Source organism: Nyctereutes procyonoides, unplaced genomic scaffold (genome assembly GCF_905146905.1).
Source record: "Nyctereutes procyonoides isolate TBG_1078 unplaced genomic scaffold, NYPRO_anot_genome, whole genome shotgun sequence".
NCBI lineage: Eukaryota > Metazoa > Chordata > Mammalia > Carnivora > Canidae > Nyctereutes > Nyctereutes procyonoides.
This window is the reverse complement of record NW_026575123.1, coordinates 3084330-3326414: the sequence shown is the minus strand read 5'-3', so window position 1 is coordinate 3326414 and position 242085 is coordinate 3084330. Positions and strand designations below refer to the sequence as shown.

The 242085-nt window shown below is 37.9% G+C and overlaps 3 protein-coding genes and 1 long non-coding RNA gene across 4 annotated transcripts; 1 reads left to right on the top strand and 3 right to left on the bottom strand.

Moving 5' to 3' along the window:
• Nucleotides 1–27404: 27404 nt before the first annotated feature.
• LOC129517135 (uncharacterized) lies at nucleotides 27405–37992 on the bottom strand. The gene is made up of 3 exons (XR_008665957.1): nucleotides 37696–37992; nucleotides 35974–37608; nucleotides 27405–29100 (listed from the first exon to the last, which is right to left on the bottom strand). It is a non-coding gene; the product is annotated as an uncharacterized LOC129517135 (long non-coding RNA).
• Nucleotides 37993–38491: 499 nt separating this feature from the next.
• On the top strand, nucleotides 38492–204602 carry LRP6 (LDL receptor related protein 6). Its single transcript, XM_055336765.1, has 23 exons — nucleotides 38492–38850; nucleotides 64262–64655; nucleotides 105487–105684; nucleotides 129097–129293; nucleotides 131031–131162; nucleotides 134007–134403; nucleotides 135542–135713; nucleotides 151211–151427; nucleotides 152002–152291; nucleotides 153573–153799; nucleotides 155996–156180; nucleotides 156814–157140; nucleotides 164236–164438; nucleotides 166690–166901; nucleotides 167976–168166; nucleotides 177108–177317; nucleotides 179484–179609; nucleotides 188540–188776; nucleotides 189655–189765; nucleotides 193885–194115; nucleotides 195361–195497; nucleotides 196131–196228; nucleotides 198921–204602. Exons 1-23 carry the CDS (start codon nucleotides 38796–38798, stop codon nucleotides 199213–199215), a joined length of 4842 nt encoding a protein of 1613 aa, XP_055192740.1. The 5' UTR covers nucleotides 38492–38795; the 3' UTR covers nucleotides 199216–204602.
• Nucleotides 95201–95474, bottom strand: LOC129517177 (bublin coiled-coil protein-like). The gene is given in 3 exon segments (XM_055336835.1): nucleotides 95201–95268; nucleotides 95271–95380; nucleotides 95413–95474. Coding segments are annotated over 3 exon segments (240 nt in total).
• A 12526-nt stretch (nucleotides 204603–217128) lies between the features above and the next one.
• BCL2L14 (BCL2 like 14) lies at nucleotides 217129–237863 on the bottom strand. The gene is made up of 6 exons (XM_055336786.1): nucleotides 237674–237863; nucleotides 231546–231976; nucleotides 226774–226953; nucleotides 224729–224799; nucleotides 222131–222397; nucleotides 217129–217950 (listed from the first exon to the last, which is right to left on the bottom strand). Exons 2-6 carry the CDS (start codon nucleotides 231967–231969, stop codon nucleotides 217912–217914), a joined length of 981 nt encoding a protein of 326 aa, XP_055192761.1. The 5' UTR covers nucleotides 231970–231976; nucleotides 237674–237863; the 3' UTR covers nucleotides 217129–217911.
• Nucleotides 237864–242085: the final 4222 nt, after the last annotated feature.

The following is a 242085-nucleotide window of genomic DNA, read 5'->3' as shown; positions in this document are numbered from 1 at the left end:
TTTGATTTATTTATTTAGAGAGAGGGGACACACAAGTGGGGGAAGGGACAGAGGAAGAGAATCCTCAAGCGGACTCCCCACTGAGTGAGGAGCTGACTAGGAGCTTGATCCCATCACCCATGAAATCATGACCTGAGCTGAAACCAAGAATTGGACACTTAACAGACTGAGCCACCCAGTGTGCCCCTTAAAGAGCTTTTATTTTACTTTTTTATTTTTTATGACAGACATAGAGGGGGGGTGGGAGGCAGAGACACAGGCAGAAGGAGAAGCAGGCTCCACACAGGGAGCCAGATGTGGACTCGATCCTGGGTCTCCAGGATCACACCCCGGGCCGAAGGCAGGCGCTAAACCACTAAGCCACCTGGGCTGCCCCTTAAAGAGCTTTTAAATGGTGCTTTACCTTGAGCCCAAAGCATGGCAGTTAAGATTAGTGGTCTCATTCTGGGGTAGGCTTTGTCCATTTTTTCAGCTGCTGACATCCTGTCTTCTTGTTTGGTCACTGACCCCCTATGCCCATGTCAATGTCCACTCGTTCCTCAGGAGTGCACTGGACTAGAGAACTCAGCCTGTTCTGTATTCTTCCATCTCAACTGACAGGACCACCAGCCACCCAGTCTCCCTTGCATTGAGCAACTCCAAAATCACACTCTATTTCTGCCTCTCCCTCAGGCTCCACATCCAGTGCGTTTTTTTTAAAAAGATTTTATTTATTTATTCATGAGAGATATATAGAGAGAGGCAGAGACATAGGCAGAGGGAGAAGCAGGCTCCCCACAAGGAGCCGGATGTGGGGCTCGATCCTGCATCCTGGGATCATGCCCTGAGCCACCCAGGGGCCCCTCCACATCTGGTGTTTACCACATATTCTCTCTTCTCTTTCAGAAATGCTTCTCAAAGTCAGCCTTTCCCACAGCCACCTCCTATTTGGTCTCCTAATCTGTTTTTCCTTACTTCCAAGTTACTCCCTCCACACCACCTCCTGTTACCTTAAAACCACAATACACATGGACACACGTGCACATACACACACACATGGAGCACCTGGCTGGCTCAGTCGGTGGAGCATGTGACTCTTGATCCCAAGCCCCACGTTGGGTGTAGAGATTACTTAAAAATAAAATCTTGGGATGCCTGGGTGGCTCAGCTGGTTAAGTATCCGACTCTTGATTTTGGCCTGGGTCATGTTCTCAGGGACATGGGATTGAGCCCTGCGTTGGGCTCCATACTGGGCATGGAACCTGCTTAAGATTCTCTCTCTTCTCCCTCTGCCCCTCCCCACCACCTGCTCATGCTTGTGTACCCTCTCTAAATCAATCACTCACTCACTCAATCAATTGATCAAATCTTTTTTAAAAAAGATAAAAGCACAACACACAATTCATCACGCACTACACCTCTGTGCGCTCCCCTCCATTGGCTACAGGGGTGATTACCCATTACGTGTAGTATAACAAGGCTCCTTGTGTTCTGGCCCTAAACCATCTCCATCCATCTACCTTTCCTCCCACAAAATCTGGGCTGCAGCTACACATCTCTCTTTACTATTTCTCGAATGTGCCAGGCACTCTCATCAAGCATGCTATTCCCTCTGCTCATAAATACCCTTCTCTTTCTTCACCTGGCAAGTTTCCACTTATCTCTCAAGACTCAGCTCAAACATCACCTCCACTACAGTCTTCCCAGAGTTTCCCAGGAGAGGATTATTCCTCCCAGATTTTTGGCATGGCTGTTGATTTATACCATTAGCAAGACACTTGCATATAACGTATCAGTTTATATATTCCACCACTGGACTGATGTGCTAGAGAGAAATGTTATTCTGATTCCCCCATACTTAATACCGGGCCCGACACATAGTAGATACACGATAAATGATCATGTGTGAACTTTAAAGCCTGCTTGTTACAGTTCATTCCTCTCAGCAAAGGACAATAATGTGATCGGCTGTACATGCAACAGCTTCTATATCATGAAGAGAAAACCCAGTCAATACCCCACTTACATGCCTTTTTTAGGAGAATGGGATCCAATCCAGGTATACAACATTGAAGTATACATGCTTTTGTTTTAACTAAGACCATGTGTTTGGATAAGCATTCTGATTTTGTTTATTTCTCTCCTTAAAATTGAGGTAGTGCACTCAGCCTGGAGAGAGGGTGAGATAATAGAATTTGTCTTTGTGTTCTTATAATTTTGGTTAATTTTAAAGCTAACTTTTAGAGTACTTCTACAATCCACAATCAGCCTCAGAATCTAAGTTATCTGTCCCCAAAGTATGATGTTGATTAGCAAAAGAGTAAAAACTGAAATCAAGAGCTCCAGCCTTCAGATTCAATATTTTCTCCACCACACTGAACTACTGCCAGCAGGATATATCCCTATAGAAATTATGCATCCAATATCACACTCACCTAGATGTTAAGGAGGGGGAGGTCCAATTAAAAAAAAAAGATTTTATTTTTAAGTAAACCCTACCCCCAACATATGACTCAAACTCACAACCCCAAGATCAAGAGTTATACACTCTACCGACTAAGCCAGCGAGGCACCCCAAGGGAGTGGTGTCCCATTTTGAGTTTGAATCTCATTGTATATAATGCAATTTATAATTTCTTTTTAAAAATATTTTATTTATTTATTCATAAGAGACACAGAAAGAGGTAGAGACACAGGCAGAGGGAGAAGCAGGCTTTCCACGGGGAGCCTGATGTGGGACTCGATCCTAGGACCCCGGGATCACAACCTGAGCCAAAGGCAGACACTCAACTTATAATTTCTTTAGTAATATTTGTTTTTCATTTTTTCTCAATGGAAAATATCCTTTTATATTTAAATAATAGAAAATAAGGACACATAAGACTTGCTAAAGACTAAACTCTGTCTCAGTTATTATATTAAAATACTGTCTTTGGGATCCCTGGGTGGCGCAGCGGTTTGGCGCCTGCCTTTGGCCCAGGGCGCGATCCTGGAGACCCGGGATCGAATCCCACATCGGGCTCCCGGTGCATGGAGCCTGCTTCTCCCTCTGCCTATGTCTCTGCCTCTCTCTCTCTCTCTGTGACTATCATAAATAAATAAAAATTAAAAAAAATAAAATAAATAAAATAAAATACTGTCTTTATTAAGGGCCAACAAAATTACCTATGCAACCTTTTGTTTTTGTTTTCATCTTTTTGTATGGATAATTTGTCTTCCCAGCAATACTGAAAAGTGCCTAGAAGATTAGCACTTCATCTTGCATTTCTTTTTATCTCTTAGTGTCATTTATTTTTTGCCACCTGTGGCTAGAGCTCATGCCTATTTTTTTTTTCTCACCAAGTCCTAATTACAGTGCATTAAAGGATAAGAAAAATACAGTTCAGAGAATTGAAGGACTTGCCCAACCTTGTCCTGCACCTCTCCATCCTTGTTTTTTTTTACTGTGACAACTCCTGCTGGGCTGTTCATTGAAGAGGTGATCAGTAAGCATCTGTTACTTGTAATGTCTTGTAGACTTCTAAATCCTAAGGTTTTCAGCCTTTCTTTTCTGAGATGAAAGGAAGCCCAGAGGCAGTAAGACAAAAATGATAAAAATTAGGAATGGTGGTGGGCTCTTCCATAGTTCTGGCCTGTGCTACCACCATCCGTCTTGCACTTCTCTCCTCTCCTCCCAGCACCACCTCAACTCCTCAGGCCCTGAGACGCACATTCCGCCCCAACATCCCCTCTGCCGTCTGTGGCGTGGCTTGGCTCCCGTAGGAAATGGGAGGCTGGTGGAATTGGCAGAGACTTGACCTGTTCTCGCAGGCACTGAAAGCCACTTACTTGCACCACGGGAGGAAAACCTTTCCAGCTACCACCACCATACACACTGATGGGACTTTTAAGGCAGGGGTATGCATGATAAGCTTTTAAAAAACAGAAGTGAAGACAACTGAAAGGAAAATGTGGAAGGAAGAGAATTTGGAGCTAGTGTATATGTTTATTAAGTGAGGGAGAGAGGGAAGAAGGAGAGGATTCCAAGGGACAGGGCAGATGTTCCATTAGCCAGCAAATCGATGTCATAGGTTAACATTTAATGAAAGTGTACATGGTGCGAAATTGATCAGCCTTGGCCGGTGACCCCTAAGAAATCACAAAGGTGTCCACGCTGGGCTGGCCACGTCCAGTGGCACACGGGCCCAGAGCTGCCGCCACACCTTGCCTTTTTGAGTGCCCCAGGGTAGAGGGGAACGAGGGGCACTGTATTTTTTTGCAGAGAGCAAGGACCTTCCAAAGATATCCTTTCCCACCTGCCCCTGCCTTCCAGGCAGGCCTTCTCATACTCCAGTCAGGTTCTACATCCTAATCTTCTTCACATCACCTTCAATCAACATCAGCAACAATCTTTCTTTCTTTCTTTCTTTCTTTCTTTCTTTCTTTCTTTCTCTTTCTTTCTTTCAAGATTTTATTTACTTATTTGACAGAGGGAGAGAGCATGAGTAGGGGGAGGGGCGGAGGGAAAGGGAGAAGCAGACTCCTCACTGAGCAGGGAGCCAGATAAGATGTGTGCTTGATCCCAGGACCCCAGGATCATGACCTTGATCCCAGGACCTTGGCATCATGACCCAAGTCAAAGCCAGACGCTTAACTGACTGAGTCACTCAGGCGCCCCAATATCATCAGCAATTTTAAGACTCGGTAGTGGTGGTTGGGGGTGGCGGGAGGGGTGGGCAGCAACAAAAAATTTCTTATCTTAAAAAAAAAAAAAAAAAAAAAGGAAAGCCCTGTGTTAGGAGGACTTTGTCCAGCACAGGCCCAGCTACCCTCATCCTGCCCCACCCCTCAGGCAGTGGTAATAACAGAACGTACCCCTGGCTGGATTTATGACCTCTACTCCACCCCACTGCGGGCGAGAGGAAAGGGCACGACTTTGAGAAAAACAAAGTATCAAGGGTTGATGGTGTGTTGCTGAACTTTAAAATGTTAAATTACGGTGAAAAATATTTTGGAAGAGAAACTATCTTCAAAATTGTGCTACATAGTAAAGTTAATGGAGCCCATATGTCGTCTACTAAAACTTAGAAAAACAAACTAAAAACAATACTTTAGCGTCTGCCAGGCTGAAATGTGATCTACTTCTTAATATTCACTCAGCCCAGAGTAAAATGCTTTAAAATGGTAATGATTCCAAAGTGCAGCCTGAGCTCAGTGGATGAACAACAGACCTCAAACATAGGGGGGTTTCTGTTTCTGAGCCCAGCTCTCGGGCAAATCACTTAATCTCCCGGTTCTTTCTCAATTTTCTCAGCTCTAGAATGGGGTTTCACAAGGTGTTTACAAGGCATACTAAAATGACTGAAAAGCACTTTACAAATGTTCAATAACCAATGTTTTTTTTCATAACTTGGCTTTGTAACATCCCTCACTCTTCAGGCAGTGATGTGGAAATAAATAAAAACATGCCAAATGAGCACAAAGGCTATGTATTCAGAGCTTGCCATAGGAAGGGAGTCAGCCACCATCACTTGCATTTGGCAGAGACTTGAGCCAGGCAGGGGACCAGCTGAGCCCTACAGTGGGAAGAGGGGAAGCCTTTCACTGATTGGAGCTTGTTGGCATGGGTGGAAGGTGGAGGTGGGCTATCTAGAAGCAGGGCATCTTATGCGATTGGCTTGGGAACATATTTGGCTTTCTCAGGTTGGTCCTGGTTAGAAAGGGGGTGGGGATCTTGAGTTGGAAGCCAAGTTGCTTGGCTTCTACAGCTGATTACAGCAGAGGTTGTGGGTAACAGTTCTACTGTCATATAGGTCATATATTTGGCCATCACCTCTTTGTATATTCAGTCTCTCAGTGGAAAATGAAAGGGATGAGGGGTCCAAATACTATACACAGATACAACTAGGCACCTGCCTAGTAATCTAAGAGGTAGGTTGTATTTTTTATACCTTCCAATCACTTTTAGATGCAGTGAATTTCGAAGATACACTCCTGAGCTAATAGTATCCACTCTCCAGAATCAATGGGCATACCACTAGACTAGTAATTAGGACAACTGGGTTCTAGATGTCATGATACTTTTGTGTCCATCCCTCTACCTCAGTCTGAGACCAGTCACATAACCTACAAGTTTCCTCACAAATAGACTGAGAATTCCTATCTGTGTATCTCATCATTTGATCATTTGGTTTTTAAAAATAAGTGGCTCAGGGCACCGGGCTGGCCCAGTCGGCAGAGCATGTGACTCTTGATCTCGGGATTGTGGGTGCAAGCCCCATGTTGGGGATCGAGATCACTTAAAAATAAAGTCTTAAAAAAATACATGGCTTACTGTTTGTACAAGAATCCTATGAAGCAGGTATTTTGAATTCTACAAAGCAGGTATTTTAGGAAGCATTCTAGAAGTGTGAGAAGGAAAATTATGCCTTTGAAGTTTCACCTAGTAGACTAGAACCTTAAACATTTTCTATGTGTCCTGCAAGGAAACTGGCTGATACTCCCTCAGACTCGCCATCTTTCCCCCTCTTCCTCTACCCCTACCTCCATTAAGGCCTCCCACACTTCTGCTTCTCTATTTCCCATCACGGTGACAGGACCAGTAGAAACATGGGAATTTCTTTAAGCCCCTAGAGGAAAGCTGCATTCTTGATTTCTACCTCTCACTAATTCATCCTTATATCCAAAAACAATGTATTTCTTATTGCTATTTTAAGTGAAATTTTAAGTATTTTAATTAAATATTGTTGAAATTCCTCATCTTTGACTACTAACATAGTAAATATTGATAGCTATACCCAATATAAATAAAATCTCTTTAGATCTTCAATAATAGTTAAGAGTGTAAACGGGTCCTGAGACTAAAAAATTTGTTAGTCACTGCTTTAGATATTACCTTGTGTCCCAGTAATCTAGAGCATAGAATTACACGTAAAAATTCATGCATATGTGTACTGCAGCACATTTATCAATACAATCAACACAAAGATTAGTTACATAATTCATACTATACTTATAAGGTAGAATATTATACAGTTACTGAACATATTTTCAAAGAATTATAATGAATACAATTTTATTTATTTTTATTTTTTATTTTTAAAGATTTTGTTTATTTGAGAGAGTGAGCAAGTAAGAGAGAGAACATGAGTGGGGGGAGGGGCAGAGGGAGAGAGAGAAGTAGACTCCCTGCTGAGCAGGGAGACCAAGGCTGAGCTCAATCCCTGGACCCTGGGGTCATGACCTCAGCCAAAGGCAGATGCTTAACTGATTGAGCCACCCAGGTGCTCTCAGACAACCAATTTTAAACAAAGAATACCCTGATGGGGAAAACATAGTCTTCAATGTTGGGAAGATGCTGGACCTATATGCTAAAAATGAAATTGGATGATTATCTGACACCATACACAAAAAATCAACTCAAAATAGATTAAAGACATAAATCTAAGACCCCCAAACCATAAAATTTCTAGAAGAAAACAGGGGAAAATTCCTTGACATTGATCTTGGCGATGAGTTTTTGGACACGACACCCAAAGCACAGGCAACAAAAGCAAAAATAAACAAATAGGACTGCATCAAACTAAAAAGGTTCTGCACAGCAAAGGAAACCATCAACAAAATGGAAAGGTAGCCTATGGAATGGAAAAGGTTTGTAAATCACATATATGATAAGGGGTTAATATAAAAAATATATGAGAACTCTTACAACTCAATAAAAAATAAAAACAAAACAAGACCAAACCCAAATCACCAGATTAAGTAATGGGCCAAGGATCTGAATAGACATTTTTCCAAAGAAGGCATACAAATGGCTAAAGGATACATGAAAAGTTGCTCATCATCACTAATCATTAGAGAAATGCATATCAAAACCACAACGAAATATCACCTTATCTAGTCAGGATGACTAGTATCAAAAAGACAAGAAGTAACAAATGAAGGCAAAGACGAGAAAAGGCAACGTCTATACACTGCTGGTGGGAATGCAAACTGGTACAGCCACTTTGGAAACCAGTTTGGAGTTTCCCCCCAAAATTAAAAAATAGAACTACCATTTGATCCAGCAATCCCATTTCTGGGTATATTCCTTTTTTTTTCTTTAATTTTATTTATTTATTCATGAGAGAGAGAGAGAGAGAGAGAGGCAGAGACACAGGCAGAGGGAGAAGCAGGCTCCACGCAGGGAGCTCGACGTGGGACTCGATCCCGGACTCCAGGATCACACCCCGGGCTGAAGGCAGGCGCTAAACTGCTGAGCCACCCAGAGATCCCATCTGGGTATATTTCCAAGGAAAATGAAATCACTATCTTGGAGAGATACATGCACCTCATTTTCATTGCAGCATTATTCACAGTAGCTAAGATATGGAAATAACCTAAGTGTCCATTGACAGACCAATGGAAAAGAAAAGGTGGTATATATCTACATATACAATGAATATTATTCAGCCTCTATAAAGAAGGAAATTCCGCGATTTGCAAAAACATGGATGAACATAGAGGGCATTATGCTAAGTGGAATAAACCCAAAAGAGAAAGACAAATACTCCATAACATCACATATATGTACAATCTAAATGAATGGCAGGAAGAAGAGAGAGGAAAAGAAAAAGAAGGGAAAGAGAAGGAAAAGAAAGAAAAGAACAAGTCAAACTCGTAGAAACAGAGTAGAACAGTGGTTGCCAGGAGCAGGGTGAGGAGAAAGTGGGGAGATGTTGGTCAAAGTGTACAAACTTTCAAGTGCAAAATGAATAAGTTCTGAAAATCAATGCATAGAACAGTGACAATAGTTAATAATATTGTATACTTGAAATTTGCTGAGACAGTAGATCTTAAGCATTCTTAACATACAAAAAAAGATAACTATGAGGTGATAGATGTGTTATTTTTATTTGATTTCAAATTGTATGTATAACAAATTATCATGTATATTTTTAAATATATTATAACTTTGACAATTATACTCCAATAAAGCTGGGAAAGAAAGAATTTTAATGATACGGGGAAATGCTAGCAGGATAATATTAAATGAAATATGAGACCACATTAGCTATAATCTCCATTTTGTATATATGTGTGTTTTTGCATGTGTAAAGGCATAAAGAAAATTTGCCAAATACACCAAAACACTGACAGTGATTATCCATTTTTGGGTTATTAGACCTTTGGTGATTTTGGTTTTTTGTATTTATCTGTATTTCACATGTTAACTACAAAAAAAGAAAATATCATTTTTATAATTAGAAAAACACAAAAGTTATCTTTATTTTTTTTAATTTTTTAAGTTATCTTTAAAAACACTTATAATACCATACACAGATATACATACATATATATATATTTTTTTTTTTTCTTTTTAAGTAGGCTCCACACCCAGCGTGGAGCCCAATGTGCGGTTTGAATTCACAACCATGAGATCAAGACCTGAGCCGAGATGTAAAGTCAGATGCTTAAACTGACTGAGCTACCCAGGCACCCTCCCACACTTATATTTTTAATGCAGAAGCTTCCAGCCCCCCCCCAAAAGACAAGGATCCACAATTTACATTTTTTTGGAGAAGGAGCATGGCACAGCACTTATATATATGAACATTTATATAGCCACTGCTTAAATATCCAATCATGTGCCTGGAGTCTGAAAAGCCACCTCTTTCATAAAACATGTCTTTTATAAACTGTGTCCAGGACAGACCAGAAATCAGGCATACCAGTGGGAATGGGCAGAGGCCACTGGTCTGGACACGAGTGCATAGCAAAGCACATAAGCCTTGAAGAAAATACCAAGACCAAAAGATACGACTAATGGGAAAAGACAGATGGACTTTGACTTCTATAAACCATAGTAGAATAGTAGAATCTGAAGGTCAGCCCAAACTGGGGTGGGGCAGGCAGCAGCAGGTGATTGGAAGAAGGCCAATGAGGCCACTGGCAATAGGGAGATTCAGCAATGGGGTGATGCAGCAGCAGCTCCAGGTACTGGAACTTGTGAGTGATCTGAGGCAAATAAGGAACCAGAGCACATAGTTCCTCAATTCAAGAGGCCATGGATGATAAATGGGAAAACCGTGGTTTCAGAGACATAACCTGAAAGACCTAGTTCAGACATATTCAGTTCAGCCAAGGGACCTTGTGCTGATTTCTACCTCACAGGGTTATGGTGGAGATAAAATAAAACATGGCAGATGAAACACTGAACACAGAGCCTACATAGTAGAAATAAATTGAAATCACTACTATTATTATTGTTAGTGCTTTTTTAGTGCTCATCAAATGGGGACCTGGGTGTAGGTAGTTAAGAGTCAATGTTCCTTGGGGGGCCTGGGTGGCTCAGTTGGTTAAGCATTGGACTCTTGATTTTGGCTCAGGTCAAGATCTCAGTGTTGTGAGATCCAGCTTTGCATTCAGTGGGAGTCTACTTGTCCTTCTTCCTCTGCTCCTCCCCTCCCCCACCACTCCTGCACACCTGCGCTTTCTCTCTCTCTCTCTTTCTCAAAATCTTAAAAAAAAAGAAAAAAGAAAAAAAAAGAATCAGTGTTCCTCAGAATCATTTTGTCTAATGGACTAAGTCTAGAAATTCTTCAGTAAAGTCCACCTGGGACACATGTCCCTCTAGATCTGTAGGAGCCTAGGTCAAGGGTAACTCATAGTGACATGCAAATTACTTTATCTTTGGGCAAGGCTCACCTGGAGCAGCAGCATTTCCTCTGCACCACACCTGTAGGTGCAGCCTGTAAAAATGAGGCTTTACTGCTTTATTGGTCTCTGTTGGAATAAGCAGGATTCAAAGCAGAGTTCACTTTCTTAAGCCTTAAATCATAAGGTTCACAAATATTATACATTTTATGATTAAGAAACAGAATCAGGGCAGCCCCGATGGCGCAGCGGTTTAGCGCCGCCTTCAGCCCAGGGCGTGATCCTGGAGACAGGGGATCGAGTCCCACGTCAGGCTCCCTGCATGGAGCCTGCTTCTCCCTCTGCCTGTGTCTCTGCCTCTCTCTCTCTCTCATGAATAAATAAATAAAATCTTAAAAAAAAAACAGAATCACACATATAGATATGAATTGTATCTTAATCCAATTGGCTATGTATAACATAGTTATACGTATATGTATATATAACACAGTTGAATCTATTTTTGGGGGAGAGATTCTAAGTGTTTACCCTCAAATTTCCAACATTATATCAACCATAATAGGAAAGAGAAAGGGAATTTCCCTCCTGATTTTTATGCCTTTCACTCAAAGCTAAGAAAATATGCCCATATCTTTTGCTGCTACCTGTGCTGGATCCTGTGTTCTTAGCCTTGCTTACCTATAGGTTCCAGCTCAACTCTGCCCAGATCTTGAACTAAAATAAGACATAGGCACAGCTAGTAATTGCTAATCAGTCCCAGTGTATGAACTTTAAGTGCTAGGCATAATTAGACCAACTATAGTAATTATTTTTCATTTTTTCCCCTGCCCAGCATCCCTCTTGCTTCTTTTTTTAAAAGATCTTATTTATTTATTCAGGAGAGACACACACACAGAGAGGCAGAGACACAGGCAGAGGGAGAAGCAGGCTCCACGCAGGGAGCCCAATGTGGGACTCATTCCTGGGGCTCCAGGATCACACCCTGGGCCGAAGACAGGTACCTAACCGCTGAGCCATCCAGGGATCCCCTTCCCTCCTGCTTCTTTTGGTAACACTATCTTATCTTTTTGGTGGGTGCCAGAGATAGGAAGGGGCAAAGTGGGGGAACCATTCCTCTCTGGCTCCATAAAGTCATGGTGGAACTTTCACAGCACTTTGCTTCCCTCACATGGAAGACTCCAGATATGTGATTGGATGTTTAAGCACTGGTTATACCAACCATCCCCTGCAATTCTGATCCAACTGAGGCCAGGCCTCAGTAGTTTAGTAGTCCTAGTGTGCAGACAGTGTTGAGATCCACAGGATTCAGTTAAGCAAGCCATGACAGTAGACCCAGAGAACTCCTGTCTCTCACTAACTCAAGGGACTCTCTTTCCCCGTGTCCTTTCTTCATCTTTCTCCCTCTTGAATTTCCATCTGGCTTATCATATTATAAAGTGGATATTTGTGCTGTGAAGTTTATATAGAATTAAGGTTTTTAGAGTTTAAAAAACTCAGGGGGTGCCTGGGTGGCTCCGTCGGTTGCGTGTTTGACTCTTGGTTTCAGCTTGGGTTGTGATCTCATGGGTCATGGGATGGAGTGCTGCATCAAGCTCCACGCTCAGCAAGGAGTCAGCTTGGGGATTCTCTCCCTCTGCCCCTCTCTCCATTTTCGAGAGCTTGTGTGCACTCTTGTTCTCTCTTAAATAAGTAATGAGGTGCCTGGATGGCACGGTTAGGTGGCCAGCTCTTGGGTTTTGGCTCGGGTCATGATCTCATGGTCCTAGAATCGAGCCCTGTATCAGGCTCCATGCTCAGTGGGAAGTCTGCTTCAGGATTCTCTCTCTCCCTCACCTTCTGCCCATCCCCTGCTTGCTCTCTCTCTCTCTCTCACACATAAATATATAAATATTTAGAAATAAATAAATAAACGTTTTAAAAAATAATGAAAATAAAAATCCCACCAGAGGATGGTAGATCATTTGTGATATACTTATTACTCTCAGATCCAACTACAGGTTTGTGTTCTCTTTAACAGACTCTACAGTTCCCAACATGGCATATAGAAAGATTATTCAGCTAGTCTTGTGAGAAGGAGAGAAGTAATGAGAAGCAGAAAGGAAGTTTGGAGGCTGTTTCTAGAGTATAGTGGACATATTCTGATATCCTAAAGTGAAGGGAGACATGTGGCCCAACAAGATTAAATGGAGCCTTGTAATTCTGTAAAAAGACATCATACTTGGGACACCTGGGTGGTTTGGCGGTTGAGCGTCTGCCTTTGGCTCAGAGCATGATCCCAGAATTCTGGGTTCAAGTCCCACACTGGGCTCCCTGCATGGATCCTGCTTCTCCCTCTGTCTATGTCTCAGCCTCTCTCTCGCTCTGTGTTTCTCATGAATAAATAAATAAAATCTTTGAAAAAAAAAAGACATCATACTCTTCTCATTTTTATGCTATCTGGACACCAGAATTTTGATGTAGATACTTACATAGGCTTCATGTGGTTCTGGAGCTAGATATATTTATATATACAAAACATATATTTTTATTTCCTTAAATCAAGACTTTATAAAGTTAACATGCAAATGGGTTTGTTTGAAAAGACTGAGCCCATGCTTCCTATGTACATCATGCACAGTTTACCCTCACAGAGGTTCCTGTGTAACAAACTAGAACACCATACTTTGTGTGGAACATCATTCAATATCCCCCTGGAAGCAGCAGCTGGAAATTACTGCTTAAACACTTCATGCTCACTGATCCATGGGCTACCAAGGCACAGTGCCAAAAGTATTTAATTCCCTGTCTGAGGTTAGTTAGCTGTCCACCTGCTTTCTGGTTCGGTGAGGTCTCTCCTGTTGTAAATGCAGTCTGAGTTAATAAAAGCCAATGATCTCTGGCCAGTCTACAATTTTTATTAGTGAGATTTGAAGGCAGTACTGTGACAATTTTCCTCATCCAAATAACCTGCAATGACTGAGTAACTTCTCTGTGTCGGGCATTGTGTTAGGAACTGGTGATTCAAAGACTATCCACAATTATAAGAAGTTGTGCCATGAACAACCCTAGAAGTATGAACAGAGCAGCATAGAAAAACAAAATTTTCTTAAGATATTTAGACTTTTTTTTTTTTAAGATAAGGGACGTCATGTTCAAGTTTGGTCTTGAAGAGTAGACACATGGGAGTTTCCCTAACAGTAGGTAGACAGTGATATTCCAGGCAGAAAGAATAGTATGTACAAATGCATGTGAGGAAAAAAAGCATGGCAACTTTGAGAGTAGTGAGAAATTCAGAGTCACTAGTGCAATTGGTATCGGGAATAGGGTTATGCATGAGACTAGCAAGGTAGTTTTTTGGAAAGGTTTTTGTAAGCCTGCTTGAGAGTTTAGGTTTTACCCTATGAGCACACAGAGTAAAGTTATTATTTCCAAAAATGGTTTGTTACAGAAAAAAATCTACCAGCTGTATGAGGAAAAGACTAGAGGTAAGAGGCAGAAAAGGCAGCCTCAAGGCTCTTTCTAGAATAACAGTTCTCAACCAGGGGAGATTTTTGCTTCCAGGGGATGTTTGACAATGTCTAGAGACATTTTTAATTTCATGAGGTGGGTAGAGGGCATGGGGTGGTGGTGGTGGTATACAGTGAGTAGAGAAGCCAGAGATGCTACTAACATAATGTACAGGACAGCACACCCCCCACCCCCCAAAAGAATTAACCAATCCAAAATGACAACAGTTCAAAAGTGGAGAAACTCTGTTCTAGGCTGTAAGTGGACACCTTCTGCTTTGGGTTGCTGGATGTCTATCCCCTCTTCTTTGGAAAAGCACCTTGATTTTTTTCTTTTTTTTTTTCTTTTTTGAGCGAGACCCTGAGCACACACACACACAAGTGGGAAGGGGGAGGGACAAGGGGAGAGAGAGAGACAGAGACAGAGAGACAGAGAGAGAGAATATCCCGGGTAGGCTCCATGCCCAGCACAGAATCTCACGCTGGGCTTGATCCCACCACCCAGAGATCAGGACCCAAGCCAAAATCGAGAGTCACACTTAACTAACTGAGCCACCCAGGCAGCCCAGCACCTTGATCTTTTCCATTCAGATGTTCACCCACCCTTTACTATAAAACCATGTGCTTCAGGGGATGCTGATCCCCCAATGCCCATGCTGGATGAGGTGGGGCTGAATTGATGAAGCCAATCAGCTCATCCCCCTCCCCTAATGTATTCATTTGGGTAGAGACCAAGCTATGGTAACAAAGATACCCCAAGAGATCCCTGGGTGGCGCAGCGGTTTGGTGCCTGTCTTTGGCCCAGGGCGCGATCCTGAAGAACCGGGATCGAATCCGACGTCGGGCTCCCAGTGCATGGAGCCTGCTTCTCCCTCTGCCTGTGTCTCTGCCTCTGTGTGTGTGTGTGTGTGTGTGTGTGTGTGTGTGACTATCATAAATAAATAAAAATTAAAAAAAAAGATACCCCAAAATAGTGCTTTAAATAAGATGGAAATTCACTTCAACTCTTAGGAAGTCAGTGGTCAGAGATCTGGGGCTAACTGGGTAATTCTGTGCCCACAGTAAGACAAAAGTAACACAGATTCCTTTCGTCTTACTATGCCTGCTCTCCTAAGGTGCCATTATCCTTGGTGATTGAGACTGATCAGCTCCACACCATCGTTCCAGTCTGTAGAAAGAGCCAAGAGAGAGTCCACTGCAAGCAGTTTTTGGTCTTTAAGGGGATAATCTAGAAGTTGCACACATCAATATTCCTTACATCCCATTGACTTGAACTTAGACACATGATAATGTACCCCAAAAGAGAAACTGGGTACTGGCCACATTCTCCGCTAAGAGTGGAGAAAGTGTTGATTCTTCTGCTAAAAGGAGAAAGGGCAGTGTGGAAACTGAGTGGTAAGTCATCTCTCTCTTACACCTAGATTGAGTAGGGTTCGGGCTGGAATCATGACTTAATATAAGCCCATGAGATATGAAAACATGTGAAAAACACATTTTCTGACAGCTTCTGGGAAAGAAGCTAGTGAAATTCAAATTGACCTAAAATAACTTAAAATGCCCTGATATTTTTTTTCTTAACTTTTTTAGATCTCTTCCTCCAAGCTGCATTTTTATTCTTCTAGTTTCCACACTGTCCTACCTCCACCAGTGGAAATCACCATCACATTCTCCCTATCATAATGAAGTGATACTTGACATTCTCTTTGTAGCCTCTATAACTAGTACCTCATAAAGTCAAAGCTCTATTTTCTAATGACCTTTTTAAAACATTTTTTAAAAAGATTTTATCTATTTTTATTTGACAGAGAGAGAGGGAGCACATGCAGGGAGTGTGGTAGACCGAGGGGGGGAGAGAAGTAGGCTCTCTTCTGAGAGAGGAGACTGACATGGGGCTCAATCCCAGAACCCTGAGATCATGACCTGAGGCGAAGGCAGCACTCAACTGACTGAGCTACCTAGGCACCCCTTTAATAACTTTTTATATCATTCACATACCACACAGTTCTCTCATTTACAATTACAATTATACCCAATTACAGTGTACAATTCTATGGTTTTTAGTATATTCACAGATATGTACAACCATCACTATAGTCAGATTTATTTATTTATTTATTTATTTATTTATTTATTTATTTATTTATTTATTATAGTCAGTTTTAAAACATCAAAAGTGAAAGCCCACACCGCTTGGCCTTCACCTCTATATATACCCATCACCCTCGACCTTAAGCAACCATTAATTTATGTTCTAACTCTATAGATCTCCCTGTTCTGGACATTTCATAAGAATGAATCATATAATATGTGACATTTTGATTGATTTCTCTCACTTAGCATATTGTTTTCAAGGTTCATTTATGTCATAGCACGTATCAATACTTCATTCTTTTTTTATGGCCAAGTAATATTTCAATTATGGACACACTACATTTTGTTTATCCATTTGCCAGTTGAATAACACTTGGTTTGTTTCTTCTTCCTTTTGTCTATTGTGAGTAATGCTACCCTAACCATTTGTATACATGTTTTTAAGTGGACATATATTTTCATTTCTCTTGGGTATATACCTAAGAGCAGAATTGCTGGGTCATATGGTAACTCTACACATAAATATTTCAGGACTGCCAGACTGCTTTCCAAAGTAGGTGCAACATTTTATATTCTGACTAGCAGTGTTAAGTAAGGGTTCTGATGTCTTCATATCCTTGCCAATACTAATTATGTAGCTTTTTGAGTCTAGCCATCCTCTCTCCTTTTCCAAGAGGCATCATCTAGTCCAAGCCTTCAACTGGTCCATTGGTCCCTGATTTCAAAACTTTTCTAGCACTACCTCTGTATACATGCCTGACCCCAATCCCCCAGTTACTCATAATGAGTAACTGCCTTTCTTGGGTCTACCTGGCCTTGCATTCTTGCACCAATGAGAGAGATCCATCAAGCAATGATCAAGCAATGTACAGGTGATTATCTGCTCCAGAACTGCCCAGTCCTCCCTACACACTGAATTGGAAAACATTAAAATACCATGACTACAACATTGTTGGTAAAAAATGTAATATGGTATAGGAATTATGGAAAACAGAATAGCGGTCCCTCAAAAATTTTAAAATAGAGTTACCATATGATTTAATAATTCCACTTCTGAGTATCTACTTGTGATGGTTCACCTTTGGGTATACACCTGCGATGTGTCAACTTGACTGGGTCACAGGCTGCCCAGATGTCCAGTTCAATATTATTTCTGGGTGCCTGTAGGGTGTTTCTAGAAGAGATTAGCATTTGAAGAGGTGGGCTGAATAATGCAGATGACCCTTCCCAATGTGAATGGTGTCTAACAATTTGTTGAGGACCTGAAATAGAACAAAATGTGGAGGAAGAAAAATTCTGTCTCTCTGCCTGATGGTTGAGTGGAGATGAGTGGAGATATCGGACTTTTGCTCTACGAATGGGACCTACATCATCACTGCTCTTGATTCTCAGTCTGTCAGACTTGGATTAGAAGTACACTATTAGTTTCCCTGGTCCCTAGCTTGCAGATGGCACATCATGGGACTTCTCAGTTTCCACAATCACATGAGCAAATTCCTCATAATATATATGAGGAATATATAATATATATAATTCCCATTATATATATAATTTCCATTATATACACATATATGTAATTCCCATATATATGTAATTACATATATATGTCTATCTATCATCTATCTATCTATCTATCTATCTATCTATCTATCTATCTATCTCTCTGTTGTTTCTCTGGAGGACTGTAATACAATCCACAAATGAATTGAAAGCAGGAGCTTAAACAGATATTCATACACCTATGTTCATAGCAACATTATTCACAATAACCAAAAAGGGAAAAAAACCCAAGCACCCACCAACAGCTGAATGGGTAAACAAAATGTGGCGTATACATTTAGAATGGAATATTATTCAGCCTTAAAAAGGGAGGAAATTCTGGGCCACCTGGGTGGCTCAGTCAGTTAAGCATCTGACTCTTGATCTGAGCTCAGGTCTTGATGTCAGGGTTGTGAGTTCAAGCCCTGCCTTGGGGTCCATGCTGGGCGTGAAGCCTACTTAAAAGAAATTTTTAAAAAATTTTTGACAAAGGGAGGAAAAAGGGAGGAAATTCTGACACATGTTGCCACATGAATGAGCCTTGGGGACATTACAGTAAGTGAAAGAAAGCCAGTTACAAAAAAGACAGTTACTGTGTGATCCCACTATATGAGGAACTTAGAGCAGTTAAATTCACAGAAATAAGAAGTAGAATGGGAGTTACTGGGAACGGGGATGGGGGAGGGAGGAAATGAGAATTATCTTTCAGTCTGAGAAGAAGAAAACGTTTTGGGATGCACGGTGATGTCAGGTGCATAACAATGTAAATGTACTTAATGCCATTGAATTGTTCACTTAAGAATAGCTAAGATGGCAAATTTTATGTCCTGCATATTTTACTACCACTAAAAGTTATAAAAATCATGACAGCAAAATATGTATAAATCAGATATGATTGAGCGTGAAGAGAAATGAAGTGCTGATGTATGCTACAACATTGGTGAACCTGGAAACCTCATTCTACATGAAAAAAGCCAAATGGAAAAGCTTATATTGTATAATTCTATTTCTATGAAAAGACTAGAATAGGTAAATCTACAGAGACAATGTGTGGATTGGTGGTTGCTAGGGCCTGGGGGAGGAAGCCATGGGGAGAAACTTCTTAATGGGTACAGCATGATAGAAATATTTTGCAACTAGATAGAGATTGTGGTTGCACAACCCTGTGAATGTACTAAATGCCACCGAATTATTCCCTTAAAATGGCTACACATGCATTATGAATGCATTGTGAATGAATGCGTTGTGAATTTCACCTCACTACATTAAAATTTAATATATATTTATATATAATTTTAATATATTTATGTCATATTAATATATTTATATATTATGATATAATAATACTTATATAATTGTAATATATATGTGTGTGTGAAGTGCTTCAACATGAGGCACTTTGGCTGCTCTATGAGGGGGCAGCTCCAATTACATTCCCCTGAGGGGATGTTGGCTGACCCTTGGCTTCTCCCCTTTCTTAGATACTCCCCCCCCCCTTTTTTTTTTTGCTTTCTCTTCATTCCTCATCTCTTCTTACCATCTTCATTATGAGGCCTATTGGACTTGTCTCCAGCCTGATGCTCTCTCCCCTTTGCTTACAGTCCTCCACAGATACTAGCCTCATGTTGGAACAGGTCAGACATGCTGTCCCCTCAGACTTGAACCTGCTGCTCCACAGCCTGCAGGAGCGGTGCCCCGGCACTCGCTTGCTTTTCTCTCCTTGCATTTGGGTACCCACTCTAACGTCACCTACCCACAAGGGCCTTCTGTAACCATTCTATCTACATTGCAAATATTATCCACCATGCTATCTCCTTCTTCTGCCTTTTCTTTTCCTTCTGAACAGTTATCACTAGACTGGTCCTATTAGCTTCAAATCTTTCTAACAAGCAGAATATAGGCGAAGTTCTTTTATCCATCTTCCCCAGTGTCACTCGTTTTTCCTCCTTTACCAGAAAAAACTGCTACTATAATTCTGTCTCTCCGACTTCACATATTCTTCTACTCATGTCGTTATACTTCCACTCCATATGTGTGGGTATAAGCAGCAGACAATTGCCTTTTGTTTTAAATATTTGTTGTTTGTTTTTAAATATTTTTATACAGATAACTGTGTGATCTGTCGAGCTGCCTGTATCTCTACAACGTACAGGCACACACACACTTATATCTATCCAGTTCACTCATTTTAATGGCTGCACTATATTCTAACAAACAAATATACTTGAAATATTATCTAGCTCTTTACCGATGAACATTTCCCCGCAATTTGTGGCTACAATGATCAATGCTACAAGACAATATTTTTGCATGTTCTTTCACACATGTGGAGTTTCTATAGAGTGTGAACCTGGAAATAGAATTGTGGTACAGGGGATGTTTTCCATTTGCCCCTCAGATCCATGCTCTCCTCCAGTCTGCTCTGCGCCATAGGAAGCTGACCTTTATGGACTACATCAATTAATACCCTTTCCCTCTACCTTCTTGTTGGATTTGGCAGTGGGAGGTGCCAGTAGGAAAGCAGGGGAGTGGGTGAGCCAGAGGGAGGGAGGTTGAGATCAGGGCATTTATTCGCCTGATCCCCCTCCTACTAGGTCTCTGTTGGTTGGGTGCATTCCTCTTCCTAAGGCTCCCTAAGGTTCCCTGAGACTGTTGACCCTTGTGTTCTGGGAATCTGGTGACAATTTTCTCTCTTTGCTCCTTCAGACCTTGGGATAGCAAGAAAGTTTCCCAAGCTTCCTTGATATTGCTACCTTATTTTTCTTTTTTAAGTTTCCATTAACCTTCCTGTGTTTTTGTAAATAGTCCTTTTATTGGGCACCTGGGTGGCTCAGTTGGTCAAGTGTCTGCCTTCGGCTCAGGTCATAATCTCAGGGTCCTGGAATCAAGCCCCACATTGGACTCCCCATTCAGTGGGAAATCTGCTTCTTCCTCTCCTTCTGTCCCTGGTCATGCTCTCTAGCACATGTGCTCTCTCTCAAGTAAATAAATAAAATCTTTTATAAAATAGTCCTTTTATTAAATTTCCTCAATAACCCAGGGCCAGAGAACATTCTGTCTTACAAGACGCTGAGGAGTACATATGATGACATGTACATTTTCAACTTTAGTAGATGCCGATCAATTAAACTGAATTAAACCAGTTCCAGTCTCTATTTCTTCCAGGGAACTCATTGATGATATCTTAGATATTTTCTAATGCTATGAAAATATGACTTCCTTGGCTTCCACTACCTGAAATCTCTGCTCCAGTCAGATTGGCCTAGTTACTGGCCTCTGAACATATGTGTGCTCTTAGGCTTTCCTTGAATAGAATATTCCTCTCCATTCTATTTTCCCCTTTTCTCATATTGTGATTATCTGAGCCCATCCACTTCTCCTCCCCCTATCCAAGCCTCTTGTGAGGGAATCTCACTTTGCTTCATGAAACCAAGCTACTGAGGGAGTTAATGACTATAAGCTCCTATACTTATTGTCCTCACCATGCAGTAGGTTCTCTGCCTCTCAAAAATCTCTTGTGTGCTTATTTTCTGCTATTAATTAGTTTCTACTATGTATATGTCTAATGTCTTCAACTGTAATTACACTTCCCTTGAATGTAACCGACTTTGAGCTCTGGTTTTTTTTTTTTAATTCATTTAGGTGCCATGTATGAGAGGTACTCAGTTAATATTTTTAATGAATCAATAAATGAATCTACTGCCCTAATATCACTAATCAACATGCAATCTGATGACCTGGAATCCTCTCTGCACTTATAAATAGATGCAATTTTCCTTTTTCATGCCAGTTTAATTTGTTCTTAGATCAAATGTGTCCTATTAAATAGCCTGTGTGTCTGAGTTCTGAGAAATATATGTTTTGGTGTTAAATGAACTAATGCCTGTGAATTTATTATAGATCTAAAACTACCATTAAAATTAAAATACTTGTGGGACACCCAGGTGGCTCAGGGGTTGAGGGTCTGCCTTTGGCTCAGGTTGTGATCCTGGGGTCCTGGGATCAAGTCCTGCACTGGGCTCTCTGCAGGGAGACTGCTTCTCCCTCTGCTTATGTCTCTGCCTCTCTGTGTCTCTAATGAATAAATAAATAAAAATCTTCAAAAAAATTAAAATATTTGTGTTCTCGGGGGTCCTGGCTGGCTCAGCTGAAAGAACATGCAACTCTTGATCTTGGGGTCATGAATTGGAGCCCCACATTGGGAGTAGGGATTACTAAAACAATAAATAAATAAATCTTAAAAAGAATTTGTATTCTTATTATGACAAAATTTCTTAGCAGTGAAAACAAGGATGAAGATACCCAACCAAGTTAGTTAACAGTGATCAAGGGCCTTCTATTCTCCACCCCCTCCAATGCGAAAATCTGAGGTTTCTTTATTGACTTTGAAGTATCTGTTAACATCTGCAGACATCCTAAGGGAAATTGGCACACAATAAATAGATCTATGCTATTTTTAACTCCACCAGGGGAAAAAAAACAAAGAGAAATTAGGTTTCTCTAGGTGAAAACAGGAAGAGAAATGTTTTTTGGGAGTCTATCTAAATAAAAAGAAAAAAAATCAGTCCCAACCTCTTTCACAGTCACCCCAAATACAGCTACCTATCTCTCTCTAACATATACTCAGCGGTCATAAAGTTACAAATAATCTTTAAGAACAGTCAAGTGGGCGGAGTGGAAGAAAGATTACAGGGCATTAACAGAAGGCATGAATGGTGAAGAAATGAAATTGGTCAATATAAACAATTGTAAGAGTTTGCAAGAAAAGGAGAGATATAAAGTGATATTAAGGAACAGCCCTATCAAGGGAGGGTGTTTATGTCATCATAAATCTCGGACCTTGGGTGACCGTGCTTGCCTCATTGACATCACAGTCAGGATTATTATTATTATTATTTTTAAATTCTCCTATGATGAAGCTTTACTATGAAATGGTTTCTTTTTTTTTTAATTTTTTTTATTTATTTATTTGTGATAGTCACACACACACAGAGAGAGAGAGAGGCAGAGACATAGGCAGAGGGAGAAGCAGGCTCCATGCACCGGGAGCCTGACGTGGGATTCGATCCCAGGTCTCCAGGATCGCGCCCTGGGCCAAAGGCAGGCGCTAAACCACTGCGCCACCCAGGGATCCCAGGATTATTTGTTGAGGAGACATGTGGGGTGAGTGCTAGGGTGGTAGTCCCCAAAATCTTGTCCCCAGACCATCAACACCATCTGGGAACTTGTCAGAGATGCAAATCTTCAGGCCACACCTCAGACCAACTGAGTCAGAATCTCTGGGGGATGGGGCTCAGTAGCCTGCATGTTAACAAGCCTGGCAGTTGATTCTGATGTATGCTCAAGTTGGAAAACTAGAACTACCGTGCCAGGGAATTGTTTATACAATACCTATCTGTATATGTGCCTCTGCAGTTAAACTCTTTGAGGTTTTTTCTGTCAGGAAATGTTTCCCACTTTGCTCTTCATCGCTCATTGTAGCCAAGTGCACCTGTGGGCTCAGGTAGACTCACATGCTGAGGCACTTCTGGTCCTGAGGAAGGGGTATAGAGCTACAGGCAGACTAGAAAGTCCTTGGTGTAGCACCTTTGTTTCTATTCTGGCGAGGCTGGCTACCTGTATTTCTTTCTTTCCTGCCCAGGCTCTTCTTGAGCTCACAGACAAAGATCTGTTAATGAAAGTTCAAAATATGTAAGTCTATACTCCTTAGCATGGAAGGCCAAGCCTTCTCTACCCTCATGTCTGCGTACCTCTTGAGCCTTCTCCCCACCTTGATATCCTAAGGGGGAGACCTCTTTTATTTAGCAAGAAGCCTGTGGAAGGAAACTAAGAAAAATTCTTACAGAGTTCTAGCACCATTGGATTAGCTCACAGACCTTTATTATCTGCCTACTATATGCCAAGAAGGGTCCTAAGGACTGGGATGAAAAAGATACTTTACAAGGGAGTATAACATTTTCTGCAAGAGACATTTAAAAACAAGAACAAACCAAATATTGATTGATTTTTAAAGATTTTATTTATTTATTTATTTATTCATGAAAGACACACACACACAGAGGCAGAGACACAGGCAGAGGGAGAAGCAGGCTCCCTGCAGGGACCCTGATGCAGGACTTGATCCCAGGACCCCAGGATCACGCCCAGAGCTGAAGACAGATGCTCAACTACTGAGCCACCCAGACGCCCCCAAACCAAAGATTTAAATAGAGTGAAGTTCAATGCTATGACAAAGGTCTGTATGCGGTGATGTGGAAGCACGAGGAAAGGATATTTAGATCAGGGGAAGTCTCCTGGAGAAATTAATATCTGTTCTTCAGAACACAGTCTTGAAGAAAAAATATGAAGTAGCTGAGAGAAAAAGAGGGAGCTATATGTTTCTGGCGAAAGGAATAGCATAAGCAAAGACGGGGGTTTCTAACAGGACAGCGAATACTGGGACTAGAGATTCTCAGAAGACAGCATTGGAGAGACGCACATTAGGAGCTGGAGAGGGAATTATAGGGTGACCATCTGTCTGGATTTACCCAGAGTGATCCCAGTTTTAGTGCTGAAAGTCCCCTGTCCCTCAATTCTAGACAAACCAGGATGCTTGGTCACACTCAGATGCAAGCCAGGGTGCAGAAGGTCAAATGTACCTTGAAAAGAAGTACATACTTGATCCATCAGGATGTCACTGAGGTGCCAGGATATATTTGGGAAAATCTTCCATGGCTCCATTAACAAGAATAGAAGCCCAGTGGGCTGATTCTGCACAAGAGAAGGGAAGGCAAAGTCGAGCCTCCTGGCTTTTGCTGTCCTATAAAAAAAGTGTTGTTAAAGAGGGAGGAAGGAAAGGCAAGGAGGGAGGGTAAGACTTGAAGTCTGGAGTTCTGTGTTCATTGTTTCCACTTACTCACACATTCTGTAAGCTTCAGCTTCCACATCTGTGAAATGGGATAATACCTACCTCCTGGCTTTGTTTTGATGATCAAACAACAGAGTGCATATGAAAAAGCTTTGTAAACTATAAAGCACTGTATGGGTATTACTAATAGGAGTCCTATCAAACTCAGAATATATCCAACCACATCAATCTAGAGGGTGTAATTTGGGTTGTAATTGCATCACATTGCTGTTTGCTTTTTACCAGCACTGTCATCATTAAAACTGCTGTATGTCAGCTGGCTTCAGTGGGGTTGAGGGTGGCTGCGGAGAAGTGCCAAGGGAAAGACAGTCCACATTCTTCTCTTCCCTTATACCAGAAACATCCAAACTGAGCAAAATGGGATTAAGGGTGCAGGAATAGAAAGGAATGGAAGCGATTTGTTCTAGATCAGAAAACGCCATTCTAAGGGTTGATATCAAATCAGATCATGCTTTGTCAATGGCCTTTTAATAATTCTCTTTTGCCTACGGGACTCACCCTTGTTGATCAGGCCCCTGCTTACCTCTCCAGGCTATCTTTAGTCCTTCCTCCATATGCTACTTTGCAACCACAACAAATTGCTAGCCATGGTGAAATTTGTCTTGGTCTCATCTTACCTATACCCTCCTTTTGCTGAGTTCCCTCCTTAGGCTTCCAGGAGGGGCTCAGATACTACTTCCAATGTGAAGTTAGCATCTACTTGGGCTTCCCCAGGCAAAAACCAGGCATCAGTGAGCCCGAAGCACCTTGGGCGCTTTTCTAGAATGGAGGGTGTGTAATGCTGTGTCTCAGATAAGAACATTGGGTTTTCAGTCACACTCTGGCTTTTATGCCCAGATGGGCCATTTAGTTCTTGGGCAAGGCATAAGAGAAGCACTGGAGTGGATTGTGAAGAGCATAGATTCTGGAACCAGACAACCTGGCTGTGGAAACTTGGAGGAAGCTCTTGGTCCCTAAGTATCACATATGTCAAAAGGGGGTAAGGAGATTAGTACCCATAAGATAAAATGAGTTATTATATTAGAAACACTGAGAAGAGTGCCTGGCATATACTCATTAGGTCTTGTTATTAATCTCACAGTTTCTTCTTTTGTGAAATGGGAAGAGCACTCACCAGAGAAGGCTCATATAAGAATTACTCAGGATAAACAGAAGTGTTTGGCATAGAGAAGGTTCATGATAAATCTTTTACTTGCTCTTTTAGCTCTTGCCCTTTGTATTACACATTTTTCACTTCAGGATGTTTTCACCACTAAAAACTCTTAGGTTCTCCAGAAAAGAGAGACAGTCATCCATCTTAGTGTCCTTAGTGTCTGGCAGATACTAGGTGCTCAAGAAATACTTGGCAAATGAATTGATAAAAATACAGTCCTGGGAAAACTCAAAATGGCCTTAACTTGCCTCTTAGCAATATCCCAAAAGGCCACAAAATAGGAATTTAATCCCTAAGAGTCTGTAGTTTTGTAAATCTGTGTGTAAGTCACAGCTTGATAATTAGTTTTTGTTTTTGTGTTTTGTGTTTGTGTTTCTTGGTTATTGTTGTTTTCTTCCCTTAGCCTTCTCTCTTCCCTGTTTTCATCTTGGGTAGGGTTTCTCATTCCTGGCACTAACAATTCTTTGTTTTGAGACTATCCTGTGATTGTAGGCTGTTTAACAACATCCCTGGCCTATATACTCTACCCGCAAGATGCCAGTAGCATCTCCCACTCCTAGTTTTGACAACCTAGTATGTCTCTAGACATTGCCAAGAATCTGGGAGAGGGGGCAAAATCCACCCTCATTCCCCACCATTGAAAACCACTAGCCTAGGGAATCTGCTTAAACATTTTCAGATAAACTAAATTTTGGTAAGGACTGATTTTTTTCCCCCTCTTTCTCCAAGGCAAAAATTTGGTTCATATGCCTCCAAACTGAATAGATTCTGACAATGGTGAAGGAAAAGGAATTCCTCCTTTCCTGACTGTAGTGTTCCTCTACATCCTCATTCTCAGAAATAGCAAGGTTGGGGGTGGGGGTGGGGGGTTAGAACCACGTTTTATTTATCTAGACCCAAAATAGCAATTGCATATTTCTTTTATTTCATTTTGTGGGAAAACTAAAAGAATGCAGTGTTTTACAATTCAAATTAAAGCTAAAAACTCATCAAGCTGTCTGATTTTCTGGGAGTGAGAAGTGGAGGGGGGGAGGCTTTTAATATGGCATATCTGCATGAAAACTTTTCAACACCAGAAAAACTTTTTACAGCATGAAAAATGTGTATGTTGAGAAAGAACATGAATGCTAAAAACACACTGTTACTATAAATTTCGAATCTCAGACACAATTCACAATGCTGCTTTACTAATAGTGTAGTTTTAAACCTATTTAAGCTGGGAAATTTGTTATCAGGTGACTCATACATGTGGGGAAATCCAGCTCATCTGTGCCAAAGATGAAAGAAAGCGATTAGGTGTTTAAATGTTAAGATTCCATTCAGTCTTGTGAATGAACTGCAGTAATCTTGGATGAGAAGAAGAGAAAGGGCAGTTATTCATCAAGTTGAAAAATGTTAAAGGGCCCTGTGGATTTAAATAATAAAACTTTATATTTATAACACATTTATCTTCCAAATACCATAAGTATGTTTATTTCTTTTTTATTTCGGAACATTCACAAAGTTAAAAAAAAAAAAAGTTAAGTACAGTACAAAGAACTTTTTGTCCTTAACCATTTGGGAGTGAGTACAGACCTGAGGCCCCATTATCCACAAATACTTTTTCCTACAAACAAGGATTCTGTCAGACAATTAACACTGATGTACGACTACCATCCAGTCCTCAGACTCTACTCCAATTCTGCTGGCTGTCTCAGTGACATGTTTTCCAGCGACGGGATCTAGTTCAGAATCATACACTGCATTGACTAGTCTCCCCCAGCCTGGAGAAGTTCCTCGGTCTTTCTTTGTCTTTCATGACCTTGACAGTTTTGAAGAAGATGGGTTAGTTATCTTGTAACTCGTCCCTTAATTTGGGGTTTGCTGGTGTTTACTTATGATTATATTCAGGTTATACAACCTTGGCAGGAATATCATAGAAGTGATATTGCTTTTATCTCGTTATATCCTGTCATGTGGCACATGATTTCAATCTATCCCATTACTAATGATGTTCACTTTGATTCCTTGCTTAAGGTAGTATCTGCCAGGCATATCCTCTATGAACATATTCTTTTTACTACTGAAACCATGTAAACATCCCACTCCTCATCGAACTTTTGATGTACTCCTTTATTTATGTCTTCCTACTTGTAATTTTCTGTTTTGTTTAATGGGTGATAATCTTTTACTGTCATTTAAAATTTTGATGCTCACATTATCCCTGACTTGGCCAGTAGAAGGCCCTTCAAGTTGGCTCCTATGTCCTTTTGACACCTTCATATCATTCCTTGAGCCTTGCCTTGCTCTGACACAGCAAGGGGTTCCAGACTCATACTTTCCCTGCCCCAGATGTGGGATCAGTCATTTCTCTAAGGAGCCCTGGTTCCTCTCAAAGAAAATGTTATTTAGAAGCTAAGGTCTTGACACTAGCTGTGCTCATTGATGTTTTGGTGTCACTGCCCCTAAGCAAGCTGTGGTGCTTATAAATATGTGTCACTCAGAGCTCCTGCTATGGGGAACATAAATGACTGACAGCCCTAACTCTTGCTCCCTGGATCTACCACCCTGTTTGCACTGGGGCCATACTTCCCAAGAGTTATTCCCAGTCAATGCTTAAGTACAGCAGGCTCAGTGGGCCCATTCTGGCAAGACATAGGAATTCGTCAATGGGCAACTTTGACTTGGGAATTCTCCATCTACTTAGTAAATCCATTCTTGGAACTGTGCTGTGTTAAGACTTTTCCTACTCCAATCCTTTCTACCTTGTCTCCTTCCACAAATGTCAGAATACATCTCAGTCTGAAGGATCTCTCTCCTTTCTTGTTTCTTACTTTTATTAGTTACCCATCACTGTGTAGCAATCACCCCCAAAGTATATTAGCTTAAAACAAAATAAATATTTATTATTTCACAGTTTTTTGTAGGTCAGGAGTTTAAGAGCAGATCAGGTGGTATGGAATTTCTCATGATGTTGTTGTCAAGATGTCATCCACAGCATAGTCATTTGATGGCTTGACTGACCCTGGAGGATCTATTTCCAAGATGGCTCACTTGACTGTTGGCAGGAGGTCTCAGGTCATCACCACTGGGACCACTCCATAGGGCAACTTGAGTGTCCTTGTGACATGACAACTGATTTTTTTTTAAATTTTTATTTATTTATGATAGTCACAGAGAGAGAGAGAGAGGCAGAGACACAGGCAGAGGGAGAAGCAGGCTCCATGCACCGGAAGCCCGATGTGGGATTCGATCCCGGGTCTCCAGGATCGCGCCCTGGGCCAAAGGCAGGCGCCAAACCGCTGCGCCACCCAGGGATCCCGACAACTGATTTTTTCATTATAGCAAGTCCTCTGAGAGAAGAAAGCAGAAGCCATTGTTAAAAAAAAAAGACAATAGGTCCAAAATGGAATCACTTAAACTGAGCCCCCTGTCAACAACTGAGACTTAATTACAGTTTTGGCCTGCCCCAGAAATGGAATCTTAAACCAATCTATCAGGAATCACCTGGTCAGCACTAGTGAGGTAATCTGCCTGGTAGACCCTTGCCATTCCCTGAAGGAAAGTAACTGCGACAATGAATCCACTTTTTGCAGTATTAACTTTCTTGTCCCATGCGCTTCTGCCTATAAAAGTCTTCCATTTTGTACAGTTCCTTGGAGCTCCTTCTATCTGCTAGATGGGTTGCTACCCAATTCATGAATTATTGACTAAAGCCGATAAATCTTTAAAATTTACCCAGTTGAATTTTGTTTTTAAATACCACCAAATCTTTCATTGTCTCATCTTAAATTCACACTGTGTCATTGCAGCAATAGGTCAACTTTATTCAGTGTAGGAGGGGATTTCACAAGGATGTGACTGCCAAAAAGTGAGAATCTTTGGGGGCCACCTGGAGGCTGTTACACTCCAATATATCGCTTGCACATCTACTCTGTCTTGGTGACTCCTTCTCAATAAACGGATGGACACATCTGCTTGGTGGAGAGAGGTAGGGAAAGTCACCCACGTGTGCAAGCACACAGTCCCATACACATTTACAGTTATGTTTGTTTCTATATCTATCCACATATATTGAAAACCATGAATGCATTTCAATATATCCGGTACCAATATAGAATCACAGGGTCTGTTCTAGTTTTATCTGTTTCTGTATTTGCAATTCCTTTGTATGCATTGAGATTCCCCAGACAAGTAGATTCATCTGTTTTATCAAATATGGGAAGTTTGGGGGCAGCCCGGGTGGCTCAGCTGTTTAGCGCTGCCTTCAGCCCAGGGCATGATCCTGGAGACCGAGGATTGAGTCCCACGTCGGGCTTCCTGCATGGAGCCTGCCTCTCTCTCTCTCCAATCTGTATTCTCATGAATAAATAAATAAAATCTTTAAAAAAAAATGGGAAGTTTGGGGCTCTTATTTTTTCAAATATTCTTTCTGCCCTTTGTCTTTCTCACTGGGAACCCAGGCTGTCGCCTTCTACACTGATGCTGCACCATGGAAGGAGGGGCAGGTGAGTGTAAGTTAAAACACGACAAACCTCTTCCACCACATTTCAGTGCTGCTTCTCTGGATTAAGCATTCCTTTGGTTGCTGTAAATCTTTGTCTTCTGGAGCTCTGATAAAGGTGATTCTGATAGTTTTTGCCAGTTTTCTTTCCATTGTTTATGGGAAGAGACAGGCCTTCAATTTTCCTACTCCACCATTTTTTTTTCTTAAAGATTTTAATTATTTATTCATGAGAGACACATAGAGAGAGAGAGAGGCAGAGACACAGGCAGAGGGAGAAGCAGGATCCCTGCAGGGAACCTGCTGCAGGACTCGATTCCGAGACCCCAGGATCACGCCCTGAGCCAATGGCAGACACTCAACCACTGGGCCACAACCACTTGAGGTTGTGATCTCAAGGTTGTGAGTTCAAGTCCCATCCCACCATTTTCTTTGACATTGGCGCCAGCATATTGCCCATATATTTGTAACTCCTTATCCAACAGAAACCCAGCTTCCAGTGTCCTTAATTCCTTATTTGATTAATCTCTCTGGATATAACCGGTATTCTGATCCCACTATCATTCCTTTCCCTGCATGGACCCCCTCCTCTCTGCTCTGGATCTGATTCCCTGAGACAGAGTACCCTCTACTGCAGATGTCCTTTCATCCCTCTGGAGCTAACCTGAATACTTTAGTGCACAGTGTTTTCATTTATTGTTCATTAAAACATTTTTATTAGATTTCACTGGGGGCTTATACAGCCAATGATGAAATAAGAAACAAATATTATTAGAAGCAAAGTATACTTCTTTTCAAATTGTAACTATAATTAGGTATCCCATGCAATACCCTCATGCTGTAGACAGTAGGGTGTGTGTGTGTGTGACTATTATTCTCATTCAAAGATGGAAAAATAGAGGCAAGGTGGCAAGGTCACACTTATGGTATCCACCAAATTTGCAGTAGGCAGTTACAGCCTCTCCAATGTTAGGGAACTCTATAATATGTCCTTTGTCACCTCCCTCGTCAAGCATCAGCAGCTCTTCTAAGTCTTCATCACTTTCCTGAAGCCCCTCACTGTATTCTTTTTTTTTTTTAAAGATGTTCTTTATTTTTTCATGCGAGACACAGAGAGAGACAGAGGCAGAGACAGAGGCAGAGACACAGGCAGAGGGAGAATCAGGCTCCATGCAAGGAGCCCGACGTGGGACTCCATCCTGGGAGTCCAGGATCACTCCCTGGGCCGAAGGCAGGCGCTAAACCGCTGGGCCACTCAGGGATCTCCCCTCACTGTATTCTTTCTTACTTCACTCTGAACAGATTAACTTTGCTTTTTGATTACAGTGGTCCCCTTAATCATGGGGGATACATTCCAAACCCCCCAGTGGATGCCTGAAACCATGGATACTACTGAATCTTATACATATTATGTTTTTTCCTAAACATACACAAGATAAGGTTTAACATAGATAAAGCTAAGAGATCAACAACAACCATAATGAAGTGGAACAGAGGCTCCTGGCTAGCTCAGTAGGTGGGGCATGCGACTCTTGATCTCAAGGTTGTGAATTCAAGCCTCACATCAGGCATAGAGCTTATTTTTTTTTTTTTTAAGATTTTTATTTTTTTATTTACTCATGAGAGACAGAGAGAGAGAGAGGCAGAGACACAGGCAGAGGGAGAAGCAGGCTCCATGCACCGGGAGCCTGACGTGGGATTCGATCCCGGGTCTCCAGGATCGCGCCCTGGGCCAAAGGCAGGCGCCAAACCGCTGCGCCACCCAGGGATCCCCATAGAGCTTATTTAAAAAAATAAATTCAGGGTGCTGGGTGGTTCAGTTAGTTAAGTGCGGACTCTTGATTTCGGTTCAGGTCTTGCTCTCAGGGTTGTGAGATCGGAGCCCTGTGTTGGGCTCTGCACTCGGTGGGAAGTCTGTTTGAAATTCTTTCTCTCCTTTCCCTCTGCCCCTCCCCCCACCCATGCTCTCTAAATAAACAAGTAAAAGCTTTAAAAATATAAAAATAAAATGGAACAATTGTAACAATATACTGCAAAGAAGTTATGTGAATGTCTTCTTTCTATCCTTAAACACCTTATTGCACTGTTCCTCTTGTGATGATGTGAGATAAAATGTCTACGTGATGAGAAGAAGTGAGGTTAATGACGTAAGCATTATGACATAACACTAGGCTATTCCTGACCTTCTGACGATAGGAGCTGGGTTGGCTGTAGGTAACTGAAACCGCAGAAAGTAAAACTGCAGATAAGGGAGATGACTGTATTAAGAAAATAAAGGCAATCAAATGTAATTTTTTTAAGTTTTTGTCTCCATTATCCCATTCCCCCCCAAATCTATCACTATAAGGGGCAGATTCGGGTTCTGTGGTGCTTGAGCACATACAATTGGAAAAGGAGGAATTTAAAAAAAAAAACACAAAAATTTACCTTTGCAAATTTTATAAAAACATATGACCATGTTGTATCATTGCCATGGTCCCTCCTAGGACTTCTGGAAGAAACCTGTGGAAGTAGCGGTAGAGAAATGGAGCTGGAATTTCAGCAGCTTTTCATAGGTACTGTCATTCTCCCTCATCCAGAAGTGGTGGTCCTTCTCCTGCCATCCAAGGCCAATCTATCCAGCACTCTCCCTCTCTCCTCTTCTCTCCCTTCCCCCCTCCTTCATTCCTTCTTTTGCTAAACAGAAATCCTACCACACACAACATACTATTCTCTTTCTCTTCAATTGACAGTATATCATGGCAACACTTGTAAATTAATACATATAAGTCTATATGATTCTTTTTAAGAGCTGTATGTTTCCACAATGAGGCTATATATATAGTATATATAGTATATAGTGTATATATGTATATATACACTATTTTTTACTCACCTATTCCCTATTGAAATGTGTTCAGGTTTTTAAAAATTAGATTGAATCATATAAAATTACCATATTAGTAGGCTTGTTTTTTTTTTTACTTTGTTCATTTTCTTTCTTTTTTTTTTTTTAGATTTATTTATTGATGTTTCAGCAAGAGTGAGGAAGAGACAAAGGAGAGGGAGAGGGAGAATCTCAAGCAGACTCCCTGCTGAGCACAGAACCTGACATGGGGCTGGATCCCATGACTATCATGACCTGAGCCGAAATCAAGCATTGGATGCTTAACTGACTAAGCTACCAGGCTCCCCTGTTTTGCTCATTTTCTATTACAATGTTATAGTAAATATGTATGTACATATATCTCCATAAACTTTTGTTTCTGTGGATAAATTCCAAGAGATCGGATGCTAGCTTAAAAGGTGTGTGTATTTTACTCCTAGACTGCATCTCTAAAATATTGGCATAATTTATGCTTCCATCAATGACCTTTTTGGAAGTTATAGGTCACAGTGTCCTCATTTCAGTGCTTCTAATAGCAGATTTCTCCACTATATGCTGTATTTGCCATTATTTTTTTAAAAATATTTTATTTATTTGAGAGAGAGAGAACAGACAGAGGAGCAGAGGGAGAGGGAGATAATCTCCAACAGGCCCTCCACTGAGTAAGTATGGAGCCCAACTTGGGGCTCGATCCCATGACCCTAGCTGAAACCAAGAGTCAGATGCTCAATTGCCTGAGCCACCCAAGTGCCCCTGTATTTGCCACTATTGACAATACTTTCTCTTGCCACAGCACTTGGAACTAGTTTTCCACTTGTCCCCTTTCAGTTTTTGTTTCTAGCTTCTTTCTCCATTTGTTCCTAGATACTTGTATTCCATATGAATCTGCTCTCTCTCACTTTTCTAGTCATACTAAGTGCTCCATTCTCCCCTTAGGTAAGGTTATGGCTTCAGCTATAATCTCTACCCTCAGCGCACTGGGAGGTGACCCAAAGTTGCCTTCACCTGAATTAGAAAATACCTTCCTTTTTTGATGTCTTACTGTCATCATCCAGAAAACTGTGGTAATAATTATTCGATCACTCTTCAATATTCTACAGTACATTTCTGGATTGTGTGGTATGCAGGCTCTACAATAATCACAAAACAGCTTTCCATTTCTCTCCTGAGTCCAAATTTCTACATTAAAACTGTGTACTGGATATCTCCAGCTGGATGTTTGTTACAGGTAGGACCAATATAATAGACCCATTGTTTAACTTGTCATCACCTCTTTTGAAATCCTCCTTATTTATGCATTTATTTTCTTAGTAAATGAGACTCTCATTTACTTGGGTGCATAACTTAGAAACCTGGAACTTCATCCTAGACTACTTATTACACTCTTCCTCTCTATCATCTCACATCTGATAGGTTACCAAGTCCTGTGGTTTCCACCCCATATTCCTCAAATCCATGACTGATCTCTTTTCAATTCCCAGTGTTGCTGTCCTGACCATCTCTTTCACAGAACTAAAATAACTTCCTCTTTGGTCTTCCTACTTTTCGTCTTGCCTGTCTTCTATTATCCACACTGCAGTCAGAGAAATTATTTAACATGCAAATCAATTCTCTACCATGACAAAAATGCTTCAATGTCCATGCTGGCAATAGGCTGAAATCTAAACTTCTAAGCATGACTTAAAAAGCTATTTATTGTCCAATATCTACTTAATAGTCTGCCTCATTTTCTGACATTCTCTAAAAGCACCCTATGTCTCAGCTATATGGATCTACTTCCAAATCTCCAACATGCCAAGCTCTCTAATAATTCAGTGTCTTTGCACCTGCTACCCTTCTGCTTGGAATTCCTTGTAGTCTTTTGGCCTGACAAACTCCTACTTAAATTTCAAGCCTCAGCTCTAGGGTTATTTTCCTTTTTTAAATCTCTGCAGGCAGTCAAACATTTCAGGCAGATGAACACTTGAGTTCTTTATTGATATGCTATCCACCTGCACCATAACAATCTTAACATTTTAATTGTTTTTTCAGTTAAGTGTTTCTGAATTAAGTTGTAAGCGTCTTGAGGGTAGGGACCATGATTATGCTCATCTTTGCATCCCCAGCACTTAACACAGGGACTAGCATTGAATATTTGATAGGCACTTGAACAAATGCAAAACTAAATTCATTGACTAGTGAGAATAATGTGCAGGCTAGGGTTTAACCTTAAGCTACAGCTTTTCACTTAAGTACCTTTAAAAAATTGGAAAAAATAGGGCAGCCTGGGTGGCTCAGCGGTTTAGTGCTGCCTTCAGCCCAGGGCCTGATCCTGGAGATCTGGGATAGAGTCCTATGTTGGGCTCCCTGCATAGAGCCTGCTTCTCCCTCTACCTGTGTCTCTGTCTCTGTCTCTCTCTCTGTGCCTCTCCTGAATAAATAAATAAATCTTTAAAAAAAAAATTGGAAAAAATATAGAATATATTAATGGAAATTTAAGAACAAAAGTAATCTCATATTATTTTGCCATCCTAATGCCTGTTTCAATGCACTTACTATTTACTTCTGGTCTTTGCTCAAATATGTGGTAAATAAAAAATATATGTATTTAACTAAATTGTACATGCACTTTCTTACGTCTTTAACTGTAAACATTTTCTAACGCTATTTGCAAAGTCATCTAAACTATCATTTTTAACAATGCGTAATACTTCATTCCCTTAGTTATGTTAACAGCCTGAAGAGATTAGTTTTTTTAAAAAAGAGATTAGGTTTACTGGGTTTCCTATTATAAATAGGAATAGATCCAGGTTTTGTGGGTCTTGAAATTTATACATTTTTGAAAGATGTTTTCAGAAGAATACAAAATTATCTTACTTTTGCAAGCAATGTGAACACATTGTTAGGGCTCCTGTTGGAAGGGGCCTGTGAAAGTGAGGTGTCCTGAAGGTTAATATTCATTAGCTTCGTGGTGCTCCATCTTCAGTTATCCTGCAATAAGCATTTTGAGAATGTGATTTCCACCCCCCCCCCATTATTTTCCAAGGACTCCAAGTTCTTATGACACTGTTCACCTTAAAGAAGTTGAGAAAGGAAATGATCATTCATTGAGCACCTATTGTAAATTGAGCAGTTTATATAATATTTAATTTCATCCTTACTACAAGCCTGAAGAAGAAATGAGCCCCATTTTACAGATGAGAAAACTAAGGTGCAGTGCATTTAAATATCACACTCAAAGCCACATGTCTTGTAACTGATGGGGTTTGGATATTCACTGTCTCAGTCCAAAGCTCATGTCTTCTTTTCTCCACTACATCATGGTGTCTCCATAGCCTCACTAGCTACATGGTAATATTTTCTAGGTTTTTGCTGAAAAACCTGGTTCTCAGTTATTTGTTTTGAGGAGGTCAGAAGACAAAACTTACAGTCTTGACAGGGTTCTTGGAGGAAGGTGTTTAAATCAGTGGTGGCTAGACTTTCTCAAGTGAATTTAGGAGAAAGTGACTTGGCTATTTCTGCTGTCTGCTTATAGACATGTATCACCTTGGTTCAGCATGCCTTTCTTGGAAGAAGCGTCATCTGAATTGGAAAGACCTGGGCTGGGTTCGAGTCCTGTTATTCAGTACCTGAGCGGCCTTGGTAAATCCCAGAACCCCTCAGTTCCTTCCTCTGTGTAAAGGAACAAAACCTGCCTCACTCCAGGCTAGTTTTGAGCGTCCAATGAGCTTCCAATGCGATGCTGTGTGTACAAGCACATAGTGAACTCCAACGTCACTGAGGTACAATACAGCCCCCATATCTGACCTTTTGCTTTCTGCAGTTTCATTTACCCGAGGTCAACCACAGTTGGGAAGTAGCTGATTCTCCTGACTGTTGTCAAAAAAGATCAATAGTAGCCTAAGGCTACATCACAATGCTGCATCGTTTAACCTCACTTCATCTCTCACAGAGACATTTTTATCATTTCACATAATCTCAAGAAGTGTGAGTACAGTACAATAAGACAGTTTGAGAGACCACATTCACATAACTTCTGTTGTAGCATATTGCTGTAATTGTTTTTTATTGTTAGTCATTGTTGGTAATCTCTTACTCTGCCTAATTTATAAGTCAAACTCTATTCTTAGGTATGTATGTTTAGGTAAAAAAAAAAAAAACAGTATATACGGGGTTGGGTACTATCCATGGTTTCAGGCATCCACTGGGGGTTTGGGAGGCATCCCCTTGCAGATAAGAGAAGCCTGCTATATTAGTAACCTTGTGAGAGTTGCTCCACTGTCCCCGCCCATCTGCCTCCAGGTAAGGGCCTGTGACAGCTGGACAGAATGCACCTGATGGCTCCATTATAGTTAACTCCGGCTTGAGTTCCCTCCTAGGCTGAAGCTGCCACTTCTTTTCAAGGGAGTCTATGGGCTGTTGCATCTGGTAGCCCAGTGCATCCAAAGCAGCAGAGGCCGTGCAAAACCAGTCTGAGATTCAGGTGAATCTTTTTCCTCCTCAAGCTGCGAGCTGATAAAAAAAAAAAAAAAAAAAAAAAAAAAGCCAAACACTCCTCTATAAATCGCAACTTGTTAAAACCCCCAACGCAGTCCTTACCAAGTGTCCCTTTGCTCTGTCTTAGGTGCTGACGCATTTATCTTGGGATTTTTATCTGCCAGTTTAGAAAATCGTTGGTCCTCGCCGGCCCTAATTCTGGGGACGGTCTGTAATTCTGCAAAGGCAGGAGGAAATGAAAAATCTCCGCTCGGAGTTGGCGGTTGACCATCCGTCACCATGTCACGTTTAAAGCTGGTGGAAGCAGCATTAGCCTTTATTTTTCGTAAAAGAAAAACGCTCAAGCCCGTTTCCAAGCTCGAGAAAGGAGCTGGCTCAGCGCCCCGGGTCGGGACTCGCGCGGCGCGCAGACCCGGGCCTGCAGCTCCCACGCCCCCCCCCCTCCCCCCCCCGCGACCCAGGTGTCAGCCGGCGGCGGCCCGGACCTCCACCTGGCTCGGCCGGCGGCGCCCGCACAAAGAGCGGAGCAGGCGGCGGCCCGGCCGAGCCGCAGAAAGTAGTCCCGACCACGCCGGGCCGAGGTTGTTCGACGTCGCTTCACGCCCTCCGCGGGGAGGGCCGCGGCGGCCGGCCCAGGAAAGAATCCCATAGGAATGCGCCGGCGGGAGGCCTTTCCCCTCAGGCTCGCCTCCGCTGGCCGAGCGGGCCTCCCGGGGTCTCCCAGCCGAGGCCGTGCGCGCCGTCCCCCGCTTTCTTTCGTGGCGGCCCGGGAGGCGGTGCCGAGGGAGGGGCTCGCCCGCGCGCAGGGAGACCTTCGCGGCGACCCGTGGCGGCGGCGGCGGCGGCGGCGGCGGCGGCGGGCCCGCGGTATCCCTGCGCCGCTGCGTGAGAGGAAGAGGCTGAATGAGGAGCTGCGCGGGGGAAGCGGGGCGCCGGGGGAGGAGGCGGCGGGATGGAAGCAGACGCTGGCGTCGCGCGAGCCCCCGGCAGAGCGGCGCGGTAGAGAGGGCGGCGGCGGCGGCGGCGGCGGCGGCGGCGGCGGCGCGCGCGGAGCCCTGACGTGCCCCTTTCTTTCTTCTCTCTCTGGAAAGCTGGGAAGCATGAGCGTGCAGACCTGCCGCTGCGGCGGCCGCCCCGGCTCCTCGCCTCCCCCCGCCCTGGCCGCCCCTCGCCGGTGAGAGAAGAGAACGCGAGAAGGGAAGATGGGGGCCGTCCTGAGGAGCCTCCTGGCCTGCAGTTTCTGTGCGCTCCTGAGAGGTGGGAAGGGGGGGTCGCCGAAGTTGGTGGGGTCTGGGGGGGAGGTGGCCTTGTTTTGTGCGTGACTGGGGGGAGGCGGAGGGCGGGAGGAGAAGGGGAAGAGGAGCCAGGGGAGGCCTGGTCGTGGGGAAGGAGAGAGAAAGGGGCCCGGGAGCGGGGCTGTGCGCTCCGCCGGGCCACAATGCACACCCCTGCCCGGGGTTCCGGACCTTCGGCGGACGAGCCGCAGCCCCAGCCCGGACCCGGGCTGCTTGTCCGGGGGAACCCCTGCAGCCGCGTCCTGTCGCGGGGGCTGAGGGTCTCTTTCTGCCCGGAGGCACCCGGGAGGAGGGTCTTTGTACGTATTTTGGCTTTTAAAAATGTTTGAGATGCTTTAAATGTCGGCCTCCTCTCTTGAAGCCCCCACCTTTTCCGTGTCTCTTAGGTGAACTTTTAGAGCCTCCTTACTAAATATATATATATATATATATATATCTTTTCTTTTCTTTTCTTTTCTTTTCTTTTCTTTTCTTTTCTCGGGCCTTGTTACTACTAATAATTGGCTTCCGTTGGGGGATATAATGATCCTGGGTGAGAGCGCAGTTGGAAAGTGACTCCGAGGTGCTTAGGTCGAGCTGAAACGCATTGGGATTCTTCTCAGCTTCGGCCCATTATAAAATAGAAACGTTGCCCTTATAACCCCTGGTCGTCAGGACTTGCCCCTATTTTCGGAGCATGCAAGTGTACAGTTGGCACTAAGTAGGAGAGTCCTACTGGTGTGAAGAGGAGCCTGTCCTGGAACCGAAGTTATCATTTGCTGCGCTCCCCTGGGGACTGCTTGCACTTTGGTAAATAACAGGGGCTATTTTATTCTAGATCATTTACTCGGAGGATCGCATCAATTAATTAGATGGCCCTGTGGTGGTTTGTGTCTTTTTTTTTTTTTTTAATTGGCCTGTGAAGCTGTCACGTACACTGTGACTTTTATTTTGTGACAGTTCACTAAGGTTTTTGATTGGCCCTCAAGATTTCAGCAGCTCTTCTCAAACTTATCAGTGTTTGAAGTGGTGATGAGTCTGGTGCTATTGAGCATTTACTAGCAGAGGAATTTAAGCACGGATCGATGCAGTGGCTGTGGCTTTGATTTCGTTAAAATTCTCACTTATGTTAGTGGTAAATTCTTTCCGGGCAGAAGAGCTCTTGAATCTGTGGAGATTTTTAGGTTTTAATTTAACAAGCTAAACTTTTGCTAAGCTTCCAAAACTTGTTAAAGTTTACGGGGCACAATAGTAACTCATGACCTTGCACAAATGAGCCCAGTGTGCCATTTTTCTGTGTGTATTTTTATTTTGGATGAATGTGATTGACTTTTTTTGTTGTTGAGGAGGAGGAGGAGCAGTTTTTTTTTCTTTAGTTACTCTTCTGCAGGATTATTACGTTTGCATGTTATATCTACTTAATCGTGACTCACTGTAAGCATATCCCAAACTATTTTCGCATGTGACCCCCAGAAAGACAGTGCTCACTTAATTTTCTTGGCAGAGAATTTAATGCACTGTTATCTCTTTGCGAGGTTTAATAAGTGTGTGTTTATTTCATTATAGTATACTGTTTGTTGAAAGGGGATTTTGCTATAGCTGTGAGAAACATATTTAACATAAGAATATGTACCTTTTTTTTTAAGGCAGTAAGTTAGTAGAATTAAATGAGAGTCCACTGATTGGTTAAAGTCTTGGGGAAATCTAAACCCATAACTTGGGATACTTCTGGTTGCCTGGTTTTATTTCTTGGAAGATGAGAGTGTGATGTAAATTCCATTTGTTTATTTTAACAACAAGTTTGAGCCTAGAGTTGGGTTTGTTCCTTCATGGTTTAGAGAAGTTGCACTTGAAGCATTAATTTTTAGTATGATGTTATGTAACAGACCTAAAAGAGTTAATAGTTTAAACTGCCTCATTTCTAATAGCAAAGTTTCCTCTCATTTTAAATGTAGCGTACTCATGGTATCAGGTGGTCTTTGAATTTAACAGTACTTGACTATGGGTTCATATTATTTGAACTAAAATGGTCTTTTGATGTGAAAGATTATTATTCATATTTTAGATTCTTTTCATTCCTAGATAATGTCATTCTCTGTTATAAAAGTGGCATTAGTTAACCTTGGACTCTAAGGAGAACAATGTGATTAATTTGTTGCCTCAAGATAATTTTTTTTTTTTTTTTTTTTTTTTTTTTTTTTTTTGGACAGAGGCGTTAACATTGAAAAGTTAACATTGGGATGATGGGATGATGAGAATTTGGGAGACCTTTTGTTAAATCATAATCTGAAGGCCAGGGAATAATGCTATTATCATCTGCATCCCTATCCTTACCATGGTAGGGCAAAGTGTAATGGAAAGATTTGGGGATTTTGACACTTAAATCTTGGGTTCAAAGTCTATGCTTCTCTACTTAATAACTTTTGTGATTCTGGGTCTAGTCAATTTCTCTGGGCCTCATTTTCTTTACTTGTAAAATGTAGGTAGTAATACTGATCTGATTTGCATGTTTAACAGGCATTTTAAATGAAATGATGAGTATCAGTGATTTGCTAATGTTATTTTCGTTATTTTTTATTGTGGACGTATCCTCAAATGCTAGGAATTTGAGATTTAACTTGTATAAGATGTATGGATTCTTACAGAAGAGATCGTGATCATTCTGGTCTAACTGCTTCTTTTGCAAGTGGGATACTCAGGTTCAGAGAGATTATAATTTGATCAAGCTCCTACAGCTAATTAATGGTAGAGGGATAGTAGGGATTTATTGATACTGATTTCTTGTTCATTCTTTTAGCAAATATGTTTGGAATACCTAGTGTGTATCGGGCTCTGGTGTAGTGGTGAGTGAAATAGACATGTCCCTGTTCTAATGACCTTACAATCTGGGTTTCCCTCCTTTACTATTTTCTTAGTTCCATACAGGTACTGATTACAAAAGATTATATTTCTGATTTTCTAGAGGAAATATTATCAGAATATAAATTTTGGAATACCATGTGTGTATAATCTGCGAATGCTTCATCTCAGGTTGAGGTTTTGTTGTTTCATAAACATTTTTTGCTACTTAGTTTTTAAAAAAGTATTATTAGTTTTGATGGGATGGGGAAAATACTGTACAAGCAAGCCAGTAGTGTTTTCCGTGTTGTCTTTTGTAGAAGTGGTCCTTGGAAAAGCTTTTTCTTTAATATCAAATATAACAAGTTTTCGAGGAGGTAGAAAGAATTTTGGAGTGGGAATCAGGAGAATTAGGTTCTGATTCTAACTTTGTCATTAGCTAGCTGTGTTGTGACCTGGATAAGTCACTTAAAAACTCTGTACATCTTATTTTCATGAAGATAATGAATCCTTCTTTAGGTGATGCATAATTCATATTAATATGTTAAGGGCTCTGAGAGAATGTAGAAAAGACCAATTTTAATTTTGTTTAACCCACTATTTCCCAAACTTTAATATTTTTTCCATAAATCCTTTTAACATTCTACTGAACCTTTGATCCAAGCAACACACTTGGAGAGAGCTGGACTGGATGACCCTTTGAGCATTAGGTTGATTAGTGTGATTGAGATTTGGTAATTTTGTATAGTTGAATTTGATACTTTCCTTCCTACTTATTTGGCTTTAGGTTTCCTTATCTGGCTGGGGAATAATTTCATTGGTTATGAGTAAACTTTCTGTGAGTAAAATTTCAGCTCCTTGTTATCATGAAGCCTAACAGTGATTTCCCATAGTTTGGTTTTTCAGAGACTTTTTTGTTTTGCTTTAATTGGACGTTTTTCCATTTGCTGAACTGAAGTATTCTTTCCATACAATTATACATGCTTTGGCTATCAGAACTATCTTTTTTTGAATATCAAAGAAGATTGTGTGGAAGATTTTCCATATAAATAGAAAATATTTTATGTAAGTTTATAATTTGAACATACCGGAAAAACAACACAGTAACCTGTTTAGGTCATTGGTAAATATTCTTGAAAAAATTCAGTTTCATAATGGAAATTTCATTGCAAGTTTATATTCAGAGAAGGTTATAAAGTGGGGGCACTACAGCAGGAAGGTACGACTTTGTTGATAAACCAAGTTCAGATCTTCTACTATTTTATGTACCCTTGGACAAGTTACATAGCTTTAGTGTCCTCTTTTGTTATATAGGGATAATACCTTACAAGATTTCTGTGAGAACTGATGGGATAATTGCAGTGGGAGAGTATAGTGCAGAGACAGTAGTAGACTTTAAATAAATGGTTTCTAATATTAAGATGGCTAAATTAAAAGAAGTATTAATGTTCAGGAAAGACTCGTAAAACATTTAAGTGTCAGGCTCTGTTTTAGGGAGTCCATAGTTTGAGGCCAGTGGTTTTTGAACTTTGACTCTTCTGCAACCAAAGCTCCATGAAATACTTTTACTTCTGATGTTTTCTTTTTTTTTTTAAGTTTTAATTTTTTTTAAGTGATCTTTAGCCCTAGTGTGAGGCTCAAACTCATGAACCCAAGATTAAGAGTTGCATGCTCTATCCTCTGAGCCACTAGGCCACCCCACTTCTGATATTTTTTATTTTATATAACTAAAATGGCCATTGTATTAAATTTATTTTACATTCTAAAGGATTGCAGCTTTGTCACTGTTTTAAGCGAGTATACTAATTAAACTAGAGGATAAATAGTGCAGTTGATTGTGATATTTAAGAGTTAAGTGTGGGCAAAATAATTTTATCAAAACATTGTTTAATTGAGAAAATTTTTTATTATTTCATTACAGCAGTTAAAACTATTCATTTGAGGGGCATCTGGGTGGCTTAGTTGGTTAAGCATCTGCCTTCGCTTGTACTTGTGGGATTGAGCCCTGTGTCCTGGTGTCAGGCTTTCTGCTCATCAGGGAGTCCGCTTCTCTCCCTTTCCCTCTCTGCTCAAGCCTGAGCATGTGCTAGCTTGCATATTCTCTCTCTCTCTCTCTCTCTCTCTCTCTCTCACATGTGCCCACCCTCTCTAAAATAAAATCTTTTTAAAAAAGGAAATTATAAAATTATTCAATGGATAGACTTCTCCCTGTAGCATGAGTGAATGCTACTGAGTTCCTGCATTGCATGTTTAACTTTGTATGAGTTTTTATGTATGTTCTGTAAAATGAGCCTCACCTTAACGAACACTGCTCCATGTGAATGACTTTGAATTTAGACCAGAAAACCTAAGAATGGGATATGTGCCCTTGAAATTACTAATTTAAAATGTAATTCATCATAAATACAAGGAAAATAGTGTTTCTTGATATTATTAGCACATGCTTTGTTTCTCAAACTTGTGTTATTTGTGGTAGTGACATTCAGAAGTGAAATAATATTAAAATGTGCCTGGCTTGGCTCTATTTGGTGAAAATTACTGGTACTTCAATGCTGTGATCCGCTAAGCTAATTTTTGTTTCTGTGATACCTTGCTTGGAAGGGCTAGGAGATTGAGGATGCAAAGTGAAATCATATTTTTAGGCAAAAAAATTTATTAAGATATAAATTAACATTATGCCTAAAGTTATTACCTTCTCAGTAAAAATAAAAATGATTTTCAGTAATCATATTTTTCAAGAAAATAGTCATTCAGATATTAGAAAACTGTACCTTTATCAAATTATGTATGTTTGGCCAGGCCTTGATCAGTCATCACTTTATCATTCCTACACCAAAATCACATCAAGTACAGGATATAGGTATAGGAGTCTTTCTCATTATTGGCCAGCTTTATTGGGAGGTGTAATTTAAGTATATCCATGTATCCTATTTAAAGATTGTGAATTTTGCAAGTCTGAGAAAGCTACGTCTGAATTTCATTAACATGAACTCTTAGCTACACGTTATATGGTCTTTATTTGTTAAGTTTCTTGATTTATGCCAGTGAAGACAACAGCTCTTTGTTAGAAATAAAAGTGTTTAAAGAATAGATTTTTTCCCCTTCATATACCACCATGTACCAGAGCTTTTCATGTATTAAGTATTCTAAATTTTACATTTAAAGCAATATAAAAAGATGAATTTTTAAGACATTTATACAATCTGTGTGGGCTTCATTTTGTGTTTTGACTCAAATTTTTTATTAGACGTGGTATAAATTTGTAATTTCTGTAGTTTTTTTTAAGAACAGATTAGATAGAGAAAACTAATGAGAAATAAATCTGTGTTTATATCTGAGACTGAATTTGAAATGTGGATGTTGTAATATGTTTTCTGGTTTTAGTATGTAACTCTTGCATTGGTAATCGTGCTCAAGTACTTTTTTTTAACCCATTTTTTTTTTTTTTTAAAGATATAATTTGGGGCACCTGGGTGCCTCAGTCTGTTAAGCATCTATCTGCCTTCAGCTCAGGTCATGATCCAAGGGCCCTTGGATCCAGTCCCATATCAGGTTCCCTGCTCAGCGGGGATCCTGTTTCTCTCTCTCTCTCTCTCTCTCTCTCTCTCTCTCTCTGCCTGCCACTGCTCCTGCTTATGTGTGCTCTGTCAAATAAAGAAATAAAATCTTTAAAAAAAGATGTAATTCACATACCATAAGGTTTTCCATTTTAAAGTGTTCAGTTCAGTGGTTTTTAGTATATTCACAGGGTTGTGCAGCTATCACCATTGTCTAATTCCAGAACATTTTCATCACCCCAAAGAGAAACCCCATACCCCTTAGCAGTCACTTTTCATTTCCTTTCCCTCAGCCTTTGGTAATGACTAATCTACTTTTCTGTCTGTATGGATTTGCCTACTCTAAACATGTCATATAAATGGAATCATACAGTATGTGATCTTTTGTGTATGGCTTTCACTTAGCATATATGTTTTCAGTGTTCATAGCACATATCAATACTTCCTTTTTATGGTTGAATAATATTCCATTGATGAAGTTCTTTCTTATGAGCATGGGTTTGATCATTGGGATCTTTATCTTGAAAAATTGTTTCTGAAATCTCTTTTTGAAGTTATAGTTCTTGTTTTTCTGCTGGAGAAGCACTCTTCACCAGCACCTCGTTTCTGTGCATTGACTTACATAGAGCCCACAGTGAAACTTTTTTTTTTTTTTTTACCAAATTCATATTACATTAATAAAATAGAAGGGATTAAAAGTTACCTGGCCAAATTCTTCATTTTATAAAGTGGAAAAGTGAATGACTAACTTAAGGCTAGGTTGCTGGCACTCTGGACAGTAATTTCACATGCAGTGCTTTCTGTGTGTAACTAAGTTTACATGGGACTACAGTTTTGGAAAAGATACGAGTCGTTTTTAATAGAGGAAAATAAATATCAGTGTAATTTGGAGTTTGCAAATAGGTGATTTGTCATAATACTGAAATAAAAACAAGTCTAGATTTAGGTAAAGAGAAACTATTTGAAATGATTATTAAAATAGGGAGAATGCTCTGATTGAAAGATCTGCAAGTGTCTCAAAATCAGACTCAAAAAAACTTTTACAGAGAAGACCAACTAAGCCAGCAGGAACTTTGTATGGGTTGAGTCAAGAGGGTGGGGATAAGCAGATTACATGATCAGGATAGCTTAACTGGATTTGTTTTCCCACTGTGGTCAGCTGATGCTTGGAATGAGCTGTTAAGGGAGGAAGTTCTCCATCTACTTGCTTAAATTTAGGGCAAGCCAAAGTTTAGGGGCTTGTGGGAAAGGAGAAAAGCCTGACGAAAGTTTGGTCAAACCAGATCAGTGGATAACTAATAAACAGTCATGAGCACTTGGTCTGTCTCCCTGTTTAAGACAAGGTTTTTCACTATTAGGGGTAGGTTTTAGTCAGTTGAGGCTTATTGCTTTTTGCTATAACAAAAATAATATATAGACTGGGTGGCGTATAAACAAATTTATTTCTCACAGTTTTGGAGGCTGGAAGTCCAAGATCAAGGTGCCAGCATGGTGAGGATCATCTCAGGATTGCAGACTTCTGATCTCTCTATCCTCACAGAGTAGATGGCAAGAGAGGAAAGAAGCTCTCAGTTTTTAAAAGCGTATTAATCCCACTCATGAGGACACCACCCTCATGCCTCCCCACCTTTTTTCCTACCCTTATAACTTCACTTAAGGAGGGCTGATTACTCCTCAAAGGCCTCACCTCCTAATACCTTCACGTAGTGGGAGTAGAGTTTCAATGTAAGAATTTTGGAGGACACAAACATTCAGTCCAGAACAGTAGAGTAAGAGTCATTGTGAAGTTAATCTCATTAGATTTGACCTGATTATTTATATAGGTATAGGCCTTGTGGGTTTGCCTTGCTGAATGTTTTTATAAGGAATCTTGGATTAGGGGCAGCCCAGGTGGCTCAGCGGTTTGGCGCTGCCTTTGGCCCAGGGTGTGATCCTGGAGACCCGGGATCAAGTCCCATGTCGGGCTTCCTGCATGGAGCCTACTTCTCCCTCTGCCTGTGTCTCTGCCTTTCTCTCTCTGTGTGTCTCTCATGAACAAATAAATAAAATCTTAAAAAAAAAAATCTTGGATTGGACTTGAAGAAAAAATTATTATTGAAGTGTAATTGACATGCAATGTTATTAGTTTCAGGTGCACGCTATAATGATTTGACAATTCTGTACTTACTCAGTGCTTATCACGGTAAATATAGTTAGGCTCTGTCATTGTACAGTGCTGCTACAATATTATTGGCTATATTCCTTGTGCTGTACTTATCACCTCTGTGACTTATTTTATGAGTGGGAGTTTGCACTTCTTAATCCTCTTCATTTTTTGCCCCCCCCCCCCCCTTTGGCAACCACCATCTTGTTCTTTGTATTTAATAGTCTGGTTTTACTTGTTTTGTTTTTTGATTCCACATATAAGTGAAATCATATGGTATGTGCTGCTTTCTGACTTATTTCATTTAGCATGATACCCTCTAGGTCCATCTATGTTGTCACAGATAGCAAGATTTGATTCTTTTTTGTGGTAGAGTAATAGTCCATTGTGTGTGTATGTGTGTTGTGTGCATGCGTGTGCACCACATGTTCATCCATTCATCTATTGATGGATACTTGGGTTGCTTCCATATTTTGGCTATTGTAAATTATGCTGCAACAAACAAAAGGGAGCATATATCTTTTTGAATCAGTGTTTTAGTTTTCTTTGGGTAAATACTCAGGAGTGGAATTCACTGGATCATATGGTATTTCTAGTTTTAATTTTTTGAGGAACCTCCATGCTGTTTTCCACAGTGGTTGTACCAATTTACATTCCCACAAATAGTACATGATGTTCCCTCTTTTCCACATCCTCACCAACACTTGTTGTTCTGTGTCTTTTTAAGAAACTCTTTTTTTTTTTAAATTTTTATTTATTTATGATAGTCACAGAGAGAGAGAGAGGGAGACACAGGCAGAGGGAGAAGCAGGCTCCATGCACCGGGAGCCCGACGTGGGATTCGATCCTGGGTCTCCAGGACCGCGCCCTGGGCCAAAGGCAGGCGCCAAACCGCTGCGCCACCCAGGGATCCCTGTTCTGTGTCTTTTTAATACTAGTCATTTTGCCTGGTGCGAGGTGATATTGTGGTTTTGATTTGCATTTCTTTGATGATTAATGATGTTGAGCATTGTTTTGTGTGTCTCTTGGTCATCCCTGTGTCTTCTTTGGAAAAATGTCTCTTCAGGTCCCCTACTTATTTTTTAATCCGATTTTTTTTTTTTTTTGGTATTGAATTGTGTAAGTTTGTTACGTATTTTGGATATTAATCCCTTATCAGATAATATGATTTGCAGATACCTTCTCCCATTCAGTAGGTTGCCTTTTTGTTTTGGTTTCCTTTGTTGTGCAAAAGCTTTTTATTTTTGTGTAGTTCTAGGAGTTTAGTTTGGAATTTACCTTTTTTTTTTTTTTAAAGATTTATTTATTTATTTGAGAGAGAGCATGCCCCTCCCTCCTTGAGAGAAACCCAGACTGTGCGCTGAGCAAGGAGCCTACGAGGGGCTCAGTCTCATAACCCTGAGATCATGACCTGAGCTAAAACCAAGAAAAAGTTGGATGCTTAACAGACTGCGCCTCCCATGTGCCCCTGGAGGGGCACTTTTAAAACCTCTTGAAGCCAAGCAAGCCAAGTCAAGAATTCAGAATCAGGTTTACTTGTACCTATAGATTCTGGTGAATTCTTGAGGTTCCCAAACATATCCTAGGGTTCCTGGGCCTTCCTGGAAGTGATCTTGCTTACTTCACCTTAAGACTGGGACCTCCAGGCCAGGTACCAGTCTAGTTTTCCTAAGAGAACTGTGAGCACTGTAGGAAGCCATCTATTGTTCCTTAAAACTTTCTGGTCATCTTTGATTAAATGAGCACTGCTTTCAAATATGGCATTCCAATCAAAACCTTGGTTGCATAACCAGTGTTTCCAGCTAGAGGGACACACTCTTATTGAAGCTGTGCAGATAACTATATTGTTGTGAAAATAAGAATACACAGTAAAAGTTTTTGAATTATGCAGGAGTAAGAAAAAAGTTTTATTTCTTTATTTCTAAACAATAAAAATGTTTATTTATTTATTTTACAAAAGCATAGTCTGCTTAAATCATTAATGAGTTATAGATAAGGGAGTTCTTTGTGTCTAGAAAATGGGACATTATAAAGTATAGGCAATACCTTAAAACTTGTAATCATCCTTCATTAGTTTATTCTGTCCTGCTATTTCTTGTTCTGGTAGATCTTGGGTTAGTGGCATTATGAATCTATCTGTTTTTCCACTAGCTTTTTGAAAATCCTGACTTAGTCCGCTGTCTAGTCTCAAAGTTATTTAAGTGATGCTATTGGAGGTATCAGACTGTATCTGATACAGTCCTTTCTCATTACTCCTTTTTTTTTGTTGAAGATGAGCACTTTAACTATAGCTGATTTGCAAGCACTTTCAGGGAAACAAAGGACTTAAAATGGTGGTGATTAACTTACTCCTGACAATTTTAATTAACTAATTAATTTTTAAATTAAGTAATCTCTCTGCCCACTGTAAGGCTCAAACTCATGACCCAGAGATCAAGAGTCACATGCTCTATCGACTGAGCCAGGCAGGTGTCCAACTACTGATAATTTTAAAAGTGAAAGATTTGATGAGAATTTGTTATAAAACATGCAAGTGATGAGGAAATTTGGTGGTTTTGTGGCATGCAAACCAAAGTCAGGTCAATCTAAAAAATTTTAGACAAAATATCTGTAAGTATAATAATTAACCTTATTTTAAAGAAGAGTCGATATTACATTTAATTTATGTGTATAAGTGGATATGATCTTTGCAGAGAACAAAAACAAAATATATAATAATCTTGAGTCATATCATGTATATAGTTAGAGCACATCAAGAATATATGAAGATTAGGAAGGGGTGGTGGTAGGGTGGCATGGGAAGGGAGCCAAAAACAACGACAAAAAGAATACATCAAGATTATTAAGTAAAAATTTTTAGTAAGTTTGGAATAAGTCCTAAACATTTGTATAATAAAATTCCTTAAGTGATGTGAATTCTGTTTGAGAAACATTGGCCTAATAGAATATAGTGTATTCAGATTTATTGTATATGACCCAAGTTAACATAAAAAATATATAATTGAAATTATTGATGATACAATATTGTTTAATATTAGGCAAAGCAGCACCAGGACTCCTGATAAATAAAAACGTATTATGGACAATGAGAGTATTGATAAATTTCTAGACTTTATATAACTTCGGAAATGATGATAACATTTTACTCATGTGGATTTAACCTGGAGGGAAGGATCACTTCTGAATTTGAACGGTGCTTCCCATGCAAATCATAACATTGATCATATGAACCTAATTATTATGTTTTTTAAAAAAGATTTTGATAACTTATTAGAGATAGAGAGCACAAGTGGGGGGAGACAGAGAGGGAGAAGCAGACTCCCTACTGAGCAGAGAGCCTGACACATGGCTCAATCCCAGGACCCTGGGATCATGACCAGAGCCGAAGGCAACCATTTAACTGACTAAGCCTCCCAGGCACCCCCCTAAATATTTTTAATACCTCTTTTTACAAGGTGAAAGAAGAAATTCTTTATTAATTAATTCCCAGGGACCCTTTGGAAAATTTCAAAGATAGTCATGAGGCAAAATAATATCATTTAGGATTTGATTTGGAAAAAGCAGTATGTCAGAAGTTGTCAGGAGATTTGGAGATGGAACATTGGATTAAATAGGACCATGGGTCAGTGAGAAGAAATACTTGGCTACCTATTTTACCAAAGTGTCAAAAATTTTATTTAAAGTGAACATAGAAAGGAACATGATGAACCATAGCTCTTTCAAAAGTGAGAACTTTGTTTTAATAATCAAGATAGGATTAAGTCAGCATCAAGCTCAGGAAATTCATAGGATACAGAATTTTTGCCTTCTAGGGAGATTACTCAGAAGGCAAAGAAAAACCATTTATTACCTTTATTTATTTATTTGAGATTTATTTATTTATTTATTTATTTATTTTTTTAATTTTTTATTTATTTATGACAGTTACAGAGAGAGAGAGGCAGAGACACAGGCAGAGGGAGAAGCAGTCTCCATGCACCGGGAGCCCGACATGGGATTCGATCCCGGGTCTCCAGGATCGCGCCCTGGGCCAAAGGCAGGCGCCAAACCGCTGCGCCACCCAGGGATCCCATTATTTATTTTTTTAGAGAGAGGGAGAGAATCTCCAGCAGACTCCATGCAGAGCCCAATGCTGGGCTCTGTCTCACAACTCTGAGATTATGACCTGAGTGGAAACCAAGAGGTGGACACTTAGTCAATTCTGTGTCGCACAGATGCCCCTTATAACCTCTTTATGAAGAGCAGACCAAAGACTCAAGAAAATTTTGTCATTTTAATGTAAGATCAAATTTTAGTTTTGTGTAACTGTATTTGATACTAAAGCACTTTTTGAGACTCTTACAAATAAATATATCAGATCTTACCCAGCTTTGACCACACAAAAACATTTCTTTTCCATAAACTTTTTACAACATTTAATATCCATTCAGGTTTTGTCCTTCATTTTGCTCTTTCTATTCTGGAACAAGTAGTCATTTTACTTTGAGACTATTTTCCTTTTCCTTAATAAAAACACATCCTGCATACCCCTATACAAAGTTGTTCTTTTCTGTCACTATTTCTCCTAGTAGGGTCTCATTTAAATATAAGATTTTGATTTATAAATTACTGCTATTTTACAGAGAAAACAGAGTCACATAACTGAACTGTCACGCACGATCATTTTGCTGTAGACTGGCAGAGCTATGAATACACATCCTACAACTTTTTATAGCCATACACTTATCAATATGGCAAAAATGAATATGCCTATAAATAAACTCAAGTATCTATAGCTGCTTGATACTATAAAAGTAAGAGGAAAAAACTGTTTAAACTTGAACTGCTTATTTATTTTCTGTCTTAATTAGAAATGACTTCAGCGGGGGATCCCTGGGTGGCTTAGTGGTTTGGCGCCTGCCTTTGGCCCAGGGCATGATCCTGGAGTCCCGGGATCAAGTCCTGCGTTGGGCTCCCGGCATGGAGCCTGCTTCTTCCTCTGCCTGTGTCTCTGCCTCTCTCTCTCTCTCTCTCATAAATAAATCTTTAAAAAAAAAAAAAAAGAAATGACTTCGGTATTTAATAAATATCCGTGAATTAAGTCATCATAGTTCTTAGGTTTTTTTTTTTTTTTTTAGATTTTATTTATTTATTTGAGAGAGCGCATGTAAGAGTGGAGGGGAGGGACAGAGGGAGAAGGAGAGGAAGAGCAGGCTCCCCTCTGAGCAAAGGAGCCTGACATGGGCCTCAATTTCAGGACACTAGGATCATGACCTGAGTTGAAGGCAGACTTAACTGATTGAGCCACCTAGGCACCCTAGTTCTTTCTTTATTTTTAAGATTTTATTTTATTCATTCAGGAGAGAGAGAGAGAGAGAGAGAGAGCCAGAGACACAGACACAGGTAGAGGGAGAAGCAGGCTCCATGCCGGGAGCCTGATGCAGGACTTGACCCCAGAACCCTGGGATCAAGACCTGAGCCAAAGGTGGATGCTCAATCACAGAACCACCCAGGCATTCCAGGCACCTCAGTTCTTAGGTTTTTTTTTTTTTTTAATTTTTTTATTTATTTATGATAGTCACAGAGAGAGAGAGAGAGAGAGAGAGGCAGAGACACAGGCAGAGACACAGGCAGAGGGAGAAGCAGGCTCCATGCACCGGGAGCCCGACGTGGGATTCGATCCCGGGTCTCCAGGATCGCGCCCTGGGCCAAAGGCAGGCGCCAAACCGCTGCGCCACCCAGGGATCCCAGTTCTTAGGTTTTAAGTAACTAAAAGATTTTGGAAACTATCTTCAAGTTGACTTATTACAAAACATAGTTACTACTGAAATAATATTTGTCAGAACAGTGATTCAACTTGGCTAAATGCAAATGTAGATATGATGCTAGTTTATTCTGTCAGTAAACCTGTGAAAGTTTAGGAAGAACATAGCCAGGCTAATAAAAATGTATGCTTATCTTAATTTCATGTTGATAACTCAGAAAACATAGCTGTTTTTATTAAACCAATAATATTGAACTAGTTGCATTTGCAGAAGATTTACCTAAATGTTTGTTACCTTGGATTCTTAAAGTACTTGGTTTAGTTTCTATAAAAATACTTTTGAAAGTAGTTTAATTTCCTTAATTTCTGAAAGTCTTAGGAATATTTAATTTATATGAACAATTATTTACTTTCAAGCCAGTTAGAATAGAACTCCTTTAAGGGATTTTATAATCTAAAATTATAATTGGTAATACCATCTGGAGGAAGGAAAATATTTTATATACATAAAACACATTACATTAAAAACATACAGTATTGTAATAGCATTCTTAGTGACAGATGTAACTACATGTATGCTGAGCATAGCATAATGAATAAACTTTGGAATTGTGTTGTACATCTGAAACTAATGTGGCATTGTGTGTCAGCTATACTTCAATTTGCTTACTCTGCATAAATAAAAGTTTTTTAAAAAAATAATTATGAAGGATTCACTGAAAACTATTGTCCACTAAACTTATTTTAGGTTTGATATGATACAGATTACACAAGAAGTGGCTGAGAGCCTTACATACCCAGACATGGGAAATATGGGTTGATGGTTGGAGTTCATCTTTGGAGTCAGACCTGGAATTTTTTTTTTCCCCACTGCATCATAAACTTAATAATTGGATGGTCTTGAGTTAGGTAATTAACATCTCCGAGTCTTGATTTCTTCATCTGTAAAATTGGTATAATGATACCTCCCAGGGTTGTTGTAAAAATTAAATGAGAAACTATATGTAAAGCAGTAAGCATGCTGCAATCATTGTCATTATGTTTAACTGTCTTGTATTCCATTGGCCTTTTTGGCATCATTGTAGCAGAGTAGAATTGTGGTTATGGGAAAGCATATGAGTAAGTGTCAGAATGAGCAGGTTTTTGTAAGAAAATATGTAACCCGTAAGAAATGTAGGTTCCTCACTGACTGGCTTTGTGACCATGGATAGGTCACTGCTTTGTGTCTTTGTTTTCTTAATTACCAGCAAAGTAGGGACCTGACCCAAAACCCTCACAGGGAAATCATGGACACCAAATGGAATCATGCATGTTATTAAAAATACACAGTATTATATGCAAATATGTTTGCTTTTTTGTTTTTGTTATGAAGATTAAGCATTAGAGAAGTTTTGGTTAGTGTGTCTCCCTATTGGGGGTCCATCAATTGGCTACTTGAACGCTATTGCTCACATTTTCATTAATATTGGTTATTAGCTTGGCCATATCATGATAAGAACATTTATTTTAAGTGCCCTGTGTGAAGGACCTGGTGACCTACTTTACCCCTCTATAGACCTCCAGTACTGGGGAACAGGGATTTAGCCCCAGCACTGTCCCATCTAAATGTAGGACTTTGGGAAGGTCAGTTGACCTCTCTAGGTATCTGTGCTCATTTCTACAGTGAGGAACTGAGAATATACTCTCTCTAAGCAATTCATTGACCATCCTGTCACCCGTGTGTACCCTGCTTTTTTTTTTTTTAAATTTTTTTTTTTTATTATTTATTTATGATAGTCACAGAGAGAGAGAGAGAGGCAGAGACACAGGCAGAGGGAGAAGCAGGCTCCATGCACCGGGAGCCTGACGTGGGATTCGATCCCGGGTCTCCAGGATCGCGCCCTGGGCCAAAGGCAAGCGCCAAACCGCTGCGCCACCCAGGGATCCCTGTACCCTGCTTTAAGCGATCATTCTTTTGCTTGGAGTGCTGCAAGTCCTAATTGATTTGTCTAATTTTACTGCCTTGCCAGCTTCTTTCTCCACATCTATTTCATATCACCGGTCAATCTTTTTCAAGTAGTTATCTTCAGTACCTTTCTCTGTAGCTCTTGAGCTAAAGACAAGCCCCTTCCTTAGGCCTCCAGGCCTGTCCTGGTCTGTCCTGCTTGCCTCTTCACCTAAAATCAACAATAGATATAAAAACATGCAAACAGACACAAAAAAGTAGAGAGCCTATAGCTTCAGTTTGAAAGTTTCAACCTGCTGGCGGTTTATGTAAAAATTCATTCCTCCTTTATATTTTTACCATGATTGTGTTTCTGGTAGATGAAGCAAATTGAAGTTACCTGCTCAGTCAGTCTGAGGACTGAAGTGTCTCCACCAGTATTTGTGGATATCTTTAAGATTTTCTTTGTCCTGATGTGTAATTTTATGGGGGCTGTGTGCTAAATTTTGGGTGAGGGACTCAAGACCAAGGGCGTCTGGGTGTCTCCAGAGCTCATCTGAATGGATAAAAGATGCAGCCTACTTCCAGGTTTTTTTGTTTGTTTTAAGAGAGCATGTGCATGCATGTGAGTGTCAGTGAGGAGGAGCAGAAGGCGAGGGAGAGAGGATCGTTTTTTGTTTTGTTTTTTAAGTTTATTATTTATTATTTATTTATTTTATTGGGGTTCAGTTTGCCAACTTATAGCATATCACCCAGTGCTCAAGTGCCCGCCTCAGTGCCCGTCACCCAGTCACCCCAACCCCCCGCCCACCTCCCTTTCCACTACCCCTTGTTCGTTTCCCAGAGTTAGGAGTAGGGAGAGAGAATCTTAAGCTCCATGCTGGGCATGGAGCCCACTACAGGGGTCAGTCTCATGACCCTGGAATCACGACCTGAGCTGAAATCAAGAGTTGGACACTTAACTGACTGAGCCATCCAGGTACCTCTCCAATTCGTTTTTTTTTTTTTTTTTAAAGATTTTATTTATTCACGAGAGACAGAGAGAGAGGGAGGCAGAGGGAGAAGCAGACTTCATGCAGGGAGCCTGATGCGGAACTCGATCCCCGAACTCCAAGATCACACCTCAGCCGAAGGCAGATGCTCAACTGCTGAGCCACCCAGGCGTCCCCAATTCGTATTTTTAATAAGGTCCCTGAGAGCTCCTTGTGTCTCTAGTAGGGAAAAAGAAGCTTTAAATCTCAGGTGACTACAGGGAGTTAAGGGCTTGGAGTGGGAAGGGAAAGGGCTGGTGGGTAGATAGAGGGTTGGAGGAGATTTGGGTATTAAAGGAGGATGGATAAAGGATTCAAGGTAGCTGACAGGAAGGTTGAGGGAAGTAAAAAAGGACAAAGGAAGAGTAGAGGGTGATAGGAAAGCAGAGGTTTTAGCTGAGCCAGTTTGGGGAGACTCCAAATTTTGTAAGGAGGACATTGAAGTTCTTAATTATCTCTAAGTTTTGCCATTTTTGAAGATACTGAGCTGAATCTGTGCTGTAAGGGTGAAGCATGAAGTCAATGGGAGAAGAGGGAGAATTTTCAACAGGATGAGAGTTATGTGATTAAATCATTAAATCAGAAATAAGAATTCAAAGGACCTGAGAAAGAGTATAAGTGTACCTTGCAGATACTGCAGCTTTGCTTCCAGGACATGGTAATTAAGTGAATATTGCAACACAGTGGGTCAAATGAATTTTTTAGTTTCCCAATTTCTTTTAAAATTGAAAGCATTTCTCTCAAACCCTGCTGCTACTATATCAACTAGGTTGATGTAATATTCTAAAACTTTTGTTGTCATTTCAAGAGTTTTTACAGCATCTTTAGAGTGGATTCCATCTCAATAAACCACTTTCTTTGCTCATCTGTGAGAAGCAGTTCCTCAGCTGTTGAGGTTTTATCATGAGATTGCAGCAATTCAGTCACTTCTTTAGGTTCCTCTTCTAATTCTCTTGTTTTTTTCTATTACATTTGCAGTTATTTTCTCTGAAGTCTTGAACCCCTAAAAGTCATCCATAAGGTTTGAAATCGAAACTTGTAAATATTGATATTTTGATCTCTTTCCATGATTCATGAATATTCTTAATGGCATCTAGAATGGTGAATCTTTTCTAGAAGGTTTTCAATTTACTTTGCTTCGATTCATCAGAAGAATCACTGTCTATGACAGCTTTAGCCTTCCAAAATATATAACTTAAACAGTAAGACTTGTAAGTTAAAACTACTCCTTGCTCCATGGGCTGCAGAATGGATGCTGTGTTAGCAGGCATGAAAACACCATTAATCTTGTTGGACATTTCCATCAGACCTCTCGGGTGACCAGGTGCATTGTCCGTGAGCAGTAATATTTTGAAAGGCGTTTTTTCTGAGAATGGGTCTCAACAGTGGGCTTAAAATATTCAGTAAACCATGTTGTAAACAGATGTGTTGTCACCCAGGCTTTGCTGTCCATTTACAGAGCAGGCAGGGTATATTTAGCATAATTCCTAAGCACCCTAGGATTTTCAGAATGGCGAATGACCATTGGTTTCATCTTAGAGTCACCAGCTGCATTAATTAGCCCCTAACAAGTCAGTCTGTCCCTTGATGATGTGAAGCCCAAATTGACTTCTCTCCAGCTATTCTAGATGGCAACTTTTCCCAATAGAAGATTTTTGTTTACACTGAAAATGTGTTGTTTAGTGTAGCCACTTTCCTTAATTAGCTTAGCTAGATCTTCTGATCTTGCTTCTGCTTTTATATCAGTACTTGCTGCTTTACCTTGCACTTCTTTGTGTATACCTCATGAACCAACCTTTTAGCTTCAAACTTTTCTGCAGCTTCCTTGTCTCTCTCAGCCTTCATAGAATTAAAGAGAGTTTAGGTCTTGCTCTGAATTAGGCTTTGGCTTAAGGGAATGTTAATGGCTGGTTTGATCTATCTAGACCACTAAAACTTTTTCCATATCATCAGTAAGACTTGTGCTTTCTTAGTGTTTGTGTCTTCACAGGAGTAGCACTTTTAATTTCCTTCAAGATCTTTCTCTTTGCATTCATAACTTGGCTAACTGGTGCAGGAGGCCTAGCTTTCAGCCTATCTCCGCTTTTGACATGCCGTCCTCACTAAGCTTAATCACTTCAAGCTCTTGATTTAAAGTGAGAGATATGTGACTTTTTTACTTGAACATTTAGAGACCATTGTAGGGTTATTCATTGGCCTAACTTCAGTATTGTGCCTCAGGGAAAATAGGGGCCTGAGTAAGGGAGAGACACAGGGGAATGTCTAGTTGGTGGAGCAGTCAGAACATAGAAAACATGTATTGATTTTGTTGTCTTATATGGGTGCAGTTTGTGGTGTCCTAAGACAATTATAATAGCACTGAAGATCACTGATCAAAGATTACTATTACGAATATAACAAGCATGAAAATGTTAGAAATATTGGGGGAATTACCATAATGTGAAATATATTTGTGAAATGGACAAATACTGTTGGAAAAAATGGCACCAAATGGCGTGCTTGATGCAGGGTTACCACAGACCTTTAATTTGTAAAAAATGCAGTATTTGTGAGGTACAGTAAAGTGAAATGCCTGTATTCCCTTGTAATGAGCCAAGGAAATTCCCTCTGTAATCTCCAGTGGAGGAGTCAAGGGAAGATAGAAGAAGCCTCACAGAATAGCTGGGAATGTTCCTATTCAAGAGTTAGGATGTGATTCTCAAAGAGCCAAAGAAAAAATTTCTTTGTTGGAAAATATCATAGTACCATGTTGTAACAGACTAGATGACTGGAGCACTGGTTCAAGAGTTGAACTTAAGGAAAGAGATAACATGAATCTCCGGACAGGAGAGGAATTTAAATATTATTATCAAGGTAGGGATGGTGTGAGTCCATAGGTGAAGTCCATTCCTCATCCAGGTCATGTCACCACCATGCAAATGTCAAAAATCCCTACGAACGGGGCAACCCCCGTGCGGCCAGGGGGTGTGATCCTGGAGACCCGGGATGGAGTCCCACATCGGGCTCCCTGCATGGAGCCTGCTTCTCCCTCTGCCTGTGTCTCTGTCTCTCTCTCTCTCTGTGTCTCTCATGAATAAATAAATAAAATCTAAAAAAAAAAAATCCCTACTAAGGAGGGAGGTACTTTATTCAAAAAGTTTATTGTAATAAGTAGAATGCACTGATCACAAGATATGTAGGTTCTCAAAATCAAACACAAAAAGGCTTTTCTCTTAAAGCAAATAGTGCCAACAGGATCTTTGTGGGAGAGTGGAGTAGTATAAGCTGGTGGGGGTTAGGAGATGACATGACCATGGGAGGTGTTTTTTTCCTGTGGTCACCTTACGTTCAGAATGAAGATGTTCTGCGTTGTTTGCTTAAGGTGAGAGCTAGCTGAAGCTTAGGGATCTTGTCTAAACTTTGAGTAAGTCAATAGGTAAGTACCAGGCATTTGTGAGCACTTGGCCAGTAATTAATGTAAAGTCCTTTTGGGTTTATGACAAATGTATTGTTAGATCAGGTTCTAGAAAATTACTTTTAGGGCAGCCTGGGTGGCTCAGCGGTTTAGCACTGCCTTCAGCACAAGGCCTGATCCTGGAGACTCGGGATCGAGTCCCACATCAGGCTCCCTACAGGGAGCCTGCTTCTCCCTCTGCCTGTGTCTCTACATCTCTCTCTCCTCTCTCTGTCTCTCTGTCTCTCATGAACAAATAAATGAAATCTCAAAAAAAAAAAAAAAGAAAATTCCTTTTAGATGTTAGTAGATATTTTTATATTACTGTCAGATAGTGAACTCTTGCTAGGTATTGGGGATAAACTTAGTTATAAGATACTGCTCCTGTTCCCAAGGGGCAGAGATTCTAGTTGAAGTAGAAAATATATTTTTAAAAATGCTAATATCAAATAAATGGTAAAGACTGTAAGAGTTCAGAGAAGGAAAGCTGAGGCCATTGGGAAGATTCATGGAATAGATAAGATTTGAATCTGCCTTGAAGAACTTGCTTGTTGGGATAATGAGAGGGAAGTATGGAGTAGGTAGGAAAATGAATACACTGTGGTGATGTAGTGCTCACAATCAGCCTGTTAAAAAGCAGTGTGTATGATGATGCAGAGGCTATAAAAGTTAGGTAAAAAAGTTAGGCCACCCGGTGGTGGCCTGAAGTAGTCAGACTTTTTATTTTAGGCAAAGGAAATCAGAAAGCTTTTTGAGTTAGATAAAGTAGAAGTATTAGAAATGGAAAAGAGACAGAAGAGTGTTGAGATCACTTACGATTAAAGAAGTTTAGGGAGAAGATTATGAAGATCTAGAGTAGGATAGTGGTTCCGAGAATGGAAAAGAGGCAGATTTAAGGACATGCTAAAGAAGAATCATCAAGACAGTATTTGGCTGACTGGGGGAAAAGGGAGCTGTGAAACAGGGTTCCACCATGTACCAGTAAGATTAGGAAAATGGTATCATGGACTCTTGAAGATATATATATATAGATGGATAGATATAGATATATAGATATAGATATCTACATATTTCTTTTTGCGAGGTTGTGGGGGAGGTGATGAATATAATTTAATGGTTTGAAGAGATGGCCAAAAAAATTTATAGGTGCAGTACTGAAAGTTAGGCTGGAGATGATTATGATTTGAAAATTACCTGAATAGAGTCGCTTTATTGACCAGGTGAACTTGCACATTTTCTCTTCGACACTCTTGTATTTCTGGAACAAGAAAGAATCTTGAGGATACCCATATTTGAGAAATGGGAGGAAGATTTGAAACTAAAAGGCAGATGAGGCATGACCAGAAAAACGGGAATAACTGTTGTATAAAAAGAGGATTCTACATAGGTAGGGATATGGTTAACGTTGTTGAATGCCAAATACAAGTCAAGAATAAGGACTGAGAAAAGGCCATTAGATTTGGTTCTGAAGACTTGGAGAGAACAGGTTTAGTTGAGTGAGGGGTGGAAAGTTAGAGTCTAAGTTAGTCTAAGGTGGTGGTATGAAGTGTATTCAATTGTAAGATTTGTATTGTAAGTGCATTCAGTTGTAAGATTTTGCATTAGGAGAAATACTCTTGGGGGTAGTAAGGTTAGGGTTATTAGAACAAAGTTTTTTGATAGAAGGATCTGGCAGGAGCCATTGCAGATACAAGAAATAGGGAAGAATCCATAGAGCAAAGTTGCAGAGAATTACGGAGACTGAATCAAAAGTATAGCTTTAACTATAAAAAGGAGAAAGTAATTTATCATTTGAGACTGAAGACAAGGTATAGGAGGATGGGTGGGATACATAGAGATTTTTGAGAATTTTAAATTAAGATGTTAAGCAATTATCTTGCTTCCTGTCTCACTGAGATTACTTTAGGATATGATCTGAGATGGAAGGATTCAAAGCATGGAATTTGTCTTCAGGGAAGCAGAAAAAGTTTAGAAAAGAAAGTTTGGTAGGAAGTTAAAGGAAAATGAAGATTCCTGAGCACCTGTGCAGGTTCCACTGAAGGGGTATGTTGGCAGTTATTATGTTATTTGGCTATTAGGAAGTTAGAAGGTGTAATCTCTTTGGAATCGAAGGTAATGTAGTGCATGGCATATATATGACAACTAGGGGCAAGTATGTGTGGATCCAGTGTATTTCTTTCATGGACAAAAATAATATTACTAATCAAATTATATCTTTCAGCTATTCCACTTAATATATTGCTGAATAGATATTGGTTGTAATATTGTAGAAAGCATTCAAGTATCAGAAGGGTGATTAAGACGGGGAACTCTGGGATTTCCTTTTAATGGTTGGTTGGTTTACTTGGTGTTTGTTCTTTCTGTCGGTCTTTCTCTCTCTCCTTCCCCCTCTCCCCCCCTACATCCAACATTGGGCTCTAAACTCACAACACCGAGATCAAGAGTAACATGCTCTACTAACTGAACCAGCCAGGCACCCCTACAAATAGAATAGTCCCTTAAAAGTCTTAATTATAAATAGTACTGCTAAATTAAAAGAAGTTAACTTGTCTCTCCATCTCAACCCTCTTTCTTCACTCTTGTACCTAGAAGGCTTTTGAGGTCTTAAGCGATCAGAAAGGTTGTTTGGATTTTGTAGGCCAAACGTTCAATAGAAATATTAATGTTTGATTTGAAAGTCATAAACATACTTAACAGATTTAGCTAATACCTGACACCATATACAGATTTGGTACACAAACAATTTTCCAAGAATCATGCCATGCTCAGTAAATAATAGATTGTTATCACTCTTGGATTTTAAATTATAAGTGCTCTCAGGTTATTGCTTAGCCCTGTGTAGTACTTAGCATTGTGCCCTTAACTAATAGAGGCCTTTTTCCTGATTTTTATAATTGGCTCAATATAAGATAGTGCAGTAGACACTGTGGGTACTAATAACTCATTGTGATGAAGGAAAGATTGAATTAATTAAAAGTGAATCTGTGAGGGAAATTTATTAATTGGCCAGTAGCAGTGTTAGATATACAGAATGAGCGGAAAGGGCTCTTAGTCACTTTTAAAAAAAGCTATCCACCCATTGTTTTTAACTAAGAAAGATGGATTTAAGCTTAGTTAGAAGGGAAGTTTGTGTTACTTCTAGATGAAAATCGTGGACTTTTATAACTCTTCTTGGCAGCCATAATCCATAAACTGGCTTAAACATGACTTTTTTTTCTTTATACTTTTTTTAAGCACCTTAATTTTTGAAATTAATTTCTTAAAAAAGAGGTAGTGATTACTTTGAAGTGGTATTTGGTATTGCCTTTGGATGACAGTTGTAGACCTTTAGTGAGTAACTGTGAGAGAAGATTAGGTAGATTACTGCATAACTCTTATTATTTTTCCTTCCCTCATTTGTGTTCTTCATCTCAGCCTTTAGATCTGTGCTATCCAATATGACCGCTTGTCTATTTAAGTTAAATGAAGTAAGGTTAAATAAAATTAAAGATTTAATTTCTTAGTCACACTAGCAAGATTTTAAGTACTCTTTATTTAGCATGTGGCCAGAGGATACTCTATTGCCCAGTGATGATATTTCTATTATCACGGAAAGTTCTTTTGGATAATTGTGCTCTAGATCTTTCATTGCTAATGATGCTAGGAAAATAAATGTCAGGAACTTGGAATAGATATTTAAAAATCCCCAAACCATAGAATTTATACATCTTAAGTCCTAACAGCTTCAGCTTTCTCAAAGTTAAACATTATTTCTTTAGGATTAGCTTTATATTTAGTTTCGAATTAGGTCTTATCAGAGGTCATTCTGATAATTAAAACTATTCTTTTTATAAAAAAAGTTTCGAGATATATACCTCTCTGGAACTGTCCTCATAGATGTAATATATCTATTACCCATAAGTTTCCTCATGCCTCTTTAATAATCTCTCCCTGTGTAATCCTTGTTCTTTTTTACCCTCTTTGTCTACCTCCAGACAATCACTCATCTGCTTTCTGTCACAGTAATTTGAATGTTCTAAAATTCTATATAAATGGAGTCATGCAATTTACTTTTTTTTTTTTTGGTTTGACTTCTTTTACTCTGCATGATTATTTTGAGATTCGCATGTTATGTAAGGTTCCATGTTACATGTACAAATAATTCATTACTTTGTTTTGGATATATCGCAGTTTGTCATTCATTAGTTTATTGATGACATTTGTGTTAATTCCAGCTTGGCCTTATTGCATATAAGCTACTATGAACATTTATGTACAGGTCTTTGTATTAACATATGTTTTTATTACTCTTGATTAAATAGCTAGGTATGGAATGGCTAGGTCATACGATAGGATGTATGTTTAACCTTTTAAGAAACTGTCAAACTGTTTTCCAAAGTGGCTGTACCATTTACATTCCCCCCAGTAGAGTGTAAGTGTTCCACTGGCTCCATATTCTTAGAAATTCTTGGTATGGCCCAATTTCTTAATTTTATGTGACAGACTCTTTTAATAAGAAAAGACTGCCCTAGTAGAATTAATTCCTTGCTCTTGCAACTTTTTGTATTTAACTGCTGCAAAAAATAGTATTTTGTTTGTGAAAAGACTTTAAGACAGTCTTCTATAGATTTATTTAGTCTTATTTTTTGATAGTATTTATTCACTAATGCTGATTTGAAACTCACTTTATAGGAACCATTACATTTCCTTTCTTTTTACTTACATATTTTTCTTTTTTTGTTCTAGCGGCCCCTTTGTTGCTTTATGCAAACAGACGGGACTTGCGATTGGTTGATGCTACAAATGGCAAAGAGAATGCTACAATTGTAGTTGGAGGCTTGGAGGATGCAGCTGCGGTGGACTTTGTGTTTGGTCATGGCTTGATATACTGGAGTGATGTCAGCGAAGAAGCCATTAAACGAACAGAGTTTAACAAAACTGAGAGTGTACAGAATGTTGTTGTATCTGGATTATTGTCCCCTGATGGGCTGGCATGTGATTGGCTTGGAGAAAAATTATACTGGACAGATTCTGAAACAAATCGGATTGAAGTTTCTAATTTAGATGGATCTTTACGAAAAGTTTTATTTTGGCAAGAGTTGGATCAACCCAGAGCTATTGCCTTAGATCCTTCAAGTGGGTAAGTTTTGTGCAATGTACAAAGCCTATTGCATTTCCGTTTCCTAGTTTTTGTCCTCTAGCATAGATACCCCCACCATCCCCAAAAGAAAAGAAAGATCAAAAACCAGATTTTAGATTCTTTGATCTTCTTTGTCAGGTAGACTTGAACGTGAGAAATTACATGTGGTCTCAAAGTAAGATGTTTTTGTGAATATTATGATAATTGTGTTTCTAGTATCACTGATGGGATAGCCATACATAAGAGTTCTTAGTTTGTTTTCTGCATTTAATAATTATGAGAGGATAATTAGAAGGCAGAGAAGAAGGGATGAAGATCTAATGAGTAGTATTTGATACTCAAAATAACATCAAAAAAATCTTATGGATATTACAACTTTGTTTTTTTTTAAATTTTTTTTGATATTACAACTTTGAAGTACATGCAATCATTTTGTTATACTAGTATCTTTTTATTAAACTCTGAGATATTAGTTAATATGTCAGTGTTGAATGAAAAATAAAAATTAAGTTGTTAATTCCTTTCTAGTTAGTTAAACACATATTTGATGTAAAGGTTTATCTTCTAATGTGAAGGGAAACTTAAAGCTATGGGTAAATCCCACTAGAAACTGTGAACTGTGTCATCACATGTTTCTGTTACTGTGCTTCTCTTCTGCCATATACCATTCCTTGATCCTCGTTTATTGAATATGTCATTATGCCAGAGTCTGTCATGGTAGATAACTAAACATTACCCTGAAATAAGGTACTCATAATTGTTTAAAATCTAAAGATAAGTAATCTGCAAATAACCATTGTAACACTTTGTTTTCTTTGACTTTCAAATATGTTGGAATGCTTTAAAACTCCTAGAAGGGAGTGGATTAATATTATGCAATAGAACGTGGGGAAACATGAAAGAAAAGTTTATTGTGTGTTCCTTTGTCTTGATATCAGGCCTTACTTGGTGACAACATTTAAAGGAGATGTCATGTTTTAAGAAAATGAAAAGATTTGTCTGACCATGAAAGATAAAACATGGGCAACAGTGTAGTAAAACTTTAGAGTGAGAAGTTCTGGAACATACATATATATAATTTATATAATACATAAAAAAATCTGTATTTTTTTAGAGGGGCACATTAAGAGGTATCTGCTAAAGTCAGATGGTCTCTTAATAAAGCATCAGAAAATATAGTGGCTCTGGTTGTAGGAAAAGGGGTTGACTGTCCCAAGGAGGAGATCAGAGACATTAGATATGCAGTAAACTGTACTGATGAAAAATTTGGTTGTTGAGAACTTCCAGGATATTTTTGAGAAATGGAATCTGTTTTGCTAACAAAGTTTGTAGGTTGTGGAGAGTGTTGAAATGTTTGTGAGGTTACTGCTTTATAAAATACACAGAGTTTTGGTGCTTTCAGTGGTCATTAGGGAATAGTACCTTGTGAAAAGAGAAAGATTTCTTAAAAAAATTATTTTTGACAAATTTACTCTTAAGAGGGATGATGGCATTTTAGCCAAATTATCTTTTAATAGTATGTTCAGAGCTCTGCTCTTTGTACTTATGTTGGGAAGAGAGGGGGGAGTATCTTTAAGGATTTACTATCTATTTAAGGACAGAAAACTTGGACGAGAGCACTTTTCCTTCAAAAGCATGTTTGTTTGCATTATATAGTATGTAGTGGAGAGAGGAAGAGTCCTATAGGGAATTGGAAGGGCCACAAGAACTCAAGGAGGATGGGTGGATAAAATAGCTTGATTACCACAATTCCAGGGCAGCAGCTAGATCATTTCTACAAGGGATAATAATTTAACTATAGTATATATTCAAGGGAACTAAATTTATAGGTAACTCTTGACTATTCAGGATCTAATCATTTAATGATTAAATGAATCATTCTCATTTCGTGCCCTAAACTAACTAGCTTTACTTCTAAGTGTCAGATCTGATAAGTGTCTTAGGAAGTAAATTTACCATATTTATTAAAAAAATACATTAGAGTTTCTGTGGCTTTAATTTACTCATGAAACTTCCCAGTATTGAAGGTGAGAAACCATCAGAGACTCAGCTGATGAAGAATATTACTGGAAGAACAATAAAAAGTGTGCTTTGAAGGTAGAAAGTAGTGTTATTTAAGCTTCTAAGGGATGATCAGTGAACACTATTTTTCCTGAAGCCTAAGTTTTGGTGAAACAGTGAAATAGTTTTTTATTATATTTGATGGTTGTGATAAAGTGTTGCTTATACGTATGTATGGATGTAAATTTGCCCCTTTTTTGATTTTTAGAAAGTTATGTGTGTCATGTCTATTTTTATTTTTATTTTTATTTTTTTTTGTCATGTCTATTTTTAAAATTACACAACTGGAAATAAATAGGATGCAGCCAAATGGTATACATTTGGTAATTAGCATGATGAAGTGTAAAATTATATTTTAAACTCATTTAAAAATATATTCTATCAGTCTTCAGTGTTCATCTTAGATTTATGTTAGGGATTATGGTTTTACTGGAGAAATAATTTTAGATTTGAGTACAGCACTTATCAAACAAAGGAGATGATTTCCATGTTTATTTTTGTGGAGAAATGAAGTTTGCTTTCCAGAGAAAGTACATGAAAACAGTACTGAAGAAAAATGTAGGCTTTATCAGAGTTCCAGTATCCTGGGTTATAAGGTTCAGAAGAGCTGACTGAACTCTCTCACATCAGCTTATGTAAAAGGAAAGCTACTGAATGACTGGTATTGTTTGAGCCCTGGGAACTAGTGCAGACATCTGTGTGCTTTCGGATGTATGGAGTTCTTTGTGTAATCAGCCCATTTAGCCTAGACTGAAGGAAGATTTTTATTTCTCTCCCTAACTTTAGCCTCTGTTAGTCTGAGATTTTTTTTTTCCCTTTTGAGTGATGGCAGTGTAGCACTCAGAATAAGGAACAGGAAAACGTGTGTATAGAAATTGTTACAGAAATGAACAACTAATAGGAAGCAATATCCTTTTATAGTAAGAGGTAGTTCCTGACTATTTGGCTGCGCAGCTACTTGAAGTTCCTTAGTCTGTTCCACAACAACTGTACAAATCTTAGTGATATTAAGGGCCAGCTATTTCAGGTACAAAGAAAGTAGTTTTAGGGGTTTTTTGTTCGTTAAGGATCTGTTCATATTCTGTATTCTTTGGATTTTTTTAAAAAGTTAAACTTTAGGGGTAGCCCTGGTGGCGTGGCGCAGCGGTTTAGCGCCGCCTGCAGCCCAGGGCGTGATCCTGGAGACCCTAGATTGAGTCCCACCCACGTCAGGCTCTCTGCATGGGGCCTGTTTCTCCCTCTGCCAGTGTCTCTGCCTCTCTCTGTCTCTATGAGTAAATAAATAAAATCTTTAAAAAAAAAAAAGTTTATTGATTTAGTCTGAAGTGAATTGTACTGAACAGCTTTGAAAGATACTTATTTTAAAAATACATTTTTATCATCATTAAGAATAATATTTATAACACTAAAAGTTCTGCTTTAAAAATGCTTTTAGAACTAACTCAAAGGAAAAAGAATAATGTATAATTTCCCTAACAGTTATATACATATAATTGTTATATCTTGAGTACATTTAGAAGTACTTTCTACACTGGAATGTTCCAGATGACCAAAATTATTCCTACCACATAGAAGGTGTTCAATAAATATTTTTTTGAGTGACTTGACTTTATATTTTCTTTTATAATCCTGTTAGTTTTCCTTGTTAGAGGAGAAAGTGTTTTCTCAGCAAATATAAATTTTAGCATCATCACATGAATTCTACCTCAGTATGGTTTTGATTACAATTGTTTATTTCAAACATATTTAAGATTTTTAGTTTTTTCAACTCAAGTTATCAAGATTATATTTTATAGAAATAGACTCACTGGAGCTTGTTTTATGTCATATCTAGCTCTCTTATTTAGCAGCAAGTCACTTCATTCTTTTGGACTTCAGTTTTCTCATCTCTAAAATGATGGGTTCCTTTTAGTTTTGACATAAAGTTTAAAAAGTGAGATATTTAAATAAGTACTATATATAGATTAAAAATTTTTTATTGTACAATTACACATTCAAGTCCATAATTTAGGTATGTTACACTTAGAATTGTGTTTCTGCAGAATAGATTCTTAAAATTTTGTTTCTATTGCCCTTTTGTATAGATCATCCACTTAACCTCCTTTTTTTATGGCTCTTTGACCCCTAAAACCAGTTTGCTAAAACCACTTGATGTAAACTAGAAAATAGTTTAAAATGTCAAAAGATTCTTTTTGTTTAAAGAAGGGAAACTATAACCAATTACTTTCAGGCAGATTATAAAGATTCAATATAGTTTGGAGGTAGGGTTTTTGAGATTATTATCCAAAATTTAAGAGAAATGTGTCAGAGAAGCCACTAATGCAGGAAATCTGGATTATTGGCTTGGTTTTACCAGCCTCTGTGATATGATTCAAGGACCTTGAAAATGAAAAAACAAGACAAAAATCGAACAACCTTTAAGAATAAATAAATGTATGTATATAAGTATGTTCTCAAATGTTAGTATAGGGCTTTCCTCTTTACTAAAAACATCTTAACCTTCATCCAATTTTTAGTTCTTTTTATCTATTACCCTCTCTTAGACGGAGTCGTAATTATGTAGTTAAGTTTTTTTATGTCCCATATCTCCAGGCCCACTTTTATAGAAGGAACCTTGAAAGGGAATATTTGCAGTGTAACTAAGTGACTTTACCTACCTAGCCCAGTGTCTTACTTAATAGCTTTGCTTTTTAAAGAAAAGCTTTCCTTCCTTGCAGAAGGAAGAATGAAATTTTGTGAGAGTAAAGAACAGGATACCTTTAACTGAGTGTTGCTCTCTGTATTTTGGTGCTCTTATGTACTCTTGCTGTATTCCACAGTGACTGGTTTTTTAGAAATTGTAGTAAATTAGTTTTGACTGGCACCAAGTATTTGTGCCATTGAGCCTTTAAGATTTTGGAAGGAGTTTTGCCAGATAACTAATCTGTGAAGTAGGTATAAAATGATTGTCTTAGTATTTTCTTTGCAGCATTTTATTTTGATACTGTATTCCTTTTAGAAATTTTTCTCTTAAGACTTGCTGATTTTTATACTCTTTGATTTTCCTACTACTTGGACCACCCTTTTCCTTCTGTCTTCATTAGCTCTTGAAATTTATAGAACAGTTTAAAGTACATGATTTTCTTTATTCTTTCCCTGAGATTATAACTGTTTCCAAGCTTTTGCAAAGAAGCAAATAGCCAGTTATCCTAAAATATAAAGCTTCATACTGGACTTTGTGTAAAAGCACTAGCTCTGTATATGAGGGATCTTGCTCCAAACTTTCAACAACTTAGAGCTTTGAAAGATGTCCTAGTAAACTGAGGAAGCCTATTTTCTACCCATTAAATCCTAGAACTGATAGGGAATCTTGTGATTCTTATAGCTAAATGCCTTCACTTTTTGGCTGAAGAAGCCAAGGCTTTGGCTAAAATAAGAGCCAAATTCTTGGTTGAGATTTTCCAATTCCACATTTGGTGCTTTATTCTTTCTTCATGAAAAGTATCTCGCTGAAGCTATATGTTTTGTTTTGCAAATTGAGTTACTTTAAAAATGCTACATGGTAGCTTTATATAAAGGAGGATTTTTATAAATTCTTTTTTTTTTTTTTTTTAGATTTACTCACTGTACCAGTTTCTTATTTTACCATTGCTTTTTGCATCCAGTTGGGTTCAGTTTCCTTCTTAGGGTATGGCCTTGAATATTTCTTTCAGCAAAAGTAAGTTAATGGTAAACTCTTTATCTTCATCTGAAGGTGTATTTAATTTGCCCTCATTTTTGAGTGATATTTAATTGATTATAGAATCTGGGTGATAGTCATTTTCATTCAGTTGTTGGAGAATGTTATGGTTTTACTTGTTGCTGTGAGAAGTCTAGTATTTTCTAATTGTTGCTTTGTAAGTACTTTATCTTTTTTTTTTTTTTTCCTTCCTGGTTCTTGAAAAGCAGCCCCTAAAGCATCTCTTAAGTTTGGATATTTTGCAACTTTTCCTGCTCTGTGTCTAGATGTGGCTGGCTCTATTTTTATTTATTCTGCTTAGAATTCATGTTTGTAAAATCTTATCAGTGTTATTTGGTAGTTCTAGAAACTTATGCATTGTTTCTTATTTTCCCTTCATCATCCTTAGATTCCTTTGAATCTCCTGTTTGATGTATGATGGTCTAATTTTGTGCTCCATACCTCTTAATCTTGCTTTCATATTGTTTATCTCTGGGTTACTATGTGGTTTATTTTTTCACTAGCCTTCCAGATAACTCATTTCCTTGGGTGTGCCTAATTTTGCATTTTAATGACTCAATTGAGTTTTTAGTAGCAGTGACTATATTTTGCTCTTCTAGAAGTTTTTTGTGTCCCTCCTTTATTTTTTGTGTCCCTCATTTAAAAGATTACTATAAGAAGATGTCAGCTTACATGAAAGTGGAGAGGATAGTATATAAATAATTTTAGACTTACAGAAAAGTTAAAAAAGTAGTACAGAATTCTTGTATAATTTTTACGCATCACCTAATTAACATTTTATTTAACGATAGAACACTTATCTAGACCAAGAAGTTAACGTTGATATAATGCTATTAACTTGTCTGTACACCATATTTAAATTTCTCCAATTTTCCTACTAGTGCCCTTTTTCTTTTCTAGGATCCCGTATTTTATTTAATCGTTATCTACATAGTATTTTCTAATCTGGGACATTTTAGCAGTTTTTGCCTAAGATCAAAGACAAATCTTGATCTTGGAAGATTACTGGCCATTTTGTAGAATGTCTCTCTCTCTCTCTCTCTGGGTTTGTCTGATTTTTTTTTTTTTTAATAATTTGATTAAGGTTATACTTTTTTGGCAAGAATACCACAGAAGTGTGATGTGTGTTTTTCAACAGGGTACATGATGTGTATACTGGTGATAGTACATTTGATAACTTATGGTTTTGTCTGCCAGTCTTTTTTTTTTTAAACTGTGTCTACTATTTTTTTTCTTGTAATAAATATTGGGAATTATGTAATTACCTTGTTTCTCAATATACTTTTTTCCACTAATTTAAGCATTCTTTGGTGTTTGTTTGCCTCCAACAATTATTGCTGTGGTGTTTGCCACATGGTGATTTTTCTAGTTCCATTGCTCCTCCCACATGTATTATTAGTTAAATTTTACTTTAAAGAAGTAGAATTGTCTTTCTTGTCCTTTGCACTTATTTATTATTTATATTAGTATGGACTCATGGGCATTTCTTTCATTCTATAGATTATAGACCATTACTGTGATCATTTCTTGCTCAAACTGTCCCACATTTCACCATTGGGAACTCCTTCAAGTTTGTGCTGTGTCCTTTTGATAGGCCCTTCATCACTTTTAAGTACTTTTTTGTGGTCTGACAGCAGAAGATGTTTCAAACTCGTCCTTTTTCTGCTTCATGCTTGGAATCAACCATTTCTCCCAGAAGCTCTGTCTCCTTTTATTGGCAAATAGTATTTAGAAATCAAGATCTGGAAGCTAGGTATGCTCATTGCTACTAGGTTTTCATTGCTTTTAGCCTTCTCAGTAAAGAGTTAGGAAATAACATGGATGTGTACATATAAACATAGTTCTGTGTGTTTTCATCTTTGTCTATAATATTAAAAAAATCCATGAGTCCGTGTTGCTATTTCCATGATAATCGAGTTCCAATCCACCACCCCAATATTACATTATAGTCTCGTCCCTTTCCTTTTTTGGTTGATTCTGTGATAGTGAGAAACCTGGTTTTGTCAATACAAATATCAAATATTTGTTAAATATGCAGTATATTTTCATATATTGTGTGTAGACCTAATTTGCCAAGGTTTCAGAATTGCTAACCTATACTCTTGTGAGCAACAAATTTACTATCTAGAATACAATACTCTGAAACTACTGTCTGCATAGTCAAAATACTGTTTTCCAAATTTATTTAGGTAATTTCTTATCTGTTGCAGTGTGACTCTATTATTCATTTGTAATACATTTATCACTGTATTCCATTCTGAATATCCCCCTCCCCCCCCATAGCCTAGCTGATTAAGTATTGATTTATATTGGAGTTCTGTGAAACAATTGCCACATTTTTAAGAGTTAGAAATAACATGAGTGGTGTCCTTCATTCCTTATTCCTTCTACCCTGGTCCTATTCTCTCTTTCTAGTCTGTTCCCTATTTATAGATATCTTACTCTCAATTTTTGGTTTTATCTTGATCCTTCTTGAAATCCTTTTTGCACAAGTGAATTAATACATGAGTATTTTTCTTTTTTTTCTTACATGAACAGGTAACATACTTAAGTGCTCTTTTTGCACTGTCCCTTTTTTTTTTTTACTTAACAGTATATCCTGAATATCATTCCATAGTGCTGTTCCTCATTCTTTTTTTGCAATGATAGTAGTATTCATTTTTTCTTTTTAAAGATTTTATTTATTTATTCATGAGAGACAGAGAGAGAATGACAGAGACGCAGAGAGAGAAGCAGGCTTCATGCAGGAAACCCGATGTGGGACTCAGTCCTGAGACTCCAGGATCACGCCTTGGGCCGAAGGCAGGCCCCCAACTGCTCAGCTACCCAGGGATCCCCAATGATAGTAGCATTCTATTGCATGAATGTACTGTAGTTTACTCAACCACTGTCTATGTTTAAACGTTTAGGCTGTTTTTGTTAGCTCAAGTATTTTAAAGGAAACCCACATAGTGACCTCTCACTTGTGAATGCTTCATTTTGCATCCCTAAAAAAGAAAAACATTTTCTTCCATAACCACAATGCTATTATCTTCCACACACTCCAAAATGAACAATTCTTTAATATTATAAATTACTCAGTCTATATTCAGATATGTAAAATAGTCTCAGAAATGTCTTTTATGGTTGGTATGTTTGAATCAGGATCCAAAATAAGGTTCACAGGTTATATCTGGTTATGCCTCTTAAGTTTCTCTTAGATTAGCATTCCCCCTTTTCCCCTCCCCCTACATTTTTTCTCTCATCTTGTTTACTTATTGGAAAGATTCTATAGTTGTCCATTAGAATGTTTTAGATTTTGTGTTTTCTAAAAGATTCTTGTGATGTTTGATGATTTTTATCCTTTTATATTTTTTATAAACTGAAATTTAGAATAGAACACTTAGTGGCAAATTCAGTATTTTGCATGAATACTTTTTAGGCAGTACTAAGTACTTTGTGTTCATCACATCAGAAAGTATGTAATTATCTTACTTGTAGTGATACTAAGATTGTGCAGTAGGTTCAGATGGTGAAAGTTAATATGCTTATTATAAAGTTGAATTTTCCCTCTTGTATCCTTTAAATAATTTGTGGGATGATCCTTCTGTACCATATCAATATCTGGTTCCCAATCAGTTGATTGTTTTAACACCCACTGAGGTTCATTTTTTTGTATTATTTCGTTAAGGATATCTGTTTTATGATATTTTATCTCATGTATTCTCTTTTATGCATTTTAATCATTTTAAGTATTAATAATTTCTGTCAGATTGTTCAGTTGTCTGAAGTTCTTAGAAATTCACTTCTGTTCTCTGTTATATTTGCTGATTCTTGCTTTCAGGTGAACTGTTTCTTTAGGTGTTGTGTAGTTTTGGATTGTGAGCTGATCTTCAGAGGGGTTGTCTGAGAATCCTGAGTGGTCTTGTGGTGCATATTCCTCCAGAGAGGTTTTGTTTCTGCCAAGCACCTTGAGGTGTTTCCAGGGACAACTTTTTAATTTTAAACTTAAAATATAATTTCTATATAGTAAAATGGACAGACCTTAATAGTACAGTTTTGACAAATGTGTACATCTATATTATCACCTCATTTAAGCAGAGATCATTTTTTATATTTAGTTTTTGGAGTTAGAAGTTCCTGTACCATGTACAGAAAATTAATTCAAACCTGTGTGAGGGCACTGCTGTAGTTACAGAGTCTTTGGTAATTTTTTCCACCTTTTCAGACCAAGATTGAAAAGCTTCTTTGCCTTCCTCTGCCAATGCCAGATTTTTTACTTCATTGTTCCCTGAGGGTCTGTGCTTTGTGCAAGAATCTTACTTCTAACACAGAGCTTCTTGTGTGTCAAGGCTTTATCTTCTTCCCTGTTTCGCTGTCAAAACAGAAGGCCCTCAGTTTCTGAGATGAGAAAATCCTACAGGGTTGCTGTAGCATCAGACATGTACTGCTTTTTACCTCCTAGTGCATTTTTGGCTCTCTGGAGATTTCTGCTTTCATGATACCTATACATTTAAAAGAGTGTTGATATATTTTTGTTTTGCATATATGTATGTCTTAGTCTCTTTGGGCTGCTATAACAAAATACTACTGAGTAGCTTATAACTGAATGGCTTATAATGATAGAAATTTATTGCTCACAGTTCTAGAGTCTGGGAAGTCCAAGGTTAGGGCACCAGCATGGTCCCCTTCTGGTAAGGGCCTCCTTCCTGGTGCCGCCTTGCTGTGTCCTCACATGATGGAATAGCCAAGGTTCGCTTTGTATCTCTGTTCTCATGAGTAGGCACCCCCCAAAGGCCCCACATGCTAATACTGTCACCTTTGAGCTTTAGAATTTCAACATAAATTTTGAGGGGATGCAAACATTCAGACGATAGCCTTGTATAAATCAAATAAAAAGACTAAACAGGGGTTTAAGAGATTTTGTGAAAGGAGGAGTTTATGGTTATTTTGTTACTAAATTATCAGAAATAGAAATTCTAACTTTCATGTTTTTAAATGTTGCTTTTTATTTTTTACTGTGGATATATGGACATGATAGTTGAGCATTATTCACACTAATAAGTGTATTAATGACATCTTTTAATTATAGGTAGAATTATATAAGTAACTTTAAGGATCATGAAGTGATTTATGATCTAGTATAGATCTGGTTCACTGAGTTTATGACTCAATTCTAAATGTTTTCTTAATTAGCCAGTATTGGGTGTAATTACATCTTGTAAAGGGTTCAAATTTATCCATTCAGTTTAGGTTTATTGAAACTGAACATTTCTGAATATTTTTGTTAAGGGAAACTGAATTCAGATTGAGTAACACACTAGATTAGGGGTTTGTGAATATTTTGGAAAATTTATTATTTTATCTTTACCTAATGGTAGACATTATATGCTTTGGAATGTAATAAATTTGTATAAAATAAATTTGCATAAAATGGCTGGAATGTAGTCTGCTTGTTGGTTGAGGTATTTTTACTTCCTGGCATAAGAAATTTTGATGTTTTGAAAACTTAATATTTTCCTTACTTACTGTAATTACTTCCTAATTAAAATAAAGCCTGTTTTCTACCCTTCACTTCATTTAAAATTCATTTCCCAGAAAGTATTGCAGTGGATATCAGGCCAGATACAATAATAAAATTACATTTGTATGGAAACTAGTGAACAGCATATAACAACCTGGTGCTGGTTCATGATTTTTGATGAATAGCAGATGTGAATACTATTGCAAACTGGTGCTGTAACCATATATATTTAATTCTTCAATATCAAGTAAGAATGTTTATTTTCTCTCAAGTCAAAGCCAAAATAGAACCCATTGTAGCCAAAATAAATTAGGGGCCAAATAGACCACATAATTGGAGAGTCAGTAATAATTGTTGTTAAAGAGAGAGTTTTATATGAGCCTGTAGCTTGGCTTTTGAGAAGCCACAGGAGATATTTATCAAACACTCTTGCATTTCCTAAAGGATACTAAAATTGGCTTTTAAAAATAATGCTGATAAAAAGCCTTTGCAAAATATATTACATAGCTAGTTGAATTTAGCAAATTTATTGTTAAGTACTTTCAGGTAATCATAGGTTTCTAAGCTAGGTTAACTGCCCAAACAAAAAACAAGTAAGCCATACCAGATCTACTCCTTAATATGTGTACTGCAATTATTTTTTATTTTTAGAAAGATAAAGTGATGGAGTAAAGGAACTTACCTCGTAGTCTTTTTTTTTTATTATTAAGATTTACTTATTTGAGAGAGAGAGAGAGAGAGAATGTACATGCAAGTGGGGGAGGACAGAGGGAGAAAATCTCCCAAGTAGACGCCCCACCTGGCGTGGAGCTCTATACTGGGCTCGATCCCATAACCTATTAGACCATGACCTGAGCCAAAAGCAAGAGTTGGATGCTCAGCTGAGCCACTCCGATGCCACACCTTGTAGTCTAATTTTTAAGTAACCAATTTAAGGAGAAGGTGTCAACCTCAGTGTCAAATATTCCTCCTTCTAATAACAGAAAATACTTATGTCATATCTTTTTTTTTTAAAGATTTTATTTATCCATGAGACACACACACACAGAGGCAGAGACACAGGCAGATGGAGAAGCAGACTCCATGCAGGGAGCCCGACGTGGGACTCGATCCCGGGTCTCCAGGATCATATACCCTGTGCCGAAGGTGGTGCTAAACCGCTGAGCCACCCGGGCTGCCTGCTTATGTCATATCTTAACAGAGAATATGGAGAATGGTTTTCTTCCTCAGGAACCTTCTTTTCTTCATTTGCATCCTGAAATCTCTCTTCTGCCGCAGTCTGATGTTATTCTACTAGTAGATCTTCAAATAAAAAGTTTACACCTTTCTCTTATTGGCTGGTGCCTAGTCCCCTTTAAAGATTAACTCTGTCTTAAAGGTACCAACACCTAAATATTGCTTTTATTAAGTCTGATATTTTAGTATGTCATTCAGGCTTTTTAGCAGGTGCCCTTTCCCATTCCCACCTTGATTTCTCACAGTCTCTTATGCAGCTTAACATAATAGCCAGACTTTGTCATATTATATATATTTTAGTGGTGGAAATGTCCTTCCCTTCCCTTTCCAATGCAGATGTAACTCTTGCTGACTTGACATTCATTGCTCCCATGATGCTTTGTAGTGGCAACTCTGCTCTAGCTGTTTCTGGAAATTTTGAAGTCAATTATTTTGAAGAAGACAAACAAAAATCCCTAGAGGGTCTAATTTTGTTTTTAAAAATTTATTGGGTATTTTAAAAAGATTTTCATTTATTTTAGAGTGCATATGAGTGGGGGAGGGCAAAGAGCAGAGAAAATCTAAAGTAGACTTCCCACTGAGCACAGAGCCCACTACCTGGAATCATGTCTTGAGTCGAAATCAAAAGTTGGATGCCCAACTGACTGAACCACCCAGACACCCGTTTACTGGGAATTTTTAAAACTTCTGTAAACTTTATTGTAATTTTTTTTAGTTCACATGATTTTTTATTTTTTTATTTATTTTTATTTTTTATTTTTTAAACATTTTTTTTAAGGATTTTATTTATTCATGAGAGACACACACACAGAGAGAGAGAGAGAGAGAGAGGCAGAGACACAGGCCGAGGGAGGAGCAGGCTCCATGCAGGGAGCCCAGCATGGGACTCGATCCCAGGTCTCCAGGATCATGCCCGGGCTGAAGGCTGTGCTAAACCGCTGAGCTACCGGGGCTGCCCTCACATGATTTTTTTAAAAGATTTCGTTTATTTATTAATGAGAAACAGGCAGAGACATAGGCAGAGGGAGAAGCAATCTCCCTGCAGGGAGACCAATGTGGAACTTGATCCCAGGACCCTGAGATCATGCCCTGAGCCAAAGGCAGATGCTCAGCCACTGAGCCACCCAGGTGCCCCTCAGGTAATCCTTTTTGATTCATAGAATGGGCCTTTAACTTCTTTTAGTACCTAGATGTCTGTTAACGCTTTTAGAGATATTTTATCTGTGTGCCATGTCTGTATTACACATATTTGAGGGTGGAACATGCTAATCTTCTCTTGCACTACATTTATACTAAGGGATATAAACTGGTATTTATTTGATAAAGTTAAGATACTGTAACTCAAGTCTTTCTTCTCACCTGGCCCAAATAAAGTCCTCAGATAATCATAACCCAAGTTACAGAGTGAATCTTCTTTATCAACTTGGGCTACAGAAGATACGTCTAATTTTGGAGGATGTTAGATGTTTTCTTTTTTCCTTCTAGGGTTGTTCTCTTCCCTTCATGCTGAATGATGAGTTTGGGTTTGCAAAATGGTATCATCTCTACCATTAGCTGCTATAGTTCTCCAGTATCACATCCCTGTAATATCCCCCTGAGCAGGGCTCAGTAACTTCTCCTTTTGGATCAACTTCACTGATGCATTCCTGAGTGCCATGAATGATTCTCTCCTGACTCTCTAGGATCCAGTGCCATTTTACTGTGCTTCCTGCAGAAGGACAAAATATTTTAAGGCAGATTCTGAACCTGAAGCCTAGGGAAAAATATGAGGTGATTGCTGTGGAGGAAACTCAAGCACAGAGCTTCATTCTACTCTCAGGTCCTTGCATTACTAGAGATACCCACTTGTTACATTTTAGGAATAACATTTATCTCTTTCAGGCTTGTTTCTTATTCTTTCCTGTCGATAAATAATTTAGCTGCCTTTGGGAAAATGAATCCAATTGAGGGTTTGGTACCAATATTACCAGAACAAATGAGCACCAAGCTTTATAACTAGAGCAGATAGGGCTTTGTCTTTATTATTTTTTAATAGACTATTTAAACATTTTTTTAATAGATTGATCATTCATTCATTAATTCATTCATTCGTGAGACACACACAGAGGCAGAGACATACGCAGAGGGAGAAACAGACTCCCTGCAGCCAGAAGACACTCAACCACCTAGCTACTGAGGCATTCCTAATAGATTCTTCTTAAGAGCAGTTTTTGGTTCATAGCAAAATTGAGTGGAACAAAATATTTCTAATCTCTCCCTTCTGTAATAAAAGTTTTTATTTTATATTCACTTTATTTCTTTAATGCTTTTCCCTTTTTTTTTTTTTAAAGATTTTATTTATTTATTCATAGAGACAGAGAGAGGCAGAGACACAGGCAGAGGGAGAAGCAGGCTCCATGCAGACAGCCTGACGTGGTTCTCGATCCAGGGTCTCCAGGATCACGCCCTGGGCTGCAGGCGGCGCTAAACCGCTGCGCCACCGGGGCTGCCCTGCTTTTCCTTTCTTTAATGTAGATCTGTTTCTTATATCATTTTCCTTCTCTGCAGAACTTCTTGCAAGGCAGGTCTGTAGATAATAAATTCCCTTAATTTTTGTTTGAGAAAGTCTTTTTTCAAGTTTGAAGGATACTTTTGCAGAGTACAGAATTCTAGCTTGGAAGGTTTTCCCCCTTTTACCTCTCTAAATATTTCATTCCAGTCTCTTCTTGGTTGCATGGTTTCTGAGGAAAAGTCAGATGTCATTCTTATCCTTACTTCTGTGTCCATAAAGTGTGTTTTTTTTCCTCCCAGATTTTTTTCTGTATCTTTATTTTTCTAGAGTTTGAATATGATATGCTTAGGTGCTGGGTTTTTTTTGTTTGTTTGTTTGTTTGTTTGTTTTTGTGTGTGTGTGTTGTGCTTTGCTGTTCTGTGAGCTTCTTGTGTCTGCGAATTGGTATCTGACGTCTGGAGAAATTCTAAGTTATCACTGTTTTGTTTATTCCTGTTTTTCTTTTCCTTCTAGTATTCTCATCATGCATGTCTTATCTTCTGTAGTTAGTTGTCCCATAGTTCTTGGGTATTCTGTTCTGTTTCCCACCATACTCCCCTCCCTAACCCCTAGTCTCCCCCCCCCCCCTTTGGCTATTTCTGTGGACATATCTCTTAAGTGCAGAGATTCTTTCCTCAGCTGTATCCCATGTACTAATGAGTCCATGAAAGGCATTCATTTCTGTTACAGTGTTTTTGATTCCCAGCATTGTTTTGGTTCTTAGAATATCCAGCTCTCTGGTCATATTATCCATCTGTTCTTATATGTTGCCTGTCTTTTCTATTAGTGTCCGTAGCATATCAATCACAGTTGTTTAAAATTCGTACTCTGATAAATGCAACATCCCTACCATATCTGAGTCTGTTTCTTTCTCTTTTTTTTTTTTTTGAGTCTGTTTCTGATGCTTGCCTTGTCTCTTCAAGATTTTTTTTTTCCCTTTAGTATGCCTTATAATTTTTTGTTGAAAGCTGGCCATGATCTACTGAGTAAAAGGAATTGATTTTAGATCTAGAAATTAATAGGCCTTCAGTAAGTCATGTGTTGAGATGTTGGAAGAGGAGAAGCATTGTATAATTCTATGATTTGGTCTCAGTCTTTTAGTGAGCCTGTGGTCCTGAGCTGTGAGCTTCACAAATGCTTCTCGTGTTTTTTTTTTTTTTTTTTTTTTTAACCCCCATAGGTAGGGCAGGATGGCTACAGGATGCTGGAGTTGGGTAATTCCCTTCCCTTTAGGTCAGTTAGGCTCTGATAAAATCCCAAAAGGTTAAGCTCTGGCAAAATTATTTCTCTTGAGGACAGCGCTTGTTATGAAGAATAAAGTGCACTGATGTATTTAAAAATGGTTAGTTTAGTTTTCCCCTTGCTGGAAGCATGAGGTGATTTTTTTCTTTGATCTTTACTGTGAGGACCTGGTAGAGTTCCTGGAGATAAAATTCACAAAAGCATGAGGGCCCTCTCATGACTGGTTCCCTCTGGAATTTTTAACTTTCAAATTTGTCCACGCTAAGCTTCTTGCAAATCAAATATAGTTTAGTTTTCCAACCCTGGTACTGGTTCCCATGGAGGTTTCTGTTTACAGGTTTCTGCTCTTGTAAGTTGTAACACTCTGGATTTGCTTGCCTGTCTCTAGCTTTGAAAGCAGCAGTTTGCTTTGTAACCCTGCTTCTCTGGCAGATCTAAGAATTGTTGATTTTTTTAGTTCAGGTTTTTGCTTGTCATTAGAATGGAGTGATGACTTCTCAGCTGCCTTATATTCTAGACTGGAAGTTGGAAGTCAGGGCTTTGCTTTTTTTTGCATTGAAAATCTGAATACATGAAGCATAGGAAAAGAATAATATATCTATTAACTAGGAGGATCTTACATAGTATAGTCTGGAATTTTAATTTTGATAGATGAGTTCTAGGAATATTCAGAGGTTTTCATCAGGATTGGGGCAAGCTTTCAGGAATAGAACTTATATGCTCTTATATCTTATTTATAGCCTCAAATTTCCTGAACCATTGGTATTGGATCTAATAATACTATTATTTATTAAAGTAGTTTATTAGGAAGAGAAATCTCACAGAGGAAGACATAGACATGGCCAACATGCACATGAGAAAATGCTCTGCATCACTTGCCATCAGGGAAATACAAATCAAAACCACAATGAGATACCACCTCACACCAGTGAGAATGGGGAAAATTAACAAGGCAGGAAACAACAAATGTTGGAGAGGATGCGGAGAAAAGGGAACACTCTTACACTGTTGGTGGGAATGTGAACTGGTGCAGCCACTCTGGAAAACTGTGTGGAGGTTCCTCAAAGAGTTAAAAATAGACCTGCCCTACGACCCAGCAATTGCACTGTTAGGGATTTACCCCAAAGATTCAGATGCAATGAAACGCCGGGACACCTGCACCCCGATGTTTCTAGCAGCCATGTCCACAATAGCCAAACTGTGGAAGGAGCCTCGGTGTCCATCGAAAGACGAATGGATAAAGAAGATGTGGTTTATGTATACAATGGAATATTACTCAGCCATTAGAAACGACAAATACCCACCATTTGCTTCAACGTGGATGGAACTGGAGGGTATTATGCTGAGTGAAGTAAGTCAATCGGAGAAAGACAGTGTATGTTCTCATTCATTTGGGGAATATGAATAATAGTGAAAGGGAATATAAGGGAAGGGAGAAGAAATGCGTGGGAGATATCAGAAAGGGACACAGAACATAAAGACTCCTAACTCTGGGAAACGAACTAGGGGTGGTGGAAGGGGAGGAGGGCGGGGGGTGGGGGTGAATGGGTGACGGGCACTGAGGGGGACACTTGACGGGATGAGCACTGGGTGTTATTCTGTATGTTGGTAAATTGAACACCAATAAAAATTAATTCATTAAAAAAATAAAAAATAAAGTAGTTTATCTACAGTAAGCAGATAGTGTTTAGACTGACTTTGTTTAAAAATCTCAACAGTGAGACTGAGCTGAGTAACTGAATCTGTATCATCTCAGTGTATATATAAGAAGACCAAAGTGAAGTAAATTAGTAGAATGAATTCCTAACGCTCTTTATAAGCTTTCATTAGTTTATTAATGATATCAGTGAAACTCTCAAAAATTGGTTGTAAAATAAGATGAAATCTATTTTCTTATATAACTGCAACATTTTTTTCTTTGAAGCCTAATCAGGAGTAGACAACTGTTAGTAATTTGGAAGCAAAGTTTTCTGAAATGAATCTCCTCAGAGATTGGGAAAAAAGTGATATGTGCATGTAGATAAGACTACAAGTGTGTAAACTCTGTATCCTGTTTAGTATAATTGAAGATGGCTTTGGAAATGTGTTTGCCTAAAGCATGAGTGGTAAAATGGTTTGTAAAATGCTTTTTATTTATAGAAGATGAGAAGCATTATAAGAAAGCACACTGTACACTTTTCAAAACCCATAGATCTTTACTTCAGAAGGTGAACCTTAATGTATGCAAAGTTTAAAAATTCATTTAGGAGGTTGGATGATCCCAGGATATGTTGCGGATTGAGACAGAAGAGTCTAATTCTCTTAGAAATTATGAAAGAATCTCACTGGATAGAGTTTGGGAGGAAGGGTGCTGACCTAAATAACTTTGGAAATGCATGCAACCTGTAAGACTAAAGACAAAAGGAACTGCACTAAGCAGTGTACTCTAGTTGTCAATGTTGTTTCCCATAGAGGTACATTTAATCAATCTGATTGCATACTAGAATTAAACAACTAAGTAAAGTAGGTGGTGTGTGGTGGGAACCAGGTTTCTTTTTTTATTTTTATTTATTTTATTTTTTAAATTTCTTTCTATTGGAGTTCAATTTGCCAACATATAGCATAACACCCAGTGCTCATCCATCAAGTGCCCCCCTCAGTGCCCATCACCCAGTCACCCCAACCCCCCGCCCACCTCCCTTTCCACCACCCCTTGTTCGTTTCCCAGAGTTAGGAGTCTCTCATGTTCTGTTACCCTCTCTGATATTTCCCACTCATTTTCTCCCCTTTCCCCTTTATTCCCTTTCACTATTATTTATATTCCCCAAATGAATGAGAACATACACTGTTTGTCCTTCTCCGATTGACTTACTTCACTCAGCATAATACCCTCCAGTTCTATCCACATTGAAGCAAATGGTGGGTATTTGTCGTTTCTAATGGCTGAGTAATATTCCATTGTATACATAAACCACATCTTCTTTATCCATTCATCTTTCGATGGACACCGAGGCTCCTTCCACAGTTTGGCTATTGTGGACATTGCTGCTATAAACATTGGGGTGCAGGTGTCCCGGCGTTTCACTGCATCTGTATCTTTGGGGTAAATCCCCAGCAGTGCAATTGCTGGGTTGTAGGGCAGGTCTATTTTTAACTTTTTGAGGAACCTCCACACAGTTTTCCAGAGTGGCTGTACCAGTTCACATTCCCACCAACACTGGGGAACCAGGTTTCTTAATGTTAGAGTGGGGAGTTACAGATAAACAATGGGAAGAAGCTAGAATGATACTTGTGGTGGTGGGTTAGATTTGAAGACCTGAGTATAGGTTCATACTCAGCTTAATATACAGTATACATTTTATTTTATTTTATTATTTTTTAAAGGTTTTATTTATTCATGAGAGACACACAGAGAGAGAGGCAGAGACACAGGCCGAGGGGGAAGCAGGCTCCATGCAGGGAGCCCGACATGGGACTCAGTCCTGGGTCTCCAGGATCAGGCCCTGGGCTGAAGGCAGCTCTAATCCACTGAGCCACCTGGGCTGCCCTGGGAAAATCTTAAGTCCAAACCTGTGTATTACCAATCGTATTGTTGAATGACTTCTGATATGAGGGAGATTTGCATTAATATAAATACATAACTCTTGATCATAGATTAATGATTATATTTTGCAGTATTTGTGATTTTCTTTAAATTACTGTTAAATTTATGTGGTATGCTGCTTTCTTCTCTTTTATTCCCAAAACAGTAACAGAATTTCAATGTACGTAATACTTGTACCTAATTTTCAATTAAACAGCTGTGACAAGACTTGTAGAATGGCATTTTTTTTAGATTTATTTATTTATTTATTAGAGCGAGAGAGAGAGAGGCAGAGGGAGAAGCAGGCTCTAAGCAGGGAGCCTGACATGGGACTCTATCCCCGGTCTCCAGGATCAGGCCCTGGGCTGAAGGCAGTGCTAAGCCACCCGGGCTGCCCAGAATGGCATTTTCAAGTCATTGTGGGAGGCTGAAATAAATGACTATAGCATGCCATGTAAGGGCTTGGGAAAATTCAAGTGTTACTTTTTCTTTTGATGAAATGAAGAGCATGAATGAAATAATTAGGGAAATATTTCTTAAAAACCTTGGAGCATCTTTGTAATTTTTATTATGCATAGCTAATGGCATGAATGCTTACCACATTTTCTGGGAGAATGATTTAAAATACTTTTTCTTGGTGTTGGACTGTGCCAGCTACAATTTTGGGTTCAGAAAATATAGTCACAGTATCATTAGGATTTAATTGATACTTTTCCCGAATTAATGTAGATTAATTAATCCTAGAAATACTGCTTAGTGTTTTCTAGAGTTGTGTATACTACTTCTATTATTATGTGTTTACTGTGTTTTCTGATGTTACAGAGACATATTTATATGGAAATAATATTTTTACTCTCTTGTTACAATGTAGATTCTCAGTAGTTCTGGGTAGAGCTTGAGATTTGCTGAGGCAGTTGTATATGGTCCACATTTTGGGTAGCAAGGGGTGGGCAAAAATTTTCTAGAAAGGTCCAGATTGTAAATATTTTAGTCTTTGTGGACCGTATATGATCTCTGTTGGATGTTCTTTTTTCCTTTTTTTTTTTTTTTACAGCCCTTTAAAAATGTAAAAACCATTATTAGCACTTTGGGTCATACAAAAAACAAGGCACTTGAGTTGGATTTGAACCCCTAACCATAGTTTGCCTTTTTTGCTTTAGAGAAAGGATGTATACATTTAGTTGTTGATACAAGCAAAAATTCTAGAATTGGTGTTTGTTGTGATTTTTCTGCATTTCAGATGACCATATGATTTTTCTTTGACATATTAATGAGGTGAATCCTCACTGATGGTTCAGGAGCTTATCACTGTTTTTTTTTTTTTTCCTTAGTTTAATTGAGGTATACTTTTCATACAATGAAATTTACCCTTTTAAGTGTATGATACTATGAATTCTGAGAAATGCATACAATTATGTATTGTCAAAGATTAAAAAAAAACTGGACCCTAGTTAAAACGGTAAGGACAGATTTTAATCAGCAATAAATTATTGCAACATGGAAAAGAGGGCCGCATAAATGGAACTCTACTTTGATTTGTATACAAGTAGCTTGGTATTTTAAAGGGAGAATGAGGGAGGAGGGAGAAGGGGGTGCAGGGGTCCAGTAGAGTCAGGGGAGTGATAAATTACAAAAAGCTGGAAGGGGAAATTGGTCTGTGTGAAACCATCCGGGTTGGCTAACTGGCACTTTTCCAAGGCTCCTATCCTCCCACAGAGACTGGCAGACAGGGGCCCTATGTTCAGGTGTTGGCTGGAACAAACAGTAATAAATTCTTTTGGCAGCAGTTAATTTCTCAGGCAGGCATTTTGTGAGGGACTAGGGTCATCTTAGTGATGCAGCCTTGAGCTGTTAGAAACTATGTTGGTATTTTGTTCAAGTCTTTGAGGGCCAAAGTTGAGGTCTAGCTGAGAAAGAACTCAATGGAGCCTGGCTAGAGTTTAGTCAGAGACTCTGTTGATATCAGCACCGTGATTGAGATACAGAACTGTTCCATCACCCCCCAAAATTTCCTTATCCTTTATTATACTTACCTTCTTGCCCCTGATCTCAGCTCCTTGCAGTTACTGAGTTGTTTTCTATTACTATAGTTTTCCAGAATGTCATATGAATGGAGTCATACAATATGTATAGCCTTTTGAGAATGGGTTCTTTGACTCAGCATAATGCATTTAAGTTTTATCTGTGTTGTTGTATGTATCAGTAGTTTTGTTGTGGCTGAGTAATGTTCCGTTGTATGAATGTATTACAGCTTGTTGATCCATTAATTAGTTCAAGAACATTTGGGTTATTTCCAGTTTTGGCAATTACAAATAGAGCTGCTATAACTATTTGTATGCAGGTTTTTGTGTGAACGTAAGTTTTTATTTCTCTTTCATTACTCTTGGGTAAATACCTTAGAGTCAGATTACTGGGTTCTATGGTAATTATAATTAACTTTATGAGAACCTGAAATTTTGCCAAAGTGGCTATACCATTTTTTATTCCCACTGGCAGTGTCTGAGAGTTTAGTTGCTTTGCATCCTCACCAGTATTTGACAGTTTCCTTTAAGTCATTCTTAGATGTATGCAGTGGTATCTTGTGTGTGTGTTTTAAACACTGTCAAATCAGCTTTATTATTTAGAGCCACCTTGCAGAATTCAGAGTATATAGTATATTCATTAGTCCTATAGGTTGTTTCCAAGCATCATTCTAGAGATCCCAGAGCAAGATTCAAGTATAAATCCAGTGGAATCTGAGCCTTGCCATATGCTGCTTCTATGCATGGAGGGTGGTGTTTCCCAGCTTGGGGGGGGGCAGATGGCCCCCATTCTCAGGGCTGGTTAATCCCTCAGTAAAGTCACCAATTTAGGCGCTATCTGGGTTGGCATATAAGCCACAGTATGGCTAGTAAAACATAAACTAGTCTAGGGTTTTTAGACATGAACATTTAAAAAATTATATTCTATAATTATATTATTTAAAAATACAGTTCTTGGGGCACCTGGGTGGCTCAGTCGGTTGTGCCTGACTCGATTTCCACTCAGGTCATAATCTCAGGGTTGTGAGATTGAGCCCCCCATCCAGCTCTGCACTGGGCATGAAGCCAGCTTAAGATTCTCTCTCCCTCTCCTGTTGGTCCCTCCACCCATTCGTGCTCACTTGGTCTCTCAAAAAAAGTTTAGTTCTTTCTAAAGCTTTTAAATTTAGCCTACAGATCTTATTTTTTAAATTGAAGTATAGTGAATATAAAATATACTAATTTCAAGTTACAGCATAGTGATTCAACAATTATACTCATTATGAAATGCTCACAGTGATGAGTGTAGTTATTACCATCTGTCGACATACAAAGTTATTACAGTATTATTGATTATATTCTTTGTACTGTACTTTTCATCTCTGTGACTTATTTATAGGTGTCAGTTTATAATACTTAATCCCTTTCACCTATTTTGCTCATATTCCCCTCCATAAAACCACTTTTACTTTTGACACCAGTTGCAGATTGGGAGACCACGGGACTAACTTTAGGTTCAGTAAGTCACTAGGACTCTCAGAATTCACTGAAAGTTGTTTAGTTGTGGTTTATTCCATTACAAATAAAAATCAGCTGGGGGAAGAGTGCCCAGGACAGGGTCCAGGAAAGTTCCAAGTGCAGAGCTTCTAGCTGTCTTCTCGCAGTGGAGTATTTGTGTGGACAGCCCTTACTTTTCCTGTAATGTGTGACAGCATGCAGAGTAATGCCAACCAGGGAAGTCACCTGAGACTTGTGTGTTTTATTAGAGTTTGGCTATGTAGGCATATTGACTTTCTGCTTGGCTGACTTTAGTCTCTAGCCCCTCTAGAGGTTGGGCTTCTATGGAGTGTCCCAAAGCCTCTACTATAAATCACATCGTTAGCCTAGACTATCTGAGGTAGTTTATGACCTCAGATAAACCAAATGACACTCTTATCAGTGAAGACAGTCCTAGATTAGAGATTATCTCTTACTGGCTTCGGGGCAAAGACCAGACCTCTTTTAGGGCAATATTAATCATTTATTGCACACATGTGTTTAGAAGTATGTTGGTTAATTTCCAAATGTTTAGGATTTTGTAGATATCTTTCTCATATATAGACTAGTCTAATTCTCTTGTTTTTTTTTATTTTTTTATTTTATTTTTTTAATTATTTTTTAATTTTTATTTATTTATGATAGTCACAGAGAGAGAGAGAGAGAGGCAGAGACACAGAGGGAGAAGCAGGCTCCATGCACCGGAAGCCCGATGTGGGATTCGATCCCGGGTCTCCAGGATCGCACCCTGGGCCAAAGGCAGGCGCCAAACCGCTGCGCCACCCAGGGATCCCTCTTGTTTTTTTTTTTTAAAGATTTTTTAATTTATTCATGAGAGAAAGAGACAGAGAGAGGCAGAGAGAGGCAGAGAGAGAGAGAGAGAGGGGCAGAGACACAGGCAGAGAGAGAAGCAGGCTCCATGCAGGGAGCCAGATGCCAGCCTCAATCCCACGTATCCAGGATCACGCCGTGGGCTGAAGGGGAAGGCGGTGCTAAACTGCTGAGCCACCGGGTTGCCCAGGTCTAATTCTCTTGTGCCAGAGAACATACTGTGTATATGATTTCATTTCTTTGTTGCATGGCCCACATTCTTGTGAATATTCTATATGTACTTGAGAAGGCTGTTTATTCTCTTTTGGAGTGTTTTCTTGTACATTGCAATAATTATGTTTTAAGATTAGAATTATTTGGTCTGTGAGAATTTTAGAGAATTTACCAGTAGATATCTGGGCTATATCATCCTCCCTTTTTCTCCTACCATGGTAAGATGAATTTACTTTTTATTAATAGTTACAGCTTGTTCAGGTTTCTAAAAACTTGTCTTGATACAGTTTTGTAAGCTCATGTTTTTCCTATGTTTTTTGCTGTAATACTTTTTTTTTTTTTTTTAATACTGTGGGGATTTCTTTTCCCTTTATTTTTCTTATACTTTCTTCGGATTAGCTCTTTATTTTTCATCCTTTTAGCTTTTAGTAGTTTAAACATATTCATTATTATTTTTACCTGTGCCTCAGAGTTTCATTATTTGCATCTTAATAGGTTTAGTAATAAAATAATAATTGATTTCTCTGAACTGTTTTATTTTTTAGAAATGTGAATCTTAATTTCCAGACAGCCAGATACAGATTTTTTTCCTACTTATTGTTTCTAAGTTAATTAATTACAGTTACTCTGCCATATGTATATTAGTCCTATACTTAAGGTTTACATTATGGTCCAGTGTGTGGTTGGTTATATTTAAAAAATATTTCATGTGGGTAGCTGGCTGGCTCAGTCAATGGACTGTGTGTGGCTCTTGCTCTCAGGGTTGTGAATTTAAACCCCTCTTTGGGTATAGAATTCCTAAGAAAAAAATTAAAAATCTTCAAGAAAAATAAATAAAAATGTGTGTTTGAAAAGATTGTATATTCTGTGGTTTTTGAGTACAGTGTTGTAGATGTGTCCATGAAATCAAACTTGTTTATACTGTTGAAATCTTCTGATTCCTAAAATAATTTTTAATTTATTGCTGAGAGAAGTGTGTTAACAAATCTTTCATGTGGTAATGAATTTGACAGTTTCTTTTTATAGATATGCCTATCTTGCTTTATGTGCGTTGAAGCTGTGTTTTGAAATACAGGTAGATAAAGAACTTTCTTCCTGATGTACCTCATACTATTATTTAGTGACTTTATTGCTACTAATGTATTTTGCCCTAAAGTTCATTTTGTTAAATATCACTTGCTATATCTGCTTTCTTCTGGTAAGTTTTTGCTTCTTAGTGTTCTTTTTACTTTCTGTGTTTTATATTTTCTAGGCGTTTCTTTTTTAAGTAGCATATAGTTGGAGTTTTTGGTTTGAGTTTTAAATCTATCATTAAAATGTGTGTTCTAGGAGCACTTAGGTGACTCATTTCGGTTAAGCATCTGCCTTTGGCTCAAGTCATGATCCCAGCATCCTGGGATTGAGCCCCACGTTGGGCTCCCTGCTCAGCTGGGAGTCGGCTTCTCCCTTTCCTTCTGCCCTGCCCCCAAGTTTGTGTGTGCTCCGTGCATGCTCTCTCTCTTTCTCTCAAATAAACAAATCCTTAAAAAACAAAATACGTCTTCTGCAGAAGCTTCTCAGTCCTTTTACACTTTATGTTTATTGTAATTACTAATATATTTGTATTCACATCTGACATCTTATTTTGAGTTTTCTATTCTGCCCATTTCGTTTCTCTTCTTTCTTATTGATTATATTTTGTCAGCTTTTTCTCTCTACAAATTTGCAGTCTTTTTGAGAATTTAAAAAATTTCATATATTTGGAAAAAATTTTAAAATCTGAGAATTTTTAACATGTATACTTATGAAATTATTAGTATGCTTTACTTCTGTTTATTACCTTCCTGGCTTATATATATATTATCGTTATTATCAGTTTAAGTTCTGCTTCCTTGTTTCTTACTCATAAGACATTATTTTTATTTCTTTAAAATTTCCTTTCCTTTCCTTTCCTTTCCTTTCCTTTCCTTTCCTTTCCTTTCCTTTCCTTTCCTTTCCTTTCCTTTCCTTTCCTTTCCTTTCCTTTCCTTTCCTTCTTTTTCTTTTTCTTTTTCTTTTTCTTTTTCTTTTTCTTTTTCTTTTTCTTTTTCTTTTTCTTTTTCTTTTTCTTTTTCTTTTTCTTTTTCTTTTTCTTTTTCTTTTTCTTTTTCTTTTTCTTTTTCTTTTTCTTTTTCTTTCGATAGTCACAGAGAGAGAGAGAGAGAGGCAGAGCCATAGGCAGAGGGAGAAGAAGCAGGCTCCATGCACCGGGAGCCCGATGTGGGATTCGATCCCGGGTCTCCAGGATTGCGCCCTGGGCCAAAGGCAGGCATCAAACCACTGCGCCACCCAGGGATCCCAAGACATTATTTTTAAAGTTTAGATTTATCAATTCCATCTTGCATTTTAGGAACTTCTGTTTGGGTTAATTTTTCTAAATCTTAATTTCCTTTAGTGAAGTCCTGTTGGTGGCAGACTCTCTCAGGCTTTGTTTGTCTGAATCTACCTTTATTTTGCCTTTGTTTTTAATTTTTTTGTGTAGGATACAATTGGAGATCAACAGATATTTTCTCTTACCATGTTTTAATGGTATTATTCTAGTATCTGTTGCTTATTGTTGTTGAAGTGATCCATTATTACCATTACTCTGATTACAGTTTCAGTAAATTCATCTAGCTTTTTAAAAACAATTCATCTAGATTTAAAAATTATGCTAATTTGGATTTGTTGGGTTTCTTGATTCTGTGGACTGATGTCTTTCATCAGTTCTTGAAAAGTCTCCTAAAATACTGCTTTTATATCATTTTGTTTTTAGAACTCTAGACATTTGTCTGTTTTATGAACTCTTTTAACCTCTTTCATGAATCTATTTCTTTCTCTTTATGTTTAGCACCAAAGAGATTATCCAGAATTATCTTCATGTTCATTAATTATCTCTTCATATAGTCAAATATTTCTGCCATTTCCGTGTGTGTTTGTTTTCCTTTTAGCTTACCCACTGAGAGTGTTTAAGTTGGGGTTTCTGGCATTGGGTGTATTCTCTCATCTAAGGGTGCTACCTTGTATAGGTTATAGAGACCATCTCTTCTTCAACTCTAGATTACTTTTCTCAGTTTTTCCTTTCTGTGCTCAGAATATTTCCTTTAATTTTTATGGGTGCAGACATACATTTAAAATACTTTTGTAGTTTTATCTGTCATTTTTTTAGGTGCTCTTTAATTGGAAGGTTTCTCTGGAACAAAAACAGATTTTATAAGTCTTTTTGTCCTTCTCCCCCAATATTTAACCTATTTCTTTTCTTTATGATTTCATATTTTGCACTGTTTCTGAGAAGGATTAGGTATATTCAGCTTGCTTTCTGTCCTTTATTTTTATGGTTTAGGTATATTTTTTAAAGATTTTATTTATTTATTTGAGAGAGAGAGCACAAGTGGTGAGGAGGAGTAGAGGTAGAGGGACAAGCCAACTCCTTCCTGAGTTAGGGAGCCTGATGTGGAGCTCAGTCCCAGGACTGTGGGATCATGACCTGAGCCGAAGGCAGACCCTTAACTGATTGAGCCACCCAGGCGTTGTATATGGCTTAGTTTTTTGTATATTTTAAAACCAGTCATAAACTTATATTTAATACATACAAAAAAAGATAAAAGGAACAATATGATGAATGTTCTAGTTGCCTCCTTGCTTGCACCATACATCATATTTAATTCTTTAATTGTTTTGGGGGATATGAAGTAAGGTGAGACTAAAGAGAACCCCTCCCCCATGAGTTTACAAATATATACTAGATTTTCAATTTGATAAATTTTGAGAGCTGGATTAGGAATTAATTCCTAGCCTGATTCTATTTTCTTTTTGTTATTTCATCTGAAGGAAAAGGTTTATTCTATAACTTTCAGATGTTTTTGTCCTTCTTTTCTACCTGCTTTCCTCATCTGATAGATTAACGAATGCCTACTGAAACATCCTCTTCAGCTTTTTTTTTTTTAAAGATTTTATTTATCCATGAGACACACACAGAGGGGGGGAGAGAGAGAGAGAGAGAGAGAGAGAGAGAGAGAGACACAGGCAGAGGGAGAAGCAGGCTCTATGCAGGGAGCCTGACATGGGACTCTCCAGGATCACGCCCTGGGCTGAAGGTGGCGCTAAACCACTGAGCCACCCAGGCTGCCCTTCTTCAGCTTTTTAAGTAGTATTTATATAGAACTTATTAACAAATTACTATCTCACCTATTGCTTTATGTTCTTTTGTAAACTAAATCTTTGTGAAATGAACATATTTAAAATATTTTCTGATGGTTTAAAAAGTATTAATAACCATTTCTGTTTTGCTTTTTTCTGTGGTTACCGTGAGGTTTTTTCTTTGACTTGACTCTGGGTTGAAATTGGAAGTAACTTATTCTTGCCTTTTGGCCCTAGATAGTATCCAGGTAGCTCTAAAATTAGCACCATTGTCAGAAGACTGAAGATCTTCTAGATTGTATTTAATTCTTAAGATGCTTGGAGTCTCAGAAAGAAATGGGGTCAGTAATTTTGTCAAAGAGTCTTAACGTCTCCCCCCATCTTCACAAAGAGTGGGTTGGCTTTGGGATGTGTCTGTCTGTCTACTGTGGGTGTCTGATTAAGATTGCAGACCTTTCTCTGCTTGATTTATGTGGATTTGAAAAAAGAGAGTAATAAATGATGGATTTTATCTTCAGGAGTGCTTAAACACTTGGAAGTATACCAGTTTTCTGTGGTGTAATCTCAGAATTATTAATTGCTTTTTGAGTAATGTGGTTTTGTTAAAGACATGATGACTTCTTAAGTATTAATCTCCTACTTGACTGGATTTACTTGAAGGACAAAACAAAAAAAATATAATTTTTTTTAAAAGATTCTATTTATTCATGAGAGATACAGAGAGAGGCAGAGACAGGCAGAGAGAGAAGCAGGCTCATCGCAGCAAGCCCGATGTGGGACTCAATCCCAGGACCCCAGGATCACACCCTGAGCCAAAGGGAGATGCTCAACTGCTGAGCCACCCAGGTGTCCCTATAATTATTTTTTAAAATGTCAGTTTTGTGATCTTTTTCAAGCTCTAATTAGCATAGCTAAGAGTAGATGCAAGTCACCCTGTGTCAAAGTAATACAATGTCAAAGTGACTACTAATTATATTGTATATATTTTTATGAAAATCACAGGTAATTTTCCATGCCTTTTTTTTTTTTTTTTTTTTACCATTTTGGTAACATGTTCTAAACTGAGAATATAAGCTTTTAAAGGATATTTACTATATTCATTTGTTCATATCCTATAAGTAATATGAGACTCTGGTGTCTGTAACATATTCAGTGAATAAGTAAACTTAAACCTTCATTGAGGGTTGCCACTGAATATTTCTGTAGGTAAAAAATTGGATACTAAAAGCTTGAAAATTTGTAATAGAGATTTGAAAATCTATTTTCATCCTTACATATCTTTGGATATTTATACTTAGTACAACTTAAGCAGTAACTGTGAAGTCTAAAAGTCCCATTTCTCAAATTATAAAACTTTTGAGGGAAATATGGAAAACTGTTGTGTGGAAAGTAATTTATTTGGTTCTTTGTTCCTTCTTTGATCTTCCATAGATTTAAGAGCTAATTATTAACTAATATTTAGGGCTAACTGGTTAGTGAGTTAAATATATTAACACCACTGTAAAAGAACAGAGTAGTATGGATAAACAGATGCTTCAGAAACTCAGATTCCTCTTCACTGGTTCTAAACTCTAAATGAATTAGAATTCTTTGAGGAGCTTTTATTTCTTTATTTCTATTTCTATTATTTATTTCTATATATTTATATAATAAAAAATATTTATTTTTTAAAAATTTATTAAAAATATTTATTTTGTTGTCCACCTGTTTAATGTGGACACTCAAGGCCTGAGCAGAGTGGACGCCCTGGGATTGGGCAGGCAGGCAAGGTGGGTGGTTCACAGGCTCACACCTGACCCTAAGAGAAGATGCCAGGTGGTGAGGGCTGGTCCAAGGGAGTACCAGAAAAGTGGCCCAGGCAGGCAGACCCACCAGAGGACCTGGAAGCCAGCCCTTAAGAAGGTATCTAAGCCAGGTGGTGAGTGTCCAGGCCAGAGTCTAGCCCAGGGAGGCAGGATTGGGGTGGTTGGTGGCTCTCAGAGCCAAGGGACTGGTATTGCTGGGACCTTGCTAAGCTACTGCTGAAACTTAAGGCATGTCTGCCAAGTAGCTCCTGGAGGCAGGCATGGAGGTGGTCATTCTCCAGTTGGTCCAGACAGGAGTTGATCTGGTCTAACATGGAGTTGATGGCAGCATATTCTGCATATTCTGAAACAGTTCTCATTGTTTCATTGTTTATGGTGACAAGTCATCCTTGCCTTTTGCACCTGCCTCCACTAGTATGCCCGGGTCCCTGTTGGGGCCCGACATTGTAGGTTTGGATGTCACGGGGACCTCAATATGATGGAACGTGCCAACAGCTAGTGCTTAGTTGGAAGGTCGAGGAACTTTTAGATAATGTAGATGCATGGGTCCCAACTCAGATTATTTTAATCAGAATCTCTGATGGAAGAGCCCAAGTTCCTGATATTTTCAAGAGTTTCTGAAGTCATTGCTAAATGCTGCCAGAATTAAAAATTGGCGGCGACATCAAGATCATCACCACTAGTAGTATTATTACAGGTGTGTTTGTGTATGGACTGGGGAGCACAGCCCAAGAAACATGGTGCTAAGAAAAACTTGTATTAGTCCATTCAGGCTTCTATAATGAAATACTATTACTGGTGGTTTATAAACAACAAAGATTTCTTTCTCACAGTTCTGGAGGTTGGAAAACCCAAGATCAAGGTGTTGGCAGATTTGGTGTCTGTTGAGGGCCTGCTTCCTACCTTGTTGTTTTTCACTGAAACTTCACAAGGTAGAAAGGGACAGCGAACTTTCCTGGGCCTTTTTAGTAAGGGCAGTCATCCTATTCCAGATGGTTCTATTCTTATGACTTAATCACTCCAGAATCCCTAATCCCCGGAATTCCTAATACCATCACATTGGGAGTTGAGATTTCAGCATATGCATTTTGGGGGGAACAGACTTTTAGACCATTGCTTGTTAATTATATTTACAATTCTAGTTTCTGAATATTCAAGGACTAGTTATGTCGTGGTCATTATATATTGATGATTATTGGGTTTTGAAGTTAGAAAACTGAATAAATCAGACAGATTAGTTGAGTTTTCTTTCTTTTACACCTCATTGTTTCATTGTTTATGGTGACAAGTACCAAATTTTCATGTTAAGTTGGCTTTTCTGTCTGTCATAGATTGTTCTCTTTATATCAGTTTTCATCAAGATAATGTTTTAAAGAAGTATATAGATGGAAGGATCAGGATGTAATTTGCCTGATAGTTCTCTGCCAGTCATTCTCATGAATGTTGACATTGGCCCTTATGAGAGGAGTCCCAGTAGATTGAGGAAAGAGCTGTGAAACTTTTGAAACATACCATTTGTAAGATGTTTGGATGAGAGGAGTTCTAACATATGAGGCTTTGTTGGGAGAAGAGTTGAAGTGACTGTCTAAACTTTAAAGCGATGCTTTTGGGTGGTGTTGGATCTAAAAGTGCATGTTAGTGTTCATAGTTTTAAGTAATAAGAAATCTCTGTTATTTAAACAGAAAGAGTATTTTTTTAATACAGTGTTTTATTTTTTAAAGATTTGTTTATTTATTCATGAGAGACACAGAGAGAGAGGCAGAGACATAAGCAGAGGGAGAAGCAGCTTCCCTGCAGGGAGCCCAATGTGGGACTCTATCCTAGGGCCCCAGGGTCACGACCTGAGCCAAAGGCAGACACTCAACCAGTGAGCCACCCAGGTGCCCCAAAAAAGTATTTTTGAAGAGGTTATTGGGTTACTCATAAAATTTCTTAAATTGTAGAAGAACCAGGCTTGGAATCTGTAGCCATGAACAGTGTTAAAAATCATACCACAGGCCTGGTCCAGTGATGGCACCACTGTTAGGTGGCATATTTACTACTGTTTGTGCTCTCTCACTGACATGAGACAACAGATATTCCTTTTTTTTTTTTTTCTTAAAGATTTTTATTCACGAGAGGCAGAGAGAGAGAGAGGCAGATAGATACAGGCAGAGGGAGAAGCAGGCTCCATGCAGGGAGCCCGATGTGGGACTGGATCCCGGGACTCCAGGATCATGCCCTGGGCCAAAGTCAGGCGCTAAACCGCTGAGCCACCCAGGGATTCCGAGACAACAGACACTCCTTTTTTTTTTTTTTTTTTTGACAACAAACACTCCTAAAGTTGCTTCTAGTGCTTCCTTGCAAAACTGGATTAAAGAAGGATGAATTAATTCAAACTGAATTTAATTAGCCTTTGCTATTGCCCTCAACCTTACCAGCATGGATTGCTTGTAGTCCTTGCTGCTGCTGCTGTTGCTTCTTTCTCTTCTGCCTCCACTTTCTCTTTTTCTTGGTTTGTCTGAGAGGCAAAACCCAAGTCTTATGCCCCTGTCCCAATTTCAGGGGAGATTTAGAAAGTAAATATTTGGTGCTTTCTGTTTCTTTAGTTTCAGGAAGTGCCTCTGCCTCATGAAGTAGAGGCTTCTTTAAACATAGGAAGGTAGATTAGGTACTAGGTGGCCTCCTAAAATGCCAGGTACCCATGGCAGACATTTTGTGAGTGCATAATCATATGATCTGTGGATGTCTTTGCCATGATTTGCATATTGTTTCTTTTTTTTTTAAGATTTATTTTATTTATGATAGACATAGAGAGAGAGAGAGAGAGAGAGAGGCAGAGACACAGGAGGAGGGAGAAGGAGGCCCCATGCTGGGAGCCCAACGTGGAACTCAATCCCGGGACTCCAGGACTGCGCCCTGGGCCAAAGGCTAAACCGCTGAGCCACCCAGGGATCCCCTGTATATTGTTTCTATTTTCCCCCCTTTTTAGTGTTGAAAAGAGTGAATGAGGTATGATGGTAGATATAAAAGAAATAGCAGAACTATAAACTTTGTAACTGGAATGGGCCCGAGGAAAAATCTAAGCCAATCTAAAAAAGAAAATACTAATTGTAAGAATTAATGTTCTTTAGGTAGATGTCATTCTCTGAGAAACCATCTTTACTCCTGATAATGAAACTGATTTCTACTCCCGTTAGTCCTCATAAGAAAAAGCTGCTATATAATGTAATGAGCAACACCCTTGTAATGCCCTCAGTAATGATTTCTTTGGCATTTGTCCCTGCTGTATCAGGACAAAGTGCAATTTAGTAAATGCAGGTAAGATGAGCTTGAAAGGTGAATTGAGGGAATATTCAAGGGTGAGGGAAGGATTTTCCTCAAAAACTGATTTATAGACTCCTGTAATATATCAGGCAGTAATTAAAGGCATGGCTGAAATAATTTTATCTTGAAAAAATAAATTCTCTCCACCAGACCATTAAAAAAAGGCAGTGAACCTGTCTATGTATAGCTTTTAGCTTTGGGTGGTGGGATATCCTAGTATATCCTCAGAGGTGACCTAATAGCAAAACGTGTATAGAATAGACTAATTATGTAGATTTATTAGGTATAAACCAGGTTTAAATTTAGGGAAATATTGTTGCAGTAAAGCTTTCTAAGTATTGCTATAGAAATCTGTACAGTGGGGAGCAAAGGAGAGAGTAGTCCATTCCATTTGGGGAGTTATTTCAGGTTGATGTTTTCTAGCTAAGCAGTTGTTTTCCAGGGGAGGGAGACAAGGTATGGAAATGGGTAATAGCTTTTAGTAAGTAGGAACACTATGTGCCAGACTCTCGTGCCATTATACATTCAAGGAATAGAAAACAGCTTGTAACTGGAGTATAGTAGAAGAATAATGATATTCATTAAAATAAAATTCTGCCTTTATTTTTTAAGGATATACTCTGTAATAATAACAGAATGGCCCAAGAGCAGGTAAGTGCAGACCATTATTAAGCTTTTGAATGCTGACTGTAAATAAACTTGGCATTATATTAGATTGTTTTAGGATAGAGGATACAATAATATATAAAACAGGAACCTGGAATACAGAGGGATGGGAAATGTATAAACAGACTTAGTAATCTATGTGTTTGAAATGTACAGAGAAGAGTGTGCTTGAGAGAGTCATGAAATGCTTCAAGTTACGGTGACATCTGAACTCTTCTGAAGAATCAGGATATTTATCAGAGTATAGGAGGAGGAGAGAGACATTCTAGACAGTTAATAAATCATCTTTATTATACTTTGAGGAGTTCAAAATGCATCACCTATGATTTGTTCAGAAAGAGAATTGTAGATAACAGCAATTTGGGAAAGTGCATAACTTGGAGATATTGGGGGTTCCAGACCACAGCAATAAAGTGAGTATCATAATGAAGTGAGTCAAGTGAACTTTTTGTTTTCCCAGTGCATATAAGGTTAATATTTACATTATCCTGTAGTCTATTAAGTGTGCAGTAGTGTTATGTTTAAACCAACCGTGTATATACCTTAATTTAAAAAATACTTTATTGCTAAAAAATGCTAACCATCATTTGAACTTTGAGTCAGTCATAATCACTGATCATAGATCACCATAACAAATATAATAATGATGGGAAGTTGAAATACTGGGAGAATTGCTAAAATGTGACAAACATGAAATGAGCAGATGCTGTTGGAAAATGGTTCCAATAGATGTTCTTGATGCAGTGTTGTCACAAACCTTCAGTTTGTAAAAGGCATAGTATCCACAAAATGCGATCTAACACAGTATGCTTGTACTATAGCTAGCGTTTTCTTTGATAATAGTAGGGAGTCAAATTAATTTAGTATGTTACTTATTCCCAGGCTTATAAGCTTTATCTTTTAGTAGTGGTATACTATACCAGTGTTATTTCTGAATTAAATATATTCTCTGTATTAGATCCAGCAGCTTTTAAAAATTAGTCTTAGGGTGGGCGTTTAAGGATCATTCTTAGCAGTCTAACTGTCTCCAGGATTGCTAGTTTATACATGTAGAATTCCATTATGATGGATATTGTCACAGCAAAGATTCTATTTAATATAGCCATCTCCATGTTCTTCTTGTCCCGCAATAGTAGAATCTTTTTCATCTGGTTACTGTACATTTTCTTTAAAAACAAATCCACTAAAATGCTTTCGTTATCTTATTAATCATCACTTATTACTTCAAATATAATACCAACACAAATAAATAGAGAGGAAGCATGGAATTATACCAGACTTCTTCACAGTTCTTTTTTTCTTCGTAGTTCTATCAGGAAGCAGATACCTTGAATTCTCCAACCTCCTCTTCACTTAAAAGCCCAGTATCCTAACCAAAGTAAGATGGAACTGGTTCAGGGATAGGAAGAGGAAGAATGTATGAATTTTGCTTGCTATCTTTTCTTTTCACTTTCATTAAAGTCAGAATTTTTTTCCACTGTTTATAAAATTTCACCTTATGTCTGTCATGTGTTCTTTAAATGTGGCATGACTCTTATTGGGGGCTGGTTTGGTTTCTTATGCAGGTTTTTATTGCAGTTTCTTTTACCTTGTTACTATAGTCCACAACTTTCTTTTTCTTTCCTTTTTTTTTTTTTTAACTATTAACATCCTTTTAACTTTATTTACCTTTCCTATCCTACTTTCCTTTAACTTTTACACTAATTTTTCTTTTACTCTATTGACTGGTTCTTTGGATATAGAAGGAAAAACAATGAGATAAAGATACTCATTTCATCTTTATCTGAAGTCACCATGTTGCCCCTTAAACTCTGTTTAGATTCCATATTTTGTTGAATGACGCCAATATGGGCTCATTCACATTTGCCAACTCAAGAGCCATCCTACTCTCTCATTAATGATTCTTCTCTTACGATCCATCTTTCAGCTTTTGTCTTCATTAGTTCTCATCTGGAATATTTCAGAAGTTTTGTGCTTTAATTTTCTTTCTCTAATTTCTTCCCCTCTAGTCAAACCCTGTGTTATTACCTGTGATTAACAGGATAATCTTAACCACTTAACTTACTTTTCTGCCTACAGTCTTAAGTACATTCTCACTACCTATAGGTTATGTACTTCAGGCTTCTTTTCACAGCAGAATCGGTCTCTTCTGTGGGACTTCTTTTTTTGCCAGATATATGATGCAGCTCTGCTGATCTTTGTGCTGGTCTTGAATGTGTCATGAATTCTGATGTCTTTTGCATATGCTTTATCTTCTTCCTAGAATGCTGTTTCTCATTTTGGCAGCTCCCTAAATAAAAGGATTGTTCCTCTGGTAAGCTTTTATTGACAACTCTTAACATTTACTAGCTTGACTGAGTATCACTTCCTCACACTCTCATAACACCGTGTTCATACATCTCATGCTACATTTATCACTCCTTGCCTAGATCAAGTTTCACAGGGGCAGTTGTTTGCCTTGCTTATTTTTGTGTATTATATCAAGGATGATGCTTGGCTCCTAATAGGTGCTTAATACATTTTTTTTTTTTAGAAATTGAATAATATCTTGGCAATTTATAAAATACTTTTGTGTTTTCTTTCTGTGTCTCTTTCCCTTCCTATATTAAATTTGTAATGAATTTTTAATTTAAATGTTAATCAAATAACATGGAAATTTTAGTATTTATAGATGAAATTTATTATTTTGCATTTTAAATATTTGAACAAATGAAAATATCCACAAGATTCACTTTAAAATTCTAGATTAAAAATTTTTTTTAAAAGATTTTATTTATTTTTTCATGAGCGACAGAGAGAGAAAGGCAGAGACATAGGCGGAGGGAAAAGTCGGCTCCTTGTGGGGAGCTTGATGCGGGACTCAATCCCAGGACCCTGGGATCACAACCTGAGCCAAAGGCAGACGCTCCACCATGGAGCCACCCAGGTGCCTCCAAATTCTAGATTTTTTATCAGATTCTCATCTTGACAAATGTCTCCGTATCCCTTGTTGTATTTGAAGCCTTTATCCTTGAAGTAACATGACCTATTTTTAACTATTAAATAATTTTAGAGTTGTTTATTAGCTTTGATAAACAGTGGCATGTAAATAATTTTGTTCCTAAAATTCTTGTTGAGCTAATTAATTAATTAATTAACTTTTTATTTCACAATAAACTAGATACCAAATTCTTATTTATAAGTTTTATGCTTACTTAGGTTAATGACAGTTGTGAGACCTACCTAAATTATATTATACAAAGTAGACACCACCACTTATTGCTGTATCCATCTTGATAGTATACAAATTGCTTATCTTCAGTTCATATGAGTTCTTCATAATTTATATACAAAGTGTGATAAGTTCTATAGCACAGTGAAACATGCTTCAGGAGCACCCAGAAGGGAGTACCTCTGGGCAAGCTAGGGAAGACTTCTACAGAAAAGAAGATAATTTTGAATTAGCTTTTAATTATAGTTTCTTGTTTCTTTGTGTTGTAGGCAACTTTATTGATATATAATTTATATGCAGAAAATGCATTTTATTATATTTTATAGTTTGATGTTTTGATAAATGTATATCTACTATTACTCCATCATCTCACTCCAGAAAGCTTAGGCTCTTTTAAGTCAACCTCTGTTCCTACCCTTGTAACTACTGATTTCTATCACTATAGATTAGTTTTGCTGAATCTAGAACTTCATATAATAGAGTCATGAAGTAGGTACTCTTTTGAGTCTGGCTTCTTTTGTTCATCTTGATTTTAAAAATTCATCCTTGTTGAATATAAGAATAGTTGCTTTTTTTTGTATTGCTAAGTAGTATTACAATTATACCAGTTTGTATATCATCCTGTTAATGGATATTTGTGTTGTTTCTAGTTTTTAGCTGTTATGAATAAAGCTGTGAACTTGCATGTACAGTTGTTGAGTGGATATGTTTTTATTTCTCTTGGATAAATCCCTAAAAGTGAAATTGCTGATTAATAGAGTTAAATATACGTTTACCTTTATAAGGAACTGCCAGACTGTTTTCCAAAGTGATTATTCTAGTGCTGTAAGAAAGTTCCAGTTGCTTGTCATCACCAACACTTAGTATTGTTAGGCTTTTTTTTTAAATGTTAGCCATTCTAGTGAGTGGAGTTAGTATGTTACTATGGCTTTATTTTTTAATTTTTTTGTTACTGTGATTTTAACGTGCATCTCCCTGATGATTGATGAAATTGAGCATCTTCTTATGTGCCAGTTGACTATTCATGTATGTTCTTTTGTGAAGTATCTAGTAAAGAAAGTATTTTATCTCTTAAAAAATTGAAGTAAAAATTACGTACATTACATTTATACTTTTTTGGGTCAGTATTATTTGGGATAATAGCACTTTCTGATTGTTTGCAGTGGAGAGCACTCCTGTTATTGACAACATTCCTGGACATAGATTTTTCCATTACTTCAAATGAAGTCAGCATCCACTTGCAGGGCCAAGTACCTGTCAATCGTTAGGGTCTGCCATGCCTGCTCAGGGTAGAACTTTTGTGCCATAAACCTAGCAGCATGGATGGTGGTACAAGTAACTTCAGGCTGGACTATCACATTTCCTCCTTAGATTTAGTAGATTTTCTTGAATAAAGCTTCTCATTTTGTTGTTTGATCAATTTTCAGTCTACTTATTTTTGACCGTCTTATCCTATTTTCTCTTTGGTTTTAGAGAAGATCTTCTCTGTATTCTTTTTAGTTTTCCTCTAGTCTTTTTCTACACTGCAGCTAGTTTCCTCCTCCTTAGCTGCCCCATTCCCCCTAAACCTCACAAAGCCAGTCATTTTATGTCTAATCTTAATTAAAAGTCTTCAGGTGTCTTTATGTTGCTCTCAGAATAAAAACCAAAAAAATTTTAACATGATCTAAAATTGTTTGGCTTGGTTTTTTATGTAGTTTTTTCTTACATAAATCTTATTCCCCTGCTCCTTGTTCTGGATAGTATCTGATCATTATCCCCATCTTAGGGAACACTTTGCTTTCTATTCCTTATAAATCAAGGCTTTGACCTGTGGCATAAGAATTGACTTTGGAATCTGGGGACATAGGTTTGAATTTCTGTTCCTCATTTATTAGCTCTGTGACTTTGAACAGTATGCTAACTTTTTGAGTTGTTTCATCTAAAATACAGTGATGGACAAAAAATGTTTTATAACACTGCTATAAGCCTTAAGGGAGATAATAATCATTAGCACAATGCCTTGTGTTTAGGAAGTGTATTATTCTCTCCCTGATAGTTTCTTCATATAATTTCATTGAGTAAGCAGTTGATGTGAATGAAATACCTGCTTGTACAAGTGGAATCATTTTAGTATTACCATTCCACCAATATTTGAGTAAAATTTATACCTGAATTTCAATTGTGTTTGAACACATTTATTGAGTACATCATATCTAGTTCATAGCACTCTCATTACCTTTAAAAAAAATATGCCTTTAGGGGTGCCTGTTTGGTTCAGTCAGTTAAGCAAAGCATCCACCTCTTGATCTTGACTCAGTCCTTGATCTCATGGTTGTGAGTTTGAGCCCTGCGTTGGGATGCACACTGGGCATGGAGCCTACTCCAAGAAATATGACACATTAAGAATTTTACCTTTAATAAGGAAAATTTTGTTTTTACCTCTGGGATAAGACTATTAATAACAAACCTCAATTTTTTTATTTTGAAAAAAATTTCAAATTTGTAGAATAGAAGCAAAAATGGTACAATGAGATCTTATATACCCTAACCACAGTTCAATGATCATATTTAGGAAATTAACATCAGTACATTTCTGTTTATGTTAGTCTCTCATATTTTGCTAGGTTTCCCTATAATGTCTTCATAGCATTTCCCTCAACTGCTCAGTCCAAATCATGCATTTTATGTACTTGTCAATATCTCTTTATTCCTCTCTAATCTTGATTGTTTCTTGGCCTTCCTTTGACTTTTGTTATTGTTGATATTTACAAAGATCAATTGATTTCTAGAATGTTCCTCAATTTGGTTTTCTCCATTTCCTCATAATTTTGTTTAGTTTACGCTTTTTTTGGCAGGAATACGATGTAAAAGAATCTGCACAAAATATGGCTTGTGCATCACATACGTGACACCAGTTTGGTACCTGTCATTTATGTTAACTTAGATGATTTGCTTAAGATAGTATTCACCAAGTTTATTTTCTCTAAAATTACCATTTTCTCCTTTGTCCTTAATAAATAATCTATGGGGAGGTACATTTACACAGTGTAAATACCATTTTTCTCAGTGAACTTTGATCACATAGTTTTTTGCATGCTTAATGATGCATGCCTGAATCAGTTATTACCGTGGTGATGACAAAAAGGTAGATTATTACGATTTTGATACTTTCTAATGGTTTCAGTTTTAGTGTTCCTGAGAGAGCCTTCTTTTATCTAATAATGAGAATTATAAAGTACTTGGCTGTTAACCTGGTTAAATCATGGGTTTATTTGTTTATCTGGTTTTTAGGTTCATGTACTGGACAGACTGGGGAGAAGTACCAAAGATAGAACGTGCTGGAATGGATGGTTCAAGTCGCTTCGTTATAATAAACACTGAAATTTACTGGCCTAATGGACTGACTTTGGATTATGAGGAACAGAAGCTTTACTGGGCAGATGCAAAACTCAATTTCATCCACAAATCAAATCTGGATGGAACAAATCGGTAAGATTGCCTCATAAATTTATTTTTAAGCTTTAAGTAAACATCATGATGTTTTGATATCATTATCAAATTATAAAGCCTAGTTTTATTAAGAAGAAATTAATGTTTTTGTTGGCTGAGTGTCAAAGAGGAAGAAGAATAGACTTTTAGCTTGTTCTTAAAAGAAGGTAACTACATTTTCATCTATCTTGGTAGGAATTAGAATTTACAAACTGTATTTTCTTTTTCTTTATTCTGAGCTAATTTGGTTCTTCAGTGATTCTCAAACAGGAATAGTATTTCTGCTCTCTCCCAGAGTGGGGAAATTTTGGTTAATAAGGACTGGGAGTGCTGCTGGCATTTTAGTTTTAGCTTATGGGAGATGAGAGATACTAAACATCCTGCATTGTGCTGGACACCCAGCACAACAGTCTTACTACTCAGAATTATCCATAGAGCCCCCAGGTGCTGCTCAGGGAAGCTCATTTGATACATCTGTAGACTAGGAAAGGACCAGATGGTAAATATTTTTGGCTTTGTCGGTCATATGATCTCTGTTGCAACTACTTACTTCTGCTGTTGTGGTGTGAAAGCAGCTGCAGATAATATATAAGGGAAGGGGAAAGCTGTGTTTTGTAAAGCTTTATTTACAAAACATGCTAAGTCAGTGGGCTCTAGTTTGCTGACCCCAGGACTAGGAAAAAATCTGAATGCATGTGGCATACAGGTATTCAAGGAAGACAAAGTTATGATATCTAAACATAGAAATTTCTAGTCAGATCTTGTGCAGAATTTTAAGGATACTATCTATTTATGTTCTTGTGTTTGAATGAGATTTTGGTTTCTAGTGGTCTCATTCTTAAGATTTCAGCAGAAACAGCCTTAGGTTGTTGAAGGAATTTTTTCCAAGTGAAACATTTGTGAGTTATCTGAGCTTTGAATCAGGAAGCATTTAGAAGTACTGAAAATCATGAAAGATTTAAATTTATTAAAATAAAGTTTTTGTAATTATGGAGTTGGAGTAATTTTTTTTTTGCTTTGTTTTAAAAAAGGATGAAATGACTTACAACAAGATGGTTTACAAATAAGTAGAAATAAGTCAAGAGAAGTATATAATGAATATAAAAACATAATTGCTTTGTTTGAACTTCAATTTTGGCTTTAAGAGGGATGGTAGGAGGTAAATCTGGCCATGTCGTTGTTTTTTTGACGTCCTCAGAATACTTACACAAAAACTAATGAAACTAGATAGCAAATCCAAAAACATACCATAAAACTAACCTCAGGCATCCAGAAATAAGAGCAGGTAAGAGCAGACCACTAACAGCCATGAGACCTAGTATTACTATTTGTGCAAAAGTAAGCAGAGAGAGTTGAGTGAGGTATTTTATAGAACTTAAAAGCAGGCCTCCAAAATAGCCTAAACTATTTAGTAGACAATGTGGTGGACTATATTAAGAGTAGCAGCTGAAATGAGGTAGTGGGGGGGGGGGGTTTGCCCACTCTAGGATCAGACAAGTACGGTATGTTCATGGTAAAGACAGGTTACAGCAATCTGGCTCCAAAGAATTCTTGAAATGGAGCTGCTAGAGTTCTCTATCAGCACAGGGTTACTGCAGTGAGTGGAAACACAATTGAATACAATAGTAGCATCAAAATTGAGCAGAACAGGGAAAATTAGAGGATCAAAAGAGGAAGAAAAGAGAAGATTCAGATAAGGATAGGCAGAGAAACAGCTGAGAGTTCTCAGGACGCTACCATATTATTTAACATTACATGAAAACAACAGAAGAGTGAATTCTGTAAAGTTAGAAAAACTACCTTTAACACCACTTTCTAAAAAAATCCAGGAAAACTAATTTCCTGTAAATGTGAGAAACACAACAGTCAAGTTAAAAATCCCATTTAAGGTTATTATAAAGAACATCTTACATTTATAACAGTATTTTAAGCTAATAATAATTTTTAAAAAATATTTTATTCATTTATTCATGAGAGAGGCAGAGACACAGGCAGAGGGAGAAGCAGGCTTCATGCAGGGAGCCTGATGTGGGACTTGATCCCAGGACCCCTGGACCATGACCTGAGTTGAAGGCAGATGCTTAACAACTGAGCCACCCAGGTGTCCCTAATAACAATTTCTAATGCATCTTAAGCTTTATAGTTTTTACTGTCCCTCCCACATTTTTTATTTCTGATGTCACAATTTAAATCTTTTTACCTTGTTTATCCATTAACACATTATAGTCATTTTTACTATTATTTTTTAAATTTCATAAGATTTATAAGTGATTTACCCACCAGTATTACAAAATTAGAGTATTCTGAATTTAACCATGGATTTACTTTTTTACCAGTATACTTTCATGTTTTCTTATTAGCACTCTTGTTTCAGCTTGGGGAAGTCCCCTGAACATTTCTTGTAAAGCTAGTCTGACAGTAGTAACTCCTTCAGTTTTTCCTTGTCTAGAAAATTCTTTATTTCTCTTTCCATTCATGGTGGGTAGAGTATTCTTGGTTGACAGCTACCACCCTCCCACCTCTGCACTTTGATTATATCTTGCCACCCCTTCTGGCCTCCAAAGTTTCTGCTGAAAAATAGGCTTATGGTCTTAAGGGGTTTCCCTTGTGTGAATCAAGTTCTTTTTCTTCTTGTTGCTTTTAAGATACTTTTTGTTTTTAACTTTTGGCAATTAAATTATAATGTGTCTTGGTATGGATTTTTTGGGGGATTCACCTTATTTGAAAGTTTATGGGCTTCTGGATGTCTGTTTTTTTCCCCAGGGTAGGACATTTTCTTTCCGTAAATTTTCTGCTCCTTTTGCTTTATCCTCTCCTTCTGGGACCCTTATCATGCCTGTGCGGGTCCACTTGATGGTCTCCTAAAAGTCCCTTAAGCTGTCTTCATTTTTATTCTTTTTTCTTTCAGCTTCTTTAGATGAATTCTTTTGCCCCGTCTGAATTTGCTGATACTTTCTTCCCCTTGATCTAGTCTGTTGAACCTCTCTATTGAATTTTTCAGTTTAGTTATTGTATTCTTTAGGTCTCTGATTTTTGTTGGTACTTTCCTGTATTTTCTGTCTCTTTTTTTGAAATTCTCACTTTGTTCATGCATTGTTCTGCTCACCTTGGTAAGTGTCTTTATAACTGTTATTTTGAACTCTTTATCAAGTAAATCATGTATCTTTGTTTCATTAAGATCTATTTCTGGAGTTTTATCTTGCTCCTTTGTTTGGAACATGTTCTGTTTTTTCATTTTTCTTGACTCTGTATTGGTTTCTACACATTAGATAAAAAAATTCCTTTCTCAGTCTTGATGGAATGGTTTTCTGTAGGAGATGAACTTTTTCAGCAGCCTGGCCTGAGTTCTTGGTTGTCACTCAAACTTTTGTGATTGCCCAAACTGCCTTCTTTATTCTTAGTGGCTCCCAGTAGTTGAGGGTGTGCCAAGATTTGTCAAATGTTCTAAAGGGGAAGAGCACCTAGATGCTGATTGGAAGCTGGATCTCTCCTGTGGTAGCTGGGAAAGTATGTATTTAGGGGCCTTCCAGGGAGAGACTTAGAGATTGACATTTTTGCCTGCTCCCTCTGCACTGGACCCAGGTATACAGTCACTGAAGATGTTGCTGTTTTACCCATTAAGAACTACTTCATTGCTATAGTCCTGTGCAACTTAGGAATGCAAGCCCCATAGGCTTTCCGAGACAGGTGATACAGAGGCCCTTCCTTTAGGTGGCATCTGTAAACCTGGTGCATCAGGTATATGTATAAATTAATTGTGTGGAGATAGTGGAAATTTGGAGTGGGGTAGACAGAAAGGGCAGACATGGTATCTGAAGATTTCCCTCATCTCCTGGGAGAATTGCTCACAGCCCCTGGATGTCTGCTAAATTAGAAACCTGACCTCAGGCTGCTTTCAGGGAAATAGATTTCCTACAGGGAAATATTGGGCCATGGGTGACTCTGACTATTTCCTCTGTGCTGAATCCTGCTGGGATTGATGTCTTACATAAGCCTCTTGGTAATAACCAAAAGCAAAAAAAAAAAAAAAAAATCTGTATGTACAGAAAAGTTTAATAAGAATCTAAGCATACTACTACAGAAATTCAGATCACAAAATAAGAGAGCAAGAGAAGAACAAAGAAACAAATGGAATACAAAACAGCCAGAAAACAATGAACTAAATGGCAGTATTTAAGTCTATATGTCTCAATAACTACTTAATATAGAAATGGAGTAAATTCTTTAATGAAAACACATTGACTGGCAGAATGGATAAAAACACTCCAAGACTCACTAGTTTCTGCCTGCCTACAAGAGACTCCCTTTAGCTTTAAAGAGAATGCACACTTTGAAAGTGAAGGGATGAAAAGATACATGTGAATGGAAACCCAAAGAAAGCAGGGGTAACTATACTCAAATCACACAAAATACACTTTAGCCACAGACTGTAACAAGAAGACAAATATTTATTATGTAATGATAATGAGGGTAGTCCAACAAGAGGCTATAATTTTGTCAGTATTCATACACTCAACATCAGAGTGCCTAAATAATGTAAAGCCAGTATTAACAGATTTGAAGAGAGACATAGAAAGTAATGCAACAATAATAGGGGGCTTCAATACCCCACTTTAAACAACAAATAGATCACATAGGCAGAAAATCAGTAAGGAAACACTGGCCTTAAATTACCTGTTAGGCCAGGTCGACTTAAGAGACATTTAAAAACACTCCACTCCATCCAATATTACTAGAACACACATTTTTCTCCAGTGCATATGAAATATTCTCCAGCATAGATCATATGTTAGTCCACAGACAAGTCTTAATAAATTTAAGAAGATTGAAATCATATCAGGCATTTTTTTCTGATCACAGTGGTATGAAAGTAGAAATCAGGTACAAGAAGAAAAGTGGAAAATTATCACCTTATACCTGTTAGAATGGCTGTTTTGAAAAAGACAAGAAATAATAAAAAAAAAAAGACAAGAAATAAGTGTTGGGGGCAGCCCCCGTGGCGCAGCGGCTTCCTGCATGGAGCCTGCTCCTCTCTCTGCCTGTGTCTCTGCGCCTCTCTCTCTCTCTCTCTCTCTCTCTCTCTCTCTCTCTCTCTCTCAATAAATAAATAAATAAATAAATAAATAAATAAATAAATAAATAATCTTAAAAAAAAAAAGAAGTAAGTGTTGGCAAGGAGTGGAGAAAAGGGAACTCTTGGCCGTATTGGTGAGAATGTAAACTGCCACAGCCATTGTGGAAAACAATATGGAGGTTCCTCAAAAAACAAAACAAAATAGAACTACTGTGTGATCCAGCAGTTCTGCCTTTGGGTATCTGAAGAAAACAGAAACACTGACTTAAAAATACATGTGTACCCCCATGCTCTTTGCAGCATTATTTATAATAGCTAAGATATGAAAACAACCTAAGTATCCTTTGATAGATGAATGGATTAAAAAAATGTGGTGAATTCCAAAAAAGAATATTATTCAGTTATAAGAAAGAATCAAATCTTACCACCTGAAAGAACATGGATGGACCTTAAGGGCATTAGACTAAGTGAAAGAAGTTAGAGAAAGACAAATACTGAACTCACTTGTATGTAGAATCTAAAACAAAAGCAAAAAACAAAAAACCCTGCAAAACCACCAGGCTCATAGATACAGAGAACAGAGTGATGGTTGCCAGAGGCAGGGATGAGTGAAAAGGGAGTCAAAAGGAAAAGGTACAAAATTTAATTATAAAATAAATAAGTCAGGGGGATGTAATGTACAGCATGGCAATTATAGTTAATAACACTGTATTGCATACTTGAAAGTTATTAAGAATAAATCTTAAATGTTCTCTTTATAAGAAAAATACTCTATGTATGGTGATGGATGTTAACTAGACTTACTGTAATGATCATTTTGAAAAATATACAGATATCAAATGCTTATATTGTACACCTGAAATTAATATAATGTATGTTAGTTATTCCTTAATACAAAAATAGGAAAATTTACAGACATACAGTGATAAAACAAGATCTTCTGAATAATCTGTGGGTCAAGGAAGAAATCAAAAGGGAAATAAAGAAATAGCTGAGACAAATGAAAATAAAAATGCAATATTCCATCACTTATGGGATACAACAAAAGCAGTTCTAAGAGGGAAGTTCATAGAAATAAATGCCTACATTAAGAAACAAAAGGTCTCAAACAACCTAAATTTATACCTCAAAGAACTAGATAAAGAAGAACAGACTAAGACCAGAGTTGCCAGAAGGAAGGAAATACCAAAGAATCAGAGTGGAAATTCATGAAATAGAGACTATAAAAACAATAGAAAAAAAATCTGTCTAATCAAGAGTACTTTTTGGAGAGAAGAACAAAATAGACAAACCTTTAGCTAGACTTAAGAAAAAAGAAGACTGAAATAAAATCAGAAATGAAAGAGACATTACAGCTGGTACCACACAAATACAGAGGATCAGAAGATACTACTATGAACAGTATACACCAACAAATTGAACGACCTAAAAGAAATGGCTAAGTTCCTAGAAACATATGACCTGTTAAGACTGAATCATAAAGAAATAGGAAATCTGAATACACCAATTACTTATAAGGAGATTGAATTACTTATAAGGAGTAATTCAAAACCTGCAACAAACAGAAGTCTAGGACCAGACTGGTTCACAGGTGAATTCTACCAAGCACTTGAAAAAGAATTGATACCAACCAATCCTTCTTAAAATCTTACACAAAATAGAAGAGGAAACACTTACACATTTTATGAGCTTATATTACCCTGATAGGAAAGCCAGACAAGGAAGTACAAGGAAAAAAATACTACAGACCAGTCTTTCTTTCTTTCTTTTTTTTAAAGATGTTATTTATTTATTCATGAGAGACACAGAGAGAGGCAGAGACATAGGCAGAGGGAGAAGCAGGCTTCATGCAGGGAGCCCGATATGGGACTTGATTCTGGGACTCCGGGGTCATGCCCTGAGCCGAAGGCAGACACTCAACTGCTGAGCTACACAGGCATCCCCGTATAAGCCTTGAAATGCGGTTTTAAGTGTCAGTTGCTTTTGGACACAGATAACACAAGGCTCTTATATACATTTCCTAATATACATTAATACCCCTAAACACTGCAGAAGGTATATTACCATTAAGATTGTTACATGCTTTGTGAGATGTAAAATCCATAGTTCTTTCATCTCCAAATGCAACATTGGGAGGACTGCAATGTTTATTTTTTAAGAAAAAAAATTATCAAAGGGCATCTGAGTGGCTCATTTGGTTAAACATCTGACTCTTGACCTCAGCTCAGGTCTTGATGTCAAGTTGTGAGTTCAAGCCCTGTGTTGGGCTTGCTTACTTAAAAAATACTTGTAGATTTTGGATAAATGCAGTACAATAAGTATATTTTATCTTCCTTATGATTCCCTGAGTAACATTTTCTTTTCTCTAGCTTACTTTATTGTAAGAATATAATATATAATATACAAAGCATTTGTAAATTGGCTCTTTATGTTATCAGTAATGTTTCTCATCTATAGTAGGCTTTTTTATTGGTAGTTAAGTTTTTGGGGGAGTCAAAAGTTATGTGTGGGTTTTCCACTGCTTTGGGGATCAGTGCCCTTAAACCCTGAATTGTCAAGTGTCAGCTGTATCGTTAAGGTAGCATTTCTCCCTAAATTGATCTAGAGATTCAACAGTCTCAACAAAAATTCCAAAGGAGTTTTTGAATGTGTGCGCATGCACGTGCGCACATGTGCATGCACACTTTTTTAAATGACAAATTGAATCTAAAATTTGTATGGGAATGCCTAGAACCTATTAAAATACTTCAATTGATTTTATGAAGGTAAAAAAATGTATGACATCTTTCAACTTGATCTCAAGATTTACCATAAAGTTAGAGTAATTAAAATAATGAGGTGTATTAAATCTAAGGATAGAGACCAATGAAATAAAATAGAGTTCAGAATCAGGAGCACAAACCCTATATGGCCCAGCAATTGCACTACTGGGTATTTACCCCAAAGATACAGATGTAGTGAAACAACGTTCCCCAATGTTCATAGGTGTAATGTCCACAATAGCCAAACTGTGGAAGGAACCGTGATGTCCTTCGACAGATGAATGGATAAAGATGATGTGGTATATAAATACATTGGAATATTACTCAGCCATCAGAAGGGACGAATACCTACCATTTACTTAGACGTGGATGGAACTGGAGGATGTTATGCTGAGTGAAATAAGTCAATTGGAGAAAGACAGTTATCATATGGTTTCACTCATACATGGAATATAAGAAATAGTGAAAGGGCAGCCCTGGTGGCTCAGCGGTTTAGCGCCGCCTTCAGCCCAGAATGTGATCCTGGAGACCATGGATCAAGTCCCATGGCGGGCTCCCGGCATGGAGCCTGTTTCTCCTGCTTCTCCCTCTGCTTGTGTCTCTGTCTCTGTCTCTGTCTCTCTCTCTTTCTGATGAATGAATAAATAAAATCTTAAAAAAAAATAGTGAAAGGGACTACGAGGGAAAGGAGGAAAAATGAGTGGGGAAAAATTAGAGAGGAAGACAAACCATGAGAGACTCCTAACTCTGGGAAACAAAGGACTCCAGAAGGGGAGGAAGGTGGGAGTATGGGATAACTGGGTGATGGGCACTAAGGAGGGCACATTATGGGATGAGCACTGGGTGTTTTATGTTGGCAAATTGAATTTAAATAGTAAAAAAAAGAGAAACAGGAACACATACAGTTAACTGATTTTAAAGTAGGTATCAAGGGTATAAATATGCTGTTTTAACCTGCCTTCACAGACACTAAAGAAAAATAATAAGCTTTTAACATCTTGGGGGAACCATAAAAACCCTCTGTGGAAAATAATTCCTAATGACTAGGCTCAGGTTTTTAAGTTATTAAAGAACACTTTGTTTTGTCAGTGTTACTCATCTGCAGTAGGAAATGTGGAGGAATGGTTGGAGGCAAGTCTAGGAGGATGAATAGGAGGCAGATCATGTGGGTCTAATATTCTAAGATAGGCATTTGAATTTTATCCTGAAAAGTAGTAGGAGTCATTGGAGATTTTCAAGTAGCAGACTGACCTGGCGGGATTTACCTTTTAGAAATCCCAATTTGATAGTTGTATAGAAAATGGTTTGAAGGGCACTTGGGTGGCACAGTGGGTTGAGTGTCTGCCTTTGGCTTGGGTCATGGTCCCACGGTCCTGATATCAAGCCCTGCTTTGGATTCTCTGCTCATTGAAGAGCCTGCTTCTCCGTTTCCATCTGCTGCTCACCCTGCTTATGCGTACGCTCTCTCTGTCAAATAAATCTTTAAAAAAAAGGAAAAAATATGGTTTGAAGATAATTTGTATTTAGTTCACTCTCTTGAATCTTCCAGTAAGTCATCATTATTCTCCGGTGAAGTACAAACTCTTCATTGTGACTTAAATGATCCAATTCCTTTATCTCATTTTAGAAAAATGTTCTCACATTTCTTCCCTTTAGGATTGCACATTATGCTCCAATCCTAATAAACTACCTGTAACTTTCTGAAGATATATCTATGATGACTCTTTTTTCTGCTTTGAATGGCTAAAGTGCCATTCATTTGAGATGGATTTAGAAAAGTGGGATAGATTGTTTTTTCTTAACTTTTTTCTTTCTTTTCTTTAATGTAGGAAGAGGACGAAGTTGAGTTCAGCTTTGGACTTACTTGCAGTTGAGTTGCTTAAAGAAAACTATGGTTATGAAGTCTGGAGAGCTTTGGATATATGAGCCTGTAGCTCAGCAGAGCAGTCTCACAGGGAGATACAGATTTATAGTCATTATCAAGTTAATGGTTATTAAAGCCATGAACTATAAACATAGGCAAATTTTGCATCAGTTCCAGAGACTTAGGCAAAGATAACAACAACATACCAGAAACCTTGAAGAATTTCTGCAGGGTTCAAGATTGAAGAATGTCCCAGTCTGACTGAGCTGTTGTGAGATTAACCATACCTTTTGCCAGTGTTTGGGTTTCAGGAAAGCCCTCTGACCTAGGCAGATGGACTTGATTCATCACCTACTGAGCTTGTGAAGAATCTGCTTCCCAAAGAAACAAGTTGAAGAGATTTACCCAGATAAACAATAATAACCACAACTCTCCAGAGGTGATGGCTAGAGGAGAGGGTTAGGAGGAGGAGGAGGGGTGGGCTAGGGTGAAAGGTCGGCTTCATCTGGATTCTATTAGCACTTCTGGGAAACATACCAGGTACTGAAGGATACATATATTATGGTAACCATACTTGACATGATTAAGCATGTTATACAGTGATCAGAGGTTTAGTTAAAGCTGGCTGTGAATGAGCACAATGGTGTCAGAGAATAAGCAGACTCATGGTATTAACAGAATTCTTGGTGCTACCAGAAACATGAAAAAAAAAAAGAATATGCTATTCTTGTTAGCCTTAAATCCTTCCAATGTGATTTGATTTCCAATTTGACTGCAAATTGAAAATTTATTGTAAATAAAGTCTTAATCTGAAAGCCTCGACCAGGAATTTATAGACTGTAACGGAATTGATCTCAACTTCCAATAAAGTACAGGCTTCCCTCTGATATACAAGCAAACAGGGAAAACAAATGAATGACCCATATTAAGGAATCAGAGCAAATATCTTCCTGTAATCTCCTGTATCTTACAGATAGAGGAGAAAAAAAATTATCAGAGTTCAAGAGGACACAATATATATGCAAGTAGAGTAAGTAGTATGAATGAATACATTTGAGATCAGTAAAAATGGTGATAATAAAGAGCATGATTGTTTAAAACAGTTTAAGCAGTGAGGGCTAGATAGATGAGTAAAAAAAAAAAAAGTGAAATGGAATTTAACCTTGAGAAATTCTCCCACAACTTAGAGAAGCAAAGATGAGAAAAATAGAAGAGAAGATGCGAGATCTGGAGATTGATACAGGGGTTGTTCATGTGTTACATTACTGCAACAGAAAGACATAAGATATGCAAGGAATCAAAATAAACTCTTTCCATTGTTCTTTCTGAAAAAGTTATTTGATATGCTTCAGAATTAAAATGTAGAGCTTGAATGAGGAAGGCAGATAATTAAATTGTATTAAACATGGAGTTAAATCTAGTAATTGCTGTTAATGTGCTTTTAAAATTTGATGAGACCATGAGATATTTTGAAATAGAAGATAAAAAACTGTATAATAATTATGTCAATATCAGGTGTTATCAGTAAAAAATGAGAAATGATGGTGGAATGCTTAGATGAGGAAGAAGAGCTTGCAGGAGTAAAACCCATCTTAACATCTTACTTACACATGGGGCTATCAGTAGATACTGCCTTATTCTTGCAGTTGCTAGTTACCTAATTTGGATCAAATATGATTTAAAAACATAAGGGTAATTAAAATTGAGTAAAACAGGTTGTATAATTCTTCAGATTCCTAGAGACATAAAAGGAGCATATAAACTCAATCTAGGGGGAGAGGGAGAGAGAAAGAAACAGTAAAAATGGACAGTATAAGAAAGAGTAGGATTCAGCAGTTACGGTGTTAAATATAAATGCAAGATACAGATACTATGAATGTTGAACAGTATCTGTTTTTAATCATCCTGCCCTATTGTAAAACATTTAAGTTGTAATTTTTTACTTCTATAAATATTGTTGGAATGAAGGGGAGCCTTATGAATGAGTCTGCATCTTTGATTCCATCTTGAGAATTAATTACTAGAAGTAGGAATTGTACATCAAGGTGCATAGAGATGTTAAGGCTTTTTTTTTTTGGGAGATGATTTTAATGATTTCCATTGTCACACACAGTATATGTCTGCATCTTTTATCATTTTTTTACATTAAGTATAAGAAAAAATTTTCATCCATTTTGAAATTTAAAAATATGTTTTGCTTGTATTAATTATATTTTTTCTTTACTGATGAGAGCGGGTATTTTCCATAGTGTTAATTATAGTGGATTCTCATAATCATTGGTACTTAATTTTATAAAGTTGTTGCAAACACTGAGATGGTGAATACAGGACCAGTTCTCTTGAGAAATACAGAATCAGATTGCTGCTAGCTTGTGGTCAGAACATTTTCATCAGCTGATCATTTCATATTCTTTTTTAATGTATGTTTCTGCCTAAAAACACCTTATTTATTATATAATGTTGAGTGTTGAACAATATGGGTGTTTAAGTTATAGCACAATCATTCAATGTAGTGTTGTATAGCCATCAAAAATACTGTGGAAGAAATGTTTAATAACATGATGAAAATCTTTACAATACGTTATTAAGTGAAAAGAGGTCATTATGATGTAGTAAATGCCACAAATTTGCAAAACCTCACTTTTGGAAGAAAAAAAAGATGAGAGAGTAAGTTGGGGTCTTTCAAAATAAGTTAACCATTTTTCTCAGGGCAAATTAGTCACTTTTAAGGAGAAACAGGGACTTTGGGGCTTTCCTGCAAATATTCCTACAGTGAAGATGATCAGTAATTAGGGTGTAGGAAAGGCTCTTTATTCTTGGCTTAGTGCAGGTGCCCGCATCATTTCTTAGTTTGGCTCAGCGTTTTTCCTTCTGTCCTTTGGGGGCTGTGATTTAGAACAAATGGATTTTTACCTGATTTTAAATTCTAAACCTTGATTACTTGGTTTCCTATTGCACCTTAACTATTACAAAAATAGAAACCAGTTTTTCCATTCCTTGATGTTTGGGAATTGCTTATGTTTGTATATATACATGTACATATTGTACACATGCTTATAATAAAGGACTAGAAAGATGTTCTTTTTATTTCTATTTCCAATTTTTTTTTCATGATTTTATTTATTTACTCATGAGAGAGAGGCTGAGATTTAGGCAGAGAGGGAGAAGCAGGCTTCATGCAGGGAGCCCAATGTGGGACTTGATCCCGGAGTTGAGCCCTGGGCCAAAGGCAGGCGTTCAACTGCTGAGCCACCCAGGCGTCCCTCTATTTCCAAATTTTTATGGGGAGTATATATCAGGAGATACATAATTATTTTGGGAAAAAGTAAATACCAGATTTTGATGACATGATTTAGAAACCTTTAATATTTCTCTTTTCCTCTACCCCAGATACGGGATGAACTTCTGTCTGGCCTACTTATAGTCTTTGAACACAGTGTAGTTCAGCCTTCCTTCACCTGAGGCCCAGTTAGATGTATAAGACACTATTCAAGTTGTTTGCCCATTTGTAGATTACTTATCTTACTGAGTTGTAAGAGCTTTACGTATTCTGGAAACACGTTTTTCATTGTATATATGATTTAGAGATATTTCCTTTCAACCGGTGTCTTTTATTTGCATTTTCTTGTCAGTGTGTTTCGAAGCAAAAAAGTTGGTTTTGATAAAGTGTAATCCACTAGTTTTTTCTTTTGCTAAAAGTGTTTTTGATGTCTTTAGAAGTCATTGCCTAATCCAAAATCATGAAGATTTACAGCTATGTATTCGTCTAAGAGTTTTATTGTTTTAACTCTTAACTTTATGCTACATTTTTGTATGCTATCTTACACTCTTAGGTCAAATTTCTTCTCAGATATTCAGTATTTTTCATGGAGTTGTGAATGCTTTAATTACAATTTGTGTATTTACTCTTTAAAGATGCCATGTCTAAATGATATCATAGAGTATTTGTCTTTCTCTAATTTATTTCACTTAATATAATGCCCTCAAGGTCCATCTACCTTGTTGCAAATGACAAGATTTCTTTTTTTTTTTATAGCTGAATAGTATTCTATTGCACATACACACACATTTTCTTTATGCATTCGTTTGTCCACAGGAACTTAGGTTGTTTCCATGTCTTGGCTACTTTAACTAATACTGTAGTGAACATGGGGGTATGGGATGATTCTTTGACAAAGTGAATTTCATTTCCTTCAGATATTTACTCAGGAGTGGAATTGCTGGATCATATGGTTCTATTTTTAATTTTTGAGGAACTTCCATACTGTTGTAGATGTACCAATTTATATTCCCATCATCAGTGCACAAAGGTTCCCCCTTTTCCACATCCTTGTCAGTATTTGCTGTCTTGTGTCTTTTTTTTTTTTTTTTTAAATGAGTGCCTACCCCTAGGGAAAAGTCTGAGGGACTTATGGTTGAGCTGATTTATCATTTTTCTTGTCCCCGTGAGGAAATTTCTGCCTTTCTTCACTGCATGGCTTAGGGCTGTTTTTGCATTTGAATAGGATATTTGAGGTTCTGTCTATGGAGTCCCTGTCTGGGTGAATCCAAAGCAGAGATCCCTGAAGGGGGAGCACATGAGACATTGATCAAATATATAGGAAGCCCTACTAGATTCAGGCAGCTTTCTAGGCACTGACCACGACCATAATCAGTCACAGAGCAAATAACATCACTTGAGTTCTAGATGGGAGTCAGTCCTACGGTGCAGCCAATATGACATCATCCTGGCTTCTTCTAGGTGTGGATGAATCTTCTTTCCTGTTTTTTAAATTGAAGTATAGTTTATACTTGATAACTATAATGTTATGTCACTTGACAAGTTTATACCTTACGTTACACTTACCCCAAGTATAGCTAATATCTGTCACCATACAATTCTATTACAATACCATTGACTATATTCCCAATGTGTTCTCTCTTTTTGATGATAGCCATTCTAACAGGTTTGAAGTGATACCTCATTGTGGTTTTGGCTTCTGATTCTCTGAGGACTAGTGATATTGAGTATTTTTTCATATACCTGTTGACCATCTGAATATCTTCTTTGGAAAATGTCTTTTCAGGTCTTTTGCCTAGTTTTTAATTGGGTTATTTGTTATTGATTATATAAGCTCTTTGTGTATTTGGATTTTAACCCCTTATCAAATGCATGGTTTGCAAATACTTTCTCCCACCTTGCAGGGTACCTTTTCATTTTGTTTACCACTTCTTTTTTTTTTTTAAATTTTTTTTTTTTTTTAATTTATGATAGTCATACAGAGAGAGAGAGAGAGAGAGAGAGACAGAGAGACAGAGACACAGGCAGAGGGAGAAGCAGGCTCCATGCACCGGGAGCCCGACGTGGGACTCGATCCCGGGTCTCCAGGATCGCGCCCTGGGCCAAAGGCAGGCGCCAAACCGCTGCGCCACCCAGGGATCCCCTGTTTACCACTTCTTCTAGGGGTTTTATGTTTATCATATCTTAGATTTAAGGTTTTAATCCATTTTCAGTTAATTGGTGTAAGATAGGGATCTAGTTTCATTCTTTACATGTGAATATCTGATTTTCCGTGCACCATTTATTGAAGAGGCCATCTTTTCTCCACTGAATATTATTGACTTTTTTGTCAAATATTAATTGATCATATCAATTTCTGTATTATTTCATTGCTGGTGTGTAGAAATGCAATTTTTCCATATAATGTATATATGTATGTATTTTTTTAATTCTTTAGTATTTTCTATATTTTAGAATTATGGCACCTGTGAATATGACAGTTCTTCCTTTCCAGTCTGGAAGCCTTCTATTCCTGTTTGATCGTGCTGACTAGATCTCTCTTACAATGTTGAATAGAAGATATCCTTGCTTGTTCCTGATTTTGGGGGAAAATCATTAATAATAATTATAATTATAAATAATAATTATAATAATTATTATGCCATTGAGCATGATCTTAGCAGTATGGTTTTTTTTTTTTTTTTTTTGGTAGACACCTTAATCAGGTTTAAGAAGTTTTCTTCTGTTCCTAGTTTCTTCACAGTTTATACCATGACTGGATATATTATATTTTGTCCAGTGCTTTTTCTGCATCTATTGAGGTGATCATGTGATTTTCTTTTTTATTTTGTGAACATGATGAATCTCTTTAATGATTTTTAGTTGTTAAACTACTCTTGTATTCTTCAGGTAAATCCCATTTGGTCATAGTTTAGAATCCTCTTTAGATGTTACTAGTTTCAATTTGCTGATATTCTGTTGAGGATTTTTATATCTTTAGTCATAAGAGTTACTGGTCTGTAGTTTTATTTTTCTTATTCTTTGTCTGCCCTTGGTATCAGTATAGTACTAATCTTATGGAATGAGGTGGGAAGTTCCTCTTTCTCTATTTTCTGGAAGAGTGTGGGATAAATATTAATTCTTCTGTAACTATTTAGTAAAAATCATCAGTGAAGTTATCTGGACCTGGGGATTTCTTTATGGGAAGGTTTTTAATTATTAATTTCTTTAATTGTTCTAGGTCTTTAGGGTTTTTTTTTTTTAATTTCTTCTTGAATCACTTTTGTTAATTTTTTCTTCTAGGAATACTTCCATTTTGTCTAAGTTGTCATAAAGTTATTCACCAGATCTCCTTATAATCCTTTTAATTTCTGTAAGGTCAATAGTGATGGTCCCTCTTGTCATGATTTTATTAATTTTCCAATTTATGTCTTTTCTCTTTTTTGGGGGGCCAGCCAAGCTAAAGGATAGTCTGTTTTCTGGATCTTTTCATAGAATCCACATTCAGTTTTACTGAACTTTTTTCTCTACTGTTTTTGTGTTTTAATATTTCATTGATCATCATCATCATATTTTTTTCTTATGCTAGCTTTGCATTTAGTTTGCTTTTTATTTTTTTTTCTAGTTTATTAAGCTTGATACGTTTTGAGATTATCTTCTTTTCTAGTACAGGCACTTTAGGGATAAATTTATAAAATTTACCCTAAGCACTGCTTTGGTGGTATCCCATAAATTTTTTAAATAAATTTTTTATATGTTGTGTTTTCATTTCCTTTTAGCTGAATATATTTAAAATAATTTTTTTGTGATTTCTTCTTGGACTCATTGTTTATTGAGAAGACATTAAGGAAGAATTTAGAAAATTCTCATTTGTGGAATTCTCAAATTTTGTTACTGTTGATTTATTTTTTTTTATTTTATTTATTTATTTATTTATTTATTTATGACAGTCACAGAGAGAGAAGGAGAGAGAGGCAGAGACATAGGCAGATGGAGAAGCAGGCTCCATGCACCGGGAGCCCGATGTGGGATTCGATCCCGGGTCTCCAGGATCGCGCCCTGGGCCAAAGGCAGGCGCCAAACCGCTGCGCCACCCAGGGATCCCTGTTGATTTATTAATGAATTCTGTAGTTCTCAGAGAATATGCTTTATATGATTATTCAGTCTTCTAAAATGAATTGAGATTTGTTCTGTGACGTAGTATGCAGTCTATCCTGGAGTAAGTTCCATGTGTACTTTCAAAAATGTTATGTTCTCCTGTTATTGGATGGGAATTTTCTTTAGAGTTTAGTTTAAATTAGTGGATAATGCTCAGATTTCCGTATCCTTATTTTCTGTCTGGTGGGTCTTTTTTTTTTTTTTTTAAGATTTTATTTTTAAGTAATCTCTGTCTCCAACATGAGGCTCAAACTTAAAACCCCGGGATCAAGAATTGAATGCTGCATCAACTAAGCCAGCTAGGCAACCTCATTTTGTCTAATTGTTCTGTACTTCTGTGAGAGTAGAATGTTCAGATCTTGGACTGTTTGTGTTGAACTGTCTTTTGCTTTCTTATTTGTCAGGTTTTTCTTCACTTGTTTGAGGCTTTCTTTTTATGTGTGTGTATGTTTATAGTTTATCTTCCTCATGATTTGAATTTTTGTCGTTATAAAATGTACTTCTTTACTACTTGTATATCTTTGTCTTAAAGTATATGTTATCTGGTTGAGTCACTCCATCTCTCTTAATGGTTAGTGTTTGCTATAACCTTTTACTTTCAGCCAGCTATCTGTGAATATAAAATGTGTCTCTTGTAGACAGCATATAGTTGAATCTTGTTTTGTTTTACCCAGTCTAACGATCTTTCTCTATACATAGAGGTATTTTTTTGAAGAGGAAAAACTGTATATTTAAGGTGTTCAACCTTTTGCTTTGATTGAAGTGTTTCTTCACCTTTAATGTTACTAATGATATGGTTGGGTTTACATCCGACATCTTGATGGGTTTTTTAAAAGATGTTTCTTTTTGGATCTTTTTTTTGGTTCTTTTCTGCCTTTTGTATTTAGATATTTTCTAGTATGTCATTTTAATTTCTTTTTTGATTGATATATATATACACATGTACATCTATACATATATTAGATATTAAATATATGTATATATTTTAGAGAGGGAGAGAGGGTAAGGAGGGGCAGAGGGAGAGGAAGAGAGAATCTTCAGTAGGCCCTACACCCAGCACAGAGCCTGTCGCAGGGCTCTGTATCACAACCCTGAGATCATGACCTGAGCCAAAATCAAGAGTCTGAAGTTTAACTGATTGAAACATCCAGGCCCTCCAATTTTTTAACTATATTTTTGGGAATAAAACAATTTTAGTGATTATTCTAGGGTTGTAATATGCATTTTGTCAAAATCTACTTTATGAGAGTACTGAGGTAATTCCTTTTGTAAAGTATAAAATTTTACTTTAGTGTATCTCCATTCCCTCTCCCTTTTTGCTATTATTGTCGTTTATATTTGTTATAACCAATATCATGTTATAATCATTGCTTAATATGATCTTACGTGTTTTAAAAGGGTTAAAGAGAAAAAAGAAGAAAGCATTGTATATGGAGTCTTTTTTTTATTTATTTAAGATTTTATTTATTCATGAGAGACACAGAGAGGGAGAGAGGCAGAGACACAGGCAGAGGGAGAAGCAGGCTCCATACAGGGAGCCCGACGTGGGACTCGATCCTGGGACTCCAGGATCAGGCCCTGGGCCAAAGGCGGCACTAAACCGCTGAGCCACCCGGGCTGCCCTGGAGTCTTTTATATTAACCTACATAATTCACTGTTTCTGGTACTTCTTAATTCTTCTTGAGGATTTAAGTTAACATTTCGTCATTTCCTTACTCCAATATAATTCTGTTTTCTCCCCTGTCCTGTCCTTAGTCTTTCATACCTTTTATTTTTAAAAAATTTTGTGTTCTATTTCTTTTTGATTTTTAAAAATTCCTCCTTAGGGATGCAATGTACAGCATAATGACTATAGTTAACACTGCTGTATGATATACAGGGAAATTCTTGAGAATAAGTCCCATGAATTCTCATCCCAAAGAAAAAAAAAGTTTTTTTTTAAGTTTCTACATGAGATGATATTGAATAGTAGCTGAACCTATTGTGGTAATCATTTTAAAATATATGCAAATCACACCATCATGCTGTATGCCTTCAACTTAATACAGTGATGTAGGTCAGTCGTTTCTCAATAAAGCTGAAAAAAATCACAAAAAAAGAAAAAAATTCCTCCTTTTCAGTTTGTGTCCTTATTTGTTGTGTTTATTGATTCTTATGTTATTTCTACTTAAAACTTCATTTCTGAAGTGATTTATTCTTCTAATTCTTCAGCTCTGTCACCTCAGTTTTGAGGTCTTTAATGTTAATTTGTGTTATTCTTTGATGGCTAGTATTATGTTAAAGTATTATTTTGCAATAGGTTATAAATTTTATTTATTCCAGAGCCATACATTTCTGGCATATTTTAATTGTCAGGATGTTGTTATTCTCTTTATTTTTGGTTTTGTTTTGAATACCAGGTTTTTAAATGAGATTTGCCCTTAATACTTTTACTGTCTTATTTTCATGTATAATTGTTTTTCTTGAGCTTGTGGAAAAAGGCAGTCAGTGTTCTCATAACTTTTGTAACTTGATAGAACTCTCATGGTGTGTGTGTTCTAAAAAATGGCACCTTGCTTTCTGACATTTCCTGACTGTTTCCTTCTCCCATTTTTTTTCTGTACCTTATCTCTCTTACACCTATCATTCTCATTTTTCCTTCTACTCTCAGTAATTTATCCTCAGTATGGCAGCTTTGTCTGGAAGAGAACCCTGGAATGTCAGCTTTGAGAGTTCACAGTGGTTCAAAGTGCACTAGTCCCTTCAGTGCCAACCATGAATTCATTGTGTTCACTCATTTCTAGAGTGGCCCAAACCCCTCCTAGTCAGCTGATGTTCTTGATGTTTGCCCTGCTTTCCATTGTAATCTTATCTTGTGTGTTCTCCTGTTCTAGTTCTTCTCATTGCCCTGTTTTTTTCTTTCTGATTCCTCCTGCAGAAGTGCTGATGCCAGTCAGGTCTTCATGCATAGCTCTTGGTAGTTTTTCATGCCTTTTTGGATTTTGTGATAATATTTTTTTCCTTAGCTCTGTTGTGAATGTTGTCCGTGGGTTTTTGGTTTTGCTACCTAGTTGTTCTCTCTCTTTTCATGTGGAGGAATTGTGGAGATTTTTCATACTTGTGCTGCTACTACTGCTGTCATCTCAGGTATTATAACAACTTCACTTATGATGAGGGAGTCTCCCTCCCAAGGTTAGGTGCACATGTGAAAACTCATAACAGTAGTACTTTCGTAGGACCAAACAAAGATTTATTACCCACATAGGTGGGGAATTCTGAAACAGGGGCAGAGGACAGCTTTCTGGGAAGAAGTCCAGAAACAGAGAAAGTGAATGCAAATGCACAGGTGTTCTACAAAGGTAAGTCCAGTTGGTGCAGATTTTGAAAGAAGCACACTCCCCAAGCATGGAATATGAAAAGAGGTAGCAAGTGGCTCTTGTATTTGTATTTGGGAGTATTGATGAGGTTGAGACCTATCAGTACACTGCTGAAAATGACAGACACAGGGAAGGGATGATATTCAGAGGTTGTCAGCACTAAATCAAAACATCAACAGCGATCTCAGTTTCTTTTTTTTGGTCTTCATAGTAGAGACCCATTTTTTAACTCCTGTTGTTGTGGCATTACTACTGAAGAACTGGGCTTCGATTTTGTCTGCCATATTTATTTTTGGTACCCATGATCAGCTCCTTGAAGAAACTCTCCTCCTTGAGAAACCAAGAGATAGGCCTTCTTAGTAATCCCAGAGAGATGAAAGGTGAAGACTATATACAGTTATCTTTACTTTCAGAAACAAGTCACCATCGGTTGGACGAACCAGTAAATAACCAAAGAATATGTTAAGAATGAGTGATAGCCTTTTTAATTCTGTTTTTTGTTCAGCTCTGTTAATTATATGTATCATTTAAGATACTTAATTTTATCAAGCATTTACTGAATGTCTCATCATTCCAGTTAATTTGTGCACACAGTGTTGTGTGAGATCCTGGGAATATAAATAAGCCAGGGTCTAGTATTTACTTGATTCTAATATCATATTGATTCTTAAGAACTTTTATTGATTTACAAACTACTACATGAAATGTGCATTTCAGTAGTAAAATGTTACCCCATCTCAGAAATGTTAAAATATGGAAAAATACATCCTAAAATTGAGGAATTATTTATGAAATTTCTATTAGTACCAAGCATAATGCCAAATGCTTTTTTTTTAAGATTTTATTTTATTATTTTTTTATTTTTTTAAGATTTTATTTATTTGCTTGACAGAGCACAAGCAGGTGGAGCAGCAGGCAAAGGGAGAGAGAGAGGGAGAAGCAAAAGCAGTCTTCCCACTCAGCAGATGGTAGGGCTTGATCCCAGGACCCTGGGATTATGACCTGAGCCAACAGCAGATGCTTAACCAACTGAGCCACCCAGGTGTCCCCATGCTAAATGCTTTTGTGTATATTATCTTTTAATCTTTAAGCAACTCAGTGAGGATCGATTATTATCTTTCATTTATAGATAAAGAAAATAAAACTGGCAGAAATTATTTAAGTATTGTCAGAAGGACATTGAACTCTGGTCTGATTTTTTACCAATTTATAAGTTTTCAGTCAGTATATAAAGTGAGTGTATCTTTTAGGGAGGGATTTTTTTTTTCCTATTTGTTTTCCTGTTTTTACTTCAGAGAGTGAATTTTAACTTTTTATTTAATAATATACAAAGGACTTACTTAGAAGGCTTTTTTTCTTCCCAAAGTTTTTCAAAGATCTGATTATGGAATTTGCACTTGAGGGTAGTTAATGAACTGCTAAGTCACTTAATACTATTCTTCAGTTTTCAGTTGTGTTGCTTGTCTTTCTTGGCAGCTTCTCAGAACTCTCTTACTATACCGAGTTTTGGTAGGCTTTAGTTTGAAATATGTAGACCTATTTAAATTTGGACTTGAACTATGATATCGTTCCTATAAATAACATAATCATTTCAGTAAACATAATAAAGCAGTTCATTTAAAACGTGGAAGACATTGACATTCTGACAGTTTTTTGGGGGAAATCAGAAGGAAAAGTAGTCTGCTAGGGAAAAAAGAAAAATAAAAATGGGAGGAGAAATTGTGGTGATCTGGGCTGGCAGGGTAGGGATGAGTTTCTGAAATAGAAAATTGCTAATCTTGTAATCAGTTTTTTAAAAAATCTGGCCTGAATTTAAAACACCTTAGGCTAGGGCCATTCCATGTACAATAACAGGTGTTAATTCTGCTTAGATTAAAATTATCTTACTGCTCTTGATTTTAATTTAGTATGCTGGTGGTCTCTTCAGTATTTGAAATCATCAGATAGTGTCCAGGACCTAAAAACTGTTTCTCTTCCCTAAAATATGTAATGTTCTTTATTTCAGTTGGTTACATTTTCCATTTATCTCTCCTAGTCTATTTATAAAAATATTGTATTCGGGTTTTTTTTTTGTTGTTGAAAATATTGTATTTGATATTAGGTAAATATCAAAGAATTTTTTTCTTGAATATTATTTTGTCACAGAAAATGATTTGTTCATTATTTAGGAATATTTACTAATAACTCCATGACACTGCAGAGTTCTGTGGTTGAGTACTAATCAGGCTATCTTTCCCTTCATATGGTATGGATTGCTTGTGAAATTTTTGGGTCTGTCTGGTTTCATGAACACATGATGCCTGTGACAGCACTTGGTTTTTTTTTTTTTTTTTTTGGCTACCTGACTTGTAGAGGTTAAGTAACCATATAGCAGAAAACAAGCAGAAATGATCATTTACTAGACTAGACTGGAGTTTACAGAAGGAACTCCACCAGAACACCTTTTTTAGCCTCAGGTATATGTTTTTACTTTCAGTTACCAAAACCATAGGAAATGATGGAAGAAACAGGCTTGGATTCTTTGTTTTTAACACATCAAGAAGGGGTAGACCTATTGCAGATTTAGAACTACTTTACAGTGTCTGGGATTTTTCTTTTTGCCTATCTGTCTTCTAATAAAATAAATTTTGTGGAAGGATGAAGATGTGAGTCTAGAGATGGGAATTGACAGCAGTGCTAATACTTGAGCCTTCTCTCTGCTAGTTTGTAATGAACCTGAGGCCTATTGCCAAGTACTTGGTGGGGAGTTTTGGACACCATGAAAATATATTTGAATTTATTATGTGACTTATTTTTCATAGGTACATTTGGCCTTAAGATATGTGTTACTTGGGATTTGTGTGTGTTATTGTGGAAAACAAGAGTGTTTTAATGGGCAAAGTCAAGTTTTGATAAAAGAAAATTTATAAATGTTTGAGTTTTTCTGTTTTTGTTCATAGGCAGGCAGTGGTTAAAGGTTCTCTTCCACATCCTTTTGCCTTGACATTATTTGAGGACACATTGTACTGGACTGACTGGAACACACACTCCATTTTGGCTTGCAACAAGTACACTGGCGAGGGTCTGCGTGAAATCCATTCTAACATCTTCTCTCCCATGGATATACATGCCTTCAGCCAACAGAGACAGCCAAATGGTAAGTGATCTTGATTTTTAAATTGCAAGTTGGAATAGCTTTAGCACTCAGATGTCTGGCTTTAGTCAGGGCAGGAGGAGAGAAGATACATCCAAAGGTAGTGGGAAGGAGTAAAACATAAAGAAAACATCAAAATACAATTCAGGTTAAAGGCAGCCTAAACTGTAACTTGTTAATCTATCACTGTCAGCCACCTCAGCCCTTTGTTTGGGTTATGGTGGTTGAGAAGAGAGAAATAAAATAAGAAATCAAGATAGCTAAGTTTATACATGAATGCATTTCTTATTTATGTTACTTCTCAGTGTGTTTTTAAAAAGAAGTACTTTTCTTAAATAGAAATTTCTGTGAATCTAACTGGTGAATTGAATTATCTTAGGTTGCCTAATACCTGCATAAATCTACATAACCTCCTCCCCACTCCGTTTTCTTAGTTTTGCTTCTATTTTTGTTCAACCTTTGTAGTGACTTGGGCTTTGGCTGCTGGGAACAATTTCTTCTAAGAGAGAAGTAGAATTAGGTTTAAAAGGAATATGAGAATGTTAAATGTTTGGCACTTGTATATAAATAAATGTCTGGCATGTGTCTGAGTATATTTCAGTTTGTATTCCATAGCCAAAAATAAAGGGTGTTTGGATTGTGCATTGCTTTGTATTAGCTCTATTCATTTGGGGGGGGGGGATAGTCAAATAATGTATTATATTGGAATCTGATGATCATGAGTCCATAAAAGTGTTTTTAAATGTATGTGTGGCCCCTTCATAAAAATGTTATATGAATTTTTTATTTTCGTGGTAAGCCCTTAGGAGAGAATTTCCCTGGGTTTTTTTTTTTTTTTGTTGTTGTTGTTTTGTTTTGTTTTTTTTTAATGGCACTGTTGATCCTTTGTGTTTTACTAGTTTCAGAATTTGCAGTTGTCATTGCTGTATCTTTTATATTTTGTTGGTCTCCATCTTAGGTTGATTTTTAAATGAATATTATTTAAATCGATCCCTTTCCATAGTTTCAACAAATGTGCTAATGAATCTCCACTTCTGTTTTTCCTCTTTTGGTCTATTATGCCTATCCATGTTAATCTTTCCAAAGTGGATTTTTCAACATCCTAATTACTTTTTTGGCTTTCAGTGCCATCCACCACAATTTGTCCCTATTCTTTGTGTTCACTCGGCTTTAGCTCTTATTAGTCAACAGAAACCTCAATATCCAGTTGGAATATTTGCCTTATTATCTCACCCAGTGTACAGCCTCCAGGCTTTTTATTCATATAATTTTACCACATTTGAAATGTCCGTCTCTCCTTCCTGTCCTTCAAGGGTCCTGTCATGTCCTATGTCCTTCATGAAAGTTTTCGTTAACCCTTAGTGATTTATTTTCCATTTGACTCTCTACTTATTTATGTCTATCATGTGCAAGATAGCACTTAGTTTCATTGTTTTGTATTGTTTTCTAGTTTGTTAATTTGGGCATACTGACTAAATTGTAAGCTCTTTTAGGGTAGTGGGTAGTGGCATCCTGCTTTATTTCTTGTGTATTCCTCTTTGGGTACAAAATACTAAGTCACTTCTCGCTGATTAATTCCTTTCCTTGCAGATGGTTTGGTAGTCAAGGACCTGGATGACATTTGGTAATAATTTAGTTTATCACAGTTGCTCATGTTATGGTTGTTAACCTTTGTGTACCTAGAGTGAGGGAGGGCATCTATAATCATTGGTATTAATCAGTGTGATTTATATTTGACAGCTACAAATCCATGTGGAATTGATAATGGTGGTTGTTCCCACTTGTGTTTGATGTCTCCAGTCAAGCCTTTTTATCAGTGTGCTTGCCCAACTGGGGTCAAACTCCTGGAGAATGGAAAAACCTGCAAAGATGGTAAGAAGTTGGTCTCCAAGAAGGAAAAATTTCCCATCACAACTGGAATTCTTTATGATTTGTTTTATTTCTCTAAAGTAAGCTCTGTATATTACAGTGTTTGGGAGACAAGGGTGTTTTGTGTTTTAGGGCATATCTTTAATACTGCTTATTAAGTCATTTTAGCATTTTGACTAAATTTTTAACATGGTATTTTTTTAGATGCTATTTCTTTTTTGATGAAATGTCAGTTATAGGTATCACAGTTGATTCTTGTGAAAAAAATCAATCTTTTAACAATGGATAGCATTTCCTCTGTGCAAGGAAGCAGTGTTTATTAAACTTTAAACTACAGCGACTTATCATGGGGTAGGTATATTTCTAAACAATTATTGATGATATTTTAAATCACCTTTTAACAACAGAGAAGTGCTTTCAGAAGAAGAAAAAAAAATCCATATTCTGCTGTTTTAAAGCAACTTTTTTCTATATTTAACCACTGCCTCTTCTCCTTATTCTCTTAATTCCCGATAGAAAGAGGGCATATTGAAGAAATATGTTGATTTAGGACATTTCAGGGGACTTCTGGTTTGGGAAACCATCAATTCTTCTTTTTCTTCTTAATGAGAATGTTATTCTTCATTCTTACTTCTATGGATTACTATTTGATTTTCTAGCCACCAGCAAGACCTGGTAAGAAAATTGTTATATTTAGCAACGGCTTCTTTATCTAACTCTGAGAAGCAGAAGCCTTTATTTCAGAGTGTGTGTTAGGGAGTTCCTGGCAAGGGGGTCAGGGAGTCAGAGAGATGGAATTGAGTTGGTGTACAGGATATTTGTCATGACTTGGCATTGATAAATTATCCTCATAGTCAAAGGTGAAGCTGGCTGACTCTTGTCAGATGGTTTCCATGGCAAACAATAATTTGGTTTCAATTTAAAACAAAAGGTTTTTGTAATGTTTCTTTTTTGTTTAAAAATGTAGCCTGACTTTAAAATAGAGGATTTATTTTAGCAATAGTGGTCTGTCTACACCCTCACAGCAGTGCAAATGTACATGTCTAGTATTTTGAATTTTAGATGTACATTTGGCATGTAGTAGCTTCAAGTTAACTATTCTGTTTTGATCACCTTGCTCAAATTAACAGCTTCACTTTCTATGATTTCTTTGCAGAGTTTGGGGCTGGCTCTTTTTGGTAGTTAGTAGAGGCAGTGAAAGTACAAAGTTATTCCTACTTGATACCTGCTATGGCATTTAGGGCTGTATTTTCTCTAAGATCAAGTCATTTATAATTAGTCCTTGAATCAAAAAACTGTAAAGAAGGGCTTTACTCCTCTTCTCAGTTTTATTCAGCTATAATTCCAGATTGATAAGAAGCTTATTTTCTTTTAGATTCATTTCTTTGGGAATCCTTTTTCACTCTTTGAGTTGTCAGCTTGCTTATTATCTTTTATAGTTAGATGCTTTTATCAGTGCTTTACTTGAACATTAAAAAAATCAAAACAAGGGATCCTTGGGTGGCGCAGCGGTTTAGCGCCTACCTTTGGCCCAGGGCGCGATCCTGGAGACCCGGGATCGAATCCCACGTCAGGCTCCCGGTGCATGGAGCCTGCTTCTCCCTCTGCCTATGTCTCTGCCTCTCTCTCTCTCTCTCTATCATAAATAAATAAAAATTAAAAAAAAATCAAAACAAAAAAAAGGTTGAAATTAATATTCTCATTCTCAGCTGTGTTTTATGTAATACTAATTTGGGTTAAAAACATTTCATAAATAAGTGATTTAAAACTCAGTGAAACAAAAAATTGAAAGTGTTTCTTTAAAAAAAAAAGATTTATTTATTAATGAAAGACACAGAAAGAGAGAGAGAGAGAGGGAGAGACACAGGCAGAGGGAGAAGCAGGTCCCATGCAAGGAGCCTGACGCGGGACTCGATCCCAGGTCTCCAGGATCAGGCCCTGGGACAAAGGTGGCGCTAGGCGCTAAACTGCAGAGTCACCGGGGCTGCCCAAGTGTTTCTTTTCTAATGATAATAACACATTAGTTAATATTTATCAAATATTTGTGTTCAGTACTTTCCTGATTTTTACATGGATCTTATTTAACCCTCAGAGCAACCTATGAGATATAGATGAAGAAACTAGTTTTATCAAGATGAAGTTTTGGCTAAGTTTGTATAGGAACTTGAATCCAGCTGTGTCAGATCCACAGCTCTTCATCTTAACTAGTATGTTAACATTTATCTGATGCCCTCTCTTTGCTGCTGCTTTTTCCTTCACCATACCCCCCTCTGTACTTTATTATGTCAGGTATTACCTTATTCTCTTTGTTAAGACAGCTTAACTGAAATATAACTTACATGCTATAAATTTCAGTTATTTCAAATACACAGTTCGGTGGTTTTTAACTAATTTACAACTGTGAAACCATCACAATCCAGTTTTAGAACATTCTCAACAAACACAAAAGATCTTTGTCTTTTACCTTTGTAAACCTCCTTCTCAAAGGATCTATACTATGTCTCCTTCCTCCTTTAATATTCAGCTACTTAACTTCTTAGTCATTACATAGTCACTCTTCATTATATCTTTAAGTAGCTGTAACTAATTCCAGGGGATATAAGCAAGTGAACCAGAGGAGGAATCAAAACTTGATTTGGAGAGCTGAGCCAGTATAGAGCTTGACCTCATAGTCACGCTATTACTAGTTAACTGTTACTTTCCATTTCCACCCTAAATAGACCCTGAATGTCCTTTTATACTACTTCATTTTTCAATTCCTGAAGTTCTTTACTCTTGATTTAGAGTGACTAAATTTTGCCTATGGGTTTCAATTTTTTCTTCATTTATCTCACTTCACTGTTCTAGGTGCCACTGAATTACTGCTTTTAGCACGAAGGACAGACTTGAGACGTATTTCTTTGGATACGCCAGATTTTACGGACATTGTTTTACAGTTAGAAGACATCCGTCATGCCATTGCCATAGATTATGATCCTGTGGAAGGCTATATCTACTGGACTGATGACGAAGTGAGGGCCATACGCCGCTCATTCATAGATGGATCTGGCAGTCAGTTTGTGGTCACCGCTCAAATTGCACATCCTGATGGCATTGCTGTTGACTGGGTTGCCCGAAATCTTTATTGGACAGATACTGGCACTGATCGGATAGAAGTGACAAGGCTCAATGGTACCATGAGGAAGATCTTGATTTCAGAGGACTTAGAGGAACCCCGGGCTATTGTGTTAGATCCCATGGTTGGGTAAGAAGCTCTGCTGATAGAAAAATTTTGCCTGGTGTTTCTATTTTCTCCAGATTCCTAAAAACATTGACAAAAACAATATGGAGTATGTGTTGGTTTTCAGTAAACAGCTCTTCAGTGGCTGTTCATTTTTAGAAAATAGTGATTGGAATAAAATCTCAAGTTAAAGAATTGTTAGTTTTTTTCCTTGAATATTTTGAATACTTTTTCTTTCTAAATTAAGTCAGTGCTTGCTGACTTTGGGTGTTGGCTACAGATTTTGCTGAGGTTGCATCATGACCGTGAAAAATGTGGAAAGAAATTGTTTTCAGAACTCTTTTTCTTCCCCTAGGAGATTTAATTTCATCCCATTTTCAGTACTTCTAGAATGGTATGCTAAAGGATATATCTTACTTTGTATATCCCAAAATACATGACTAACACAGTTTGACCACAGTCCAGGGAAATACAGCTTTCTATATACTCATCAATGTTATTTGTTACTATGAGATTCATTCTTAGAGTGAACAAAGTGACAAATTATTTCACTTCAGTGTAAAACAGTGTCTTGGAGCCACTTAAACTCCTAGGAGCCACAACAATTACTTAGCACTACAGAAAGAGTAAGTTTTTTTGGAAATTCAGTTTGTCATCTGAAAATTACTATTAGGATAGCCTTTTTGTGTCAGAGATGACAAGCCAACAAGAAAAAAAAGATGACTGGAGTGTCTGGCTGCCTGAGAAGAGCATGCGACTTTTGATCTTGGAGTCATGAGTTCAAGCCCCATGTTTGGTGTAGAGATTACTTAAATTAAAAGTTTAGAAAAAAAGAAAAAGAGATGACTCTTAATGGGAAGGAGCACAAAGTATTTTGGAAAAAAAAAAAAGATCTCATTGGAAGAGATTTTTTATTATCAGCTCTAGAAAACACTGATCTGAAAATATCAAACAGTGTACAAACTGCTATTATGTACAGCATGTACAGCATGTACAAACTGCTATTATGTCTTAAACATAAATTTTGAGTATATTTCTTATTTTTTTCTTTCTATGGTGTTAACTGAGACCAGTGTGATATGAGGGTGGACCTCACCTTTAGGATATCTGAAAGTTACAGTTTATTATCTGTTTTTAGCTCATTTTCTGTATACCTCTGTAGGTACATGTATTGGACTGACTGGGGAGAAATCCCGAAAATTGAGCGAGCAGCTCTGGATGGTTCTGACCGAGTAGTGTTGGTTAATACTTCTCTTGGTTGGCCAAATGGTTTAGCCTTGGATTATGATGAAGGCAAAATATACTGGGGAGATGCCAAAACAGACAAAATTGAGGTTGGTTTCTTGCTTTTTCATTTTTAAATCAGTGTCATAATGGTTTTTGAGTTGATAATAATTTGATGCAGATATTCTAACCTCTTGTCTGGGGTGCCAGAGGTATCTTTTACAGAAATTTTACTCAACTTTCAGGATTCTAGGGATTATATATTTTCTTCCATTGAACCTTAAGATTTTTGAGCTGTACTGGCATGAGAAATGGATATTCCTTTATTTCTAGTCCTAAAAGCTTATCTGAGTGATTTTCCTCATTATAGATAAAGCTACTGTCTGAATTTTCTAGGGACAGTGTCTGCACAAATCAAGTATTATTTAAGACCTATACTGGAAGAGCTGGTAGTTCTGTCAGGAGAACAAAGCTCATATGTGTATATATAACTTTTTTTGTTACTAGTGTTGGGGACAGGTGGTAGCATATATTAAGTTGTAAGGTGGTTGCATGCAAACAATTTTTAAATTGATTTATGAGCTGTGTAGGAGAATGATTAATTAATCAAAGCTTGAGGGAAAATATTTACCGTATGGTAGAATTAAGTTGTAGCAATCAGGATAGAATTATGGTGGAAATAACCAGTGGTGAATCACAATAAACTAGTGGTTTATGACAATGTTTTGTAGATGGCATATACTTTGATGTTGAATGTGAACTCTAAATTTCACAGCTTTGAATTAGGCTGTGCTATAGGTCTTAGGATCACATTCTTAAAACAGTTTCTTTCACAGTATTTCTTGGGAGAGTGCATGACTTTTTTTTTTAAGTGCATGACTTCTTATATAAGGAATAGGCTTGGAATGGCCCTTTGGAGCCACAACATATATCTTCTAACAGATAGATAATTTGAGCCCAGAGCCATTATTTTAGAAAGGTAGTTCTTAAGAGTGCCAGGGACTCAGGGAATAATGAATTAAAGGGCCTTCTTTTCAGAATGGAAACTTGGAATAGAAAAACGTATTAGTATTCCACAGGCTCAAATACTGAAGACTGCATCTCTTATTCTTCCAGCTGGTTTGCATTAATAGAAAATTTTGCATAGACTTAACTATATAAATTTTCTCCCTGTTAGGGTTTCACTGTTGTTCTCCTCTCCCCACCCCACCCCCGCCGGTTAAATCCAAGTTAGTGTTTGAATCTTTAACAGTTTAGAGTACAGTGCTAATGAGACCAAAGTTATGGGTTCATTTTTTTTTTTTTAAGACAGGCTATTAGCGTCCTAGTTGGATCAGCCTAAGTACAGATTGCACATCCATTTCCAAGCAGTTCACAAATGTGTATTGTTGACCAGTTATGGACCCTACATGAGGTATAGGTATTACTACTCTTAGAAAAACAATTTAAAGGTCATATGTCGTACAAGAATTTTTGTACATAAGGGAAGAACACTTGATTTATTATTTCATAGGGATTTTTAAAATTCTATATTTGGTAACCTTTTAAGCTTGCGCTATGATTGATTAGATTGTAAATAAAACATTTGTTTCTTACTGGGAATTTTTCATGTCTTATTTCCCACACTTCAGGTCACTTTCATTACTTTAGATATAGAAATTTTATTCAAAAATCACAACTAGTCTGGAGGGATATAGGTAGAGGAGTGAGAATTTTTGGAGGTTCTGTGTTGACCATGTTTGAGAATAAGAATGAACCACATATAACAACATATAATATTGATTAGACAGGATTTATTTTCTTGGTTTGCAATAAGTGCAGTAGATCTTAAAATTGGTGTTCATTCTGGCCTGTTCTGTCTTACTGAGCTGTATACATGTATGCAGTGGTGTAATTTCCTCCCTCACTTCTCTCCTTTCTTCTTCCTTGAGTGGTACCAGCATCCTTAAAAATCTGCCTTCACACCTATCACCTGTTTCTCCTCTTCCAGGTTTGCTCTCTGTCCTCTTTTTGATAGATTATTTGAGATTAGTGGTACATCTACCTCCACCAGATTTTACATACAAAGACCTCCCTTTGTTTTTTCCCCTGGAGGTTCTGATGAAGTTTCTCTAATTGAGTATCAATACTTTTGTAATTTTCTTTTCTTAGACACATCTGGGAAATAGAGCAGGTATTGTTATTTATTCTCTTCCTAATTTATGTTTCTAGAATACAGAATATTAAGGAAAGAGCACAGCTATTCATCTAAATTAATCCTGCATAACTGGGGGAGGAAAACTGTTAGTTTCTCTTTCTGAGACTAGTGGTGATTATAGGAGCAACTACCACAACAAGTTTATGTCTCACTTTACTTGATAGTAAGTTGAATATAGTGAACTTGAAAACTTTTGGAAAAATAAATAGTTTTTTAAATGCTTCTTTTTCTAAAGAGATTATTGGCTAGCCTTTTGTTATGTAGCCTGTGATCCTAACTACTGATCTTTACTGGTCTCTTTTTTTCCCCCAAAGATTTTATTTATTTATTTGAGAGGGAGAGAGAGCACAAGTGGGGAAAGGGGCAGGCAGAGGGAGAAGCTGACTCCCCACTTAGCAGGGAGCCTGATGTGGGACTCCATCTGTGGAGACTCCTGGATCACGACCTGAGCCAAAGGCAGACACTTAACTGAGTCACCCAGGCGCCCCATGATGATTTTTCTTAATTGTTTTTTTCTAAGATTAATTCTTCCTTAAGAAATTATAATCATCTGCTGTTGAAATAAAGCTCTTTTGATTATATGACGGGTACCAACAAGTACTTCCTTTTGAATCTTTGCCAGTTTTTAACATTCTGTGCTCCTTAAATTTGATTTTACTTTCAGTTTTAAAGAAATATTCAAGATAATGAGCTTAGATACCTGAATCTTCGCTCATTTCTACTTTACAACACTATATGTATGTATGTGAATGTGTATTTTCCCCCACTTGTTCCAAACATATTAGGACTGAAGAATGATATTAATAAACACTCAATAGATTTCTCAGCTCAACAGAATACCTGGATTAGGGGCTTATATTCATTGAGTTTTAAACATCGTGCTGTCCTTTTATATTATCTTGCATCTGTTTGGGGTATATTTTACAATAACATATTTTTGAATTCCTATTTGAAAGTTACCTTTTGATGTACAATTCAAGCAACATTATTTAACTTGTTATAATCTACAGCAGCCAAAGTAGTACATCATCTAATTATATACCCTGTTGTCTCATTATCCACTCTACTTTGTCTGGCTCTAAAAAAATTATTGCACATACATAATGAGAGAAACTTGCTTGATGATGAGTGTAATCATGCTTTCCTAAAATGCCACAACAAACCCTAGAGCCTCACCAAACAGGATGCTTTGCCTTGCTTAGGAGTTAGTATAGTTTTATCTATGTAAATTAGAATAATCTGATGCATGTTATTTTAGTGACCACGTTTGAACTTGCTCTTGATCTTTTTAAAAATGTTCTGTTGTTACCCTTCTTCTCATGTTTTAGTATAAAACCATGTAATATGTGTGGAGATATTTTTAGTTTCAGTCTACCTTTTTTTTCCTTTGGTTTTTGTATACCTGAAGTAAAAGAGTGCAGATTTTAATGTCCTACTTTCTTAAGAGGAGAAGTTAGCTTCTTTATAGTTGGTAACGGTGTTTAGTTGTTATAAGTGGTAATCTGTGGATCTTTATTGAAATGTTTTGTAATAGCAGACTCTGACCTTAATTCTTATTTGATTTTCCATTTAACTGAGAGACCTTAGATAATTCATATAATAATCTGTTCTTTGTATTTTGACAGGTAAGATCATTTAAGCCAGATGATGTTTAGGTTTCTTCCCATTATAACATCTTCTGGTGTTTTTTAATACTAACTGTATTATTTTTGATTAAGAACAGATAATATATTTGCTTTGGGAGAGTTGCTTAAAGGAAATTTATATTCAGGTGACACGAATATTTTCTTTTTTATTTAAATTTTTCCTTATTTACTGTGCATTGAATCCCTATTAACTAAAGAAAGGGTTCAATATATTTAGTAATTCAGTTTTACTGAAAGTATTTTCTCCGTGTAATATTCATTTATATTTTGTATTGACCTTTATACAAGCTATTCCATTATTAACATGCCTAGTAGGTTTAAATAAATGTTTAAAGCTGTTGTTTGAAATTAGCCAAACATGTAAATGCTTTTTACTAATGGAGTCCCTATAAAACATTATTTTTCAGGAGGTTATTTCTCTGTAGATGGGAAACTATTATACTTTTATGCGTTTCATATAAATTTTATTTTTACTGCTTTTAGAAGGTTTGGAAAGGGTAGGTAGCTAAATAATGGCAAAGACCACAATTTTGAGACTTATTCGGAGGGAATTTGTAAAACATTGAGCAGTTAAAAGTGACAAGTATTTTAACTTCTTATTTAAGTTTAAAATGATCACCAGCTATTTAAAGATTATATATAATAGTTTTTCTTAAAGTTATCCATATGAACAAAGGCTTCTCCTTCAGTTTTTTTTCCACTTTAAGTGTAGTTTACAATTAAAAATTTAGACCTTCTAAGAATATTACAGTGTAGGCCCTATAATTTTTTGTTGAACTCATAGATTTCCCAAACCATTCATTCATTGTACTATCATTTTTTTGTTGTTGTTGTTAGATTGGATCTGAAATAAGTCTCAGAGAAGAATTAGAATTCTGTTGGTTGTAGTGAGATTTTTCAGTAGACTGGTATTTGTTTAGTATTTCATTTATAATTATGAGCTTCTGAAATCTTCTAGGCTTCTAGAGTTTGTGTGAGTGAAATTAGAGGCTTTATGTGATTTTTAAAAACCCTGTTCAGGATTTTTTGTTCTTACTGTTCATTTAATTTTGGTTTTTGATTGACTAATGACTTGGCTTTTATATTTGGTTGAGATTTATAATATTGCTTTTATGTTTTAGCTACAGTGTTATTCTTAAAATATGGAAAAAAACCTCTTTTATGCCATAATAAATTTCATTAGTCTAAAGATAGTAAGTAAACAATGTTTCATGGGTTTCAAAATTGTTTTTGCATAGTTCTCATAAAATTAGCTATGGTTTCTAGATATAATGCTCACACAAACATTATTCTTTTTGTCCCAGGTTTCTCTTCCTAAAATTAAGCATTCTTCAGTGCTTTGCTTAGTTTGCTTCTTTTATTTGCCTAAGGTCATATAATTTTCTATTTAGAAAAAAATGGAATTCCAGTTTTCTGATTCCTAATACAGTATTTTTTGTGTTGTGTGCTATTTTGCCTCTTTTTTTAGAAAGAAATTTTGAAATAATTTCAGACTTGCAAAAATAGATCTTTCACCAAGTTTCATTTTACCTGCTCCTAGAACAATTATCAACTCCAGGAAATTAACATTTGATACAATTTCCATTATTCCTATTATATTTATTAATTGGAATTCTCTGGTAAGGAAGAGCTGTTCCCTCTCCTCTTTTCAGTTTTTTATATGTATATTAATATGGAACCATGGATATTTCTTTTATAAAATTATAGAATATTACAAGGTTATATTCCATTATTATCATTGTATTGTTGCAAAAATTGTTCCAGAGTTGGCATTAGGAGCCCTTCAACTTGATTCCTGTGACCTTTTCACTAATCTCCATCTCTTTTTTTTAATTGTGGTAAAGAAAAAAACCCCACATAACATAAAATCTACCATCTTAACCATTTTTAAGCAGAGAGTAGTGTTAACTATGCATGTTGTGCAAGAAAATCTCTAGAACTTTTTCATTTTGCAAAATTGAAATTCTATCAAACCAACTTCCTTTTCTCCCCACCCCAGCAACAACCAGTTTACTTTCTAAGTTTGACTTCTTTAGATACCTAAAGGGAAATCATGCAGTGGAATAAGAATCATAGAGTATTGTCTTTTTGTTGCTGGCTTATTTCACTTAGCATAAGTCCTCATAGTTCCTCCACTTTGTAGCATATAACAAGATTCTCTTCTTAAAGGCTGAGTAATATTTTATGTATGCACCACATTTTCTCTATCTTTCCATTTATTGGTGGATATTGAGGTTGGTTCCACCTTTTGGCTATTATGAATAATGCTTCAATGAACATGGATGTGCAAATATCTCTTTGAGATCTTGTTTTCAGTTCTTTTAGATATATACCCAGAAGTGGGATTGTTGGATTATGTGATTCTATTTTTAAGTTTTCAAGGAACTTCCACTGTTTTAAAGCACTTTCTGGAACAATATATTCAGCTTTATCTCGCATTTTCTTGCCTCAGCCGTGGAATCAACTATTGCTCTAAGGAGCCATGGTTCTGTTTAATGAAGAATAATATTTAAAAACCAATATATGGGGGTGGGGTGGGTGGGCACCTGGCTGGCTCAGGCAAAAGAGCATGTTACTCTTGATCTCAGGGTTGTGAGTTCGAGCCCTACATAGGGTGTAGAGATTACTTTTAAAAAAACTTAAAAATAAATAAATGGCAATATCTGAATATAAGGCATACTCTCTGGTCCTAGAGTATTTTGCCTTTCACTAATAAGGTGTTGATTATTATTTCTATTCAGACTCCAAATAGAATTTATTCTAGGGATGCCTGGGTGACTTAGCAGTTGAGCATCTGCCTTTTGGCTCAGGCCATGATCTTGGAGTCCCCAGATCCAGTCCCACATTGGGCTCCCTACAGGGAGCCTGCTTCTCCTTCTGCCTATGTCTTTGCCTCTCTCTGTGTGTCTCTCATGAATAAATAAAATCGTTTTTAAAAAAAGAATTTATTTTAGTTGTGCTTGAAGAGAATGAAAGGAAAGAGAGCAGTTTTCTCTTGTTAATATGTTTATGTTTTCTGCATTAGGGTTTTTTTGAAGACCTTAGGACAGTGGGACTCTTAGAAGTGTCTTGAGGAAGCAGTTGAGTATAATTGACCAAGGTGGTGTTGTATTCATAGTAATGGTGCCTTGAACTGAAAATCTGTTCTTAATTTTCTAGTTCTCCTGAGTAACTTTGGTTTTAGAAAGCTTTGGTCACAGTAGCAATTCCTAGCTCTATCTGTAAAAGAGCATAGGAGCTATAATTGTTTAATATTCTAATCATGACTCCTTGAAAAAATAAAACTACTCTAGTGAAGCTATGATATTTTCTCTTTTAACATTAAAAATCACTTGTATTTACTGAAATAAGTCAAACAGTCTAAAAGACTTTTTTTAAAAATAAAGATTTTATGTATTCATGAGAGAGACAGAGAGAGAGAGAGAGGCAGAGACATATGCAGAGGGAGAAGCAGGCCCCCTCCAAGGAGCCTGATGTGGGACTCAATCCCAGGACCCCTGGGATCATGACCTGAGCTAAAGGCAGCCACTCAACCACTGAGCCACCAAGGTGCTCCGCAAAGACTGTAATCCTAGTACTATAATTGCCCTTAATGCTTTTATCACAGGTACGTTGCATCTCTTTACTTCCCGTATTGGTCTCAAAGCATTTCTCTTTACTTTTCACCCCACTGAGATTCTGCATGATTGACTGTTACTTCCATGGATATTTATTCCATTTTTTAAAATGACATTTCTGTGAAATTTTATTTTATACCCTATTATCAGTCAGCCTCCAATGAGATCTATTTTCTCTTTATATGTGAAGATTAATTCCCTACCTGTTTTGGATATTGGCTGGGACATTGGAAGATGAATGGTTCATTATAAGCACAGTGTTTAAGTTTTTCTTTTAGGATGTCATAGTATTCCCACTCTAGTTCCTTTTATGATAGGTGCCTGGTTGTCCTATTGTCATCTATTTCTTGAACATGTCTAGTCAAGTGAAGTTGCATAGCAACAACTTTGGTAGTAGACTGGCTGCATTCCAAAATTTCATGGGTAATCCTGTCTTGACATTTAATAAGCTGATGAAACTACTCAAAAAACCAGATGTGATATCTATAGAAGGTTTGCTATAACCTCCTTTCTTTGGAGATATTCTGGTTAACCCACATCTGTTTCCTGTTGTAGCCCATATTCTCAGTGTGGTTTGTAATATTTGGGAATGCCTCAGAATAGTTAAATCCGTACCACAATGTGGTTGAAACAGTTGAAACCACTGGAGACTCTGGTTCAGATTTGGAGGTAGATTTTAGAAGTGACAGAAGCCCAATTTCAGTTTAACTAATTAAACCACTCTGAGGTAATACAGCAAAGCACACCCTCAAAAGCTGCCAAAAGATTTAATTAGTGTTGGCTCAACTTTTAAAGCATAAGGGTAATCTTTTGGAATCGCTTAAAATGGTTCATTTGTTCTGAGTTCAGAATGTACAAGCAAGCTTTAACCAGGATTTGTGTTGTTATTTTAAACATAAGGGGCTTAAAACCATATTTACAAACCCAGTAACCTGTCCAAAACTGTTACTTGTTGGTTAAGAGAAATGTGATAGTGCTTTTCTTTGAGACAAAGCAGCATGTTCTTTTTTCACTATGTTGCTTCTGCCTAGTAGAGATTGTGTGGCTGGTAAAAGAGAAATATTTAGGGAGGAAGCCATTTTCTAATAGAAGTGTCACCTTTGCAAAAGTAATGGAAGGAAACAGATTTCAGAAAGTAATCATTGGACTCTGTGCTTAAAGGGAAATGTATGGTTCTTTAGATGTAAAGTCTCACAATCAGATTTTTTTTTAAGCTGTTGATCCCTTAATATCTTCAGAGGATTCTTATAATTGCTTTCCACATCATAACAAAAATGATAACAGCATTTGGTAATGACAGCTATTATTACTATTATTATTCAAGTGCCCTTGGATTTGCACCTTATCTTTCCTTCCTTTTTTCATTTAATTATGAAAAATTTAAGACATGCAGTAAAGCAGAGTAAAGATTCTCAGGAACCATCAGCTTTAATCATTATTATTAGTATATGGTCAATCTAGAATTCTCTTAATGGGAAAGCCAAGGAGATGGCAGATATGGATTATCTTATTAATATAACTGTGGTTTTAATACTTACATGTTGGGATAACCTAAAAGAAATGAAAGAATCAAGCCTTTGTTCTTGTTCTTACACGTCTCAGCTAGTACTTTGAAATGTAAACTTGTAAATGTGATAAAAGATGGAAAACATAATTTTATTAATTTTTTCCCATCAGAAATCATTTTTTTGAAGTAATTTTAGCCCATATTAGAATTAAATGTAGGATAGCTAAAGAGGGAGGAAAGACCGAATGGAAGACACTTAATCATTTGTGGCTTCACTGAGCCAGAAGGGTATAGGGCAGCCTTGTCAGAGGCAGATGTTGAAAGGACAGAGATGTAATCTAAAAAAGAAGTAAATTAATTTTGTTGTAGGCTGTATAGTCACCACCATGAAATTCTAATCCTGCATAGTCCATTATGGTAGCCAGTGGCCACATACAGTCATGGAGCACTGAGAAAGTGGCTACTCTAACTAGCCATGCTTGAAGTGTAAAATACATACTAAGAAGACCTAGTATGAAAAAAAACATCAAAGTCTCACTAATAAATTTTTAAGTATTGATTACATGTTGAAATAAAAATATTTGGGTATGTTGGATTAGATAAAATACAGAATTAAAATTAATTTTACCTGTTTCTTTTTATTTTTTAAAATTTGGCTACTAGAAAATTTAAAATTACACACATGACTCCCATTTGGGGCTTAAATATTTCTCTTGGGCTGCCCTGTTCTAGACTCAGTCTTGTCTTAAAAACTGCAACAGACAAAACAGGAAGATAGGGAATTAAGGGAACAATGTGCTTATAAAATTACATTAAAAGATCTTTAGCACATTTTAATTACATTGTTTATTTGGAAATAGATGTGATACATCTAGCTTTAATGTGTACTTTATTTACTCCCTCCCACCATACCCTTCCCCTGCCCCAAAGGAAAATGACTCCTGGTTTTTCTTTTAAAGTGAAAGAAGGATTAGCTAAAAAGGACTAATGTTCTAATGGGTAAACCTACAAAATCCTTAGTAGTGGCTTTTAAGGAACTGTATTTGAATTCTTGGCCCCACTGTGCTAATCTAAAGATCTTTGTAAGACCTTTATTACCATTTGTTGTTGTTCGACAGATGTTGCTAAAAAACCTTTTATTTTTAATATGTCCTTTGCTCTTTTCTCTTCTTCCTGAGACCCCGGCTTGCACTTAAAGCAGCATTAACACTGATCCAAACACCAGTTTTGACAAGGGCCTAGACCAAAGCATTTTTAATCTATAATCATTTATGTGTAATTCTGAAATGAAAAAGCTCTCAAAACCAAGTTATTTCTGCTAATTCATTTGGTGGCAAACCTGACTTGAAGCAATGGAAGACTATCTGGAGTCTTTATCCGCCTTTGTGGGAATATGTATATGTTTTGCTGCAAAAAATATTAACCTGTTTGGCAGCAAGTGCTGCCCTGGACCTAGGCAGGGGTGATATGCTATGTTCATTGTGTTTACCTTTTTAAATACCACAAAAAAATCTGAATTCTGAAATATGGCTGGCCTTAAGACTTTCAGATTTTGGACCTCTGTTGCATCCCACAGTAACTGGAAATATTTTATTAACCATACTTATGTATTGAAGATGTTTGTTTTAGTACAGTCTGAACACAGTGACAGAGGTAAATGAGGTCTTCCAGAAATAGAATTTTGTCATGTCACTCTCCTTTAAGTCCTCTCAGAAGCATCTTGTTTTCTGTAGTTCTCATCTTGGAATTTCATACCTGCTATGGGATGGTATCTGCCTGAGGTTGTCTCCTTTGAGTCCCTTTTGTGTTCTTTCTGCCTGGACATATTTCTTTCAAAGTCAGTCACACAAGGCATCTTTGACTATATCTTAACATGTGTTTTTTTTTTTTTTTCATATTCTGGAAAATCCTTTTCTCTTTCTCTTTGTCAAAATTCTTCCAATTCTTCAAGATGTACATGAGTTCCTACTATTTACTATACTTTTTCCTGATAAGCTGCAGGCCAGAGAGGTGTCACCTTTGCAAAAGTAATGGAACCATATGTGTATGGTTTTAATGTAAATATAGTTTACCTCCTCAACTAAATTGTAATCGGCTCTGTTATAAACTTCTTAGCATTCATTACGATGTCTTTCATAGTGAATGTTCATTAGATATGTTTATCACTGATTTTTGGGCTAGGGGATTAGAATTAGGATCTGGTACAGCAGCAAAAGTATATGTGATCTAATTGCCAAATTGTTTGCTCCGTTTTGTTTACTGTTTTAGTTAACAAACATCTAAGTAGTGTAAGCAAACCATACAAATGTGGTTGGAAATGGGAATAAGGCTGCAGCCCTGTAGTTTTCCACTAGTTGCCAGAACATAGAAAGGTCTGTATTGTTTTTATTCTTCAGTTTAGCAGTGTGTGGTTGTATTGGTTTTTTATTTCCACATATTGTTTTATGTTAATGTTTCAGTTTTTATTTTGAAATACTATATTTAAATATATTAATTCATTACAGCCATTTAAATATAGCTGTTTACATTAAGGGACTAAGGCATTTTATTAAAATAATTTTAAAGGCCAAGAACTAACATTTGCTGAGCATCTACACATCCGATACTATCCTATATATTTAATATTATTTTCTTTAATCCTTAAATAATTTAGTGATACAAGTTCTCTTCCTGTTTTACTTGTGAGAAATAGCCTGAGGGTACCCAGTGAATGATAGAGTTTATATTTGTTATGCCAAAATGTTGTTTGCTAATGATTACATATTTGCAGAGAGCAGAAGCATAGAGAGTAACTGCTAAGTAGAAAATGCTTAATTGTGTAAACTAAATAGAAAATGCTTAATTGTGTAAACTAAAAGGATCTTTTGGAATTGTGCTTTTGTTGTTTTTCTTACTGTGATGTTCAGTTTCTTTGCCCATTATCCAAATTCTACTTAAGCTGCCATCTTTTAAGTTGTTCATTTATCAGATGAACAAACAAATGTTGCAGACTGAAACAACAAAAAGGAGAAAAGGTTGGTTGATCCTATAATGTCTTTGGAGGAAAAATTTAAATTCTGTTTTTATAAAGAAGTTCAATATTAGGCATTTAATATAGCCTGTAGATCAGCAAGTCAATTTTAATAGGAAGGCGAGTATATGGGCATTGTACAACAAAATTAATGTTAATTTATTAAATGTAAGATAATGCAGAATAGTTGATTTAAGATAATACTGAAACTAGAAATAAAATCAAGTCAGACATTTTTAACATATTATAAACTTGTATGAAAGTAGTACTTTAGAGTGTTACAGTGCATAATATTTAGCACTGTGTGTTGGACACCCTCTGATAGGATGAACTCCCCCAGCAGAGAACAGAAGTTCACTGTTAAGTATATGACATTTTAGATGAGGTAACAGTACATGTTCCAGGAGATGCAGTTCGAAATACCATAGTAGAAACTGATTCAGAGACCTTAGATTAGAACTTTATACATATTTCTTATCTTTTTACATAATAGTAGAAGCTATAAGATTTGGTAGGCTTTGAAGGGTGGTTTGCAAAGAAGAACTCGGGAAGTCTTGGAAAATAAACAACCAGGTTTGAAAAAGGAAAGGGAACAGTAAAATGAAGCGAAAAGAAGCCATCCTGGCTGTAGAAAAAGATAAGGTCATGTCATAATAGTGCCATGAAAATCCAGTGCATAGTTTCAGTGAGTGATTAGGAGTATCAAATGTTTAAAAAAGAAAAAAAAGGCAAATGAGCACAAGAACTAAGAAAAGCAAGGGAAGCAGTCATTGACCATTTTCAGTAGATTTATTTCATCTGAGTCATGACTTCATTGGAAGTCAATTGTTGAGAGTTAAGGGACTGAGTGGTAAGAGATCCAGATCACATTCAAAAAAATATGGCAGGAAAAATAGAATAATTCAACTTTAAACCATGTCTTTTTAAGTTGGGGGAAAATGTGTTGTGCTAAAGACAGAAAAAAAAGGACCTTGTGGAGATGGAGATACTGAAGATCTGGGAAAGAAGAAAATAGTATTGAGAGGAAGTTCTTGTAAGGAGGTTAGAGGAAGATGCTGGAGTCAAGAGATAATCTATGTATTAGGATGGGGGTAAAAGTACAGAGTTTTAAAAAATAAACTTTCCTTACCTCAAATAAAGATGTTTCTGTCATAGGTCTAATAAAGGAAAGCTTTTTCACTATGATCACTGTTTCCAGGCAGTAATACAGTAGGGCCAGAAAATCTTTCTTGGAGCTCTGCTTTTAGGAGGGATCAGGAATGTATTCATTCTCCAAAAATACGGAGTAATGTGGTTGGTGTTTTTTTTTTTTTTTTTTAACATGGGTTTAAAATTTTTACATGGTTTTAAAATTTGGGCAAGAATACCTTTCATTCATTCAAATGGGTAAGCTGTAGGACCTAAGGGTAAGACCTGTTACATAAATTTTCATTTCCATATATTATTTATTTATTTATTTATTTATGATTTTATTTATTCATGAGAGAGAGAGAGAGGCAGAGACACAGGCAGAGGGAGAAGCAGGCTCCATGCAGGGAGCCTGATGTGGGACTCGATCCTGGGTCTCCAGGATCATACCCTGGGCCAAAGGCGGCGTAAAACCACTGAGCCATCCGGGCTGCCCTCATTTCCATTTTAGAAAGGTTTCTTTAAGTGTCTTAGGAAACTATCTCCTTTTAAATATTATTTGACAAATATTTATTGAGTTCTTTGTTAGACTAATAGTATATGTGGTCAACACATAAATGGATGAATTAGTTTCCTGCTATTCTAGAGGTCACATTCTAGTTAGGTATGTAAACAAATTATTGACCCTTTTTCTCTGCTTAGTCCTTTTACTCTTAAATACCAAAATAATTTTAAGATATAACATAGACATAACGTATGTCCAGGAGTGATCTGTTGTAAGAAAATATGAATGTAAAAAAATGTAGACTTATGTCTCAAATTAAGAAATTATTAACTGGGATCCCTGGGTGGCGCAGCGGTTTGGTGCCTGCCTTTGGCCCAGGGCGCGATCCTGAACACCCGGGATCGAATCCCATGTCGGGCTCCCTGTGCATGGAGTCTGCTTCTCCCTCTGCCTGTGTCTCTGCCTCTCTCTCTCTCTCTCTCTCTGTGACTATCATAAATTAATAAAAATTAAAAAAAAAGAAATTATTAACTTTACACAGTAGTGTAGGAACTAGAATAATGTTTAATTCTTTTAAACTGTTTTTTACTTATAAAAAAACATTCTGTTTGAATATAGATTTATACAGCTGGCTTAATGGAAGTCCTGCTGTATCTGATAGGAACAGATAAACATTCAGTTAATCTCTTCTATCAGATATAACTGAAATATTTATTGATAGCTTGTAAGTGAAAATACAAGGATATACACAGTTTTGCTCACTCAATTGTTAAGTACTTTGTTTTCAAGATTTGGCTGTTCTTGGAAAGTCAGCAAGAATTTTAAAATTTTAGAGAGGAGAGATAAAGATAACATCTGGTTGTCATTCCATTTAGGCGATCACAGTATTGACTTACACAGACTATTTTCTACTAATTTTATGATAAAATTAATACTTGCATAAAAGATTATGATACTGTTCTTAGGAGGGTTGGGGGAAAAAGACTTACTCCATCTTTTACAACAGATTAGTACATGTTGCTGGAATGTCAAGGAAAGAAAAGATGTCTTTGCCACTTCTAGGGAAATTGCTGAAGTTTTTAATGAGACTGTCAGAATTAATTTAATAATGTTGCTGTATAGGGTAGTTTGAAAGAGTAGGTATGTCATAGTTACTTGAAACTTAGTTTCAGAAAGTGTTATAAACTCCAGATACATTTACAATTATAATCTTAGGAGACTGAGAGATATATTGAGAGCCTTTTATCTGTAGGCTCTCAAAAAATATTTAAACAAAAACAATGAAATAAATATAGTAAGTGGAAGGAGTCCTAAAAAAGATAATAACTGGGACGCCTGTGTGGCTCGCGGTTGAGTGCCTGCCTTCGTCCCAGGGCATGATCCTGGAGTCTCGGGATCAGGTCCCACCCACATCAGGCTCCCTGCATGGGGCCTGCTTCTCCCTCTGCCTGTGTCTCTGCCTCTTTCATTCTGAGGTCTCTCATGAATAAATAAATAAAATCTAAAAATATATATATATATATATATATATATATATAATAACTATGTTTCTAAGCTGTGTGATCATATATGAATCTCGGTTTCCTTCACTGTAAAAAAGACAGAACTCTCAGGAAAAATATATTAAACAAAATATGTAATAATATAATGTATAGGAAGGTACATTAGAATATTAAATGTACAAGCAAATTTAATATTTTTTAAGTTTTACGTAGTTAATAGAGATAAATTCGTAAACTAATATTGCTAGAATTTTTAGAAGGGTAATAATTATTGAAATTGTAGAAATAGAGATAAAAATGAGCTTCTATTGAGTATTTAAAATCATTCTTGTTAAATTAGCATGCTGTCTTTTTGTAAAAGAAAGCACTATAATAGGTATAACCAAGATGACACTTTTCAGTTTTGATACAACAGGCAGTGGATTGGTTATTTTTATATATGTTTGAAGATTAAGTACACATCTTTACTTCTTGTCTTTAAACTTAAACTTGAAGGTTATGAATACTGATGGCACTGGGAGACGAGTACTAGTGGAAGATAAAATTCCTCACATATTTGGGTTTACTTTGTTGGGTGACTATGTTTACTGGACTGACTGGCAGAGGCGTAGCATCGAAAGAGTACACAAACGAAGTGCAGAAAGGGAAATCATCATAGATCAGCTTCCTGACCTCATGGGCCTAAAGGCCACAAATGTTCATCGAATCATTGGTAAGTAATTCCAAAATTCTCTCAGAGATGGAAACCAGGAATGAGAAAATATAGAAATAGTGGCTTGTAAAGCGGCAGTGTAAATTGTTGATGTGTTATGGGAATGTAGAAATCATCTGTTAATTCTTTTTTAACCAGGAATAGCCTTTTAAATGTAGGCTTTGTACTTAAAATGTAGTACATGGTCCCATTTCTGACTTTGACTAGTGCACTGGTCCTTAGGCAGTCTGGTGGTATACTGCTCCCAGGAGGTCACCATATGATGCTACCTTAGTATGGGCAGCTGAGTGGCATTGTTCATAAACTACACATCAGAACTCCTGGGTTCAAGTATTCCTCCTGCCTCAGCCTCCCAAGTAGGTGAGACTACAGGCCTGTGCCTCTGCGCCTGGCTTTTTATTCCCTGTTAATCTTAATAGTATTTTTTATGAGATTAGACTTGAATGTATATTTGGGAGCAGATATAATCATACGTCTTTGTGAACCACACCCTAGTCATTTTTAAGTGAACATGTGTTGATTGTGTCAATGTTTGTGTCCCTCTATGCCGTTTTATAATTAATGTATCTTTTAGGTTCCAACCCCTGTGCTGAGGAAAATGGGGGATGTAGCCATCTTTGCCTCTATAGGCCTCAGGGCCTCCGCTGTGCCTGCCCCATTGGCTTTGAACTCATCAGTGACATGAAAACCTGCATTGTCCCAGAGGCTTTCCTTTTGTTTTCACGGAGAGCAGATATTAGGCGAATTTCTTTGGAAACTAACAATAATAATGTGGCCATTCCTCTCACTGGTGTCAAAGAAGCTTCTGCTTTGGATTTTGATGTAACTGACAACCGCATTTACTGGACCGATATATCACTCAAGGTTAGCCCAAGAACAAGAACGTTAAAACTGAAGACTAGAAGGGAAAATTTACAAAATGTCTGAGTCTTCATGCTATGATCACTCTCCTTCATTGCTTAATAGGCAGAATTCAACAAAAGCCCTTAACTTTTTAAAGGACGTCAAAGAGAAGGTCCATTCATTATTTAATTAAGTGCTTTTTAAAATACAGGATATTTTGCTTGAGTGTTTTAAATCTGCAAGATATAATCTTTTTCTACTTTTTTTCTATTTGAGGATGATGAGTGACATTTTCTACAAGAGTCAGCAGTTATTTATCCCATATAAATGACTTCTATAGACTTGACTCTTAATTTATTTTAAACAAAATTTTGTAGTCTGGCTGAGGTAGAAAACACCAATTTGAGTTAGAGTATAGCTTTTTCCTAAAATAAATGTCAAAAAGCATACTGAATCAATAGGAAGAAAGAACTCCTGACCAGAAAATCTGGAGAATAATCTTTTTTACTTCTAGATTGTTTTTGGGCTTATTTGAGATAACTGGTGTAAAATTTGTCTAATTTGCAAATATCATGGGTATTGGAGCTAGAGTTGAATTCCAATGATCAGTAAAATCTATTAATTGAGTGAATAAATGAAGTAAATAAATATATTTTGGCTTGTATTGTATGGCCTTCTAAATTTCCTCATCTTGAAAATGGAGGTAATACTTATCTTGCAGGGCTATTTTGAGGATTAAATGAGAAAATAAATGTATACAAAGTACTTAAGGCAATGCTTGCTAAGAAGTAGCAGCTATTACTACTTTAAATTTTGGGAGGATTCAGAGTTACAGTGGTAATAATGTGATAATGGTTATATACATTTTATAATGGATAAAGTTGTTGGGATATTTTCAGATTGATATGATGACATGGTATACTCTCAAGAACCTTCAGGAAGCTGACTACCAGTTATGAGTCTACAACATTCTGGTCATATCTTTTTTTCACTTGATTACTAATAGATTACTAATAGATTTTGAAGGCAAAGTCATTCTGCTGTCTTACTGGAATAAATTTTTGATCCTTAAGAATTACAAAAATTTCTCCCTGGCTTTGATAGTAAAACTTGAGGTCACAGTTGAATTTATTAGAGATTGACATCAGGTTTTTTTCTGTGCTTGTAAAACATGTGAATTAAGAAACTATGCCTCTGGCTCTTCTGAATCCTCCCAACCAGCAAAAACCAAAACAAATACTCTTTCTGGATGGTGTTTTGTACTTAAGCCTTGTGATTCGGTTGTTACTGTTATTTTTGCAGACCATCAGCAGAGCCTTTATGAATGGCAGTGCACTGGAACATGTGGTAGAATTCGGCTTGGATTACCCAGAAGGCATGGCAGTAGACTGGCTCGGAAAGAACTTGTACTGGGCTGACACAGGAACGAATCGAATTGAGGTGTCAAAGCTTGACGGGCAGCACCGACAGGTTTTGGTGTGGAAAGACCTAGATAGTCCCAGAGCTCTTGCACTGGACCCTGCTGAAGGGTAAACAACTTTGATGCATGCATTTTTTGCAACTGTGTTGTACATGGCCTGGTTATGCATTATATCTTTGATGTCTTAAGTAGTGCTTATTTAGGACTCTAATAATTAAACCATAAGTAGGCTTTATTTTAAAACCCATTAGTTCAGGGGCACCTGGGTAGCTCATTCAGTTAAGCATCTGACTCTTGATTTTGGCTCAGGTCATGATCTGAGGGTTGTGAGATCAAACCCCACTTTGGGCTCTGCGCTCAACATGGAGTCTGCTTGAGATTCTCTTTCTCTTTTCTCCCTCCCCCTCCCCCTGCTTGCACTTGTGCACTCTCTGTCTCTCTCTAAAATAAACAAACAAAATCTTTAAAACCCATTAGTGGAGATTTCACTGATTTAGAATTACTTATTAGCTAAATTTTACTTTTGTCATTATTAACATTAGGTAGAGAAAGATTAGTGAAATGGATTAGTGTTTTAAATTACCCGGCATACTTATATGCTAATAAACAGCCTTTCTGAAGATACCAAGTTTGCATTTGCTTGCATACTCTCTCAGGTTAAACCAGATTCCAAAACCCAGTGAAATAATTCCATATACTAAGAATTAGTTGTATTTTAAAAAGCTCCATTTTAGAATATTCATTAATTCAAAATGGGCAATTAGTTTGATCATGTTTAGAAGCTTAGAGAAACTTTGATATTAAATAGTAAACTTTTCAATAAATAAATAGTTTATTTATAACATGACATTGTGTTTCAAGGATAGGTGATCCTCTGACATGATTTAGCAAGTTTTAGAAAGCCAACAGCTAAGAAATCTGAAATTTGAAGAATAATTCCACTTTTAAAAGCAGAAGTTAAAAAATAAATAAATAAATAAATAAAAGCAGAAGTTAACAATGAGAACATATAAGCATATTTACCATATCTGTAGTTTAAAAAGTTTCTTTGAAATCACATTAATTGCATTATCAGCTAGTTACCATCTAGTTAGAAGGCCATAGCAAAGAAAGTTCTTTGTGCTGACATGTCGTGATTGGATTACGGTGATCTTGATTCCAAGCATGAGTTACCAGATAGATAACTTCAATAGTTGAGACTAAGGATTCTAGTTTATGGCAACTGACATTTCTCTCACAGTTGTTTCTCTTTGCTTCTTGTGTGCACATGCCTGTCACCTGACAAATGTGAATACAGAGTGAGCCCAGGACTAACTTTAATTTTCAGAAGTGTGTTCATGCATTGTTACCAAGTCAGCCATCAGCTGACAAGCTAATGAGTAAATGTCTGTACTCAGATACTTGATGAGAGTTGGCATGTGAAGTGCTTTCCTAGTCCCCATATTCAGAATGTCTCAGAACTAGTTACTAGTTTAGTTGAAAAAGCCTTTAGCTAAGGATTAGTTTCTAGTTCTCACTCTGCCACGTGACTGAGTTGAAGAAATGAGATCATTTACATTTCTTTTATTGCTTCGGCCTCTTTACATCTGTAAAAAGCCTATACTATGGGGCTGCTCTAAGTATAATGTGGAAAACTTGAAAAAATAAAACAAAAGCAAGAGAGCGTTCTAAAATTTCACAGGGATTTATAGTAGCAGTGTCACTGTCCAGCTGACTCGATAAAGGGTGATTCATTGCTTTTATACATGTAGTATGTATCCTTGCACTGTGTGACCAAATGCATTTCAAATTTTGCTTTTTAACTTCATTTAAAGGCCATTAACTTTTACCTTTGATGTACTCCTGCAACTTGTTTTTGGGGAGAGTGATTATACAAGTTAAAAAAGAAGTCTAAAAATTTGAAAACTCAAATTACTTGTGTTTGGAAAAATATAAAAAGAAAATATTCAGAAATGAAATCAGATTCTGAGCTTAGAGCTTTAATTTTTTGGTATCTTGAATATTAGATTTATAAATGCAAGAGCTGCAGTAAGGAAATCATTGGTTTGTTTCCAGTTTCTGGGTTTTGGATGGAACAAATTCATTGGAAAGACTAAAGAAAGCTGACTCACTTCCTTTTTAGGATATGAGAAAAAAAAATATTTTGTTGAGGGTGCCAAAATAATTGAAAAAATTATAACCATGATTCTGTTTTATCAATTTCTTTGATTTAATGTGTATTTTATTTAGTTATTATGCATGAATATGACCCTTTCTCCCAAATAATCAAAAGTGAAATGTTAAACATCTGTTGTTTTGAATTTAGATTTATGTATTGGACTGAATGGGGTGGAAAACCTAAGATAGACAGAGCTGCCATGGATGGAAGTGAACGTACGACATTAGTTCCGAATGTGGGGCGGGCAAATGGCCTAACTATTGATTATGCTAAAAGGAGGCTTTATTGGACAGACCTGGACACTAACTTAATAGAATCTTCGAATATGCTTGGTAAGCTGTACTTCTTTTTATTCAGGCAGATAGTATGTTCTTTCTGTGTAAAAATCTGTGGCTGCTCTTTACCATTGGTTAGGACTATTAATAGAACATCATATGAATGTCTAGATTCTTCCTCTGTCTTTTATTGTGTCCTGTTTATTATTATTAATAGTGGGCCAGGTACTTGGATTCGCATCTCTTTATTTTGTGGAAATTTCATTATTATTGGGCTTGTAATAGAATTTATAACTCCCTAGATATTCCTGAAGTGACTTTTTGTACTAGTAAAATAAGTATATTCATTTCCATCTTTTTATTGAAGGAAGAAGAAAAATTCAACTTGTAGACCCTTATGGAGAAAAGTAAGACTGTAGTCAAAATAGACCATTTGTAGAAGTTTTAACAAACTCAGTGATTTATAGCAAGAATATAAGTTTGAATCATGGGGTCAGACTGCAGATAGATTGATTTCAGAGGACTGGTCTGGTTTTTAAATTGCTTTTAAATAAAGTGTTCTATTTTAAATTGCTTACAAATGTAATATTTTCTGAGTTACAACTTTTTTTTCTTTTTGCCAATAAGACGTATACCCTCACATGTTTCATACCTCTGATTCTCCCCTGTCTACTGCCGTTCTGAAAATAGGACTCAACCGTGAAGTTATAGCAGATGATTTGCCTCATCCTTTTGGCTTAACTCAGTACCAAGATTACATCTACTGGACTGACTGGAGCCGACGCAGCATTGAACGTGCCAACAAAACCAGTGGCCAAAACCGCACCATCATTCAGGGCCATTTGGATTATGTGATGGACATCCTTGTCTTTCACTCCTCTCGGCAGGCGGGCTGGAATGAGTGTGCTTCCAGCAATGGGCACTGCTCCCACCTCTGCTTGGCTGTTCCAGTAGGAGGTTTTGTTTGTGGATGTCCTGCCCACTACTCTCTTAATGCCGACAACAGGACTTGTAGTGGTAAGCTGCATTTCTCCCCAAAGCAAACTAGAATTTGAGGAGAAAGCAGGATTTTGAAAACACTGTGTAATTCATGTTCTTTTAGGGTTAAAAGTTGTAGAAGTCCAGAATTGATCATTTGTCTAACAAACGAGAAGGAATAAAGATGGAAAAAATGTAAGGTTTTGTAACTTACTATTTGATGATAGCTAGTTGCTGTTATAGAAAAATTAAATCTTTTACTTGAAAGCATTAAGTATTTAGTGCACAATTGCATATTGAAAAAGACAGTCATGCATTGCTATACATAATTTATATTCATTTTTATAAAAAAGCAGTATAAACAGTACAATAAAGAATCTTCAAGATATAACCTCTTTGTCCTTTGAAGTTCATAGAATAGACTAAAGATAAAAAACTGAAGTGTATAAGAGGCCAGGTGGAAAATGCATATGAGTAAATTTAGCCCTGTATGAAACATTGTAAATATATGGGAACTAGAGAGCACATGCTCTGAACATAGTGGGTGGTCGCTACTTAATTTCAATTGATGTTAGTAGATCTCCTCATCCAGTCATGAATCCAGAATTTTTTTTTTTTGGCTGCAATATCTTCTGATATTTAAATATTAGCAATACTTATATTAAACATACATTAACGACACACACACAGCACTAATAATAGCAAAACACTGTAAACAGACATTGTTGCCTTGGAGAAAGTTGGTTTATGGTTCAAGTATATGTGAAGGCCCATGTCTTTTTTTTTTTTTTTAAGATTTATTTATTCATGAGAGACACAGACTGAGGGAGAAGCAGACTCCTTGAAGGGAGCCCGATCTGGGACTCAATCCCGGATCCTGGGATCAGGCCCTGAGCCAAAGGCAGACGCTCAACCACTGAGCCACCCAGGTGTCCCAAGGCCTGTGTCTTGTTGGGTAGACAAGAACTAATTGGTAGATAGGATAAAGAAATAGAGATTTCTCAAAGAAAGAGTAAATTCATGGTAGAGACATGTTAGGATTATGACTGACTAGCAAAGATGGTAACAAAACTCCTATAGGGTATTAGATTAACTAATACTATTCAAGTATTAGTAGTATTATATAACATACATTTATAATATAGAAAATATTACATATGAATAATGTAAAATAAGTATATTTTCATATAACATTCTATAATTATATATTAAATAATATAACAAATATTACATATAATAATCATTAACTATTTAGTTAACTATTGAAATTACTTTATTATGTGCCTGAAAGTATAAGAAGTCACATGGGAAAGGATTCATTGTGTTCAGACACAAGGCTTCAGCTGTGAAAAACAATATGAGTTGATAGTTTAATGATTTGGAGTCTATGCCGCATACTAGTTTTGTGTTTTACTACAGCTAGTCACATAAACTTTTTTTTTTAAGATTTTTATTTAAGAGAGAGTATGAGTGAGCAGGGCATTGGGGCAGGGCAGAGAGAAAGAGAGAAGCAGACTCCCTGCTGAGTGGGAGTCCACAGGTGAAGCTCAATCCCAGGACCCTAAGATCATGTATGACCTGAGCTGAAGGCAGATGCTTAACCAACTGACCCACCCAGGCGCCCCCAGTCACATAAATTTTTTAAGTCTTAAATTTCTCATTTGTAAATGGGAATAATAACTACCATGTAAGGTTGCTATGAAAATTAAGACATAACATGATTTGATTGCTGTTTAGAATGTCTTTGAAGAGAAAAAGGAGTGGTAGCAGGGACGTCAACTGGACTGGTGTGGTAATCAGGTAGACTTGCTTGGGATGGTAGCAGTGGTGATGGAAAGAAGCTGGATTAAAGGTGTATTTTGAAGCTAGAGTGAACAGAACTTGTTAATGGGTTGTATGTGAGGGAAGAAAGGGAATGTAAGCAAGGATGACTTTTAGATTTTAGGTTTGAATAGTTTAGATAGGAGACAAGAAGACTAGAGAGGAAGACTAGTTTTCAGAATGAAATAAGTTTAATTTTTGGCATATTAGATTGATTTTCCTATGGGACATTGAAATAGATACATTAAATAGGTGGTTGGAGAGAGGGGAGGAAACATGAGATAGTAGATAAATTTTGGAATTGCTAGCATATGCTTAAAATGGATGAAATTATTTAGGGAGGGGATCCCTGGGTGGCTCAGCGGTTTAGCGCCTGCCTTCATGCCCAGGGCGTGATCCTGGAGTCCCAGGATCGAGTCCCACATCGGGCTCCCTGCATGGAGCCTGCTTCTCCCTCTGCCCGTGTCTCTGCCTCTTTCTTTCTCTCTCTCTCGAATAAATAAATAAAATCTTTATTAAAAAAAAGATTATTTAGGGAGAAGATTTAGAGTTGGGGTCAGCAAACTTTCTGTTAGGGCTAGAGAGTAAATATTTAGGCTTTGTGAATCATAGTTTCTCAAACCTCTTCACCTCTGTCCACTGTACCATGAAAGCAGCCATTATCAAGACATTTCTAAAATGTGTATGAATTCCCATAAACTTTATGCCAAATACAGGCAGCAGGCCAAGATACAGCTATGGGCCATAGTTTGCCAACTCCTGGTATAGAGAAAGGAAAGGATCTGGTAACCTAAGGAACTCTGTTTGAGAAGGGAAAGCAACAGCCAAAGAGGTCAAAGGAAAAGCAGGAGAGAATAGTGGCATCAGAAATAAGATTGTTCCCAAAAAGTACTATGTTGAATGCTACTGAGAGATTAAGTGAATCCTAAAATAGAATTTTCTGGATTTTTGAGTAAGTAGGTTATTAGTAACCCTAAAGAGAGTAATTGCAGGGAAATAACGGTGAAAGATAGAGTTGGTCAAAATGTGAATGGAGAAAGGGAAAGAGGTATGTTTTTTTTTAAAGAAGTTTGACTTTGAATGGAAGGAGAACATAGAGGTAGTAATGGAGGATGGAGACAAAGGGACTATGGAAAGACCTTTGGAGATCATTATTTTAGCTGCTTTTATCTGTGCATATTAGTTGGTGAGTGAAGGCTATGAGAAATCAGTGCTGAGTGTTTCTAATATCTGTCTTTGGCTACCTTTTGGTGATAGATCACTAATGTTTCAAGAAGCTTTCTGTTGTATGCTCTTTCTATAATGAGTACTATTTAATATTTGTGTAGAGATGTATTAGCCAGTGTTCTTTACCTGTACTTTTTCTTTTTCCTGTAACATTTATCACTCTTTGATACCCTATATAATTTATGTACTCTAATATTTACATATTATAACTTCTTTATTATGTTAACTGCTTTTTGTCTGTCTCTTGGAATATAAACTCCTTGAAGTAGCTTTTTTGTTTTGTTTTGTGTTTTCACTGATATATCTTAGGTGCCTAGAATAGTGCTTGATAAATAGTAATGATTCAAGAAATCATTATTAAATAAAAGGATGAAGAACCAGGACAGGACTTGGAAGAATACATATGATCTTCCATTCAATAGCTCTGTGACCTTGGGGGAAAACTTAACTTTTCTGAATTTGCTTACCTAAAAATGAAGGTGATAATTTTGGAGATTAACATCTAGAATGATGAATGACATGTTGGAAGTCCTAAATAAATGTTTGTTTCTTTTCCTTCTCAATTCTCTGAAATAATCTTATTCTTTTACTTTAAAAAGTGGTGGCCACAGGGCTCTCCATAGTTATTGTCATCTAATGCTTATTGCATCATGTGTGTGTATTCATTTATTCTTTCAATGAATTATTTATTAAATGCTACATACTGAACATTGTTTGAGCCAGTGGAAAATGTAGCAGTGGATGAAATAGACATCAGTCTCTGCCCTCATAGAGCTTCTATTCTAGTGGGACAGATATTGAACCAAATAAGTAAACTATACCATGTATTAGATGGAGATAAATGTTACAGAGAAATATTAAGAGTAAGAAAAAGTGAGGATGAGGATTGCAACATTAAATATGATAATCAGAGAAATCTTTACTGATAAAGTGACATTATGTCAAGAACTGAGGGAGGTAAGGAGATGAACTAGGTGGATATCTGAGATAAGACCTAAGTAAAGGGGATAGCAAATGCAAAGGCCCGAGGAGGGAGCAGTGCCACTGGAACAGAGTAAATAAAGAGATTAAGTTAGGGAAGAAACAGGAAGCCAAATTGTGGAATCCCTTGCTCAGTACTGAGGTGGCTGGTCTCTATGGTACCACTGTGCAAATTAGGAAAAGATGTTTCCTTGGGGCAGTCATAGGCACACACGTACATAGCTTGGCTAATGAAGTGTGGACTAGACCTTGGTCCCTACTCAGTGCCCACGGCACAGTGCACAAATGGCGCAGTCAGTTGCATGGACTTGGCCTTATAGTTAGTTTATGAAGTTCTTACACAGGAGCATCACCTCTCTTTAAGCTACAGGTGAACAACCTTCCAAAGAGCTGAAAACCTCTCTCCTACTTAACACCTCATCCCCCAACTTGTGCATGTGGCTGTCTTCATTGTGAGAATGCAAATCTCAGCCTGTATGACAGTTTTTAAATTACCATTTTGCAGGAGATAAGGGAGTTAGTGGTTATATAAATTAGATGGATTTAGGTTTACAAAATTGCATATTCTTTGTCGCTTTAAGCATGGAATGACTAATCAAGTCTTCACTGAAATAAGTTCTGAAATAAGTCAGAACATTAGCTCCCTCTTAGAGATATTGAGCCAATTAATTATAGTTGTTAATGTGATCCATGGGCTTTTTGAAACAAGCTTTTCTTTGAAGCCATATATGGCTTTGTCTTAATCTACATTTCTAGAACACCTAACTGTAGACTATAATTGAAGGTCAAAACTGGACTCAAAAAAAAAAAAAGTACCCAGTACATTGTAGAAATCAAATATATATTTGATTAATTGTTTCCCACACAGGAAAAGCTGGCAACTAAAACTCTGGAGTCTAAGCCTCTTTGTATATCTTTGTATAAGTGGTGATTATTCAGTTAGAAACTTAATTTAGAGCCTCCCCTCCCCCCCCTTTCCTTGATTTACAAGAAAGTAGTACTGCCAAAAAATAATTCTTTATTTTATTTTTTTTAATTTTTATTTATTTATGATAGAGAGAGAGAGAGAGAGAGAGAGAGAGAGAGAGAGAGAGAGGCAGAGACATAGGCAGAGGGAGAAGCAGGCTCCATGCACCGGGAGCCCGATGTGGGATTCGATCCCGGGTCTCCAGGATCGCGCCCTGGGCCAAAGGCAGGCGCCAAACCGCTGCGCCACCCAGGGATCCCCAAAAAATAATTCTTTAAAAAGAAAAAAAGATAGCAACTCTGTTGTGACATGTATTTTTACTACTTAAGGCATGGGTTCTACTGAAATTGCTAAAAGTTGTTAAGTCAATATGTGAGGGAGTTGATTCCAGATAATGGAGGGTTCCCATGGGATCATTGAAATACTTTTAAATCTTCCAAACTGGGTATGGGCTTGTAGCCAGTGAAGAATTTACATAAAGCAGAATTCTTGTGTTGTGAACATAACATTGTGTGTCAACTATGCTTCACTTAAAAAAATAAAAAAGAATTTCAGTGTTGTGAATACCAAGTTTCTTTATGAATACCAATGAGTTTCTTTGGATTGAAGCCAGTGTACATTTGGGCGTAAATGTAAAGTAAACCAGGGAACCACACATAATGGAGTTGTAAAGAATGGGGGTTAGGAGGAAATAAAGTAAGGAGTTCTGGATTGGCCATTTATGTTTATATCCATGAGAAGGACAAAATTCTACTGGATTCAGGTGATGACTGAATATCAAAAGAATAGAGTATAATTATGGAATTTATATATATATGTTTTAATGAAGATCTTCAAAATGCTGATAGACTTTGAAGTTGTCAGTAGCGCTGTAAAAATCTGTTGTTCTCTAGATATTTTCCTGCATTAAAAGTAATTATATAGTAATCAGTGGCTTAGTCCCAGAAATGGGAAATTTAGTTTCAATAGAAACTTGCATTTCTCCATTTCATAAATTTAGGACATCATAAGAACAGAATATGTTTTTTTGAGAATTAGAGATAATGACTATAAAGTATTTGTTTTTACTAGTTTTGTGTGTATGAGAGAGAGAGGAGGAAGATAGATTTTACTGGCTCTCTCTCCTTGTAAGTATAACATACACAGAATGCAAAATAAAACTTGTATCTGCAATCCATGAGTATTTGTTTAATTTCTCTTAATACCAACCTTATTTTTTAAAAAAAGATTTTATTTATTTATTTGGCAAAAAGAGAGTGAGCCTGAGCATAAGCAGAGGGAGTGGCAGAGGGAGAAGCTGATGGCCCGCTGAGCAGGGAGCCAATATGGGTGATGCAGGATACCCAGGACCCTGGGATCATGACCTCAGCTGAAGGCAGCCGCCTTTAACACAACTGAGCCACCCAGGAACCCCAATACCAAATTTATTACTGCTACTACTGATAATAATAAACAATAGTTATTTTTACTTTACATTTATATAATTTTTCATTGAGGTATAATTGACATAACTAACCTTGTAATTTTTAAAGTGTGTTCATATATGTTGTAAAATTCTTAAAGCAACTCAGTGAGCAAGACAAGATAGCTATAACCTTATTTTAGAGTAGAGCAAACTTTGATCCAAAGAGGTTCAGTGACTTAGTTATGATCAAATGATTAGATTAATGGGAGAGCTGAGACTAAAACCAACCTTGAAATTTCTGCTTTGACCAGTGGAAGCCATGGTTCTGCCACCCACAAGAATAGGTTATGGAAGAGTTAGAATTATTTGCTTTGTAGATGAAAATTTTGATAATCTTTATCAATGCTTTATTGAAATCAAGTCCTCTTTTATTTTTTCTTTCTTTATTTTTTAATATTTTTTTCCTCTTTTATAAACTCTGGACAAGATGGAACAAAATAGGCTAGAGACCTGTATCACTGGGTAAATTCATAACTGATTTGGTAGCATAGTGCTGATTAGGGTAACCTTGAGGAGAGTTTCTGGGGACATTCCAAGGGTTTTATCTTCAGCCTTACCTCTTCAGCATCTGTGTCTGTTTTGTATGAGATGCAGACAATAGGCTATCAAATATTTGGATGATAACAAGGCTTAGAGTAATTTTGTTTCAAATTTGCTCTTTTTATCCTTTAAGCTCCAACTACTTTCCTGCTCTTCAGTCAAAAGAGTGCCATCAACCGCATGGTGATTGATGAGCAGCAGAGCCCTGACATCATCCTTCCTATCCACAGTCTTCGGAATGTCCGGGCCATTGATTATGACCCACTGGACAAGCAACTCTATTGGATTGACTCACGACAAAACATGATCCGAAAAGCACAAGAAGATGGCAGCCAGGTAATTCAGGGTTCAGTTCGAAATATCTTTCTTTTGCCTGGTAATTACAGTAACCAACCACCCTATTTTACTTATTTCTTGAGTGAGAGAAAGAAAAACTGAAATTCTGGACCTAGTAGCTTTTTTCCTCCTAATAATCCTTGATAACGATAATATTATTGGAATAAAAATTGTATAAGGAAAATTTATGCTCATATGTTGGTAATGACTTTGTCACTGCCACTCATATTTGTTTATATAGTTTTTTCCACTATGGTTTCATTTACATGGAATGTTAGAAGCTTTGAAATCAAATCGACCTTGGTTTTTTTTTTTTTTTTTTTTTTTAATTTTTATTTATTTTATGATAGTCACACAGAGAGAGAGAAAGAGGCAGAGACACAGGCAGAGGGAGAAGCAGGCTCCATGCACCGGGAGCCCGACGTGGGACTCGATCCCGGGTCTCCAGAATCGCGCCCTGGGCCAAAGGCAGGCGCCAAACCGCTGCGCCACCCAGGGATCCCCCTCGACCTTGGTTTTGATCTTCGCTCTGTCACTTACTAGGATTCTTAGGAATTTTTTTTTTTTAAGATTTATTTATTTATTTGAGAGAAAGCAAGAGAGCCAGGGGGAGGGATGAGTGCAGAGCCTGACATGAGGCTTGATTCCAGGACCCTGAGCCGAAATCAAAAAGTAGGCTGCATAACTGACTGAGCCACCCAGGCACCCCTCTTATGAACTCTTTAGCTGAAAACTATGAAAAGCACATATCCCATTATCTGTTACATAGTAGGTAGAGACTCAGTAAATAACACTTTTATAAACAATTTTTAAAAGGTTTAAAGGACAGGAAACATATAACACATTCTCATTAAATTAAAAAAACATCTAGGATATGTTATCACTAACCTGATGATGGGGGAGGCTATTATTTGGTGACTATAGAGTGAGAATGAAAATATTATCATCAGGGCAGCCCAGGTGGCTCAGCGGTTTAGCACCTGCCTTCAGCCCAGGGCGTGATCCTGGAGTCCTAGGATCGAGTCCCACATTGGGCTCCCTGCATGGAGCCTGCTTCTCCCTCTGCCTGTATCTATCTGCCTCTCTCTCTCTCTCTGCCTCTCGTGAATAAATAAAATCTTTAAAAAAAAAGAAGAAAATATTATCATCAAATCTTGTCTATACCTGCATACCAGTCACGATTTGCATACTGTTATCTATACTATGTGACTTTCTTTCTGTGACTAAGCAGTTTTAGAATGGGTTTGCTTATTTGTTTTCCTTATAACAGTGATCTTGGATTTTGACTGTATCAAAATTTAGGGTGATTGGATTACTAATTTTTGATATGTCTTAATATCCCACAAAAAAGGCAAGGAAATAATATATTTAGGGGCTCTTGAGGGATTGTTAAGGAGATAACAGTTATAGTGGTATATCACAGATGCACCTTCCACGGTATAGAGCCAGAGCTAACAGGCTGGTAAATAGTAGAGAGAAATTATAGCTGTCACTATACAGCCAAGGACACAGCAGATAAACAAGATAGCCTCATTAAAGGGTATGTTAACTCAGAGTTGCCAAGTAAAAGAAATATTACTTATTCAGGTAGAACACAGATGAACTGAACCTCTCTAATTGCTTTGTTAAAAAGATTGTTTTTCAGTGGTTTGAGGATTGGAGAAAGACATGAGTGGTAGATGTGGTTTATAGCCCTAATTGGTGTATTTCTCTACAGAGTTTTTCCCTTCAGCACTATTGACATTTTTTAGGCTGTATAATTATTTGTTGTGGTGGGATGACCTACACACAGTAAGCTATTTACCAGCATCCTTGACCTCTGTCCACTAGATGTCAGTTATGCCCCCCTGGTGTGGCAATCCAGAGTGTCTCCACACAGTGCGAAATGCCCTGAGTTGAGAACCACCACTTTAATGGTATTTCTGAGGGGTGGTTCTAGCTGCTGTCCTCTCCTGTTTACAGGAGACAGCTCTTATCAACGCACTAATATGTTCCTAGAGCACCTAATATGGCCTCAGCTCTCTTATCTGCCCCATGTCATTAATAGCCAGAGTGAACATTTGAAATGTATGGTAGCAGAAAAGCACATTACACATTACAAAATGTATTAGTACAGAATGTCCAGTGAGACTTGAGATTTCCTTCTCAGGTTTGTAACCATGTACGTACACGTAAGCATTGTGAGTGATCACCTCAGGGTTCCCCAGCCTGGAGTCTGATTTTCTCTGTGTATGTCTTTTTCTTTCCCTAGGGCTTTACTGTGGTTGTGAGCTCAGTTCCAAATCAGAACCTAGAAATACAACCCTATGACCTCAGCATTGATATTTATAGCCGCTACATTTACTGGACTTGTGAGGCCACCAATGTCATTAATGTAACAAGATTAGATGGGAGATCAATTGGAGTGGTACTGAAAGGCGAACAAGACAGACCTCGAGCCATTGTGGTAAACCCGGAGAAGGGGTATGTTGCTGAAGCTGCACACAGATATCTTGGCATCTGAGACCCTCATCAACCTTCCTTTCTGCTCCTTTGTTGTTTACCTTTAAGTATCCTGTACTCTAGTGAAAAACTTGATATTCGCCATCCACCTGCCCCTGCATTTTCTTATATCCTTGCTTTCTCTGATTTTACTGCCTAGAATTTCTTTCTGTAGTCACTATTGCTGTAGTTCTCATTCCTAACCATGCCTTCAGGACCCTTTGCACTGCAGCATCCTCTGTGAAGTTTTCCTTGATCTGCCCAACCCGAGCCAGATGTGATTTCCCCCTTTTCCAAATGCCCAGCACTCTGTACCTATGCCTCTAATTATGCTTAGTCCTCTACCTTATACTTGTTTTCAGTGTTGTATTTTCTACTAGACTTTAGCTTCCTTTATGAGAAGAACTAGTATATTTTCTTTCATTCAATACAGAGCTTTACATTTGGTAAATAATACTTATTTGCAACTGAATGAATAAGCAGTTCAGCAGAGAAGTAGCTTATTGCAAAAGAGTTACAGGAAAAAGATGAGCTATAGAAGTTAAATATAAGAAATAATTCACATGTGACTTATTTTTGGTTATGAAATAGACTAATTAGAGAAGGAATTTAAAATTTTGTGTTCAAGTCTCTCTGGTTACGATTATTTTATTTATATATACTGTAATGTTCCAAAAGCATAGGTGTGCCTATGTCTATCACTTTATTTTATTTTTAAGTAATTTCTACACCCAACATAGGGCTTGAACTCACAACCCCAGGATCAAGAGTCCCATGCTCTACCAACGGAACCAGCCAGGCGCCCCAACACTTCATTTTATTAATCCATGAAAATTAACTCCCCAAAGAAAAAAAGAAATTAGTTCCCTAAGAACTTCTATATACTCTGTGTTACTGTTGTTAAAAGTAATAAAAGTATCCCATGGCCTTTAAAAAATTATATATTCTAAATTTAAAAAAAATAAGATTTTAAAATATTTTACTCCTTTTAAGAATATTCTCACTTTGTATGATTTCTTATTTTAATGAACTTACTGTTTCCTCCTTTCTCTTCAGGTATATGTATTTTACCAATCTTCAGGAAAGGTCTCCCAAAATTGAACGGGCTGCTTTGGATGGAACAGAACGGGAGGTCCTCTTTTTCAGTGGCTTAAGTAAACCAATTGCTTTAGCCCTTGATAGCAGATTGGGCAAGCTTTTTTGGGCAGATTCAGATCTCCGGCGAATTGAAAGCAGTGATCTCTCAGGTACCTAAGAAATGTATTTCCTTATTTTAATTTGAGTTATTAAGATGATTCATTACTAGAATTTGTATTTTTCTTCCATTGTATTATTTTTGCACATTTCTTTATGATTCTACTTACTAACAGGTAGTTAGCATCATGTTGGTTGGAAAGCACTTTTTCTTCAACCATTAGCATGATTAGTTCCTCTGTTATCTAGTAATTTCCTAATTTTCTTGATTTGGGCTCTATAAATAATATATTTCTAATGCTTCACTTCTTTCCTAATTCTTATGCTCTAGTTTATGTTCTCATCTTCTCTGGCCTGAGGTCTAAGCCAATGAAATCTCTTCCCTGCTGATTTTCCCCCCTGAAAGTTTATACACTGTTCCTAAATTGATTTTCTGAGCATGGTTTCTAATCATGTCACTGCTACTAAATCATGTCACTGCTACTAAAAAAATGTTCAGAATAGTCTTACAACCTGAAGAAAAAGTCTAGTTGTATACTTACATTGCTGTTTGCCTTTCACAGACCCATCATCAAACTCAAATGATCTAAACATTGCTGATGTTTTAAACAAATTAAATCATTTGTTGATTCTTCAGATATACTTTTGCTTTCTTATCTGTCTTCAGACCTCTGTCTACAATCATAGTTATTTCACTTCCCCTCTAATTTCTGATGTCCAAATACTCTATGTGGCCTCACTAGTGATCAGGTAAATGAAATTAAAATAATAAACTATGTCTATCAGAGTGGCCAAAATATGTTAAAGTTGATTATACCCAACATTGGTCAGAATGATAGAGAATGGCATGCTGTCAATGCATTTTGGTATAAATGGAATCGATAAGACCTTTTTGGAAGACAGTTTGCCAGTGAATTTCCCTCTTAGATAGGTTTTTGCTTGTTTATTTGTTTTACAGAAGTACCCATTTGTACAAAGGTCACTGCTGAGCATTATTAGTAATAGTCTGTCACAGAGAAATACATTTTGCTATATCAAGTGTATGGAATATTACAATTATTCCCCAAAAATGAGATAGATCTGTGTGCACTGATATAGAAGGATAATTTTTAAAAATAAAAATTTTTAAAAATAAAATTTATTTTAAAAATAAAATTTTTAAAAATAAAACATTGTTGTATAACAATGTTTATTAAGATCTAGTTTTTGGGATGCCTGGGTGGCTCAGCAGTTGAGCGTCTGCCTTCGGCTTAGGTTGTGATCCCGGGGTCCTGGGATCGAGTCCCACTCACATCGGGCTCCCTGCATGGAACCCTCTCCCTCTGCCTGTGTCTCTGCCTTCTCTCTCTGTACGTCTCATGAATAAAATCTTAAGGAAAAAGAGTCTAATTTTTAAAATTTAAATTAATTTTATATATGTATACACACTATAATTGATGGCAGCTTACCCTCTAAAAGTATTTATACTATGTGTGGATGCTGTACGTATACACACATACCAATAGTTGTATATACTATTAAATATATGGGTATAGGGATGCCTGGATGGCTCAGTGGTTGAGCGTCTGCCTTTGTTTAGGGCATGATCGAGTCCCACATTGGCTCCCTGGATGGAGCCTGCTTCTCCCTCTGCCTATGTCTCTGCCTCTCTTCTGTGTCTCTCATGGATAAATAAATCTTAAAAAAAAAAAAAAAAAGAAACATGGGTATATACGTTTGTATGTTCTTCGAGGAATAGGCAAGCATATACACCTTGAGAAAGGCCTGGAAGGCTAGCATACTAATATGTTATTTCTATGTCATTTGAGTTTTTATATGTTTGAATACATTTATAATTTTTTTTTTAAAAAAAACTATAAGATATCTTTTCAGGCTCAAATGCCTCCTTCCATTATGCTTTCTCTGATTCCAGTCATGTACGCATTTATGGATGTGTGTACACATACCTCACATGGTATATTCTTTCCCTCATCTGATCATCTGTATCTCTTATGTCATTTATAATTTGAATAATACTTATGTCAGTGTTCTCTTACTAGTGTTGAGGGTGGGGTTCCCCCCTCTTTCTTTCTTTTCACTTAGGACATTTATTTTTTTGTTATAAGGGTAATACATACCATTAAAGACAATTTAGAAAAGAAAAAGAAAAAAATCTGAAACACTGTCATTAGTAACACTTTAACTTCTATTTTTTAATGCATCTTTTTTTCTGCCCTTGTAAAATGGTTCCAACATACAGAAAGTATAAAGTGCTTGCCATCCAACTTTGTTAAATCTTCGTGTTTGGAGCCATATTTGCTTTTGAACTCCTTCCCTTCCTCCTTCTCTTCCTTGAGATGAAAAATTAGAATCTTAAAGCCCTTGTGTGTCCCTTCCCAATTCTATTCTCCTCCCTCTTTTCCTCGAGGTAACTGTTGATGTTTTTATTGCCATGCATATGTTGTTGTTGTGTGTGTGTTACCATACATACACATATAGCTATTTAAAACTTTTTTTCACTTTTTTATTTTTATTTTTTTTTAATTTTATTTATTTACTCATGAGAGACACAGAAAAGCAGAGAGGGAGAGCCAGGCTCTCCCTGGGGAGCCTGATGCACCACTCAGTCCCAGGACCCCAGGATCAAACCTGAGCCAAAGGCAGATACTCAACCACTGAGACACCCAGGCACCCCATTTTTTTCACTTTTTAAACTTAATATAGTCTTATGTATTCCTTTGTAGCTAGCTTTTTTCAGATATATTATGGTTTTGAGATAATCTGTGTTGATCCATAACTCTGTTATTTTCAGCACTAAATTAGTACTTCATTGTATGAATCATTCTGTACTTTATTCCGTCTTTCTAAACTGCTATTCCCCATTTTTTAGCATTAAAGGCAGTGGTTTAGTAAGTATTCTTATACAGATACTTGAACTTTTCTCTGTGGCCTAAACCTTGTAGTAGAATTGTTATGTAATGTGTTATGTATATATTCACCTTGAATAGATACATCCAGGTTTCTCTTTAATGATTATATCAACTTAAAATCCCCATTAGGAGGGGATGCCTGGGTGGCTCAGCGGTTGCGCGACTGCCTTCGGCTCAGGTCATGATCCCAAAGTCCCTGGATCGAGTCCCACATCGGGCTTCCTGCATGGAGCCTCCTTCTCCCTCTGCCTGTGTCTCTTCCTCTCTGTCTCTGTCTCTCATGAATAAATAAATAAATCTTTAAAAAAAAAATCCCCACTAGAAGTATATGAGTTATCCTTCCAGTATTTGGTATTGTTAGAATTCCCAATTTTTACTAATCCAGTAGTTTAAAAAGTATATCTCATTAATAAAATTTGGGTTTCCCTGTCTGATATTAATTTATTGGTCATTCATATTCCTTCCATGAATTGCTATTTATTGCCCATTTTTCTGTTACTGATTTTTAAAAATTCTGTATCAGACTGTCAATCCATTATCAAGTTACATATATATTGGAGTAGAATTAGCATGTTTAAGAAATTCAGTCTTTTCATCTATGATGGTAGTCAGAGATCCCTCCATTTGTTTAGGTCTTATTTGATCATTTTTAGTACATCTTTACATTTTCTTCTATAGAAAAGGATATGTATTGCATGAATCTTCTTCCAATTTGTGATTTACCTTTTTTCACACTTCCAATGATGTCTTTAGATGAAAAAGAAGTTCTTAATTTTAGTGCAGTACAGTTTACTAATTTTTCCCATACGATTAGTGCCTTTTATGTTCTATTTAAGAAATCTTTGCCTACTGCAAAGTTACAAAGATATTTTGTGGTGGGTCTTTTTTTCTCCCTAAAATTTTTTTTGTTTAACTTTTCTCATTTAGATTTATGATCTATTTAGAATATATTTTTGTAACTGGTGTGAGGTAAGGGTTAAAAAAAATTTTCCCCCATATTACTATTTGATTTTACACCAGTTTTTGAGAAGGTGATTCTTTCTTCACTATACTCTAACATTACCTTTGTTATAAAAGAAGTGACTGTATAAGTTTGTTTCTGGAATCTAATGTTCCCTTGGTCACTTGATCTTTCATGATATTTTGTCTTAATTCTTGTAATGTCCTAACAAATTTATCAGGGCGGTTTCCTTTAATATTTCTTAAAGATAGTTATTGTTGACCATTTACACTTCCATTTATATTCTAGAATCTGCCTCTGAGTTTCCACCAAAAATGAAAGAAACCTAGTAGAATTTTGACTGGGTTTACTTTGAATTTATAGGTCAATTTGTTATTTTTTATAATATTAGTCTTCCAAATGCTAAACATGGTATATCCCTCCATTTATTTAGAACTTTAATTTTCTCTGTGTTTTATACTTTTCTGTGTAGATATCTTTCATTAGAGTTATTCCTTGGTATCTGAGGCTTTTGAATGCTAGTGATAAAGAGTATTCTAAATTTTTAATATTTCATTTTCTGATTGTGGGTGGAATACAAAAGCAGTTTCCTTTTTTCTCCCATTCTGTTTTGGAGCTTGGTCCCAGGGACCTTGCTAAATTCAGTTATCTGTGGTTTCTTTAATATTTGAAGATCGTAGAATCATTTATCTACAAATTAATGAAAGCTTCATTTCTTCTTTTTCAGTTCTTTTTCCTTGTTGCTTTATTGCACTGGCTGGGACTTCTAATACAGTGTTAAATAGAATAATAATAATCATCATCATCATCCTTGGGTTGTTTTGTTTTGTTTTCTTGATTTGGAGGAAATCATTCAATACTTCGTGATTAGGTATTATGTTTGCTAAGGTTTTTCTGTAGATAACGTATTTAACAGATTAAGGAGGTTCCCTTCTATTCCTACTTTGCTAGAATAAATCAAACTTGGCATGATACATTTTTTTATTATATTGGTCGATTTTGTTTACGATGTTTGTGTCTGTATTCATGAGAATGATTATCCTTTAATTTTCCTTTCATATAATGTACTTGCTGGTGTTTTGCCATCAAGGTTACATTGGCCTCATGAAAAGAAATATTTCCTCTTTTTCTGTTTTCTAAAAAAGGTTAGTATAATGTTGGTGGTTTTCTTTTCTTTTTTTTCTTCCTTATAGATTTATAAACAATCATACACCTTGGTCATGGATTTCTTTATGCGTCATATTTTTAGCCTCTTACAGACAGAGCCTTTTACACTGGATTGCATTTAGTACCTGTGTAGCTTATTGAATAAAGAAGCATATCTTTTCATTGTTAGTTCTGGTGTTTAACTTACACCCCTTTTAACTGCCATTAAAGTAGATCAAGTCCTTAGCATGTCAGGGGTCCTCAGTGACACTGTTAACAGCTCTTTTTTCTCAGTGGTCCACTTTAAGCCATCCTTGTAATACCACCAGCTAATCTTTTTTATTCATTCCTAATATTTTAGGCTTAATTTAAATTTTCATCAAAGTAATACATGTAAATATTTGTGGAAATCAAGTGCTTCTTAGTTTATAACAAAAAACAAGTGTACTGCTCTATCTACTCTCAGTTCCTACCCTAAACATCTACTTTGTTATTTAAAATAACTTGCTTAAAATGGCTATTTCTTGATTTTTCAACTTTAGACATCACACATTGACTTCCTGTGATGGAAAATAAAGATTTTGCTTTCTTTAACTGTATAGCCTCAAAATATTCAAGAATTTTCCTCCCATCCTCCCAGGATAGTTATAATTTTTAAGTTCCTACTTAATTGTTATTTATGGCTATGAAAATATTACCATTAGCATGTTTCCTTCTATAGCTTTTTTCCCCCTGAAGCTAATCTTGTCTAATGTAAATATTGTTTTAGTACCTACAGATGCATCAAATAATCCATCTTTTTTATTTTTAATTAAAAGCATACCTCTTGAATTTATCATCTTATTCCAATCTAGGTTTGCTTGCTTTTTAGGCCAACTTCCTTTCGCCATTATTATCCTGGGAATGCACTTGCCAGTCTCCGTGGTGCTGAAACCTATTTACTGAATTCCATTTCTCTGGCTAATTTCTTTTTCTTGGTAGAACACGTCCTCTATTAGCTTCTTGAAAGGAGTCCATAGGAGGTTAAAATTTTTCATTTATTTGTCTGAATTTTTCTCCCTCACACTTGGTTAATAATTTGGATGTTCGGATCCCTGAATGGCTCAGCAGTTTAGCGCCTGCCTTTGGTCCAGGGCGTGATTCTGGAGTCCTGGGATTGAGTCTCGCGTTGGGCTCCCTGCATGGAACCTGCTTCTCCCTCTGCCTGTCTCTCTCTCTCTCTCTCATGAGTAAATAAAATCTTAAAAAAATAATATTAATTAGGATGTTGTATAGCATTCATGTCTCATAACCGTTTTCTCCCAATTTTGAAGGTAGAACTCTATTGTCTTCAAGCATCTCATGTTGAGAAGTTTGATATCATTGTGGTTCCTAACTATTTATATATGATCCTTTATTTTCCCCTCCAGAAGCTTTTAACATCTCTTCTTCCAGATGTTCTAGAATTTAATGATAAATGTGCCTTTGTATGATCCCTCCTTGACTTCCCTCTTTGTCTCTTTCTTACATTGAACTGATTAGTAGGTGATGCCTTTCTATCTGGAAACTTACATCTTCAGTTCTTAGAAAGTTGTATTTGGTTTTTTTTTTTTTTTAATGTTGTTTCTTTAATTTTCTTCTCATTCTGGAACTTTTACTCAGTTGTTGGATCTTTTTTTTTTTTTTTTGTTAAAGATTTTATTTATTTATTCATGACAGAGAGAGAGAGGCAGAGACACAGGGAGAGGGAGAAGCAGGCTCCATGCCGGGAGCCCGATGCAGGACTTGATTCCGGGACTCTAGGACCGCACCCTGGGCCAAAGGCAGGAGCTAAACCGCTGAGCCACCCAGGGATCCCCTTGGATCTTAACTATGACTATTTTTCTCAATTATCCATGTCTTTATCCTTTTGTTCTGCTTTGAGAGTTTTTCAAGTTTATCTTCCAGTCTTTTTTTGAATTTTTTTTTTCAGGTATCATTTTTTATTTCCAACGACTCTTGTGTTCTGTGAATGCCTTGCCCCCATCATAAGTATCCTGTTAGGTTTTTGTTGCTGTTGATTTGTTTTCTTCTGCATTAAATTTCATCTATTTCTCTAAATTCCTTTATTCTGTTTGTTTTGGGCTTTGAATTTAAAAGTAGAAGTTTTGGGGCACCTGAGTGGCTCAGATGGTTAGACATCTGACTTTGGCTCAAGTCATGATCTCAGGATCCTGGGATGAAGCCCCATATCCAGGCTCCCTGCTCAGGGAGCCTGCTTCTCCCTCTGCCTCTCCCCCTGCTTGTGCTCTCTCTCTTTCTCTCTCAAATGAATAAATAAAATCTTTAAATACATTTTAGATATCTGGTGATCTTTAGTTGTCTTAAACTTAATAGTGAGACATTAAAAACTCTGCCTTTCCCCACTGCTGCTGCCTGTGAAGGAGTGGGAATCTTATGAACACCTGGCTCTTTTCTGATGGGACCCCCAAGGTGACACTATCTGAAGTTTTTTTTCTCTTGGACACCTCAGGTTTTTTATTCTATTATTGTTGTTGGTGGTTTGTATTTCCTATAGGGATGTCTTCTGGTCTTCTGGAGGAAGATAAAAGCTGGCTGCTAGTATTCTTGGAACCTTAGTCTCACCATTTAGAAAGTAGACTTTTAACTAATACCCCCTGTAAAATCCCATGTATGGCACTACCTCTTTGTCTTTGCCTGGTATGTTAAAAATCTGGTTCAGTTTCTTTAGCAGGTATATCTTCAGTCTTCTGGTAGAGGAAGAGAGGAGACCCAAGAGGTGAATAGCTTCTTTTACTTATTTTCAATCAGTCCTCTTCTCTCAGCCCCAGCCATGTAACTCCTCCCTTTGCTCATCCAAAATTACCTGGTGCTTCCAGTTCCTGAGCTAATTGATTTTGTTGTTGGCTTCACCAGTTGCGGGCATTTAGCTTTCTTTGGGCAACTATGTCATTATCCCTGGTCTGCTCCAACTTCTAAATTTGTATCATTTTGTGCTCTGTTGTCCTGTTTGTTCTTATGGCATTATACCTTAATTTTTTACTACAATTTTTAGGAAGAAGCCTAAGAGAACTTGTGTTTAACTTACCATGGATCTGAATGTTTATCTAAGCAGTGCCTTCTCATCTGGAATATCTCCCTGTTTTTCTCCCTTTTAAAAACTTAGCTTTATGCTTGCCTCTTTCCTAGAACTTTCCCTGATATTTCTAAAATAGAAACTAATACCTCTCTTTAATTAAACTCTAATCACTTAGGAACCAAGAAAATGTTCTATAGATATTTGAAGGACTATTATGAGATCAGGGAGGGAATGAATACATTTTTTCTTTTTGAGTGAGGGAGAATCTACGGGGATGGAGAATGGGGCACAGATTCCAACACACTGTATGAAACAACCTTTTTAAAGTTCAACAGTAAGAACAGTTGTCTGTTAAGAGTTAACATCCTATGTCTGGGATGTTATAGAAAGAATTCTTTGTGGTGAGGTTTGAACCAGATAACTTTTGAATCAGTCATTTTTTCTGTGTTTTGAGTGGCCAGATAGAGTGAGGGTGGAGTTGTTCTTCACAGAGCCTTCAGGTATACTCAGCAAGTAGGGGAGGCTAAGAGCTGAGAACTCAGAGCTCTGGGCTCACCACGACTGCTTTATCTAGAGAAGTCCCATTTTTATTTGATTTATATGTTAAGACTCTTCATAAAATGTAATTTGAAAAATGGACTCTGCTTTTTAAAAATTTTGAAAGCTACTCTGTCTTTTCCATTATTCTATGAACGAGGGTATTTTAGTATGTATTGGGCACTTACTTTTGTTTGTGCTTAAATGTCTAATCTGTTCTCTGATATGTATGTGTCTTCTCAGAATGATTTTAACTTGCGGTAGACACTTCATCATATTTTTCTTTTCAGTACTTTTGGAATCTAACTGATATTTGATCGTAATTGCTAAATATGTGACTTGACCCATATGAATCATTTCTGTTGAATGTTCTCTTTTCAAAGGTGCCAACCGAATAGTATTAGAAGACTCCAATATCTTGCAGCCTGTGGGACTGACTGTGTTTGAAAACTGGCTATACTGGATTGATAAGCAGCAGCAAATGATTGAAAAAATTGACATGACAGGCCGAGAGGGTAGAACCAAAGTCCAGGCTCGAATTGCCCAGCTTAGTGACATTCATGCTGTGAAAGAGCTGAACCTTCAGGAATATAGTAAGTGCTGATGGCATACTGCTAATTGCAGGATTCATGTTTGTTGTAAGAAATTAAGATAGAATGTTCTGGGTCTTCTTACCTTTTTTATTTTAATTAATTTATTTTTAAAGATTTTATTTATTAATTTGAGAGAGTGAATGAGTGAAAGCAGGAACCAGGGGAGTGGAGCAGACGGAGGGAGAGAAGCAGACTTCTTCCCACTTGTCAGGGAATCTGATGTAGGGCTGAGCAGAAGAAGGCAGACACTTAACTGACCCCAGTGCCCCTTCTTACCTTTTTCTTTAAAGATTTTGCACACTTTTAATTTTGCCATTTTTTAAAAACCTTACACAAACTCATCTGGGAGCTTTTTCAAATTAACATCTTTTCCCCATAAAACAGGAGTGGGGAAAGGAATGGTCTTGCTCCTTTTCAAATGTTTCCCCTAATACAAGGGCTTTACTTATCATGTCTTCTTTCTCACCTTCAGCCCCTTTAAGAATATTGGTATAAAGTATATATTTCTCTTGTTCCCTGTGTGCCCCCATCATTTGAACAAAAGCAAAAATTATATTTGTGTAATTTTGAATATAGTTATCTTGGAATAACCTTACTAAGCAAAAACAAACTACAAATTAGTGTGTTTAGAAGTTTTTGAAATAAACTTAGAGAAGATTGCTTAACAGCACTTGGTTTTCTTTCTCCTAGATACATTTTTCGTTTCTCAGCTTAGAAAAGTACCCATAACATTTTTTTTATCTTACTAAAATCTTTTGAATATGGCTAATCATCTTGCCCTAATTTCTTGATAATATCAAAAGACTCCTCGTAGCAATCACTACTCTGGGTTTTATGTGATTGTACCAGGAATGCTAATGTTAAATGAAATATTAAAGAGAGAACTATTGAACTCCTTAACTTCTCAGCCTAATGCTTTAAAATCGAACTGAAGTATGAAAGGAGAATAGCGGAATGGAAGCACCATTGCTTGTACAAGTCTTCATTATGTTGTCACTGTTCATGAACTTAGAGGTATTTGAGAATTAGAATCATCACTCTAAATTATGACATGTGACTTAGGCTGAACATTTAATAGAAGTAAGGCCTTAATTTCTAAGCTCTTTATTCAGTTGACCAACGAATGTTTTATTGCAGGGAATCTCAACGGAGATTTTCAGAACTTTCGAGGGAATATCTTTTTTTTATAATTCAACACTTAAATATGACTTTTTATTAGGAAAAATTTTTTCTTTAAATTTCTGATATTAAAGAGAATGAGATTTTTATCAGAAATTTCATGGAATTAAAAAAAAAGAAATTTCATGGAATTAAAAGATTGTGCTATGTAGGTTATATATTCTAGTGTAATATGACTGATAGCTGTTTTGGGACATCTGTGTAGTCTAACACATCTGCTGAGTTACAGATAGCTGACTCTTTCAATCTCATCAACACACACTGAAGCAGGGCTGATGTGTTATTGAGAATACAGACAATAAATGGGTGGCTACATTAGATGTTGGTATTCTGATGCATGTCAAGTTGGTTATAACACAGGCTAAGTGGAAAATTCAAAGCAACATCATTAAATCCAATTTGTGAAACAGACTTTGAAAAATTGCTTAAGTTTGTATTTATTTAATTTAGTCAGAATTTAAGGAAATTAAACATTTGTAACATTGCAAATTATCTTTTGCAGTTGACTAAGCAAATAATTTTGGTTGTCTCTGAGTGGTTGCAATCCATGTGAATTTAAGTTTTTTCTTCTTAACAACTCTAATATTCCATATTTCATAATTTCCATATTTCATTCAACTATAGTTTTTGAGTAAAGCCATCTTTTAGAAAGGTAGAATTTCTGAGTTAAAATCTTTAGAAGAGTTTTTATATTTTAAATAGAATAATGTCTAGGACTCTGCATTCTCCCTAGCAGTGTTTTTAGTTTCACTAATCAATTTGTTATATATATAAATATTTTTGTGTTTTTAAATTGTCCTCATTTTCTTGCAATTGTGTAGGGATATAATGGAATTTTATTGTTAGTGGGATTAAAGTCCAAGGTAATTTTATGTTGGTTTCCTTGGCAATTCATAAGTTGATTTTGACTGAGGTGTCATTTCTTCCCTTTCTCTCTCCCTTCTTTTTCTTTCTTTCGTCATCTTCTCCTTTTTTATTTTTCCCCAGGACAGCACCCTTGCGCTCAGGATAATGGTGGCTGTTCACATATTTGTCTTGTGAAAGGAGATGGTACTACAAGGTGCTCTTGCCCCATGCACTTGGTTCTGCTTCAAGATGAGCTGTCCTGTGGAGGTAAATATGTTATTTCCTTCTGCAGGTCCATTTACCAGTTAACATGTTCTATGACTTAATCCAGCATTCTGTGATTTGGCAGTGAAATTACTCTTTCTCCTAACTTGATTGGTCACTTATATTCCATTCATCTGTACTATCTTAGCCTTTTGGGTTATTTGTGAATAAAGAATAACCCAAAATAAAGAGTAATTTCACTGCCAAATCAACAGAATGCTAGATTAAGAGAGGCAGAGGGAGAGGGAGAGGGAGAAGAGCTAATCCATCATGACAAGTAGCAGATGTAACCTAATCTTGGGACTAAGGTGGAAATGCCCTTATTGGGGGAAATTAATCTTGTAAATGAAAATATTTCTTAATAATAAAGTAGCTTTTTTCACCCCAGAAAGTCAAATAAATTAATTCTACTTCCTATAATCTCCATTTACTGAATTCTAGATTCTACCAATTTAATGTATCATTTGCTGGGAATGTATCCAGTGAAAAAAGCATTCTTTTATTCACATCTATTGGTAGTTTGGTATTGTTTTTACTTATTTACCTAGCAAAAAAAATTTTTTTTTAAGATACTACTGCAGTAATGTGATAGTGAAATTGGTTCAATCACTCATGAGAGCATAATAAATTGGTATATTCTTTTGTTAAAGCATAGCATGGTAGCATCAAATACCATAATAATAGTCACTATACCTTAATTCAGAATTCTCCTCTTGGGGATAATCCTAAATTAATTCAACTGAAGAGAAAAGACATTCTCTACAGTGGCAGTCTACAGATTGAAAGCAATTTAATTTTTAATGATAGGAAAATTAGGTAAAATAACTGGGTTTATACAGCTTTTATTTTTTTTTTTTTTATAAATTAATTTTTATTGGTGTTCAATTTACCAACATACAGAATAACACCCAGTGCTCATCCCGTCAAGTGTACCCCTCAGTGCCCGTCACCCATTCACCCCCACCCCCCGCCCTCCTCCCCCTCCACCACCCCTAGTTCATTTCCCAGAGTTAGAAGTCTTTATGTTCTGTCTCCCTTTCTGATATTTCTCACACATTTCTTCTCCCTTCCCTTATATTCCCTTTCGCTATTATTCATATTCCCCAAATGAATGAGAACATACACTGTTTGTCCTTCTCCGGTTACTGTGGCCAAGTTCAAAAAGGGTGTTGCCTGAGTTCTTCTCTGGGATTTTGATGGAATCTTGTCTCACATTTAGATCTTTCATCTATTTTGAGTTTATCTTTGTGTATGGTGCAAGAGAGTGGTCCAGTTTCATTCTTCTGCATGTGGATGTCCAATTTTCCCAGCACCATTTATTGAAGAGACTGTCTTTCTTCTAGTGGATCGTCTTTCCTCCTTTATCGTATATTAGTTGAGCATAAAGTTCAGGGTCCACTTCTGGGTTCTCTGTTCTGTTCCATTGATCTATATGTCTGTTTTTGTGCCAGTACCACACTGTCTTGATGAACACAGCTTTGTAGTACAACCTGAAATCTGGCATTGTGATGCCCCCAGATATGGTTTTCTTTTTTTAAAATTCCCCTGGCTGTTTGGGGTCTTTTCTGATTCCACACAAATCTTAAAATAATTTGTTCTAAGTCTCTGAAGAAAGTCCATGGTATTTTGATAGGAATTGCATTATACGTGTAAATTGCCCTGGGTAACATTGACATTTTCACAATATTAATTCTGCCAATCCATGAGCATGGAATATTTTTCCATCTCTTTGTGTCTTCCTCAATTTCTTTCAGAAGTGTTCTGTAGTTTTTAGGGTATATTTTGAGAACCATTTGAATGGTAAATAATTCTCCAACCTTTTATTTTCAGGTTGTAGGTGTCCTTCTGTCTAAAATGGGTCTCTTGTAGACAGCAAATAGATGGGTCCTGTTTTTTTATCCAGTCTGAAACTCTGCGCCTTTTGATGGGGTCATTAAGCCCATTCACGTTCAGAGTTACTTGAACTTCTTCTTAAAGGGGAGTTTTAAGAGTCCCCCTTAAAATTTCTTGCAGAGCTGGTTTGGAGGTCACATATTCTTTCAGTTCCTGCCTGTCTTGGAAGCTCTTTATCTCTCCTTCCATTTTGAATGAGAGCCTTGCTGGATAAAGTATTCTTGGTTGCATATTCTTCTCATTTAGGACCCTGAATATATCCTGCCAGCCCTTTCTGGCCTGCCAGGTCTCTGTGGAGAGGTCTGCTGTTACCCTAATATTCCTCCCCATGAAAGTCAGGGACTTCTTGTCTCTTGCTGCTTTAAGGATCTTCTCTTTATCTTTGGAATTTGCAAGCTTCACTATTAGATGTCGAGGTGTTGAACGGTTTTTATTGATTTTAGGGGGGGATCTCTCTATTTCCTGGATCTGAATGCCTGTTTCCCTTCCCAGATTGGGAAAGTTTTCAGCTAGGATTTGTTCAAATACATATTCTGGCCCTCTGTCCCTTTTGGCGCCCTCGGGAACCCCAATTAAACGTAGGTTTTTCTTCCTTAGAGTGTCATTTATTTGCCTTAATCTGTCTTCATGGTTCTTTAATTGTTTATCTCTTTTTTCCTCAGTTTCCCTCTTTGCCATTAACTTGTCTTCTATGTCACTCACTCGTTCTTCCACCTCGTTAACCCTCGTCGTTAGGACTTCTAGTTTGGATTGCATCTCATTCAATTGATTTTTAATTTCTGCCTGATTGGATCTAAATTCTGCAGTCATGAAGTCTCGTGAGGCCTTAATGCTTTTTTCTAGAGCCACCAGTAGCTGTAGAATAGTGCTTCTGAATTGTCTTTCTGACATTGAAGTGTAATCCAGATTTTGTAACTCTGTGGGAGAGAGGGCTGTTTCTGATTCTTTCTTTTGAGGTGAGGTTTTCCTTCTAGTCATTTTGCTCAGGGCAGAGTGGCCAAAAACAAGTTGTATTGGAACACGGGGGAGTATCACTGGTCCCTCTAGCTGGTCTTCTGGGGGAGGGGCCTGTTGCGCTGATTTTCAGGTGTTAGCACTTGGGGGAGCTGCTCTGCCCCTGCCTGCTGCAGGGCTCAGCGGGGGTTGTTTACCCCGTGGGGCCTCAGGAGGAACAGTCGCAGTTGCTATGGCAACTCTGGAAGCCTGGATTCAGCCTCCGCAGGAACTACGGGGCTCGGGGCTCTCGGCTCTCCGTCCGCAGGGCCTGGAGGCTCCGGGGCGGGGCCACTGATCTGCTCAGCTCGGGGCAGGAGCGTCCTCACTGTCCTGGGCCCTCCCGGCCTCTGCCTGTCCCGGGGGAGGCCGGATCCTGGGCTGTGTCCCGGCGCCCTGTGCTCCGGGGCCTGCGCTGGTGGATTCGCGCTCCCGCCCCGCAGCTCCCTCCCTGGAGCCGCTCCCGAGCCCCTCCGAGCTGCTCCGGTCGGTCCCCGCCGTGCGCGCTGCAGCCCTTAGGGAGCTCGGAGCACTCTCCTGCGCTCGCAGGTGTCTGTTAGTGTCCCCGGGAGCCCGAGGGCATCCCCGCCCTCCTGGGTCCTGCTCCAACTCCCTGCGAGCCCCTTTCCGCCCGCCCGGGAAGGTTGGTGCAGCTCCTGCTCCTCCGGGACGGGGCTCTCCTGTCCTGGGGACACTCGCCCCGGCCTCAGCCCGGCTCCTCGCAGGGCCCCTCCCCCTTGAAGGCCTTTTGTTTCTTTATTTCTTTTTCCCCGTCTTCCTACCTTGATAGAAGCGCGAACTTTTCTCACTGTAGCATTCCAGCTGGTCTCTCTTTACATCTCAGGCCGAATTCGTAAATTTTCAGGATGGTTTGAAGGTTATCTAGGTAATTTGGTGGGGACAGGTGATTTGGGGACCCTGCTCTTCCGCCATCTTGCCCCTCCCCCTTTATACAGCTTTTAAACATGACCATAAGCTCATATAAAAATGTAGCCAAAATTTGGCTTAACTAGAAGCCAAAAAATATTTTTTGATTTTTCAAAAAATCAACTATACAGATATGATTTTCTACTATGACAACTACACAAAATACATATTTCTGTGTACAAAGATTGGTTTATATACTCAAGATATAAAAGTTGTTGATAGGATGGAATTTTAAGAATATCTTACTCTAACTTTAAAAAAAATGTATTGAGTAGCAGCTGTGAGGCACTCTGCTGAGACTGCAGGATATTTGAAGATCTTTGAGATAGAGCATACAGGTTAGTTGGGTAGATCAAATATGTGCACAGTAAAAGCTAGGTTTTGGTACTTGAAGGGTCTTTCCCCAAAATAGCAAGTGTTGAACAATAATGTGAATGTCTTTAATGCCACTAAACTATATACATTAAAATAGTAAAGTTTGTTATGTATGTTTTACCACAATAAAAAAAAATAGCATGTGTTTGTAAATCAAGGTGCCAGGTTGTTACTCTAATAAGGCAAATCTTAGAAAAATTACCTTTATGTAATTATAACATAGATAAAACAAAGATACCATCTTTCACTTAGAAGATGTCTTTTAAGCCCTGGTGGCGCAGCGGTTTGGTGCTGCCTGCAGCCCGGGGCGTGATCCTGGAGACCCTGGATCGAGTCCCATGTCAGGCTTTCTGTATGGAGCCTGCTTCTCCCTCTGCCTGTGTCTCCGCCTCTCATTCTCTCTCTGTCTCAATAAATAAATAAATAAATAAATAAATAAATAAATAAATAAATAAATAAATAAATAAATAAATAAATAAATAAAATCTTTAAAAAAAAAGATGTCTTTTAAAAGACCTTTGATTTTTTTCTTCACATTTAGTGATTATTTTAAAAGTGTGTATTAAATATTTTTAACTATGTGTTAAATTAATAGGGCCTTTTAACAAATGTGTTACCAGCACTCAAATCAAGGTATACAGTGTTGTCATTAGGAAAAGTACCCTGGTGTCCTTCCATAGCCACTTCTCTTTCAGAAGTAACCACTAATCTGATTCTTATCCCCATAATTTAGCTTTGTCACTTCTTGAACTTTATGTAGGAATCATGACATTTGTATTCTTTTTGTGTCTGATTGTCTTAAGATTTTTGTGATTCAGCCATATAGAGGAGTTTATCAGTAGTTTATTTCTTTTTATTGCCGAGTAGTGTTTCATTGTTAAAATATGCCACAGTTTATTCCCCTTTTGAGGGACATTTTAGTAGTTTTATTTTTTTGTTCTTAAAAATAAAACTACAGTCAGTGTTAGTGTATAAGATTTTTTTGTTATGGCACCTGGCTGGCTGGTTGGTGGAATATATGACTTTTGATCTTGGGGTTGTGAGTTGGAGACCCATGTTCAGTTTAGAGATTACTTAAAAATAAAACCTTTATAGGGATGCCTGGGTGGCTCAGTGGTTGAGCACCTGCCTTTAGCCCAGGGCATGATCCTGGTGTTCTGAGATTGAGTCCCACATTGGTTCCCTGCATGGAGCCTGCTTCTCCCTCTGCCTGTGTCTCTGCCTCTCTCTCTCTCTGTCTCTCATGAATAAATAAAATCTTTAAAAAAAAATTTTTTTTAAAGATTTTATTTATTTATTAGAGTGAGCGAGAGATAAGAGAACGAGCAGGAAGAGAGGGAGAGGGAAAAGCAGGCTCTGCACTAAGCAGGGAGCCTGACATAGAGCTTGATCCTAGGACCCAAAGATCCTGACTGGAGTTGGAAGGCAGATATTTAACCAACTGAGCCACCTAGATGCCCCAATAAAATCTTTTTTAAAAAAAATTGGGATTGATAATTTAACATTGACTTTACGGTGGAGATAAATGAAGTACAGAATCTTAATTCATTTGCCTGACCTTCAAGATATGTTTCCATTTGAGCCTGCCTTATCTACTGCCTTATCTCCTTTTATATCTCACTTTATTTTTGTTTGGCTGTTTAGAATTAGATGATTACTGTTGCATGTTCTGTTTTGTTTTGCCTCTGGACTTGTGGTATTTCGGGATTTTTTTTTTTCTTTTTTGCATGCCATCCTAAGTCTTAATTTATTTTTCAAGGAGCATCTCCTCATGATCTATAAACCTTTACTGGCGGCAGGGCACCTGGGTGGCTCAGTGATTGAGCGTCTGCCTTTGGGTCAGGTCATGATCCTGGGATCAAGTCCCGCATCAGGCTCCCCACAGGGAAGCCTACTTCTCCCTCTGCCTATGTCTCTGCCTCTCTCTCTGTCTCTTATAAATAAATAAATAAATAATATTTTTTAAAAAATAAATAAACCTCCACTAGCCATTATTATTCTCCCCTTCCTCTGAATTGTAGCATTGTTACCACAGTTTGCCTAACATAAAGTTCAGAGTGACATTTTGTTGTATGTTCATTAGTCTCTTCCTAGCCCTAATCAAAATAAAACTCTTTAAAGCATGGACCATATATTTTACCTGTTTTTATTCTCCTCATAATCATTTATAGTGCTGAATATGTAATAGACTCAGATTCCCTCTCTAAATAATAGCTCAAATTCCCCATGTAAAATGTTCACATTTGCAGTATTCTCTACTTTAAAGATAAAAAGTTTGTGTTGCCTAGGTGGCGCAGTTGTTTAAGCATTGAACTCTTGGTTTCTGCTCAGGTTGTGATCTCAGGGTTGTGAGATTGAGCCCTACTTCGGGCTCTGCACTCAGCACCGAGTCTGCTTCAGATTCTCTCTCCTCCTCTCTCCCTCTTGCATAGTCTCTTTCTCTGTCTCTCTCAAATAAAATATTTTTTTTTATTTAAAAAAAAAAAGGTCTTCTCATCCATAGTCCTGTTAATAAAGTTATGTTATCTAGAGAATTTACTAACAGACAAGTTTTTTTGTTTTATTCTAAAGATTTTATTTATTTATTTATTTATTCATGAGAGACACAGAGGCGGAGACATAGGCAGAGGGAGAAGGAGACTCCCTATAGAGAGCCTGATGTGGGACTCAGTCTGGAGATTCCAGGATCACACCCTTAGCTGAAGGCAGATGCTCAACCACTGAGCCACCAAGTGTCCCTAACAGACATGTTTTTAAAAGAAGTCAGTGAGCCTATGGTAATGGCAATGAAAGGCAATGGGCCAAAACTAAGGAGACTCTCATTCTGGTCCTATCTTTTATTGTTAGCTATCTCTTTTTTATCTGAAGCTCTGTGACATTGGCCAGTCACTCTGAGCCTCAGAGGCGTGTCCTCATTTGTAAAAACCAAGAAATTGGGCTTGAATGGCAATTTTCAAAGTAGCCTCAGCAACTTTTACATTTTTAAAAGTTATTGAGGACCCCAAACAGCTTTTGTTTGCATAGGTTATGTTTATCTATATTTAATACAGTCAAAATTAAAACCAAGAACTTTAAAAAATATTTATAAAAAATAACAGTAATAAGCCCTTACATGTTCACAAGTTAAACCTGTTAAGAGGGATGCCTTTAAAAAAAATAAAAATAAAAAATAAACCTGTTAATAAGAAAGTTAACTACATTTTCTGAAGCAAAATAATTTTAATAAGAAATGTGGCAATTTTTTTCATTTTTATGAATTCTTTAATGGTGGCCAGATTCTCCTATCTACTTCTGCATTCAATCTGTTGTAATGTGTGGTTTTGTTTGAAATATTTAAGGAAATTTAGCCTTGTAGAGAGGTGTAGCTGGTGAACAGAGAGCTATAGTAATAGTCTTTTCAAATAATTATATATCTTGAATTCTACACCAAATATTTCAAGTGGAAGTTTTCTGTAGGTTTAGTTGCCATGTGGAATTTGAAACCATAGTAACTTTTCACAATCTCATATTAAAATTTGTTGATCTATTTTGTTCTCTGAATGGGTATTTTACCCAAGCATGATTTTATAACCATACACCATGGTCATTTAGAAATACTAGAATTCCAATCAGAAATTCCCAGATCTTCAGATTTTAGACAAATCTCAGAAATCACATGTTTAAATCACCACCTATCTCACTAGGAAAAACTTTCGAGTACTGGGAATCTGTCAGCCTTGCAGTGTTAGATACAGGTTTTCCAAAATTCTCATTTCTGGTTAAAAGTTCCATTGTTATGCTACAAAAATACAGTGTTATTGATTTGCCATTGTTTTCCTTGAAGTAACAGGGGCTCACTAGTTCATTTTTTAGAAAACTTCCTGCCAGATACCTAAGTATAAATAACTATAGTTTGTCAGTAGTTCTTTCAAATTAAAATAAAGATGGGTGTTCCATTTTGGGTTAAGTTTACATCTCAGAGTGCTTTCCCATGAGAAACCATCATACTGGGGTATGCAACTTGAGCTTTATGCATAATTCCCATTTTATCAGATACTATGGTAAAAACAGCATATATTCAAGGAGTTGATTTTAATATAGTAAATACTTTGATTCATCAAGAACATTTTAAAATAAAATTGGCCTTTTCTTTTTTTTTTTTAACTGTGAGTATGTGGTGGGTGTGTAGAATGCACTGACTACTAAGACAGTTTGATACCACTGCCTTGAGTTTGCTAAGGAGCTGAGACTTTTACCCATCATTCCTTTTGTTGCATCAGTGCAAGTGTAATGAGAAAGGCAAGTGTCATCTCAGTATTATTATAAAATAGTTTTGACTTTGTAGATCTCCTTCCCCAGGGATTCCTGGACCACTCTTTGAAAAACCCTCAGCACTAGAAAACTTAGGAATTTTAGACTAACTTTAAAATATTTGGAGGTTGATGATTATAGTGATCATTCCTCAGTTATGTGTGAGATTATAATGGATTGCAAATAATCCCACTTGAAGTATCATATATGAGAAAACTTCTTTTTTTTTCTTTTTTTTTAGAAAACTTCTTTCTGTCTTACAGTTTTGCAAGTCAGTAAATCTAAATGTAATGTAAAAATTGTATGCTCTGTTTAGATGGTATAGTTTACAGATTTTATCTATTAAAAAGTGATTTGCATATGTTAATTAGTAAATGAGCTTCACTCAAGTGTTTGTACCTTTGTGTGACTATTGTTTTTGTCACTCCTCTCCCTCCTGTTCTTCATATTTGAAGAACCCCCAACATGTTCTCCTCAGCAGTTTACTTGTTTCACGGGAGAAATTGACTGTATCCCCGTGGCTTGGCGGTGCGATGGGTTTACTGAATGTGAAGACCACAGTGACGAGCTCAATTGCCCTGTTTGCTCAGAGTCCCAGTTCCAGTGTGCCAGTGGGCAGTGTATTGATGGTGCCCTCCGATGCAATGGAGATGCAAACTGCCAGGATAAATCAGATGAGAAGAACTGTGAAGGTATCGGAAATTCCTGGGGCCTGGTTATTTATTCTTTTTTTTCCATTAACATTGGATTGTTCGAAATTCAGACTATTGCTTTGGCTCAGTGGTCGTTTCGGGGTTTTTTTCATTTGACATTATTATGACATTATTATGACATTTGACATTATTTGTTTAAACATATTAGCATATTCCAAATTGTTGTTTTAATCCACTTAACATGCATAAGGTTTATATACTTTAGTAAGCTTTGCAGATTGAGAGATGAGGCCCAAATTTTATAGACTTTCAGTATGTAAAAATAGGGCAGCCCGGATGGCTCAGCGGTTTAGCACCGCCTTCAGCCCAGGGCGTGATCCTAGAGACCCTGGATTGAGTCCCCCGTCAGGCTTCCTGCATGGAGCCTGTTTCTCCTTCTGCCTGTGTCTCTGCCTCTCTCTCTCTCTGTGTCTCTTGTGAATAAATAAATAAAATCTTTAAAAAATAAAATAGCCTGTTTCCAGTGAACTCTGAATTAGTGGATTTGTTTATTACAATGTAAAATAATTTCATCTCTTCCTCTTTGTACCACTAACTTGTAATATGGTGAAAATGAACAAATTATTTAGAATTTTTTAGTTTCTAGAAATGCATGTAGATAGAATTCTTTCATTCTTAACAGAATTATTAGTGAAAGATGAATTAAATGTAAAAGAATAAAACAGGAAATTTCCTGTTGGATTTCTTTTCCACTCTTTTTTCTCTACCAATGGAAATCCCCAGAGAATAATTTTTAAGTTATATTTTAAAGTCTAATTTGTTTTTCCTTTGCACCCCGAAAGTACTTTTTGACTCTTGCCAGAGTTTGACTTTACATGCTAGTAAAAATAAGAAAACTATTTACATTGTTTTCTCAGTGCTGTGTTTAATTGATCAGTTCCGCTGTTCCAACGGTCAGTGCATTGGAAAACATAAGAAATGTGATCATAATGTGGATTGCAGTGACAAATCAGATGAACTGGATTGTTGTAAGTAGGACTAAAACCATATATATACTCTTACAGGAGAATTGTTAAAATACTTTTTCTTTATGGGTAAGTTTTGCTTATAATTAGTATTTCTTTATTAAGAAACAAGCATTAGGGCATTTGGGTGGCTCAGTCAGTTAAACGTCCAACTCTTTGAGCTCAGGTCACAATCTCAGGACATGAGGTTAAGCCCTGAGTCTGCTTGAAATTCTGTCCCTCTCCTTTTGTACCTCTCCCCACTTGTGCTCTCTTTCTCTCTAAAATAAACATCTTAAAAAAAAAAAAAAGGAAAAGAAACAAGCATTAATGTTAAGCTAGTTATTTGTAGAAGGATTTTTTATGTTTCGCTTTTAATAATTCTTTAAAGACAGCAGTTTTCTTGGCACAAAAGTCTTCACAGAAACATTTAGGAAAGCATCAGAAAAGAATAAATATTATTTTGCCACAACTAAGTTAGGAAATTCTCAGACCATTTAGATATGTAGAAATCAGTCAGTGGTATAAGCTTGAGCTTCTGAGCATTAGCCCATGTTTATCATCTCTCATTTTTTTCTTGACCTGTTTCCAGCAGTTTCTCAGTGACTTTAAGAGCTTCCTTAGAATACAGACTAAGGATTTTTGGCTAACATATATACCCCTATGCCTAAAGACTCTAGGATACCTAACCCATAGTTTCTTCAAGGTTCATAACTACTGACCAATGTCCTGATATAAAATACATCCCAAATTGATAAACTTAGTTCTAAATGGAATTCAGCATATGGCAGGTCTACCCTATCAAACTGATTTAATGGAATTTAGGTAGACTTCATTTAAAAACTCTTTTTCGTAATGAAGACATTATGCTAGTATTTTTACAAAATTCAAATGGGAGCCTTACTAATAAGACTTTTAGAACCTATTCATTTATTCAGCAAACTTTTATTGAATACCTGCTATGTGTTGAGGGTACATGGTTCCAGTACCAAGTTTTTCAAAGTCCTCTATGGTTGAGGTACTAGTGAGAATAAAGATTTTAAAGCTAAATAGAGAATGGATTTGAATTCTAGCTCCACCTCTTACCAGCAAATTATTTGTTGTTAAACTTTAGTTTCTTTATCTTTAAAATGAAGATAATATTGAACCTGGTGGTTGTGAAAAGTTTAAACAATTTAATGTATATAAGATCTATAGCCTGGCTCATAGTAGATACTATTGATCAAGGAGTGTGATAAGTGATATTTTAAATATGGTATAATAGAGATCGTACAATAGAAGCACCAAAGAGAGAGTGGTCAGATCTTCACGAATGAAGATGGGGTTCATCAAGGAAGATTCTTAGAAAAATAGTGCTTAAGATTGGGTCTTGATCGGTGAATAGTGTTAATTATACAGATAAATGGAGAGATTGCATTTCAAGCAACGAGAATATGCTATTCAAAAGCAGAGTGAAACAGGCAGCTTTGTGAAACTACATGTAACTGGGGCTGCCAAAATATAGGCTGTGTCTTGCGGATGGGTATCAGTAAGATAACATACTTAAAGATGAGATCATGGAAGACTTTGCTTTTCTTCTAAAGAACCTAGACAGGATCCAGAATAATGAAGAGCCATTGAGAAGCTTAAGTAAAGGATTGGAATGGCTATGTAATTGTGAAAGCTGTAGAAGTAGATGGATTGGAAGTATAAGATTATAGGCAGGGAAATGTTAGATCGGGTGCTTTCACACTTTTTTGATCACATCAAGAGGAATACAAAGATGGGGTGTACACATAAACAAAAAGTTTCTTCTTTGAAGAAACAAAAGAAACATCCTGTCATATGACAGTACTCACCCATATTATGTAGAATGTATCCTGAAGTTTTCTGTTTTAAAATGCTGATTGCAACACACTAAATTGTTTTCACTATCTAATGACTTACAGCCTCTGATTTAAAAATGCTTAGGAGGCTGTTGTAGTTCAAGCAGAAGATAATTATCTAGATCAAGAGGAGCAGTGGTGGTAGAAAGGAGAGGATAGATTTCAGAGTTACTTCAGATAAAGAGTACAAAGGGTTTTGTGACTATTTAGATGAGTTGATAAGTTTAGATTGACTCAGGTACCTCACTTGAGTAGAGTCATTACTTAGAATATATAGCAGGGATAAAAAACTAAAGGATCATTCCATATTTGACTGCAGATGTAATATTTGGCTGGTACAGGTTTTTTATTAATTTTTTACAATTTAATTTAAATGCTTTCAATTTGCCCCAGGTGCCATCCTTTATTTATGATCTAATTTATCCCTGAAGCTACAAAACATGTCAGATATTGGTGAAGGTGAAGGTGGTGTAGATAGGTTGCATTCAGGTTGTCAGTGGGCTGTCCCAGAATGCTGTTGATGATTGTATGGGTCCTTAGATCAAGAGAAACAATTTATTAACTGTTTCTGAAACTGGCCTCTTCAGTTTATTAAAGATAGTTAAAACTGAGGCAGTGGATGAAGTTTCTCAGAGTTAAGTAGAGGAAAATAGCAGGAGATAGAACTCTGGCAAGCACCTACACTTATGAGACAGAAGAGAAGGAAGCCAACAAAAGGAGACAGAGAAAGAATGATCAGAGATAGTAAAACTAAGAGAGTGGTATTTTGGAAGGATATCAATTAGACATTTTTGAGAAGTTAACAAGAGGCATCCGTATTGAATGTTATGTTTAGAGAGGTCAGCAAGAGGAAGAGTTCAGTGATTATGGCAAATAGGAGAACTTTGACCTCTACCAGACAGGTTTCACTGTGGTGGTGATTTCAGTGAGCTAAGTAATGTGACCCAGAGACTAAGAGTTGGTGAGAGTGGATATAAACTATTCTTTCTCAAAGCGTGGCATTAAAAAAGCAGTGTCAAGGCACTAGAAAGGAATAAGAAAGCTAGATGGCTGCTCACAAGGACTAGAGAGAGTCGGTACCCAGAGTCCGCAGACAAAATATGTAACTGGCAGCCCCTGTGTATTCTGTAACTTATGGATATCCTTTTTCTCTGATTTATTTAATCTGTCAGGGAGCAAGTTTAGCTGTGTGGGTGGGAGACTTTAAGGTAAGATGAAGCAGAAGGAAGGTTTTTAAAAGATCTGCAGTTGTGGGGCCCCTGGGTGGCTCAGCTGGTTGAGCATCTGACCCTGGATTTCAGCTCTGGTTATGATCTTAGGGTTGTGAGATCAAGCCCCTTTGTGTAGGGTTCTCTGCTCAGCAAGGAATCTACTTGAGATTCTCTCCCTCTCCTTCCCCTCTTCCCTGCTCACCCTCTTGGTCTCTCGCACTCTTTTTCAAAAAAAAAAAAAAAAAAAGTGTGTGTGTGTGTGTATGATCTGCAGTATGAGATAAGTCTGACTATTCAGAATGGAAAGATTTTCCTTCTAAATAGAAGAGTGACAATAAGTTTGACGACCCTTTTGCTATTTCCCTTTACCTATAATATTGATGCCCCCTGCTTCTAAAGCTTCAGATAGCTTAGGGATTTAGTTAAGCTGAATGCTGTTGGCAGGGTCTTCCTCTAGTGCTCTCATGCTCTGGCCTTTCTAAGTACTCAAGTATCAGAGACCTTACATTTCTTGCCCTCAAGATTCATCCTGAAGTCACCAACATATTGGGCCTCAGAGCTAATGCTCTCTTTAGCTTCTAATCTCACCTTCACCAGGCCTATGTGTCACTTTTCAAACCTAAAATCAAGCTCAGAGCTGGTTTTTGGCTTCTTCATTATGCCAGGTAAAACGTTTGATGACTTTCCTGGGTCCATCCTTTTTGGCCCTGAAATTCAAAATAACCATGTTGTTTTATTATATACAAAATGAAGTAGGATAAATTTCATCTATGTATTTAGAGCTTGATGTTTAAATCTATAATTCACTTACATCTTTGTTTTTATCAATTTACAGATATACTTTTCAATGTATTATTTTATTTCTGTCTTCACTTAAGGATAGTTCATTTTGATTTCTAATGATATTTACCTGTATACCCATGGGGCATGGTGTATATATATTCATTAAAAAAAAATGGCTGTAACTTCCCTAACTCACATTCTATGTAGAGGCCCTCTTTTTTAATAACTATTTTGAGTCTACAGTTATTTCTCCATTATATAACTGTACTGCATTCTCATTTTAGATCCAACTGAGGAACCAGCTCCACAGGCCACCAATACGGTTGGTTCAGTTATTGGAGTGATTGTCACCATTTTTGTGTCTGGAACAATATACTTTATCTGCCAGAGAATGTTGTGTCCACGTATGAAGGGAGATGGGGAAACCATGACTAACGATTATGTAGTTCATGGACCAGCTTCTGTGCCCCTTGGTTATGTGCCACATCCAAGTTCTTTGTCAGGATCTCTTCCAGGTGAGTTAAGACTGATTGAGAACCAAGTCTTGGTTCCTGGCAAGATTGCCAAATTTCCATTATGGAAACAGGATATTACCTAGAGTCTATTTCAAACTAGGCTACTTTGGGTTTAAAAAATTATAAGAATATTCTCTTTTAGCACTGTTTCTTTCTATGAAAGGATATAAAGCAAATACATAATACATGCATTTATATATACTTACTGTGTTTATTGCATGTACTTACGTATATTGCATTTCTGGATGTACTCTACTGAAAGTGAATAGCTAGACATTTGGTGAAGAATCATAAACTACAAGTCCTTTAGATGCACTACCAGGGGACCTCAGTACTGCTGAGTCCATGAATTAAAAGTGGCAAAAAAAAAAAAAAAATAGATTAAGATATCCTTTTCAGCAGATTTGGAAATAGCTGGGTGATAGTAGGGAGGGATATATTATCTATTAGGGTTTATTTAGGCGTAGCCAATAGCCAGAAATTCTATGTACTTGGGTAGACCATATTGTCTAGGAAAGTATGGCTTTCTTTTCAATACTTTCTGGTACCCATAGTGAAAAGAAGCCTTTTTTTAAAATTAATATGGAGAAGGAGGCATCAAGCAAAAGCTGTCAGAAAATAAGAACTTATTCTGGGTGTTAATCTAAGTAAACAAATAGGATTTTAAAAATGTTAATGATCATGGTTTCTTGTTGCTATACCTATTTTCAGTTAGTGAAACATGGGAAGTCAACTTGGAAAATAATAGAATATCTTCTTCAGCATTGGTGGTTGTGATACCAACAACATTTGCATCCAGTAAATGAAGAAGTACTCTTCCATACTTTGTATTCATGTCTTTAAAATTGGATTTAGTTTCATTTTGAGCAAATCCGTTGTTTAATCTGTCCTACTTTGTAACCTCCACTCCATAGTCCATTTCTTCTGTAAACCCTCTAAGGTTGAAAACTTCCTATTTTGAAAAGCTCTGCTTCTGTCCTTGGAGAGAAGGGATGGGAGCTATTTACTTGGCCTTATTCTAGGCCACTTCTCAGTAGAATACGTGTTCACTTCTAGAGAATATTCATTTCCCTTCTCCATTAAGTATTTTCAATTATTATTAGGAAAAGAGGGTTAAATTGTTTTAAAATCAAACTGTTAGGCTGTTGGTATTTGTAATCTGAGTATTGAATAAAAATATTTTATGCATGGAAGTAATTTTTTTAGATCTTACTCATCTTCAGTATTTATCCTCCTCCATTTTAGGAATGTCTCGAGGTAAATCAATGATCAGCTCCCTAAGTATCATGGGGGGAAGCAGTGGACCCCCTTATGACCGAGCTCATGTCACAGGAGCATCATCAAGTAGTTCTTCAAGCACCAAAGGCACTTACTTCCCTGCAGTAAGCAGTCTTGTTTTCCTTTCTTTCACTTTGAACACTAAGATAAATAGGATCCTAGATTTTTAAGTTATTTAAATGAGGGTACTCAATGATGGTAATATAAAAAGTTTTTTAGTATAGAACTTAGGCATATAGAGATCACAGATAGTATTTACCACCACCATGTGAACATTTTTAAATCTTTAAATTTGTCAGCATGTTTGAAAGCACTAGACAGTAATTTCATAGTTTGGGTAAAAGTAGAACTACTGAGTAGTATCTCCTGAGGCTTAGACTCTTCATTCTGTGACCTCCCCATAAAGGAAGCACACCTGGTATTTCTCCTAAGTCAGTAATGTTTCTCTAAACATTTATAATTTTAAAAAATCAGAACCGAACTGTACTGAACTTAAAACAGTGACTTACAGATTTTGTTCTAATCACCTTGCACTGTTCAGCCATGATGAAATTGTGTCTTGCAAGGGGTGGAGACCTCCTCCCTACTCCTAAAGCACTATATGAGGTCAGTTCTTTGGGAAAGAAGGTTGTGCTAACCATGTAAAGGAAAAGACTATTAACAGGTGAAGGAAGAAGGTATAATGGTCTTTATCTGTCAGAGACTATTGTTATTTTAATAATTACTTTTCCATTTAGATTTTGAACCCTCCGCCATCCCCAGCCACAGAGCGATCACATTATACTATGGAATTTGGTTATTCTTCGAATAGTCCTTCCACTCATAGGTCCTACAGGTAATACATATCTTCCTCTAGTATAATCAAAGTATTTATTAGAAGAAAGAAGTATTCTAGTTGTGGGTTTGATGTAGCCCTGCATAAGTAGATGCTGGTCACTGAGAGAGAATAGGCATCTTGTCAGGTAATGTTAATGTTGCCCCTACCATACATCCTTTTCTTTCGGGCATTATACATTTTTTAAAAGAAAATCACAAATGCTGGCTTTTAGAGTAATAAAGCAGAGCCCCTAATTTTTTGGCAATATTCTAAGAAGTCACCCACCAAAATAACTGATCTTAAAATAGGTTACTGCTCCAGTTAGATTTGATAGATCATCTAGGAATGGATTATTGACTTAAGACTGGTTCAGAGAGTTGAGAGAGCTGTAAAATAGCAGGGGGTGGGGGGGCACTAAGATCATGGGAGTTGAGAGAAGTCGAGAGGTTCAAGCCCTTGCTTCACATGCTTTATTGTGATCTGGAATGAAAAATTTCTCACAAAGTTGCTTGGAATAAATCATGACCTAGTAGAATAAATGAAATGTATTTGTAAGACAAAAGGGGAGAAATTATGCCTTTCTGCTGCTTTGTGTCTGTAGAGCATATTGAACAGGTGACATACTAGTGTATTAGTTCCTTCCTTTTTTTCATCTTCTTTCAAAGGCCAGCACAAAGTTAACAGTTTGACAATCTCTATTTGAATGCTGAGTGCTGTGTTTATTGGCATCCCTCAAGTGCCTGTTATCCTCTAGTTAAGGTCTTTCCTAGACTTCTAGTCAAATTGTCCTGATACAACTTTACAGATGTATAGAAACCAAGCGGAAACTGTTTATAGTATTTTATTCAGAATTCACATTTCAGTTTATAGAAAAGACTATTTGAGACAGGCTTGATTATGAACTGATATTTTTATGTTTTATTGTAAATGTTGCTTTCCTTGCCACTGGTTTGTTCTAAAAAGGCAAAATAAAAAGCAGAAACCTGGAAACTTTAAAAAAAAAACAAATGAAAGACATAAAATTTTACTTTTAAAAAGTTAATTTCTTTGGGGCACCTGGCTGGCTCAGTTGGTAGAGCATCTGACTCTTGACCTCAGGGTCATGAGTTCAAGCCCTGCGCTGGGTGTGGAGCCTACTTAAAAAATAAGTAAGTAAATGTAAATTAATTTCTTTAAATTGAATAAAACATTGTTTGATTAAAATGAACATAATTGTAGCAAAAACATTTCTTATTGGACCATTTCCCACGTCTTAAATTAGGCCGTTTCTTTCTTCTGAGTCATACTTTTCATCATTTGTTGAGATTTTTGTCCAGACTGGAATATAAAAGAATTTTGTTAATTTTCTTTTTTCTTAGCTCTGTTTTATTTTCCCCCATGAAAATGGAAGTAGTGGGCCTTTTAAATGTCGGGCCAAGAAATTTCACCAAGACTCAATGTGTGATTGAACAGAAAGATAAAACCTAAAAAGTACTATGACATCATGTCAATATTGGTAGTAAAAACACTTGAGAACCTGCTCAGCAGGTCATGTAACTTTTGGTTTTTGGCGGCCATTGCTTTTGAGGCAAACCCTCAGTGATATCATATGGTTTAGATCTTGGGATAGTATCTTGTGGCACGCTGTAGCACTGGCCGTTTTATGAATTGTTACATCAGTTTTACTTGTACTCTTGGCCCTCTCTTCAGTCACTTTGGTGACAAAGCATATGAAGAAATCTTGATTGGGATAAATATGAAATTATGAAATAAGATCAGCTTTACTATATTTAGAATATGAGTGGTATATGAAGTTACAGACAGAGGTAGAAATGATAGAAAAGCTATCACTTTTAGCTCTTATTTTCACTAGTGTGTTCATGGCTTCTAGGTGCCTTTTTTATTAGTCATGCTGCAAATTTGATTAACAGCTATAGATTACATGAAAAGGTAGAACAATTAAGTATAAGAAATAAATTAGGTCTCTGAAATACATATTAGAAAGTAGGTATTTAGAATAGATGATGTTGTTAGACAGTATACTTGTCTATACACAGGGGATCAAAACTCTTTTCCCCAAACCACAGCACTTTCTCTTTGCTGATAGTAACAGTGATGGGACAGATATGCCCCTTAGGCTGCCTACCAAAATTCAGTCAGGCTTGCATAATATTTGAGTTTTAAAGAGAGAATGAAGTCTTCAGACATCATAAGTCGTTCATTAGGTTAGTTATAGAGCAGTTAAAGAATGTTAAAGGAATACAAACATGTTTGAGTAGTATCAAATATGTAAAGACCCACTCTTCTGACAGACTCTGGAACAACAGAAATTGTTGAGGTCCATCCACTATGTAGACTAAATGCAAAATGTGTAATATAGTGCCAGAGGTCATCATTAAGTATAACTTTGAATAGTTCTTTGCTATCCGGTGATATGGTTTAACTTAAAGATGTAAGAGCACATCCAGAGACTAGGTTGAGTTTATTACCTCTGCATTCCCATCCTATCCATTTTTAAATGCCTCTAGTCACATTTTATTTGCAAATATGAAATATATGCTGTCTTCCTTAATTGGCCATTGCAAATTACCTCCTGTTATGTACAAGTTTAAATTGTAGTAGCATATTACCTTCAAAGTGAAGTTTACATCTAGTATGTCTGTATTCTGAGAGGGAAAACTGCTTTTCTATAAAACTAAATGTCTGCCTATCTTGATTTCCCCCATGCCAGCTACAGGCCATATAGTTACCGGCACTTTGCACCCCCAACCACACCCTGCAGCACAGACGTTTGTGACAGTGACTATGCTCCCAGCCGAAGAATGACCTCAGTGGCAACAGCCAAGGGCTACACTAGTGACTTGAACTATGACTCAGAGCCTGTGCCCCCACCTCCCACACCCCGAAGCCAATACCTGTCAGCAGAAGAGAACTATGAAAGCTGTCCACCTTCTCCATACACAGAGAGGAGCTACTCTCATCACCTCTACCCACCGCCGCCCTCTCCCTGTACAGACTCCTCCTGAGGAGGGGCCCTCCTCCTCTGACTGCCTCCAACACAAAAATGTAAATACAAATTTGGTTGAGATCTGGAGGGGGGGAGGGAGCTGTTAGAGAAAGATGAGGCAGACCATGTACAGTTAAAAATTATAAATGGGGTAGGGAATACTGGAGATATTTGTACAGAAGAAAAGGATATTTATATATTTTCTTAAAACAGCAGATTTGCTGCTTGTGCCATAAAAATTTGTATAAAAAATAAATTTGTACTAAAAGTTTTATTTTTGCAAACTAAATACACAAAGCATGCCTTAAACCCAGTGAAGTGACTGAGTACAAGGGAAACAGGAATAATAAAGGCATCACTGACCAGGAATGTCTAGGCTTTATTGATACCAAAAAAAGAGAGAGAGTGAGAGAAAAAGAAGAAGAAGAAAAATTTAAGTCCATCTCAGAGAAGCAAACCATAGATACTTGGAAGTAGCCAAATAGCCTTCATGTTAACTAATATTTGAGGGCCAACAAGTTTAAGAAATCATGAAAAGGAAAAAAAAGGAATTAAAACTAACTTTGGCAAAGGGCTTTGTTTTCTTTAGGAATCCAATTATTTTACTGAGGAAGATAGGTATTTATAAAAATCCCTTCTGAGTGTTGCTATTGTAGGAGATCAGCTGTCCAGTAAGATGGTGTGGGGCTCTTTGTGTGTGCAAGTCTTCTGTCCCTACCTTAGAACCCACAACCTCTGTCAAAAGAATTTTTTCTCTAGGTGTTTTTACCTTGCTTCCTCATCCAGCAACCTACTAGTAGGCCATTTTGCCAAGATACAAAATTTATTCAAAGCTTTTTATTCAAAGCTTTTTATCTGAGGATTGATTACATGGGATTTTCTAAATTAAGGTTTCATTTTAATATTTCTACTAGCTCCATTCCTCTGTAGGCTTAGCTCTTCAATTTGACTGCTGTTTTTGCATAATGATCAAAGGTTAGACATATTACTGTTCCTCTTCCAAGATTGTTTTAATGCTCATTAAAATCTCTTTTTACAACACATATAGGCAATGTTTAAGAATTACAAATTTAACCATTATGTTTTTGTTGTAAATTAATCATATATCCTTGCAGTACTTTCAGCATATAATATCACAATATGAAATCATTTTATATATTTTTTTTCCTAGTAAAACATTTAAATATGTTCTGGTTAGAGACAAACTATTTAAAAAGAGAAGTTTTTGTTATCATTAGGTTTTCCCTTTATTAACTGACATTTTCATGTTCTTTAGGCCAATTTTTCTCAGAATGATGTCTACATACATACCTCTTTTAATTTGTGACGTGAGTTTAATATCTTCCTGTTATCCAATGTGAATTTTAGATTGTTTTCAGATTATCCACAAATTATTCCTATACTCACTTCTTATATATTTTTGTGTGTTCTCTCTTATCCCATTATGGATTAAGAAGATTTAACAAATTTACCAATATGGATTTAATGAGAAGGCCAACCAATAACTTCTCAGCTGTCAGAACTTGGGTGGAGGGGAATAATGGAAGGCTCTTCCATGACCTGCCTGACCTGCGTGGTACTCGGGCTGCTACATCTTCAGCTCTTAGGGCTGACATATGGAATGATTCTAGCACTGCTCTGCCACCTTGCCAGAAGTTAGCTTCCTGCTTTTTACATGTTTCTAGCACTTCTCTGCTAAAACTGAATGTGTTTTTAAACTAACGTATTTTTACTTTTAACAGATGTTGGTCAGTTATTGAATGATTTTTATTTTATTTTTTTTAATTCTGCCTTGCTGAGGCCTCTCTGGATTTCAGGACCCAAGAGAAAACAATGAAAGAAAAGATTCAGGATTTTGGCAGAGGCGAAGTAAGTTTTTAAGCAATGAAAAATACCTAAGGAAACTAATTTTTTAAAAGATAGAAAAAATGTGGTTTCAGAATAATGCTTAGATTGTTGGGGACACCTTATATTAATCAGGTGCACTTGATTTTGTATATAAGTGAATGGTTATCCATCAGTGAATGGTTATCCATCAGTGTCTTGCATTTCATCAGGCAAGCATTAACACTTCCTGTTGGCGGTCACAGTGCTCACAGTCTTAACAGAATGGACACTGGAGTTGCATTCTGTGACGTGGGGGCCTTTGATGCTTAAATGAAGATGGAAAGGTTAGCAATAACTGGGTATCAATTAGAATTTGAGAATTCTATATGTTTACATTTTTTTAATGTGCATCTTTATCCGGTGGGCTTCCCATGTGGAAACTTGCACTATAACGAATTAAGAAGAATATTGCCTTGTTATATCTCAGTCCAAGTGCTTGTACTGCGATGGCAATGGCCTCTTCTTGCAAAATACTGATTTGTGTGCCAATTTGTTTGAAATTATTTGAAGGCGGTTCCGCTTAAACTCAAAATCCTCTTTCTGGGGTAGTTGAGTTGGATTCTTAGTATTTGGGGAGGGTACCTTTAAATGAGAGAATTATCAGAATTCAGCAAGATTGGCCCTCAGGTTACATGGACAGTTAAGCTTAAGTAAACTATCTTGATTATTAAACATAACTTTAATTGGAAAAATTGAAGATAAAAAATAAACATGAGCACAAGTCAGGAAAAAGAAAAGGGTGTGGAATTTGCTTTACTGCTATATTCATTATCATGGGGGAAAAAAGGAATAAAATATTATTAGATTCTTTAAATACTAAAGTATATAATTTTGAACATATATCTTAAAGTATGCCTATTTACTGATATTAAAATTATGAGAAATGAGCTCTAGCAGAGTATACTTCTTGTGCACTATATCATAGACTAGTCTTCACTGAGGGTAGTCTTTTATAACTCTGAACTTTAATAATTTGAATTTACCTCCTTCAGAGCCCTGGTCTTCTAAACAGTGGCCCAAGGGATTTTGCTGCTTAAATCAGATAATGGTATATTCACAAGAAAAAAAAAACAGAGTTAAGGGATAGAATTTGTCAGTATTAATTTTTGTTTCATGAAATTTTATTCTGCCTTTTATATTTGCTGCTGCTCTTCTGTAGTAGCATACATGAGATGTTTGTCTAGCAGAAAATTTTTTAAATTTTAATATAAAATACTTCGTGATATACCATTAAGAGGTATATGACCTTTGAGAACAACTATTCTAAAGGGATGATATGTGTTTAGAAATGAAGACTGTACAGCACATTTTCACCTTATCGGGCAATAATTTGGGAGCAGAGCTTTTGAGCAGTAAAATTTTAGCATGGTTGAGCATTCTATTTGTTCATCATTTGAAAATACTCTAAAGTCAGTAATTTGTATAAGGCCAACTCCAGCTTTGATAATACATAAATATAGACACCATCTGCATTAGGTAGCAATTAGTTTTGGGGTAAAGTCTTTTAAGTTTTGCTGTAAAGACCTATTAATGAAGAATACTTCACGCAGTGTTAGTAGCTGAGTCACCTAACCTATTAATGAATTCCTGTGCCAGCAATTATAATAGACTACTTCTGGTACCAGAGAGGCTTGCTTTCAGTTGTGATAGTTTTGCTAGTATAGTCCTGTGCCGAGATTCAATTCCTAGAACTGTGGTTTTTAAAATTTAAAACAATTTAAAATTGCTTTTTCTCTTGCATGGGAAACGTGCCACTTCATTGATTTGCATGCCATAAGAGCTGTGCATATTGGTTACCGTTAAACATGTAGCAAAATTCAGTAACAAAAGTCTTGGGCTTTTCATACTAATAAGCTTACATGACATACATAGTATGTTTGAGGTGTGGCTATGAGTATGTGATTATCAGTTGGCCAGCAAATGTTGGGCATCCACAAATGAGACTATATACTAAGTGTAGACAGGGACTGAGTCATAAGTGTGTAATCAAGTATTGTTTAAAACATATTCTCAGAATTCTTGAATTTAATTTCATTTGGTATTCCTTTCTTTATTCGAAGCCTAAAATGAGCCAAGAAAAATAACATGATTTTAGAAGTACTAGTAGCTGTATACGTGGTTTCTGATTTCTGGGATGTCATCATTTTGTAATATTGTCTCAAAATTTGGCGTTTGAAATTTTCAGTTTTTGGGGATATTTAACATCTATAGTTTCAAATTTTTAAATTATGAGCATTGTAAATCCATATACTCAGGATATTTCCCTTGGACTTGATTCTACACCTGAGTAGAGTAGAAGGAGGGGGGTAGTCAGTAAGTTTTTAGCTCTCGCCCTCCTTCAGTCCAGGTACATTTTCCAGGTACATTTTTTCTTTTTCATAAGGCATCCTTAAGCTATGATTAAGTTTATTGCTGGAAAAAATCCTCATGACTTTACAGATAGAACTATATATAAACTATGTGATTTCTTGTACTCAGAGGATAGACCTAACAAAAATTAACTTTCAGATTTTCACCATTACCTAGGGTTTACCCAAAAGTTTACACCAAAGATTTAGAGACAATGTGCTTTTGCTTAACTGTCCGGTTTTTCTTTTTAAACAAATATAAGCAGGGCAGGGATATATAGATACATGTCTAAATATGAATATTGAAAGGAAAAGAAAGTGAACAAATCTAATTTTACATGAAATTAAATATCTGGGGTTAGTAGGAAAATTTGAAAAGAGTTAAGAGGATACCAAGAAGCTTAAGCTGGACTAGCCTTATTTGCAAGTGAAGGATCTGGTGCTGCTTTCAGATGTTTATCCTTTGTGTTTTAAAATTTTTTCTTAAGCTTTAATCTTTGTTATTGTCTTAAAGTCAGCTGGTGTTTCTTGTTCATGGACTTTGGTACGATGGTGCTTTGCAAGGATGTATTTATATTTTAATGGCCAACATTTGGTCAGCCCGTGTCCACTATTCACTTCCCCCTTTTTGTAAAATAAGTGCTTTAATTGTAAACTGTATAAAAATACCTTGTATAAATTCCCTTTTGATTATTACAATAAGCTGAGTTGTAACAAATGAAATGTTGATTTTTATAATAAAACCGTGGAAAGTAAAAGTGTCAGTTCTTTTTAGCAAGAAATTAAAACAGCTGACAGTGCTTTGATGTGACTTGTGTTTCAGAGGCAACAAAACCCACCTTTATTGTTTGTACTTCAAATAAAATACAACCTTGGAAGAGAGGGTTGGGAGGCCTATTGATTGCATAGTTCAGTGTTTGACCATCGTTGTATTGGGAACAGGGAATAAGGAGAACGTTTTGTGCTTCCTGCTCTGGCTTCCAGTCAACTCCTGAAAGGAGCCTTGCTGTGGACTCCAAACATCCCTCTTCTCCAAATTAGCTTTAAAAATGAACATTGCTGGGATCCCTGGGTGGCGCAGCGGTTTGGCGCCTGCCTTTGGCCCAGGGCGCGATCCTGGAGACCCGGGATCGAATCCCACGTCGGGCTCCCGGTGCATGGAGCCTGCTTCTCCCTCTGCCTGTGTCTCTGCCTCTCTCTCTCTGTGACTATCGTAAATAAATAAAAATTAAAAAAAAAAAAATGAACATTGCTTTTCCTGATGCAGAGCCCAACATGATATGATACTGAAGGGTAGCAGAATATACCACCTCAAAATACACGACTTGGCATCTTGATTATTTTGAGTCAGGTAAGCACTTTAAAAACAGTAAATACAGGTAGAGGCTTTCTCTGAGCTCTCCTTATTTGCCTAAAAACAGATCCTCCAGAAGGAACACAGTTACAAATCATAAATCCCCTCCCTGAGAGTTTCATCAACCAGGGAAAATTACCACAGAAGAGGAGACAAACCAGCCAGCCAGACTTTGCCACAGCAGTCATATCTCCCACCTGCTCTTCTAAGGGCCCAATCATCTTTCCTAAAAAAAAAAAAAAATCACTCTTCCCTGAGAGGCATGTATCTTCCCTCCCCTTTTCCTATTAATAGGGTATTTAAGCCTGAATTGTAAGCCATCCTGGGGATGTCTCCCACAGATATATAAAGTGTACATGTTAAATTCTGGTGGTTTCTCTTGTTAATCTGTTTATTACAAGGGTCAAAAAAAGGAGGTCTCAGCTAAGAACTTAGGAGGGTAGACAATTTTATTTTCCTTTCCTATAATACTCTATCAAGAGAGGGATGAAAGAACCAAAGAGAACTCAAAACCACTTGATTGCTGCTCCAGTGTCGAAGTTTGCTGTTTTAATGGGAAGAGAGGAAAGCTTTATCATATGGCATTAAGGAATTAAATGTTAGTGTGACATTAGTAGATGCTTTTGAGTAAGTGAGCTTACCTTGATTTTTTTGTTGACCCCTCGTGTTCTTTCTTCTGGAAAACAAAAATCACAAGTCGTACTGTTACCAGTCTAGTCAAAGAAAGGAAGGGCAGAATCAGGTTGGTTTGCCTGATTTAAGCAGGCTCAAGAATGAGAAGGACAGTGCAAGTTGTTTTGGGTCCTTATCTCTGCAGGTAGGTTTTCTGCTAAGTTTATACAGTCTTTTAAATTTTTAATCCTTTGCTTCATGTACAGTTGCATTGTTTCTGTAAATTGAAAATAAAGAGTGTCGGGATTCAAGACATGATACCTCAGAATATGGTACTTTAGCATGGTGAATATTTTAAGCTGAAGGAATTTGAGAAATGGCATATGCAGGAGGAACCCTCTGACCTTTCCCTGAAGCAGGTCATAAACCCTAATGTGAGAGGAGCCTTCCCTGTACTCAGGGAAAGGAGCATCCTTACTTCAGAAGATGAAGGAACACAGAAGAGGAATTTGAACAAACCAACCATGCTAAGTTTGCCCCAGTGTGTTACATATAGCTCATATGTTCTATCCTATCTTTCCATAACTCTTCAGTTTTCGTCAAACCTAGCATAAAACACAGGTTTAACCATTTCTTTGGGTCTTCATTTCTTTACGAGGGCTCCTGTGTCATGTAAAACAATATATTTGTATGCGTTTCTTTTGTTCATCTCTTACAGGGATCCAACTCAAGAATTTAGAAGATATTTTTCCTTTCCTACACTGTGCTCAGTATTTATTTATCCTACCATACAGGCTCCACAGCAACTCCACCACTACCACCACCACCCTGCCCTAGTCCCCTACCCTGCAAATTATCTATTTGTATGGGTTTTTTTTTTTTTAAACATTGTATTTATTTATTCATGAGAGACACAGGGAGGCAGAGATATAGGCAGAGGGAGCCCAAAGCAGGACTCGATCCCAGGATCCTGGGATCATGACCTGAGCCAAAGGCAGACACTCAACCACTGAGCCACCCAAGTGACCTTACTATTTGCATTTATTAATTCATCTTTAATCACCATATAAAGCCAATATTTCTAAGACACTAAAAATAAAGGATCATTTTAAGATGTATCCAACATTTACTATGCACCAGGTACTATGCTAAGTGTCCACTGCCCTTTTTTTCCCCCCTCAATAATCAACTGATTAATAACCAACTTTGACAGGAAATGCCCAGTTTGAAAAACCAGTACAAAATTTTTATCAAGCAGTTGGTAGTGGGTGGATCGAAAAGGACACTAAATTGAGATTGAGATTCTAATCTCTGTTTCATTTTAATGAACTACTAAGGCATGTCTGAACTCATTTAATCTCTCAGTATTTGTTGGTATTAGGCTCTAATAGAGTTTTCTGAACCTTGACTCTAATTGGCCAGTTCCATTACCTGTTCCAGAGAGCCGCTTGTACCTAAGGCATTGTAGGCGATAAATAGTATTATTACAAGGTAGAGTCCGCTGGAGGCCAAACACCTGTGAAGTGTCCTATTCTGGGCAGATGTCTATCTGAAGAGGCCTTCCGACGTGGCCCCTTCTCTAGTCTTGCTCTGCTTTCCAAAGTAATTCATATCTCTCACAAGAGACTTGGTATGGGGCCCATCATACATTAGCTGTATGGCAGACAAATATTTTAAGAACTTTTGACTTTTGATCATCCTACCAAAAGCTCCCCCACTACCATTACCCAATTTCATGGTCTTGAAGCCTTCTGTGTTTTGTCTTGTAAATAGAGTCCTCTTTTCTTGGGAATTACTTGGGAAGGAAGGACTAAGGGGCCTCAAATTCACGCAATGCTGTGATTCTTAGATGCAGATATATATCATGATAAGGTTTTTTAAATAACTCAGTTTGGATCTGGAGCTCTTTATGTTTTCTAGTATGTCTATTTTTGTCTTTATGTCTTTCAAGGAATTTGTCCATTTCCTCTAAGTTTCAATTTATTGACATAAAGTTTGTCTCTTATCCTTTCAAGGTCTGTTTTCATTTCTGACATTGGTCATTTGTGTCTTGGTCAGCCAAACTGAAGGTGTATCTATTACTGATTTTTTTTTAAATCAGTTCCTGTTCTAATTTGTTCTTTATTATATGTCTTCTGCTCATTATTTCCTTCCTTTATTTGGATTAAACTTGCTAGTTGCTTAAGATGAAAGATTAAGCCACTGATTTTAGTAGACCTTTTATGATAAAAGCATGTAAAGCTATGTGTTTCCCTCTAAGCATGCTTTAACTGCATCCCACAAATTTTGACGTTTACAAGGAGTTAAAACATTTTCTAATTTCACTTGTGATTTCTTCTTTGAACCATGGATTACATAAAAGTATGTTTAATTTCTAAATATTTGGGGATTTTCGGGGTACCTGGGTAGCTTAGTGGTTGAGTGTCTGCTTTTGGCTCAGGTCATGATCCCAGTTTTCTAGGATCAAGTCCTGCATCTGGCTCCCTGCATGGAGCCTGCTTCTTCAGCCTATGTCTCCGCCTCTCTCTGTCTCTCATGAATAAATAAATATTTTAAAGAATCTTTAGATATTTGGGGATTTTCCAGATACCATTTTGTTATTTTCAGATTTTGTTCCATAATCATCATCGGTAGTCTGTGTGAGTTTAACTCTTTAGAATTTATTGTAAGACTTGATTTATGGGCCAGAATATGGTCTATCATAGTTTTATGGGCACTTGAGTTGTGTTAAAAAAAAAATCACAGGCCCAAAATGGAATCATTTATGTTAGGTCACATCAACAAACAGGATGTAATTCTTCACCTAATTGGCAGTTTCAACCTACCCCAGAAATGTAGTCTTAACCTGTCAGGAATTTTCTGGGCAGCACCAATAAGGTAATCTCACATAGGTCCTCCCCATTCTCCAAAGGAAGATGAAGCAATCCATCTAATAACATCCTTTTGTTCCCCAAAGGAAGGTGACCTCACCAGAAATAATCCTTTTTCCTGTTGACAGCATCTTGTCCTGCCTTTAAAAACCTTTCCTTTTCTGTAGCCCTTTGGAGCTATCTCCTACTTGCTAGATGGGATGCTGCCAATTCCTGAATTGGTCAATAAGGCCAATTAGATTTTTAATTTACTTGGTTCAATTCTTGTTATTTAACAATACTATTCTGCAGTTGTTGGATACATTGTTCAATAAAAGTCAATTAGATCAGTTTGGTTTATACCATTAAGTCTTCTAGATCTTTGCTGATTTTCTCTTCTGTCAGTTAATGGGAAGTTGAAATCAAATGTAATTGTGGATTTGTCTATTACCTCCTTTTAGTTTTGTCAATTTTTGCTTCATTTTGAGCTCTGCATAATTTAGGATTGGTGTCTTCTTAATAATTCACCCTTCTCGTGACGTAATGTCCCTCTTTGCTGCCATCTTCCTTGACTTGAAGTCCACTTTGACTGATACTAATGTACCCATTCCAGCTTTCTTACTAATTTTGCATTGATTTTTCCTTTACTTTTAACTTCTGTTTCATGTTTAGACATAAAACATATAGTTGGGACTTCATTTTTATCAATACTATTTCTGCCTTTGGTTTTTAAAAATTTTTTTAAAGATTGATTGATTCATTTGACAGAGAGCGAGGATCCAGAGAGCACAAGCTGGGGGATGGCAGAGGGAGAGGGAGAAGCGGGCTCCCAGCTTAGCTTGATGTGGGACTCAATATGGGGCTCGATCCCAGGAGCCCGATCATCCTACCAAAAGTTCCCCTACTACCACTACCATTACAAAGGCAGACACTTAACCAACTGAACCACCCAGGGGCCCCTAGTTATACCTTTTTTTTTTTTTTTTAAGGTTTCATTTATTTGAAAGACCACAAGCAGGGGGGGTGGGAGAGGGAGAAGCAGACACTCTGCTGAGCAGGGAGCCCAGTGCTCAATCCAGGGCTCAATCCAAGACTCCAGGATCATGACCTGAGCTGAAGGCAGACATTTACCCAACTGAGCCACCCAGGCACCCCCAGGTCTGCCTTTTAATTGCAGTATTTAGCCATTATTGCTATAATTGGATTTGTCTGCCCTCTTGATATTTTCTTTTTGTCCCATCTGCTCCTTCTTATTTTCTCTTCTCTGGACTTATTTTGAATTGAGTATCTTTTAGGATTCCAGTTTGTTTCTACTACTGACTTACTAGCTATGCTCAGATGTTAGTCATTGCTGTATGATTTACAGTATGCATCTTTAACTTGCTGTAGTCACTTGAAATACACCATTTTGCATATGGGGCAATATGAACACCTTACAATACTGCTTTATTTCTCCCTTCTAGGCTTTTATGTTTTATTGTCATATACATTCTGCATGTTATATCAAGATACATTGTTTTTGCTTTAATCAATTATCTTTTTAAAATTTTTTTTTCTTTTTTAAAATTATCTTTATAAGTTTAAATTTGAGAAAGACATTTTTACTTACTCATATTTATTATTATTTGGTGTCTTCATTTTTATAGATCTGAGTTTCTGATATAATTTTCCTCGGGCTGAAGAAATTTCCTTTGGCATATCTTAACAGTGTTGATCTGATGCAGGACAAATTATGCTTTTGATTGTCCAAAATGTTTTCATTTAGCATTCACTTAAAAAATTTTATGACAGCTTTATTGAGGTATAATCAATATACAATAAACTACATGTATTTGAAGTGTACAGTAATTAATTTTGTGTTGTATACACCCATAAAATAATAAGACATGGTAATGAATAGTTCTATCACCCCAAAATGCCTCTTTGTAATTCCTTCTGTCACTCTGTTCGCAGGCAATCAATGACCTGTTTACTATCACAATAAATTAATTGCATTTTCTAGAATTTTATGTAAATAAATTTATAGTGTGCTTTGTGTGTTTAGCTTCTTTCACTTAGAGCTTCATATCCATGTTACAACATATACCAATAGTTCATTCCTTTTTTTTTTAATTGAATAGTTTCCCATTGTATGGATATACGACAATTTGTTTATCCATTCGCCTATTGATGAACATTTGTTGTTTCCCATTTAGGGCCTTCACAAATATAGTTACATTCGGTACAAGTTTTAGACCAAATTAATTTCTTTTGAATAAATTCCAAAGTATGAAATGATTGGGTCATCTGGTAGATGTTTAACTTTTAAAGAAATTGGTAAACTGTTTTCCATTTTGGAAATGTAAAATTTTACATTCTATTTTCTTGAGTGAGTTCTGGTGGTTTGTTTAAGAAATTTGTTCATTTTATCTAAATCATTGAATTTTTGGCATATAATATTCTTATTATCCTTTTAATATCTGTAGAACCTGTAATATTCCTTTTCTCATTCCTTGGTGATTTGTGCCTTTTCTCCCAGTCAATCAGGCTAGAAATTGTATTGATCTGCCCAACAAACTATCTTTGGGGACGCCCGGGTGGCTCAGTGGTTGGGGGCCTGCTTTGGCCCAGGGTGTGATCCTGGAGTCTTGGGATCAAGTCCCACATCAGGCTACCTGCATGGAGCCTGCGTCTCCCTCTGCCTGTGTCTCTCAGGAATAAATAAAATCGTTTTAAAAAAATAACTATCTTGGGATCCCTGGGTGGCGCAGCAGTTTGGCGCCTGCCTTTGGCCCAGGGCGCGATCCTGGAGACCCGGGATCGAATCCCACATCAGGCTCCTGGTGCATGGAGACTGCTTCTCCCTCTGCCTGTGTCTCTGCCTCTCTCTCTCTCTCTCTCTCTCTCTCTCTCTCTCTCTCTCTCTCTGTGACTATCATAAATAAATAAAAAAAATTAAAAAAAAATAACTGTCTTTTGGTTTCATTGCTTTTACACTTTTTCTGTTTTCTATTTCTTTGATTCCCTTTATTTCTTTTCTTATGCCTACCCTGCATTTGCTTTTTCTAGTTTAAGGTACAAGCTGAAGTCATCAAATGACTTTATGTATGTATGTATGTATGTATTTATTTATTTATGACACAGAGTGAGAGGCAGAGACACAGGCAGAGGGAGAAGCAGGTTCCATGTGGGGAGCCCAGTGTGGGACTCGATCCTGGGTCTCCAGGATCAGGCCCTGGGCTGAAGGGCTGAAGGCAGATGCTCAACCACTGAGCCACCCGGGCTGCCCAGTGACCATTTCCTTAATACAGGTGTTCAGTGCTATAAATTTCCTCTTAAAAAAAAAAAAATTCCCCTTATTACTTTAGTTCCCCTCATAAATTGTGATATGCTATGCTTTCATTTTCTTTAAGTTCAAATTTCCTCTTTAATCCATGGATGATTTAGATATGGGTTATTTAATTTTCAAACATTTGAGATATTATCTAGATAACTTTGTTACTGATTTAGAACTTTATTCCACTGTGATCAGTAAACATTTTGTATGATGTGAATCCTTTAAAATTTACTGACATTTGTTTTGTATGAGAATATAGTTTGTAAATGTTCTGTATGCAACTAAAAATATGTATTTTCTACTATTGTTGGTTTTAATGTCCTATGACATCAATTACGTCTACTGGGTTAGCAGCATTGAAGGCTACAGTATCCTTACTGATTTTCTGACTACTTGTTTTATCAGTTATTGAGAGGCATTGAAATCTACATGATTGTGAATTTGTCTGTGTTCCTTGCAATTCTATCAGTTTTTGCTTTGTGTACTTTGAAGCTGTTATTAGGTTGTGATATTATGATTTACAATAAGAAATATAGGGCACCTGTGTGACTCTTGGTTAAGTGTCTGCCTTTGGCTCAGGTCATGATTCCAGGGTCCTGGGATTGAACCCTGCATTGGGCTCTCTGCTCAGGGGGAGCCTGCTTCTCCCTCACCTGCTCCCCCTGTTTGTACTCTCTCCCTCTGTCAAGTAAATAAATAAAATATTTTTTTAAAAAAATAAGAAATATATATTTGATTGTTGTCCTTCCTCCTCCTGACACAGAACTAATAAAACCCTTGGAATTTCCTAAGTGATGAGAACAATCACTTGTTCTTGAGAACACAAAGGTGTTTATTGTTATATTAATGAGGCAACTTTTGGAAAGCCTAAGTAACCTGTGGATGGGTTGTCAAGGGAACCAACCTTGTGAATAGAGGGAGTGGAACTTTCAGTCCCATCCCCTGACTCTGGGAAGGGGAGAGGGCTGGAGGTTCAATCAATTACCAAATAGCTGATGATTTAATTAACGATGCCAATGTAATGAAGCCTCCATAAAAAGTCAAAAGGTTGACGTTGGGAGAGCTTCCAGGTTGGGGAGCACATGTAGGTCCTGGGAGACTACACTCAGAGAGGGCGTGGGAGATTTATGCTCCTTTCCCCATACCTTGCCTATGCATCTCTTCCATCTGGTTGTTCCTTTTATAATAGAACAGTAATCTATAATAGAGCAGTGAAATGTTTCCCTGATTTCTGTTAGCTGTTCTAGCAAATTAATTGAATCCAAAAAGGAGATTGTGGGAACATCTGATTTTCTATTGGTCAGAAGCCTAGGTGATGTCTGAGGTCTGTGTTGGAGGGATCTGACATTATCTCTGGGCAGATTAGTTGAGTTGAACTGTAGGATAACCAGCTAGTGTCAGAGAATTCTTGGTGGTGTGGAAAAAAACATACACTGGAAGATATGTAAACATTAGAATTGTTCTGTCCTTTTGATGAATTGACCATTATTATTAAATGACAATTGATATTAATATTCTTTGCTCTGAAATCTAGTTGACTGATGTTAATATAGCCACTCCATCTTATCTTTTGATTAGTGTCATCATAGTACTTCTTTCATCATTTTACTTTTAACATAATCATGTCTTTATATTTAAAATGGTTTTTTTAGGGACGCCAGGGTAACTCAGTGATTGAGTGTCTGCCTGTGGCTCAGGATGTGATCCCAGGTGCCTGGGATCAAGTTCTACATCGGCTCCCCACAGGGAGCTTGCTTCTTCTGCTATGTCTCTGCTCTCTGTCTCTCATGGATAAAGGATAAAATCCTAAAAAAAAAAAAAAACAAACAAACAAAAAAGTGGTTTTTGTAGACTACATATAGCTAGGTCTGGCTTTTTAAATCTAACCCAGTAATCTCTGCCTTTTAATCGGATGTTTACACCACTTTCATTTATCATGATTATTGATATGGTTTTATTTTATATACCAACCTGCTATTTGTTTTCTCTTTGTCTTGTCTGTCCTTTGTTCCCCCTTTCCTTCTTTCCCACTTTATTTTTAGATTAAGCATTTTTATGATTCCATTTTGTCACCTTTGTTGGCTTATTAGCTATAAATCTGACGTGACTATGTAGGTGTGTGTATACATTTCAGTGGGGTTTTTTGTAGATTTATAGCATAGATTTTTAACTTTCTAGCCTACTTTTGAGTGAAATTATATACTTCATATATAGTATGGAAACTTACAGTTATATTTCCATCTCTCTCTTCCCAGTCTCTGTACTATTAATCTCATATATTTTATTCTATATGTTAAAAAGCCCTACAATATATTATTTTTCCTTCAAATGATCCATTATCTTTTAAAGAGATTTAAATAAGAAAGAGTCAGGATGCCTGGGTGGCTCAGCATTTGAGTGTGTCTTTAGCTCAGGGCATGATCCTGGATTTGGGGATCAAGTCCTGCATTGGGCTCCCTGCAAGGAACCTGCTTCTCCCTCTGCCTATATCTCTGCCTGTCTGTCTCATTAATAAATAAAATATAAATAAATAAATGTATGTCTTATCTTCACTCACATACTTTTAATTTCCAGTGCTCTTTCTTTTCTCTAGATAAGATTTCTATTTGGTATAATTTTCCTTCTGTCTAAAAGACTTCATCATTTTTTGTAGTTCAGTTCTACTTGTGTGGACTGTAGCTTTTGTACATCTCACAAAGTGTTTCACCTTTCTTTTTTTTTTAAACATCTTTGTTGGATATAGAATTCTGTGTTGACAGGTTTTTTTCTCTGCTATTTTGAAGATGTTAGTCTACTTTCTTCTGTTTTGTATTGTTTTCTAAGAAAAGCTTGCTATTTTTAGCTTCTCTATGTAACGTGTCTTTTTCTCTGGCTTTTTAAATATTTTTTCTTTATCACTGGTTTGGAGCAATTTGTGATGGGCCTTATGATGTGTAGTTTTCTACATTTTTTTGTATGTGTGCTTGTCATTCATTGATTTTCTTGGTTCTGTAGGTGTATAGTTTTCATCAAATTTCAAAAATCTTCACTCCAGTACACATAAATTAGGCCAATAGAAGTCATCACACAATTCACTGCTGCTTTGTTAATGTTTTCTCCCCAGTCTTATTTCTGTGTTTCATCTTGGATCTATTGCTGTCTTTAAGTTTACTTATCTATTCTTTTATAATGTCTCATTACTGTTCATTCAATCCAGTGTATTTTTCTTCTCAGAGTTACAGATTTCTTGAGTCATATGTATAATTTGTGTTCTTCCCATGTCCAGCTTTTCCTCCAGCTTATTGAATATATGGAATATAGTTACAGTGGTTTTAATGTCCTTGTTTAATAATTGGGTCAGCTGTATCATTTTGGGGGTGGTTTTTCTTGATTTTTCTGCTCATTATAGGTCTCATTTTCCTACCTCTTTACATATCTTGTAATTTTTTATTGGGTGTCAGATATTGAGAATGTTGCCTTGTTGGGTGTTAGATATTTTTTTAAAGAATTTATTTATTTATTTATTTATTTATTTATTTATTTATTTATTTATTTGAGAGAGAGAGGCAGAGACACAGGCAGAGGGAGAAGCAGGCTTCATGCAGGGATCCTGATATGGGACTCGATCCTGGGTCTCCAGGATCATGTCCTGGGCTGAAGGCAGCGCTAAACTGCTAAGCCACTGGGGCTGCCCAGTGTTAGATATTTTTGTGATCCTATAAAGATTCTTGAACTTTGTTCTGGAACACAGCTAATTTACTTGATAACAGCTTAATCCTTTTGGTTCTTGCTCTTCATCTTTCTTGGGAAGAACCAGAAGCATGTTTAATCTAGAGCTTATTTTTTCCCAGTACTGAGGCAAAATTTTTGAGTATTCTGACTATTGCTATGCAAATTTTGAGGTTTCTCCATTTTGGCAAGTGGAAATAGGCACTATTCCCAGCCCTGTGTGTGCCTTGGAGAGTGTTCCTCTCAATAACTTCTTCACATGCATGTGCTGATCAGTATTCATCTGAAAACTTAAAGGGACCTAACCTGGAGATATCTGGAGCTTTGCATGCCATTCTCTTCTGTCCATTATTGCCCTGCAGACTTGAGTTCCCTGGCCTTCTTGGACATCAAGGCTCCAACTCCTCTACTCTGGGAGACTGCTGAGCCCTATTTGGGTTCCCCTCCTTCCTGCACAGCCTGGAAATTCTACCTGCAATATGCTAGGGCAGTCACAGGGCTTTCTTTCTCATCCCTTGGGGATCAGTCCTTCATTACCTGATACACAATATCTTGAAAACTGGAAACCATTCTTTCATATATTTTGTCTGTTGTTTTTTTTTTTTCTCCAGTGTTTTGAATAGAAGAGTAAACTCATTTACTATTACTTCATCTTGCCTGGAAGCTGCAGATGATATTGGAACATTTGGAGAGTTTGTTAAACTACACATATCTTGGGCCACACTCCAATCTCATTGATTTATAGCAGTGAGGCTAGGGTATATGATTTTGCAGTTGTACATTAAAAATATGCCAGGTATTAGACAAAGATAAATTAGACATAATACTTGTTTACAAAAGAGTTTATAATCGAGTGCAAAAGACTGGTTCTTATGGCATAATGTATTAAAAATAATGTCTATAAACAGTGTGTTATGGAGCATCCTTTTGAAGAAAGGCATATCCAAATGTAGCCCTATGGCAGCCAAGGGAGGGTTAGCAAATGCTTCCTGGAAGAAATAAAGGAGTGAATTTGGAAAGATGGGCTGGAGTTAATTAGTGGAATTAGTGGAAATAGGGGGAGAAAGGACCAGGAGGCAAGAACACTCCAAGAGAAAGTATTGTTATGAAGGCTTAGAGGTACAAGGTTGCATAATACATTTGGGAAACTACAAATAGTGTGGAATGGTTGGATCAACATGGAAGAAGAGGAGGTCTCCAGTGTCTCCATCTGTAAAAGGAAACTTTTATCCCTAATTTTCTGTGGGAGTGCAGGAAGTAAAAGAGAATAATTCATTTTAATTAAGATAGAGTAGTGAAGCATGTCATATTAGATACGTCCAATTTTCCTGTGAAGCTGAAAGTATGTCTGATTAATTCTTCCATTTATTTGTGGCTCAGGTCATGATCCCAGGGTCCTGGGATTGAGTCCCACATTGGGCTCCCTACCAGGAGACTGCTTCTCCCTCTGCCTATGTCTCTGCCTCTCTTTGTGTGTCTCTTATGAATAAATAAATATTTTTTTTAATAAACACCTGTTTTATATCAGGCTACATCCTGGGTGCAACAGATCCAGAAATTTTTAAGATTATAATTTGATAGTATTTTTAAAATTGTTTCAGTAGTTGTTTTAAATAATTGTTAAACAATTATGCAACATATATCACTTAACAATAACAGCTCATTCAGAACAGTATCAATTTCAGAAAAGCAATCAGTGACTGCTTTGAGAGGAAATTTTCATCTTACCTGAGGGCAACACATAATATTGAACATAAGTGACCACTCAGCACCAAATACCAAGCACTGTTGTAAGCACTTTTTATAAATTAACTTATTCGATCCTCACAGAAATCTTAGTACTATTATTAATTTTTACTTATTTTAACCACAAGATACTCTTTTGACAGTGGTCTTTCCACATATTTATTTTACCACGGACTCATCGTTACACTACCACAAAAAAATAAAGAAAGTTTCAGAGATGTTGAGAAATAGAGGTGGGGTCACTGAGACAGTTGAGGGTGGTGGAAGTAATTATTTTCTGCCAAATGCAAGTTTTTCAAACTGCCAAAGAATTTTTCTAGGAAAGTGAGTCAAAAGGCAGATAATGGCTGCATCTCCCCAAACCAGTGGATATAGTAGTAAACTCAGGAGTCTGAACTACATCTACCAACATGAATAGCAACGTCTTCCTAAAGGTAGATTTGAAACAATGCCATTATTAGGCCACCCCAAATGTAGTTTAAAAGTAAATAGTACTAGAAACTGAAGAGTAAGCACATGCACGATTTATCATTTCACTCTCATGGGATCAGCAAATATCTGTAACACAATTTCCCTTAAGTGGCCAAGAGAGGCAAGATGACAGTTTCTGTTCTAAACATTTGAAAGGAAAATTACCACTTATCTTCCTAGACTTCCTACCACATTCAAAGGAGGACCTGAAAAATATGGACATCACAGGCCATGCTACTAAATTCTATGAGCTGGAGACAGACAAGGCCTCTCCTGAGGCCTCTGGATTCACAGGAACAATGATTTTGGAAACTTTAATGTCCCCTCTGCCTTGCACATTTGTATTTTCTCCCACAGTCTATGCTGAGACCAATGTAGACAGGATCCCAGTTAGAGTATTCCAGATGACAGCTCTTCTGATGCTTCAGTCTACCTCTTCATGTGATATTCCAAGTACTTTATCCTAGAAGAGAACAAGAGGAATAGACTCATAACATTCCAGGTTTGATTCACTGTTCAACTGAAAACATATGCCTGTGAACTCTGCTCTCTTGTCCCAGGCATGACCCAGGTTTTGGAGACTGACAGGGTTAGGGGAGGGTTTGGAAAGATGACCAGTGTCCTAGGTATTCCTGAAAGGAAAACATGTGCTAAGGACTTATGTTACACATCCAGGGCTACCAAGCTACATGGAAAAAAGGTTTTGATGCTGTACTTAAAATTCAAAAGAGTAGATGCTTGACAGGTTGAGGACTATGGAGGATGCAAACCTCTCCTTACAAAGTGCTGTAAAATGGATGAGGTTGCAGGACCACAGGGTAACTATTTGAACAGTGCTTTACATTGAGGAAAAATGGCCAAGGAGTTAATGAAAATCTCATGGTAGCTCATTTAGCATGCTTTTTAGATACAGTTGCTATTCATTTGATTGACTGATTCATTATTCTGGGAGTATTGGCTGAACATCTATGATGTATATAGAAGGAACGGCAGTATTGAGAGACAAAGAGGCATAAAATACCTAGGCTTGCCCTCAGATTTGTAGTTTAGTTGGGAAGATAAGATGCATTTGCACAAAATGAGGAATACTGTGATAGAGACCCTGGAAATCTTGTGCTTGGAAATCATTTTCCTCCTTCTCCACCACTATAAGGGCACCCTGGAGAGCCACCAAAACAGCTGGGGCTAATGGAAGTCCCTCGGTACTTGCCACCCCAGCATCAGCTTTCTTTCCTGTTCATGGACACTGAGCACAAGTTTCAGTCCACATCTCCTCCACACTTCAAGAGGTCCTAGCAACTCATAAATATTATTTTATCAACATCTTCCTTCTTTATTTTTTGCAAATCTTCCTCTATCAGCTTTGGGAAAATTAGCCCTTTCTCTCTCATTCTTTATCCTCCTTCTCCTAATTTCCAGCTACATGTTCCAAATTAAACGCAACTGTGGCCAAGACTTAAAATTAGGATTTATAATGGGCCAGAAAAGTAAACTAATAAATTACAAATGATAAAAACCCCAATGCCATCAAATTCTAAAGCCTTTGAAAATGCCCTTTATTATTTCTACCAAAAATCCATCTATTTTCTCTAATAAGAACTGTTTTTCTCTCTAGCACCAGCAGCCAAATTAAAAACTAAGTAAATAAAAATATATTTTTCTTTCCTTACATTTTTGTTTGCTTATTAGAATCAGAACCACCATTTTTCATAGCAGATTTATTGAAATATATCACAGAATTCATCCTTTTTAAGTATGTAATTCAGTGGTTCTTAGTATATTCAGAGTTGTGCAGCCATCATCTTTGCCTGATTTTAGAACATTTTCATCACACAAAAAGAAACTCCTTATCCATTAGCAGTTACTCCCAATTCCCTCTCCTCTCATCTGTCTCTATGAATTTGCCTATTCTGGATATTTCATAAAAGTGGAATCATAAATGTAGGACCCTTTTGTCTAACTTCTTTCACTTAGCATAATGTTTTCAAGGTTCATCCATCTGGGACATTAAGGAGGGCACATGATGTAATGAGCACTGGCTATTATATAAGACTGATGAACTCTACCTCTGAAACTAATAATGTGCTATATGTTAATTGAATTTAAATTTTAAAAATGGGGGAAAAAGTTTATCCTTTTATTTTGTTCCTTTTCATGGCTAAATACCATTCCATTGTATGGATATATCATATTTGGTATTTCCTTTCATCATTCATCACTGATGAACATTTGAGTTGTTTCCACTTTTTGGCTATTATGAATAAATGAATGGTGATATGACCATTCATATACAAGTCTTTATGTGAACATCTGTTATCAATTTTCTTGGGTTGATACCTAAGAGTAGAATTGATAACTCTATGTCTGATATTTCGGGGAATTGCCAGATTGCTTCCATAGGGGAAGCATGGCTAGTGGGTATGAAATGATATCTCATTATGTTTTTGTTGTTGTTGTTTTAAGTAGACTCCACGCCCAGCGTGGAGCCCAATGCAGGGCTTGAACTCATGACCCTGAGATCAAAACCTGAGCTGAGATCAAGAGCCAGACAATTAACCAACTGAACCACCTAGGCACCCCTTCGTTGTGGTTTTGGTTTGCATTTCCCTAATGTTGAAATGAAGATGTAAACAAACATCTCTTCATGTGCTTATTTGGCCATTTGTATACCTTCTTTGGAGAAATGTCTATTCAAATTCAGTGCCCATTTTAAAAATTGGGTTTTGCCTTTTTATTGTTGAGTTGTGAGAGTTTATTACATATTCTGAATACAAGTTCCTTATCAGATATGGGATTTGAACATATTTTTTCCCATTCTGTGGGTTCTTTTCACTTTCTTGGTAGTGTCCTTTGAAGCAGAAAAATTTTAAATTTCAATTTAGTCCAATTTATTTTTTCTTTTGTTGTTTGTGCTTTTAGTGTAGACTTTTTTTATAGAAAACTTATAGCATTTCAGCTGCATTACCTAACTAAATAGACTTTTGAGACCTGGCCTGTGAGCCCAGTTGATACCTACAATCTCTTTAGAGAAATATATCAACAAGACCAACAAGGATGGTTCTTTGCTATACATAATTACAGTACAGACATGAAGTGTTGTAAGAGGTCAGAGGCTGGGGAGTCCCTTGAGCTAAAGTGGTCAGGAAAGGCCTGGAGCAGAAGAGGGACTTGAAGGGGTCATGGAAGAAAGAACAGTTAGAGCCAAAATAATGTCAAAGAATCTACCCTTTTAGCATGAGTTAAGGCAGCTCAAATTTAGAATACTTGGAGCCTTAGTTGTTCAGATCAGCCACTTAAGGCTATATACCTGGGGCAAATATGGAAAACAGGAAGGAGGGCACCTGGGTGGCTCAGTGATTGAGCGTCTGCCTTTGGCTCAGATGGTGATCCCAGGGTCTTCGGATGGAGTCCAGCATCAGGTTCCCCATGGGAAGCCTGCTTCTCCCTCTGCCTATGTCTCTGCCTCTCTCTGTGTGTCTCATGAATAAATAAATCAAATTTTTAAAAAAGAAAGAAAAAGAAAACAGGAAGGAACAGAAGACTAAGTAAGCTTAACAGGAAGCCACTGAAGACGATGGTGGGCACTTCAGCCCCTTAGCAAGATCAGCTGTATTTTCCTTCTGGTAGCCAAAAAACCAAGCCTGTTTGGAGGCCTCAGGGCAATGCTGGCCACGCATAAAGCAAACACAAACCTGCTACCTTTGGACCATTCTAGTGGCAAGAGGACTAAGGATAATTTGGGACAAAGGCCTGTCCTTCCCAGGAAGGGTCTGAACAGACAAAAATGTGCTTGCTGAGCCTATTGAGATTTAAAGCTATGGGTTAGAGCATTTTGAAGAGGTGAACCTTATGAAGCCATCTGATTATGGCAGCTTTGGGGAAACCTCAAGGAATGAGGATAAAGAATGGGGAAGAGTTGAGTCTGAGACAGGGAGCTGAAGTTTGTCTGGTTTGCCTGACAGTAAGAAATTAAAAACAGACACAAATTTGGGGTGCCTAGCTGGCTCAGTGGGAAGAGCCTGTGACTCTTGATCTTGAGGTTGTTAGTTTGAGCCACACATCGGGTGCAGAGATGACTGAAAAAAAATAAATACAGTCTATTTTTTAAAAAAACAAACATAAAAATATAACTGTTTGCTTTTTGATTCATATCAAAATGTCCCTGTCAAGACGGCTATGTCCAAGCAGCAATGAGCAAATATCATGAGCGCTGTATCTTTCTCTGCCTGTCAGCGTCTGAGAGAAAAAGGAACTGTCTGCCTTTCCCTGTCTCACTGCCAGACTTCCACCGCCTGCAAAATTTGTGAAAACAGAAATTTTATCTATCTAAACATTTTATATCTCTGTATCTCTTCATTTCCTGTTGTATCTGACCAGTGTCTCTCCTCCAACACACATACCCCATGTACCCTTTGGGAGCTCAGTAAATATTTATTGATGATGAAGATAATCACTACAAATATGTTCCCATCACTGGGATATATCTCTTGCCACTCAACTGTTCTAAATCCATGAGAGCTGCTTCAAAGATGTGTTCCCTTCACTTAAAAAAATAAAAACCCTGAAAAAAAAAAAACCCTTAACTTTCTATTCTACCTCCTCTCAATTCTGGGAAGATTCATTTTGAAATAGGATGCACTTACCCATCCACCCTGCTGCTGGACCCAGGGTGAGAAGTTGTCTTTCAGGTACTTGGTTCCAAATCCCAGCACCCTGTTCATGGGGTGGTTGTCAATGGCAGTGAGCTTGGCCGTGACGTCTATTGCAAGAGCAGCCTTAAAGCCCCGAGCTCTGACCTCTGATTCTCCCCTGGTGTCCACACCCCTTAAGAACTGGTCTGTGATGGTCTTGAAAACAGGGTAGGACAGCCGGTCCTGGAAGCTGTTCATTAAAGCCTTGTCTTTCTTCAACTGTGTGCAAGACGAGATGCATTTAGTACAGCAGCCTGGCCAGTGAAGCAGACTCTCTGGTCAGCAGTGGGCCACAAAACTTTACCCTGGGGAAAACCCTGGATTCTAGACATACGGAGATTTCTTAGTGAGCGGAGACTGGAAATCCTTGAGTTCTGCCTTTGAGGAATTGATAAGCTAAACAGGTTCTCAACAAATATTGTTTCTTTTTTTTAATTTTTTTAAAAATTTTTATTTATTTATGATAGTCTCACAGAGAGAGAGAGAGAGAGAGAGGCAGAGACACAGGCAGAGGGAGAAGCAGGCTCCATGCACCGGGAGCCCGACGGTGGGATTCGATCCCGGGTTTCCAGGATCACACCCCGGGCCAAAGGCAGGCGCTAAACCACTGCGCCACCCAGGGATCCCCAAATATTGTTTCTAAAAGGGATATTCTGGGGGTGCATCCAATGCTATGTAAAGATTTTGGTGGATTAGTGTTCTTTATGTGAGCCCAGCCCACCCCCCAACTTCTGTGAGACACAAGGGGCCTGTCTGAATTAGGAATCTGTAGCAAGAAGGACTAATGTCCTCTACAGCAAGAATGGACTCCCTCTGATCAGTGACTGTTGAAGAAGCTAGATTCAAAACCCCAGTGGGGAGCTGGAAGCCTGGACTTTGCCAGAACAGAAGAATCAGATGCCAGAAAGAAACACCTTCCTCAGAGTACCCTGGCCCATCCCGGCCTTGCTCCTTTGGGTTGCCCCTGGCTCTGGCCTCTCAGACAGGTGCAGGAGGAGGCTTCGTGTGCTCTCAGGGCTGAGTGGCTTTCCAGGCACTAGGGAGCCATGGAGGGAGCAGGCCTTCCCATCGTCCCTGTCCCAGGCTAGTGGGAACCCACACCCAGACAGCAAAGTCAGACCTTCTGTGGGTTCCTACCAAAGTCCACCATGTTTTTACATAAAGAATGTAAAGTATCACTCCAAATCATCAAAGAGAGATTTTTTGAAGTGGTAATTGAAGGGGTGAAAAGGAAAGCCTCGCCCTATAACCACAGAGGTCTGCTTCACGCCACCTCCTGTCCCTTGCCTCCACAGTTCAGTGCAAGTCCCTGCTTAGGGAAACTGGGAAAGAGGGTGCCATGAGAGAGCCACAGAATCTTCAAGCTGTAAAGAATCCTCAAGGATTTGAATAGACCTCTCTCCCAGTCCAAGGACTGCACTGCTGGCTGGTCACTGGCATCTACTTGACATTCTTCTGGGGACAGGAAGATCATTCCTTCCCAAGGCAGTCTTCAGTGCTAGAAAGTTCATTCCTAAAATGGAGAAAACCAATCGCCCCATAATGTCTATCCATTGATGTTAGTTCTGGAGGAAAATAGGAGTGCACATTCCATGTTCTTCCTCTGCACCCCTGTTCATCCTCTACTATGGACCTGTAGCTCACATACCCTGCTGCCTTTTCCTTATCTGCTATCCCTGGTTCTCTCAGTTTCTCATTCAGCACCATCCCACATGCCCTTCACCCTCCCGGACACCATCCTCTGGGGACACCCCTGGCAAATGCATCAAGAGGGAGCATGTTGGGACTAGGGTAGGCTGGCCGGCCAGTTTCCTCTCTTGTACAAGCCCCATAGGGCCAGACTTCCTCCCATTGATCCTGGTAGGACAAGGAAATGGGTCCACAGGCCAGTCCCTGACTGATGCACCCCAAAGACCACTCAGCAGTCTGTGGGTAAGCACACAGAACTCCCCTCTGCGTACAGTGGGGTCCTGCTTATCAGCTCTGTAGCTGAAGACACCTTCACACCTTTCTGACCAGAAAGGACGGGTCTCGATTTCTCAATGGCAAGAGATCCAAAGTTTCCCCAAGTAGCGCAAACCCGCCTCTCTGCCAAATTGCTGAGAGAGGCCCGGAGCAGAAAACAGTCCGGCCACTCTCCAGGGAGACCTTGGGAAGGATGCCAGCCTCGGAGCAGGCGTGGGACACCGATATCCAGACTCCGGGGCAAATGCAAGTCTAAACTTCCCCAAGGATCAGTTACATGGGGAACCAGATTCATAATTCTCTTCAGCGAATTTTAATTTATTGGTGTCTTTTCTTGCAATAACAAAGTTGCATTTTTCATTTCCAAAAATTCCAGGGAGGCTCCAGAAGGTTTACTTATGTTTTCCAAAGTGATTCATTTTTGAGATGCTGCCAGCGTGAAGAATTTTCACTCCAAGGGAAATAAAACTCAGGACTAAGTGGAAACCAGAACTTGCAAAGGAATACAATCTGGAGTATGATTCCATTCTCCGTCCCAGTGCGTGGGCACAGAAAGAAATCACATTAGTTCAAGAAGCTCCATACCTCTCTTTCCAACTGATCCCCTGAATATTTCAGCAGCTCAACGATTTTGGCTATTATCTGATCTTCTCTGTCTGTCAGGAGGAAATTCCAGTTATTTCTTTCAAGAAAAAATATAATCTTAATTTTTCTTCCCTCTCCCCTCTCCCCTTTACCACCCCACAATTCTTGCAGCCTGCTTAGGGATTGAGGGAGACATGTGCTCTGTAATTCTTAGCAACTTAACTCTTCCCTCACCTTGTCTGACAAGGCACCAACCAGACACCCTCTCCCACAGACCCCTCCTTTCCTTTCTTCTTCCTTTTTCCCTTGGCACCCCCACTTCTCGCTACGAAATGTATCCTATATTCATTGTAAAAATGTTGTTGACCATGTTAGTTCCACCACTCATGATCCCATCTCTGAAGATAGTTGGGAGAACTTCTCTCTGGTCTGTAGGATTCTCCTGAGCAGAAGGTGCTTTTTCCACGTGGACACCATAAATTCCATTTGGTGCTATACCCCCTTTGTGCTGCTAGAAAGTGCAGAGCCTGATCTGCGGCTCCCATCTAAGAGGGGGTTACAGTCTTCTTGGCCTGCTTTTTGGGGAATTAAACTCATTCCTAAACCCACCTTATTTTCCCACTAGTATTTTCATTTTACATTATCTTTCAAATGTGGTCTCTTTTATCCTCTGAACAGTGTATACTATGTCTGCTGTCTTTACAACAAGGCAGGGGATAAATAAAATTATTAAGTTCTCCCACCCCGAAGGCTAACATGGCAGGTGGATGGAGATAGGCTGCAGTCGGTGTGTAGTGTGTATGTTGGAACGGGGGAGGTGGAGTATGTTTTTTCTTATCTCAAAACATGCTAACTACTGACCAGGAGGAAAATGATCATTGCTATAGAACAGAATCCGAACAGAGATAAGCTAGTTACTGATCCAGAGGCACTTCTCCTTTATGGCACAATCTCCGAAGTCATGGAGTGAGGAGGGGAAGGGAGGCCGGGAAATGAATCCACCCCATCACATCCCAAGAAGGTCCAGCGCCCATGCAAGTTTTTATCTGTCGCGGCCGCCTCTCTCAGGAAAAGTTGCTGTAACAACGGCCTGCATTTGTCAGGTGCACAGACCAGAGCCTTAGCTCGAGGCTGGTGCAGGGTATTGCTTTATGTCTCCCAGACACCCAGGGGATAACAATAAAGTGGATACACTTTTCAGCACACGCAGACCAACCTCCTCTCCTCCAGCACCTCACTCTAAGCCTGGGTGGTACTGTGTGCTCCCAACAAGACTGCACGAAGCTGGTGGCCTCAGCACTCTGCTCCCAGGGCTGGGGGGCACCCACACCAACACCTGGTCCTTTGGCCTACTGCCAACCCTGGGGCTCCTCTGCCCCAGCCCCTCTGCTGGTATTGGGGTGAGTGGAGCCAAGAGCAGGGACAATCGTCAGTGGGGGGAAAGAGGAGCCAACTTCTCTTCCTGTGCATCTAGTTCTGTTCCCCTAAACTCCAGAATTCCTGCCCCTCCAATGGGAGCTCTGGTCCTAGATCCTGCTACGGTTTTGCTGACAACCGACCCTGCCTGGTCACAACCTCTCAGTTCTGCTTTGTGTTGTGCACAGACCAACATCTGACAACACCCTGTTCTTTCACAGGAGCCCAGGGCAGTGTTAGAAATCCCTGGGCTGATGCACCATTGACACCTCGAGCAATTCCATAAGCAAAATGGTCCTCGACCAACACGACCAGATGAAAGCTGCATTTCCCTCTGTGGTCCAGGCTGAGTGCTGGCTTTCTACTTCCTCCTCTCCCTCAGCAAGAGGCTTTTCTTTGCACCTAGCAGTGAGCTTGACACGGTGCTTCAGAGCATTGGTGGTGCCCTCCCCTTGGCATGGGCTGGTCTCAAAAGCTAAAAAGGTCAGCGCCTGCTGTGTGGTGCTGTCATGCCACAGAGGCGCCTCAGCCGCAGAGCGCTGTGCTAGTGACATGCCTGCGCCTATGCCTCTGCCTGGCGAACACTCCACCCGACCCGAGCAACCCAGGTGTGCAGAAGGGGAGTCTACCTTTCTTAGCACTGGCGCCTCTAGGCGGGGACAACAGGCCCTGGTTCTGGAGGAAGTGATGGACAAAACTCCCTTTGGACTTGCAGCTTCCTCCCGGGTCGTGGGGCTCCTCAGGCGGGGGCCAGGAATAAACAATTTCAGCAACGCGGTTGGCAATTGAAACAACTTTCGAGTCTACAGCTGAAACAAGACAAAAATGGTGCTGAGAGGCCCTTCCCAGAACTTTGTCCGGCTCATTGGTATGCACAGCCCCCCCCCCCCAAGTGAAAAGCCCAGCCTAGAGGGAGAGGAAACTGCTCCGGGGTGGGGGGGGGTGTGGAGGTGGGAGGCCATTCCTCAGAAAGCCCTGGTAGTTGCCTGGCAGAGGCGGGGGTGGGGAGGAGTACACAGAGGAATGATTGCCACCTTGAAACAATTGCCCTTCTGCACCCTCTTTTTGAAGCCTTGCAACATTAGGGTCCCCTTTCCCCTTTGCGAGGGAAGAAACACAAAAGAATGTGCTTAGTCCTTTGCTCAAGGGAATGCTCATTATGCTTTTATTTTTATTCCTTTTTTTTTTTTTTGAACATCCTTTATATCTTGGAGAGCTGGCCCCAACGTGCATAGGAGGGCATTCAATAGTTTGACAAGCCTTTGGGAGTTGGTCACTGAGGAGAGAGAAATATCCCTGCTCTCAGGCCATATTCATTACTCAAGCCCATTATCAAGTAAACACCGAACTCCCCTTGCTCTTGCTCTCAGAGTTATGGTCTTCTCTCTCATCCACGTCTAATGGGAAACATCCAATTAATGCCAGTAGGTAAACCGAGATACATAAAGTGCAATCCATGTATGCCTTTTAAGAATTTATCATTCAGGAAAAGAGTTATGTATTTGCACACATCACTGCAGAATACATATGGGGACATGAAACTTTAAGTGGCAGTGGCAGTGGCCCCCTGAACGTCCTAGCCTGTGAAGGACAAGTCAGCTCTGGCTCTGGTCAGGGCTGGGGTAGGGGGGGTGGGGTGGGCAGGTGGTACCAGTGAGTTATTTGGTACCAAAATTTTCATTGTTGATTTGTCACGAGAAATTTGTACAAGCTGTGTCTTTGATGTCATATGGAGCATATGTAATATGTGAAAAACACTACTATTCCATTCACTCGCTTGAAGAAAGTGACAGTGGGAGTTTAGCTAGAAGGTTGGAGTGTCCAGGGTAACTCCTGGTTTGTGAATCAGAAATGGATAAGAGAGGCAAGGCCTGGGTCTCAGGGGGAAAGGGGAATTGTATCACTGGCTTTGACATCCCGTGGAGCTGTTGAGGTGATTTCTGACTCCCTCTCCCTAGATTCCTACATGAGAGCTTTGGTGCTCTCTGTTCACACTCTGGGCATCACTGGGAGGCCACGGGAACTAATGCTTTGTCAACAATGCCTTCCTTTAAAAAAGGGCATGATGGTTTCTTAAAAAGCCACATTTTTCATGCGTGGCCCATAGGGTTCAAAAATAGATAAGGAGAGAACTGAGAGACGAATTAGAAAGTCAAAGAGAAAAGGATCGATGCTTTTCCTTCTAATTTTAACAACCAGACCAAAGACATACTTTCTACCTTATTGCAGCCCAATTGGCCTCCTCTGGGATATTTGACACGCATGGCCCCTGGCAAAGAAATGGGGAAAGGCTGGATCCCAAGGCCAGAGTGAACCTTCTCTTGTGTGTGCAAAAGAGAGGAAAGGGCAGCTTACATTCTCTTCCTCTGTAACCCTGTGCAACCTGTCTAGGGTGGTCAGCACATGGCTCTCCCCCTGGGAGTCAAACTGTGCCCATCTTGCACCCAGAGGAGGCAGATGAAGGCCTCAGAGGCTGTCCCTTCTCATCCTCCAGCCCCCGCCATGTGGCAGGGAGATCCTGAGGCCACTGGTGGGTGCTGAAACAGCCACCCTGACTCCATTTCTATGAACCGGTGGATTCGGAGTGAGGGAGGCAAGTGACATATGTGCAGGAAAAAGTATAAGCAAACACATTTCGACTCAGATGAGCCAGCTCATGTTAAACTAGACTCTCATTTTAAATACCTTAATTTTAAACACAGAGCAAAGAAAAGATTCCCTTCTTGTTAAGAGTCTATCTCATCTGATGGGTAAGGGAAAATTAGATGGGGCAGGGAGAGGACAGAAAGGCTGTCCATCCTTTGGGGTCTCTGGTGGCGGAGGACGTCATTTTGGTGCTAAGGAGAGCAAGGGAGCACAGTTGAGAGGTTGCCAGTCAGCCTTTGGCCTGAGGCATTAAAAAAATTTTTTTTAAAGATGTATTTATTTACTTGAGAGAGAGAGAGAACGAGAGAGAAAGGGAGCATGTACGCTCAGGAGAGAGGGAGAGAATCTCAAGCAGACTCCCTACTTTGCTTGAAGCCTAAGTCAGGGCTCAATCTCACGACCTGGAGATCATGACATGAGTGGAAACCAAGAGTCAGATGCTTAATGGACTGAGCCACCCAGGTGCCCCCCCACCCAAAGCATTTGTTTTAAGGAGAAGGGGCAGGGCATTTCTCTATGGTTGAGACTGCTATTTCCTTCCTTGTATTCATTCTCTTCGTCCTTAGCAAGAGACCCCTGAGATGTCACAGGCAGCAATGAGTTCAGCTGAACGGACCACATTTTTCCAGCCTTCCTTACAGTAAAGAGTGGCCAACAGTTGTAAGAAAAGTTGAGTACAGGTTCAAGAAAGCTCTCAAAAAGGGAACAGAATCATCTAGAATGAAGATACTCTTTGTGTCAATCTGTCCCACTTGTTTCCTCTTCTTCCTGCTTGAAAAGTACAGGTGATAGCTGGAGTCTCTGCAGCTACCTGGAAATATAAGGTGACTCTGAGGTTGGAAGCCACTAGCCAAGGGATCACAGAATAAGAATCTCTGATGATTGTTGGAGCTGCCATATCAGGCCTGGGCTGCCAAACTTTGATTTTCTCTTATAGAAGGGAAAAATACTCTACATTATTGAAGCCATAATTTGAGTTTTCTACTCTATGTATCTGAACCCAATCGTGACTATATCATTTCACATGCAGCAAATCCTAGCTGTGGACACAAGGGTTCACAAATCAAAGAACCTGGGTTGGTATTGACACCCATTCTTCTACCTCCTAGACTTTGATCTTGGGACATAACCTTATAATTCTCACTGCAGCCTGATGTCTGAGTCCTGGAAACAGCAGCAAGGTCTAAATTGTGACCTGCAGTTAAAAGTACCCGGGTGACACCGACTGTTAAGCTCTGATTTATACGTGGCAAAATAGAAACAGAATGTGAAGCTCTCTTGAGTCACATCCAATGTAAAAACCAACTAACTACTCACAAAATTAAAAAGCAGGCAAGAAAAAGGTGAGAAGGGAGGATACATTGAATATAAATGTCTATGGCAAAGGGCTCCTTGGGAAGTAATCATTTTGGGGCACCTGGGTGGCTCAGTGGTTGAGTGTCTGCCTTTGGCTCAGGTCATGATCCTAGGGTCCTGGGATAGAGTCCTGCATCAGGTTCCCTGCATGAAGCCTGCTTCTCCCTCTGCCTATGTCTCTGCCTCTCTGTGTCTCTCATGAATGGATAAATAAAATCTTGAAAAAAAGGGGAAGTAATCATTTCTACTATTTTAGAGATACTATTTTATCTCTATTTGTAGAAAGATCTTAGAAATTTTAATAAATAGAAAAAAGGCAAATGACACTTCAGTACTATTGAAATACAGAATTCCTTTATCACAGGAAACCCAGATTAAAGTCCGTAAATACTTCCTCTGTCTCTCGGCAAAGTCCAAAGGATAGCCAAGCAGAGAAGCCTATTTAGGGGCCTCCAAACTGTTCTGTATGGTCCAGAGCTCAGCTACCATCTGTACCATTGCGGGGTGGCGAGAGGATGAGTCCTCCCAGATAATCTCACCTCTAACTTCTGCTGTTCTAAAATTTTCTAAGTCTAATGGGAAGTAAAAGATTCCTTGATCCTAGTGAGTGAGTGAAAACTGCCAAGTGTGGGTAGATTCTCCAAGCCAGGACAGTCACACCATCTTAAAATTGAGACATTACTGCCACCTGTTGACTAATTATTGACATATTACCCCAACCATCAAACCCAGCAGGAGAGGGGGATTTCTTTCAAAATCTGGGCAGCGGGCACTTGGCATCGTTGATGGCTTGTGGATGAAGGGCAATGCTCTGTGGTGGAGCCCTTCAGGAAAGTGTTGTATTCAATATAATGCATTCTGCCCCACTGAGGAAAGGTTTTGTTGAAATGCTTCTCAGTTGTTTGTTTTTGTTTTTTTAGAGTGCTTTATAAAAGTATTATTATTATTATTATTATTATTAAAAGTATTTTTGTATAGAGCTCCTTGATCTTTCCATCCACCCTAAGAGATCGGGAGGGTGGGACACCCTGGTGTACAGATGGAAACAGAGGTCCGGACAGGTGAGCTGATTTACCGCAAGAGAACAGCACCCTGAGCCCCTGCAGAGGGCTTTGCCCTCCATGCTGGTCTCTGGCACAGAGGATCAGGATTTGGGGCAGCAAGATTATTTCTAAAGTGGAGCCAGAAACCAGTCCTGCCACCCTTCACTGCCAGCCTCTTACTTTCTGCTCAGTCTCGAGAAAAGCAGGGCAATCATGACTGAATATTAACAAGCTGGGAAACTGAGGCACAACAGTGTCCTGTCTCAGGCCACATTACCAGCTGGGAGGAGATGAAATGCCACACACACAAAGAAGGGAAAGATTTTGTTGTGAGAGAGGAAGCCCCCAAAGCCTACCTTCCTGCTCCCTGTGCTGTTCCACGTTAGTAAGGGACCTAGACCAGTGCTGGCTCCGATGACCATCTTCCTGTTCTGCTGCCGTCTGGCCCTCCGCACAGAGCTCGGTATCTTCCTCTTTTTCTATGACTCCAAAGAGTGTTCTCCAGGAGGACTTTTTCTTGGCTGGGCTGAAGGGCTTCTCACTGGATGGGGAATTTCTGCAAGGCCATGACACCTGTGTCTGTGAGTCATTTGCCACCCAACCCCTCGGTCCTTTCTGGGAGAAACCTTGTCTTCTCAGCAGCCTTGGCGAGAAGATGGCAGAGGTGTTCTTGAAGACATGGTGTCTGGCATAGAACAGCAGGATTTTGAATTCTATGCTGTCTGTGTCATCATCATCCAGGGGGATCTCCTCCAGATCACAGGAACTGGTGGTGCACATGACGAGCCTGCAATGACAAAGCCCACACGTGTCCTTTTACCTGTGAGCACACTACTCTCCATGGTCAGGGGAGACAGGTGTGGAACTCCATGAACATTTAGTGAGCCCCTATTCTGTTTGTGCAGGGAGGCGGGAAGTCATCAGAAGTGGAAAATTCAGAGTTCCTTCTGGAAGTGCAGTCTGAGACGAGGAAAAGAGGAGGTGCATAGACAGCTCCACGCAGAGAGTGGACAAGGAGCTGGATCAGGATTGCAGATAGCCAGTGTGGGGAGAAACAGCGCGCTTCCAAGGGAGAGCAAGCGAAATCTCCTTGACAGATAGTAAAGGTTTATGTGGGGGGCACCTGGGTGGCTCAGCAGTTGAGCATCTGCTTCTGGCTCAGGTCACGATCCCAGGGTCCTGAGATCGAGTGCCACATCGGGCTCTCTGCATGGAGCTTGTTTCTCCCTCTGTCTGTGTCTCTGCCTCTCTCTCTGTGTCTTTCATGAATAAATAAATAAAATCTTTAAAAAGAAAAGAAAAAAACGGCTTATGCGGGTGAGTGAACAGGGTGGACAGAGGCAGACTATGGTTGAGTCTAGGATCTAGGACATGCGTGGAGAGTGGTGAGAGAGCTGGTGCTTTGTGCATGGCTGGGGGGGAGGGACGTGGAGGGACAGGAAGTGAAATGGCAACTACGGGGGCCTTTGAATATGTGACTGAAAGTTTTCTGTGTTTTCTCAATCGGTTCCATCAGTACATCTCAACAGGAGCCCCAGACCATGGGAGGCAGTTAAAGGGCTTCTTGGGGAGGGTAGGTGAGCAAAGGGGGAGGCTAATTCAGCAGAAGGAAATGCCTGGGGTCCCTGACCCTTCCCACCTCTCTTCCTTCTTCCTTTATGGTCTGCATGGGCTTGTATGGGTCTAAGCTCCGCAGACCTGCCTCAGGGAACTGAACATAAACAAAGCTTGAGGGTTATGGTGTGAGGTGTGGGGGTCATGACCACTGTACTCCCTCCTCACTTCCAGTTTCTCATGTCCCCGTCCTATTCCAGGCTTCAAAGATCTTTTCTTCCCTCACCCTCTCCCAATATCATGGTCACGTGATGCATCACGGTACAACTTTTGCTGTCTGGGATCCCTTGGACATCTTCGGAAAGCACTGGCTCCTCTGTTCACATTCTTACCCTCCCCCGCCACACGGTCCCACCGGGCAACAGTTTGCCCCCTTCCTGGTGGGGGTGTCAGTCATCCCCATTAGGATCCTTTCCCAAGTCTGCCTAGGTTTATTCTCTTCTCCTTAACACAAGATAAGCCCCACCAGGGCAGGCCTGTTTGTGTGCTGTTTCCTCTCTGTCACACACCCAATACCTGCAATAATGCCTGGCACAAAAAGGCACTTGACAATGACTTGTAGAATTTTTTTCCTATTCCAAGACAGACTGGGCTCAGATCCTAGCTCTGCCGCTAGAGGTTATGTGACTTGTCTCTATAACTTGGTTTATCACTTTTTTTTTCAAAGATTTATTTATTCATGAAAGAAAAGAGAGAGAGAGAGGCAGAGACATAGGCAGAGGAAGAAGCAGGCTCCTCCCAATTTGTCATGTTGAAAATGGGGATGATAACAGATCCCAATTCATACTGTTATGAAGATGAAATTAATTGATATTTGTAAAGCATTTAGAGTAGAACTTAAGTGTTTGAACAAGTGCCTGATTAAGTCTTTCATTGCAGAATATTTATGAAACTCACTTTGAGCACAAGTGATTTAGTTAAGCTCCAAGGGGGTTCCAGATGGCATTAGAAGAGTGCAATATTTGGAATGAGGAGTTGGGTTGAAGAACTGCTTTTTTTACTTATTGGCAAAGGGACTGAGGCAAATCACTAGCCTCTTTGACTTACATAGTTTTCTACTTACAAAATGTGACTCATGTTATCTAACTCATTGACCATGGAGGAGGACTAATTAAACTGTGAAAATCCTTAAAACAAGTGTTGGTCTGCACAGAGTAGTGCTTTACATATTGGTTTCTTGATTTAGGTAATCTAGTTTATGTCCCGGGTCATCTGCCTGCTAGCTGTGTGACTGGGTACATTTCTTAATTTATTTGGACCTCCATTTGCCATCTTCAAAATGGAGATTAAAAAAACAAAACAAAACAAGGGGCACCTGGGTGGCTCAATGGTTGACCATCTGCCTTTGGCCCAGGGCATGATCCTGGGGTCCTGGGATGAGTCCCACATCAGGCTCCCTGCATGGAGCCTGCTTCTCCCTCTGCCTGTGTCTCTGCCTCTCTCTCTCTCTCATGAATAAATATATGAAAATTTTAAAACAAAAACTAAAACAAAAAAACTCTGCTTCATCAAATTTGCATGTGGATGGATAAAAATACTTAGTGTGTGTAAATCACTTAAAATAGTGCATGGCAGATGATAAATGCTCAAGAAATATTGGCATTATTATGTATTACAATTATTTTAATAGGCCACTTTTTTGTGAGTAAATATTAATGTAAAAGCAAGCTCATCAATGCTTCATTATCTAACTAGTGACTTACAAATATTAGTTTCTTTACGAAGGCCACATTCTTCCTATAGATTCATATGTATATGTACATAGTATGTGTGTATATAAAGTATCTATTCTGTAAGGTATGAAGGCTGGGACCTGGTCGGCTTTTTCAGCACCTAGCACGATGCCTGACATATGTAAGTTCTCCATAAATATTTGATGAATGAATGAAAAATGATTATAGAGCTGCCAAATAAAATACAGGACATCCTATCAAATTCGAATTTCAGATAAGCATATATTTTAGTATAAATATGTCCCCAGTATTGTATGGAACATACTTATACTTTAAAAAAAGTATTTGTTGTTCATCTGAAATGCAGATTAAACTGGGTATCTTGCATGGGATCCCTGGGTGGTGTAGCGGTTTAGCTGCCGGCCTTTGGCCCGGGGTGTGATCCTGGAGACCCGGGATCAAATCCCACGTCGGGCTCCCGGTGCATGGAGCCTGCTTCTCCCTCTGCCTATGTCTCGCCTCTCTCTCTCTCTGTGACTATCATAAATAAATAAAAATTAAAAAAAAAAAACTGGGTATCTTGCATTTTTGTGCAAATCTGGCAACCGTATGAATGAAAGATATAGTTTAGAAATATTGAGAACTGAGGCACACAAAAGCAACCAAAGTGGACCAAAGAGAGAATGAGCAACCTGAGACAAGCTAGAGAAGGAGCCAGAAAGGGTGAGGGGAGAGGGCAGGACAGGCGTTCAGAACTGTGGCAGCAGCACAGGCATAAGGAGCTGTGCCCAGGTGAAAACCCAGGGCAGGGAAGTGTCAGGACAGAAGTGATAAAGTTTAAAATGTGAAGCTTCCTTTGGAATTGGGCAGCTCAAGAATGGCACCAGTGAGAAATACACTCAAGTCCTGCAGGAACGAGGTCTTGAGTGGGAGGGTGAGCCCTCTCTTCAAGCCATACTATGCATCCAAAGATACCTGCATGTAAATTAAAAAAAAAAACCCAAAAACTCCCAAAGCTTTCTAAGGTAGTGGGAAGACTTGAAAACTGTGTGTGTGTGGCACTGACCAGAGAGGAAGGGTCCTGACTTCTTTAAGAAACAAGCTTGCTGAATGCTGATGCAGGAGCAGCATCAGAAAAGGAAAAAACCAAGGAGGTCAAGATGGAGCAGGGTCTTTCCATTTTTGCGAAAGAAGAGATTTTTGTCATTTTACAGTACAGGAAGGAACAGAGTCCTTGCTCCCCCTGCCCCCAGCCCCCCAATAGGTGAGACTGAAAATGAGAGAGAAGCAGAAAGCATTGCAGTGCTGAGGCCATGGCCTGGATGAGGCAATCCTACTGCGAGCTGCGGGGTGCAGGGGTGCTGTGACCCTGGCCTGGAAACCTCTGGGCTGAAACAAATAGCTGACACCTAAAAGTATTAGTTCTGACTCTTTAAATGTGTTTAACAAGCATAGGGTTCCCCCCCCGACCCCCCAAATGATCTTCATTGAAAAGGATCCTGCTACCTTTGTAGCTAAGTCTCATTTTAAAAACCACATTGGGGGAGTTTACCTCATGTCAGATCCCTACTGCTCTCAGCCATTCCTGTTGAAAGTAAAAGCCCAACTTTTGGGATTATGGAAACTTACACCATAAATTTTATGCATGTATGCGGAAAGGAAGTCCAGGCCCTCCCCCTCTCTCCGCCCCCACCCTCCCCAGTGGGCTGGATCAGACCCAGGAGTGGGGAAGCAGCTGCAGAAGAACACCTGTGAGGCTTAGGCTACTTCGGTGACGGGACACAGCCTACTCCTCCCACATCCTCTGTTTGTCTCCTTATCTGGAACAAACGATGGCAAACCTACTTTGGAAAGCAAGGTTACAGAGCTGCTTGGATTGGCCTCTTTCCCCTTGCCCCAGTCACTGAAATGGCTAAAGCCCCCCCACCCCACCCCAGTCCCCTGCCCCCAGGGTCCCCGCAGCCTGGCCCTTGGGAGCACCCAGCAGAGGGCAGTGTGGCTGCCCAGCGTGTTAAGTGGGGAAGCTCCTCAGCTGTCATCTATCACCAGACCCCCTGCGGGGAGTTTTAGCAGTGGATTCGTTTGTCAAGGTTAGATTTCTCTTCCCTTCCCTTGGCAGGTAATGGATAAGCATGTGTGCTCTGTGATTCCAGCACAGAGGCTGCCACAACCAGTGCCTGGAGCTGATGGGGAAGGAGTTGGCTCATGCGGCTGTGGCTGGGCCCGCTGGGGGTGAGGGTGTTGGTGGCACCTGCTCGGGCCCAGCAGAAGAGCTGCCTTCCACCGCCTTCCACTCCTCTGGGCAGAGGAGGCCTGGGTGTCACCTGTGCCTGGAGACACTCCTCCCTGAGGGAGCTTCCCCAACCACAGTTTCAGCTCAGTTTTGTCTGGTGGCCCTGAGCCTCCCCCGTCAGCACCCTATGCCCCGCTGTGCACTTCAGAGCCTGTCTGTCCTTTCCCTTTGTCCCTGGACTTCAGACTTTTTAGTACCTCCAGGCCTCTCCCCTGCTTGTCATCTCTGAGGATGACCTGGTTTTTAATCCTAAGGGTAAAATGAGGCAAAAATGTCTTAACTTCCCATGTTAGTGAAACAGAAGCACTGAGGCTGGAGGGTGAGGGGTGGGGACTCAGAGAGGAGGGAGCCTTCTAGAAGGGGAGGGAGAGCGACTGTCCATTTTACCTGGGCCCCATGCTCAGGGAAGCCACTGAGGGTCTGCAGGAGCTAGACCACGTTCCCAGCAGGTGCTTAGCACTCTGGGCGCCAACCCAGGGATTCCTGTCCTCAGCCCCATCCTTGCTCTAGAGGTGGGAGTTGGCATCTCCATGGGCTCCTGACCACTGATAAGCGGTCGCATCTCACACACACGCTGTCATATACTCAAAGAGGCCTGCGTAATGTTAAAAACCATCCAGCCAGTTACATACACTTAACTGCACTATCTCAAACCCCCTGTAGCAAAGGAGAAATGAAAGAGAAACCTGAGAGAGCTGTCTCTCCTCTTCCTGGAAACCCCAACAAACTAGATTCTTGCCTGTCATCTTATTTCCCGAGACTGACATGATAATAAGAACTTTCGAATAAAGCCAGTCAACCTCTCCTCTGGTTAGATTGGCTTCCTTGGCAAACCCAGGCCTGTAGACCCAACCGTGTCCTCCTGGGGAGGCTGAGAACCTAGACTGGTGCTTCCTGGTGTTACCTGGGAATGGAGCTGGCTCTGGCTTCTCCGGCTCCAGGTCAGAGGGCAGCAAGGGTAGTTCTATACCTGAGTCTCTCTCCGTAAAACTTAAGAGGAAACTTTCACCAGGTCTTCTGGGCTTCTCATTTAGGGAGGTTCATGGGATGAAGACTCACTTGGCTGTAGCCTCTGCAGGTTGGGGACGGAGGCTGAAGAAAGCCTCAGGCAAGGACTACTACTTCCTCATTAAGCCCTGCCCCTAGCTTTTTAACTAAAGGAGGGGCTGAACTTTGCCCATGTAATTTGACTCTAAAAGTAGTTGGACATTCTTTGTCAAAATCTCTCACTGCCCTTTAGGACAATGAGGTGGGTGTTTCCTCCAGAGAGTTCTTTACATTCTTTACATTTCACCGGTTGAGCAAATGTTGGTTGGCCGCCTAATATAGGACCGGCATCGTACACACATTTAATCTTAACACCCAGAGGCAGGTGTTAGGATTCCCATTTTACAGATGAAGAATCAGGTTCTAGGAAGCAGCGTGTTTTGCCAGTGGTCCCTGCCAGTGGAGCTGAGACCCAAACCCTGGCCCCCCTAGCTTCACGTTATATCATGTTACCCCTCCACTGTTATTCAAAGACTATATTCAAATGGAATCTTTTCCAGGGGTTCCAGACTGACTCTAAACCTCAGCCATAGAAGCCACAAAAACTCATTCCCCCCCCCCCACAATTTTAAAGATAGAATTCCCTACATATATGAGAGAAGGGAGTCACATATGAATTCACATTCTATCCAGATTCTTAACTGAAAGAGACATTTATGGCCATATATGTGATCCTGAAACCTTGAGAGCTGGCCAGTAAAACATGAAGATGAAGGAAGTGTGAATGGGGAAAGAGGAATTAAGACTAATTTCATAAAAGTGAAGGAAGAACTGGCAGTTTAAATGTTAGGCAAACAGATCCACGAGAAACAAACGGACAGTGGTTGTGGGAAAGTCAGTTCTTTGGTGACCCAAAGTGAGTGTTAATCAGCAAACTAGTATTTACTGCACATGACATGTGCCAGTCTAGTCAACTTACGGGGTAACAAAATAATAAGAAAAGTTTTTCTTAAAAAAAACAAAAGTCATTTTGGGATGCCTGGGTGGCTCAGTTGGTTAAGCAACCCACTCTTGATTCTGGCTCAGTTCATGATCTCAAAGTCATGAGTTCAAGCCCCACGTGGGCTCTGTGCTCAGTGGGAAGTCTGCTTGAGATTCTCTTTCCCTCCACTTTCCCTTCTTCCCTGCTCGTGCCTATGTGCATGTGCTCTCTCTCAAAAAATAAAATCTTAAAAAAAAAAACGTAGTTAAAAAAGAGAGACATATTCATTTGAAATGGTTAAAGAATCAACAAATGCATATCATCAATAACTAAATCACTTTGTGTGGGCTAGAGTTGTTATTGGTATTCAGAGTTATATAACTTAATGAAACTGGTTGCAGAAACCATTTACAATCCCATAAGATCTTGGCAAGGTTAAGTATAAACACAAGAAGCGGGAACTGGTACAGGAGGCAGGCTCATTGAAGATACACAATATCCATTAATCATTCAATTTGGCGACTCCCATACCCAACAAGCTAGCACATAATAAGGATGGGACTTAATACATGTTATATATTAAAAAACCAAATACACTTTGTCCTGCTCCTAAAAATACACATAGTGTTGGAGAAAACCTGTAAAACATAAAATAGCATACATTAAAGACCACCATGATCTAGTCAGTGGTAAATGTTATTAAAAATTTGGTGTATTTTCCTTCTCCCTATGACAAAAAATTCTAGCAACCTCTGGAGTATCTACCCCGCCCACTGCCCTTCCTTTTCACACTGCTTCCAATTATGGCACTTACTAGGATGTACCCCTGCAGAGCAGTGGACCAAATGACCCCTGCCCCTTTAATCATATCCACGTGGACAAGAAGTGAATTGCTTACTACCCAAGTCAGGCTAATTCAATTCCATATGCCAGAAATTTGGAACTGTGTACAAGGACTCTAGCCAGACTCTGCCGGGTGTTTCAACTGGGTGGCTGTGTTTGGGTTCCACGTAGCAGAGGAGCAAAAGTAGGCAGACTGAGAAAGCGAGGAAGAGACTAAGCAAGAGAGAAATGGGAAGCAACAGGGTGCCAGGGAGCAGGAGAGAGTGCTGCCCTGGATCCTGAGAGCTCTCCACTTGCCACCTGGGAACTGGGAGACTCCTTTTTTTTTTTTTTTTAAATTCAGCTGATCTGAGTGTTTCTTTGAAGAGAAGGATTCCTGAACAAATACAATGTACACGGTTTTACATAGTTCAGATGTTATCATAGTTTTGAGACTTGCTTTTTCTTTTCCCTTTTTTTTTTTAACTAGGCTCCATGCCCAACATGGGGCTAGAATTCGCCCTGCGATCAAGAGTCCCGTGCTTTACCGACTGAGCCAGCCAGGCGCCCCTTGTGACTTGCTTCTTGCATTTAGCATCTATCATAAGGTTATCTCCATATGAACAAACATATTTTGTAAATAGAATTTTTAATGGCTGCAGAAGTCCAGTGAATGGAAGCACTAAAATTATTCAAGCAGGCAGATATTTTTTAAATGTTTTGCTTGTTTTCATGTGTTCACTATTATAAATAATATTTCACAGTATAGTTTTGTCATCTTTGCCCCTATTTTGCATTGTTTCCTCAGGAATGATTCCTAGGAGTTGAGTTTTTGGCAATGGATTTTTTTTGCAATTGTTATATTTATTTTCAATCTGCCTTAATCTTAGATTCTGGAATTTATTTGACCTCTGATGGGAACTATGTCTAAGGGAAAAATCTGAAGTGTTTGTATGTATGAATAAAAAGCTCATCTCAGGAAAACTTTGAGTTTTTTTGCCCAACTTTTAAGTGAGTATAAAGTGAATACCAAGTAAGACTTGAAAGCCCAGATGAGCAGATTTTAGAATGGACACCATACTACTCTGGGGCTGATTCTCATCCTTATTTCAATTTTGATGAAACTGGATGAAATGAAGCAACAAAAGAATGAAACTGGTTCAGATGAAACATTTGAAAAAAGGAGCAGAGGAAAAGCATCATTTGTTACAAAGTCTACCTGGGAAGGGGTTCAGAGTATGCTACTCCAATTTGGCTCTAAGGGATGTTTTGAGCTGAAAGCAGTTAAGAAGCAGACACAGGACACCTGGGCAGCTCAGTGGTTAAGCGTCTGCCTTCAGCCCAGGGCGTGATCCTGGAGACCCGGAATCGAATCCTGCATCGGGCTCCCTGCATGGAGCCTACTTCTCCCTCTGCCTATGTCTCTGTGTTTCTCATGAATAAATAACTAAAATCTTAAAAAAAAAAAAACAAAAACCCTAGAGCTGGAACCAAAGGAGTCGACAGAGAAACCTTACTGAAGCAAAGTCTTCCATTAGTTTCTCATGTAGATTTACCTTCCCATAGTTTGCTGCCCCAAGAGCCCTTTTTCTTTGTCTTGTCATTTCTCTATAAATTTATTGTCCTCCACTCAGCTTTATTGAGGTGTAACCAAATAAAATTGTAATATACTTGAAATGTACAACATCATGATTTGATATATGAAACATCTATGATACATTATGAAAGGACTTTCATCATGGAGTTAATCAGCAAATCCATCACATCACATGCTTTTGGGGGGGGGTGAGAACACCTAAGCTCCCTCTTAAATTTTGATTTTTTCAATACAGTCTTATCAACTATAAAGTCACCATGTTATGCATTAGATCCTCAGACCTTACGCATCTTATAAGAAAATTTGTAAGCTTCCACCAGCCTCTTCCTATTTCCTCTGCCTCCCAGCTACTGGCATCACTCTATGCTCTGTTTCTACCAGTTTGTTTTTGCTTTTTTTTTTTTTTTTTTTTTTTTTTTTATGATAGGCACACAGTGAGAGAGAGAGAGGCAGAGACACAGGCAGAGGGAGAAGCAGGCTCCATGCACCGGGAGCCTGACATGGGATTCGATCCCGGGTCTCCAGGATCGTGCCCTGGGCCAAAGGCAGGCGCTAAACCGCTGCGCCACCCAGGGATCCCTGTTTTTGCTTTTAAGCTTCTACATATACATGACAACAAGCAAATTTGTCTGGCTTATTTCACTTAGCACAATGTTCTCCAGGTTCATCCATGTTGTCACAAATGGCAGGATTTCCTACATTTTTGAGGCTGAAAACATTCTATTTTATAGATATTTCTTGAGGAAACTTCATGTGGTTTTCCATAGTGTGTGTTTCAGTTCACATTCTCACCAACGGGGCACAAGAGTTTCCTTTGCTCCACATCCTCATGGGCATTTAACATTTCTTGCCTTTTTGATAATAGACAACCTGACAGGTATGAGCTGATATCTCATTGTGGTTTTGATTTGCATTTCCTTGATGCTTA

What these genes read in the sequence shown, in the direction of transcription:
- LRP6 (XM_055336765.1), top strand. Translation starts at nt 38,796, where the DNA reads ATGGGGGCCGTCCTGAGGAGCCTCCTGGCCTGCAGTTTCTGTGCGCTC. An exon ending in TGGAAAAACCTGCAAAGATG is followed by an intron (nt 131,163 to 134,006) that starts GTAAGAAGTTGG and finishes TCACTGTTCTAG; the next exon opens with GTGCCACTGAATTACTGCTT. An exon ending in GTGGTAAACCCGGAGAAGGG is followed by an intron (nt 166,902 to 167,975) that starts GTATGTTGCTGA and finishes CTTTCTCTTCAG; the next exon opens with GTATATGTATTTTACCAATC.
- BCL2L14 (XM_055336786.1), bottom strand. Translation starts at nt 231,969, where the DNA reads ATGTGCACCACCAGTTCCTGTGATCTGGAGGAGATCCCCCTGGATGAT. An exon ending in ACAGCACAGGGAGCAGGAAG is followed by an intron (nt 226,954 to 231,545) that starts GTAGGCTTTGGG and finishes GTCTTGTTTCAG; the next exon opens with CTGTAGACTCGAAAGTTGTT. An exon ending in GGGATCAGTTGGAAAGAGAG is followed by an intron (nt 222,398 to 224,728) that starts GTATGGAGCTTC and finishes TCTTGCACACAG; the next exon opens with TTGAAGAAAGACAAGGCTTT.